At 41.8% G+C, this 288,358-nt stretch overlaps 2 protein-coding genes across 4 annotated transcripts; one reads left to right on the plus strand and one right to left on the minus strand.

The window, feature by feature from the left end:
* Window positions 1-56,697: 56,697 nt before the first annotated feature.
* Window positions 56,698-206,132, minus strand: MORC1 (MORC family CW-type zinc finger 1). Its single transcript, XM_084800473.1, has 27 exons — window positions 206,009-206,132; window positions 200,326-200,379; window positions 195,283-195,317; window positions 191,386-191,454; window positions 187,118-187,208; window positions 186,286-186,394; window positions 182,779-182,938; window positions 178,783-178,888; window positions 162,840-162,965; window positions 154,427-154,506; window positions 153,147-153,217; window positions 150,562-150,626; window positions 145,341-145,484; window positions 141,590-141,744; window positions 118,086-118,214; window positions 116,097-116,202; window positions 112,508-112,646; window positions 98,557-98,625; window positions 95,716-95,961; window positions 91,394-91,498; window positions 74,610-74,679; window positions 72,419-72,485; window positions 69,098-69,253; window positions 65,127-65,214; window positions 62,164-62,217; window positions 59,640-59,834; window positions 56,698-57,491 (listed from the first exon to the last, which is right to left on the minus strand). Exons 1-27 carry the CDS (start codon window positions 206,068-206,070, stop codon window positions 57,363-57,365), a joined length of 2,880 nt encoding a protein of 959 aa, XP_084656599.1. The 5' UTR covers window positions 206,071-206,132; the 3' UTR covers window positions 56,698-57,362.
* An 8,447-nt stretch (window positions 206,133-214,579) lies between these two features.
* LOC311608018 (uncharacterized protein C3orf85) lies at window positions 214,580-233,439 on the plus strand. Of its 3 annotated transcripts, none has more exons than XM_084800317.1 (4): window positions 214,580-214,619; window positions 221,664-221,716; window positions 231,473-231,609; window positions 233,166-233,439. In XM_084800317.1, the coding sequence occupies exons 1-4, from the start codon at window positions 214,603-214,605 to the stop codon at window positions 233,253-233,255; spliced, it is 297 nt and encodes a 98-aa protein (XP_084656443.1). In that variant the 5' UTR covers window positions 214,580-214,602; the 3' UTR covers window positions 233,256-233,439. The 3 variants fall into 3 exon arrangements, with proteins under 3 accessions (XP_084656443.1, XP_084656445.1, XP_084656444.1); XM_084800319.1 differs by lacking the exon at window positions 214,580-214,619 and adding an exon at window positions 214,942-215,134; XM_084800318.1 differs by lacking the exon at window positions 214,580-214,619 and adding an exon at window positions 214,942-215,120.
* Window positions 233,440-288,358: the final 54,919 nt, after the last annotated feature.

A 288,358-nucleotide genomic window follows, 5' to 3' on the forward strand; every position in this document is an offset into this window, starting at 1 on the left:
CACACGTCATTGAAATGGCCATTAAACCTATCAAGACCCCTACCATTACCTTCACCACACACGCCTATAATTTTATCATTTCAAAAGCATTATATAAACAAACCTCACAGTATGTAACCATTTGTAACTTTATTTTAAAACTCAGCCTGGATCTCTAGAGATTTAATTCATGTTATTACGTGCATCCGTAGATGGTTTCTTTTTATGGCTGTGTACTAGTTCACAATATGAATCTACCAGTTTGCTTCATCATTCAAATGGAATCATTCAGCGCAGAAAGACATCTATGCTTTCCCACTTTTTGTTATTTAGGAATAATGTGGTATAAAATTCCATGGATCTATCTCTCAGTGATAAGGTAATTGCATGTTTAGGGGTTTTATTTGTTTTGTTTTGTTTTCCTAGGTATTGGAGCTTAAACCCAGAGCTTGTGCATGTCAAGCCAGGCTCTACCACTGAGTTGAATCCTTCCATAGATAAAATAGATAAAATTTAATAGTTTTAATCCCCTGTTTAAATTAGTAAATTGCATAATGTGGCCCCTGCTTTACCATGTACCTCAGGCTGCTCCCTAGCTTGTGAACCTCCTGCCTCAGCCTCCTCAGTTCTGTGACTAGAAGCATGAGTCACCATGTAACAGGCTCGTTGTTGTTGATGTTTCTGATTTTGTGATTGTTACTATTGGTTTTATTTTGTCTTTTTAAAGGAACTACTCTTTTGGTCGTTCACATTCCCACTGCATTGTAGCTACAAGGGACCCAGTTTCTCCACAGAGCTGGTGTGGTCCTTCTGTAATGTTTCAGCTGTTTCCATAGACATTTAACTTCTTTGTGTGGTCTTGAATCTTTATTTCCTGCTGTCTAGTGATACTGACTGCCTTTGCCTGTGCCTATCCTGCTTAGCGATGTGGCCGGTTCATGTTCATTCTTTTTACAAGGTTGCTCTTTGGAAATATGCTGAGGTTCAGTTTTAGCGCTTTTATTTTTTAGTGTTTACAGAATATAATACTAAAGAAACAAATTAAACCAGCCACAGAAAGACAAATATTGTTGGCTTCATTAAGTATGAAATGCAAAAATATCAAGATCAAGAAATGACAATTAAATTCTGGTTGCTGGGAGCTTTGTGGCAGGGGTGAGTTGGACAGATAGGGTAGGAACTTTAAGTTATAAGGATGAGTGTAAATAATAATACAGTATTATGTGCTGAAAATGGCTACGAGAAGATCTTATGACCATGCAAGATGGTGGATATGTGAATTAATTTGATTGTGATTATCACTTAATAATGCATATGCATAACAAATCATTATAATATATATCTTAATATTTATAAATTTTATTTGTGTATGTACAAATATTAGGGTCAACCCCTAATAAATAACTTCTACAGTATTTTATGCCACATATTTGGAAATATTTTCAGATATTTAACATTGACATAGATTCTACAAGGTTTTTTTTCTTCTGCCATGTTTAGTGAGAGGCACATTGCTTCCATCCATCATTGCCTTGGCTCTCTAGAGGGCAGACAGTGAACACTATCACAGGTGTGAAACAAGGCCCAGATGCTGTAACTTCAGTGATACATGCTATTCCTGTCTGACCGCACCCCCACCCCCACCCCCCGTTTAGGAAAGAGAACACATCTCATCTGTAACGTTTCCATCATTAAGACATAAGCAAGGCCAGTGCTGGTTCTCAGTGGCCTGCCCCCAACCTCAGACTATACACAAAATCAGGTAGGGCGTGTGGGTGAAGCTCACCCTGGCCTCTGTTCTGCTGACCATGGTGCCCATGGCAGCCCAGGCCCAGCGGGACAAGCAGTTCTCACTCAGCTTCAGCGCAGGTGAGCTGCAAAGCTGAGAGGAGAGTCTCTTCTTTTTCAATAGAAAATTGACTATGTTAGATCCATTTGTACCTCAGGGAAGACGAGGAGGAAAAATATGGTCACTATACAGTGAGACAAATAGAGGCCAGAGACCCAGAGAGGTGCAACATCAACATCACGAGTATGAGTACTGTGTCCAGCGTCCACATACAGCTACCTAGTGAGTAGAGTGTTTTCGTTTCTACTCAGAGCTGCTTTGAACTACATGCGGTCAAAGCACTCCACTGAGATGTATTCCAGGCCTTGTGTTATGAGCAGTAGACGTTCAGCCACCACTGCATTACAAACCAGGACACACATGTCTGCTACAATGGGACTTAATCTGGAAGACAATTTCTGAGTTTCATTGCTACAGCAGGTTAATACGTTATCATAGAGGATAGTCCAAACACTGCACGTGTGTCAGACTAGACTGGAAGTCTGGGGGATCCCAGCTGCGCTCACTCTGTACTCATTAGTGCTGATGGGGCGGGCAGTGCCTGTGCAGAGACAGGGCCTCTCTGTGTAGCCTTGGCTGTCCTGGACTTGCTTTGTAGACCAGGTTGGCCAGAACTCACAACGATCCAGCTGCCTCTGCCTCCCGAGTGCTGGGATTAAAGGTGTGCCAAGCTCACCTACAATCCAGTGTAGTTCTAGTAGAAAATCCAGGAAGTAATTTTGTGAAAATGGACAAGTTGGTTTTACATTGTCTGCAGGAAGACTAAGGATCAAGACTAACTAAGATAGCCGTGATGTAGCTGCTAGTCGCCAAGACTAATGATGGCAACGTTAGTAATTATGTGTGCAGTGTTGACCTGCAGTGAGCTGAGGCAGAGCAGAGCAGTGAAAATTCAGCAAAGCAGTCGTTCTTCTAATTAACATTTAAAATTAATTTTAGACTTGTAGTAAGTTGAACAACAGATATGAAGAATTTTTTATATCTGCTTTCCCACTTCCTCCGATGTCACCATCTTCTTGTTTTTATTTAGATGTTAACGTTGACATATAAAATTATTTTTATGTTTTAGTTTGTATTTTCTTCTAAAATATCTGTGGCTCTGAAGATCAATTTTTATTTTCTCCTTTGTAAATATTCTGCCCTTTTGATCTTTGAAGTCGTAGGATTTCTCTTAGAAATCTGCCTAAGTCTTTATATTTAACTATTAATCTTCCTCATACTTGCAAAAGTCCAATTTAATTGTATTATAATATTTTTCTCAAAACAAGTTTTATATGTGAATTTAGTCAAATAATTTATATAAAAGACATCAGCAAAGTACTTAAATAAAATAGAGCAATTATATAGTATCTGACAGAGAGGTATTTAAGTTTGTGACAGATTAAAACATACACACACACACACACACACACACACACACACACACACACACACACACCTGGGTGTGGTGGCACAGCAGTTGGGGAAGCAGAGGCAGGTGGATCTGGCCTACAAATTGAGTCCAGGACATCCAGTGCTACACAGAGAAACCTTGTCTTGAAAAAAACCAAACCAAACCAAAACAAAACAAAGGCACACATACTTATTCAAGTCAATGATTCTCCTTTGTATTAATGAGTGAGTTTCTTATCTTTATTATTCACTCAACAATGGCATGCCACTCTATTTAAGTTTTATTTTTATTTATTGTGTGTGTGTGTGTGTGTGTGTGTGTGTGTGTGTGTGTGTATGCACACACGCACACATATGTACACAGGTGCCCACAGAAGACTAAAGATGGAGTTGGATGACTTGGAAGTGGAATTAGAGGCAGTTGTAAGCCTCCTGGTGTGACTATGGATTCTGGGAACCAAATTCAGGTCTTGTGTGAGTTCAGCAAGCACTCTTAGCCCCTGTTTTTAAGAATAGATTGTGATTTTTTAAAAGTAGCCATAGACCATTTGTAGTCAATGACAAGATAAACAAATGACATTTTGGTGAAATAATGCATAATCAAAACAACAACAACAAAAAGAACATCTTGGATAATAATATAACATTACGACTTTCTTATGTGATCAAGACACTAGTTAAAAGCCAATTTAGGAAGTATTTTAGATAGCAGCATTAGTTGGATTGTATGGGGCTCTCTGGAAATTAATTTGAAGGATAACAGAAAAAAAATAATCTCCCTACTCTGACTTGTGTGACATAATGAGGGGACAGATGGCATGAAATTAGAATTCTGCAGAAGAGAAGCTTTGTTTAGCTTTTTCATTTTTTTGTAAACTTGTAATGATCAGCAAGTTTTATTTTTTATTCATATATCTGGTCAACACCAATTGTGCGGCAGGTGGGAAGTGCTGGGAGGTCCTCAATAAAGTAAAATGTAGGAGTCTATAGAGGTGGGTCCTACCTCAGCGAAGATGCATAGTAAGGAGCAAGCACATGGAATGGAGTAAGGTTGGCACACAAAGAGCCCAGAGTCAAGGCCTGTTCTTATTTTACATGTTCTTTCTTAAGTTAAATTAAACTTATTGGGTACATAAATATGGCACCATGTTGTGCTGCGATGTGTTTTAAGTTGTGTAATGCTTAAGTAGGATTAAATGTTATCTATATCTTCAAACATTTATCATTCTATGTTGGGGGAACTTTAAAGTATTTTCTGGTAGCCTTTTGAAATACACAACACATCACTGTAATCTGTCACTGCCCTACTGTGCACTAGTGCACAGAACTGCAGTTTAGCACACAGAGCTAACCTGGCCTCATCCCTGCCTCCCTTCCACTCTGCAGCCTCACCCTGCTCTGCACTGAGTGTATGCAATCAGTATTTTATCTTATATAATCAATGCTTTATATGGGAACGGCACCATGAAATACTAGTTTCTCTGACTGTCATATTTTGTGTGGGGATCTCACGTTCATCCATTTCATAAATAAGAGGATGGCACTAGTTTTAATGGGTGAAGAGTATTTGATTGTGTGTATGCACCTGGGTGTCTTCATCCATTCACCTGTTAGTGGACACTTAGATTTGTTTCCTTTTCTCAGCTATGATAAACAGGGTTGCAAGGAGCATAAGAATGCAGATTCTTCTTCAAAGAAGGAATTTTGTTTACATTGGTCATATACACTATAATGAAATTGCTGGCCTATATGGTCTTTGCATTTTAATTTTCTGAGGAACCTTCAGATTGATTCCTTAATAGCCCTTCCTACTGATAGTATGCGAGATTGCTTTTCTCCCTACAGCCTCACCAGCTGTAATCTGATGTCTTTTTAATGAGAGCTCTCTTTTCTCTGAGCCCTCAGTTTCCTACTATGCCCTTTGCTCCAGGATTCACCTTTCTACTTTGCTTTACTGTCTTCTCCACCTCATACCTTATCCGGTCTATTTTCCAGCCCCATGGCTTCTTTCTAGCATTCTGAGTGTTATCCACAATTACACCCACGCTGGCACACATATTAACAGTTAGAAACTAGGATCTGTGTTTGAGAGAGAGAGAGAGATCACATGGTGTTTGTCTTTCCAAGCTAGAGTTGCCCCACTTAATAAAATATTTTCCAGTTATATCAAGTTTCCTGCAAGTTGCACAATTTCATTTTTCTTTGGGTCTGAATAGAATTCCATTGTTCTGCATTTTCCTATTCTATTCACAAGTTGATGGATATCTAGGGTGATTCTGCTTCCTTACTGTTGTGAGACACAGCATTAACTATTCATGTGCAAATACTTCTGTGACTGGATGCTGAGGCCTTGGGTATACACTCATGAGTGGCATAGCTGGGGCATAGAGTAATGCATACTTTTACCTCTTTAAATGAATGTATTAACTCTCATTTTTTTGCACATTTAGTATAATATTGGTTATAAGTTTGCCCTGCCTAACCTTTATTATGTTGAGGTGCTTTCCTTCTATTGCTAATTTCTTTGGGACTTTTCTCATGAACATGCCTTGAACTTTGCCAAATGTCTATTCTGCATCTATGGAGATGACTAAGTGATTTTTTATTTAAGTCTATTCATCTGGTTTATTTCATTTCTTAATTTGTGAGCATTGTATTAGCCTTGCATTCCAGGGATAAAAGCAACTTATTCGGGTGTAGGAGCTTTTAAATTTGATTTTGAATTTGGCTTGCAAGTTTTTATTGGTGACTTATGTCCATCTGAGAGATGTTCTGCTGTTTTCTTTTTTTCATTGTGTCTTTATGCAGTTTGGATATCAAGTTTACACTGGGTTTGTAGATGAGTTTGGTAGTGTTCCTTCTCTTTCCATTTTTTGGTGTTAGATCTTCCTTTAAAGTTTGGTAGAATTCTGCAGTGTATGCATCCTGCCTGGGCTTTTTCTTCATGGAAGACTTAATTACTACTGCTTCAATCCCATTATAGCTCTGTTTTTACCACTTTTATTCTCTAGATTTCTATCTTCAGAAAGTCATATGCATTTAAGAATTTATCACTTTTTTTCCAGATCTTCTAATGATGCAGTGAGGAGGTACCATGGCTGACCCATACCAAGGTTACACCCTGAGAAATTATGCCACACAACAGATAAGGAGGTTTATTGGGAGGAGGGAGAGGAGGGCATGGACAGGCGTAGAGGCAGTGGGTGAGTGAGTTATGACGGTAGAGAGGGAGGGTAGAGAGGGAGAGAAAAGAGGCACTGAGAACAGAGAGACAGATTGAGATTGAGGAAACAGAAAGGAGGGGGGAACTGGGGGGGGGAGGTGTCCTTTTATCTGGCAACTACCTGGTAGCAATAGGTGCTGACCACCAGCCTGTGGCAGGTGATAACATAAAACATTGCTAGGTCCCTGAGAGCAGGCCAGCAAAGTGCCATGCACACTAATGGTTGGAATATAAAGTTTCAAAGTATTCCCTGCTAACCTTCTGAATGTCATTGGATTCTGATGTCAGTCCTTTTTAATCTCTAATTTTATGTATTTGGGTATTCTAGTTTTTTTATCTTGTTACTTTTTACAATTAATACTTTCAGTATTTCATACCTGTTTGCAGCATTCCCCTCTCCCTCTCTCTCTTTTCCCCTTTTGTTTATTTTGGCTAGGGAGTTCAATTTTGTTAATCTTTTCAAAGAACCCAAGGTTATTATGTTTTAATGAGTATGGCTTTGTCATGCATTTAATATTAGGCATAATTTTTTTTTAGTTTCTCTCTCTCTTCTTTCTTTCTGTTTTGAGACAGAGTACCAATCTTTATCCCAGGTTGGTTTAAAACTTAAGGAACCATTCAGCCTCAACTCCTCAGGTGTTTTAATTTTTGGTATGTGCCAATATGCTTATCACTCTGGTTTTTGCTCTTTTGTGTTAAGATATCATTAGCTGTTTGTACCTTGCATGACGGTGGAGGGGAGGTGTCCAAGAAAACGTTAAGATTGCTTTTCCTGGTTCTATAATGAATGTCTTTGGTACACTGAGAGAGATTGCACTGAATCTGTAAGTTTCTTTGAATAATGCTGACATTTTACTGTTATCAAGTCTATGAACCTATTAACCTTTGTATTCCCTCTATCTTTTGTCTCTTCAATTTCTTCCATCAGTGTTTTATAACATCTTACATCTTTCACCTCTTTGGTTAGACTCTTCCTGGGCATTCTCCCTCTTTGTAGCTTTATAAGTGGAATGGCTTTCTTGCTTCCTATTCCCTACAACTCACTAGTTTACTATGGCAACACTACTAGTTTTGTATGTTGGATTTATATCTGGCAATGTTGGTGCATTTATTAGTCCTACTAGGTGTTGCCTGAAATATTGAGGTTTTTTTAATAGAGATCACATCACCTGCAGTGACAGTTTGACAACCACCTTTTCAACTTAAATGCCTTGTTTTTTTCTCTTACTTGATTGCTCTAGCTCCAACTTCTGGAATTTGTGTTGAGTGAAGTAGGAAAAGCCAGCAACTTTGTTGTATTCTAGGTCTTAGAGAACCTTCAGTTTTCCTCATTCATGATAGCTTATTACAGAGAGGATCCATCTGGAGGCATATTCCTTCTATACCAGAATTCTCAACATTATAAAACATTTGTTTTCTTTTATTCATATTAGTGTGTATGAGAGACCAGATCTATACACATACCACGTAGGCAAAGTTCAAAGAACAACTTCCGGGAGTCACTTTTCCCTCTTGCCTCTGTGGGTCCTGGGGATCAAACTCAGATCATCAGCCTTACACAGCTGTTGTACATAGGCTGAACCATCCCACAGCCCAAGAACTGTAAACATTTTGCCATGAAGGAGGCACACTCTACATACCCACAGAATGAAGAACAAAAGCCACACAATTGTCTTGAAAGATACATACAAACTAGTTGATTAAAAGCATACTTTTAAATGTGTGGCTAAGAAAAACCTCACTAACAACCTGACAGTTGACCAAAAGCTTGAAGAAGGTGAGAGAAAAAAAGCCATGCTCCGGTCTGGAGAAACACATCCTGTGGAGACATAAACAAAAGACAAATCTCTGGGCAGGGTTTTGGTCTCCGGTGTTGTAGCAAGAGAGAAGTAGACCACGTGGTTGTTATACAAGAGTCCCAGTATCTGCAGTGAATTTGTGAGGAAAGAGGAGAGGGGCAGGTTATAGAAACCCTTGAATCCCATCCAAGAACGTTCAATGCTCTCTTGAGAACGCATGGGGACTGAAGAGTGTTCCGAATGCTGAGATCTGCTTTGTGCTTTGAGTCACTGGCTGCTCACTGGAAACAGACAGTAGAGGGAACAATGTTACAAACACTGTAATAACCCAGACAGAAGATAATGCATCCCAGAGCAGCTCTGGAATAGATGAGGTAGGCTCATAGAAAAACACGACTTCTGAGTACCTAACTTTTTCACATACACCAATTTAAGAAGCATATTAATGACAGACATAAAATTTCCATATGCGCCAAACTTAATGAATAGCTACTAGCTTCAATATTATGTATTTTAAAACTCTCCTTTATAAAAGCACAAAATAGGTTCAGGGAAGATGACTAGCGAGGTGAAAGGCTTGCGGCCTGAGCATGAACACCTGAGTTCTAACGTCTAGATTCCATGCAAAGGTCAGGCAGCCATGGCAGCCTGCCTGTAACTCCAGCACACAGAAAACTGAGACAGGTGACCCCCAGAACAAGTTGAGTAATCAAACTAACCAAGTCAGTAAAGTCTATACGTCAGTGAAAGATCCAGCCTCAATACGATGTAGAGATCAGTTGAGGAAAACACTTGACATCAACCTTTGGGACACACACACACACACACACACACACACACACACACACACACACACACAGAGAGAGAGAGAGAGGGGGGGGCAGGGGGAGGGGTGCATGATATTAATAAGAATTATTCATGAAATCATGTGATAATGGTAAGAATTAATGATCTGGGCACCCATGTTGTAATAGAAGCCATTTTAAATATTTTTATTTCTGAAAGTGAGTGAGGGCTCATTACCATTTGAAGAGCTCAAGGCACAACTTAAGCATGTGGACAAGTGATAATTCGGGAGCTGTTGACGTTTGTCTACAGGATAATAACAGTTATCGGACTGTTGTTTGCTCAGACCTCACTACAGGCCCAGGAAGCACTCATAGCTTCATCTATCTGAGCTCTAAAAGATTCCCACATTTTTAGATATGATGTTCTCTAAGCACACAACAGTGACAGCCTGCTAAGCCCCTACTAATGGAGACATATGCTATCTCATGCCATCCTTACAGCAATTCCATAAGCATTTTAATTTGATTTCATCAACATAGAAACTTTATTTTTTTTGGCAATGATAGCTTAGCCAGAGTCATACATGCAGTATGTATCTGCTTTTTTTTTTTAATTTTACAAAAGAAATATTCAAGACTTCATGGTCTCAATGTACTTTAAAGGTCAATGCCATGAGATAGATTGTGCAAGTACTCTGGTCATTTCCATGGCAACCAACGGATGGTGCTCTCATGGAGAATGTATAGTGGCCAAGCATTAAAATAGCATTGCATATTGGCACGATACATTTTCTTTTTATTTCCAGATGAATTCTGTGTAGGCAGCCTGTCACACAGAGGTAGAGGAATCCCACGGCCTGACCACATCACTTTAGAAATGAGAAGACCAAAACTCAGGATCAAAGGTCAGAAGCATCTAGAAACAGGGCTCAGGCTGGTTCTCTCTTCACAGCGCAGTTCTACCTGCCTGTGTGCTTTTCCCAGTGCTGTTGGCCATTGCACTGAGAAAGCTTTCTGTCTGCTGGTTTGATCTGAGCATCTAGTTTTGTCTAGTTACAGCTGTCCCCAGAAACCAGCTCTGAGTATTGAAAAAAATCTATTCCCTGCCCACTGGGTTTTAATGATTTAGATTTCCCCAGCAAGCTTCAAACCTTAGCTTGGTTTTAAATGTCAAGACTTTCCTGTATTTCATTTTCACTTTTAAAGGTTATTCTAATATAAGTTTGGGGCAAGGAAAGCCACTTCTCCCAGCTCTCATGTTATTTCTCTGATGTGCTAAGTGTACCTTTAAATTACTGCTTTTTTTTCATCCCTAAATTGTATTTTACACAAAGCATATTTTTCTCATCTATTTCCTCAATGACTTGTATGCCAATTCATTTTGGAAAGAAAAATGAAAGTAACATTGACCCTACCTGAATCACCTTCAATCTACTCTTTTTCTTGCAGCAGATAGCACTCTGGGTGTGGAATGCTCGTTATTGGTGCTAGGAAGAGCCAAGCCCTAACTGTGGGGCAGTCGGTTACCAGCCACTGGGGAAGAACAGAAATTGAACCATGGCTTGCCCTCATGCTAAGCCAGCTGACTCTTCATGTTTGCTGTATCTCTTCCTTTATTTTTCCACCTGTTGGACCCATGTATCTTCAACTCTATAGAAACTTCATGGAAACAGTTATTGCTTCTCCTAAGAGCGTCATTTTCATGAAACAAATACCATCAAACCTTGTCTGATATATCATCACCTTCATTTTTCTCTTTCTCAAGGACTACCTTCCCTGCAGGCAACAATGAATTATAGAAACAGGACAGGAAACTACATCGAAGAATCTAGGTTCTTATCGAAGAGTGATGTGTTTCTGATTGGGCTAATGATCTTTGGTAAATGGAGGTCAGAGGGTAATTGAGGTCACTTGGGACTCTTCAGACACATGGAAGGAAGCTCTCAGTGACACTGTGACTCTGGAACCATAAAGAAAGCAAGTGTGCAGAGTTCTGATTAAGCAACACAACACTGGATAAACATTAAGTCACTGGTCAGTAGGCTTTACTCAAAACATATAACCTGAGGAAAAAGTATTTTAAAACACACAGGCTATATGCTTTGAATGTGAAAAGTCTTCTATGGGCTCATGTGCTCAAACACTTGGTCCAAAGTTAATGGCATTGTTTGGAAGGTTATGGAACCTTAACGAAAAAGGGCCTCGCCAGAGGAAATGAGTCACTGGGGGGGAGGGCTTTGGGGTTTTATAGCCCAGCTCTGCTTCCTGTCCGGTTTCCCTGTTGTGATCACAGCGTGACCAGCTGCCGCCTGTTTCTGCTGATATGCCTTCTTGTCTTGATGGTCTGTACCAACCAAACTGTAAGCCTCTCCTTCCTTAGTTGCTTCCTGCAGAATCTGGTCACAAGAAATACTTCTAGGAACTGGATCAGTAAAGCAGCATGACCTCACATGCAGATCAGGAGTGTTTCCTTAGCCTCAGTGTCCCAAAGCTAAATTGCAGATAGCATGAGGGAGTGTGGCCGGAGGTGGGGTGTGAAGGGGTGAGGTGATGTCTGCGGGTGGAGGGGTCACGGGTCAAGGTATGGGTCTGGAAGAGATGGAGAGTTGAGGGAGATGCAGTCTTTTGCTTCTCAGTCTCTCTCTCTCTCTCTCTCTCTCTCTCTCTCTCTCTCTCTCTCTCTCTCTCTCTTCAAGCTCAGCTAATCATAAACTTAGTTTTTGTATGCATAAATCTATCTTCCTTTGCCTCGTCCCAGAGAAAGTTATGAAGTAGGTATAATTTGTTGGAGTTTTTGTTTGTTTTTAGTTTTTTCTTCACTAATTAATTAATTTATTCATTTTACATCCAAACCAAAGTCCCCTCCCTCTTTTCCTCCCGGTCCACCCTCCTACTCTCTTCTTCTATTCTCCCCTCCCCTCCTCCTGAGAAAAGGGGAGTTCCCCCTAGCAATCCACCCTAGGGCATCAAGTCACATCAGGACTAAGAGCATCCTCTTCGGCGGAGGCCAGACAAGGCAGCCCAATTAGGTGGAAATGATCTAAACTCAATCCCTGTCAGAGACATCCCATGCTCCAATTGCTAGGGGACCCACATGAAGACCAAGCTGCCCATCAGCTACATATGTGTAGTAGGCCTAGGTCTAGTTCATACAGGCTCTTTGGTTGGTGGTTCAATCTCTATGAGCCCCATGAACCTAGTTTAGTTGACTCTGTTGGTCTTCTTGTGGAGTTCTTGTCCCTTCTGGGTCTCTCTATCCTTCCCACAACTGGGCCATAAGACTGCTCAAGCAGTTTGGTGTGGGTCTCAGAATCTGTTTCCATTCCTTGTTGGATAGAGCCTCTCAGAGGACAGTAAAGCTAGTCTCCTGTCTGCAAGCGTAGCAGAGTATCATTAATAGTGTCAGGAGTTGGCTCTCTTCCATGGGTGGGTCTCAGGTTGGGCCAGTCATGCGTTGGCCATTCTCTGAACCTCTGCTCCATCTTTATCCCTGCACATCTTGTAGGCAAGATACATTTTGGCTCAAAGGTCTTGTGGGTGGTTTGGTCTCCCCCTCCCTCCACTGGAAATCATACCTGGCTATAGGAGGTGGCCAGTTCAGTCTCCAGATCCCCTGATGCTAGGAGTCTCAGCTAGAGTCACCTTCAAATCTTCTTAGGCTCCTACCCACCCTGTTGAGGGTCTCCAGCTTGTCTCAGAGATCTCCCCCACCTCCGACATACATTGGTTTTCTTTCTTTCTCCCAGCCTCTCACCGCCAACCCTCTCCTCACACCTGATCTCCACCCTCATTCCCTTCCCCCTCTCCCACCTAGTTTCCTCTCCATCCACTTTTGACGTCTGTATTATTTCCCCTTCTGAGTGAGATTCAAGCATCCTCCTTTGAGATCTCCTTGTTACTTGGCTTCTTTGGGTCTGTGGATTGTAGGATGGTTATCCTGTACTATGGTAGCTAATATCTAACTATGAGTACATACCATGTGTCTTTCTGGGTCTTGGTTACTTCATTCAGGATGGCATTTTCTAGCTCCATCCATCTGCCTAAAATTTTCATGATGTCCTAGTTTTTAATAGCTGAGTAGTATCCCATTGTGTAAATATACTACATTTTTTAATGGCTAAAGGACATCTAGGTTGTTTCCAGTTTCTGGCTATTATTATAGACATAATTGAGCAAGTGTCCTTGTGGTATGGTGGACAAACTTTTAGGAACTTTTCTTTATCTCTACTCACAAAGCAGTTTCCTAGGAAGCCAGTCCAGGAGTACTACATGGACTGTTTACGCCTTTCTTGCTGACAGCATAAAACTATTCCTTGTGATGGAATGTGAGAACCTCTTGGCCTCTCCTCCACAAGTATTGCAAATCAGTTTAGGAGATGAAGGCCTGGAGGAAGAAGCCTGCAATACTGCACAGACTTCAGAAACCCAACAGTGGCACCTAAGCAAAGCCCAAAAGGAATCTGAGTAAACTTCATAAGCCAGTCGTGATTCCAAAGGGAAAGGGTACTAGGGTGGACCCTGGAGCCTTGGAAGTGCCAGGCCTTCAAGCTTCAACACACAAGGTGGACAGAGGCTGGGAGGGAAGCATGCTTAGACACTCCTCATCTGTCATGGACCATCTCAGTTGGGTATAGGTCTTTGGGGTCAGGAGTTCTCGAAGTGTCGTGGGCAAAAGATAGGAGAGTGACAAACTCCTTCTGGGTGGAGAGGATAGCCTTAGGACTTCACTGAATCCCCTGGACCAACCCTACCTGTGGTGCAAACTACAGGGCAAGCTCTGAGACATAGCCCTTCTTTCAGAGCTGGCTCTGTGATGGTGACCCGGGCCTTCAGGTCCACATTTCTCCTTTGCCAGGCATTTCCTGTCCCACTCAGCCCATTGGGGGTGCTAGAGAGAAATTTATCAGCAGCAGACAGAGGGTGTGACTTTCCTGCTTCTGCCCACCTTGTTCCAGCAGCAGTCCTAGCCCAGCAAAAATAGTTGAATCCATTTTTTTTTTTTGCTCCATTTGCTCTGGGTGTGCTGTCTCCCTAACAAATAAAATGATCTATCTTTAACATAACCTAACATCTTGCATTGGCAAATCTTCAGAATTTATAGAACTCTGAACAATTTGAAAAACTCTGTCATCTGACAACACAGTAACTTTCTGAGTTTGTCTGTCTTGCTGATATTCTGGCTCTTATAAAAAGTGTTTCCCTTTTAACATCCATGGCCAGGATATACAAAAAACAATAAGTCACCTACATTTTACAAAGAAATAGAATGTCATCATATGAGTGCAGTGGTTTTTCTCACTTTATTTTACCTGTAATCATTTTATGTCGACATACTGAATTATACAGTACGCTTACTTTGAATCTTCGCAGAATATTTGAGGAAAGAAAAATCTCCAAGATATTTTTTCTCCCAAGTTCATTTTTATACTGTCATTTATCTCTCATTTAAACCTCCATCCTTATCTCTATCTACATTGATATTAATAAGTATGACAGACAGGCCAGTCCTGTCTCTTCAGTTTTTCCAAGTTGTGTGTTTTAACTCTCATTTGAATATGAAAGCATAATCAGGAAGCCTTTGACACAAAGATGGTTCCCACGTGCTCTTGGAAGCCTCGGAGGTGTTTCCATAAGAAAGCCATTCAGTGACAGACGTGCTAATGGGCCCATGATATAGGACGGAAAACTTAAAAGCTCTAACCCGCCAAGAACCCTCATTCATCATTTCATTTTGGAGGGAAAGGATATGAAAAATGAAATGTCAGTGCTATAATATCAGGACCATTTAAAATGTCAAGTGCTTGTTTTTTTTCACAGCCTGCCTATCTGCTCTTCTGATCAACTCTCCAACGGGTATAATAATTACAGATAATACACAGGTTTCCATGTGCAACTGGACCCTGATTCATGAGCAGTCTCATGAGAACATTCTCGTTGCCCAGCCTGAAGTTCTCAGCTTTTCCTTTGGAGCACAACATTATTACAGACTCAAGACAATGTTCAGTGTAAGGAGAAAGTAATAGGGGAAGGAAAACAAATCCTCAAGTAGACTGAAATTCAGTCACGTGTAATGTACAGTTGCATCTGGAGCCAGGACACAGCAGACACACTGGACAACAGTTTGCTAATCCAAGAACGGTAAACAGAGGAGACTCTGCCCAGGTAATGCAGTTGTATTTCAAGATACAGATTAAGTGTGCAAGAAAATATGCACAGAAGCCTTGTTGGGAACCTTTAGGTATGGAGATAAGCTTTCACCTTACTGATCATGTTGTCCTCTGCAGAGGATTGCAATTCTTTGTCTGCAAAGATATTGGTGGAAGGCATGAATACTGCATTCAGAGGCCAATTTCAAGTATGAAAAAGACTGAAACCAACAGCCTGTCCTTGAGGAAGGCCTCATTTTTTCCCTACTGTATCTGTCCCACTCACTAAGAGCTTGGGAAGGAGTCTCACAGCCACTTTGGTTCCATTGTCCACATCATCCTGCCTAGGATGATAGTACAGTTCGCCTCATCTGGCTGTCTGCCATTTTAGGAGGGGCCGAAGCTCTTGGAGACAGTCTTCAGGAGATCTTTTTCTTTTCCCATGAAGTTGATAAACCTTCTAAAACCAGTTCTCCTGGAATGCAACAAAAGAGCTTTTGACAAAATGCCCACTCTAGCTAATATCTGCTTATAAGTAAGTATATACCATGCCTGTCTTTCTGGGTCTGGGTTACCTCACTCAGGATGATAGCTTTTAGTCCCATCCATTTCCCGGCAAATTTCAAGATTTCTTTGTTTTTAATAGCTAAGTAATATTCCAGTATGTAAATGTACCACATTTTCTTTCTTTTTCTTTTCTTTCTTTCTTTTTTTTTTTTTTTTTTTTTTTGGCTTTCAATTTTTTTAAAAATTTTATTAATTTATTCATATTATATCTCAGTGGTTATCCCCTCCCTTGTATCCTCCCATTCCTCCCTCCCTCCTATTTTCCCCTTACTCCCCTCCCCTATGACTGTGACTGAGGGGGACTTCCTCCCCCTGTATATGCTCATAGAGTATCAAGTCTCTTTTTGGTAGCACATTTTCCTTATCCATTCTTCTGTTGAAGTACCTCTAGGTTGTTTCCAGATTCTGGCTATTAGGAATAAAGCTGCTATGAACATAGTTGAGCAAATGTCCTTGTTGTATGGTGGAGCATCTTTCTGGTATATGCCCAGGAGTGGAGTGGTATGCCTGGGTCTTGAAGCAGAACTATTTCCAATTTTCTGAGAAAGCTCTTGATTTCCAACGTGTTTGTACAAGTTTGCACTCCTTCCGGCAATGGAGGAGTGTATCCCTTTCTCCACATCCTCACCAGCATGTGGTGTCACTTGAGTTTTTTTTTTTTATCTCAGCCATTCTGATAGGTGTAAGATGGAATCTCAGAGTTGTTTTGATTTGCATTTCCCTGATGACTAAGGACACTGAGCGTTTCTTTAAGTGTTTCTTGGCCATTTGATATTCCTCTGTTGAGAATTCTATGTTTAGTCTGTGCTCCAATTTTGAACTGAATTATTTAGTTTGGTACCACATAATATAGGAAAACCAGACCACAATACACAGATCTAAAGAATTTAAATAGCAAGGAGGACCCTAGGGAGAATGAGTAATTCTCATTCAGAAGGACAAATAGAATAGACACCAGAAGCAGTTGAAGAGAAGGACTAGTAAGGGAACCTAACATAGATGTCCTTTGAAAGACTCTACCCATCAGAGGATCCAAGCAGATGCTGAGACACACAACCAAACTGTGTGGAGCACAGGGAGTCTTGTGGAGTTGGGGGGCAGAAGGATCTGGAGGGGACAAGAGGTCCTCAAGGAAACCAATGGAGCCAACAAATACAGGCAGAGGAGGGGAGTGCTGCAGAGACTGATGCACCAACCAAGGACTGTGCATGATGAGGACCGAGACTCTCTGCTCAGATGTAATAGATAGGCAGTACAGTCTCCTTGTGGGTCCCATAATATGGGGAGTAGGGATGACTTCTGACATGGACCCTGGCCCCTACCCATTGATCACTTCTCCCTAATGTGGTAGCCTTCCCAGGCCACAAAGGAAGAGGATACAGGCAGTCTAGATGAGACTTGATAGGCTGAGGTCAGATGTTAGGGAGAAGGGCTCCCCTTTCTGAGGACTAGGGGAGTGAGGGAGGAGGTATGATGGAGGGAGGGTGGGACCAGAAGGCCAGAAGGCAAGCTATGGCTACAATAGGGATGTAAAGTGAACAAATTAAAAATTAAAAAGAGAAAAAAATAGCCACTCTGCTCATTGATTGGTGTAGTATAGCCACTAGTAGCTCTGCTAACCATCTCATTATTTAAATTTCTCACTTCCACTTTACACTGAGATCTAGATATTTAGCCATCTTCATATGAAAAGCCATTTAATGTGTGCCAGGAAAAGTAGACACAAAGAACACAGCATACTTTTATGTTTGGTTGGCTACAGTGGTTAATATGCCCAATGGAATAGGGTAAATATCCCTTTACATCTCTTCTTAATACTGGTTATGTGCCCTTCAGTTCTGAAGATATGACCAGGTCATGGACATACGACATTGTAGATTTAAGATAAAGTTACTAATGTATATGTGAAGTATGTAGACATGTGTGTTATGATGAGTGCATCAGGGGTATCTTTGTGGGCTTGGTTCCCTCTAACTCTCTTTTATGTATGTGTTTTGGGAACTGAACTCACCTTTCCTTTCCAATGCTGAGGAGCACAGGTCTATGCCGCCATGCCTGGCCATTTTTGTTTGTGTGTGTGTGTGTGTGTGTGTGTGTGTGTGTGTGTGTGTGTGTGTGAGAGAGAGAGAGAGAGAGAGAGAGAGAGAGAGAGAGAGAGAGAGAGAGAGAGATGAAGACAACATGCAGCTCTTTCTGTTGTACAGCAAGCATTTTGCCCACTGAGGAATCTCCCCCTTATGCATGTTATTATTTATCACTTCTCATTTTCTGTTTTTGACCTCAAATTTTACTCTCTTGGCTTAAGCCTGAAGTACAGGCTAGGCAAACTCTGCCATCAATCATCTAGCGTCGTATGGACTGTCCTCAGTTTACCTACAGCCCTCATCCACACCATATTGCTTTTGCAGTTTGAGGGTGGAGGGAATTCCTTGTTGACCAGGGTCATTTGATTAGAGTTATGCCTGCACTCTCATTGAGGGTTATAGGCACAGACCTCAATCTCCAGTAAACGTACCCAAAGGGGTTTGTAACCAGGTATAAGATCAGCCCAAAACCAGTAAAGACATCCAGTTACTAGGGAATGGATACAGAGCAGAAAACCACCAGAAAGTAAAGGCAAATGTTGCTCTGTAATTATCCACTACTCACAACAAATAATAGTCCAGGCAAAGCTACAGTTAGCCCCAGCAAGGGATGAAACCTTCAAGTATCCAGCGGCAGGGTGAGGGTGAGCGCGGGTGGGGATGGGGGCGGGCGGAGAACGAGACACGGGGACAGGGAAGGGACAGACGGACAACTATGGAATTACCCACAGTGGAGTTGGGAACACCGCCAATGAAAAGGTGTGGTGGGTGTGAGTTGTGGAGGACGATGCCGAGGGGACAGAGGATCTTAAGTAACTAAAGCATACTCCCCCCCCCCCCACACACACACCCCTTGCACAGGGAAATCACAGCTGGGAAACTCCCAACCGTAAGACTTTGAAATGTCTAGGGACTCAGCCTGGACAGAAGAGAAGTGGAGTAGAGACGGGGCTGTCAGGGGCTGTCGTGTCTACTGGATCGTGAACCTCCATCAGCTTTGGTAAATGCTGCTACGGAAAGCGATGGGCTGGTCCCCACCTCAGCTGAGAAGCAGCACAGGCAAGTGAAGTGGAACAGAAGCAAACGGATGGAGTTCCTCCCTGCTGGTGTCTTTATTTCCTCAGTGCCCTTCAGATTTCTGAAATTAACATTTCTCGTGTTACTAAATCATGAAAATAATTTCCATGAAAGGGTATTAAGCAATCGCCAGCTTCTTTCTACAGCAACTTAATGTTTACTATTGCTAGGCTGTCTTTTGAAACCCTCCTCACTGTTTCCCTCTGGCAGCACACAGCATTTTTTTTTTTTAATTTCTTTATCAAACATGAATTAAGCCCTATGCGCAACCATCATGTTCACCTCTTCCTGCTTACGCTGCAGCCCACTGAAGGACTGTAACCACACAGACACGCAGAGAGCCATGGGAACTGCTTCCGTTGGTCTGTCCTTCATCTACTTCATGGCCCACTTTGTTTTCTGTGGCTGCCGTAAACACCATGACGAAAAACAGCTTGGAGAAACGAGTCTTTATTTCATCTTCCTTATGTCATAACCTGCTGAGACAAATCAGGGCAGGAATTCACACAGCAACAGAGGCAGGAACTGGGAAGCAAGCTGCTTACTGGCTTGCTCCCTAGCTTCCCCTAAGCTAGTTTTCTTATATAACTCAGCACCACCCCCCTGCCTCCCCTGCTCCCAGCTAGGGGTAGTATTGCCCACAGTGGCATGCCCTTTTAACTCAATTAGCAATTTCAAAAAACAGCCCCCAAACATGCCAGCAGGTCAACCAGAGTGAAGCAATGCTTCAGCTGAGACTATTTCAGAAAACTCTGGGCTCTGTCAAGTTGACAGCTGAACTAACAAGCAGACCTTGCTTCCTAATCCTCCTGTATATGGCTGTGAATTGAGCCTCACACAAATAAATGGATGGTTTCCAGACAACCAACTGACTGTTGGTGAGGATCAACTGTGCAGAGCCACAAGCATCCCTCCAAAGAGTCATGAACTGTGAAGAGTTGGGGATGCAGCTCAGCTATTAGCATCCTTCCCAAGAATGTGCAAAGACCTGGGCTCAATACCAAGTACCGCATAAACCAGGCATGACGGCACATTCCTTGGGAGGTAGAGACAAAAGAATCAGAAGTTCAAGGTCCACAGTTGAGTGGAGAGTGGGGTCTGACTTTCACATGAACTCTGGTGCCCCATTTTTGACCACGTCTGGATGGGGAGGCCTGGTGGCACTCAGAGAAAGGATAACAGGCTACCAAGAAGAGACTTGATACCCTATGAGCATATACAGGGGGAGGAAGTCCCCCTCAGTCACAGACATAGGGGAGGGGAGTAAGGGGAAAATGGGAGGGAGGGAGGAATGGGAAGATACAAGGGATGGGATGACCACTGAGATGTAATATGAATAAACTAATAAAATATATTTTAAAAAATAAAAATAAAAAAAGAAGTTCAGGGTCATTTTTGGTATGCAGTGAATTATGAAACCAGCCTCACGACATGAGACACTGACTCAAAAAGGAGGCAGAAAGGAAGAAAGAAATGAGAAGGAGAACGAGGGGCAAGGAATAGTTGAGCTGGAGAGCACACGCATCAGGAGGACTCAGGGTGGCTGCCTAATGCTTTTCTCTTTATTTTATACATAAAGGCACATTTCAATATATAGCATAAGTTAAAAATAGTTTATTTTTATATGTTGAAATATGCATGTGTAAACAATTGTTACCTACCTTGTTGAATTTGTACTGTGTAATGAATCCTTCCTCATTTTCCTTTTGGCGCTGGACTGTCCAGTGAATTACAAGTGACCTCTAGGTCTAGCTGCATAGTGGGTAATAGGAAAGCTACCCGTGACCATTGATTTCGGTTCGGGTTTTGTAGGTTGGGGTCCATGTTACTACCTCTGGATCATACATTTCCCTCATGAGCATCTTAACCTTTTATGACAAAGCAAAACACCCTCTTAGAAAAGCTCACGCACACATTAGCTCTTAAGAAGTCACTTTGCTTTACAAAGAAAGCTTTTGTGTTACTTTTTTTTTTGCGTCAGAACTTTAAGAAAACAGGGGCTGGAGCTGGAAAATTAGCAAAGAGGGGGTGGGGGATGGGCAGGAGATGATGAAAGCAGCCAGGTTTTCCACGGAGAGCTCTGGGAAGGTTTTAAGACTTTAGTTTTGTGTGTGTCAGCAAGGTGGCGCTCTAGGCACGGAGTAGCATCTTCCGTGCTCTGATCACAGCCGCTGCTTCTCTGGAGACACTCATTCCTGTTTCACAGCCACCCAGTTTGATTCATTCCGACCTTGATGGGTTTTCCCGTTTTTTCCTGTCTGTAGTACTAGTCTTTCTTGTTAGTCATCCAAGGAAATGCTCTCCTTTATATTCTTGCTGTATTTTCTTGTACCTGATGTCTCTGTTCATTCAGGACTAGAGAAATGCTCAGAGTTTAAAATCACTTGTTGCTCTTCCAGGGGTGCCAGATCCAATTCTTAACCTCCACATGGCAGCTTCCACCTGATTGTAACTCCAGGCACGCGAGTGGGAGTAGCGATACCTTCACATGCAAGCAGGGAAAACTCCCAGGCATGTGAAAAACAAAAGCAAAACAAACAAACAAGCAAAAACCAATAAACTTAAAACTATAGTAAAATACCCGCTTAGTAACCATACCCTCTTTCATTTCTTCCCTAGCTTCTTTTCATTGTCACAACTTATTATTATGAACCACTGAGGTCACCTTCTTTTCTGTGCTACTTGGCTCCTTCTTAAACAGGTCCAGAGGCGTTCTGCATCTGATGTTGTGGTCAACACGCACAACGCTTGCTTGCTGAGTCATTCGTGCCAAACACAGCATGGAAGGATATGAGCTGTTTTCTTCTGGGTAATAAAGCTTATAGAATCATTTGCTTAATTCAAGTGGGGGGGTGGGGAGGCATGCATCTATGCACACACATACACAAGTATTTGCACACGTACTTTTCTGTAAATGCTTCCGTGTGTATGTGTGTGTGTGTGATTTCTAAAATAGACTTCTGGGTATTTTCTCACTATGTTTATCATCTCACATATTCCTTCGCTAAGTAGCTTATGGCTGTATGATTCTTTCTCATCACTTACTTATCTCTCAGTTATAGGGCAGCAAGTACTGTCCACCCAAGCCGTACACGAGCTGGGCATTGCTCTGCTTTTACAGAGCTGCTCTCCGTTCTTCTGCTTTCCTACAATTACCCTACACCTCACTTCTCTGTAGTGTTTAACCTTGACATGCTCTCATGGCAATTAAATAATCATTGTTCGCTCTCTGTCACAAAACACATGTCCATCGCCTTTTTGCAATTTACAGTCAAGTTGAAATTTTTGCGTTTGTTCTTGAAGAGTTGGTGGTGGTGGGTGGAGTAGGAGAATTTCTCTTTTCTGTAGTAGTGTTTACTTTTCCCAAAGTAACTATATTATCATATACTACTGGTCTGTGTAGTTATTACTTTGCCATCGCTGTGACAGAATACCTGCCTGCTGAGGGGAAAGCTCCCCTGCAATTGACAGGGCCTATGACGACAGGGAAGGCACAGTGACTCACTCCTGCATGTGGCAACAGGAGGCTGCTGCAGCTCAGGTCTCTGCAGAGCAGGAAGCTGAAGCAGAGGTGGCGATGCTGTGCTCTGCAGGCTTTCTTCCTTTGTATTCAGTCCAGGACCAGAGCCCATGGATGGCGCTGCCTGCCTTAAAGGTCTGTCTCCCCGTTTCAGTTAGACCTTGTCTCTGAAAATGCCCTCATAAACACACACAACGTTTCAATCATGGCTTCCATGTTTCTAAATCTAGGCAAACAACATAGTTTTTTTATGTATATATGATTTTTACATATATATGTATAGCATTTTGGTACTGTAATTGAGCATCAATTTTTAAAACCAACATTAATGTTTTCATAGTAATGATAATAAATAGTCATTAGAACCTGTTATTCAGGGGCCAACAAGATAGCTTAGAAGGCAAAGGTGATTTTTGTCATCAAGTCTGATGACCTCCGTTTGATCTCTAGGACCCACATGGTAGAAAGAGAGAACAGAGTCCCCCAAGTTGTTCTCTGACCTAATAAAATCCTGATGAAAGATACATAGTAACTTATACCAGGAGGGATGGGGAGGGACGGAGGGGGAGAGAGAGGAGAGAGTGAGGAGGGGAGAGGAAGAGAGAGAGAGACTTATAGGCACCTGATGAAAGATACATAGTGCCCTTCTTTCTTTCCTGTAGTTGACAGAGAATCAATTACAATCTCTCCTGTTTTCCTTATCAGTATACTACCCTTTCTTTAATTCCTGCTCCACCACCCCACACTGTCCCCCTTTCCTTCTGTAATCACAAGCAAGTTTCCATAAATGTGTTATATTTTCTTAGTGGCCCCTTTACTCATCCTGGGTTTTGATAATGAAAAGTAATAGAGTTGGATGAAATGTGTGCATCTAGCCCTTTGAAAAGTGTCCAAGAGCCTCAGCAGAAGCCACTTGAGTGCCACTCCCTGAAGCTGACTGTTTCATTACAGACACGCAGGGACTGGGATGAGTGAAGAGGAAGAGCAGCCACTGAGGACCAGTGCCTTCCTCACTAGAACCAGGACTGCCAGGGAAGGATGAAGGCTGTCAAGTTATCCTCATGCCCTAGCTCTACTTGACCAGGAGCCACCGAGTAAGAGCAATAGTGGTGGCAAGGCTGGGCCACCCTCTCAGCCTCCCAAGGTCACTGTGTCTTGGGGGGTCCCAATCACCATGAGGATGCACTGTTTTGACAAACCTTTCCGTTCAGATGTCCACACCGAGCCCATCTCTCAGGCCACTGTGAACACAGGATACCTAAACGATATTCCTATAGCACAGTGACCATTGGTAGAGTGGGAAGCCCAAAGTAAAGCTGAGTGTGACTGTGCAGGCTAGAAGAATTCAGAGGTTGCTTGGAGGTGGTGGCACAGGCCTTTAATCCCAGCACTCGGGAAGCAGAAGCAGGTGGATCAATGTGAGTTCGAGGCCAGCCTGGTCAACAGAGCAAGTTCCAGGAGAGTTGGGGTTACACAGAGAAACCCTTTCTCAGAAAACAAAAACAACAACAACAAAAGAGGGTACAACCCAACTGCCCCCATATATACACATACCACTAAATAAGTAAATGTTTAAAAAGGGGGTAGCTGTTTTTTTTTTTTTTATGTACTTGAGATATACGTGCTTCCGGTTGTAGAAATGTGACCAGTTTCCTCTGTAGCGACTTCCCTTTTGCATGCTTCTCAGCTGTCAAGAACTGGCCTGGTCAGTCCTCTTCTGCTTATGCAAATATTGCCTTCCTCTGCTTCCTATGTCTTTATTACTTTCTCACTTTGATCCTATGTCTTACTCGACCATCTCTATACAACAGAAACCATTTTAGCATTGTTTATTGACTTCTGTAATGCCTTCCTCCATTATCGGCTCGATGTGAAATGCCCCCCATAGGCCTGTATCTTTGAACACTTAGTCCCCAAGTTTTAGCACTGTATTGTAAGATACATGTCCTTTGGGACATGGCACCTCAGCAGTGAATCAGGTTGCTGTGGGGCAGATACTGAGGGATGTTACATGGTCCTGCGTCTAGTTCCATTATCTGTTTCCCAGATGACTAAGGTGGTGGGGAGCTGCCACCCTGAAACCTATGCCTTTCTTATGATGGATGGATAGCCCCTAGAACTGTGAACAAAAATAAAGCCTTCTTCCCTTAAGTTGCTTATGGTGGAAATTTTGTCACAGCAGCAAGTAAAGTAAATAGACAATCATTTACCTTTCCATAAGGCAATGAAAGAAAAAAACCCTAATAACTTCCCATTTAAAGCAAACTTTATCTCTTTTAATTCGGTTCATGCAGGATTTAGTGATTTTTCCCAATCCATATATACATTCATATGTATATGCATACTGACATAGTTTTATATGTGTACTGTTTTTTGCTTAAAATGTGATTTTTTTAACTGGAGGAAATAATAGCACACACAGTTCTATAGTGCTTTTTAGGAACTGCAATACCTTTGTTCTCATCATATTCTTCCAGTTCAGATATCCCATTTCTTACCCTCAACTCTAGTCTGAATATATATTTTTCTTTTACAGTCACTTTAGTTTTTTAATTTTTAGTTATGTATCTGTATGTGGGTGGCTGTGCGTGTGAGTTGTGGGTGCCCACAGAGGCCAGGGGCATCAGGTTCTCCTGCTGCCAGTGTCTCAAGTGGTTTTGAGCTATTCAAAGTGGGGGCTGGGAAGCGAACATGGTTCCTCTGCAAAAGCAATATGTGTTTTAAACTGCTGAGCCATCTTCCTAGCCCTAAGACACTTCTCTTTTCAATCCAGACCTCTGGGTCTTGAGGGCCCTTCTAACCACGGTCTTCATTTCATTGGTTCCCTGGTATGTTGCCTCTTGGGAATTACCCTAGATAGCAAACAAATAGTTCTGCCTTAATTTCTTGCTTTTGGGTTTGTGCTATCTGTGCTCTCAAACTATGATTGTAGAAACTTTTCTACGATGATAGTTTTCCCCCCATGAGGGACAACAGAATCCTCGTACTTCTTCAAAGGATGTTACTTTTCTATCATTTCTCCTTGCACTGGAAGCAGCTGCACTGATATCAAACAATTTGCTCTGATTTCTTGAAGTTCATTGTGCAGACTGTCTAAATACTCATATGCCCCATCTCCCCACAAAACACCAATCCTTTTACTGCCACACTCTGAGATGCTCCGTCCTCTCCACGCCAATCTCTGATGCATTTAAGATCAAAGGAGGAGGAGGAGGAAGAAGAAGTGGAGGAGACCTATAGCACTTTTACCTATGTAACAGCAGCATTTTCTGCTACTTATTTCAAATACAGTTTTCATGTGCAATGTCAGCTGTGCTATCACTGCCTATGAGTTGATGTTGGCCAAGGAGGTCATGGAGACCGCAAAATAATACAAAGCCATTGCCATTGCACATGGTTGCCCACCAGCACTAGCTATGGACATCTTATACTTTGCATATAGGACACAGGACATAGAAACATCAAGATGGACCTGAACTGCAAGCTTCATGCCTGCTGACTCACATTCATGATATTGGAACATGATATGCTAAACCAGAAAAGCCATCAATGGGGACACAGCTGGAGATGCTATGTGCTACAATACCAACCTGCCAGGCATCCTATGCTTACTGGTCATGCAGTGTCATACATGTTTTGGTGATAACCAGCTGGATTCTGGTTGGATTTGAGACCTATTCCATGGCAAGGAATTCAGACGTAGTAAAAGCTTGTGACTAGGGAGGTCACAGGCTGTAAAGGAGGCACCTGGTAGTGTTGTTCTGCTAAACAGACATGTCAGACTACCTTCAGAGTACTTCAGAGTATTTGCATTTATAAGAGGAGAGGAATAAGAGAAGAGAATGGGAGTAAATACGATTACAACACACTATATGTATATGTATTTGTTTATGTATATGATATATATGTTATATATGTTTCAAGTTGTCAAAAACGATCTTTTTTTTTACTTCTTAAGGTTTATTCTATCTTATGTGTATGAGTGTTTTGCCTGTTTTATCTGGGTACCAGATGTATGCCTCATGTTTCTGTGGTCAGAAGAAACTATTGGATCCCCTGGAACTGTACTTAGGAATGGTTGTGAGCCACCATGTTGTGTTGGGAGTCAAACCTGGGTCCTCTGCAAGAAAAACAAATGCTCTTGACTGCTGAGCTATCTCTCTATCCCAACGTTAAAAGGCCCTGTCAGATTCTCTACGCTTCGAGTCCCCAGTCCTTTGCAATTTCTCTCAGCCTCCTCCACAAGTCTGTAGAGGCTGACCAGGCTTTTTGCAAGATCACACACACACACACACACACACACACACACACACACACACACACACACACACGATTCTTTCCCTTGAGGTGTTAGTAGACTTACCTCAGACCTCAGACAGATGCATCTCTAACTTGTTTCTCCTTTAGGGAAATTTTCATGTGGTTTGTCTTTTCTCAGTGGTGGCTTCATTAGCACTTCCTCTCATCCTTTTTACCACCCCATTCTGTCAAACAGAGTTGTTACCTTGAGTGGCACAAATTGCCACACTCTACATAGGAACACAGTCATCTACTGTCCTCTTGTGCCCACTTGAAGGAATGACCCATGGTGGGCAGGCTGGGTCAATGGAAGAAATAACTTTGGATTGGTGTCAATCAGGGCTAGAATTCCCCCTGCTTCTTATCCTGTTTCTTTAACCTCTACCATTAGGTTCTATCTTTCATAATGACAAACTGTCCACTTCTTAAGCACCATATGTAGTTGTGGTTTCTCAGTCTGAATTCCAATATCCACCTACCCTTCCACTGGTATCAGAACTACTTGGTATACTTTCTCTCTCCATCCTATCTCTGTACCCAAAAAAAAAAAAAATGCATGCCTGAGGGGGATGCGTGGTTTTACATAGAAAGAAAAGACACAAAACAAGCATAAAGGATAGAAATATAAGATGAAAAAGTAGCTATGAAGGCAGATGTGAACTACTTTCCAGGGATGTGTAACCAAAAGGAAAGAAGACAAGTCTGACATCAGAAGATAGCACAATGGGAGAAAATTGTTCTACAGTAGAGAAAAATGAGTTCATTTGTAAGTGAATGGAAAATCTTAACTAGACAAGTAATGATTGACAGAGGGTGTCCCAGGCTAGCCAGCAGAAGATACTTCATTTCATAGTTTTCCCAAATCTCTTGGATCCTTATTCACTTTTACATATATGTGGAAGAGCCAATAAACAAACACACATCAACTATAAATACATCCAATAAACACTCAGTTGAACTCTATTTACTACAGAACACTGAACCAGTCAAGTTACGAAACCCAACTGTCACCCAGTGTTGCCCTGGAATATCCTTCTCTTGAGCAAACGATTCTCCCTTACTATGTGAGCCAGAGAGTGGATCCTTTACCATTGTTGTTTATGTCGATCTTGTGAGGCACTACATTGACAAATGCCTCAGGATTTAGTGTATGCTGGCTTCTGAGGACTTGAACAGCCAGCAGAGAGAAATCAGAGTTCATCTTTGCTGGATGCAAATGCTTTCTGCAGCATTTCTACTCCAATGTGATAGGACTTGGGGATGTGTTGGTGTAGGTTTTGCTACCCAAGCTATTCTAGCTGTTAAAAACAAGCAAGATGAAGACATTTCACGAGGTTCTTAGTAATGAAGCTTAGAAGTTTAATTACTTGTATAAAGTCTGAAGCTTGGTTTCATATAGTATCCAAGGATGCATTCAACATATTAGACAATGAAGGATACAAAGAGCCCCTTGAAAAGATATTGTCACTGTCATGACCATAAGAATCATGAAAAGAGACATATTTCTCAATTTCAGGTTGGTTCTTTGTGTGTCTTAGGAATGAGCATGAGAGTAGAGAGGGGGAAAGGCAGAGAAATGCCTTGCGTCAAACCTGAGGACTTGCCGTTGATCTCCGAAACCCACATGATTGAAGGAGAGAATGAATTTCTGGTGCAGGTATGGCCTGCACCAAACGAATGAATGAACAATGAGTGAACAGATAAATAAATAACTTGTAAAAAAAAGGGAAAGTATGATTAGAACTGAACACAAATTCAAGGTTTCTTCTCTGGCTTCTGCCCTTGGCACCTCTGGTTCTCTGTGCCCTTCTCTGGGATAACCAACTGACAAGACAGATATATACTTTGGAAGGACATTTCATTTATCTCACATTCTGCCAGCACCTTTTTGTCATGAACGTTGTCAGGAGACCTAGGGCAAGTGACATTTTAAGCCACCTTAAAAGGGAGATTTAGCTCCTCCCCTAAGGTGATTAGACCCAATGACCCGGATTTGAAATGGAAATTCGGGAGAGAATAAGAGAGGAGTGGTCATCCAGGAATGCAGATGTAACTATCTTGACTGAGCAGAAAAAAAAAAATCTTTAGAGAAATTGCTGATAATGTATTTCAGTTAGGGGGAGTCACAGATTTAAATATAGCCTCTTCTCTGCTGCTTTGCAACCATTACTAACTTTGATTCTAAGACAGATAATTATGAACAGGGCTAGCTTGCTTTGATTGTCCCTTACTCATCTATGTCTCGTAGTCCCTCACTTCTGAAGATGATCTTGCTGGAGAGCTACGGCAACTATCTTCCTGTATAGAGGTCAGTATTGGGTCCAAGGAAAGCATCCCAGCATCTTTGTCACAACCTTAGCTTTACTGTCATGAACGGTTTCCTCAGACTTCTTGTGCACAAATAGCAAGAATAGTGTTCTCCAGAACCACAGGCTGCATTATTCACTTTTCAATGTCTTCCTTAAATACCTCTTTCCTTAAAAAACTTAAGAAAATAAAAATAAGGTTATTGTGTAATTCAAATGGTAATTTCTGTCCCGACAGCCTCCTGCCCGCCCCCCCCCGTGTCCCACCCCCGCTGCCATATCTGATTGCAAACCTTGCTCTGAAAATCACCTGTCTCAATGTTGTATAAACACTGCTCCCCAATTGTCCCCTGATATGCCAATAAAACAGCTTATAGCCAATCAGTGAACAGGAGAGAAAATAGGGCTCCCTTCCTGTCAGCTAGGGAGGAGGAGGTCGAAGAGGAATTAGGGGATTCAGCCACAGGAGAGGTCCAGGGTACATCAGGAGATAGGAGCTACAGCAGGAAAGCTACAAAGTACAAGTATGCAGTGCTGTGAGGAAGCCAGATTAGCTTAGAGGGCTAAAATTAGAGTAAGAACTGCTCAGTTCTTGTGCTGTGAAGAATATTATTAAACAAATGTAAAAGAGTTTCAATTATTTGTGTGATAGCCAGGTTAAGAGAGAAACAAAGAAACAAACACAGTTTTGTAAAAATTACATTAACTCCCAGGAGGGAGGTAGTTGAGCCCTTCTCTTTATTTGCATTCTGGGTGCGGTAAGTGACCCGCTTTTTCTACGACGTTTCTTACCATGATATTCTGCTTTGCTCCACACCCAGACGCCTACAGCCATGGACTTACACCCTCGGAAATCATGAGCCATAATAAGTCTTTCCTTCTGTAATTTGTTCTTCCTGTGTTCTGTCAGAATGGTGAGAAGCTAGCCTGCCTTCTCTTGACAATTATGTGCCTTTGAATTTAGATGAAGGTGCAGGTACCTCCTTGTAAAAACCTGTCTACACTGTAATGTAGTTCTCCCTGCTAATCTCTTTGTGTCTCAGCCAAATTCCATTTTCAACAACCTTACTACCTGCAGAAAAAATCTGGATTATACCTCACCTATTCGTCTTTATTCTGCTGTAGTTTTTCCTTCACTTGCCGTTGTATATAAAGTGTGTTCCTAGGTTAGGGCTGAAGGGATGGCTCAACGGTTAAAATCACTTGTTGCTCTTGCAAAGGGCCTAGGTGAGGTTCCTGGAATTCACCATCTTTAACTCCAGTTTCAATAGATCTGAACTCTCTTCTAAGCCTCCGCAGGAACCAGGCACGCATGTGGTACATATACACACATGCAGGCCAAAAACTCATACACTTAATATAAATAAATCTAAAAAATACATTCTTAGGCCACCAACTTTTTAGTAAGCAGACGATCCATTCATTGACTTAATTAACCATTTTTCTCCTTCAGCTCATAAGATTTGTTGTTGTTGTTGTTGTTGTTGTTGTTGTTGTTGTTTTTGCAGACAGGGTTTCTCTGTGTAGCATTGACTATCCTGAACTCACTTTGTAGATCAGGTTGGCCTCAAACTCACAGAGATCTGCCTGGCTCTGCCTCCCAAGTGCTGAGATTAAAGACATTTTTACTATATAGACTGAGCAAGATATATTTCACAATATATATGAATATACATATGCATATATGCATGCAATAACAATTAATGAAAAGGAGACATAAATTTGATAAAGAGTAAGGGTGCTATGTGTGAGAGTTTGGAGGGAGAAAAGAAAATAAAGAAATGGTGTAATTATATTACAGTGTCAAGAACAAAAGAAAAACGGTAAAAATAGATACTTTTACTGTCTTAAGTGACTCTATGATGTAACTTCCTCACTCACATGGGCGATTTCTTACCCCCACACATAAGCTTCATTATCATCTGGATTCCACATATTAAAGAAATGTGATGTTTGTCTTTCTCAGACTGGCTAATTTCATGATGATTCTCATTTCTTCTTTTTCTTCCTGCAAATAATTAGATTTCTTTCAGAAAAAAAATGATTTTGTATATGTGCAGCATTTTCTTTATCTATTCATCTGTTAGTGGGCATTGGAAATGGTTCCATCTCTTGGCTTTTGTGAACAGAGCTGCAGTCAGCAATGATGTGCAGGTGTCTCCATGGTACGCTTACTTAGACTCCATCTGTGCACATGCAGAGTGGCACAAGACTCTCATGGTAGTGAGATTTTACTTTTAGCTTTTTGAGCTGCCTCCATTTTGATTTCCATAGCGATTACCCCGGTTTGCATGCAGGCCGCAATGTACAGGTTCTTCTTTCTCCACCTCCTCGTTGGCATTTGTTTGTTTGTTTGTTTTGTTGTTGTTGTTGTTGTTGTTGTTGTTTTATGGCAGCCACTCTGACTGGAGTGTGACAGGATCTCAAAATGGCTTTAATTTGTATTTCACAGATATTTAGGGATCATGAAAGTTCTATTTACAATAGAATTCCCTTTGTATCCTTATGAAAAATATGTTTCCTGTTTACTTGCCCATTTATTGATTGGACCCCCCTGTTGGATATATTGTCTATTTGGCAGAGATTTCCCCCATCATTCAAGCTGTCTCCTCACTCTGCTGGATGCCTGTTGGCTGTGCAGGATAGCTCACCGCTTTGGATGCACCCATTCCTCCATTCACCCACTGAAGGATATCTTGGTTGCCTTCAAATGGGCAATTATGAATAAAGTTGCCATAAATATCCACAAGTAGAGTTTTGCCTCTTTGTGAGTTTTAAATCCTTTGAGCAAAAAAATATAAGATATTTGGAAAGTATAAAAAGGGTAAGTTAGTTCTAAAGAGCTCACCAAACTCTTGAAGGTGGCTGACTATTTTCACTGACCAGTCCATGTTGCTCCAAGTCCTTAACAGCACTGGACATTTATGGTGATCTAGTGTGTGTGTTTTCTAAGGGGAGTGTGTAGTATGTCACCTTTGGCTTTCCTGTAATTATATATGATACTGAAAAACTCTTATACATATTTGCCACCTGAAATATTTGGCTCGTTTATGAGCCAGGATTCTTGTTTCTCCTTGAGTCTCACGTATTATTTGTGTATTTTGGACAACAGTTCTTTATCAGTGATGTCTTTTGCATATCTTTCCCCCCTCACCAATAGCTGATCTTTTCATTCTATTGATAGTGCCTTTTATGGAAGACTCTAATATTTTTAATCTTTTAGAATTTTTATTTATTCACTTTACATCCCAATTGCAGACCCCTCCCTCCTCTCCTCCTGGTTCCACTTTCCTACCCTTTTTCCCCTTCCCTCCTCTGCTTCTCCTCAGAAAAGGAGAGCCTTGCCATACAAACCAACACTGGCACATCAAATCCCATTGGACTAAGTACATCCTCTTCCATTAAGGCCAGACAACGCAGCCCAGCTAGGGGAAAATGATCCAAATAACAGGCAACAGAGTTCATGTCAGAGACAGCTCCTGCTCCACTTGCTAGCAGATCCACGTGAATACCAAGCTGCCCATCAGCTACATATGTGTAGGGGGCCTTGAACCAGTTTACACTTGCTCTTTGGTTGGTGTTTCAGTGTCTGTAATCCCCAATGAGCCTAGATTTGTTGATTCTGTTGGTCTTCTTGTGGAATTCTTGTCCCCTCCAGATCCCTCTGTCCTTCCTCCCACTCTTCCACAAGACTCCCTGAGCTCTGCCTAATGTTTGGCTGTGAGTCTCGGCATCTGTTTTGATCCACTGCAGGATAGAGCCTCTCAGAGGAATAGTTATGCTATATTTCTGTCTACAAGCATTGCAGAGCATCATTAATAGTGTCAGAGGTTGGCTCTCTCCCATAGGGTGGGTCCCAAGTTGGGCCAGTTGTTGGTTGACCATTCCCGCAAACTCTGTTCAATATTTATCCCTGCACATCTTGTAGGCAGGGTAAATTTTGGGTTGAAAGTGTTGTAGGTGGGTTGGTGTCCCCCACCCTCCACTGGAAGTCTTGCCTGGCCAGGAGGTGGCCACTTCAGAAGAAGACTGTAATTTTAATGAGATCTTTATCCTTGGTCTTTATTTTAAAAGTCATTCCCAAACTCAAGGGCATCTATATTTTCTCTAATATTATTATGTAAATAAGTTTAGTTTTTCACTTTTTACTTAAACCTGTTATCCATTCTGAGATATCATTGTGATAGTTGTGGGATCTTTGCCTTGATTCATTTTATTTTGTTGTATATTGGTATCTTGTTGTTCCAGTATCACTTACTGGAAGGGAGTCATTCACCATTATACTGCCTGTGCTCCTTTGTCAAGTCATTGGAATATTTTTATAAAGACCTATTTCTGGGCTCTATACTATGTCATGCTTTATTTATCTCCTCCCCAGTACTACACCATGTCGATTGCTACAGTTTGGAGGTAACCTTGAAGTTGAGTAATATTAGTTTGCCAACTTTGTTCTTCTCTTCTTGATTGTGTTGGCTGTTCTGAGTCTTCTATGTATCCACATAAACTTTAGAATCAGGTTGTCAAGATCCACAGAATGACTCACAAAACTTTGGTTTTAATTGTCACTGACTCTATAGATGAATTTGAGAACTGTTGTCTTAGGAATGGTGAGCATTTCTATTCCATGAACTTAGGATATCCCATCATGATTCACTATTTATATAAAATAATGTGTTTCTTTATGCCATTTTTATTCATGTATATCATTGTAATTTTTGCTTTTTGCTCTTAACTCCTCTCTTTTTCTCCTGATGGGTTTCCTCTTATTCCTAAATAATCTGCCTCTGCTTCCATGTCACACACAAGCATGTACACACCACACACACACACACACACACACACACACACACACACACACATCTAGGTTCCATATATGAGAGAGAACCTGTGATATTCATCTTTTGCTTTTCATCTCTCATTATTCTCCCTCATTTCTCCCTCTCTCCATCAATTGGGCCTCTTTCACTCACCGCATGGTCCTCTTTCTACTTTCACTTCAGTTTTACACTTCTTCCCTGGTTTCTTCAACTGTCCATTGGTCATTCAAACTATACTCTCAAAATGGGACATATGTATCACACCACCTCCCTTGAGGCTCAGGGACTATTGTAGAAGAGAGAGCAGAAAGCTGCCAAAGAGTCAGAAGTTGGGGAGGAACCCAACAGAACAACGTCTTCTGGCTAGGACAGGACCGTTGCACTCTTATACTCAGAGCAGCTGTGGTTGGTTGCACAAGACCAAGCCAGTAAACGTTCCCAGCATAGAGGATGGTCTCCCAGCTGATAGCTACTAGGGTAGGATGAGTTAGTTTTCTTTAAGAGTGTGCTTCCGGTAGATCAACCACACGCTAATGCATGGCTCACAACCTTGAGTAGGTAGGCAGCATAAACTGGACTAGGTGGATTACAAAGCTGGGAGAGGTTTGATGTTGGGAAGGGGTGGGGAAGTAAAGGGAGGGCCTGGTAGGATGCAGGGGATGGAGTAAGTGATGAGTATTATCAGAATACATGTGTATTTGATCCTTACAGAGTCAATGCATTTTAAGTATAATATCAATATTCATGTATCTGCATAAGTAGTTTTTGTAGTTTCTCTTCCTATTGATTCTAGCTTCATTCCATTATAATTTGATAAGCTGTAGGAGGTAATTTTAATGTTTCATATTTGTCAAGAGTTGCCTTATCACACGCAAACAACACAACACACACAGTAAATAAATGGTTTTAAAAAATAAGTTGCTAAGATGGCTCAGTGAGTAAAAATACTTGTTACTAAGTCTGATGACCTGAGTTTGCTCTCAAATCCACCTGGCAAAAGGAGCTAACTTCACAAAGCTGTCTTTTAACCTCACTGTGGCATGCGGGCTCACGTGTGTGTGCACACACAATAAAAAAAAATTAAAAACCAATAAATTTTAAAAATATAAAAAACATGCTTTATGGATAAATAAATAAATAAATAAATAAACAAACAAACACATGATCCTTTCAAGATGGTCTGGAAATAGATCTTGCTCATATGGATGCACACCAAAATGGACTTCTCCAATGCTGACTTAGGCAGGAGACACCATCACACCCAATCCATAAAGTGGACATAATGCAACTGTAGGCCGATGCTGTGTCTAGATTGTAGACAGCAGCCTACCTGGCTTGGCTTATGGGAGAGGCTCTGACTCTACTTCCTCTCCCCAGGAACCACCTTCTGGTTCCCTGTTTTCACTACGTACCAGTGGTTCCCAGCCTTCCTTATGCTGTGACCCTTTAATATAGTTCCTCATGTTGTGTTGACTCCCTAACCATAAAATTATTGTCATTGATCCTTCACAACTGTAATTTTGCTACTGTTACGAACCCTAGTGTAGATGTTTTTGGAGATAGAGGTTTGACAATGGGGTTGCAATCTGCAGTTGAGAACCACTAGTATCCTTTTGCTTTGTTTTGTTTTGTTTTTTGTTTTTTTGTTGTTTTTTGTTTTTGTTTTTGTTTTTTTTTTGGTTTTTCGAGGTGGGGTTTCTCTGTGTAGCCTTGGCTATCCTGGACTCACTTTGTAGACTAGACTGGCCTCGAACTCACAGTGATCCACCTGCCTCTGCTTCCCAAGAGCTGGGGTTAAAGGCGTGCATCACCACCTCCCGACTTCTTTTTCTCCTTCCTAATTGTGATCCTCTTTTATGGTTTCTATTGCTCTTCCCCTTTCCTGGATAAAGTCTGTCCTTTGCTTCGAGACTCCCTCCCATGCTGGCATCATACAGAAGCTGTTTCTAACCTGTCATCTTGCCACATTGCCAGGGTTATTTCTAATTCTTTGATAGCTTTCATCTGAGTTGTATAGTTTTTCTGTGCATTTTCTTTGAGGGTTTGACAATAAAAGGCACTTTTCTTTTTTTTTTACTTCAGCCGTCAATTTATTTCTGACATAGAGGAAATGATTGTCTTTTGTGTACTAACTTTGCATCTAACCCTGATGGTATAAACCTCTCATGATTTGTTATTTCCATGAGACCTTTTACTTTACTTTCTTTGGTTTTTCTATAAACACAGCCATGTAAACAAAGACCATGTTAGTTCTGTCCTGCTCAATCTGTATGCTTTCTACTCTGCACTCTTGTCCAGCTGCGCAAATTTCGACCCTAGTGCGATGATGGTGAAAGCAGAAGCAAGGAGGAGCATCCTAGCCTTGCCCCTGATCTCGGCGAGAGTGCTTCCCCATTTCTTCCCATGATTAGTGGGTGCTTGCTGTTGCTTTAAAGAGATAATCTGTATCAAAAATTGAGATAAAGTGCCCTTTAGGAAAATGTTTACCTCTTATTCCAAAGAAAATACTGCAATACTATGACAGATGGCTGAGTCCTGACCACTGAGCTTCCCAGTGCTTGTCTGGTCAATATTTCTGGATCAATGCCACTTAATACTTCCTGGGAAGAAGACTAAGTACCAAATCTTTATATATAGTAAGGGTGCCATGTCAAGGGTATAGTTATTTCCCATTACTTTTGTTTGTTTTGAGAAGGGGGTTATGTCTCACGCTCAATAGTTACATCTTACCTTGAATATCTGGTTCTCTTGCCTTTCCTGGCCAAGTGCTGGGATTACAGAGAAATACCATCACTTTAGACAAAGTACATAAGACTGTATTCCTCTTACTGAACCTGGTCAATATTTTGAACCAATAGTTCTAAGTTTGGCATGTTTCCTTTAAGCACACAATTTAAAATATGAGTTGAAGTGCATGGGGCTCTATGTTTTTTTTTTTTTAAGACAGGGTTTCTCTGTGTAGCCCTGGCTGTCCTGGTGCTCATTCTGTACACTGGGCTGGCCTTAAACTCACAGAGATCCACCTGCCTCTGCTTCTCCAGTGCTGGGATTAAAGGCATGTGCCACCATGGTGGTGGGACTTTTTGTCTACAAAGATTTTGTCATAGTACTCAATCTCAGAAAAGCTGTTTAACAGTTGAAAGCTTAGGCGGCTCCCCTTGACCTGAGTTAAGTGGATAAAACATTTCAGCTGGAACAGAAACAACCGCATTACTATTAGTCCCATGCTTCGAACCGTGCACAGCAACTGTTCATCTAAGCAGAGCACGGGAGAGGCAGCTGGCTCGGGGAAACTCACAACCGTGTCTTTGCTATTTTCCCACGTCGCTTCAGAACAAGAGAACGAGCTGCCAGCTGTGTTCTCTTTGAAACACTTGTGATGTCAACGCCTGTTTACACAGCAGGTGAGACGTACTATACCCTTCCTCCTCGGGAACACGGGGCTTTAAACGTCTTGGTCTGTGAAATGGCATGCCTTTGCTTTGAGTTTCGAGCTTTTGTGAACAACTTGACTAAGTCTGCAAGACACGGCACTGAGAAATCCACAGTGGTTCTGAGAAGGAAAGCTTGTATGTGTGATACTTTGCTTTTGCAGTCAGAAACCACATAAGAAGCCATTCAAAAAGCCATTTCACTACGATTGGTATTAGGTTGTTATGCTTTATGACTTAGGCATATTTATTCCATCAGTAACCTTAATGTGAGAGATGATTTCTGCTTACAGAGGGGAAGTCTGGCCAAAAGGGTTTCCTAAAGGAATTGGTTCAAATGTATAGAACACAATAATTTCATTGTTTAAAAAAAAACAAAAAACTTTTCTTCATCTGCTTCTCCTACCGCTTGCTGCCACTTCATCTGATTAGACCCCTCCCATAGCACCACCACCACCCCACACACACACAGCGCTATATTTAAGATAAAGGAAATACGGAAATACACTGTTAGAAAGCTTAAATCCACCTAACGTGAATAGAGACATCATATGTTCAGCTTTAGCACCACATATCTGACCCCATCTTTCAGGAGTCAGCCTGCTGATTTGTGGAGAATAAGTGAGGTGGACAGTCTTCAAGGAGGTGTACAGCTGCTGGTAGACACTTCTCCTGGTGTCTCCCTTCAGGCTGATAAGCATCCCTGGGCAGCATTTGAGTTGGTTTGCTAGAGGATCACAGTGGTTTCCTCCACCCCCTACAAACCTGGCTTATTGGTGTCAAGATCTTCCAGAGTGTCTGTAAAAAACCTTTTATTGGGTGATGGTTTGCTTTGCTTTTTGAGTTCTGCATTAGTGATCACATCTCTTGGTGCCTCCTGCATGATGGCATGGTGACGGCCCTCTTAAGCAATAGAACATTTGGTATTTTATTGTTAAGCAGAGTATCTGGGCGGTCTTAACACCTGCCAATCTAGGCTATAGACTAGCTCCAAGGCACACTGTCAAATTCCAAGCTCTGGCCTCAAGCAAACCCCACTACACATCCAGAGCCCTGGCCAGTCCACTGCTGGCTTTGCCACACATGACCCTGGCAGAGAGCAAAGGCCCAGTGCTCCTTATTCCATCCACAGGACCCTGAGGGGCCCTTGGCCTACCTAACATCCATACACATCAAGGGCAAGAGAAGAAAATAACTATCATTGGGAAGTTAGGTATATGTGCACATGGGACTATGAAGAATAAAATAAAGTAGCCAAAGGTTTTTCTGTAGTGTAATTCAAGAAAATATTAGTAAGTTTGTGCTTCCTTAGTTGAGCTCCAGGAGCTGCTGTGTTGTACAGAACTTTCTGGAGATGTCTGAGGTTTACGGCCTGAGCCTAAGGGAGGCTCACTAGTTCCCTGCATCAGAATCATGTAGAGGTAAACAAATTCCTACATGCTCACACCACCACCATTAAACAAATAAACAACAAAGCCCACAGCATCAAAGGTGTTTAAGATAATGTCCAAGAGACGTCATTAACACTGGAGTGTTAACAGTAACTTCCGGGCTGAGCCATGTATAGCCTAAGATTTGGAAACTACAATCTTAGCTGTGTCTTTCATTTCCATCTCTCTTTGTAGGCCATTTTGTCATCTTGCTATCTATTCAAGTGTTTTTTTTTTCATTGTGGTGTTTTCAGATGTAAATTTGCATAGCTCTACTAATCCTAACTAGAAAAATTATAACTCGCAGTTCAGTCCAAAAATAGTCATAAGAAGATAGACTAATAAAAATTAATTTAAAATAATAAATGGTCTTTCTTGTACTTCTGGAGCAAATGTGAATTGTTAGGAATCTATGCTTTGTATAAGGTGAGGATGTGATCACTCCAAGGTAAGGTTGAAGGGAAAGATTTTTTTTGTAGATATGAAGTATATCTACATATGTAGATATACATAGCCAATGGAATTTGGAAGAGTTCAGAGCAGGGAGAGAGAGGAGTAGACTAAGCATGGCCAGTAGACTGAGCTGGGCCATGAGTGGATTTTAGAAAGCAAGAGGAAAAAAAGGAGAGGGTGTAAGAAGGGAGAGAGGAGGAGGGAGGGAGAGAGAGAGAGGGAGGGAGGGAGGGAGGGAGGGAGGGAGGGAGAGAGAGAGAGAGAGAGAGAGACAGAGAGAGAGAGAGAGAGAGAGAGAACCAATAGAAGAAACCAAGAGGGCATGGTCAAGAAGTTAAGGTAAAGAAATCCTATGATCTGGAGAAGTTTAGGGTAGGGATGGAGTGAAAAGACTGAGAGGAGCCACAGGAACTGAATGAGCCTGGAGGCCAGCAGACACTCTGGTATGCTAACAGGCACCAGTTAGCTATCTGTCCTGAGTTTATTTTGGACCTGACAGGATTTCACAGGGCTGGTGATGCAGCTCTGGTGTAGAGCACATGAGAGTCTGGCTCAGTCTTCAGCGATCCAAGGATGCTTTTCCAACCGTCTCCTTCTTCTTCCATCTAGGTCTCCACGCTGATCCACTGAGTGTTCAGCAGTTTCCCCAGTTCCTTCACCACCAGATCTCACCAGACACTATTTCATTCTTTTATCCCATTTTATCCCTAGCATCATAAAATTCTAAAGAAGTCACAGGTATGCCAAGTCAGAGCTCATTCTAGGAAGCCCAAGGAAAGGAACAATTCAGAGCATGCACATTAAAAATAAGTTTAATCCCAGCATATCTATAGATTTATTTATCATGGCTTTAGGATAACAGGTATTCCAGGAGGAGTTAAACAAGAGATGAGCATGGGGAAACAGGAAAACTTCCCAGGCTACCAGGGAGCTGGGCTTCATTTTGTAGAAGGGTTGGAAAAAATATATATGCACATGAATTTGTTCTTAATGATCTCTAAAACATATGAGAGCTATAAGCACATGTTGTTTTATATCTATAAGGAAATGTGCATCTTTCCTTCTTCCATAAAGATGAATTTATAAATCTAATATATATATATATACACATATATACACACATATATATATATATATATTTAATGAGAACAAGGTTCTAGAGATGTGCCCAATATAAAATCCATAGGTGAGTTGTATGATCTCCAGGTGATGTCTGTGACCTCCGTAGTCACAAATATTTCCAGAATATGACCAATTTAACTGTAAGCAGAAGGTAAATGGTAAAGCTTACATGTACATGAAAATAAGTATTTCATCTATTTCTACAGTTGAATGACACCATACTTTTTTTTTAGAAAAAGAAATGAGGAAAAAGCCTATGCCTCCAGGACATGCTAGTCATCTTCATTTATTACCTTAAATTCTTAAAGTGACCTTATTATGACAGATCATCTTATTATCCTCACCTTATAGAGTACAGAAATTGCTTTCAGAGGAGTTAAATAAAGGAGCTAGATAACAAAGTTGAATTCAGGTGACTCCACCATTTAAACCCAGTCAGCCTTGCTTGAAGGTCCTTGTTCTTGGCGTCCAGCACTGCCCTCAGAACCTGTTGCTGTTAGAATCCTCTTCCTAGATGGCCACATATGTGACTTAATGGGACAAATTTGTTGGAGTGTGCCATGCTAGGTTTCTGGTGTGAGCTACTTGTGAGAAGATAGGATTTTGTAAATAAAGGTATGTTGGGGGACAGGTTAGATGGTCCAGTGGGTAAAGACATTTACCACCAAGCCTGAGGACCTGAGTTCAGCCAAAGGACCCACACAGTAGAGAAGAGAACCAACACCTAAAAATTTTCCTTCGACCTCTACCTGTTCACAATAGCATGTGAACATGCGCGCGCGTGCACACACACACACACACACACACACACACACACACACACTTAATTAACGTAAAAAGGGAAAAGTAGGTTAGAGTATTTAAAGAGTCTCATATCCTTGAGCCAGTGCTGCCTGCATCCCTAAGACAACTTCAGGAAACTGGGCTCAGCACACTATGTTACTTAACTTCAGGGAAACATTGAGACCAAATGTGGCAGTTCCAGAAAGCTCTCTTACATTCCACTCTGGGACCATCAGTCTCCTACACTCCACTCTGGGACCATCAGTCTTCTTGGGAAGCGTTCGTTCTCATCTTCTCCACCCGCTCCCTGTATCTCATGAGCATTTAGTTTGTTCTTCCTGTATCCCTCTGCTCATCAGCTTAGCCTCCAGCATCAACAGACTAGAGACCCTCAATCAAACATTCCCAGTTCCTCCTCTATGACTTGGTGTGTCTTCTCCGGCCCCATGTCAGTTGGTTAGGTTCATAGTCTTCACCTCAATTCTTGACTTGGAATCCATAATCACCTTTTGATACACAGTTTGGTTTTGCTTTTGGCTCACCATCTCCCTTCTCCCTCCAGGGCCTGTCACTTCTCTGTAAGACTGAAATAATCCTCTTTTCCACCCTGTAAAATTCTGCTGTAGCTATCACCCAGTGTGCCCTCGAAATCACAGAGATTCACTTGCCTCTGCCTCGCCAAGTACTGGGATTACAGGCATGTGCCTCTGTCCCTGGCTAATATATTTTGATGCTGTAGCCATGAAAATTTTAAAGCATGTAACATTATTGAAGGAATGAAATTCCCATTCTAAAAATATTTCTTCACCTTCAGATGGCAAACACTGTAAACTAATATTGGTAATAACTGTACTCCAGCTGTTACAGTGGCAGTGATAATCCCTGCTGCTATGGAGTACTTGGGGAACGCATGAGGCTAGGGGTCGTGCATTGTCCATATAAGGTCATGGGATCTACTGGCCAAGAAACACTTAGTAAAGTTAAGCTCGTGGATGCTGGGGTGGGGCTGCATGATAGAACTTTTGCTTATTATTCACACAGCCTTGGGTTCAATCTCCAGCCCTAAACACCACAAAAACAAGAGACGCTGAAAAAACCATTACAGCAACTAGTGACAAATCCTGTTTATTTACTCTCTAGTTCGGGAAGCTAAAACATCCACTTCTAAAGCAAATTCACCAAACTGTCAATTTGCTAAAAAGCCATTCCTCCCATAATGTTAACTGTGGTAAAAAAAAAAAAAAATATCAGAGTCTGTGCAAAGGCCTTGAAATTTCCCTCTAACCTAAAAGTATTCAGACATTTTCTTTTTCCTATCTAGAACATCTCTTAGTGACACTTTGCCAGCTGTGATGGGCCAGAACAAACCAGGTGAATTCAAACATCTGACAGAGAGTGGTTATTCTGATAATCAGAATAAAAATTAAAAAAAAGATTCAAAGAGCAAGGAAAGAGTGAATCTGAGCAAAGCACCATGATACACATGCGCAGAGTGTCACAGCGAAGTAGCTTCAAGTTACTTTAAAGTTTTTGAAAAAATAAAGACACCGAGATAACTTATTTATGCACGTCCTATGATTAAGCAACAATTGCCAATGAAATGGAGTTTACCCTTAGAAATGTCAAAGAAAGAAAAGAAGAAGAGGAGGAGGAGGAGGAAGAGGAAGAGGAAGGAGGGGTCACCCTGATCATGTCAGATATACACTCATCCCTTTTGTGAAGTTTAAAAGGCTTGAAAGAGAGATGCTGTGTTCAGGGTTATGACCTAGCCTAGCTTCAACCAAGGATGCCAGTATGAACAGCAAATATCATCTCTAGCAGACGCAAAAATGCTAGCATGCCCGAGGAGAGGGTCGTCCTGCTATGATGAGGATGCACTGCTGACTTAGGAGATTAATTTCACAATGTGATCTTTATGCAGATCAGACACAGCTGCTCTTGACTTGACCACAGCTGTACACAGTTAGGGGGTTTGGCGACAAAGGGCTTCCTGCGCCTCTCAGACAAGGGCTTCATGATCAGTGGGCTTCCTTAGTATCAGGCAGCCCTGACCAGAACACATCCAGCTCAGGAGATGTCTGCTGTCAGTGCCTTGTGATCTTGGGAAAGGAGAGATGAGAGTTCCAGTCTGATCACTTCTGAATACGCCAAGTGCTAAAGACCATGGGTTTTGCAACAACAGTAGCTTTTTCACACTGAACTATCTCTGCTATCAAACCTGTTTACTATTCCAAACATCTGTCTCCTGAAATTCACAGCAGATAAAATAAAACCCAGATGTGCAGTCATTCCATCAGCCTGTTTCTTTCCAGCGTTCTCCTTCGCATAAAATGATCCTGGATCCACTGATGAGTAAAAAAGGTGAACTGAGGATGCAGAAAATGCAGAGTGAAGGATGGACTGGATTTGGCTATCCTTCTAGCTTTTAAGGCTGTGTTTTTTCCCAGGTGTCAGCTTGACATGAACTAGAATCACTTCAGAGACAAGCCTCTGGGCATGCTTGTGAGGGATTATCCAGGTTTGGTTCACAGAAGTGGGAAGACCAACCATAAATACGGGTGGCACCATTCCTGGGTCTGGGGTCCCGAGCTGAATCAAAGGGGAAAGCGGACTGAGGGAGCAGAGCGTTCATCACTCTGCACCTCTTGACTGCAGATGTGATGTGACCAGTTACCTCAAGCTTCCGCCTCCATGACCCTCCCATTACAAGCCAAAATAAGCATTTCTTTCCTTAAGTTGGCTTTGTCAGGGCAATAAGGAAAGTAACTGAGACAATCTGAAAGTACAACTTTCTGTATTACAAGATTACTATTTGTTATATCTATCCATTTATCTATTCATATATATATATATGTGTATATCATCTATCATGTATCTATATATCATCTACCCATCTATCATCCATCATCTATTCACACACACACACACCACAACACACCACCACTACCACCACCACCACCACCACCACCACCACCACCACCACCACCACTACTTCCACAATTCCTTTTTACATGTCTGTCGGCTCTTTGGTGGTAGCAAATGTGTCTAGAACCAGCCCTTTACCACTTAGCGTGTTATCTGTAAGATAATGGTGGTACCCATACCTGCCTGTTCATCCTAGCCACCCAGACGGTTAACAAACACCCAGACGGTTAATAAAGGTGTTTCTGGATCTAGTTGCTCTGAAGTAGAGAGTGTGTCCTAGAACACGTAGGCAGGAGGAAGCAGCACAGCTTTAACAATTTTTGCTACAACACGTGGGTTATACTGGCTTACATTTTAGAGTCTATTGTCTAATAAAGCTGACATCCTTTATAGATAAAATTCTGTCGAAGTAGTGATAAAATGTTAACAGTTGGTGTTTTATGGGAAAATCCTTTATAAATTATATTTTAAGTAAATATGGTGGTTTATTGGAGCCAATAGATATTTTTTAAAAGAAATCCCCTTTTAAAAAAAAGATTTATTGCATATGAGTGCTTTATCTGAAGAAGAGGGTATCAGATTACATTATAGATGGTTGTGAGCCACCATGTGGTTGCTGGGAATTGAACTCAGGACCTCTGGAAGAGCAGGCAGCGCTCTTAACCACTGAGACATCTCTCCAGCCCTGATAATAGATATTTGAGTGTGCCTGTGCCAGGGGTTCTGATGGAAGAGCCTTGGTCTTCACCCCAACAGAGCTGTGGCTAAATAGTCTGTGATCCCACTAATGATCACATGTTTCCAGGAGCTGCAGCTTATGAATAGTAACATTAATTATTGTCACTATATAGACCAAACCACCCCACACGACGCTGCAGGTGGCATGGTAGCCAGAGGTTGATGAATATTAGCAGCTATGACACAGGGCAAGAGCCAAATTGCCTGCTCTCATTTTTGCAGGGCTCCTTGTACCATGGGCACTAAGGAAGCAGACAATCAAAGGTCACTTCTGAATTTCAAGTACAGCTGAGACTCCCACACACATGCGTCCAGGTTTAAACTGGAGTGACAGTCAAAACTCTAAGCTGACTCTCATTTCATTAGTTTCATTCCATGGCTGGCAACCATCCCAAACTGGAAATGTCATCCAGAATAACACACATGAGCACAGGAATAAATGAAAGCTAAGAAAAGTAGGAATGCAAGTCCCCAGCCTAAAGGAGCATCCTGCCTCTGGGGAGCACAGTTCAAGCCTGACAGGAAGCTGGCTCATCAGCACGTCTGTCAGACCTGCGATGCTGAGGTCGGTCATCTGCATTCTGCAGACAAACATGCCATCCCTTTGCTGACTGTGCTACATACACTTTTTATTCAAAGATCATTTGCCTATGTGATGTCACATGCACTCAATGATAATGTAGTCGGCACAGGTCGTGTTGTCCCAGTTTTGGAAATAAAGAATCTGAGATGCAGAGAAGTGAACGGCCTTGTCCAAGATTACGCTCAGCAAGTAAGGGTCAGAGCTGGGACAGGAGGCCAGAAATCCTCATTCTTCTCAAGGTTTTCCTTTCTCTGCCCCTTCTTGGGCTGTGACTTCCATTAGGAAGAAATTAATCACAAGATTTATTCTTAACTGGGAAGTAGTCAGATGTGGGGTACATGGTAGTAATCCCAGTACCCTGGAGTTGGAGGCTGGATGGTGGCTGAGCACTCATGCCATGTACCCACATGCCCCACTGACTGCCACGCTGCCACTTCTGCTTCTCTTTCGCGTGTCAGGTTACCAGCCCGCAATTCTAAGTGTTCACTCATTACCTCACCCCTAATTCCCTGGGTTTGTCCAGGGCTGCTAATGTAAAACAACCCGAGAACGTGCTCTGACTTCCTGGTTAGCTACCCTGTGAATGCTCCCCAGTGCAACTAACCTGCTTCAACTGTAGCTCTATTTCTGACCTCAATCCCAGACCCACACATTCAGGAAAACCATCTGCACATCACCTCAAATAGACTTCTGAGGGTCAAGCTGAGCATGGTGGCCCATGCCTTTAATCCACGCACTCAGGAACTGAAGACAGATCATGTCATTCTAGGCTAAAGAGTAAGTCCCAGGCCACTGGGGACTATAGAGAGACCTTGTCTCAAACACACATACACACATACACAAGTACACATAAACCACCAACAAAACCAAATAAACTTCTGAAAGCCTATGGGAGGCAAGGTCTTTAAATTCTTATAGGTCCATTTCCTTGCCCAACCCCAATTCCTGAGTCCTAAGAATCAGACCACTGTACCCCATATTTGCCTAGGGGAAGTAGCCTTGCACCTGTCTTCCTGCAGCTGACACAATTTAGAGGACTCTAAACTGGTTGAAGAGCCAATGATGACACTGTGGGGAGGAGAGTACTATAAACCCAAGGGACCAAAGGCTGAGCCTTTGTTCCAAGACTCTCCAAGCAGCCACTGCTGACATCCTGAGAATGTGATGCAAACTCAATCTTGTGGTACCCAGTTGCCTGTGTGAAGCAAGAAACACAAGGAGGATGCTTGCAGTGATTGGTCTTAGTTACGTTCTAACAGCAACCTCTGCATATACGTGCCCCTCATCCATGCTCTCTCATACTGCATATTCTGACCTGAGCAGCTACAGTAAAGACACACAGTACTATACCAGTTCAGGGTGTGGCCCTGATAGCTGGCGTGTTAACTTCCCAATTCTGCTATGCAATTTTAAGCATTATTTAGTCTTTTTATGTTTCAGGTTCCTCATATGCAAAAGGAGAATCACAGAAATAGTACTTATTCTATAATATGATCAATAAGATTCTATGAGATAATCAATGAATGTAAAATGCCTAATCCAGTTACTGGCATAGAATTATTGAGTGTTTAGCTTTTGTTAGTTATTCAATTCCTTAATGATCTGAAGATGCCATGCGTTCTCCGGAAAGCTCCACAACTTAGTTTGTATAGATCCCGATGATGTGTCTTGGACAGCACAGTGCCACTGCTGTCTTATATCACAACCTCACCGTGTTGTTTGCTCTTTCAATCAGACATAACTTTTGTCTCCACAAACACATTGGTCTTCTTACCATTCCCTGCCTTACCTGGGTAGAATTGAATTATCCACTCAGCCCGCCGGCCCACCTAGACCAGCCTATGAGCCATATTGACAGGCATGGTTTAAAATCGTGAAATTAGAGAAGTAGAAAAGCAGAAATCAAGAGTTCCATCTTAACTCTTGTCCTTGGTGGCTTATACAGTTTGGAACTTAGAGGATCAATATAGTGCTATATAAAAAGATATTTAGGAGAATGCATACAGGCAAATTCGTGGTTTCTCCTGGCTACTCCCAAACCAGACCAGATAGCTTTAGCTGGGGAAGTAGACTATGACTGTGGCAATGCATTTTGATGTGTGTGTGTGTGTGTGTGTGTGTGTGTGTGTGTGTGTGTGTGTATTAATTTCCCATGTAATCAATACTTATTGCTTAAGCTAATGTATAGCTGTAATCTTAAATACCCTTCCATGCCCTTGCCCCAGAACAATGCATGTGTGTTCTGATAATCATTTTCTAGAAACAGCCGAGAAAACAGGGGTTGAAAACAATCTTATAAAATGATATCCATCGTAAATGTTGAATACAACATTTGGATATTGCTTAATAAGCAATGATGTTTGAGTACTGTTTGCTGTCAGGATTAATTGGATTTAGTGACTTAATCCCTCAGAAAACTCTGTTAAAGATTTCTGTAAAGGATTTCATTCCATCCTCACATGGTGCTTTCTGTGCTGTTCAATAAAGACAGAGCAAAACCCTTTGTTAAGGACAGACATAGGCACAATCTGACAGATACACAGGGACAGGCATAGATTCACAAGGTTGCCTTCCGGCAAACACAGATTCAGACTCATGCAACAGACAGACAGTGAGGACAAAAGACACAGGGAATGTAAAGTAGAGAATTCAAATCAGGGTCACTTTTAATTAATGACACTAAGGGAAAGGGCTTTGATTTTCTTTTCTTAATGCTACATGGAGGTATTATTGGTGACTGAGTTAACCAGTAACATTCGTTAATATATGCATAACACAAGAAAAATAAAGTTCTCAAACATCAGCACACTGATGTCTTCCAAAAGAAAACATCTAGAGTACTGCTCAGTGATGCCCACTTTGGCACTCAAGTGTGGTTGTCATGGTAACTATGGTAAAAGAGGTCTCATAGTCCTTGTGATGGTGCAATTTGTTAATTGTGTAATGTACACATGTCAGGCAGGCATACACCAAGCATGCCAGAAATAGTTGTTTGGAGTTTTATTAAGGTATAATTGACAAAGAATTGTATATATTTATAGGGCTAGGAGATGCCTCAGTAGCTAAGGGCACTTTGCCACTAAACCTGTTGACTTGAGTTCAATAGACCCATAAGGTACAGAAAGAAACAACTTCTGCAATTTGTCATCTGACTTCCTTATGCATGCTTTGGTATTAATATTCCCACATAGAACACATAGAGATTGAACAAATATAATTCTAGAACTTTTTAAAAGAACTGCAATATTATAGTCTACAACACAAAGTATTATATATGAACATAAAATGATTAAATAAAGTAATACACACATGTATATATATACATATATATGTATATATGATCATAAACTTATTTTGTGGTAAGAAAATCTCTTGTAGCAATTTTCAAATATAAAATGTGTGATTAAGAAAGCTATAAACGTTTGACAACTGAAGACAGAGAAACAATAAGAAGCAAGCAGAGTGAGGAAAACACATGTTTTCAGGGTTTTTAACACTCAGAAACAGCCCCAACTTAAAAAGACATATGGGGATTGTGGTATTGCACAAAATGTCACAGGTAATGTTCATATTAGTGACTCTGACATACCAAAAAATAAGTCTTTCCAGCACTTTGAAGAGGCAGAAGTCTGTCTACAGCTATACCCCCTGAGCACACCTGATCTGGTCTGATCTCGTAAGAGGCAGAAATCCATGAAATTCATTTTGAGTGATTCCTTTCCCAGACACTTAAGAATACCGCAGAGTGGCTCCATTAAAAGCCTAAGTCCCTAGGATGATACTGATTTGCGTAAATAAACATATGCCTTGTTATTTCTCTGTGCCAGATCACACAGCATTTGTTGGTGTCACTGGATAATGAGCATTCCTTACACTTCTTGTTTTACACTGCCATCCCCATGGCGTTCATGGCACATCTTGACTGTGTCGTGGCACTTCTTTCATAAGCAAACCTAAAATCACCATGGTTAAGTCATGAATAGCAACAAAATTTATAAGCCTCTTACACTGGGCTCTTAAAATGGACCCAGCCATCCCTGTGCCGGACACTAAGTGAGGTTTCTCAGCAGCAGCACCCACGCCCAGACATCATCTACTCCTGCTTCCTTGAAAATAGGTTTCATTTTGACAGCAGATTCTGGCTTCTGCCCAGCCTGCATCTTCACCCATCATCCCTGACCTTTCATAGAAGCCACTGTCGCGCACAGTGCTTTCACACTCATTAAGCTGATAACAACATTGTTGGCATCGACCCCTCGGAGTCAACACTATAGAGCTTGACAATCTCTCATCATCTAATCTCAGGGCATCTGTGAGAGTTGAGAACCTTGTCTAGAGCAACAGTGTCCTACACTGAAACTGTGTCACTTACAGCAGGGATAGTGCGATGGCAGCAGCTAGGGGTATCGAGAAGTGAGAACGAGATACATACCTATACCTAGACAGAGGCAAACAGACAAACCAGTGAGTTTATAGGTCTGCAAAGTGCTTAAGAGCTAAGAATAAAAGCAGAACATGCGCCTCCTCTCACACTGGCCCAGGCTTGCATTCATCTGAAGTCAATTTTATGAGGAAGACCTCACCATGCTATGTGGTCACCACTTAGCTGATGCTTGATAAGAAAACACAGAAGGCAGTAATGTCCTCCAAGAAACATGCTAATTTCACACAAGTTTAACTTTCCCCAGTTGTTGGCTTTCTTAGCTTGCTTAAGGTCACTTGTTTCTTAGCTTTGGAAAATGATCCAAGGTGTGTGTTAAACACCAGGCATCTTAATGCAGCCTATTGTTTCCAATTTTATTCAGTTACTTGTTTCTTCTTTAACCACAGGCATAGCCTTCAAATTTTTTACTCATTTTTCTGTTAGTGGTCTCTCTCTCTCTCTCTCTCTCTCTCTCTCTCTCTCTCTCTCTCTCTCTCTCTCTCTCTCTCTCTGCCCCTTTGACTCCATTTGTCATCCGTACATTTTAATTATATGCATCTCTGTAGGTAATACACAAGAAAAAACAGGAAGGACTTGGGCCAATGACTTCACACTGCTAGTTTTTCTTGCTTTGTATCATATTTTTCTTCTTAGATTTACTTCTTTTTTCACGAAATCCAAGTAAGTATTTTGTCAGTTCTTCAGGAATGAGTAACTCATAACACTAGCCAAGTAGCATTGCAAACTAAAATGTACACGAATTAAAACCAAATTGTTTTAATTTTTGCTAAACTAGATTGGCTAGATGTGAAAAGGGGCAATGCAAAGTATTCTGACTTTTTAAGCATGGACAACACATTGGCTAATTTGTACTGATTTTTATCTGCCAATCTAAATATAATCACATATTTTAAAGCAAATTCCTGCCATTTGCCTTTTGATAAAATGTCACCAATGCATTACATACTTTGCAAATAGTCTTTGTAAATCAATTTGTACTTATTGGATTTATTTAAACGATAGCATTAGAATTCCATGCTGAGATTTAATTTGGTTTAAAAGAACTCTCTACATGCAGAACATTTCCAAGGGTGGAGAGGCGACTTCCCAATTATTTTCATGTCACCAATGCTAAATGTGTTTAAATAACTGACTCACCTGAGAGCTGAGCATTGTGTGAATGCAGGTCTGGTCGGTGAATGCATGTGTTTTACCCAAGGTTAATTAGTAGAGAGCAAATGAGGAAAAATAAAGAATTATAGCCAAATGAAAAGAAAAGGGTCATGGAGAAGGCATTATAGACTTGATCTTGCTAACTGGCCTTTGCGTCAGACCTCACAGACCCAAAACAGTTTGAATTCACTCAGTGTTCACAGCCTGGGCAAGTACTCCGTCTTAAATGCTCTGTGCACTCACAGAACTCTTTGCAGTAGCTCCCATCTGGTCATCAGCTATGCCTTCGCTCACCACCCTCAACATGATTCTTAGAACACAGCCTTTTGTTCTGGTTGGGTTTTGAATAAATTATCTCTTTATTTAGTCCCCCACTCTTCACTACATGATGAGGCTAACACATTACGGTGGACTCATGAATTTGAATGTGTGGTCCCCTTTTGGTAAAGCTATTTGAGAAGAATTAGGAAGTGTGGTCTTGAGGAAGTATGCAACTGTAGGGCTTTGAGATCTCAAAGATTCACTATTCCCAATGTGTTCTCCCTGCCTCTTGCTCATGGACTAAGATGTAAGCTCTCAAGTTGTTCCCACCACCATGGTTTTGTTCCATCATCATGGACTCTAATCTTCTGAAAGTGTAATCCTAATTAAACACTTGTTTTCGTAAGTTGCCTTGGTCATGGTGCTTTGTCATGGCAACAGAAAAGTAATGATGACACTTGTGTTCTCAGAAAGTGATTCTAAACCTCTTATAGCTACAGGCTAAATAAGATCAGAAATTTAGTGAGATTAATTACAGTTTTAAGTATAAAGTCACTTTCCACTAACTGAAGACATCGTGTTACAGCTATCCAGAGGTAGTTTGCTCTTAAAGGCAGAGGCAATATTTTACTGAGTGCATTCCTTGTGGCTGTACCTTATGCTTATATTTTTGAGTGAGTAGAAAAAAGCTTCTACTAAGAAAAGGAAGATATTGGCCAGGCGTTGTTGGTGCATGCCTTTAATCCCAGCACTGGAGAGACAGAGGCAGGTGGATCTCAATGAGTTTGAGGCCAGTCTGGTCTACAGAGTGAGTCCAGAACAGCCAGGGCTACACAAAGAACACCAGTCTAGAAAAATAAACAAACAGAAAAACAAACAAACAAAGAAAAAGAAAAAAAGAAATGCTATTTCCATTTTCCACATGGGGAAACTGAGACTTGAGAATCTAAGTAATGTTTCAGTGAAGTTAGTAAGTGATGGGATAGTTGCAACTATGGACACACGGGTTCTAGATTTTTCTACCATTTACACTTCACAGAAGCATCACCTAATTGTCTCAGATCTCATTTCCTTATCTGTATAATAAGAAGTGTTCATACCTGAATATTGTAAATATGTACTTACATGAGTAGTGGGTTTTTGTACATGGAAAGTTATACACAAAGTATTATTAAATCAAAAGTCTATGTATGAGGAAGGAAAACAGCTAGAGGTAAATGGATTACTATTAAGTAACATTATAGATGCTGTAGCTAAACCCTGCCTGAAGATAAACGATGAAGAACATATTGGGACATCTTCTTCACACTATTTTTTCTCTCTGTCCCCCACCCCTTTCTCAAGTCTGTATCTACATATATAAGTTCTTTGTCTGATCACCTTAACTCATTTCAGTCCATAAGTTAATCCTGTTTTAGCTAAGTCCTAATTGGACCTGGGACTGACTCTATGAATCTAAGATGCATATCCATAGTTCAGTGATAGAATCAAACTGTCCCAAAGACTTTCTTGTAAACTACACTTAGAACTAGATTCTCCAGATGGAAATCTGAATGTTTTGATCACAGGATCTGGTTTCCCTTATCTAACCTCACTCCATTCATTTTCCCAGCCCTCTACTGGCTCCATTTATAGTTGGGGCTCAACATTAGTCCTGCCTGGCTGCCTATTGAATATGGAAGGTTTTCCAAGACCAGGATCCACTAGAGCCTAAAGAACCACCATGATGGAAAGAGAGGTAGTTAAAATAAGTACCATTTTAGGCTCCGATCTGGAGCTCTTAACCACACCAACATTCTATATAGTGGCCTTAAATGATAAACTTTAGGAGATAATTTCTATTCTTGCAGGTAAATCACATTTTCTATGATATTTAGTATGTTAAAAATATATCCAGTCTTTCTATCTAAAGGACTTTTAAATTTAAATAAAAATCTAAGATCATTCTAAAAAAAAATAAGTATCATTAATTTTGTTTCAATTATAGTCAATGTAGACTTCCACTAAAACATTTGTTTCATAATTGAATTTAAATAGCATATGCACAACAAGGTAATAGAGTTTGAAATTCATTCTTTTTGTTTGTTTGTTTGTTTTTTGGTTTTTCAAGACAGGGTTTCTCTGTGTAGCCTTGGCTGTCCTGGACTCACTTTGTAGTCCAGGCTGGCCTCGAACTCACAGTGATCCACCTGCCTCTGCCTCCCGAGTGCTGGGATTAAAGGCATGCGCCACCACGCCCGGCTTGAAATTCATTCTTTTGGAGGTTTTGCTTGAAACCATTAGAGGGGATGCTGAGGTCCTGAGGACTCAGCACTGACAATGATTTAGCTAAGTAGGAGGTGTGCTCTGGGTAAGTCCCTCTTTAGCCTCTGAATGTCTGCCAGGAGGCGGTTTAGAAGATGCACTTAGTATTATCCTTCACTTTTATTAATCACCAATTTTAACATTAAAGAAATAGGAGCAGTGATGATGATAGAGGAAGGCAATTAGTTTTCATGGAATAAAGCTTTGGAGAGATTAAAATTACAAGGATCTGCAATACTAAAATTGTGTTTCTTCATATAAAATATGCATATTTTATTATTTGTAAATTATGCATATTAAAATGTGCATAATGATAACTTCCTGATGCAGAACAAATTTAACAATTTTTTTCTGGGCACTATTATATTGGATACAGTATCAATACTCAAAAACCATGACTGTTTCTGTCCCAACATTTTCCAGTCTTATGAGAATGAGAAAATATCATCATGTATAATTAGCTAAAGGACAGAGCTAACTATAATAAATATAGGCAGAAATGCATAAAATGCTTGAATTAAAATAGTAAATGGCACTATAGTATACCAAGGCGGAAACACACAGAAAGATGAATCTTGATCTTAATGTCAATAACTGTATATTTTTCTACAATATCACTACAAATTCAAGAAAATACAAATAAAATTCAAGTGGTAACTGGAAAAGCTTGTTTTAAGTTGAAATGGGGACTGATTAAAACGAAGATATACACAAAACTAAATTGCTATGGCTCTGTGAGTCTGGCATGAGAAAAAAAATAGTTTTTAAAAATAAAATATCAGAAGTAGTCCTAATATAAGATCTTTTATTAATGCTGTAAGTTTTTTTATAACTTCATACATGTATATCATGTTTGTGATCATGTTCAACCCATTAAATTGAGATACCAAGTACCTTATCCCTTCCCACCCCACTCCTACTGATCCTCTTTCTCCCAACTAGTCCTCTCCCTCTCGTGTCTTTTTAAAGATTTATACAAAAATAATTTAATATACAATAAATGTATAATTTCATATCAGTGGGGAAATGATTGATTAATATATAATAGTGGGACCAGGCTCTAGCTATGTGGAAATATACACACAAAGGATTTTCAACTTACATCATTTAACAAAATAAATTCTAGAAGAATCAAGCATATAATAATGTATTCATGGTTACCAAAAAAATAGAAGAAAATGTTAAAAATTGTTATTGAAAGTACTTTTAGCATTGCAAAGTTCTCTCTAAATATGATTGCAACATTTTGGAGGTTGGTCTGATGTATTTCGATGCTAATTACTGCTTCCAGTCTCTGTGCCCCACAAGTACCTTGCCTAACAGCCTAAACTGTTTGACCAATACCAGGCAATCACACATGGGAAGGGCAAATGAGATAGGCGTGGCCAAGTTTCCAGGGCTGGGGTAGACAGAGTCTTGGGAGAAGACTGGAGGAGAGGAGGAGGAAGAAGGCTGTGCAGTGAGTTAGGTAGAGAACAAGCACATGGCCAGCGTGGATGGAGATTTGGTCCAGATGATGATAGTTAACAAGTATTTGGGGTTATGGGTGGCAGGTAGCTTGACAGAAATTATTAGAAGCAGATGGCATGGGATTGGGGCAGGTTATGGGGTACCTGTCCCACTATGGGAAGTAGTTTAAGGGGTTAATATCTGTCCTGCCCCAAGTTAACTAAGGCTATTTTAAAATACAACAGGTGTCTGCGTCTTGATTGATTGCTAGCAGGTTAGAAAATACTGCTGTAATAATAATTATAGGCCTAATAATAAACATTATTAGGCCATACTTATAAGTTAACCACAACAACAAAAGGCATTAACAAATGGATATGAGACAAAAAAAATTGAAATCTCATATGGATGCCTTGTAACACAATAAAACATTTAAAAACTGAAAAAAATACAGGAATATTTTCAAATATACTATAAGAAAAATAACATCTTTCATATAAAACTGTTCTTATAAATTAGAAATACACTTTTCACCAAATAGAAAAATGTGCGAAGGTCAAATTTTAAAATTTGCGTGTCAATAGAACATAGGAAGATAATCCAACTAGTAACACAGCACATGGTCCTTAAATGTACCATGTACACAGCTATTTTATTTGATCATCGAGACTCCAGTTGATAATTCAGAGCTCACATGTAATAGGAGTGAGCAATGTATATTAATACATTTTTAGAGTACTGTTAGATGAAATACGTTAGTCACTTTAGTCATTGCCCTGACAAAATATTGACAAAACTGACGTAATGAATGAAGGGTTTGTTCTGGCTCACAGTTTTGAGGCACACAGTTCAACATGTTGGAGAAGACACAATTGGAAGAACATGCAGCCTGACACCACCGCATCTGTTGTGCTCTTGTTCAGCCGGCTTCCTTTTTCTGGTGTAGACAACCTGGGCCCCTGCTCTAGGATGGTGCTGCCACATCTCAACTGAAGGGTTTTCCTTCAGCTAAACCTTACTGGCAGCATCTGCTTGGCCATACTCAGAGCTGTGTTTCCTAGGTGGTTTCAGACCTACTCAAGATTAAATGAAAATTAAACATCATATGCTCCTTTAACTAAGAAGTTCACTTTCTGTTATCTAACAGCTAAAACTACACATGAGAAAAATTAATGTGTTTTCCAGGATGTTGAGTCATATGTATACATGAATGCAATGAGCAAAGCATCACTATATAAATAACAAACATGTCCAACAATGGGGAACAGGTAAATACATTTATGTACTTCTGTAGAATTGAATAATAAGATCCCATTAAAGAGGGAATATTATCTTATTGTCTCACTACATAACATATGTATAATGATGCCTGTGTGGTTTCCTACATCTTATATTAGAATACATTCTAGATAAATCAGTTATTTTAAGGTATATTAATAGTTTCTAAAAGTATAAGGAAGTAATTTTACAATAATTATATAATAATATATACAACATAAAATAACCTTGGAAGGTATTTTGGGTAGGAAAACAGCACTTTTGGGTACTATTACATCCACGCTTTTTAGCTGTTTAATGGTTGGTGTGGTTTCTATACATTGAAATGGTAGTAGACTCAGTAATTGCTAACACATATCAACGTAAAATTTTAGTATCAAAATTGGCAGGGGCACGTCTCTTGGGAAGACTTAACAAGCAGCCTAAGACACTATCCCAGTCACATGTTCCAAATGTTGTAGGAGGTAAACTCTATAAACACAACGCTATAAAACACAATTCCACAAACAAATGTTTAATGTTTTCTTGTGCTTTCCAAAGTTTCAGACTCGTCTAATCAAACAAAGAAACCAGTGGGTAACATGTAGAGCAGTTCTTTACACACATAGGAATGTAAAAATACAGTTCTTACACGTCTACAACATGTGCGTGTTCTCTTACAGTGCTTAGTCTTTATTCCACCTAAATAATCATATTGGCATGAAACCATCTCAAAGTCCAACTAAAGCAGAACTTAAGCTTAAAAGGCAGTTTCTTTTTGTCTGCAGCTCAGAGAGAAACCAGAGTTGTCTAGAAATTACTTCGGATAGAAGGAGAAAGGTGAGGAAGGAACATGAGGGAATGCAGGAGCGGCCAAGCAGGCCCTGTCTCAAGACATCGAATTTTAAGAGTTAGGCCAACTGTTACAATAGCAATAAAAAGGAAATATTTGTTAAAAAGAATTCTCCAATTTCAGTTTTGTTTTTCGAGACAGGGTTTCTCTGTGTAGCCTTGGCTGTCCTGGACTCTCTTTGTAGACCAGGCTGGCCTCAACATCACAGAGCTCCGCCTGCCTCTGCCTCCCGGGTGCTGGGATTAAAGGCGTGTGCCAGCATGCCCGGCTCCAATTTCTTTTATTAGCGCTTTTAAGAAGAAAGACCTTTCCTGACTTTTGAGGCATCCTTTCACTGTTCTGTATCTTTCACTTTCCCTGACTCTAGAGTCCTTCGGCTTACGCTGCTCGGGAGATGGTCTTCTTTAAGCAAACCTTCTAGGTGAGTGTCGATCTGCTCGAGGTCTCCCACTGGAGCACCCTGGAAAAGAGAGGCTACAGTCACTGGGGGGGGGGGGCACTGAGGGGGGAGAAGCTCAGCTGTTATTCTTGTCACTCCTGCAGCCTCCTGCAGGCATCGTGGTGATTTGTGTGGCAACAACCCTCCATCACGTCTGATTAATGCTCTTAACCTTTGCAAATGTTTTCTCTCATTTAATCTCATTTTCCGCCTACAAGTGGTTGAGGATTTGAATAATGCTTTCTTCCCACTGGAAGTTAGTGTTTTCCACTTTCAAGAATTGGCTGAAGTGGTGGTGCTGACAGAAGCACAAATACAATTACCACCATGTGAAATATTTAGCATTAATTATCTTTTTTGCTCTTAAAATAATGTAGCTTTTTAATCACTTGCCAGATCACCAAAATTAAGGGGGATTTCTCTTCTGGCAGTATGCTGAAAAATTAAGCAGAAATACTTTCGTGTCTTGTTTTTGTGCGTGACACAGAAGGCACTCCTGATGAAGCTGCAGATGAATGTACTAGAGGAAAATGAACTCCCACTTCAGATTAGTCACAACTTGGACAGGAACCCAGGCAGCCCAGATTCAAATTCATGTTCCCCACACTCTAGTGATGTGCGGTGAATTTGCTCATCCCTTCTCTAGTCCCTTCAACGGCAAAGCCACCCTAGTCCTTGAGGGTTTCCACAGAGCCCCAGCTCCCACCTTGTCACACAGACAAGCTCAGGAAGACTTATCTCAGACCTAAACCTAAGGCCAAAATGCCACAAGCTCATTTCAACTCAGTTTGAACTCAGATTTCTCTTTTATTTTTAGAATCCATAGGAACCCTTTACAACCTTGGCTGCTGTATTTAAAATTTTGGTATAGCCAAGATTTCTATGTGCTACCTAGAAACTGGACTACTAGCTGGACCACCTAGAAGATGGACCAGTACTTAGGACGTCAATTCATCATGGAAGCATACAAACAAGCTGGCAATAATTCACATTTATGAAGTTTCCTGGTTTTTATTTTGTTGTTGTTGTTGTTGTTGTTGATTTCTTCCTCTGGGATTAAGAGAATTTATTTTCATTTAAATGAAAAGATAAAATTGCACTGAAATATCTCACTTCCTGGAAAAATTGGAAACTTTTGCCTACTGGACAAATGGTATTGAGAAGTTGATTGGCCGAGTCTAAACTTACCTAGGGAACAGGCCTCTGGGCATGCTTACAGAAGATGGTTTTGACTGTGTTAAATGAGGTGGGTGGGCCCCTCCCCTCCTACTCAGGGTCTGGGCAATGTAAGAGGTTAATGGGACCTCAGCAGCAACATGTATTCAGTGCTCTCTCCTCTTGGCTGCAGATGTGATGTGACCAGCTTCAAGCTCCCAAGCCCTGACCTTCATGGTAGACTACATCCATGCACTGTAAACTAAAATACACTTTTCTCTCTTAAGCTCATTTTATCCAAGCATTTTATCACAGCAAAAGAAAAAGACAAGACACTAAGACAGTCATCAGCTAATGACACAAGTTAAGATTCTACTTTTTGCCTAGAGAAAGAAATGCAGCGAAATTGCAATGTTCTAATCTAGGCCTTGAAGGTTAATTCACTTCTGATTGTGTATGGTCAGCCAGACCAGACCGTGGCTCAGGTCTCGGTGTCTGCAGCAGCCCTTCCCATCACAGATATGGACCGACACTCTACTGGGGATATTGTTTGAAACTAGCTAACAGACTGCCAGGTTCCTAGACTTCTTGCCTGGAGAAGCAAGTTTTTAATCAAAGGGGCCAGACACTCTGTCCCTATGCCCTTCCCTGCCTGGCTGAATACTCCTGCTGTGGCGCATACCCCAGCTGCTCAGAGACATATAAGAGACCCCAACAGTGTGATTTCCTTTCTTCACAGCCCTCACCAGTTGCCACTGTGTAGTGTTAGGGTCAGAACTCTCTTCAGAGCTCTACTGTTCTGCTCTCTGTCTGTCTATCCCCAACAATCTATCTCGGTATCGGCCATGAGCCCAGATCTGAGCCCTTTCAGAGTTTATGATCATTATTAGCAGCGAGGGCTAGGTTAGGTGCTTTATCCAAGGCAGGTAAGCAGAGCACGTTGTTAGGAGAGATATCCAGATGCAGAGTCTTTCTACAAGGCCTGTTCCCACCTCCCACCCAGCTGACACTCACCAACTGAAGTGTCTGCAGCAGCATTGCCAGCTTGGCACGAAGGGCATTGAGTTTCTCCTCAGTCCTCTTCCTCTTCAGTTCACATTGTCCCAGAAAAACTTCATTAAGTATCCTTCTTCTGTTCATCTCATAAATAATGGACTGCATTTTTCTCTTGAGTCTTTTCTCATATTGAATCATATAGGTATTCTGGATCTGAGAATGTTTTTAAAGAACACAATATACATATATACATACATACATACATACATACATACATATATATGTTTTTAACACATTATTATTTTCCCTTAATATCACAAGGCAATTTCACACTCCAGCCCTGTACACACTGGCTAAGAATCAACTCTGATACTTGAATTTGCTCTCTGATAGAGAGGGAGGAGGAGGAGGAAGACACAGCATGTGGAAGTAATTATTATAGACAGGGTAGTGAGGTAAGCTTAATGGCCTTGGCTTTGGAATCAAGAAGAAACCTGCTGAAGGTTGAGTTTGTTCTCTAATCAATGGCATAAAGTCATCCTCGACATCAGTACCTCACAGGCACTGGCGGATGGCCAGGCACATAGAGCATCTTGACGATGCAGTGCTGTAACTCACATCTGTAATGTTCAGTGAGCACAGAGGCTGCAAAAGAAGGAATCCTTCTTTTTAGAAAAAAAATCCCAATGAAACGAGTACTGAAAGGGCCCCAAGGCCCCTCAAGGATTTAGGGTCTGTGCTGTTTTCCAAGACAGCAAGCTGCTTCCACAGGCTCCTCTTCCATTTCAGAATGGTACTACTTACTTGTATCAACATTTTAAGAGGACTGGGGTGGGGCTGGGGGCATTCTGAGAAAACAGATACGGGGCAAAACCCACTTTGATAAACATTTAAATGTTTCTATCTTAAGATTTCTGTGTGCTAGTGTTGGCTGCTGTGACAAGGAGTGGTTAGGTAGCCTCATTCAACGTGTACGACTACACAGTCACTCTGCACCACACTCACGCACATGCATTAACGTGTGCATGGTTCCTCCACACCGTCTACAACATGTGAGCCATGCTGCTCTCATGTGTTCGCTTCTATAAAAACCAAATGTGTAAAACCTTACCTGCCCATAGCTCTGTGTGGTAAACATTTACAAACACCTTCTTAAGTCAGGACACTGACCTTCTTAATTATTATACAAAGATGTATAAGGAAGACTTTGCCCTCAAGCAGGTTTTAGTTGGCAGTGGGAGGTGGTCCAATTAAGCAAGAATTCTATCTGCTGTGAGGAAGAGCTCTGCGCCACCAGCTGGGGCCTGTGTTGTAGTGGAGAGGGTGTGATCTCATTAAACTAAAGAACATTTCGTTTCACCACAGTGGGCAAATGGAATCAGCCTTGGCGTCCATTAACAGATGAGTGGTGAAATACATGCCTACACACAGGAGAACTTGTATGGCTGGGCAGAAAATGAAATTTACAGGAAAATGGATGATAGCTAGTAAGCATCACATTGAGGTCACGTGAGCTTACAAAGACCAACGCAACAGCTTCTCTCTCCTTTCATGTCTATCCTGGTGGGAGCAAATATGGGTAAAGACAAGAACATGGAGAGGGGCTGTGGCCATGGGAACAGGAGGCATCTGGGTGGAAGGGGTAGAGCACACAGTGGACGGAAGTGGAAACAACAGGAGGCATCTGGGTGGAAGGGGTAGAGCACACAGTGGACGGAAGTGGAAACAACAGGAGGCATCTGGGTAGAAGGGGTAGAGCACACAGTGGACGGAAGTGGAAACAACAGGAGGCATCTGGGTGGAAGGGGTAGAGCACACAGTGGACGGAAGTGGAAACAGAGCACTGGGGTGGAAGGGTGTGTGTGCAGGGTGGGGATGTGGAGCAGAGCACGCGGACCATCAACCCAAATGAGGTATGTATGAAAATTCCAGATGAAACCCGGTATGCCGTCGGCTACTTTCATCAACCAACAAATGAAAACTCTGACCTACGGCGCGTGACTCACAGCTTATGTTGGTTACGTTCCCTCTGATTAGCTCTTTTTTTTTTTTTTTTCATAAACTCAACTGAGAAAAGGCTCTGACAGTGCTCCACAACAGCAGGCAGCGGCCATGTGTGTGTGCACGCGGCGTGATCAAAGGAAGACAGACCATGAGGTGTGTTGATGGTTATGTAAGCAAATCTTAGGCTTTTTTCAGAAGTGGGGGCTTGTTTATTTTGCTGTGATTCCTTTAGTCTAGTGTTTCAAAGATTCAGAGAATATATTTCTTAAAAACTGAGAGTTTTCTATTTTTTATTCAAACTAAAGTCCTGTGTTGGTGCCTCATAAGCTCTAGCTGTGGGAACATACGCATTTTCAAATTCAAAATGATGTTGCTCACAACATCTGATATGTTATGCATTAATCTAAGTCTTGAGAAAGATGGGAAAAGTTGATTTCCTTTCAAACCTAACATTTTAAAACCTATATTATTTTCCTTTTTGGAGCATGGGGTCGCTTAGATTTCAGGATATAAATAGCTTTGTGGAAAGGACACTTACCTGGTTGAAACATGTTTTTAGCTTTTGGTTTATGCTCTCTGGGCATCGCTCCATCTGTTTTCATAAGCAATAAAAGAAAAGGACATTAAATTTACAGAGTAATCTGTTTGGACATTGGTCTTTCTATTATATATAAAAAAAGCAACTGACCAACAATAGACCTAGGGATCTTCTAAGCATAATTAAGTTAATTAACCGAATTAGACCTATCTGACTTTATTATTTTTTTCTGTTGTTTTCTTTTTCATTATTATTACTATTTATTCAAATTTCATCCTGATTGTTATTCTTTCACTTGTACCTTCCCATTCTTACCCTTCCTCCCTTGTCTGCCCTCTTGCCCTCCCCTAGACCTCTGACAGAAGGGGACCTCCTCCCTCACCATAAGACCACAGCCTACCAGGTCTCATCAGGATAGCTTGCTTCCCTTTCCTCTGTGTGCCTGCAGGCCCTCCCCACCAAGGGGAAGTGATCAAATAGGTATTATTTTCTTTAGAGAACTATGGTAGACTACACAAATAATAAACACTGCACTGTTACATAATCTGCAGATAAAACAAATCACAGTGGAGGAAAATAAAATGGCAAGTATTCAAAAGGCAATGTGAAGAAGGCGTATTTTGGGTGGAAACAGACTAGGAGTTACTTGCATATTGGCCAGGATGAAAGTTAAGAGATCAGATGAAATGGCACTTAGCAGAGAAATCAACAGAGACTAGAAAGAAGCCCTCAGACATCCAGAATTCAAACAGAAAATAGTTCCTGTAAAGATGATGGGGGAGAGAGGAAAGCAAGGAAGTGGGACATTTGTGGTCATGGAGGCTATACAAAGAAAGCACTTCAGCAAGGAAGGAGAAAACTGAGCTGAAGGCCTCTGGGAAGTCAGGTAAGAAAACAGCTACTGCATTTGGCCAGAGATCACTGTTCACTCAGACAGGAAGGACCTCAATTAAGGAACGCAGTATAAGCCCACTGCGTTACTGTGCTACATCTCAGCTGAGGTGAGAGAAGATGACGATACAGAAGCAATGAGTACAGACTAGAGAGTTAGAGCTGTCCCTCAGTATCAATTGGGCACACCTCACCTCCGTCCTATCAGTAGTATGTGCTCTTTTAACTCACAGCCTTTCCTTGTGCTCCTGTCAACCCTATAGTTAATACTGACTGTGTTGGTAGAAAATGGCCTCTGAGTGCCCTGCCTGGGTTGTCTCTTCCCTGCACTGACCTGGAACAAGCACCATCACCTCCACTTGCAGGGCACTAAGCCCCACTGGGACTTTTCCCCTGGATCTGAACCAAGGCCTGTGTGAGACGCGCCCTGTGCATCTGAGATAGCTGCCCAAAGGTTTCCTTCCCATCTTATGTGGCACTGTCACTAAGAAGATGCACTGTCTTTATTATTCTCCATGATGTTTAGAAAGAGTAGGACCCTGAGCACCTGATAGGGCTGATTTATGCAATCCTTAGCTCAGCATCTCAATACTGGAGGGTGAAGTCAGAAACTCTGTATTTAGTGGGAAAGCGGTGCTGTGGTTTGAATGAGAATGCCTCCATAGGACATTCTAGTGGGACTCTAGATGAGAGAAGCATGGGAGAATGGCAAAGTAGAAGGATCCAGAGGGTCCTAGAAGCCTACAAGTAGAACATTATGATAGGCAGATTTGGGCACAGGGGTCCCGCTCAAACTAAGGCACCAGCCAAGGACAATACAGGTGGTAAACCTTAAGCCCCTACCCAGATCTAGCCAATGGACAGAACACTCTCCACAGTAGAGTGGAGAGTGGGATATTACTTTCTCACATACTCTGGTGCCTCACCTTTGACCATGTACCCTGGAGGGGGAGACCTGGTGGCACTCAGAGGAAGGACAGCAGGTTACCAAGAAGAGACTTGATACCCTATGAACATATAGAGGGGGAGGTAATCCCCCTCAGGAACAGTCATAGGGGAGGGGAATAAGGGGAAAATGGGAGGGAGGGAAGAAAGGGAGGATACAAGGGATGGGATAACCATTGAGATGTAACAAGAATAAATTAATAAAGGAGAAAAAAAGAGAGAATGCCTCCATAGGCTCATGTGTGAATGCTTGGCCCTCAGTTGCTGGAACTGTTTGGGAAGGATGAGGGGGTGTGTCTTTGTGGGTGGAGATATATCACTGGGCGGACTTTGAGGTTTCCAAAATCTCATGTCATTCCCAGTTAGTGCTCTCTGCTGTGCTTGTAGGTCAGAAGGTAAGCTGTGAGTTACTGCTCTACCATCCTCACCTGCCACGTTTTCCACCATGATGATCATGGACTCTGCTTCTGAACTGTAAGCCCCAGATAAACTATTTCTTCTGTAAAGTTGCCTGGCCATAGTATCTTATCACTGAAATAGGAAAGTAGCTAAGACAAGAGGGAAGTCTTTGCGGCAGCTATCTCAGTCTATAAGATTGTCCCTGCCTTACTTTGCCTGTAATCACAGTGATGTCTTACATACCCAGTATGGAATTTCTAGTTTTTTAAATTTTATTATTATTTTTACATAAATGTTATGTAATATATTATTATTATTACACATATATACAATAGATTACCTATAGCAAGAAGAACAATGATACAATCAGGAATTGTATAAATGTTACATTCTTAGTGTTTTGGCTATTTGTATTTGGCAGCCTTGAAAAAAACATCTTTCCTATCTTGGTGCTTCTAAAATTCTGAATATAAATCAATCTCCATCACATATTGTCATTATCAACTTAAAACACCTATCTAGACCAAAAAACATCTTAACCCCTAAACAACTAAGCTTCATTGTAAAACTAAGCTACCTGGTCTTCAACTCCAGTATGGAATTTCTATCTCCAGTCACTGAGAACCTTCCGAAGCCCTCTTCTAGGCAAGACTCTTTTCTTCACTGAAGATTAAATTCAGATTATTCTGCTATTCACTCAGGCGCAAGACAGAAGATAGCCAGCTTACCTCAGCACTTGTTAGGAATTCTTCCATAGATGTGCACTCAAATTCTGATGATATTTGAAACTCAGGAACAAAATACAGAAGGATCTCCCTGGGAAGACAATCATAGCACAGCAGAAGTGTACCCAGACCAGAGAGGCAGCACCAGCCCAGCAGAACAGGGGGTGTCTCTCAGGTGTTTAACTTCCTGGCAAGGATGAATGCTAGTTCCTATCAAATATTTTGTTTTCAATGCTGACATCAAAGTGCTCTCCTGGGAAGAGCAACTAGTGTTAGGGACTTGGGTATGGTTATAGAAGGGCAACGGGAGGGCGCCTCTCAGTGATGAAAAGGCTCTGAGTCTTGACTGGGTCAGCACTGGCACCTTGATAGTGGCTCTGTTCTATAGCTTTTCTAGATATTGCCATTAAGATAAACTGAGTAAAGAACACACTATTATTTTTATATTCTTTCTTTGAGCCACACAACTTATTTTATTATTTGTTTCTAAATGAGAAGGCCATTAAAAGAATAAAGAGAAATGAAAGCCAAAGGACAAAAAGAGAATGAGAATGGAGAAGCAACAGGAAGGAAGGGCAAAGAAAAGAGAGAAGGAGTGTAGATGGCTTAGTGTAAGACGAAGTATGGGGACTAATGCTTCCCTGCACCGACACGACGGACAGATGAGCGTGGTGAGCACCGTAAGGCCCGGAGCCCCAGAGGCACCTCTACACACGCACGCACGCACGCAGGCACGCACGCACGCACGCACGCACGCACGCACGCACGCACGCACGCACGCACGCGCACACACACACACAGACGCCTGCACACACGCATGTACGCAAACACACATAGGCATGCATACCACAGATACATTTTCTGCTGGGGAGACAGGCAGACAGATACACAAACAGAGGAGAAATACTTTAAGAGATAAAAAGGTTCCCAATACCTAGAAATCCCCAACTGACCATTCCAGGAATGCCTTGCACCTGTATTGAGTATTTCTTTTTTTCTATAGAGAATTCAATGTTGAGAGCTTCCTGGAGAAGAACAGCTACGGACAACTCCATTCACTTCCCCACGAAACAAACATTTAACCACTCAAAGCAGTTCCCTCCATCAGAGCCTGCAGAGCTAGTCTTAAAATCCACAGATCGGCCCAATGTGGTGCATTGCCCTTTAATCCTAACGCTTGGGAAGCTGAGGCATGGAGACTGAGTTCAAGACCATCTTGAGCTGCATAATGAGACCACGACTCAGAAAACAGCAGACAAGAAATCACTTCCTGCTCCTAGGCTTCCCAGACAGTGGCATCCCTGCATCTGAACGTGCCTCACTTTGCCCGAATTTCTGGTGTTAGCTGTGTTCATGACACACATTTCATTCCTAGGAGGACATGGAGTCTGGAAATGTGCAGCCAGCCCATCTGAAGAGTGCGGAGGTTTTCTTTCTGATGCACCCCCCATGTTCGACCTGTTGTGCCCTTCCAAAGCAAGTTATGACTAAACAGCTCTTCCCTTGGGAATTCTGTTCCACAAGACTGATTAGAGAGAAAGAAAAGTGATGCTGCAGTCTGCAGTCTCTAAACACATACACCCAAACCTCATTTTTTTTTTTTTGCAAAATTAATTCACCCTCCAAAAGTCAAGCACTAAAAGGGGGGAAACCCAAAAATTCATGCACACAAGTTCTAACTATTTAACAGTTTTTAAAATTCCCTTCAGTCATTTGGCACAGGTCCCTTTTTCTTATGTTTTTCAGTAAGTAGGTATCCTTTCTTTTGATCCAGCAGTCTATATTTAAGCTCTCTCAGCCTCTCCAATTTCAGGTTCCCTTTACTGCAGACATGGTCAGCTTATAATCCGCAGGGACCCCTAGAAGAGGTATGCCTGCAAACACGCCGGGAAACACCTTAAGAATCAGTGCTCATTATGATGTTTCTGAAAACAGCTGAATCTACACGTTCACTAGGGAGATGGTTTCTGGGAAGATTTCACACTCCATTGGTACCTAGCAATAGAAGCAGATGCACTTTAAAGTGTTGGTACACTCAATCAAATTTTCCCTTTTGATCACATGTAACTCACTAATATTAATAGTGCCACTGTTACATTTACATGAAGAAAAAAGACCAAGTGAAAAGTAAGAAAGCTAATGAATTTGAAAAGAATGTTCATGTAGCTGGAAAAGAAAGTTAAGTAACAATATGACCAAACTCTGCTACAGCACACTCAGGCTAAGAAAGACAGCCACCCACCTATCCATGGTTTTGATTCATAATAATTCTTGGATGGATATCTAAAATAATATAAAGGTACAAAATGATAACTATTATTGTCAAGAAAGTTTGGTTTACTTTTAGCCATGGCACAAGGCAGGATTAGATAATCCTTTCCACACATTTTAAATGATATTCACATATTAATGAGGATATATACAGGTGCACATACATACATCAATATGTGTGTGTAATTAATTGCATACTGTAGAATAGCCAGCTGATAAGCCTTAATCTTCATGTCAATAAATAAACTGGCCTTAATCCACAACCACCAAACCATAAGGCAAAGGATAAGAAATAAATGATCCTCTAGAAATTGCTGGCAAGGGATGAAGAACTAGAGAAAGAACCCATTCTTCAGACATTCAGCTGACAAAACTGACTGACATCCATCCATCCATCCTTCCTTCCTTCCATCCAAAGTCATTCCTCTAACGGCCTTTACAATCTTATAACTTCTATACACAGTTGAGAGTTCCTTGTTTCTGTCTCCTCTCAGATTGCTAACTCAGGCACAGTGGGTACCTAGCATGAGGAGACAATGAGGAACTTGGTGACAGGGCTTTACTGCTCCATCAACTACTTGTCCCATTACATAAAACCAAATGCCCTTCAAGCTCCTGCAGCAGGGCTACTGTCAGGCATGACTCCCAAAGGGCAGATTGTACAGCCTTCACATGCAAGTAAACGTAGCCCTTCAGGCCCTCGTGCTGCCGTAGGGGCTCTGTACGGCTGTGTGATGGAGTCTGTGTCTACAGTGGCTATCTGCTTCCTTCCACAGACAGGACCACACATGGGCATTAGCAGAGGCCATGACTAGCTTTTCGTCTACCCTCCTACTTTCCCTCTCCCATCTCCTCTTTGAGAACTTCCACCTTTAAGGGAGTTCATTCAGTTACTAAGAAATTAAGGCATTAAGAGGACTATCACTGCAGTCAAGGTAGGGTTAGTGCTCTTCCTGGCTCAAAAAGCCTCTCACCTCACTCAACACATCGTTGAACCCAGCAAAATTAATGGTGCCCACTAAGTGAATGGGGCTCCTGCTCTGAGCCCTGCCCTTCCTATGACAGCTCTCTAAGAGTGCACCTCTGAGAAGCCTTCCACAGTGTTGACAATAAAGCTCTCTCCTGTATCAGTTCCTGTTCAGAAAAACAAACAAACAAACAACAACAACAAAACCCCAAAAAACAAACAAACAAACAAAAAAACCAACCCAGAATCTTCACCCCTTCCCAATCTCTCCTTTAGGAGCTCAGATTATTCTTCTAGGAGTTATGTCTGCAAGAGCAACATTCAACTGACCAAAGAGGGAAACTTAGTTGCTGTATGTTCCCTACCTAAAATCATAAAAATTGACTTTTCAAAGGCCATGGGAATGTCATGCATGTCTTTGTGAGTAGAAAAATGTGAAATTCAATAAAACTTTATTACATCCAAGGGAGGAATACCATATGTATGTACATCCATCATCTACTGGGCCACATAACAATGGGAAGCTAGCGACCACAAATATCTTTCAAGAGACTAGTAACTTGTGGTGTATCTAAGTGAATATGGTTAGGGAAACAGGTCATAAAATCATCCCACTGAATGTAATAAAAAAAAAAATCCCCAACTGGTAGAAAACCAAAATAAAACAAAACAGCGTTTGTCTCTGTTTACTTCAAACATGCAACAAAGCATGTGGAAAATTATTAACTATTTTTACCTTAAATTAGACATCAGTTTTCTTGCTGTTTCCTTGATAGATGAGCTTTGAGAAGGCATCAGTGAAGAAGACAGCTGGCAGTTGCTATCCACAGAGCTGACTTTGTGTCCAGAATGTGGCCTTAAATCTTCCATTTGCACCTTGGGCAAGCTGGGGCTTATGATGTCAAGAAACACTACATTACATTCCACCCATTTCAGAAACATTGACATGAAATGTTGATATACAACCAATGAAAACAGAGACAGCAGGGTAACACTCAGAGTTTCCACTGGGTGGTCATACAAGTCTTACAGTGATAATAACTTATTCTCATACATTGCTTCAAGGTTTTGGGGAAGCACTGATTAAGCAGAATTGACGATAATTCACTCATTAGTTAGGACTGTTTTAAGACGGTGTCTTATGTAGACTAGGTTGGCCTTGAACTCACTATGTAGCTGAGACCACCTTGAATTCCTGGCTTTCTTGCCCATTTCTCAAGTACTGGGATTATAAGTGTGAGCTATCACACCTAGTCAGCCATAGTTTGTTCTTAAAGATAATCATATACTGCTCAAGTCTTCTCTGCAGGAAGAGACTTTAGTTCTAATTTACGCTTGCAAAGATGCATAACAACAAAGAAGGGTCAAAGGTGGTGAGAGAAATTCCTAGTGAGGAGCTGAGGGAAGCGTGTTCTAGGGATGGAGTGAGGATCCCAGGGAATGAGTCATGGTAAGGGTGCATGACAGAGTGCAGGATGACACGGCGCCAAAACTGGGGGTATGGATGGACGCCAACAGTCAAAGAAACCAAAGGTGGGAGGCCGAGGCTGGAGAAGATGGCCAGAGGTCAGATGAGTAGATAGGGCAGACCAGACAGTTTTATTTTCAAGTAGCAAGTAACATTTTTTAATCCTTGTACACTGACATCTATAAACCTAAGCTTTGAAGAGCTCTGTCTGGTTATATTGCAAAGGCCTTTAAAAACCGGGTAATAGCATTTATAATGAGGAATGTGCCTCTACAGTCAACTGGTCTTTGGTATTAACTATACTGTCTTATATCACCTGTGTATTTTAAGATGAAGAGTATTATATAAACTAATGCTTAATCATGTGAAGAATATATACACAATGTCTGAGTGCTCATTAATTATAACCTCCTTTATATGGAAATTTTATTAAGGAATTTTAAAGAGCATTTAAAGTTGCTGGAAATCTTCTGTGTTAGCAGTGAGGATAAAATATTTTAGGCCAGAGCGTGAGAGAGCATTTCTTCTGTCAAATGTTCACAGGGCTGGAGGCATTGCTCAGGGATACAGCACACACCTAGCATCCATAAGGACTAGGGAAACAGCTAATAACTGAGCCTTCCTCACATTAGTGTTCTGAGAATTAAATGCTAGTTTAGTTCAATACTGAGTATTATGTGCTCAGCACACAGTATGTAATTATTACTGCTATTATGATCATCTTTATCGTAGGTACCATCAGTTCTGGATTTGATCAGTTTCTTCCATTAAGGTTTCTTTAGTTGGATTACAGTTCTACCATCCATTTTATACTAAGTCATCAGTGGGGTTTTTGGGTAGTTGGTTCATTTTGTTTGTTTGCTTGTTTGAGACAAGATTTGTCTGTGTAGCTCTGACTGTCTTGAAACTGGCTCTGTAGGAACACACTGGCCTCTAACTCAAGAGATTAGCTTGCTTGTACCTCCTGAGGGATTAAAGGCATGCTCCACCACTGCCCAGCCTGGGTCAACAGTGTTAAAAATGAACTTCAACAACTAAGAGTCATACACTCACATAACAGAGAAAGAGGTGTGTGTGTGTGTGTGTGTGTGTGTGTGTGTGTGTGTGTGTGTGAGAGAGAGAGAGAGAGAGAGAGAGAGAGAAAGAGAGAGAGACAGAGACAGAGAGAGAGACAGAGAGAGACAGAGAGACAGAGAGAGACAGAGAGACAGAGAGAGAGACAGAGACAGAGACAGAGAGAGAGAGACAGATGGACGGACAGACGGACAATAGACAGACACATGTGCATTCTAGTATGTGGATCTATCTTAAGTTTTAACTCACATTTTAACAAGTAATTCTATATATAAAGTCTTATTCATGAAAAGGCCTGGTATCAGCACTGGTGGGAAACTATACAAGTTATTCAAGTAAACATCAAGTGCCCACTCTAGATAGGCATCTTTCTGGCTATTAGAGACACAGGGATGCAAAGGCAGATCATGTTCTTATGGAGTTGGGTTTATTTCTCATGGAAAAGAAACAATCAAAGAACTCATATGAAATTGTGAAGTGTTTAGCAAATAACCTTGCAAGCTGAAGCTGTCCTGTCACCTTGCCAACTGCAGCAAGGGCTCTGTGGATATGAACATCTGCCCAGGAGAACTAGGAGGCCCCAAGAAAGAGAACACTGACCTGTGACCCAACTACAGTGACTGAGCAGAGCAGATGGAACCCAGACTGGCAGAGAGCATGGAAGTATCCAGGTCCAAGAAGTTGTATGGGTAGACATGGGACGATGTCTAAATTTTAAATAATTTAGAACTCCTGGGAAACAACGTGGAGGATAAAAGGGGGAATAGAGCAAAGGCGATGTGTGCCATGGGCGAATTTAAATGTCACCTTCAAAGAGACATGGAAGGGCTATGGAAGGCTTTTGAGTAGCCAGGCAGAGCTGGACATGCGCACTGAAGTGCCATCAGAAAAACAAAGCTCTACTGTCTCCCTTGCCTTTAATTCAATGCACCACTGTGCAAAGAACACAGGATGTGGAATCAACAAGACAGCCTGAGTGACTCAAGGAAGCTGAAGTGAATGCAGGAAGCATAAGAGACTGTTTTCTCGAAAATAGCTCTCTAGCCCCACCCACTATATATAACAGCAATATCCAGCTGATTTCCAGAATGGCAGAATTCCATCCAGGTCAAGGAAATTCCAGAATGCAAGGATTATAATAATTACAAGTATGTTTGACAATAAGTTAATGAGCTACCAGAAAAGCTTTAGTCCTATGGTTTCATCCTGTCACCTTGTCTGTGTGTGACTCTCAACGCTTTGGTGACAGTACAATAGTTTGAGATGGTTATCTATTGTGAACAGGAAGTGAAGCTTGCTCCCTTTCATTGTTCCCAAATCCTCACAAAAGAAATGAAAAGGTTTTCGGAGAAGGAGAATTTCTATCCGTGCTGTTTTCTGTTGTAAAAATTTGGTGTCATTCTTAATTGCCTTTGTTGCTATGATTTTCTCTCTTTTTCTAGTTACGCACTGATAATTACTTTTCAGCGGCATAATTACACTCGTTTGGAATTTGTATAATTATAGTATACACACCTTTTCCAGTTAAGTGCCGAAGACTTTCTTTTCATTACTGCAGTATCATCACACAGCTCTTGTTTGTCTTCAAGAGAACACAGACAAAATCATTCTGATGATCACACTATAAACTGTACCAAAAAAAAAAAAAAAAAAGAAAAAAAGAAAGAAAGAAAAAGAAGCAGCTAGCTCATTAACTACCTGTATAGAATTTGAACATATATTAAACATCCATTTGTAAACTATTATGCCAATTCCATGACAACTTATAACATAGTCTTAAGGTAATTTATAATTTTAATGAAGTATATATAAGTGTAATAATATTTTAAGAGCATCTGCAACCTCTTTTTTTTTTAATTTTTAGCTATGATTCTTACAAGGTCCTGGGTCCCTGATACAGTCTGTTCAAATTCCCTGCTCACTTCACCGTTCCCTAAGATGACCCACCTGGCTTTCCTCTCACATTCCACCTTCTCCTTGTGATTCAAAGAGTTCTGATGAGTGGGATGAAAACTGAGTCTCCAGCAGTGAGTTACACTTTAAAGTGGGAAGAAGCCTGCAGTTCCTAGAAGATCTGTTCACTCACAGCCCCTCAGGATTATTGTTTGAGGGAGGTTGGCATTTTCAGTCCATGGTTCTTGGGTGGAATTGCAGCTTGTAAAGCAGCTGAGTGTGTTTCTTCTAGCTAGCGCTGTAATTTTTTGTTATGATTATCCTGATACTTTGGTCTTATAGAATTAACCACTGCCATTGTTTATTGTTACGTTAGTAATATGGCTATCACTAAAGGCCATATAGGGAAGAGAGCAACAGGGCAAAGCTTAGATGGTGAGTAAAAACCAACTTCCCTTAAAGAAAACAAAAAAAAAGAAAAAAATAATGGATGGACAGCTTCTCCAACTGCATGAATGGTACTGCAAGCTTTGCCTGCTGATCTCTACTCAAAATAAAACAATTAAGCAACAGTAACTAGTCCATAATTACAACCACTGGAAATGTGTCACAATTCATTCTTGCTAAACCAGGAATGAGTATTTGAAGTTAAATATAAATTTTAGGATCAAAATTCTATTAACAATTTTTACATCACAAGATGGAGCCATACTTCATGACAAGGTAGTAGTTGGAATCATGTGAAAAACTGGCATCAAAGTTAAGATGTTGGCTTTAAAATGTAAGATGTTGGCTAAAAAGTAAGTAAAAGAGATCACTGCCCCCAAAAATCCTGGTTGTAGAATTTTTAAAAATCATCTTAATTAAGATGAAAAAGAAAAATTGTGATATCTTAGGGCCTCAACTGATGAGTTCAAAGGTAAACTTGTGAATAAATTGCTGATAAGGTTACCTAAGCAACAAAGAATGCAGGAAAGAAGTTACTGAACAAGATGACCACAAAATGATTGTGTAAATGGCAAAAAAAAAAAAAAAAAAAAAAAAAAAGTGAGGAATGACAAAGTCAAGCACTAGGCTGAGGGTCACCAAGGACACTAAGAAAGACTTTGGAACTTAACTTAGAATAAAGACAGTTGCTAGCATGGCAGCGCACACCTTACATCCCAGCACTCAGGAAGCAGAGGCAAACGGACCTCCATAAATCTGAGGCTATTCTTGTTTCAAAACTTGTTCCAGCCATCAAGGACCCTGTCCTCAAACCAAAAACAAACAAAACAACAAAAGTTAAAAACAATGGCTATGACAGTGAGAGTAATATGTGTGTAGCCTGGACCCAGTGTGGACTATTAAAAAAGAGGGTGCGTAACAACAGCTTTATAGTCAAACAGATTGTGAAAGTTATTTTCCAAAGAGAACTTACTGACTCAAGACTGTGAGGGCTGAAGGCAGTGTGGCAGTGTTGGGACACTGCTCCCAGCCAGGAGGCATCTCTCTGCTCTGGCAAAAGCATATTCTCTTTCCAACCTTTCTCTTTCTAGACCAGTGGTTCTCAACCTTCCTGAAGTTGCAACACATTAATACAGTTCCTCGTGGGGTGATCCCAAGAATAAAATTATTCTGTTGCTATGTAATAACTAATATCTGATATGCAGGGTATGTGATCCCCAAAGGGGTCTTGACCCATAGGGTGAGAATCACTATTCTAGAACAAGCTTATTTAAGTCCAAATTGCTGACAAACTTGTGGGCGCTGCAGTCAAGGGCAGCCACATAGCAGACAGCATCAACTCTAGCGCCATCTTCTTCCGTTTTACCTGTCTTTAGGAGGGGCACGTCAGCTCCTTCTTGTTTCAGTGAGACCTTGGTGCTGCTTTGATCCCAAACCTGAAAAACAAGTTCTTCATTTAGAACTGGTCAAACCCATAGGATACAGGACAGGGTCACAAAAACACTTAAAAATGCAGTGTCCACATCACAGGCAGGAGACCAGAAGGCTATCCGCACCAAACTGTGCATGGGTTTCTGAGGCAGAGACTGGTTCCTGGAGACTTCCACACAGGTGGGCTCCTCCAGGAGGGCCACTTTTGCAACAGTACATTTTCTCCTAGTATTTCTATGGACTATTTTTAAAAGACATACTTCTTTCCAAATTGATCTTACAGGGACTGCAAAAATAAGTCAAGTCTTTGACTCACTGGGAACGAATGAGTCCTTCGCCTGAAGGTCATCCATCATCACACAGCTGAGACAGAGTGGGAGCTCAGCATCAGTGCAAGAAGAATTGTAGGAGGTTGCTCGGTGTGTGCGGTGGCGGGTGGGTGGCCGGGGAGCCTTAACTTCTAGTAATCCCGAGGCAGAGGCAGGCAGATCTCTAAGGACATATGTGAGGTGAGGGTGACGAATAACATTCCTTAAATTTGTGAACCTCACCTATCATGACACTGGGAATTCTCCAGGATCCCTTTGACAGGGCTCAGTGGAAACAAACTTACGTTTCCAGCAGACAGTTCCACAGGTGGGATGAGGGGCAGGGGGAGGGGGGTTGGGGGTGGGGGTGGAGGAGGGGGGAAGGGGAGACGAATATGACTGTGGCCTTCAAGGAACAAAAATACTCAAAATGATGCCTTAAAGTATGTTGCAAATCTTACCAAGGTAGAAAAATAAGCAGTTTAAAAAAAAAAGATGACTTAAAAAATGAGAAAACAGAAATAAGGCAAGGCCCCTCCTCCCTCGTCTTCTGTTCTGGAGACCCCACCCCTACCCCCCAATGCACACCGAAACACCTGCTGTGAGGCAGGGACAAGGGCGCAGCTTGTTTTCTGAAGCTTCAGCACGGTGAGAGCTTCCTTAGCTTTTCTCACCCATACACACCTGCTAACCAAACATGGCGAGAAGAGTGTGTCAAACTGCTTTTTCCCCACTTCCAGGAAACGAAGGTGGACTTCTGCAGAACGCTTTGGAAACCACAGTGTCTGAAAGCAGGTTAAGTGTGCACACCTGTAGCCTAGCAACTGAGTCACTGTAGCCCTCCATCACTGCCCTTTGCTATTCCACTCAGACAGAAAGAAGAGCCTCCCAGGTAGGGAGACACAGTTGCTTTTCAGTTACTGTGGTTCATTTAAAATATCTTCACATTTACGCTGTAACTATCTGAATTCTCCAGGAAAAAGGTGAAAACACACATTTCTGAAGTTCATTTTGTGAAAATCTTGAAGGTGACCTTCAAATGTATGCCTTTCTGTATTTCTGACATCAAATGAAATTAATGGTTTTCTCTGCTGTGGAAAGAGAAGCTACATGATATTAAGTGTCTCTATGTTTGGACTAAATAGCTTTTGAGCTGGTTAAAAGTAGCATGGCTATTTTCCACAGCAGTTAACAGTGCCTATAAGATGAGCTTAGGAGAACTTTGTATACCCTTGGATATCAGCACTTTATTCTAATGTATGATGAATCTGTTCATGTGTATCAATTTTCTTTGGTGACGTAGCTTATGATGAAATAAGACAAGACCTTGTCCAATGGAAGCATCCAATCTGAACAAAACTGGCACTATTCCCAGCAAACAACACTTCTTGTTAGTGCTCTTTTTCTCCAACATATTTTTGTTAATTATTTGGCAATTTCACATCATGCAACCAATTACACTCATGTCCCAAGTCTGTCCCTATCCTTGTAATCTCCCCACTCGAGGAGGAGGAGGAAGAGGAGGAGGAGGAGGAGGACAACAATAACCATAAGGAGGAGAAGGAGAGAAGAGAAGGAAAAGAAAAACCCACAAGTCCAGTTTGTGTTGCTCATATACTCACTGGAGAATGGTCAAACTCCCAGTGGGCAGGCCCTTAAAAATAACTGTTTCCTGACATCCACCCCTGGCAGAAGCCATCAATTGTGGAGAGCTACACTTCGGCATCCTTATCCTATCTAGGCTCTTACTTTGCCTGGGGGGAGGAGGTCAGAGGAGTGAGAATAGGGGTTGTCATAGAATCCTTCTATGTCCCTCTTTCTCAACTGTGAGTCCGTAGTCATCGATACCATGGCAAAAGAAGCTTCCTCGCCGTTTATAGTAAGCGGGAGCACGGATCATGGACAGCCACGTGGTCTCTAGCATCAGCACATGCCACAGACCTCAGCATGGTCTCTGGAGGCAGTACAGACCACAGACATCAACATGGCCTCTGCCATGCCATGGGTCATGGACATCACAGCCCTCGGTGGCAGCATAGGCTAAGGACATCAACACAGCCTTCTGGGCAAAAAGGGCCATGAACACCTATATGGCACCCTGGTGGCAACACGGCCCACAAACACCAACATGGCTTCAGATGGCAGTATGGACCAGGGATGTCCTCATAGTCTTCAGAAGTAACATAGGCCACAGAGTACCCTCAGCTGCAGCAGGACCCAGACATGGCCGTCAGAGGCAGTCTGGACCACAAACATCAACATGGCCTCAGGTGGCTGCACAGGCCACTCACATCAACATGGCCCCTAGCAGCAGCATGGCCCACAGATAGAATCTTGTTAAGTGTTCTTAACACAGACTCATAAAATTCTTATTTTTTCATTGTTCATTCTACTGTGAGTACAACATGCCAGGGCTATCTCCATTAGAAAGCCATATGACCTTAGACACCTATTTTATTTATTTGTTTGTTTGATTGATGCTTGTTTGGTTTGGTTTCTTGAGACAGAGTTTCACTGTGGAACTTTCTCTGTATAGATCAGGCTATCCTTGAACTCAGAAATCTATCTGCTTCTGCCTCCTGAGTCCTGGGACTAAAAGCATATGCCATCATGCCTGGCTTATTTTTCTTACTCTTTAGATTTGAAATATCTTTTTTTCAAATTAAGAAAAAAAAATCTTAATAAACTTAAAGCTTTTCACTAAGTAGCACTGGACATTTGTTTCAGTAAGACATTATCTTCTCTCACAATACACTTTTGTTTGGAGGGTCAGAATTTGCTCCAGGTGACAACATGGAATTTGTCTTTTTAACAATGTTTCCTTATCTTCTTCAGTAGCCAGGCTGTGGTTTGCACTCTGAGGTTTGAGAATATCTGCTAAGATTTTTACTTAAATCACAAGACAGATAACACTTCCCAAATGGTAAATGAGATTACAGTTCTGTCTTGGCATGAGCTTAAAGATGTCTCAGCTTCAATTAGGTCAGCAATGAGCAGCATGGGACTTAACAGCTCTCCAAGGAATGAAGGAATGGATCGATGTAATTCTGTGGCCAGCCTGCCCAGCTGGAATAAATATATTCTGAAGAGGCATGTGTGTCCCCTTCACTGGAAAGACTGGACCCCAAGGAAGTAGACTCTCTGAGGGGCTGGAGAGATTGCTCAGTGGTTAAGAGCACTGCCTGCTCTTCCAGACATTCTGAGTTCAAGTCCCAGCAACTACATGGTGGCTTACAACTATCTATAATGGGATCTGATCCCCATCTTCTGGCCTACACCATATAAATGTAGACAAAACACTCATACATTAATAAATTAAAAATTTAAAAAGAAAGTAGAATCTCTGGAAAAAAAACACATACAGAAGGTACAGCCCTTTTTCAAGTTCCAGAATACCAGACAAAAGGAAGAAGGGTGGAGAGATTAGGGCTTGCCCAGGGCACATTAATGGAGAAATCCTTCCCCTTTTCACAAGCATAGAATCTTAATTTTATGATTCAGGTCTGGGGTAACAACTTGACACTTCAATCTACTCAGTAGCCAGAACATTATCTATGGTTGTCCCTTCCCACAATGCACTTATCTACAGTCTTATCTTCCCCTCAAGGTAGAGATTTTATTATTTTTTCCTTTTTTATTTTTTACATATATTTATATTATTACATATATATACAATAAACTACCCACAGCAAGAAGAACCATGAAACAATCAGGAATTATATAAATTTTACATGCATAGTGTTTTGGCTATTTGTATGTGGCAGCCTTGAAGAATCTGCCTAAAAACGGGCAAGCCTGGTTTCAGGCACAGTTGATGGCCAAACCCTGCCAAGACAGGGTAAGCAAGTCTTCAGTAGTTCCTGCTTCACAAACATGTCTGTCAGATATATTGTGCCAGAAGGCTGAAGATGAAGCTCCACCATTATAGAGAGTTTTGGGTTACTGGTCAGGCAGCAAACTGTCTCTGTAATCTTCTCATTTTGGAAGCTGCTAACCTGCACTCCCTATATACTCAGGCAGTATCTACAGACTTTACGGGTAAGCTTGACTGTTGTCTTGAGTTCCAAGAAAAACCAAACCAAACCAAAGCAAATGACAACAAAATCCTAACATGTCATTTTCCTTCTTTCTACTTCTTCTATGGGTGAAAATCCCATGCATGCCTATCCTGACACTGGGCATCTCTGTCCATACTTTAAAGACCTCTGCTTCTTCATGCACCTTTGTGCAAACTCCATTCATTCCCAAGCCTACTTGTTTGCTTTCCCTCAAACTAAATGGCCCTTGAGTTTTGTTCTGAGTCCTGTTTCCCAATTCCTACATCACCAGGACTAAGAGCTCCAAAAGGAACTGTAAATCCCCTGCAACACATTTAGATGTTAAAATATAACTGTATGGCATTGCATACAATACAGTGTATTACCTCTCAGCAACTATTCTGACACAAAATTAGACCATCTCACCACGGACACGTGTCTGTGCCTTTGTCGTGGAATTAAGCTTTCCTTGTGAAACCTCCAATAGCAAGAATGACCAATCGTGGTTTCAATAATGAACCAGCCTGCCTCTATCTAAGGCTTGAAAGCCATCCTACAGTAAAAACCAACTAGAGCCATTCTCTGTTTCTCAAGGATTGGACTATGCCCCGCTCACTTGGAACCTTCAATACAAGTAGTTCTGGACCACTTGTTCCAGGAAACAGCAACCACGTCTTTGTTTCAAAATCATATTGCAACTCTATCTTTGTTTCAAAAAGTTGTTACGACCACCTTATTATGGCCACCTTGCAATCATGTTTTTGTTTCAGAATGTTGTTATGAATAACTTGTTTTGTTTATGTCCTGCTCCTGTAAGTCCACCTACTTTACCCACCAAATCCTCCATTTGGAAACCCCCTATCCCTGAGCTATAAAAACCTTGTCTTCCTCATACTGACTTCTCAAACCCCACCTTAGTGGAGGCAACCTATGTTTAAGAGCTTGCCTTAATTAATATGTGCTCTAATAAATTTGGCCTAATGATTTGTGTTGGTAGTCTTTCTTCTTGAATCTTTGGAATTGGCATTTCAGTCACAGGTTCTCAATGCAACTGAGATTTGTGTTTCTTTATTTAACAATAATAGCCCTCACAAAACAGAACCCCAAAAAACAAAGCCAGTCATTAAAAGGCAGTCACCAAAAATGATTCAAAAGAACCTGAAACTCTTTAAAAGACTCCAAAGCAAACAGAAACGGCCAAGTCTGAGGTCTGAGGTATACTGATCAAAGAGAAACCTACCAAGGGCTAGACTTTCTTGAGATCGCAAAACAAAGGCCTAAAGTTTGTGCTTCAACAAAGAGAGGTAAAGACAGAAGACATGAAAGGATAGGACAAGATCCCTGAAGTAAAAAGGTTCTGGTCGCTGTTAGAAATGGCCATCTTTCCACGGCATTTGGTGTCAGCTTGTTGTAAGCAGTCAACACCCAGAAATGTTTTGTTTCTCCTAGGTTTTGGCCACCTGTCTTCTTCAATAATCCACCTTTTTAAAAAAGCCCAAACTAGGCTAAGGGTGCTGGGGCATTCCTTTAAAGCCAGCACTCCAGGTGAGGCACTGGGTAGGACAGAGCAGATGACTTCAAGGTCAGCCTGGTCTAAAGCTGTGTAGGGAGAGCTTTCTAAAAGACAAACAAACAAAAACATAAAAACCAAACCAAAACAAAAACCAACAACTAAAAGAAAGCAGGGAGAAAGCAGGAAAGACTTAAAGAACAAAAAGTCAAATTAATACTAAAAAGTAGAAGACAGAAAAAGGGATATTTATTCAATGTGTCCAGATTATGAAGGGGAACAGAGAGATCTGGTGACACCCCAAGCCTATCCCTGGGCAGGCTTGAAAACAGAAAGCATGAAACCGTATCACTGAACAGTCCAGTCCAGTACGGTGCCCTGCCTACCACTGTCACAGCTCCAATCTTTCTTTCGATGTCATCTGACAAATTTTAAATCCTTCTCCAAGAGTACTTCCAGGAAATCCACGCAGAGCTTTAGCCATTTCCTCTCCACTGGAGATTTCTAGGGAAATTCAAATTTCCCAGAGCTCATTCTTTCGGATAGTCTAGAGGGAAGGCATGGGTCTCTTCAGAATGTATTTACTGCTGCCAGACAGGACCCTTACAGTATCACCTGCTCACTTTGTAAAGTATGCAAAAAGACCAGCACGTCAGGACTGTTAGGGAGAAACAAGGAGTACCAGTCGTTGTGCGATGCCTGATTTAAGTGTTGCTAGGAAACTCCAGAACTGGATGGCATCATTTTATCTGCTTTTTTTCCTTCTCCACCTTTGTGCCTTCCCCTCCACAGGGTACATATTATTATTAAGGACTTTAAAAAGATAACAGATAAGTAAATGCCTTTCTGAAAATTCAACATGCTGTTTTTCTTCTTCAGGGTTAATGTTTTGTTATAGGCCCCTCTGCTTCATGCAGTCGTTTTTCTATTAAAGTGGAGTTAGTAGGGTCATCAAGCCCTGAGGTGGTGTTGAGTTCAAAGTCCTGCGTTTTTCAGCCTGCTTTCTACTCTGTAAGAAAGATCTTTAATAAATAAAAAGATACATGCTCAGTATCAGGTGATACAAATTCTATGAAGGGCCCAAGGGGAACCTTAATTCCCCCAAAGCAGCAAATAATCCAAAAACTACAGCCTTGGCTCAGCTCCAGCCAGATTATAGAAGAGTTGCTTGCAAAAGCTCACCCACAGAATTACTCAAGGACCTGTGAAATTGGACTTCTGTCTGCCCAAAGCAGCCATCCCTCGCCTACAGACTTTATTCACGTGTATCTGTTATGCATGGCCAAGTCCATGCTAGCATCCTGGTCCGTCCCATTGCCTCCTCTACCCTAAACTCTCAAGCAGTTCCAGTTCACAGCTTACCTCCTCTCCAGATGCCCATTCTATTCTCTTTATGGTTTCACTTGGTTCTGCCTCTACATGTGCACGTGCATGTGCATGCATGCGTGTGCAAGCACACACCCCCACCCCACCCCACCCCACACACACCATAGTCTTGGAAGTGTGGAATAAACATTTCCTTTTCCACCCCTAGGACAGTCGGCTAAGCAGTTTCTTTATTGAGCTCTCCCTTATGTCACAGAATTTCATAAGAACAAGGAGTGAGCATTGACACAAAACTGTCTTCTCTGCCGGATCCCCAATATCCAGGTCAGTAACTAACAGCATACATTTTTTTTTTAAAGAACGTGTGTGCTGTTTGGTAGTTGTGGTATGAATGGTGTGAAAAATGAAGTCCAGGAATTAGAATCCACAAAGGAAAGCCTGGCTTCACACTACTGTCTTCTTACCTGTTTTTCTTTTTCCCAGAATTTACATTATCTGATAGTAAGCTCCATATTTATATTTTTGTTCAAATTATATTTATTAGAATGAGACTTCCTCCCCCTGTATATGCTCATAGGGTGTCAAGTCTCTTCTTGGTAGCCTGCTATCCTTCCTCTGAGTGCCACCAGGTTTCCCCCTCCAGGGGACGTGGTCAAATATGAGGCACCAGAGTTTGTGTGAAAGTCAGACCCCACTCTCCACTCAACTGTGGAGAATGTTCTGTCCATTGGCTAGATCTGGGTAGGGGTTTGAAGTTTATTGCACATATTGTCCTTGGCTGGTGCCATAGTTTGAGCAGGACCCCTGGGCCCAAATCTGCCTATCATAATGTTCTTCTTGTAGGTTTCTAGGACGCTCTGGATCCTTCTACTTAGCCATTCTCCCATGCTTCTGTCATCTAGAGTCCCAATAGGATATCCTCCCCTCTGTCCCGGTTTCCTTGTAAGTGAAGACTTTCATGGGCTAGTGTGCAGATACAAGTGAGTATATACCATTTGACTCTTTCTGCTTCTGGGAAGTCCCCCTCAGTCACAGTCATAGGGGAGAGGAGTAAGGGGAAAATGGGAGGGAGGGAGGAATGGGAGGATACAAGGGATAGAATAACCATTGAGATATAATATGAATAAATTAATAAAATAAAAAATATTTAAAAATTAAAAAAAAGAAAAGTCAATAAGCCCAATAGAGTTTGTAAACTCCCTGACCAATAAGTCAAGTTGTTTGCTACTAAGTGAAAAAAATGTAAAAAAAAATTTATTAGATTATTGCAAGACAAAGAAGTGAGTAGAGGTGTTGAGAACTCCAAAGATGCTAGCTCATGTCATCTATGGTTCAGAAGCCACAGCAAGGACATTGGATTTTGTCTAAGAATGAGGAACTATTACAAAAGTTAAGGCAGGAGAATAGCTTAACATGACTTATATTTCAAATGGGACATTCATAGTTTTAGACTTTGGTTACTAAGAAGAATATTGAGGTTGTTCATAAGGCTTCTGTGTTTGCTCCAGAAGAGATGGTTTTGCCCAGAGTGGTCACTGTCAAGGCAACAAATAGCAATGACACAAAAAGTCTGACTCAACAAGACTGGCTGTGTGCTCAGTGCAGGGTCTAAAGGACTAGACAGCGTCATTTATGAAGGCAACACAAACAATCTCTTGGAATTCTTTCCTCTCTTCTCTCCTGAGCCTTCTATGTCTGAACTGTCCCTGAACAGGTCATTCTTTTACTCTACCCTCAATCTCCCAATGTACTGATTGAACCTGCAGAATAAGCTACCTCAGTTTATGGAAACAGTAGCTTAGTCAGCAGCATCACTGTCCACTTTTCACATCTGCTCTAGATATTTCCAATTTGTCAGGTCCAAAGGACATTAATTCCTCAAACTCCAAAAGAGAGTCCATATATCCAGAAATGAGCTCAAGCTAGACTGTAGGATTTCTGGTCGTTAGATAAAACCGGCATTCCTCGGGACTTGTTAAAGTGGTTCCCATTTGCCAAAAGGACTCATTTCCCTTGCTTCTGGCAGAAGGGACATTTGGCTTTCCATTGGCATATATTGTTGGCTGCACGTCAAAGCCCATGTTGGCCTGTAGGCTCCCCCAGTCCCTATGCACAAGTGCTTGTGTTAAATTTCAAGTCCATATGCTAGCCTCCTGGCCCCTTTCTCCCCACAGCTACTCAAGCTCCTTATAACCCGCCATTCTCTCTATCCTGGCATTTGCTCTCTTTTATTCTCTCACTCTCTTGACAATCTCTCTGTTATTCTTTCCCACTTCCCTAGCCCTGGTCATGACCAGTCTACTTCTTTCTCTCTCTACTCTAAACTCTTCCAGATGCCTCTGGCGGTTATCACTCTCATAGCTACAATAAAAAGTTTAGCTATGTCCTGGAGTAGTTATGTTGGTAGTTTCATTGGGCTGCCCTCACCTATATGACTAACTTTCTTACATTTACAAATATCTTTCTGACACCTCAAATAATCAATGTCATCATTGGCCACCAAGCAAATTCCTCTGAGCTTCTGTTCCTTTCTCATTTACAGCAGACATTTGCTTCAACATTTACTTTATTATTTAGTTTTTCATACTCTTTATACCACAATGTATAATTTTTCTCTCAAGCATTTGTTTACCTCATCTTCCTTATGTTATTTTCAGGCAGTAGAATCCTACTTGTGTTTTTATTTGTTTTGTTTAATTTTCTTTAATTCCTTCTTCTTCTGATTCATTGACTTATGATAAGGTAAAAACAAAAGAATACAAACAACAACAACAAGAACAAAAACCCTTCATGATTAACAAAAACACAATGAAAACTTCCTGCAGACTTTGCCTACTTACTATGTCAAGCATAAAGTGTCTAACTTCCCAACCCTTTCTCAATGTGATTCTGAGCTAATGGGTCACATTTCACTTCTCTGTAATAAGCATTTCTGTTGTAACCTAGGGTTCAGCCAGGAATTCCTTAGAAGAATCACAGAAGTCCTGCTTTGACAACTCTGTCCATATGGGGGTTCCACCAGCAATGGCCCTCACCTTTCTCCTTTCTTAAAATTTGTACCCATCTTAAATGACAAACATAGGTCTTTTTCATTTCTCTAGCATAGCCATTCTTCCTTCTTCTCAGCAATGACTATGAATATGTACTAAGGCTATTGTCATTAGTAGCCAAGCAACTATGAATTGGAGAACACTAGACCGTGCAGTGGCCTTGATTCTTTATTATTGGAATTATTCTTTATTATTAGCCATATACTTTCAATTCTTGCCATGATACTTTAAAGCAGAATTCACAGTTTGGCTGAGTCCCACAAAACAAATCTAAGTCTACCAAAAAACAAAACAATACAAAACAAAACTAAACAAAACCAAACCAAGAATTGTATTAACAAATAAAGGAAATATTTCCATTTAGCAAAAGCTTAAATTGTGATTAAACATCTGCTTCATAGATGCAGAGTGCTGCAGCAGAAGTATGCTGTGCCTACCAACACATGCTTCATCCTTGTCACACGTTTTCCCCATTTAGCCTTTCGAGTCTGCAGCCCCAGGATTCATAGCCTCTGGCCCACTCCCTCTCCCACCTCATCCCATATTCTCCTTAGATAATTTTGCTTTCCCTGCTTCCTTCTTCTGGATTACACAATAAAGACTGAATATGGCTCCTTTCAAAGTACAGAATGCGGCTTTAAGAGACACTTTTCAGGCTATGGGTGGTGGTGACATGTGCCTTTAATCCCAGCACTCAGGAGGCAGGGGCAGGTAGATCATAGTCAGCCTGGTCTACAGAGTGAGTTCCAGGGCAACCAGGACTACACAGAGAAACCCTGTCTCAAAAAAAAAACTCAACCGAACAAGACAAAACAAAACCCCCAAACAACAAAACCAACCAACCAAAAAACCTTTTCATTTACACAGAATTATTTTCCTTTCATCACAACCAACTATCCCATTCATTTCTGTAGCAACCATGACAGTAGGTGGTACTACTCTTACTTTATTTACAAAATACAAGCCATAGCAGGTCCAAATCAGATAAAGATGGCACACAGCATATAGGTTTGAATTTGAAACAGCATCTTCTCTTAGGCTGCAGTCAGTCATCTTCCCATAATACAGCACTTCTCCGGGGATATGTGTATGAGTGCCTTTTAATTTCCCCTTTCTCTTAGGGGTACAGTTATGTCTTTTATCTTTTTGCTGTTTCTCACAATCTCTGGCACAACACTGCTTAGGAAATTCACCATGATGGCTTGAGTCATGCTTGAGTCCACTCACAGGTCCCTAATATTTAGATTCAGTAAGTCATCCATGAGCTGCTCGGGCGCATGTTTCACACATTCATCTTCTGGCTATCTGCACAGTGTCGTGGTGCTGATGGATGACTCGGGAGAGGCTGAGTACAGGTAATTTTCCTCAAAGCCCTTGGAGATCTCTGGATATATCTTAGGAATGGACTCCCCAGGAATGCTTTGGTAGTCTTAGAAACAGCCCGAGTACTTTCCAGGCTCATAAGAAGGCAACCAGGAAAGCTGATGAAGAAATGGTTCTGCATTCTCCACAGTTGAGTGGAGAGTGAGGACTGACTTTCACATGAACTCAGGTGCCCCATATTTGACCACGTCCCCTGGAGGGGGAGACCTGGTGGCACTCAGAGGAAGGATAGCAGGCTACCAAGAAGAGACTTGATACCCTATGAGCATATACAGGGGGAGGAGGTCGCCCTCAGTCACAGTCATAGGGGAGGGGAATAGGGGGAAAGCAGGAGGGAGGAATGGGAGGGTAGAAGGGGTAAGATAACAATTGAGATGTACTATGAATGAATTAATAAAAAAGAAAGAAAAAGAAACTGCCAAAAAAAGAAATGGTCTTCTGTTGGTATGAAGGCAAATTCAATATTCTGAAACCTTTTTCATTGAGGATTCAGTGTATGGTGCAACGTACCTATAGGACTTTGTTAGGACTCAGAACAAGGGACAGGGTGAGTACAGCAGAGCTATGGATTCATCTTGCCGGCTCTTTGCTATTTGTTTTTTTCTTGATCTGACTTTGGGTTGCTCACCCTTTTAAGTTCCCTGTCCTGTAACACAGATGCCCAAAATCAAGTTGCAGCTGTTCCAGGTTGCCCTCTGGATTGGACTTTAACCACCCTAAACAAAGTCTCGATTGACAACTCATTAGCGCGCCAAGCGTGCTTCCGTTTTTCTGCCACTGGTCCTAGGAATTCAAACCACCCTGTTGCTTACGGGGACCTGCAAGTGGCCCCTCTGAGAGAACGACTGAAAATAAAGGCAAACCAGGTGCTAACCAGGTGCCACTGCGAGGCTGAGCTTGGCTCTGAAATGGAGAGCGCTGCCTCCATCCACTCATTCCTTTAGTCACAGATCCTTCTGGGGCCCCAAAGTGTGTTGACCTCTGTTCTGAACACTGGTGGTTACATCTCCCCCAAACATCTAAGGCTCCACTGACGTTTAAAGTATTTCTGGCAGAATGACCCGGCCATCAAGCTTTGAAGATGTGGACAGAATTCTGTTGACAGAACTGCTAAGTTTGGAAATGCTTGAGACAGGAAACAGGTCAGAATATCAAGTGTTCATCAACAGGGAGGGCAGCGCGTGTGCTTTGAACTCAGATGATAAACCCACTTGCCAGCCAGTCCTCAAGACCTGCTCCACGGATGGAGAGGCATCTACAGAGGACGGCGAGTTAAAATCAGTCTGATCAAAAGGCTGAATGGGAGGCTGGAAGAGAGAGCTCAGCATCAAGGGAGTTTACTGCCCCTGCAGAGGACGGGACTTCAGTGTACAGCAGCCACGTGGCAACTTACAACAACCTATGACTGCAGCTCTAAGGCACCTGGTGCTCTCTCTGACCTCCACTGACTCCTGTCTACATATATACATATATATATACTCCTGTGTACATATATACATACATATATATATATATATACTCCTGTGTACATATATAATGTGAAGGTGCACATGTGAGCACACACACAGCACAATACAACACATAAGTAAGTAAATCTAAAAAAAATAATCTTAACACAGTGGTTGTAAAGACTGTCGACATAGGGAAAATCCTTTTTTTTTTAAAAAAGATTATATAATATCTTATTATTTTAAACCTAAACTACCCATGAATAACCATGGTATAGAGACATTTGCTCATGTTTTAGCAAACTATATTTGCCTCATACGTTCAGACTAGTAACTGAAGGTTACTACAGATGATAACAGATACCAGAAACGAGTAAACATTGATTCCTATTAGAGTCAGAAAGCCTCTTCATAAACGTGGAGAATAACACAAGAAGCCTGCTGAAGTTCACATGAAAAGCCTGAACCAATCTGACTTGGAGGCTAACTAGCCCGTTTGAAAGTGGATTATAATGTCTTTTGAAAAAGTCCTCATTATTGTCAGGGCAGTATCTCAATGTTAGAAAGAGCCTCAAGCTCACTAAGCCCCAGCCGGGAACTTCCACAGCTCTCAACGATGTGCAAGGTCTGACCAAAAGCATCGTGTGAACGAACTCATCCCACGGGCTCCGAAAATGAACAGCCTACCCTTGCTGAAAGGCCGAGCACAAATTAATATCAGAACTTTAAAAATGCAGTGGCAGTAACAACGGTCTACACAGCTGGAAGCAACTGCAGACAAGGCGAATGAGCCCAAGACCGAGAAGTACGGTGGGGTTGTGTTACATGTGACACAGGGCACAGAAAAAGGAGGACAGTGAAACTAGCTCCTCAGGGCAGGGCCCATGCCTGACAGCAGATGGCCAGCACACACCAAGCTCAACAGCAACTCCACAAGTTCTTTGTCTCATAATATGTCTAGGCATTTTTTTAACCTTACATATTGTCTGCATATAAATTATGGTTTCCAGTTTTATGTTTTTAAGGGATCTTCTGTGTGTAAATGTCTGTCTCTGCCCTTATATGTGTCCTCTTGTTTTTTTCCCCTTTGGCTCTTTTTCTTCTGTTAGTTTGTTTAGTCCTATTCCGATTTGTTTTTGTTTTATCTTATCTTATTTTATTATTATTCCTCAGATGCCTGGTTTTTTTTTTTTTTCCTGACTGGAGACAGAAAAGATAGAAGGGGAAGAAAAGAGGAACTGAGAGAAGTTGGGGGAAGGAAACTCTAATCAGACTATGTCGTGTGGGAAAAAAAGTCTATTTTCAGTAAAAAACAATAAAAAGAAAACAAAGAGATTTCAGGGAGAGGAAAAGGTTAGGATAATAAATGAAACTGTTAGAATACTGAGCTCCAGCAATGAGGTGATTTGGGAGAGCAAATGATCACATGGCTGAAATAATAAGCAATAATGAAATTAAATGGGAATGTGAGGGGCAATTGATGCTACTGTCATTTCACTTGAACTTGGAAAACTGTCAATACAAGAGCCAGTGAGGTACCCAAAGTCAGAAGGGAGGAAAAGCAAGTGCCCTACTGTGAAAATGCATCTTTTCTAAAGGCAAGTGGGCACAGTCAAGGAAAAATATGCTAATCAGAATGAAATTGTTCCCCAGACAACATGAAGCCAGTACAGTAGAGCGTAGCCAGGCAGGAGGCAAGGATTGCCTATGGTGGGCTGCACACACCATACAGCTGGATCTATTAGACTTGGGAATAAGGCTGTAGGTTCCGCACTCAATTAAGCTCAACAAAATAATAAATAGTAGCCTGGCAAGTGAAGGGAGGGTGTCTTGTGTTGTAGCTAATTTTTCTTCCTTAAGTAACAACCTCTTGTACCACTGTTAGCACTGACTGATTTCCTCCTTAACATTCAACAAGCAGAGCACAGAAAAGAAACACATACAAACACACATGTTCACATGTGCACACACACACATACCTACTACATCACAGGTACACACATACACAGTGGTTAAAAGATAACTTCAAAGGATCATAGAGCTTAAGAATCTTCCTTTTTCTTTTTCTACTTTAAGATAGTACAGGCAGATAACTGTTCCTAGGTAATTCCTTCCTAGTTGAATTACTCCTACTACAGCTGAACAGAAATTAATGTTAATTCGTTGTATGAATTTGAAAATGAATACCCTGCTAAGATCACAGAGTCACAAATAAACCAACTATCACACCCACACACAAAAAAATCAGAACTTGAGAAATATATCACACAATGACAACATAGCCAATTTCCAAAAAAGCACTTAGTAAAAGTTTGTGCAAGGTTTAGCAAAGGTGACGCTGCCACAGCTCCATGAAAAGCAGATGGAGAAGTTGATGCCTCAAAGCCTCTGTAAAACGAGTGTGACCCTAACAGTTGCATGTGCAGTTGTGTCAAAGGATTCCTAACAGAAGTCTTGTGGTTAAAACGCACGTGTAGTTCTCCCTTCCTTTTCAGCTTCAGTTAAATTCTGACCTCTTTTCTAACTTTGAAAATGCTTTCAGGTTTAGATGCCAGATGTCCTAGATTTTGGTGTTCTTTATCATTGACTTTTGTTGTTGTTGTTTTCTTTTTCCTGTTCCCATACATAAATTATTCTTTTTTCAATGTCTTGTCTTCCTTCCTTCCTTTCTTTTCTAATGGCTTCTTAAAATTACTGCAATGTGCTTCATCTACTATCTGGAAGTAGCAGGGACTGGGCACAAATATGGAATAAACCAGACTAGCCAAGAAAATAATAGCTAAAGGTGGAAAATATGCAATGGGACTGGGCAGAGCTCTGCTTAAAATTTTCCATATTTATTTATTTATTTGAAATAAAACCCACCTACAGTCCTACTGTGCCTTCAATGTTCTGCTGAATGGAAGTTAAACAGGAAGAAATATGTTCCTTGGTGGGTCATGTACAATTTAAACAATTCATAAATAAAAAGGGATGCTATGTAATATATGGACAATGTCTTTAACATAACTCCACAAGCGAAAAAGTCAGTGACAATGGCCAGTCCTTGAATCAATCCTGAACACCAAGTGACTCCACAGTTGCCAAGGTATACAGCTGTTTGATACCAACCATCGTTAGAGTGAAAATACATTTATCTAGTGGAGTGAGTGCAGAGTGTGCCCATGTCTGCTGAACAGATTTCTCCCAAGGGCTTTTGGTGGCCATGTAATTTAAGTCAGTGCCAAATTATACTTCAGGGACTGATGCTGTAACTTAGTGGTCCCTAGCGCCACAAAATAGATAGATAGACAGGTAATAAATAAATAACAAAGAACAAAAACATGAGAAAAGAACATCTGCCAGGAGTTCATATTTAAAACTGCATAGGATCTGGATTGGGACATGGCGCTCTAATATACTCTTCAAATCTTATGCACAATTTTACACATTTACACATACATCAAAGTTCTACCAGCCTGAAGAAAAGAGTGAGAGTTTAGTTCTCTCTCTGCTGGTTCATGCAGCCACTGTTACCAGTTAGAATGTCTGTGACACGCTCATTCATCCTCAAGTGATTGAACTATGTGTTTCACTTACTCAGCTCGAACGGATCCTTTAATTTTTATGACTGTGAGGCTGCCTTAAGGTATCATTTATCAGTGAAGTTTGTCTTACCGGGGTTACAGCTGGATCTCTGCTGCCAGTTTCAACTTCAGTGAACACCTTGCATTCCTGTACAAGATTTTCATTCTGCCTCCTTTTTATTTCCCATGAAGAAACCTAAAATAATAACAACAAAAAAAAAAAACCCCAAGGATTAGAACTGATCAATGGTATCTGTTAAGCCATTCTATAAACTGCAAACTAATATAGGGAAATTCAACTTCCGGTCTTTTCCTCCATAAACATATGGTCGGCTGGGTATGGTAACACACACCTATAATCCCACAATTTAGAAGGATGAGACAGGAGGATCACAAGCCAAGGTCAAGCTACATAAAAAGACCAGGAAAAAAGGCAACAAGAATTACATCAAAAGATCAACTAATAACATGTAACAATTTTACAAAAAGAATAATTGCACTCATTTTAAACAGTAATAAACATTAAATTATCCACTAATTTTGATTTATCTACCTTACTTTTTGATACCCATAAATATAATGTCTTCCAAAATCAAAATAACTTAGTTTTTAAGAGCTGAAGTGCATCCTACCTCCATTTCCTGTGTCTTCATCTGTGAATGAGCCACTATCTGGCTTCTACCCTCTCCACTTCACTATCACCACCACCAGCAGCAGCAGCAGCAGCCAAAGTCTCCCCTATGTCACCCCTACTGCCTCTATGCTTGGGTAAGTCAACAGACATTTTTCAGACTTATGGAATTTAGCCCTCTTTCACAGCTCTTTCTGAATCTCCTTATTCCCCACTTGGCTTTAATGATAAAACACATCCTTAGTGTCTCTCCTCATAGGACTAGCAAGCCCTTTACAACCTTACACAGTTACCTTCCTTAGCCCTGTCTGCCTTCTTCTCACATTACCCATCACCCTCACTTGTGTTTAACTGTGTCAGCACTTCATAAACTCACGTGTCCTGTGTAGACCTTATCTCTAAATCTAGGGGCACCTATGTGAATCCCGACTCCTCTCCTTGGAAATCTCATATTTTAAACTGAATCCATATTCCTTCCCATGGACCAATTGCTCTCCAGACCCCCCACTTTCACTGTAGAGCCAGGTTAAAGAGTTCAAAACTCAGCTGCCATTCTTGCCCTACCTCTGCTCACTTGGTACCCCTAAATTATCACCACCACCATTCTAAATCACACTCCAATGGTTCCTCCCCTGGATGGGCCTCTGAACTGCCTGGCTCACTCTGACTCCTGTTGAGCTTAACCATTGAGCAGAATCCATGCATCAGTTATCAGTCACTAAGACGAACTTCTGCCCATTGCATCTTGGTATTGACATTGGTACACAATGTAGGCAACAACTGGATGGAATACTGCTTTCCTTACATAAAGAAGAGACAGAGCAGCCTGGTATGGTGGCACATGCCTATAATCCCAGCACTCGGGGAGTCAAAGGCAGATGGATCTCTGTGACTTCAAGGCTGGCCTGGTTTACAAAGAAAGTCCAAGATAGCCAAGGCTACACAGAGAAACCCTGTCTCAAAAAAGAAATAGAAAGAAAGAAAGAAAGAAACAAAGAAAGAAAGGGAAAGGAAAGGAAAGGAAAGGAAAGGAAAGGAAAGGAAAGGAAAGGAAAGGAAAGGAGAAAGAAGAGACAGAGGAAAACAAGCCTCAGGGCTGTGCATCCCTCCTCGTGGCAGTGTGTGCCTCCAGTAGCTAGTGCAGGGAAACTGTCTACCTGCGTGGCTGTCATTTGGCAGAGGCATCTCTCATCTTCCCAGAAGAGGTCAGACTGAGCAGTGGAGTTAACCAGATGCTGTGTGACATGTGACAGGCATATATAAGTGAAACATTGAGAGATGAACCCAGAATCTGTCTATGGGTTTATGGGCTTTTTATCTCTTGATAAGAAAGTGCCCCATGCCCATGGACCTAAAGAGACCACACCAACTCTCTCCTAACTGTCCCTCTATACTATGCCAGACTAATCCTTTTTGAAGGAAATTTTGGCCACACAACTCTTCATGTTAAAAAAACAAAAAAACAAAAAACAAAAAAACAAAAACAATAAACCCAACTCTAGGGGACTGTCAGTGCTTTAAGGATGCGTCAACCCCCCCTCAAGGCCTCCAGGACCTTGAGGTCCAAATGGTTCTGGTCATTTCTGCTCCTTTCCGTCCTTCTGCGTTAGCACTGCTTATCTCCCTAAAATACTTTGTATTGATCTCTGTGTCAAATGTTCTGCCCCTCTAGTTAGCAATATAATTGAATGTAATCTTTAAAAGGTGAGGACATTTTCCACCCTGGAAAGACATGTCTGTTTGGTTCTTAGTTAAATCCCCCCATTTTAAGTCTTTGCACTCTTGTGTCGCAGGCAGTTGCCGTTACAGGGCTGCAGGGAAGGCTGCGCCATTAGGAGCTCTCACTGCTCTTGTCCAGGACCAGAGTGAGTTAGGCTCCCAGCACCCATAGCCAGGAACTCACAACTGTCCATCACACACACCAATTCCAGGGCATCGGACACCCTCCTCTAGCCTCTGTGGCGCCCACCCACATAGGGAGTACATCTACGTAAACACACACACATATGAATTGAAATAAAAGTAAATCTTAAAAACTGCTACAAATAGCATGCTAGGCAGAGCAGCATCTATCTCTCATTCCAGCTACTCTGAGGGATGAAGAGGGAGAGAAACTTGGGGAGAACAGGAAAACTCTCTCAAAACAACAGGGGGAGGAAACCCAGGGAGCCACCACAGTTTCAGCTTACATTTGTCTGTGAAAGTGTGAAACTGTTATATACTAAGCTTGATGAGGGAAGAGTCACATGTGTACATATACTGAAAGGGTCACAACAAGATTATACAGAATAGATGAAACACACACACACACACACACACACACACACACACACACACACACCATGTAAAGCCACAAAAAGGTTTGTGTATATATACAAACAGTAAGTAAATGTATTCACTTCATGTTAGCTTTATATCTATATGTACATGCCTATATGTGCAGGTATGTAGCTGCATATATACTTACAGTATTATACTAAGTAAATCTTAAATTTAAGAACTGAAATATGTGGTTTTAACACTCGGGCACATGCTAAATTTTTGGCCTATTCTCTTGCGTTTTTAAAGCATGTAATTTATAAACATATACAAACAACCCAACAAGTTCCCAATCTTGAAACTGTACAGCTAATGCGTTTTTCTCAAATTTTGGAATAAAGGAAATATGGCTATAACATTTTTATTGTGTAAACATGCAGTGCTTAGGAACAGCAAGGGTTAAATAAATACCTACTAAACACATGGACTTATACATTCAAATGTGGCAGGTAACGCAAAGAAACTCAAGAGTCTGTGGATGGTGAACAGCTTGGTGGGGCTCACACAATCTCAAGAAGAGGTCGAGAGCAAAAATTCTCAAAATGAAGGGAAATGGGTTTCAGCTATTTTGAGAACACAAAGGGCCCCAAAATACAATGGGAAATGATACTCAGGGTTAAGAATTTTCCCCATAGATGTTAAAGATGAGCCCATCTACTCTTTGTCAATGGCACCCCAAAGGAATGTGGGTGGGTGGGTGGGACTTCTATGAAGTACCTGTTCAAAATGGTTCCTGTTGGAAGAACCACACCTGAGGTGTCTTATCTCCCAGCACATCCTGTGCTACAAGAGCTCAGTGTCTAAGAGTTTGCTCTCCTTGGTGGCCCATATCCACCCTTTAAGGGTGAACTTTATTAGAAGAAACAGTCAAGAGGCATTTGATAGGTCATATCTGATGAACCAGGAAGATCATGTAAACCGTAGTGACGCTTACAGAAGATGCTGAAAGGATGCGCAAAGCAATAACAAGGGTGAAAATGTCTCAAATATGCATATGCAAAAAATATCATATAACAATAAAAATCAAAAAACAAATATATCAGTCTCAACATTTTAGTAGCATATTTATATTTAACACTACTTCCCCCCAACTTTGCCTATAGGGTAACAAACCATGGATGCTACAAGTTAAAGGATACTCCTATTGATACTCTTCCCTTAAATACAGATGTGAGCTCTTTCCCCATGCAGCCCCCATTCTTTGGAGGCCGTCACTTGGCTGAGCTCTCCACAATGTGCTGATATTAGCAATCTAATTTTCTTCCAAAATAGAAAACGCAGGGGAAAAATAGAAGTTGGGACCCTATCCAGCAAAAACAGGTTGCAATGTACATCCCATAATTAGAGTGAGCTAAAAATGTGAAAACGAAGCAAAACCTTTCCCAGATGCTATTTCCAGAACAAAGAAATTATTATACATTTTGTGACTAAGAGAAAAGGAAGGAAAGGAAAAAAAAACCTGCCTGTGTTGCCTCCACAAGCTTGAGGTTTTCCAACAGAGCTGGCGCATGGCTCGGCTGCTGCTGTCCCGCTGTCTTCCTCATAGGCCTCTTCAGAGTTTTCGTCATGCAGACAAACTCCACATCAGAGTCAGCATCCTCTGTGCTTCTCTTTTGGCCTCTTTGGCTGAACGAAAGCTCAACAAATGAAGGGGTACCCTGAGTTGGGTTACCCACTATAGGCCTCATTCTCCCGAGTTTGGATTTTTCCTTAATTCAAAATAATAAGGCATAATTTTACGAGTAGTAGTTGGATAATTTATGATGAATTACCATTTTCTCTTATGACACAGCATTATATTTTTATAGCATATAATATGGGTTTTTTTTATACTCATCCCGTATTTCTGTCCCCTAATTTCTCCCAGATGTCCCCGATACATGCTGTGATGGTTCGAATGAGAATGGTCCCTGTCGGATCATATTGTTTCTAAAGCTCACTCTATTACCGGTTAACAGGCTGTCTTATAGTCTCATACATGTGTTCTCTCTCTCTCTCTCTCTCTCTCTCTCTCTCTCTCTCTCTCTCTCTCTCTCTCTCTCTCTCTCTCCTCTCTCTCCTCTTCTCCTCCTCCTCCCCCTCCCTCTCTTCCCACTCTTCCCCCCCCTCTTCCCACTCTTCCCCCCCCCCTTATGAATCTGATGTAAGCTCAGCTCCTGTTCTAGTGCCATGCCTCCTTGCCTGCTGTAATGCTCCATGTAATGAGGGTCACAGACTCACTCTATCCTCTGGAACCATGAACTCCCAAATTAAATGCTTTCTTTTCCAAGTTGCCTTGGTCGTGGGGCTTTGTCACAGCAGTAGAAAAATACCTAAGACACGCCCCGCCCCTCTCCAGTTTCATGTCTTAAATCCACTGAGTCCAAGTAACGCTGCACTCATTCACATGGAGGTGGCGCCACCCACTGGAGCACAGGCATGCCTCTGAAGAGAAATGTCTCTCCCTCATAGCCAGCCCCAGCAAATAGTGCCTCAGCATGTGGCTGGGGCTCCTTTGCCCCTCTCCTATCCATAGTAGAATGCTGACTGACTTGATCTTGGGCAGGTCTTACGCATGTAGCAACAGTTCCTGTGAGCTCATGCGTGTGATGGCCCTGCCATGTCCAGAAGACACTGATTGACAGATCTCCCTGATCTCTGACTCTTACAATCTTTCCACCACCTCCTCTGTGATGTGCTCTGAGCCTTGTGGCACAAAGGGTAATACAGATGTCCCTTGAGGGCTGGGCACTCCATAGAGGAGTGTTCTCTGCACTTGTACCAGTTGAGAGGCTCTGGATTGTCAACCATCCTTCTTACTACTAATAAAAGTTCACAAATCAAAAGTTCTGGACATCAGTTTTAGTGAACATGTTCTTCAGTAATAGTTTACTCAGAGGTGGATTCAGAAAGAGCTGCAGAGGTGGGCTGAACACACAGGTCTGACTTTGAGAACACAGTACAGCCCCACTTCCTTCCAGATGTGCACTTGCCTTCCGTTCCCTGATATGTGAGGTGAGGCCAAGTCCCATTCATAGGCCATAATAAGATCTCACATCCTGCATCCTGACCCTGCTGACTACCGATTCAACCTGTGGAGGATGTGTGTGCTGAAGGAACTGTTAGACAGAGTCTAGATTCTGTGCGAGAAGCCAAAATGGACTAGATGACTTTGGGATAGATGTTGATGGAGTTCTAGAATTCCTAAGTTTTCTGCAAATGACCGATGGGTGCCATCCAGGAGAATTAATACAAAGAGAACATATTGCTCCTGTGCCTGGTTCTGCAATGCAGCTATGCAGCGAGTGAGGTAAATTTCCATGCAAGAAGGGGGCAGGGTTATGAGCTCATGTGCTTTCCAACTTATTACTGGGTTCACAAGTTTTTGATTCCTATATGAAATACAGAAAATTCAAGGACAGCAACACAAACTAAAGGGGTATTCTGGAAGAAAATGCTTCAACATGTAAGGCAAATATGAAGAAATTTCAAGACATAAAATATGTACATCTGTGTCTATTGAGATGCTGGGGAGAAGGCACCAGGAGGACCTCAGTCTGGATCCCCAGCAGTACTGCACACCTGTAACCCCCGGGGAGGCGAGAACAAGTGGATCCTTAGGCTTGCTGGCTACAGATGGTCAGCCAAGCTGGCAGAGGACACATTCACTGAGACACCCTGTCTCAGATAATAGGATGGGGCGTGGTTGAGGAAGGCATGTGATGTCGACTTCTGACCTTATGTGTGTCTATGTACACACGGACACTCACAAAAACATGTGCATGCACACACACATACACGTGTGTTTATGTGAAACAGGAATGGTTGAGAAGCTCTGAGGCCTCACGACTCTTTCTTTTTAAAGATGCTCAAATGATCCAAATGTCCTCAGCATTTGATTTTATGTTATGTGAGTGTGTGTGTGTGTGTGTGTGTGTATGTGTGTGTGTGTGTGTGTGTGTGTGTGTGCTCCCTCCCCTGGAGCTTTGCCAATCCAACAAAGAGAAGGATGAGGAACTGTGAGAGCCAGAGAGTCAAGGATACCAGGATAACAAGGCCCACAGAATCAACTAAGCAGGGCCCACGGGGCTCACAGAGACTGAAAAGGGTTTGCACTAGGTCCTCTGCATATATATTATGATTGTTGGCCTGGTGTTTTGCTGGACTCCTGACAGTGGGAGTGGGGGTGTCTCTGACTCTTGCCTGCTCCTGGGACCCTTTTTCTCCTGCTGGGTTGTCTCACCCAAACTTGATGTGATGGTTTATACCTGGTCTTATTGTGGGGTTTTCCTCTGAGGTCCCTGATTCCTACTTCAAGTACTCACCTTGGGCGCTGATGAAAGGCAGGAGAACTTGAACTCAGGGTTTCTACTCACTGCTATAAGTTGAGATTTCTATGGGAAGAAAATATTAGAGCAAATTTAATAACCAAAAAAATACCTTTCGGTTGGCATATTACAGAAACTCAGTATTCTTATTTTCCTAAAGAAATGTCAAGACCACAGTCCTTACCCATAATCCTTCAGTTCTAATAGAAGGATGCTCCTGCAGAGGTGTCTGGGTAGTGTAAAAGCATCTGATGTTTTAGATGAAGATTGAATGTCTTAAGAGCAATGTGATCAAACTCTGTCTGAGTCCAGCCTGTGCATCCCATAACCTCTGGCCTCTCCTTTCTGGAGACCCCTTGCTCTCTGTCTGCAGAGCTCAGGGGCAATCTGACCTAAGGCACAATTCCTTCTTGCTCAACCTTTACTGAGTTGAGCTTTAATGAACTCAGCTGTTAATTGCCCTTTACTATGCCTCTCATCACTGAAGTGTTGCCTTATGCCCAGCACCCAGGAGCTTCCTGTATCCCCAGGCAGGCTAGGGAGAAGGAAAACTGGTGCTCTCTCTAAAAAGGGAGCTCCTTTGATGCTCATGCTTTTCTTGATGCTTTTTAGCTACTGTTTTTGTTGCTGCTGCTGTTTTGCTCTAAGAAGAGATTCCACTATGTAGGCCTGCCTGGCCTGGAACACACTGTCCTGGAATTCACATGGTTCTTGGTGACATGTTATACCTACAGGTACCTTCAAAGCCACCCTTCCAAATCTGAACAGGTTATTTTCACAGTCCTTCCTCATGGAATCTCTGCTGATTGGTGGATCATTGGCACAGACACCCATGTTAGAGGCTCTGGACATTCCTGGCTCATGAACCCTCTCTTCTCCCCATGCCTTTCAGTGATCAAGCTATGTGAATTTCCTTACTTGAATCTTCGGTAAATTCAAAATGCATTAGGCCAAAGTCACCACCCGATTTAGAGGCCTTTTTCATTCAAATAAAGAATAGATGAGGTGGCTCCGCAGGTGAAGGTGTGCTACCGAGACTTGCGCCTTGCGTTTCCCAACAGTGGGATAGTAGAAAACCTATCACACTCACACTGAGGCATTCTTCCTCCAACTAACCAACTAAATAATAAATACATGTAATAAAAAATAACATAGAAAACACTGGTGAAATGCATTGGTGTATAAAGGTGCTTGCTAAGAAAGCCTGGCAACTTGAATTAGATTCCACGAACTATGTAAGGGTAGATGGAGACAATTGATTCCACAAAATTTCTCTGACACCCACAACATGCCATGGAATTCATGTGTGTGTGTGTGTGTGTGTGTGTGTGTGTGTGTGCATATATGTGTGTGCATGTCAAGTGTGTGTGTATATATATACACACAAACTAAATAAAACTAATCTGCAGACATAAAATCACAAGCCTCAGAGGCTTATCTGAGAATTATGTCACATCCTTACACATGGAATTCTACTCTAACTCTTGGGGGTGGGGCCTGGCAGCACACATCTTTTAGTGTTCTGTGAGTGGTTCTGATAATGCAGTCAGGACGGAGAAATGCTACCCTGGAAGGTGGTACCATTGCTGAGCCTCGGGTGCCTGGCCTGGCACACGGACTTCTAATCCAGATAGAGTAAGTGCAAACTCACTGCACCCAGGTGGCTTATGAGCTGTTTCCTAATGTCTCCCTTGACCTTGGCCACGGCTCTTCCCTCTGCCAGACTCCTGCCTTTGTGCGTTCAGTGTTCCTCCCTGTTTCCACGGCCCACTTTTATATTGCTGTACCATTGGACAAGCCATGTCTTTGGCCTGGATGGTCCTTCCCGGCCTTTTCTTTCTGTTAAATCCCATCATCCTTCGAGTCTCTGTTCCAAAAGCATCCATCCCAACTGCCGAGTCCAGGTCCTTAAGGAAGGACCATGCTGCTTTTCAGCTCACACAGCATTTAGGATCATAGATTTTTACTTTTTAATATGTTTTGTTTTACAGCTACAAAATAAAAAGAGCTACATTGGTTGATTCTTTTAAAATACACTGTTATGAGTTAGGTTTTACAAGATTGCTCTTAGCCAGGGTGTCTCCATAAGAAAAGTAAAATAAAAGGTGAGATTCTAGCAAGTTCTTCACAAGCAAAGCCTCTTACCTACACAAACTGCTGCTCTGTCAACCATGGCTTCTTAAGGTCTGCCATGAGCATCCCATGTGTTCTCTTTCCATGAACCGGCCTCTGTCCAGGAGGGCCTCAGAAGCACACTCCCCCATAAACAGTGGCTTCTCTGCGGGTGCCTATGTGCTGGTCCCTCTGACCTTCTCTTCCTGGGGTCTCCTCCACTGCTTTCTCCTTTTTCCTTTGAAGCTCCTGTTTCATCGTGACTTCCCTAAGCAAGCCTCAGAAATGTCTTTGGTAGATATCTCCTAGCTTAATGGAGTTTACATCTTTGTCCTCTGTGTGCCTTGCTCTTAAAGGACTTTCAGAAAAGAGTGGAAATGATGTGTATTTGTAGCTACATTCACACCCAAAGTCCCCCAGGATACTATGTATCTATATGGTCCTATCACACTGTATCACAATGATGCACTGCAATAGACTGAACTTCAAAGTTGTTCCTCTTATATGGGGCACTGAGCTCAATGCTTAGGGCATTACAGGTGCTCAAAAAACAGTTGCCGATTATGGGATAAACAGATGGTCCTAGAGTGTACTGACTATCTTTCCACAGTTGAAATACTGATATGGCAAAGCAGACTGAGCCTAGCCCAGCTATAACATATGACTCAATTACATTATTTGAGTTTACAACATTTTAAATAATAACTTAGAGATAATTATTCTTTGCTACACAGTTTTATTGTAATGGAACTGGACCTGAATTACTAACCACATCACTAAACAAGAATTGTGAGTATGTGGACATTTTATAAGTCCCATAAATTTGGCTCTTTCATTTTAACTTCAGAGCTCTTTCTACAAAAAGACAAGAGACACGGAAAAGCACAGCAGAAATTCCAGTGGCATTTTTGAATGAAAATGAATAATTACGGTCAAACAACATTTTGAAGCCATCAAGAATCCAAAAGATGATACTGTGTTGGCTTCAAGAAACAGAATAAAAGTAGAATGACAGGAGCTGGGAGGAAGAGGAGGGGGAGGAGCCACTGGAGGGAACGCCTTTCTCCTCGCTTCTGCACTCAGCCGACTAGAACACAGTGGATAGATGCTATTATTTCCTGTCTTTCAGTAAAGGTGCATGATACAGCCTTGAGAATCTATAGTTGCCTTTCCCTCATTCACCTGAGTTCTACTTACTTTCTGAATTGTTTTATATACATTTATTTATTATTTGTTTTCTTACTTATTTTTACAGCCTGACTGCAGCGTCCTCTCCATCCTCTCCTCCCAGTCCCTCCTCTCCCCACGTCCCCTCTCCTACCCCCATCACTCCTCCTCCTTTCTCTTCAGTAAAGGGCCACCAGCCTTGACAGGTGTCAACCAAACATGACATGTCAAGTTGCAGTACTACATACCTCCCCGCACATTAAAGCTGGGCAAGGCAACCCAGTATGAGGAAAAGGTGCTAAAAGCAAGCAAGAGATTCAGAGACAGCCCCCACGACCACTGTTAAGAGCCCCACATGAAGACCAAGCTGCACAACTCTAACATGCATGCAGAGGGCCTAGGTCAGAACCATGCAGGCTCCCTGGATGTCAGGTCAGTCTCTGCGAGCCCCTATGATGCCAGGATAGTTGATTTCGTGGGTTTTCTTGTGGTGTCCTTGACCCCTCTGCCTCCTGCAATGTTTCCTCCTCCTCTTCTGCAGGATTCCCTGAGCTCTGCTAACGTTTGGCTTCAAGACTCTGCGTGTGTTTCCAACAGCTGCCGGATGAAGCCGGATGAGCTAGGCGCCGATCTATGTGCATAGCAGAGTATCATTAGGAATCATTTCATTGACTTTTTCTGTTTGGTTCTATCCTAGTTCTCTGGACTACCCCGCGTCTGGGTCCTGGCCTCCAGGCAGTGAGTTCCCTCTCATGGGATGGGTTACTTTCTAATTCCAGGGATGGCTTAGCTTGAGATCTTGGCACAAGTATTTTCATTCCTTAAAAAAAAAATGTGCAGCTGTGAAATTCTTTATTCTCCCTTACAAGTTCTGGCTTTAGTTGTGTCAGGAGTCAGGAGTATCTCTGGTGTCATGGCTATCACTTAAAACTTCTTTCCCCTTCATCTCTCCCTTCCTCTCTCATACTCCTCTTGACTTTCCTTCCTTCCCTAATTCTACTGAGATAAAAATCTGTCCCCTGGACTATGATCTGCAACAGCCTTCCTGTTGGCTCTTAGCCTGGGGTCCTTAGGACACTCATGAGTCTCCTTGGGACATTATTAATTTGGAATCTCTTGATTTCTCCCACTCAAATGAGGCTTTCTTCCCTCTACTGAAAATGGGGAGCAGAACAGCCCCAACACTCAGAAGCTTTAAACCTCTAACACTGTTGGTTCCACGCCGCAAGAGCATACGTGATTCTCATGGTGCGACCATCTCTCCCCTAGGGCTCTCCCCCCCAACTGATTCCTGGCCCTAAACACACAAGGCTGTTATTACACAGTGTTTGCCCTTCACTGTCATCAGACTGTCTGGATTCCTCTTCAGAGAAGACAAAATTCAAGTGATTAGTGTACGTGAAGGCCCTTAGGTGCTCTCCCCGTAGGTCTTAGGAAAACCAGCTTCCCCCCAGACCCCAACGTCTTCCTTCTGCCTCCTGGACTCCATCAGCCAGACCTCACACCTCTCTCATGTGTTAAGGTTCTTCACGTTCACTGACTGCCTTTCGATAGTTCAAAAACATTTGCCAATTCTCTCTCAGCCACAGATGTACCACAGTCCTGCTGTGATCATGTAGGTATAAGCCCACCTTTATCAGTTTTATATGCATTTATTTGCTTTCTTTACATTCAACTGACAACTTCTTCTCAACTTACCTCACCCCCCCCCCCTTCTAGAGTTTTTCTAGTAAAACCCAATGCAACAGAATTAAAGGGACAAGGCCAAAGCAAAATAATGAAAGAGGATGGAAGGTGCTGAAGAATCAAGGCAGACTAGGGTGCATCCGCTTTCTTCCTAAAGCGCCCGCTATACGCACAGATACAAACAACTGGTGCACTAAAAACATCTCCACATGCTAAATGTACTAAGTGAAGCTCGCCCTTTGGTTCTAATTAGAAATGGCATTTTCCACTAACTGACACACACTCTCAGCATCAGTTTGCAGGTTGCCCTATTATTTTTAAGTATCTTCTAAAATCACATATATTCATTTTTAATTTGAAGAACACATTTTCCCATCTTTGATTGCACTTTTATAAAACTGAACTCTGTTGGCGCAGTTAATCCACTTCCAATTCCGTCTGTTACCCAATGAATAGCTCTCTCCTAATGACGGAATTTTTATTATCCCCATCATCTTTTCAGATTTATAAAAAGGATAATTAGGATAGAATCTTACAAATATGGGTATTTATTTTTAAATGGCACTCATAACCTCTGCCGGCAAGATGAATGCATTTTTTCCTAACAAGTTCAGAGTCTTGCAAACCACAACGGAATTAGCAAAAGATGCCTCAAGTGGGTTATCGGTGGAAGTAGAAAACAGAGGAGCCCCCGAGGCAGAAAGAAAGGAATGAACATTTGTGGTGGACACAGCCTGAGGCTCCAATGACAGAAACTTTTGTTTTTGTGGGTCTGGTGTACATCCAGAAATCTACATTTCCACATATGTAAGGTTTTCTCACAGAGGTGATGCTGAGTCACCTCAGACTCAAACCTTGAAACCAACCCGCTGCTTCTCCCCCTCCTTCTGCCCCCACCCACCCACCTCTGTGTGTGTGCTGATGGTGTGTAGAACTGTAGAGGAAAATGCTTTCATGTTTCTGCAGCAACTTTCTGACTAAATTTACTTAATTCAAGATCTGGAAGAAAATAATGCAACTTGGAGTTTAATCTGTGATGGATTACTAGTGAGCATTTGAAGAAATTTCCCTCTTGAACCTGAACTGTGGTGTCTCTGGGGAGTGTGTTTAACTTTGAAGGGATGATTTTGTGGCCAAAAAATAATCATTGAAAAAAATGTTAATATTTCTAATGTTCTCTCCTAAGGCCTTAGCTTCCCCTCAGAAACACTTACTTATACTCCAAACAGGCAAAATTCTCACCACCACTTGCCACTTCCCTTTCCTACTAAAGAAACTGCTAAGCAGGTCCTGCGCTGTCTGAGTCTCCCTGCATTCATACGTGATCATCCTGTTGTGTCTGTTGACACTGTTGTCTTGGAGTCCCCCATCCTTCACCTCTGGCTCCTCTTCCACAGCACTGAGCCTGGAGAGGAGGGGTTTGCTGAAGACACTCCACTTGGGGCCGAATGCTCCACAGCCTCTCCATCCCTATGCACTGAATAGCTGTGGCTCTGTCTGTGTGTTAATCAGCATCTACTGCAAGAAGCCCCTTTTCTGGTGCAGGATGAGCAAGGCACTGGTCATGGGTAGAGCGGTCTGTCATTAGGAACCAGCTTTCTTCAATGGAGTGTCACCAGGTGCATTAACCATGGACTCCAGGACAGGCCCCCTGCCCCTGGAGTAGTTAGCCAAGACAAAATGGACTCCATGTTTTTTGGTTTTTGAGGTTGCTGTTCTGTTTTGGTTTGGTTTGTTTCTTTTGGCATATTTTGTTTGTTTGTTTGTGGGTTTTGTTTGTTTTGATACTTGTTTCTTTTTTTTGTTTTGTTTTGTTTTACAGGTTTTTTTCCCTTTTTAAAGAGGGAAAGAACATGAAGTTGGGTGGGTATGAAGATGGAAGGATCTGGAAAGAGTTAGGAGAGGTAAAACATGATCAATGTATATAGTATGTAGAATTTTTTATAATTAAAAAAGCCCAAGTGACCACCTTAGCCTCCAAGTCTGCCTAAAACTGAGAGTCCTCAAACAGAAATCACTACTTGGCTCTGGATTTCCCAGTTTCTCCTATGTACACGAGGCGGAAACATCCCTGCAGTACTCGGCCCTGGGGTGTCAGCAGCCCTTCTCCACATGGCATGTGGGAGGCTGGGAATGGTCAGGGAAGTTGGGCTAAGGGTTAAATGCACCTGCTGGTAAAGTCCAGGGTGGAAACAAGAAGCCAGAGCAATCTAGTCTGAATTTTACCTGTGCCTACACAGCTGGGGTAGATGATAAATCAGACAAAATGAGGGAGTCGAACAGGTTCAACAAGGATTAGCAGGCAAGTGGTACTACATGTAAGAATTAAGTTCAAAGTCAAAACAGTAATAAATTCCAGGTTCTTGAACTGAATTCAAGATGTGAATTCAGGTTCTGAATAAGAAGAGAGATTAAAACCAAACAAGATGATTAACAGGGTTCCACATCCCAGGGAAGGATGCAGGCACGCTATGCCCAGAGCTGCAGGCTCAGGGGCCTCATGTCCCTTAGAGGAACAAGGAGGAACATCCTTTGGAAGGAAGCCAAATACCTTTGTCTTACTCAGTCAAGTTGGGGAAGAGTTCCAGAAGTACATCCAGGATGCTGGGGAGCCTCTGCTGGCTCTTGGTTAGCCAGTACACTAATTGAGAACTGGCGGTACATACAGTTCAGGTGCTTAAGGAGGGCTTGAAGGGCAGAGATCAAACAGGTACAATTGCATTAAAGTCTAAATTAGTGTTGCCATCCTTTGAATTGTTTCAGGCCACACAGCCAAACCTCTCCTCGTGTCCTTGCTGCAAAGGGTAAGCATGACCGACTGGAACACACAGAGGAGTGTAACGCAGCATGCCTGCGCGCCACTGTCACAGCTATTTCTGTTCCCTGTAAAGAGACATGGTACCCTCTGGATTCAAAGTCATCTTGACCTTCAATATCAGTATTTGGTCACTTCTTAAAAGCCCAGTAGTGGATGACAATAGGTAATGTGTTTTAGTCCCAACCTCCTGGGGGAAAAAAGTTGGGTAATTTATGAAGTCAGATGTTGGGCACCAGGCTGCTGACTTCTCGCTAGGGGATGATCCTATCTGGGTATGCTTAGCAAACACAAACTGCTCTTCTGACAGGTTTAATACCATGGGGAGAGCGGGCACTACCTCTGACATGAGCTCTGATGCCTCCAATTTGATCACCTGCCCTTGGTGGGGAGGCCAGGTGGCACACAGAGGAAGGGGAAGCAGGCTATCCGGATGAGACCTGATAGGCTGTGGCCGTATGGTGTGGGGAGGAGGTCTCCTTCTGTCAGAGGTCTAGGGGAGGGGAATAGGGCAGAAGAGGGAGGAAGGGTGGGAATGGGAAGATACAACCGAGGGGATAACAATCAGAATGTAATTCAATAAACTATAATAAATTAAAATTTGAAAAAAGAAAAAGAAGATCCTTTGACCAGACTGTTCAAGTTGAGGACCAACTCTTCGATGTCAATCTAATATGCACAACCTTGATCCCGGCCTGGTGGTGAAAACTATACCAAAAATAAAGCCAGCCCACTGTCCTTGCCTTCAGTGGGCTTCTGGATGAGGTGACATAAGCAACTTCTTCTAACCTCTCATTAGTATTCACAAACTCAGGGGCTACAAGCGTGAACATATCATGCATTTTTCCATCTTGGAAAAGTTATGCAACACCATGGAGAAATGAGATCTTTGTAGCCAGGGTAATAAAGTGAAATATCTCAACTACAATGAGCATAATAGCCTCCTGCAAGACAAGAGGTCTTTAGGCGCCATAAATTTCAGAACACGGATGTTTATGTAAGGGGGTTGGAAAGCACTAACAATAAATCAATTCGCTTTCGCTTTCTAAGGCATCTGTCACCATATCGACGCATTTTTTTTTGAAATCAGCATCCTACACAATAATGGCACATTAAAAAGATTCAACTCTTGATGGGAAAATGTGTTCGAATTCTCCATTACAAAGTTCTACTCATATATTTCATTTTAACTTCAAACCACAGCTAAAAATTCGGCAAGCCGCCTTTGCTCAACATTTACAGCAACAATGACCAACTCGGGAACTGCCAGATTATTAAAGTTCAACTTTTTGTGTGTGTCTCCATCTGAGCTCTACAGAACAATAGAAAGCTATTGCTGCCTTTCCTATTTAAGAGGCATGGAATTCCATCGGAATTGTTGTGGGAAGGCTATAAACAAGAAAAATGAAATCCAGATGTGGACTCTCTTTGCTTCAGTTTACATCACTGTACTTCGACCAAGTGTTACGAAAAAAAAAAATTGGTCTCCAGTAATATATGATGCAGAAGTGGGAAAGTCTCACCTGTGTAGGACCAGTTCAGTCTTACTAAATGAAAGTCCCAAAGTATTCATTCCACCCTCCACACCACTTGCTAAACACCTGTCATTCGAAAGATCCAGTCCTGTGAGTAAATGAAATGAGTCTTTTCTTTCAAAAAGCGTGTAGCCATGAAGGAGATGGATGTGATATGTAAGTATCTACAGAGGCAGGGAGAAGGCTAAGAGTGTTGGAACAAAGACATGTCAAGGACAGGCGGTGGGGAGCAGAGGAAAGGTACTTTTACAGGCCGGAAGTAGACACAAAATTCACACAGGGCTTGGCATGAGTTTGAGATCACAAGGGACTAGAGAACAGACAGAGGCCACCATGGGGGAGAACGGCAGGAACAAGGGCTCTCAGGGCAGCGCGGACATGAGAGACACAGGGAAGAGTGCAGAGGAGAATCAGGCTAAGCAGGGGGGAAATGGGGGGGGGAGAGAAGGGGGGAGGATGGGGGGAGCGTGTTAGGAAAGAAGTTGTCTCAGACTATAGAGCCCTGATTGTGGGCTAACACGTTACTTTCAGCCGCAAAGCCTAGAGGACACAGAAGCAACATAATATGCACTGCACAAACATGCAAATCCCCACATGGCGGCTCACAAGCATCTGCAATTCCAGGCCCAGAGAATCCAATGTTCTCTTCGGGCCTCCATGAGCACTGAATGCACATGTGCAGACAGACATGCAGGCAAAACTCTCAAGCACACAAATACAAATAAATTACACTTCTTATGTAAAAGATAAGCATACAGTTTGGTGCTTTAGAGCATAAAACAACTGCTTGTCTTTTCCTGACTGGAGGCATTCAGGGTATTTTAATGTGGTCCCCAAAAGGTCTGAATCAAATGGAACAAAACGGTAAATTCTGTGTGTAGAACCATCCTTGTTGTACCATGGAATCTAGAAAGTTAAGCTGTGAGTTAAAAACTAAAGTAAGGGAGACTGGAAGTTTAGAAACTCTTAAATTGCATAGAATTTGATTTCATAGGTCAATGGTATTAAAAGTATTGCCTCAGTATTTTAGAAAATAGAAAGGCAATTATCCAGTGGATTTGTCAAGCAGCAAGATAAAGCACTCAAGCGACATATGAGCATTAAAATGCTTCTCTTGGCCAGCAGGTGGCGCTTGTCAGTCAGTATAGAAAGCAGGCAATGGGAGAATGAAGCCTGCACTGGAGTTGGGTATACATTTCTCATTCATCTCATCAGAAGAAGAAAGACTGCAAAGGACTGATCCAGCCACACAGCTTATAACCAGGGTTTTGGCTGATTGGCACAGAGTATCAATTACATGATTTCTTTATTCTAGAAAAATGTACCACCATGGGTGACAGATCTTGAGGTGGCCTTTCTTTTCAGCTTTACTGAACTTAGGGGTTTCTTTTACCAAATACAATTCATCACATACCACTCTGTTGCTCTGTAAATGTTTGAGTGTCCTTTTATCCCTCAGGATTTTGTTTTGTTTTGTTTTGTTTTTTACCCTGTGAACAAAACTGGTGGAAAATTAGACAGAAAAATCCTAATGTCACCATTTAAAGAAGCATGACTTGCCTCGCTGTTTGACTCTCTTCCTTTGTTATAATGACTACAGGCAGCTGGGATGCTGTGGGGAGGGGTTGTATGAGCATGTGGGGATGCAGCTTCATTACAAGCTATGCCTTTCACACTAGAGGACAAGGCATGCCTGCATCAGGATGCCTCTTCAACCACACAGTTCGATGATCGGCTTTGGTACTCTCACAATGAGGGTGACCTGTGCGAGCGCTCCTAGATGTAAGAGACTGTCCTTCTACACACAGGCGAGGTGTGTACAGGACGGGAAAGAAAGCAACGCTGCTGGGTTTTAAGAGGAGCAGAAGCATCAGCATTCTCCTCTCCTGGCTGTAGAACTTGAGGTCCACAATGGAACTTGGATCTCGTGCGGTGCTTCACGTTGACTGACAGTCTGACAGGACCAGAATCACCTACGAAACAAGCCTCCTATGATGGATTATTTACAGAGCCCATCTGGCTTGGATGAATGGAGCTGGATCTAACCTGAAAGATTCCTTCCTGCGGTCTGGTTTCCTTCCAGAAGGTTCTTTACCAACTGCCAAGGGAGGGAAGCAATGAACAGTCCTGCCGTGATGCACCACCTAAGAGCCAGCGCAATGGCCAGCATGGCCACTGTGCACTAAGATATGCCTGGGTGAGCAGTAAGTGGCCAGCATGGGCACTGTGCATTAAGACATGCCTGGGTGAGCAGTAAGTGGCATGCACATGTTGGTGGTGATGAACATCTGTCTAATCGTACTTGAGGCCCACGCAACAGGAGGGAAATCATGCCTGGTACCAGAAACCTGACAGCTTATCATGGCTGGTGAGGTCAGAAACCTTAGGAAAGACTCTACTGCTGCCAGTTTGCTAGAGCATCACAATTCCTTGCTATATTCTACATCTTACCCTGGCACCCACGGGTGAATGTAGCTACTAGCCCTCAAAGAAGCTTCTCTTTACAGCAACCACAGGTCACCATGAAAACCACAATGGACACAACGCAGAGATCAAAAGTTTGTGAGGAGCCTTGACTCCCCTCATTTGATGGACCATATCTTTCAACTGTGAGCCAACATATGCATTTCTTCCTTAAATTGCTTTTGGCACTGACACTTGAAAATATGTTAAGAATCTAGGACTGTTTTCCCACACAAATTTTTGTGGAATTTTTCCTTTCAGGAAATAAAAAGGACAGTGAAGATTCTTGTATCCTTTGAGCAAGATTTCTACGTAAGTGGTCCTAAATTGCTGTTAGAAGAGAAGTGAGCCGCATCTACACACTTGACTTAAATTAGCGTGGGGGAAAAATTCTGCGGAGAAAGAGAGAATGAGTAGAACGGATGGCTCCATCTGTTGACTTCATCAGCGGCTATTAAAATCTCCACCTCAATCATTAATAACATAAACCAACCTTAAACCAACCATAAGCTAACTAAGGCTTTGTGAATGACACTATCAATATCCAGTGGTCAATAGTGACCTCTAACGAAGGCAAACAATATATTCAGGGACAGCCAAAAGATAAAAATCAATTCCAATGTGCTGACTGTCTTCCCAAAGCTTCAAGGAGTGGAAACCAAATTAAGAAACATCTTTTTTAAATGAGATATTTCTGAATAGAAATGTCTGTGTTTCTGTATTTGCCTGTTAATAAAATAATCACATACTCTCATACCTTAATTTCTGGTTCATGACTAAATGCTTTATACACTAATTAGAGAGGTGGCATGTGTTTTTGCAGTAGGAAATGCTTAGGGGATGTGTTTCCCAAATAACCCTCAGTGTCATTCCAAGATTGACCAAGATGCCAGGCTATAAGGGGAGGGCCAGTTCCGTGACCACCTCAGGCGGTGTCTGACTTGCACAGCAGATCCCTAGCAAAGTGGGATGGTAAGAAGCAAACATGTTTACATTATAAGAAATCAATCTTACGTAATGCTGGATTGAATCCTACCCCATCCCTGGATTTTCCACTCTAATGAGTCTTTTCTGCTTTGTTTTCTGGCATCAGCAGAGGAGTCAATAATTCTGCATATTTACTGCTGATCTTCTCAAATGCTACTTGAGCAAGCTAACTATAGAAAGCTTCAAATTCTGAATTTGGGGGGTTGAATCTGTAAGTAGGGATATAACTCCTGGTTAAGAAAATAAGGGTTGGGGACATGGCTCAGTGGGTCAAGCACATGCTAGTGTGACGACCAGGGGCGAAAGCCTAGAACCCATGCAGACCATGCTCGGTGAACACATCTACAGTCCTGATGCTCCTATGTGAGATAAGAAGGGAGAATTGGAGATCTCCAGAGGTTGACAGGCAGCTGGCCTGGCAAACGCAGCTTTGAACAACAGACAGACCCTGCCTCAAACAAGATAGAAGGTGAAGACCAACCGACACCTAAGATTGTCCTCTGACCTCCACACGTGCACACATGCACACAGGGGAGGGGGAAGAAAGGGGCAGGAATGAAAGTTAAGAGAAAAGAGGAAGAAGTGAAAACAAAGTACATCATATTTATTATAGAAATGTAGTCTCTTACTTTGGACAGTTGATACATGCTAATAAAAATGAAGGTCACAGAATTTTTGTGTATGTCACATTTCTTTGGCTAGAATTGTCATAATTACCTATTCATCCATGGTAATGTTTATTCTTATTGAGTTTTCTTAACAATAAAAAAGTGCCTTTGACATTCTGTATTAATAGCCAGAGTTATCTAAAAACTACTTTTTTACTCAAAATATCCACTTCCAGGGAAGGAGCCTGGTGGTGCAGGGGGCACAAACCTAGCTCCCTGCCTTGAGCACCTGACCTTAAACAAATACACAACTGCAAAGTAGAAACAAATGTCCTGTCCCCCACATGCTCTGTGTGTAGACAGATGGCCTTAGGCAACACATATGCAGATATTCTTATAGAATTCCCCCTTAATTTTAGAATAATTCTCAGCTGCAAAACTGAAAGGAAATGGTGAAATGGAAATAAAAACGATACTGTACATTTTACTTGAGAAAACCATATTGGTCGATTTGCATGTACGAAATCAACAGCTCAAGAGCAATTGCTAGTTTGGAAGGATGAGTATCAGCTCACCTGTGGCTGTGCTGCCACCAGTCTGTCCCGATATCTTTGCACTGACTCTTGAAGTTGCTTCTCTGTCTCATCGTTTGATGGCGGTCTTCTGTTCATGGTGCCCAGTGGGATAGAAGGCAGGTGCTCTGCCTGACTGCAGCTTCATAACCAACAAGGAACAGATTAGCTTCAGAAAAAAGTATTTGCCAACTAAAAAAGATTATTTGCTTCTCTAAAGTGTTAGTTTCTCTCATATATATTCAAATTTTAAATACAAAACAGAGTTATATGACTTTGGGACAAAATGGAATCTTAAAGGTTCAGTTGGCAGGAGAGAGGGGCTACACAGAAAATGTGGCCACACGTGTGTTTACAAGGATGGGAGGACACAAATGATTTTGCTAATGATAATGCTATCATCAATCAAGTCTTTTAAAACAACTTTTTTGATTATCTAAATACTGAGAAACATTTTCCCACCCCAAATTTGGTGCAGAAATCTATGCATCACTGCAAAATATAACAAACAATGCTGGCTCTGAGACACATGGGTCTCCCATTTGGAATGAGAGAGTATTGGCCACCATGTCATGCAGTGTTCAGGGACAGCCTTAGGATTACGGGGGCTTGCCTATAGTTTGCTCTGGGCAACCCTGACTGGCACATCTTTCTCAAATGACCTGCGGTCCTCAGTGGTCTGGAACTTAGAAATCGTCCTGTCTCCCAGCCTTGTGTATATTAAACCATGAACAAGTCTCCTCATGGTTACAAAAAATAATAATAATAATAACTAAACCTTTATTGTGGAAAACTTGAGACATCTTGCTTTTTAAATTTTTATTTTAATGCTTTAGTTAAGTGATATCAGTCTAATTGCCTTTTTGAAAAAGTGAAATCGTTTCTTTAGTTTGCATTGGTATTAAGACTTGATGCAGAAAAGGAAGTGAATTCCCTTGTTGGAGTACAGCTCTGCTTCTGGCCATGGCTGGGTGTGCGGTAGTAGCATGAAATGTAGACGTCAATCCTTTGGGTCTCTTCTAGGTTAAGAATTTTTCTAGTATTGTTAGATGGAAGGAAAGGAGAATTGCATCTAGTCACTAAAAGACAAGGAGGAGGTCAGAAAATGTGTGTGTGTGTGTGTGTGTGTGTGTGTGTGTGTGTGTGTGTGTGTGTGTGTGTGTTGGGTTCAGAGAGGGTGGAGCCTAGGACTGGGGAGGGCCTCTTCCAAACCACTGAAATCACAGAAGGAAACTTGAAGCAGACGGAAACCACCAGCTCTGTGTTTCAGAGCTGCGAGCACGCAGTTTTCTTGCCCTCTACCAACACAGAGAGTGAGGAGCTACCATCAAATCCAAGCACTGCTGTGAAAAGTCACATAACCCTACCTTCATGTGGTGTTTGCCGTTTCCAAAGAAAGGTGCTGCATAGACAAATCCCAAGGACAGCTGCTGTATATACAGCCACCAACTGCGTGAATCCGTGGGATGCTACCCACACAGCGCTCTGTTTCATTTGAGAATAGCACCGCACGGCCATGTTAAGTTTGTACTCAAAACAGAGAAACCTAAGTATCTTGTTAAAATGAAGCACATTCAACTGTCTTCCTCCAAGGGCTTTTGGACATAAATTTTAATATGCAGTGCAACATCTATATAGTTTGCATCCTCTTTAAAAATTCAGGGGGTTCTGGCTCAGCCAAATAACGGGCATCATTTTTATACTGCTGGTGCTCCCTGCATTCAACACAGACGAGCACTGATCGTGAATATAATGGGCGCGTGCTGATGGCTGTTTCTCAGAGAGTGACAAAAATGCACTTTCCCTCTGTGCTCAAACTGGAAAACAAACAAAACAAGACTGGCTCCGTTCACCTTGTCCAAGCTGCTGGCCCTGAACACTACCATGCTTAAGATGGCCTCAGTCATTAAATGCCTGTAATGCATGTGGAACTGGGTTCCCTAGGAAGTCATAGGATGCTTTGTATCAGACTCTCAGTTTCGAGTTCAGCTTGCAGGGGGGGAATCCCCAACAAGTCACTGAAGTCTTCTGTGTATCTGTGCTTTTTCCTCTCAGAAATGGGATGAGTTCACAGAGCTTTTGTAAAGATGGAAGAGAAAGCCCTGGTGTTCCTGTCTCAAGTTCTGTTTACACAGACCATTGTTCATTCAAATACAAGCCATTGGCGCTGGCTTTCGTGGCCACTAGGAAGCAACTATGAACTACCCACTGTGCTTCCCTGTAAGTACAGACGACAGCCTGTCTCATCTCATGACTTGCTCTTGTACTCATAGGACACGCCCGCATACACAACCACATTGTTTTGATTCTATGAATTTATTTCATATGATTCTATCTAAACTTAACAGTGCCTATGTCACGGGGCCTATTCCAAGCCTATGTCATGGGGCCTATTCCAAGCCCCGTTCCTCAGGTAGGCAGGCCCAGGTTATGAAGCTGAAGCAGGGGACTAAATGAGGTCACAGAACAGGGTTCCTAGTCTCTCCCAGGAGTCAGCTACACCACTGACTGTGAGTTCCCCATGCAGGAAAAGTCAGCTCTCAATTAGATGCGTTTACATCTTGCTAAGCCTCCTGCTGCTGTTTTATGCATATTTTATTATATGCAGTGGAAACGAAATACAAATGGTCAAAATTGTGTCACTGTGTTTAAAGTTTCAAGGGCTTCAGTAAACTACAAATAGAAGGACTTCGTGGAGTTTAGATTTTTCAAGGTCCATCAGTTTTCTGACAACACAATGACATTTGCTCTGCCTCCCCTTGCAAGTGGTATTATTTCAGTGTGTGAAAGGGGCAAAATTAATGTAGTCCTGGAGATGACTCCGCAATGCTCTGTGAGGCATCACTAGTTGCTAAGAGAAGAAGACAAGAGCATACCAGTTCAGGGTCAGTGGAAAACTGAAAGTAGAGAGAGCTGTGAAGGACAGCTTCCCAAGCCCATGTGATTTGTTTTCAGGGCTGGATTAAAAATACTTCAAGAGGAATTATTATCCCACTGTCCATATTAGCAATAGCAAGCCACTTACCCATTAGCCCTAAGGACTTAGAGGAGGCTGTACAGAAAAGCCCTGCTGGGGCAAGGGTGCCTCTATTAAAAAGGAATCCTAATTCCTTTTCCCTGGGGAAAGGGTATTAGTCTAAAAGGGCTTGTAAGAACACTGACAGCTGTCAATATTTAATCAGCTCCTTTTCCGGTTTCGTCTGAACTTCTTCCTCCAGCATATAAAGCAATGAAATCAATATAGGACTTAACTTGAGGGGGGAAGCCCACAGTCTAACCGTTTAGTGCCCCTGGATGGACCCTCTCACGAACACCCCTGTAAAATCAAGTTGTACGCTGTGAGAACACGGTTGGAAAGGTGACCTGCACACACACCTTGGGGCCTGAGCTTTGCTTTAGGAGATCTATTTTAATTGGTTGAGAAATATACTAACAAAATAATGTTCTCATATACAACAAGCAGCTGAAAAGGGCTTTAAAGAGAAACTGACTTCCAAGCTAAAAATCTCTCTACAACTAACAGCTTCAAGGTACAGCTTAGGAATTTTAAATTGATTAAAAAAAAAGTTTTCAGGAAACTGATCAAAACTACCTGTTTTCCAGGTTGTTGGGATTATTAGCACAAATCCATATGTCTGGAAATTCTTTTTCCTGGTAATTAGAAGAGGAAGGCAGGACTCTCCATTTAAGGCAAAGATCTGACCATCAAGAAAAAAAACATAAAAGAAGTAAATTCATCATTAAAAAAAAATGTCAGCTCAGACATACCAAAAGAGCCTTCACCACACACCCCACACATCTCTTCCAGGCCTCCACGGGAGAAGCTCGCCAGGAAGCGTGCGACCACTATCCCTGCTGTTGCAGCTCCCTCCAGCTCAGCTGCATCAGGATGCTCTCCCTCTCCCTAAGACTCTCATTGTTTCCAGCCCATTCCCGTCTGCTCCAACCTCCACACTGAACCACACAACTGACAGGAAAGGGAAAGCCAAGGTCTGTAAGTCATTCACACACTGCCCTGCTCTATCCGTTCTTCCCCTTGCTCATATTCCACAGCCCTAACTCTGACTTCCTGGTACATTCCCCCTTACAGTTCCTCCTTCCTTGCCTTTAGGCCCAAGGCACTTAGCTGCTTTAGGCTAAGCCTAAATTTAATCCTGGATTCCCTCTTGACACAGAGGTAAACAGTTGGTGCACTCCTGGGCAGAGGCAGTTTGCCCAGCCGATAAGCACTGAACCACCTCCTACAGCTTGTGGATCTTGGGAAAATGACTTAATTTCTGTTTCAGTATAGTCATCTGTAAAAAATGAGATTTTTGCTAATATTTATCTAAAGAGGAGCTGAGGATAAAATGGCTTTGCAGTATTAATGATGATAAAAATCAACACCGCTGAACGCTTTCTTGATCACTTAGCAAACTTGGCACTTATTAGATCATGCGTTCACAACTTTATAAGCACTAGTCCCATTTCCTAAATAGGTGATTAATCCTCAGAGATATCTGATGACAGATCCCACACAGCCCTTAGCCACTGGAGACTGTATTTATTTGGGAGAGACCAAAGATCCAGTCATTATTGGCCATTATCACTGTCACCTGGCAGGCTGTCACAGTGTCATTAATTATCTCATTCACACTTTTAAACAAGCCATATATGTTCCTTTTATTAAATCTCACTGCCACACATTAGCTCAGGCAATTACATCTCTCACCTGGGTCTTCTATTACAACAGTCTCCACTCTCGCAAGTTTGACCTTCCCTCTACTCTGGCCCTGCACAAAACCATCCTTATTTCAAGTTACATGTGACTCTTCAGTTCCCCATGGGATGCTTCCAGAAGAAAGAGGTGCATGGGGAGTCACTCTCTTGGCACTTGTCTGTCTTATATACTGGATTGTGGGTGTCAACTCCATGCCCTTTGTGCAGTGGCTGGGAGGAACAGCAGATGTTGAGTGACAGGCTGTTGCTGTCCTCCTACTGAGACCTCCTAATTCCTCCCACTGTTTGTTTATCAAAGTGAAAACTTGCCCTGGAATTCAAGACCTCAGAAAGGCATTTACCCAAGGAAATACTTCTAGCTTTCATCATTTACGCATCCTTATTCCGCTACTAAATCATCATTATTTTGTTATTAGATTACAGAATTCCTATTAGTTTCAGACACGGTGTTACCTATTAACAGTAGGGAAGTGTTATATATTAACAGTAGGAAAGTGTCTTTTTCTAGTCCTCCAATTCAACTAAGGTGCACAGCTGGTATCAGTCATCTTTGCCTTGTCCTTGTTCTCAAAACCCTGTTATAGTGGCTGCCTCATATGCTGCCTGTGCCATGAAACCGTGCCTCCATTTTCTCACCCCACTCTTTTTTTACTGCATGTTCAAAGACCTCTTTACCCTTAATCCTTTTCTTACCCCATCTCCCCTCTGTTGCACTTACTTTAAACTCTTGCCTGGGCAGTAGTAACTCCTTAGAAGCAAACTCCATGTTTTACACTGTTTTATCTCCTTATCACTATGACTTGAATTCAGACTCCGAATTCAGAAACCATGAATATCTGTGCCTTTGGCAGTCAGCACTTACCGCATTGTAGGATGAACGGGATAGCCATGGTTCGTCTTCTTTGGCTCTGGAGAGACTCTAAAGATCTGTCTGGGTCTTTGCTATACTGGTATCTGAATTCATCCCAAAAAAGAGCTAGATTTCTATTACCTGAAGGAGCAACAGCAGACCATATAAACATGAAGTAAGTAAGGTAACACATCAAGGTGATTAACAAAGGGACATTTACATATAAGTACATATAAAGTATTATTTCAACTGCATAGGAGCCATAGCACAAACAAAATAATTGATGTATTGGCTATATATAAGTCAGGTCTTCATAGATAAAATATGTTTACTGGTTTTTATTCTCCTGCATTTTCAGATCACGTACAGTAAATACGCACTATCTTTACAATGAAACCACAGACAACAGCGGTTATGAAAAGTTACACTTTTATTGTTGCAATAAAGCACAGTGACATTTAAAGTATTATTCTTAAAAATCCTCAGGAAGAGCTGTGCTAATTGAACTGTAAAGGCGCCTTGAAATTATTGCCACAAATATTTAACATTCCAATCACACAGGCAGAGTTTTCTTGAGGCTTTATATCATCCCCGGTTCTGGTTTCTTCCTGGGCTGCGTGTTCTGTTGTTCCCTAATCCCAAGTTCTATACTCCTAATTGCTTGGAAATAGCACTCATCTTAGAAGACCATCGGAATTTCTTTCTTTATTTTTTATTTTATTATTTTTCTTTTTTACATATAAATTTATATTATACACATACATAATAAACTACATACTGCAAGAAGAACCATGAAATGACCAGGAATTATATAAACATTATATTCATAGTGCTCTGGTTATTTGTATTTGGCAGCCTTGAAGAGAAGATAATGCTCTAATATCAGAATTTCTTAAGGAAACTGTGTTCTTGTCCTTTGATCTAGAAATTGCACAGCTGTGAATACATTAGAGCATTATTATAATAGTAAAACATTGGAAATAATGTAAAAGCTTATGGAGTTCTGATAAGCTCCATTTTTCAAATAGTGGAAGAACCCTAAGCCTCTTGAAGAGGAGGGAGAAACAGCTAACTGTAGAGTCTTACCAGGCTCTACAAGACACAGCTTTTATTTTTTAAAAGATATAAGACAATCCTAGAGTACAATGTTTTTGAAACTTACAAAATGTGTACATATATATGTCAGGTTGGACATACTTTTCTCAAAGTTTTTTATTTTTAAAAACTTTAAAGATGTATTTTTATGTGTATGAGTGCTTTGTTTGCACATATGCTTGTGTGCCATGTGTACCATGTGTGCCCACAGAGGCCAGAAGATGTCAAATCCTCCGGAACTAGAATTAGTTATGTGGGTCCTGGGAAGAAAATCCTAGTGTTCTATAGGAGCAACAAGTATCTTTTTTTTTAAACACATTTTTATTGAAAAATAAAGTAAGTCATATTACATCTCATTTTCTATCCCATCCCATGCATCCTCCCATTCCTCCCTCCCTCCCACTTTCACCCCAATCCCCCTTCCCTATGACTGTGGCTGTGGGGGACCTCCTCCCCCTGAATATAGTGCTAGAGTATCAAGTCTCTTCTTGGTAGTCCACTGTCCTTCCTCCGAGTGCCATTGGGCCTCCCCAACAAAGGGACATGGCCAAATATGGAGCACCAGAGATCCTGTGAAAGTCAGTCCCCAGTCTCCACTTAACTGTGGAGAATGTTCTGCCCCTTGGCTAGAGCAACAAGTATCTTTAACCACTGATCTATCTCTCCAACCTTCAACAAAGTTTTAATGGTAGGTATCTTCATTTATTATTGTTGTTGTTATTGTTATTTTAATTTTTAGATTTTTTTTCCTGAGACAGAGTTTCTCTGTGTACCAGGCCTGGCTGTTCTAGACACACTTTGTAGCCCAGGTTGCCCTCAGACTCACAGAGGATCCATCTATCTGCTTCTGCCTCCCAAGTGCTGGGATTAAAGGCATGGCGCCACCATGCCCAGTGGTAGATATCTTTAGAGAAGAAAAAGGGTTATGAGGGAAGATATTTTTACTTCTTATGTTTTGTGAACATTTTAAATATTTTTTGCATGGCCATGTACTATTTTTTAAAGGGGTCTTTAATTTAAAAAATAAATAAAAACGTGTTTTATTATTTTGTCTAGTGTGAGAACCACTAAATGCCTGGCCATGTGGCTATGAAATTTCTGAAATCAATGCATAGAGAGCATTGTTGCCAATGTTCTCATTTCTAAAGTGTGTTCTGTAGTATAAGCCTTAGAGACACTGGATACATGGTCATTCTTCCAGCAACTTTTACATATGACCATGTAATCATACAGAATGCAAATAAATGATTCTTTATACCTTACTGTCCCCAATAAAGCTCGGGTTCTGAATACTACATGCTTAATTTTAAGACCAGTGTGCCCAAAAAGTCAGTCTTCAGAAGAGATGTTCTCCATGGGTGAGGCTTCTTAAAAGACTTTACAGATCCTGAATTCCTGTATTGTCTCCTCACCAAATCCTCAGGTCCTCCTTAGGCATGCCTGGTGAGCTCTCAATGAAGACACACTTTCTGCCCTTCATTATTACTTGGCCTTGAAATTCCCACATAGCTGAGGATCACTGTGCTGGTCTGAATGATAACGGCCCCCATAGCTCATTTATCTGACTGTTTGGTCACCAGGGAGTGGCGCTATCTGAAAGGATTAGGAGGTATGGCTTTGTAGAAGGAAGTGTGTCACACAGGGTGGGCTCTGAGGTTTCAAAAGCTCAAGCCAGGCTCAATGTCGGCCAGATCCAGATGGAGAACTCCAGCTGTTCCTCCCGCATCACATCTGCTTGTGTGCCTCCCTGCTTCCCACCATGATGATAACGGACTGCACCTCTGAAAATGCAGGCCAGACCCCAGTTACATGCTTTCTTTTATAAAAGTTGCATTGGTCATGGTGTCTCTTCAGCAAGAAAATACTGACAAAGACAACGACCTTGAACTTCTTTTTTTATTATTAATTTATTCATATTACATCTCAATGGTTATCCCATCCCTTGTATCCTCCCATTCCTCCCTCCCTCCCTCTTGCTTTCCCCTTACTCCCCTCCCCTATGATTGTGATTGAGGGGGACCTCCTCCCCCTGTATATGCTCATAGGGTATCAAGTCTCTTCTTGGTAGCCTGCTATCCTTCCTCTGAGTGCCACCAGGACTCCCCATCCAGGGGACATGGTCAAATATGGGGCACCAGAGTTCGTATGAAAGTCAGACCCCACTTTCCACTCAACTGTGGAGAATGTCCTGTCCATTGGCTAGATCTGGGTAGGGGTTCGAAGGTTACGGCCTGTATTGTCCTTGGCTGGAGCCACAGTTTGAGTGGGACTCCTGGGCTCAAATCTGCCTATCATAATGTTCTTCTTGTAGGTTTTAGGACCCCCTGGATCCTTCTACTTTGCCATTCTCCCATGCTTCTCTCATCTAGAGTCCCAAGACAATGACCGTGAACTTCTGATCTCTGCCTCCACCTCTGAATACATGCACCAACAAGCTAAGTTTATGTGGTGCTGGGAGGAATCAAGCTCACCAAAGCCATGTGATGTGAGACACTACTACCAACTGAGCTATATCCCCCCACAGGCCTGTTACTTGTTCTTAGTCTACCTCGCCCTCCACTTCTCTAGATCATGAAGGACCACTCTCTTGAATTTGAAGTGGCTCATGAGAGTTTGCTTCTCTAATCCTCATGTTATCTATTTTGTCTTTCCTATCTCAGGAGTATCCTTTAGATTTAAAAGACACAGATTAATGCTAGCTCTGATATATATTATTTGCATAATTTTGGGCAAACCACTATGTTTTCTTATACATCAAGTGGGTTTTGGACAGGAAAAATGGTTCAGTAGGCAAAGGTGCTTGGCGCCAAGTTGGACAGCATGAGTTTAATCCCTGGGTTTCACAAGGTGGAAAAGAGAACCACATCTTACAGTTTCTCCTCTAGCCTCTACCTGTGTCACCAGACATAAACAAAATAAATACATGTAATGAATATAATAAATTATAATTATAAAAGGTAAATAATTACAGTAACTTGCCTTATAGAATTAATATAAAGATGAACTGTGAGACACATTAAAACAAAGACTGAAAGGATTATAGGGCAAAAGAGAGACCCCTTTTACCATCTAGACAGAGACATCTCTGGCAGAATCTGTTGAGTGTAACTATCTTGGAACTTCGGAGCCTATCAAAAGATCATACAGCTGGTTCAGCTCCTACATGGTAGCCCCTACCCATGCTGTACACCTTAACCCTGTGACAGCAAGATATGCTTGAGTCCCCAGAAGTGCTGGTGCACACTTTGAGAACTCAGAGTAAGCAAAAGTTTCCCAATACCAGGGACCTCCGCCCTAAGTGGTGCTTGTGGTCTAAAGGTGCAAAGGATAAGAGATGGCCACTGACGTTGTGCGTCTCCATCAGTGCCGAAAGCTCTGCCTCCATTGGTTAGAATGATTCCAGGAGATCTGGGGAAATGCTACCTTTTTCTTCTAACCCTTTCATTTTTCCATGCTCCTTCTTTTGGAAGTAATGCTTGTCAAGCTAGATTCAAAAGTAACAATGTGCACAAAAGAAATTTTAGTGACCAGAAGGTAGCAGAAGATCAAAAATGCCTGAAAAGACTTAAGTTTGCACCTCAAGCTGATCCTCTGCCCAGAGACCCCACACAACAGTAAAACACAAGAGGCAGCAAAGGTGAGAATCTGTGTCCACGGTCACAAGGCTACCAGACTTCAACACATCGTTTTCAAGAACAATATCATAAAGTATGCAAAGCAAAAGGAAAATTAAGCCAACAGAGCTTTCCTTGGGAAACATCTACAAAATATTCAGAGCAAATTCTAAAAGAGAAAAAAATCAAGAAAATGGTATAAAATAAAATGAAAGTACCAGAGAAACACAAGTATTAATAAGAGGCAGAAAAGAATTCTGGAGCAAAGCCATCTATGAAGTCAAATGGACAGTTACCCGAAGTGGTCAAGTGCAAATTCTAGCAGGAACAAGAGAGAGCCAGTGAAGTTGAAGACACGATAATGAAATGCCTATGTATATGAGGAACAGAAAGGAAAAGAGGCCCGGACACAACCACCAAGTGGACCAGGTCTAGAAGGGGGAGTTAAGAGGATGCTCAGTTGATAAAATGCTTGCTGTGCAAGCCTGAGGACCTGAGTTCAGGCCCTCCACATTCACTTACAAAGCATAATGTGACAGTGCACATCTGTGGTCGCCACTGGGGAGGCAGAGACAAGAAGATCCCTGGGACTTGCTGATCGGCAACCTGGCCCAGTTGGTAAGCTTGGGTTCAGTGAGAGACTTCATTACAAAAAGTAAACTGAAGAGTGATGAAGAAGAGACTGGATGTCAACATCAGGCCTCTGGTTGGATGCTCACACACACGCTCACAAACCCTCATACTATACACACACGCTCCCAGAAAGAGGAAAAATATAAACTAAGATCATTTAAATACATAATGACAGAATTTCCCCCATATTTGATAAAAGGCATTAATAAAGATATCATATCCACAAACCTTAAGAACTTCTAGGTTGGACAAAATCAAACATATATCAATACCCTTCATAATCAAGATAAATAAAGATAAAGACAGGAGTAGAAACAATAGCTGAGTGGTAGAGGATGCTGATTATGGTGTGTGCACATAAATATATATTTACTGAAAATAGATTTGTTTTCATACAATATAGTCTGATCATTAATTTTCCCTCCCACAACTCCTCTAAGATCCTCCCCATCCCCCATCTCCCCCCCCCATCTAATTCCATGCCCTTTCTTCCTCTCTATAGCAAACAAACATACAAAGCAAGCCAGAATTTTATAAAAGAGAAAGTTCAAGAAATACACATACAGAGTAATGTGACTATAAAGCTACTATCTATTCAAATTAGAATGTTATAACTTTAGTGTGTTAACTATGATACACACAAAGAAAATGACAGTACAAAACAGAAAGTGGGAAATGAAGTCAGGAATGGTGTTGCATGCCTATAGTCCCAGGACTCTGAAGGCAGCACAAGGTTGGGGCCAGCCTGGGCTGCGTAATGAGACCTTGTCTGAAAACAAATGAAAAAGGAATTTAAGTGTTTCGTTATAATAATCAAGCAGACACAATGGGAGAAAGTAAAACAAGAAATGAACAAATAAAAAGCTGTAAGGCATCCAGAAAACAGTTAGCACAATGACCAAAGCCCCTCTTTATCAGCGATTACTGTAGTGTAAATAGAATGTTGTCTCCATTCAAAGGACACATATTAGAAAGAATTTAAAATATGATTTCCATATGTGCTGTCTAGATGCAAATTAGTTGCAAATGAGACAATGAAGAAAGACGTTTCTTTTGAGTCAAAGATGGAAACTGGTTACAAATAAAAATATAAAAAAGGATATTTCTTGCAAAAAGCAACCTTTTAAAATAGAGCAAGCATGGCCCTGCAGACTTTAAACAAAACAGATTTCAAAACAAAATAGGTCACAAGAGACAATAAAGATTTTTATATATTAATAAAGAGTTCAAAAGAGCAAGAAGATAAAACAATTACAACAGATGCACCTAACAATAAGCTTAAGAAAAAGAGGAAGCAAACTGGCAAAATTTTAATAAAAACAGTTTTACAAAAGAGACTGAATACTTCACTCTTAACACAGTTTTTATGCGATTTATGTTATTCAGTTTTAGAAAGAAATACTTATATAAAATGCATTCATTTCATGTAGGTTTTTCAATTTGTTGATGTACAGTTGTTTATAATGGTGCCTTGTGTTTTTGTAGTACTTGTTGTAATGTTTCACTCTTTTGGGGGTCTTCTCCCTTCTTCCTTATTCTAACTAAAAGCTTGCCTGAATTTCATTTATTAACTCCTCCCCCACCCCCATTCAAAGGGCAGGTAGGAAATGAGTAAAGCAAAACAGTAAGATATGTTATAATAAATTAACAGATCTAAAAATGAAGCCCCACGAGCTTTAAGAAGCTAGAGCCGTACACAGCCACGTTCACGGCACTGCTGTGTACAAGCAGTAGGAGCCAGTTGCCGTGATCCCTTTGTCTAATGCAACAAACTTAAATAGAAATACCAGACAAGAGACACCGCAAGACTTCAGTGCTGAAAAACATCCTCCGAGAAAGCCCCAAGAAGAGACAGCAGAGTCTGTCTTCTCTACCTGTGTGACTTCACGGCACAGGTCACTGAGCTTAACTGCTAGATGGCAGCGATCTAGAAGCCGGAAGAAGCCTCCAGGTGAAAGGCATCTCGGTGTAATTTGCCAGTGTACTTTCTAGCCTCTGACACCAGTGGGAAACAACTTTCTGTTGGAGCTACCTATGGTATGTTTTTATGGGAGCCACAGCTAATAGCTGTGTCGTTCCCTGTGACTCCAGACATGCAGTTGCCCTTGGCTCCCTCACCTGCAAAGAATTTCAGATATCACAGTGTATTCTCTGCTTTCTCTTTTGCCTCTACAACCAGTAGTCTCACACAGACCACAGGAATATGGTTTAAGTAATATGGCTTAGAGCTGGGTGTGGGGCCTCACACTTATAATTCTAGTGCTCATCCTGTTGAGGCAGGAGGATGGCTATTTGTTAGAAGACAGCCTAGATTACGCAGTGACTTTCATGACAGCCTAGATTAAAGTGTGTGACCCTACCTCAAAATAAAACCCTAATCCATAAACAATATAAATAACTAAACAATTAAAAATAAAATGAGCAAGGGATAAAGTTCAGTGGTAAAACAAGTATTAGCATGAACAGTGCTCTGGGTCCAATCCTCAGTACTCAGCACCAATAATAAAATAAAAACTGCCTAGTAAAAATTTTAGAGTTTCTTTTATCTTTCATCTTTGATTCTAAATTCATCCCATTCCTCCTCCCTGACCCACTACACTACACTTTAGCTATAGAAACTTTCTGAATCCTAAACACAGTGAATCTTTCCAAATTCAGAAAAGAGAGAAAGTATGTGTGGCATAGATTTTCTCTAACCATAATAAAATGAAACTAGATATTATGTTAAAAACAAATGAAACAAACCCCTACTGAGTCAGGCATGGCAGTGTGGCTGGTAGACCTTGAGCTCAGAAGTCTAAGGGAAAGGATCTCTGAGCTTGGGAATGTAAAAAAAAAAAAAAAAAAAAAAGCCTGGATGAGAGCATGTGCTTTTCCAGGAATTAGAGAAAGAGATTTGGGGGGGGGGGGGAGGTACGCGTGATGGATTTAAGGAAGAAATGGAAAGGGGGAAATGCTGTGATCATATTATAATATCAAAAACAAATTTGAGAGGGAGAAGGAGAGAGAGGGAGAGGGAGAGAGGGGGGGGGGAGGGGGAGGGGGAGGGGGAGGGAGAGGGAGAGAGAGAGAGAGAGAGAGAGAGAGATTGATTTCATTTTTTACAGGGAAAAATATGAAAGGGTAAAAGTGAAAGGAAAGAGAATAATACAAGAAACAGACAGCAAAAGCTGGAAAATCCACAAACGTGTAGAAATTAAGCTTAAGTACTATTAAGCATTGTCCTAGTTTGTTCTGTTGCTGTGATGAAACACTGACCAAATACAACTAGAGGAAGAAGGTGTTTATTTGGATTCACAAGTGTAAGGGGAGCCAGGGCCGGAGCTCAGACAGGAACCTGGAAGCAGGAACTGGAAGCAGAGCCTCTGAGAAACGCTGCTTACTGGCTTATTCCCTGTGGCTTGCTCAGTTTGCTTTCTTACACAATCCAGAACCACCTGTCTAGGGTGGCACTGCCCACAGTCAGCTGATACCTCTCAAGTCAATTATTAATCAAGAAAATGCCTCACAGACTTGCCTGTAGGCCAGACTGATAGAGACAGTTCCTCAAGTGGGCTTCCTTTTCCCAGATGACTGTAACTTGTATGAAGCTGACAAAAAAGAACTAACAGAATTATTTCCCAATGAATCAAATAAGAAATCATAATTAGGAAATACTTATCAACAAATTAAAAACAAAACATCAGCAAAACCTGCAATATACTACAGACCACACAATGTTATGGAGTAAATTACAACTGTGAGTGTTCATAAGAAAAGATGATCTCTAGTAAAAAACCAAACTTTACAACTTAAAAATGAGAGGATAGGAAAAGGAGCCAACCAAGCCTAAAGTTGGCAGAAAGAAGTAAATAAAGGGCAGATAAAAGATGCACTTAATAAATAATAAATAAAATAGAACATCAATCAAATAAAAATTTGGTTCTCAAAAGAATTTAAGTGACAAACATTTGCTAGATGGACTAAGGAAAAAAGAAGCGATTCAAGCCATTAAAATAGTGAATGACAAGAGGGACATGACTGCCAATTCTACAAGAATGATACAGCAGTAAATCACGAATATACATGTAGTGGCCAAATTAAATAGAAGAAGAAAAGCAAAGCAAATCCTATCATTTGAAACCAAAAGGAAACAGAAAATGTGAATAGACTCATACCAGTAAGTAATTTCAATCTGTAATCAAGAGCACACCCTGGAACCGAGCTTACTTTTCAGTTTCTTTTCTGGTTGCTGTGGTAAAGACTCTGACTAAAGCAAGCTTAGGGAGGAGGGGTTTATTTTAGCTCATAGTTTAAGGTACTCTATCATGGCAGAGAAGTGGAGGAGTCAGGGGAACTAGCCAGTCGCATCACATACACAGTGAAGATGCTATAGCAATGAATACACGCTTTGCTGCAACTTTCTGCTTCTTCCTGGGGAGCCTAGATTACCATGCCCAGAGAAGGGTCCCATGCCCAATTAACACATGTCTTCCCACGTCAACTAAAGCAATCATGGTACTGTCTCATTGGCATGCCCAGCAGCACATCTCCCAGCTGGATCCAGAGTCTCTCAACTTGAAAATAAACATTGGCTATCAGACTTACTCAAAGAAAATCTAACATTAAACTTTCTCAAATGTTCTTTAAAAAAAAAAAACAGTGAAGAGGAAGACACACTCCCTTATAACTCATTCTATAAAGGGGGCATTACTTGGATGCCAACTTCATTAACAAAATCCTACAAAAAAGAAAATTATAAGTCAACATTCTTCTGACATAGATGCAAAGATCCTCATTAAAATAACCAGCAAACTGAATTCAACAACACATTAAAAAGAATATATGTGACAACCAAGCAGTATTAATCCCTAATTCAATGTGCAAAATCATTCAATAGGATGGACCACAGTAAAATAACACGGGGGATATGAGCTGCACAATCATTTCAAACAATGTAGCAATCTGTGAAAGACCCAGCATGTATTTATAGTAATAAATATTTTTTAAAACTCAAAGTTAGCATTACTCCAATGTAAAATCTGCATATGAGAAATCTATTAGAAGCATCATAATAATGGCAACAAAAAAAAAAACCCTCGAAGGTTTTCTCAATACTAGCTTTTACGTTTCTATTAAATCAAATACTGGATGTCTTAGCTAGACCAGTTACACAGGAAAAAGAATAAAGGCATGCAATTTGAAAGGACATAGTAAAATTGTCTCTGCATCTGACACAACCTTAAATGTCTAGGATAGATTACACATGCTTAAAACCTATTAGAACAGGTAAACAAGTTGAACTAGATATAATAGAAGAAAAATATCATTGTCCACAAATTGTTTAATTTTTTTCTTTTTAAAATTTTTTTTATTTTTTATTAATTTATTCAGATTACATCTCAATTTTTATCCCTTCACTTGTATCCTCCCATTCCTTCCTCCATCCTTCTTTCACCCTATTTCCCTCCCCTAGGTCTGTGACAGACGGGGTGATTAAATTTTTATAGACAAAGGACAATCCAAAGGGAGTTAATAAAATTATTTAATTTACAAATAAAGTATGAAAAATAATAAAGTATTTAAGAACTAAGAGAAAAATCTTATAAATGAAAACTATAAAATATAAAGATTTTGACAATATATGAGTAAAGCAACATATAATATTTACATACTGTGAGATGTAGGATTGAGTCCAATATCCTGCCAAAGATATATGTATTATTTAACCCGGTCCCTATGGAAATCCCAATATCCTCTTTTCTTAAACAGAAAAGTCTTCTTAAAACTTTCATAAAAGCTTAAAAGAATCAGGACAGTCAAAATAATCCTTAAAAAGAACAAAATGGGAGAACTCGCACTTCCTGACATCAAGTCTTTCTAACACTGCAGTACTCCAAACAATGTAACATGGGTGTAAAGATGGACCACACACTCACAAACACAGACAAATTATCTCTGACAAAAGTTCTAGATCTTTTGACAGGGAGAAGACAACTTTTGAATAAATGGTGCTAAGTAAACTGAATGTGTACATATAACAGAATGACCCGGGCTCTGAACATCACACTCATGAGAATAAAGTCAAAATGGATTTACTATCTGAACGTAAGGCGTAAAATGATGACATTTTATGATAAAAAATGCAAGACAAAAACTTCACAGCATAGCACTTGGCTACATCTTAGATATAACAAAAATCACTGACAACAAAATAAAATAATAGACAAAATGGAGCTCATGAAAAAGCTTTCTCAGAAACATTATCAACAGGTTAAAAAGTCAGTCAACAGAACACAAGAAGATATTTGTGAACCATGTGTCTAATGATGTACTAACATTCATATTTATAGAAAACTCAAAGTTCAACAAAAACATAACCTAATTTTAAAAAAGGAGCAGGGTGTGGTGGGTCTCTCCTGTAATTTTGACACTTAAGAGGCTGAAGCAAGAGTGTCTCTGTGAGTTCTAGGCTGGCCTGGGTGAGTTCCACGCCAATGTGAGCTACACAGTGAGACTCATCTCAAACAGTAAATGGGAAAGGTGTGCTCACACATTCAAAAGAGGCATACAAATGGTCAATATCACACTAATTAATATGCAATACCTTGATCATTATGAAAATGCCAATCAAAATCAGAGACACCTACAACTTCACCTCACCCTTTAGGGTAGCTACCTAGCAGAACAAAACAAATTCAAACATAAAAAAACAAAAACAAAACAAAGCAGCAACAACAAAACAAAAAACAATAAAAAGCTCAGCAAGTGTAAAAGGATGTAGAGCGTTTGGAACTCCTATGGCACTGTGGGAAGAATAGAAAATGCTACAAGCCACCATGGACAAAAGTATGATGTCTTCTTTTAAAACTAACAGAATTATCAAATGACCCTGAAACTGTACTTTTGGATATACAAGAAAATGTAGTCCATTTAACCTCACATTTGCTAGGATAAATATTATGAAGAAAGTAAAAACTAGCCAGTGTATGTTTTTAAATCCAGGAGGCAGAGACAGGTAGATGAGAGTTGAAGGCCAGCCTAGTCTACACAGTAAGCTTCAGGCCAGCCATGGCTAGATACTGAGACTATATTCTTTTAAGTGAAAGAGACCAAGTGTTCTTGAAAAAGTGTAGAAAGGAGGAAACCTTGTACACTATTGGTAGGAATGAAAGTTTGTTCAGCCAAAACAGAAAATAACAGAGGTGGCTCAAAATATTAGAATTAGAACTATTATATGATCTTAAAATCTCACTTCAAAGTGTGTGTCTATCCAAAGGAAGTGAATTGAGTATGCTCATGACTCAACCTAATTCCCACATTATTTCATTATTCAAAAACAGGTATCACGTGGTAAATATATACATTTGGCATTGAAAAACATCCTGTCATTTGCAAGAGCATCAGTGCACATGGAGGGTATTAAGTTAAGACAAAAACAAGACTTCAAAAGACAGACATCACATGGTATCACTCATATATAGATTTAAAAGAGTTGAGTTCATGTGCTGGGGTGGGTTGGTGGGGAGCAAGACTGGGAAGAGAGAAAGGAAGGGGCTATGCTTGGGATTTAAAGTGAATAAATAAATTAAGAAAAAAAGAGTTGAGTTCATGGAAACAAAAGGTAGAACAAAAGTCTGTAAGAGGCTTGGGGGGAAGTTGGGGAAGATACATCATGAGGAGTGTATTTAAAAGGTCTACTGCACACCATGGTGAACTAGCGTTAATAACAACAACTGCTTGCTAAGACAAAGAACTTGTACAACTGTCCACAGCAGCACCATTCACAGTAGATCAGGTGTGGAAGAAACCCAAGTGTCTACAGACAGACAGATGACTATTACAGTACATACAGAATGTTTATTAGCAGTCAACTGTCTTTAAAAAAAAAAGGAAGACTATTCTGACACATACCTCAACATACATAAACTTTGAAGATATAACTAAGGAAAATAAGTCACAAAAGACAAATGCTGTAGAACTGCCCTTTTGTTAGACACTGAGTCAACACACAGAAAGAGCAGTAGATAGAAGACAGGGGCGGGTGAGTTGTTTCATGAACGTTGACTTCCTCCAGTTTTAAAAGATCAAGAGAGTTCCAGAAATGGGAACAGATGGAGCTGACAGCTATGCAGTATTATGTACCTTATGACATTGACCTGTACGAAAATGGTAAAGATGGTAACTATTGTTATATGTACTTCACCACAGAAAAGGGGGAGGGGAAGTATGAGACACACACGCGCTGCAGTTGTATGGGATCTGCCATCTCCTTAAATGTCACTTTCCCACAGCCAGCACCCTCACAGGAAAGCGGTGCTTTTTAGCTCAGCATGGCTTTAGCAGGGAGCTTAGCATTCCGCAGCAATGTTACTTACCACTACTCCTGACAAGACACCTCATTAACCTGTTTGAGGTAAAGCGGAGGTGAAGTCAAGTCTCTGCCAGAAAACATTAGCAAAGACAGTTAACGCAATGCAACTAACCGGCGAGATGAATATCCTTGGTGATCTCTAGCACACACACTGTAAGAGTGGGAAACCCAGGAGGAGGTTGCTAGCTGCACAGCACACAGGCTCCAGGCTGCCTGATGTTCTCCTCCCTGCTCTGTGATCACACCACCCTTCACCACTTAACACCTCGTGTCTTTTCACTTTGTGCCTCTGTCCCCTGCGGGATGATGCAATCTTAGAAGACATTGGCTGTGCACAGTATCATGGCCACGGTTCCTGGCATACGGAGATGAATCTTTTAAGTATCTGCTTGCTTTATTCCGTTTGTTTAATATACAGTTATACAACTGAAGTCCATCTGCCTTAAATGTCTTCTTAGGGGTTACAGGATGCTAAAGAATTAGTGCTTAAAGGCTGAAATGAAAATTGCACTAGCCCAGACATGTGGAAGACCAGACCAAATAAATGACACAGAAATATACAGGGCTGGCATCAGGCCAGTGAGGTGGCTCAGCAGTGAAGGAGCGTTGAGTTTGATCCCTGGAACCCACATTGTGGAAGAAGCAAATACACTCCAGAAATTTGTCTCTGACCTTCACCCAGATGTCATGTCCTGGCCTACTATTCTATGCAAACACAAAGAACAAGGCAAAGAAATCAAGGGGATTTTTGAGGAGTTAGAAACAGTTTTCACTAACTCCTGGTGCAAGCTCAACTATTTCCATTGACACAAGTCACTCCAAGATGAACAACTTGCATCTGCCCATCATGGTATCAGAGCAAAGTTGCTGTGAACTGGATTCTAGAGTTGGGGAAAATGAGCCCTTAAGCAAGGCCAGAAAGACAGCAGAGAATGCAAACAGAGCATCTCAGCTTCTATTTTCTTTAATGTCTCACACACTCCAGGAGGATTTATGCAGCTATGGCAAATTTTTTTCTCTTCAAAATCCACATATTCCAACGTGATCATGATGACTGATGCTAAAGGCTGCCCATGTACTGACATTTTCAAACTGTAATGCAGGGAGCAGGCTCAGAGTCTGCACTTATAAAGATCCTTGTCTAAAGTAGTCTGGCAAGAAATAAAATTAGTAACAATGATAATTGAATGTTTTAGGCTGGCCTTCACAAATAGAGTCATGTACAATAATGGATATTTAAGTATATGGCTTACTAAGTGATACTTATGTTTTTGCATCTTAATGGAAGATTAAGATTATTAATTTTCCCTTTTGCATGTAACTCAGAGGCCAAAAGGGAACTTTCAGGACTTAAAAAGTAATTCATTTTTCAAAATAATTTTAAAGTATTTCTAGTCACCAATGAAATAAGTCATGCAGATAAACCACAATTAATTCACTAAAAAATGTTAATTTAGCATGTATAGACTGGACTGATTTAAACATTCCATTACTTCTGTGAAGAGTAAAAGGCTCAAAGCTCACAGTTAACACTTAGAATTATGACAAAATATGTAAATAGAGACTTGAAAGTTCATTACATTAATAGGATAATCTAGGGTTAGTTCATATGGAATAAAAGTCTCACTTTCTACAACAGAGATCTGTGAGAAAAACTCTGAATAGTAAATTTACTGTTAGATTTATATAGAATGCTTTATTCAGAACTATTTCAAATGACAAAAATGTAATGCTTACATTATTGTAATTTTCAGGAGTTTTTTTAAACCTGCAATAATTTATTTTAAAATTTGTCAAAAATCCAGTAACTAAAAGACCAGTTCACACAGATTTTGTTTCTAAAAGTAAGAGAAATAAGGGAGGGAGACAAGAAAACATAACTTGAACATATGTGACTGAAATACAGTATGCACATACATGAAAACATCAGAATGAAACCTGTTATTAGATGTAGCTAACATATACTAATAAAAACATCAAAATATGGGAAACAATAAAGCTGAAGAGGGTGTGAAAAAAAAGGAACTGTCATTGGACAAGGTGATGAAAATGAGTGTGGCGAGGATGTGGAGAAAGGAGAACACTCCTCCATCGCTGGTGGAAATGCAAACTTGTACAACCACTTTGCAAATCAATCTGGCTCTTTCTCAGAAAACTGGGAATAGTGCTACCTCAAGACCCAGCTATACTACTTTTGGGTATGTACCTGAAAGATGCTCCACCATACAACAAGGGCATTTGCTCAACTATGTTCATAGCAGCTTTATTCCTAATAGCCAAAATCTGGAAACAACCTAATTGTCCCCCAATGCAAGAATGGACAAAGAAACTGTGGTACATTTACACAATAGAATACGACTCAGCCACCAAAGACAAGGAAATCATGAAATTTGCAGGCAAATGGATGGAACTAGAAAAGATCATCCTGAGTAAGGTAACCCAGATGCAAAAAGACACGAATGGTATATACTCGTACGTGGATATTAGGCCAACACAGACAGCCTCTGAGAGACTCTACCTAGTAGGGGACCAAGACAGATGCTAAGACTCACAACTAAACTCTGAGAAGAGCACTGAGAGTCCTTTGGAAGAATAGGGGGATAGAAGGACCCAAAGAACACAGGAGCTCCACAAGGAGACCATCAAACCCAAAAGATCCGGACGCAAGGGAGCCTGCACAAACTGATACATCAACCAAGGACAAGGCATGCATAGAACCTAGACACCTGTTCAGATGTAGGCGATGGACAGCTCCTTCTCCACCTGGGGGTGGGGAGCAGGGACTACCTCTGACATGGACTCTGGGCCCTGTGATTTGATCAATTCTCCTTGGCAGTGCGGCCTTGAGGGCCAACGGAGAAAGAAGATGCAGGCTATCCTGATGAGGCCTGGTAGGCTGGGGTCAGATGTGTCAGAGGACTAGGGGAGGGGAATGGGGGAAGGGGAGGAAGGGTGGGAATGGGAAGATAAGAACAAGGGGTAACAACAGGGATGTAATGTGAGTAAATTATTTTTAAAAATTAAAGAATCTAATTTGATTTTCTTATTGATAATTTAATTCTGTCTGAGCTGACTTTTTTTTTTTGCCTGTTATAGAAATGAATATTTTTAAAAGTAAAGAGTTTGTGCTATGTATTTAAGGCATAGAACAATGCTTCTCAACCACCCTCTTAGTATTTTAATTACCTGCAACTTCTCTCTCATTGTGTTTTCATTCACAGTAATTTTTAGCAGGAGAATGTTCTGTTGCTTCTCTGTTACATGGTAAAACCACTGACTGAAGGGTACCTGACAGGAACCTATTTCTTTTTTATTGACTTTACAAAATTGTATGCAATATATTTTGCTCACATTCTTTCCTTGTAACCAAATCCTCCTAGACCCCTGGCTCCCTACTACCTGCCTGACTTCATGTTCTCTTTTCCATCTCTCTCTTAAACAAACAAACAAACAAACAATAATAAATAAAACACCCAAGCCAACCAAACAAAAAGCATACAAAAGACATTGAGTCTATTTTGTGTTAGACAACTGCTCCTGAGCACAGGGCCTGCCCTGTAGGGTGACTTATGCCCAGACTACACTGGAGAAAATTAGTTTCCCCTTTCCCTGCAGGTAGCAATTACAAATAGCTTCTTGCTAAGGTGTAATCTTATGTCCACTGTCCCTTCTTGCTGGAATTTTGTCTGCATTAAACCTGTGCAGGTCTTGTGCACATTTGCTACAGTTTCTGTGAGTTCACACATGCAGCAGCAGCCCTGTTCTGTCTAGAAGATACTGTTTCCTCAGATTCATCAACATCTAGGTCTTACAAGCTTTTTGCCTCCTCTTCTGCATAGATTCCATGAACCACAAGGAGAGGGGTTTGATGAAGACATCTTAATTGGAGCTGAGTGTCCCAAGGTCTCTCACTGCCTGCACATTGTCTACTTGTGGGTCTCTATGTTAACCACCTACAGCAAGCAGAAGCTTCTCTGTTGAGGGCTGAGCAAGACACTGACCTATGAATGTAGTAATATGTCATTAGGAGTCATTTTGTTGCCATAGTCATTTAGCAAGTTTCCTTTTTACAAAAACAAAACAAAGCCAGAATATAAGAATAGACCAAACAGAAACACAGTGATCAAATTCTATACTCTGTAAAAACCACATAACAACAAGAGCAGTTCTACTTAAAAAACAAATTTCGAGGATAAATAAAATAATAAATAAGTGTTAAACAATTTATCATACTAAGAAAGTAATGACAAATTTTGGGTGTGATATTCACAGTGAGCTAAAATGGCACTTACTTTCAGAAGTACACACTAAAGCATTTACGGATATAATTACAGAATTTCCAGAACTATGCCTTTCACAATCCATGTGGTGGACTAGAGATGAAAGAGTTTAAATCAACTTCCCCACCAGTTGATCATTGTCAAGGCTAAATGAGAGGTTTATGGAGCTTCTGGGTAAGTGCCATTCTTCTAGTTTTGAAATTCCCCTTGTTTTCCTTGGCCTCCCGTAGCAGCTGGGGCTCCCAGACTGACTGGCTAAACAGCATGCTCTCACTCCCTTCTAAGACTTGCAGAAGGCCACTTTCTTGATGCATTGTCCCTTCCGTGGCTTTTTCTTTGTGTGCAACTGTCCCTGGGGTCTCTGTCTTTCTTGCAGATGACCACCTTATGGTAAATTCCTCCAAAGTCTTTTCTTTGACTGTATCCATCTCTGGAGTCTTGTTGTGTGTCTAAATTTCTTCTTACAAAGACTGTGGGCTTGTGCAATTAGAGTCCATGGTAACAATTCCATTTTAACCTATGATTTCTTTAAAGGCTATATCTCCAAAAACAGTCACACACCCTCAGGTACTGGAAGTGAGGCCTCAAAATAGGAATTTCAGAAGAACACTATTCAACCCACAAGAATGTAGTAAAACTTTCAAGATAAAGCATAAGATACAATATTTGTAATATATTTAAAGTCAAGATGAATAGATAAATCTCATAATTTCATAAAGTAAAATTCAAAAGGTATGGATTGTTTCTTATCCTCAAGCTTAGACTTGTCTTGTGCTTTCACCTTTTTTGTTTTACAGGGGCCTCCTCACTCCACCTGTCCCTAGAAGGGTGTAACAGTGCATTTTTCCTGTAGTGAAGTTTTGACATCTTAAGAGACTGAAATATGTCAATAGGGAAATGAAATCTGGTTATACAGACAGCTATGCCCAGGTAGGTGAGTATTATCACCCTAAAAACATTAAACTTCACTTTCAAAATTAAGCACAAACTTGGAAATTGATATGATTTAGGTAACGGCTTAATTAGGGAAATTTGTAATTGAATCAATTTGGTCCAGTCTGTGCTCCATATAGCCATTTCTACCTCGGTAGAGTCAAGGCCATACTGCTGCTTGTCTTTCTTCGTTTTATACAACAGGATTTACATGAAATAATAGTGGACATTTACTTTACACATATCTTGTAAGATAATACTCCAGCTGTAAGTCAGCAATAGATAAAACCCTGACAACTGGAATGAACAAATAAAATTTAAAGAGGGTAATTATACAAATGACTAAAAATGCTTACTTTCAGAAAGATGAAAGTACAGATAAGTCTGCCTTTCCATGAACTCACATTAAATTTTTGGCTGAAATTTTGAGTTAGCAAAAGTGTACTGAGGGTCAAAAATGTGCTAACAAAGAGGTAATGTATCATTGAGCTACACTGAAAATACTACTCAACCACTCCAAAGAAAGATGATCCAATTTCAGTCAAGGCTATCTATGCTTTCTGAAGAAACTTGAATGTATAGATGCCAGAATGGAAAAAATATTGAATCCTATCCTTTAATTTGGAGCTGTTTGTCAAGGTAAAACATGGCAGAAGAGAGAAATGACTTACCTTCAAAGACCTTAAGGGCTGACGAGTGGAAAGACTGTAAGCCTATCACCTATGACCCTTGTGGAAAGAGGCAATGTGGCCTGTCCACTCCCTCTGTCCTTTAGAAATAGCCACTTCCTCAGGGAAGCATCCTTCTCTAGCCCAAAGACGGGAGCTTGCCAGACACAGGCTGTGGCTTCCTCTTTCCTTCTTCTCCATTAGGCAACCACTGTTTCTGCTTGTTAGAGGAAGTTACCTCTTTGGTCCAATTGGGTTGTATAAATTGGGTTGACTTATAAGCAGTGAAAATTTGCTCCTCACATGGCTTCACATCCAAGAAAAATGCACTGGCAGACTTGTAGCTGTGGGCTCATTACCTAGATCAGCAATGGCGTCTTCTCTCTATACTCTCACTTGCACTTTATCATGGGTCCTCTGCTCTCATGAACTAACCATTTACCAAAGAGCCCTCCTCCTGATACCATCATATTGGGGAGTTAGGGTTTCAACTTACTAATGTGGGGTAGACACAACCTTCAAGCCACAGCAATCTACAGGATTAAACGTTGCTACACAGGGTGGATCATATTTGGTTGGTCAGCTCTCGAACACTCACCCCTACCATAGCTGGTTGAATCAAAGTAACCATGAGAAATGTGTGTGTGTGTGTGTGTGTGTGTGTGTGTGTGTGTGTAATGTATATATATATTTATCATCTTGATGTATATATAAAGACCTTTTTGTGCTACTGAGATTCAGAGGTGTCCTGAAGAAGGAAGCATCTTTGCTTCTGTGGAGGCCATGTCCCAGGGCTAAGCAACACTGAGCTGGAGGGGATGAATGCGAATGCGACTGGCCTGTGTTTTTTGGGTTCTTTGTTAACTAAGAACTTATTAAACCTTTTTGGGAAATATTATGTTTATTACATCCTACATTGTATTTTAGCAATCAATTCAATTATGACCCACTTCAGACAGCTAGTAACACATTTCTCCATAAGAGATTGCATTCAACCTCAAATGCCATTTGATGCTTCACACCATGAATTCTACTTTGTCCCTCTGTACTCCTCACTGCTGATGACTAGCAATAGCATTGCTAGGCTACAGAAAACTTCGGGAAGCAGTGTCTAACAGTGAGGTGAGGTCAGCCTCAGAGAAAACTATTTCTGAGATCCTCACAAGCCACTGTGCCAAAAGCAAATGCAGATTTGGTAAATGACAAAGAGTCCTTCCTTTGGCATTTCTCTTTCTGCTGATTCAATTTTTTTTTTACAAGGGTCCAATTTTCTATAGGAACAGATCAGATTTACAGCAAATACAAAGATTGCATCTTTTATTTATAAGGCAAAAAAGCCCTCTCAAATACTTTTCATTAAAACTATGTGCCCTGGCGTACTGGCTTTAAGAGTTATTAGTCAACCATTACGTAACTTTTGCTATTCTGGTGAAGGTCAATGTTCGCATAAGTTACTAAAACCGTCATCGGGCCAGACCTCGATGACTGAATTCCAGTTGGCAGTGAAATTTAGAGAACTGTGTAATCTATGAACCACTATCTGTGTTTTGCTACACTGCTCTTATTCTGTCATCCTTCCAGGGGTAAAAAAAAAAATTTTAAATAAAAATATCCTCATCCCAAAATCAATTCATAGCCAGTCACAAAATTTGAAAAAAGTTACTAATGTTAACTGAAACAGAAACAGATAAATTATTTATTTTGAAACATATTGTATCACTTGAGAGGATTTTGAAAGACAGTGAGGGGGGTGCAGATGACAGGGATGGGGAATAATAGAGTTGATGAGAGAAGGTGATAAGTAATATTGAGACAGGAGGCCAGGACTGCTGAGTGAACCCACACACCAGGCCAAAATGTGGAGGGAGCTCAGCATACAACAGAATGAGGGCACCCCGAGTATGCTGGAGATATCTCTAAGACCTTTAAATGTATGCTAGCTCTTTCTGGGAACTTCACTCCTTACTACAAGGCTAGGAGGTGAAGGTCTGCATTACTGAGAGGCTACAAAGACAACAAAAGCCTCACAGTTTCAAGGGCTCGCTGCTCCCATTCCATATGGGCCTAGTACTTAAGAGTCAAGGAGCAGATGCTTGGCTTCTGTTTCGCTGTTTATGGCTATGTTGGTATGTATATCCTTCTATGTGTTCTACAGCTTAAGTAGATCCTGCCAATGAGTATAGTCATTCCTGGGCCTCCTTCAGATATGTCTCTGAGGGGGTAAAGATAGATAGATAGATAGATAGATAGATAGATAGATAGATAGATAGATAGACAGACAGATAGATAGACAGATAGATACAGATGATAGATAGATAGACAGATGATAGATAGATAGATGATAGATAGATAGATAGACAGATAGATAGACAGACAGACAGATGATAGATAGATAGATAGACAGATAGATAGATAGACAGATGGTAGATAGATAGATAGATAGATAGATGATAGAGAGATAGATAGATAGATAGACAGACAGATGATAGATAGACAGACAGATGATAGATAGATAGATAGATAGATAGATAGACAGATAGACAGATGATAGATAGATAAATAGATAGATAGACAGATAGACAGATGATAGATAGATAGATAGATAGATAGACAGATAGATAGACAGACAGATGATAGAGAGATAGAGAGATAGACAGATGATAGAGAGATAGATATACAGATAGATAGATAGACAGACAGATGATAGATAGATAGATAGATAGATAGATAGATAGATAGATAGATAGATGATAGATAGATGATAGATAGATGCTGGTCCATAGGCCACAACACAGACTATGAGACTAAGCACACCCTTGGTAGAGCACTTGTCTGTTCTTTTGCCCTGTGGATTCCTGCATCCTTCCCTCTGTGTCACTGGTGAGGAATTCTCAGGTGCAACTGTAGTGAGTACACAAGAAAACGCTCTAAAATTGCTACTTCGAGTTGAGCAATAGTAACGTCTTAAGCTGTCCCAAGGGTAGAAGGTTATTTTTGATACACCTGAATTATCCATACTTCGACCCAATCACTGAACAGATTCAAAGTAGCTTGTATGTTTCCTTTTCCTAACAAAGTCCTATGTCTGCCTAATTTAAAAAGCATTCGTGTAATTAACACACAGGACAGTAAGTCATTGTTCAAATATCTCCAGGAGGTGAGGTGGCACAGGTCACATTTTCCAGATAATTGCTCTTTACCTTTTATGTTTAGAAACATTTATTTTTAATTGAAATGCTTCCAATGTTAGTATTGTCAACAACGTTGATTCTACAGGTTGATACGTATTATTTCTTGGAATGAGATGGCAAGGGATTCTCAGGTCCATGTGGGAGTATGTGCTCCAGACAATGGAGTTTCAGGGACCCTCTGAGGGTTTCTCGCTCTCTTGGGAGCAAACTTCTGCCTCCCTCTGCCACAACCATCTACCACAGCACGCTGCTCTGTGACTGCCCCTTCTAGAGATTTCTATCTGATGGTGTGTGTGTGTGTGTGTGTGTGTGTGTGTGTGTGTGTGTGTGTGTGTGTGTGTTGGTGGGAGGTCTCACTATGTAGCTCTGGGTGGTCAGCAACTCCTATGTAGCCTACGTTGCACTAGGGTTCAAAGAGATCCACCTGCCTGTGCCTCTTAAGGTGTGTCCCATGATGACCACCTGATGCTTTGCTTTTCATACGATATTCTTGGGAGGATTCTGAAACTGGCCCCCTTGTCATGTCTGTTTGCTTTGCTTTTTGCACCACTGAGGATGAAATCCACAGCTAGCCAAGGGTTCTATCACTGAGCCCCACTCTCCCCCATCCTCCTCTTATGTTTTCAAAGCAGAAGCCCTTCTTCATAGCTTTGGGTTACCGGTTACTTGAATCAATATAATCTTTTCAGCTTAAATGAAATCACACATTTGAGCCCTCTTAACTCTTACTATGACCACGGAATACTCACTGATCCCAGTGTCCTTACAGTACTGGACCAAGTACTGTCCCATGACTTTTAGTAGATGATTGTATTCTTGGACATTGAGGAATTCTTGCTTATTATGGGATGGTTCCATGATCTCCAAGGGTATGTTCACAATTCCAATCACACCTGCACCAAGTCTGAGGGGGTAAGCACACGTATGAACTTTGTAAAAACCTGGCTAAAGAAAAAGAAACGGTAAAGATGCACTGGTCACTTGCAATCAAATCTTCCACAAATTAATTAAGCTAACTTAAGGACATTTCATTATCGACAGTGATTTCTGGAGAGTTTCAGTATGTCATTTAGTTGTTAACAATACTCTTTCCAAACATGTTATTTAGGTGTGGGGGGGGGGCGGTCCAGGTTGATAGAAAGGAACAAACATTTAGAAAAAAAGAAAAAAAAAAAAACAACCACAACACCAGTATCTTCATGCCATGACCTGGCCTGATCCTTTAAGTCTGACACTGAACAAAAAGAACTACTTTCTTTGTCCCTGTTTCATCTGTCAGGCTACATGACTCACGGTTGCAGTGGTTCTTGGGAAGATCACTCAGTTCTACTAAGAGAATATAGCAAGCCCATAGGGTGACAGCGGGTGTCTATCTGACTGTTAGCCTGATGTACAATGGGTTTTTCATTGGTGGTTGGTTGGTTGGTTGGTTTTATCCCCATGCTCTTCTAGGGGCACAGGATATACATCCACAACTGGGATATTCTGATGCTTGGAATTACCAGATTTGAGGGAGAAAGCCTCCTGCGTTGGTTTCCCCACTGCTCTTGCCATAGCATGTATCACACTTTTCCAAACTGAGGCGTCTGCTGGCTTAGTACTTCACAACTTCTTCTACTCTTTCCTCCTTCATTCCGCCATTACTCATTCTGTGAGTCTAAAACTGTGTCTCAAGCAGAGGGCCTGATGTGCGTTCCTTGTTTGGTTCACCGTCCTTCTCACAGGACATTGCTGTATTCACTTATCCATGTACCCACTCCCACAGTCAGTCAGCCACTATTAGTCCCTGGACCGGATCCAGGAACTAGGAACTTAGACAAGAATGAGAAAGACAAGGAAGGTCCCTCGTTCTCATTCACGGGAGAATGACACGCATGGCATTAGTGAGCAGATGAATGTACAAGATCATTTCACGTGGTGATAAGTGGCTTTAGGAAAATGAAGTCGGTGCTAAATCATGTGAAAAGTGACAGGTGGGTGTGACAGCAACTGTAATTAGGTAATTGAGGAAGGGGCTTCAACACTCATTCCTGAACAGCATGCCAAGGCCGATAGTTTGAAGGTCTAAAGACAGGAGGTTCAATACCAGTTGCTATAAGACTTTCAGCAACAACAACAACAAAAAAGCTAACTAATTTGAGTTTTTAAAAAATACTACTATAGCCCGGTGGTCATGGCGTATGCCCTTAATCCCCACACTTGGGAGAAAGAGGCAAGTAGATCTCTATGAGTTTGAGGCCAGCCTGATCTACAGAGTGAGTTCTGGGACAGCCAAGGCTACACAGAGAAACTCTGTATCAAAAAACAAAACAAAAAAATTACTCTACAAATAATAAAGGGAAAGCATAGCTATCTCTACTTGCAGATCCTGTGCTCCAGAGACCCTAAAGGTTCCATGAAAAAATTTTAGTTCTTGTAACTCCTTTCAGCAATACACCAAAATTCAAATCCACTGCACAAGAAGACAGCAGCTATGTTTGTATCTTTTTATCTTTTAATATTTTATTGGCACATATTAATTATATATGATAATGGCTTATAGCTTTTTAAAATACCAATAACAGAGGTGATCCCATTTACAGTATCAAAAAACAAACAAACAAAAAACTAGTATAAACTGAACCCAGGAAATAAAAGAGTTCTACAATGAAGTCTTTGTGACAGTAAAGAAAGACACTTGGGAGAAATCTCCCATGGCTGTGGATAAAGATAATTAATATTGTTAAAACATATATATTACCAAATATGCAAATTCAATGCAATCCCCATCAAAGTTCCAACAACATATCCCCAAACTAGAAAAAAAAATCATAAAACTCATATGGAAGCACAAATACCCCACGTCTAATAACTCAAACAATCCTTAGCAGGAAAAATAGTATAAGAGGCTCACAAGACTGGAGGTATTATAGAGTTATACTTTAAAACAGCTGAAACCAGCTCACACAATCACAGCCATCTAACTTATTACAGAGCTGTGAAAGCTGGGTGTGGTGGCTCAGGCCTGTAATCCCAGCACTCAGGAAGCAGAGGCAAGCAGATCTCTGTGAATTCAAGGCAAGCCTGGTCTACCAAGTTCAGGACAGCCAGGACTACACAGAGAAACTCCGCCTTAAGAAACAAACAAAAGAAAAGAAAAAATCAAATCAAAACCAAACCCAAAACAAAACAAAAAACCAAACCTGTTAAGAATCTCTATTGCAGAAAAGACTAGTGCTCAGAAAATTGGGATTTCACACTGAAAAGAGTGAAACTAGATCCATATCTCCCACAGTGACCCCAAAATTAATTAAAAATGTATCCAACGCCATAATGTAACACCTGAAATGCTGCAATGCTGGAGGGAAACATGATTTTCTGTTTGGAATTTCTATATCATGGGAAATAACCCCAAGAACTGACAAATGGGATTATGGAATTAAAAAGCTTCTGCACAGCAAAGGCAACACAGCAGAGGATAAAAAGACAGCCCACACAGTGGAAGCAGCATTTACCACTTATGCATCAGACAGGGAATTAATATCCAGTATGTGTAACTGCCAAAAAAAAAAAAACCACCAAAAAAACACAAATCATATCACCAAGAGTTGTGTGAACAGGGGAGGAGGGCTCCCTCTTTCTGAGGACTAAGGGAAGAGGGAAGGAATGTGGAATCAGGAGGATATGAGGGAGGGGGTTACAATCAGGATGCAAAGTGAGTAAGTTTAAAAATAAACAAACTTAATATGAAAAAAAGAAAGTAAGATAGGTGCCCCTGACCTTTCTGGACATAGAGATTAGCACGTGATACTGCAACACGCCTGCTGTTTGGCTAAGCAATGAGTGGTGAGCTGGTTCTCTGAGCACAAGGCAGCAATAAAGCCAAAGCCCTCCTGACTCATTCCACCACTCTCACACATTTTATCTGACTTTGTCCTTTTTTACGATGTCTCTCTGCCTTTTGTCTTTTTGGTTATGAGAATAGTCTTTAATACCTGGACCATCTCCCCATTCCTCTAAGATGTCTTTGTAAGATTTCACATAGCTGTCAAAGCAATTTGTGGAACTCTGGCACCAGAATACATTTTTTTTTCTAGATTCTAAACAGTCTGGAAATGTTAACTAATATATATCCATGCAAGTTAAGAGCTTAGAAATCCATAACATGTTTCCTTACAAGACAGGAGTTTGGATTTTCTTTTCTCTGCTAACACTTCTTTAATTTGTATTTTTTTTAATTGGTAAAATATTAGAAACCTAAAAAGAGGGCATAGGGGATGGAAAGGCATAAGAAAATGCATTGGAAACAATATTATGCCAAATGTGATTTTCTTCTGAGAACGAGCACACAGTTTCATGGTATTACAAATTAGGCAGATTAATTCCTGCATGGTGAGAGGAAGATGAGCAGAGACTGGGGCACCACCTGGCATCATGATGAATCACTCATCTAGCTCCGCACACAGAGATGGACTTTGGCCTCCCCACCCTGCATTTGAATTAAGGAACAAGCTTACTTACAAGGACTTCATTTTCAGCTGGGGTCCAACCTTCTCGTACATTTTGATCAACCGGTTGTTACTATAAATGAACATTCCAGATTGGCTTTGGTCTTCTACGTGCACTCCAAAGATAAGGAAGAGTGTTTTTGCTTTCCTTAGTGCCCTAAAATTGTATTTAGAAAGGCTGTTTAAAAGTGCTCAATTAAGGAAAACATAAAATTTATAATATTTCTAATAAATAGATGCAGAAGATAAATATCAAAAGGATGACCCATAACATACCAGACATTTGCAAAACAGCTGACACCTGTGTATAGGCAAGTATTTCGTATATGCAAATTACGACACAGGTCATGCACAAGCATTCACTCAAACACAAATCTGCTCACTTAAATCTAAAAGGACCAGAAAAATCTCTGTATCCACTGGTCTAACAACTGTGTGACAGCTGTAGAGTAGTCAGGATTCTCTGGAGTAACAGAACTGACAGGATGATTAGAAATGACTTCCAGGCTGTGGTCCAGCTACTCTAACAATGGCTGTCCACCAAAGGAAGGTCCAAAAATCCAGTAGGTGTTCAGTTCATAAAGCTGGAAGTCTCAGCTGGTCTTCAGTGTATATCAGAATCCACACCCCAAAAAAGTGGGCTGTAATGTAAGTGAAAGAATGGAGTTGCCAGCAAGAATGAGAGGAAGGCAGCAAAGAACGAGAGATTTCTTCTTCCATGTTTTTTTTTTTATATAGGCCACCAGCAGAAGGTGTGGCCCAGAATAAAGGTGGATCTTCCCAGTCACAGAAGATCTGGATTAAAAGTGGATCTTCTAATTCAAATGATTTAATTAAGAAAAATTCCCTCACAGGTTTACCCAGGTGCTTGAGTTTTACTTAACTTTAGGTATAATCAAGTTGACAACCAAGAACAGCCATCACAAGTGGACCACTAGGGGTGCTAGTGAGTAGAATGATTCTCTTTTCCATCCCTTGACTCCTAGACCTGTGGCTCCTGGCTATGGGAGAAACTATACCATATATTGGATCCTGATATATATGCTTTCTGGAGAACTCTGGTCCAGCCTTCCAGGCTGTTCCACCTAATTGGCACTGAAACTGTGTCTCCAAGAAGTCCACTTCATCTTTCTACAGACATTTCAGGATGATGGGAAACATGGTAAGACCAGATGTATTCCAGATGGTAAGCTCCCTGTTGCACCTCTCTGTGAAGTGAGTTCCTTGGTCAGAATAACACGGTGTGGAATACCATGACTATGGATAAGGCATTCTGTAAGTCCATGGATGGTGGTTTTGGCAGAAGCAAAATGCTCTGGAAAGGCAAAGCCATAATAAGAATAAGTACTTTATAAAGACAAAGTATTACTCTTTGGAAGAAGTGCTTCAGTGTCAACCTGCCACCATCTCACTGTCTGGTCACCCTGGGAATGGTGACATATCTGAGGCTCAGTGCTTATCTCTGCTTTTGGCAGATCTGTCACTTGGCAGCAGCTGAGGCCAGGTCAGTCTTGGTGAATGGAGTCCATGCTGTTGTGCTCATGCATAACCCCCATCTGTGCCACCAGGGCCACTATCTTCAATGGCTCATTGGTTAATGACAGCGATGGCTGGGAACAGAGGCTGACTGTCCAGAGAATGGGTTATTGTATCTTTTTTTTAATTATTTATTTATTTTGTACACCAGAAGAGGGCATCAGATCTCATTAGATGGTTGTGAGCCACCATGTGGTTGCTGGGAATTGAACTTGGGACCTTTGGAAGAGCAAACAGTGCTCTTAACCTCTGCGCCATCTCTCCAGCCCGGGTTATTGTATCTATTTAACTGCTGCACTTCTCCTCTGCTGACATCACCTTTTGATGAGCATTTACATGTGATGCAATATCTTCACATCCTTTACTTATTTGCAGAGATCTATCCATATACTTCTTCCCCAGATGTCTCTCATCAATTTTCCAATCATGTTCTGTTCAAGTCACTGACCATCCACCCAATCCACTGACATGAATCAATGAACAATTGCACATCTGACCATTTATCCTTCCAAACAAAATGTATGAGCAGGCACACTGCCCAAAGTTCTGCCCACTGGGAAGACTTCCCCTCACCAGTGTCTTTCAGAGCTGTCCCAGAAAAGGGGTGTGATGCTGCAGCTATCCACTTCTGGGTGGTGCCTGCATAATACGCAGAAACAGCAGTAATACAAGCCTTAGTCTTCTCTTCCTCAATAAACAGATCATAGGGCATGCCCCATGAGGCTATAGGTTCATGCTTGGCAGCAGATGGCACTGTAACAGGAGTAGGAACCATAGGCATTTGGGAAACTTCTTCATGTAACCTGTTTGTGCCTTCAGGGACCTGCTCTGTCTGGATCAAATATACACCATTTCCATTTGATAATGGATTGCTGATGAGAGAGTCCTATTTCATGACATGGTGGGTCAGATCAGACTCAGTTTGTGATGGGCTGCTCAGGGCACATGGTAACTTGGTGACCCAGTGTCAAACTTTCAATTTCTGCTAAGGCCCAATAGCAGGCCAAGAGCTGTCTCTCAAAAATGAAAGTGTCTACAGATGATGGTAGAGCCTTACTCCAAAATCCCGAAGGTTTCCTCTGGGATTCACCTATAGGGGTTTGTCAAATGCTCCAAACAGCATAACAATATCAGTGACAGCTCATGTACTATGATGTCTGCTGGATCATATGGTCATAGGGCATCTGCACAGCAGCCTAGACCTGTTGAAGATCCTTCTCCTTTTCCAGGGACCCTCAAAGCTAGCAGCTTTCCACATCACTTGGTGTATGGGCCAGAGTACACACACACACACGTGAAAAATGGGCTGTCTCCAGGATCAAACAGGCCCACTAAATCGTGTGCTTCTTTCTTGGTAGTGGGAGGGGTCCATGAAATAGAAGGGATATCTCCACATTCTCCACAACACTAGACTCCTAAGAATTTCATTAAGGTAGAAGGCCCCTTAAATTTTGGTTGAATTCATTTCCCACCTGCTGATGTGCACATGTATGTATTGCCGCCACATTCAAGGTGGCTGCTACCACTTTGGTGACACATGGTCCAGTCAGCGTAATGTCATCAATATGCCTGGACTCAATGTGATCCTTTGTGGAAGAGACAAATGATCATGATCCCTTCCAGCTAAGTTGTGATTCAAGGGTGGAGAGTTAATAAATCTTGAGGTAAAACTGTAAGGTACACTGCTGGCCTCGCCAACTGCCTCAGGTGGTCCTCATGGACAGGTACCAGGAAAGAAGGCATTTGCTGGATCAACAGCTGCATACCAGGTACCACAAGATGTGTTAATCTGCTCAGGTAAGAACACCACATCTAGTCCAGGAGCTGCAATCAGAGTTTTTAATTGACTGAGTTCTCAACAGTCAACTGTCCTTCTCCAAAATCCATCTGTCTTACGCACTGGCCAGACAAAAGAGTAAATGAGATGCTTTTAAATATTTAATGGTGACACTAATTTCTGTAGTCCATCCAGGAATGTGAGAGCTTTTGATTCAAGTATTTTCCTTGGCAGAGGTAACTCTAAAGGCTTCATTTAACCTTTCCAAGCATAACGGCCCTCACTCATGGAAATAACATTGGAATCTTTCTATCCCAATTATCACAGTCTGTGACTGGGGAAATAACCACAGGATGAATTCAGAAACTCACTGGACCCACTGTGAGTCAGCTTCAGCCAAAACCGCCGGTAACACCTGACAGCTGTAAGCCCCACATTTAACTTGAGGGCCGTAATGTTTCTTGGGATCTCCCAGAATCAGTGTTAATTTGGAACCAATATCCAACAGATCTGGAAAAATCTGATCATTTCCTTTCCCTCAGTGCACTATTATCCTCGTAAAAGGTGGTAGGTCCCTCTGGGGAAGGGCTAGAGAAAGGCTAACAGAATAACTCTTAGGTATTTCAGAAAGGCCCTTCCTCAAGCGAACCAAAGTATACCAGGTCTGCAAACTGGCTCAAGTCTGGAAACTGGCTCACGTGCCAAGATTCCCCTTTGCCACAATCTACTGGAGACTTTCTTTCATTTGAGAATTTTTCGGCTTATACAGATGAAAGAGAACTGCAGTAGGCTTTTTATCTATCTCATGCATGGAAATACCATGATTGATTAGCCCGAATCAAAGGTTCATACAAGTCATGGCACCGTAAAACTAACTCCCCCTGTGCTGACCATTATGGAACAGGCCATTATGGACATTTCTTTGCCCAGGCTGCCCATTATGACCACTGTGGTCACCTTGCCTCTGGTGATTCAGTGCTGCCACATGACCCCTGCTACTCCAGGGCCCAATCAAGACCACTGTTTCAATCCATCAGCTGAGCAGCAGCATCTCCAAACCTAAGGTCTCTGGCACAAGCAAAGGGCAACAACCAAGCTCTTCAACCATGCTGGGGCTGCTCTCACCATCTTGCATCTTATAGGATTAGTGACGGGATTGGCTCTGGGCTTTCCCATAGTGGAGGGTTGGGTTTTATACAATGTATGCACTGTAGCATTGAAAATTTCCCAAGCCTTAAAATCCCTTCATCAACACTAAGCCAAGGGACATCAAGCATCTCCAGCTCCTTTTCAGTAGGCCATCTTGTGACAAATGCTTCAGCCAACTATTGAAACTTTTGATACCTTTTTTTTTTAACTGCGAAAGCTTCCATGTTAAACCTAGAATCTCCATTCAGTCTTCTATCTCCCACCATTATGCCCCTCCCCCTTAACATTCCATTCCCACCCATATTCCCCAGACTTCTACTTGAATGAATCAGTAAACTCATAAGCTCTTGAGGAGAGTAGCACACCTCCTCATGGACCACACACTTTCTATCTCCCTCTCGGGAGCCTGACCAGCCTGCACAGGTCTATAAGTTACTATTAATGGGCTCCAGAGGACATCAGTATTGTCTTGACTGACATCTCCCTTAAAGAAAGTCACTGCTAAAATTAGAAGACAATGAAGAATTAATTTCCATTGTTAAAGGTATAAAAGGCAATGTTTCAAGGGTTGGAGGGTACATCTTCTGCTGAGGGTAGAGAGATAACTTCCTCAGGTGAAGTAATGTGTGTCTTGGTTGGAGAAGCCTCATCACACTAAGATTTACTATCACATTACACCACGTGCTAATAAAGAGAAATTGTCAGAATAACTACCAAATCTGCCCACTTAGGAGTAAGAACTTGACCCAGCACTGGGGCCCTTAGGCCTTACCTCTGTTTCTGGCGAAGGTTCTTATGCTTTGTCTCCAGGTCTTCCAGAGCTTTCTGTAATACATCCTGGAGAAGAATATTTGGTTAAGAGGAAACAGAGATGTTGAATGGATGCCAGCTGAGCTGATACCCTGTTATCAGAAGGTTCTGGAACAGCAATGACAGCTCAGCTTGTCATGCAGTTCACATGGTAGAAACCCAAGAGGCACACAGTGATGAGTTACATTCCAGTGTTTCCAGAATATATCCTAAGCCCAAACCTAAAATTCTGTTCTTGTACATTCTAAGAGGCCTTCATTTTATTCCCTATATGGTAGAAGGGACTTGACACAAACTACATGAAAACTTGAGTGAGTTATTCGATGCATATCGGCTCTGACTTTTGTCTGAGGGAACAGGAATCCCGAGTTTTGCCGTCACTGAGGCATATTTCAGGCAGAAAATGGAATAATAACTTTTGTTAGTATCTCTCTCAGTGTGTCTCCTTCTTATCAAATTCTAGACTAATACTTCCCAGATGTTCCATTTATAGGTTCCTCGGGCTTTTTCTTCTCAGAGTGCTCTACAGCCCCCACCCTGTCTTTCTTTTAATCTGATGTATTAGCTCAGTCCCTCCTTTATCTCTACTATGTTCCCATCCCCTCTAATTAGGCTGAAAAGGAAGAGTTCCTTATTACTGTACTCAGAGATAAGAACAGACTTTTGTAGGGACTACTCAGGAAGAGAAAGACATCAGTGGGAGTCAAAGGGGGACAAGAGAGGGTAATAGAGGTGAATGTGGTCTAAATGCATTCTACACGTGTGTACAGATACTATAATGAGACTCACTGTATGTAACATACACTAAAAAGAAACTCTGTAAAAAGACATTTAGAGAGCTTTGCCAATGGCATCTCTTGATGGCTGCATCACCAGTGGAACACCACTTTCACTATCTTTCAAGTGAAAAATGGGGGGAGGGGAAAAGTACAAACCCCTTTTATGTTACGCTTCCTAAAAGCATGTAAGAGGTCAGAAGTTCAGGTCATTCCACTTCTTGCTGTCTTCTCTGCATTAAAGCAGCCAGGGCACTTCAGAGCTACAAAGCAAGCTGGCCAAAGAAAGCCCACCCTTCCTAACGGCACATTCAGCCCAGAGCAAAAGCAGAGAGATGAGAAGGAAAACCCTGACTTGACCCAGGAGAGTCTTTTCCTCTAGGCTCTCATCTACAGAAGGCAAAGGGCACTGACAATCTTAGAAACAAAATAAAGAAACTTAAATTACAAAAAAAAAAAAAAACAATAAAAATGAGATAGATTTACTCTTTCCTTTAAAAATGGCAGCAACAATGTAAGCCTCTTGAGAAAGCCATGATTTGGCTTTGCCTGGGGCATTGACACACACCACTCTCTGCCCACATGCCTCTTGTGTGACCCATAGACCACAGACTTTATTAGACTAGTCCCTGGCTCTCAGAGTTAAGGCCAGATCACTGAAAAGATTTACTTATTTAACCCTCAGCAGAGGCGGAGGAGAAGGTGAAAGAGACTCCTCTCCCGATTCCTGATCGTCTCTTTGCACACAGGCAAATGGATGCTTGCTTAATGAATCACATGGTGGACATGTTATGCCATGGTTTGGGTAAAAGCAGACTTACAGTGCATATCTTGCAGCTATATTCTTTTTCTGTTAGCTGCAGTACACTATAATTAATAATTGTAGTTCTTTATAACGTGCCTTACTCGTGGGCATATTACAAGGATTGCAGAGATTGTTTATGAACTGTGTGAACCGACTCATAAGAAAACAGCTTTGTAAGCTGGAAGCACTGTGATTAGTATTCATAATTATGGCCTACGATTCCTAGCACTGGGGAGAAGGATTGCTTAGTAACCCACTTCTTGCTCTCCTTGTTTATCTGGGTCCACGAAGAGCCATAATTTGAATAGATATTTTTGAGGATGCTTCATTGGCTAGATATTTTCCTGCTATCTTTTTCATTATTTTTTTCTTTTTCCTGTTGTGCTTTCCCTTTCTTTTTAAAGAAATTGGCTGTAACTCTATTATCACCCTGCTCCAAATTCACCCCAGATTCCACTCACCTTTGCTCCACCTCTGCCTTTCCCCTTCTTGCTGGATTTACCCTCCTCTCTCTGCACCCACCTCATCTGTTTACCAGGGCCACAATCGCCTTTATCTCTTATGCTTCTCTGTGTTTAAGATCTTAGAAAGTCCCTGCTCTCTGTCAGGAACTCTGGTGCCCACTATTTGACCACTTCTCCTTGGTGCGGAGGACGAGTGGCACACAGAGGAAGAGGAAGCAGGCTGCCAGGCTGAGACCTGCCAGGCTGTGGTCATATGGTGGGGGAGGAGGTCACCTTCTGTCTCAGGTTTAGAGGAGGGGAATAGGGTGAAAGAGGGAGGGAGGGGAACGGGAAGATACCAGTGAGGGGATAACAATCCAGATGTAATCTGAATAAATTATTTAAAAACTCAAAATGAAAAAAAAAAAGAGTTTAGAAAGTACATAATTGGAGACAACTGTGCACAGGAATAAAAGCTAGTTGTGTCACTCGCCACTGAAGATGATGTTTTTGCACGTCGTACCTTCGCAGAAGACAAAGAAGTTCTGTCAGGTTCTTTCACCTTGACTTGCACTTCTTTAAACACAAGTTCAGCTGGGAGGAGAAACACAGCAGTTACAATGCAGAGAGATTCTTCCGAGCCATTCTAAAACTGTGTTTTCTACACCTGTGGCCATGACCACTGGGGATGGCACAGAGGCCACAATCTACAAACCCTCTGTTACCCTCAAAGATCTCACTCATTTTAACTCTTCTATCTGAGGCAGATGGAAGATGTTGCTGTGGTAAGAGCGCCCTCTTTGCAAGCTTGAGGCGATGAGCTTGAATCTCAACCATCAACATAAAAAGCTGGGCAAGGCTGCATGTGTATGCAACCCTAACATTGCAGGGTGGAGACAAGCCGATCTAGAAAGCTCGCTGGCCAACCACCCAAGTTGGAAAGGAGAATGTACTTCCCCAGATAGAGGCAATGTTCACCTTCACACTGAGCTACCATGGCACCCAGGGTTTCTAGCACATCAAGAGGGGGGAACCACAATTGAGAAAATGCCTCCAGAAAACCGGGCTGCAGAAAAACCTGTAGGACATTTTCTAAATTAGTGGTTGATGTGAGAGGGCCCATTCCATTGTGGGTGATGCCATGCCTGCTCGTTGCCCTGGGCTCTCTAAGAAAGCAAGCTGAGCGAGCCACGAGAAGCAAGCTGAGCGAGCCACGAGGAGCAAGCCAGTAACTGACACCCCTCCATGGCCTTTGCATCAGCTCTTGCCTCCAGTTTCTGTCCTGCTTGAGTTCCTGACCTCAGTGCTTTTGATGATGACCTGTTGTATGGAAAATAAATAAAATAAACTCTTTCCTCCCCAAGTTGATTTTGGTGTTTCATCACAACAGTAACTATCTAGTACAAGGGTCATACTTAAGATACTATAGGTCAGTGAGATGGCTTAGCAGGTAAAGGTGCGCGCTATCAAGCTATCTGACCTGAGTTTGGAGCCCCAGAACCTGCATCAGAGAAGGAAAGAACTGACTCCTGCAAGTTGTTCTCTGATCTACACACACACACACACACACACACACACACACACACACACACAGTGGAAGGTAAATGTGAAAAAGATATTAAATTATATCACAATTTCAACCAGAGATATATAGTGCACTTTAAGTTCCAGAGATAGGATCTACTTTGACTGAGAGTGACAGTACCCACAATTCCTAGGGCAGTGTTTTCCTTAGAATAAGTGCTCAATTAGCATTCGCTAAGCGGACGAACCATAATGATTTGGCTGTAGAAACCCACATACCCATCTTCACTGCCTCTTCTGCCTTTTTAACTTCAGTTTTCAACTTCCCTTTGAAAGAATATGTAGTATACTGGTACTTCCTGGAAAGAAGAAAAGACCATAATCAGGTCAAATTATCATTTTAAAGAGCATTAATAAGAGAACATTCTTCAGTAAGACTATATACTCCAGAGATATGCAATCATTAAGAAAGAAAGACTCACTGAGGAAGTTCTGTCTGGCTGGTGCATTAGCAGACTGTGTACCTATGAAAAAACCACTTGCCTTTTAATACATGGTAATTTAATTTCAGGAAAGTTCATAGTCAGGAAACAATAAGTCAAGAATGAGATAAAATCTCTTCCTACATGTGTTCACTTACATGTGTAAAATAGGAGCACTCTTAAAAAGGGAATACAAGATCACCCACCTGCTCCATTGTCAAAGTTTCTGGCTAATATACATAATCCTCTCAATTACTTGGATCATCACTGACACTGGGTAAATGGCTTCTCTCAGCCCCCAGGCAATTATCTCTGCCTGAAATCCTCAAAAAAATAAAATAAATAAATAAATAAATAAATAAATAAGTCTTTTTACCATACTAAAAGGCCCTACTTTCTCCTGTATTGGTTAAGAATCCTGCTTTTAAGGTCCATGGTTTTAGTGACAACAAACTCTAGAATAATCAAGGAAAAAGAAATGTATGTCTATATCTATGAACTAAAGGAAAAACAAAGCAGGAGAAAGATGGGGAGGGCACCTTTCCAGGAGTTGCTGGTCAAGGAATTGACAGAGGCAACTGCTCCTGCCGTTGGTTTCCTACAAGAACAAACTGCTAAGACCCTATTCCTAAAGATGATACATGCTTTAGTCACAGGACATTGAAAAGGCAAGCTGGAACAGGGCTGGAAGCTTCCTCCCTGCTGGCTAGCCTTCACTGAGCTAGAATGTTCTACAGCAAGTATCTGGGGAAAATTACCATTGATAGTTTCATAGCTATGGACTACAGCCATGCAAGATGAGCCAACTTGTACAACAGTGGCAGGTCTGTTATGGGAGTAACTAAGTGGACTTAATGACTGCTCCATGGAAGGAGAGTCACATCTGGAGCCAGAAACCTGGGCAAAAGCCTACAGCCTGGGGGTAGCCATAGGCCCTAGTGGGGAAGCTGCTGCAGTCATTTTGCTAAATGGACATGACGTGTCTGTCAAACTGCCTTCTAAATAGCTATGTTTATGCTCGCAGAATAATGCTATTGTCTTCTTCGGCCAGAGAAGCTTTTCTGCAGTGGTCAGCAGAGATGGCAGAAACTCATAACTTGTCAAAGCACAGAGAATAAATAACTTTGAATGACAAGACATAAGTGGCACATGTATAACACTACCTCCAAGACTTGGGGAACACTGCAGAAAAAGAATCAGAAAAAGGGTAAGAAAAGAAGAAACTGGCCGGAGGAAAACAGCATGCATGCTAACTTCTGGGCATGACACAGCAGCTGCACTCTTGAATGCACAGTAGTTGCGGTTAAACGCTAAGATCTTCACAAGATCAGACCCATCTAGAGTCACGCCCGTATCCCAGGAGCACACCCTGTCGTGGGTCTCCAGCTTGTCTCAGACATTTCCCTACTCTCTCCCAGCCCTCTCACCTCTGATCCCACCCTCTTTGCCCTCCCCACATCCTCTTCCATTTGCCTGCAAATTTCATGATTTCTCTAGCTGAGACTCCTAGTAGCAGGAGACATGGAGACAGAAGCAGCCACTCTGTAGCCTGGCAGGACTTCCAGTGGCAGGAGGGGAACACCAATGCACCCACAAAAACTTCGTCCCAAAATTTACCATGCCTACAAGACATGCAGTGATAAAGATACATCGGAGACTGAGGAAATATCCAAACAATGCCTGGCCCAACCTGAGACCCACAGCAAGGGAGAGAGGCCAACCTTTGACACTTCTAATGACACTCTGCTATGCTTGCAGATGGGAGCCTAGCATGGCTGTCCTCTGAGAGGCTCCATCCAGCAATGGATCTAAACAGATGCTAAGACTCACAACCAAACATTGGGTGGAGCACAAGGAACCTTCTGGAAGAGTGAGGTAGGGAAGAAAAGAAGTACTTGAAGGGGACAGGAACTCCACAAAAAGACCAATAGAGCCAACTAACTTGGGCCCAAGGGGGCTTGTGGAGACTGAAGCACAAACCAAGGACCATGCATGGACTGGGCCTACGCCCTAGCACATATGCACCTGATGGGTATCTCAGGCTTCATGTGGGTTCCCTAGTAAGGAGAGTAGGGACTGTCTCTGACAAGGACTCTGTAGCATGCTTTTGATCACTTCCTTCTGGCATGGCTGCCTTGCCTGGCCTCAGTGAAAGAAAATGTGCTCAGTCCTGATGTGCTGGGTGGTTTAGTGGGGGAGGAGTGCTCCCCTTTTCTGAGAGGGAGGGGAGGAGGCATAGGGGGAAGAAGGAAAGATGGTGGGACCGGGAAGAGAGGAAGGAGGGGGCTACAATTGGAATGTAAAGTGAATGAATTAGTTAATTAATTTAAAAATAGGTCTACACATTGCAGTAAGTGTGCACCAGCACAGGCAAACTACAGCCCATGGACCAAACTGAGCCACTGATGTCTTCTGAGACAGACTCACATCTATTTTATCATTATTGAGAGTTTTTGACTAAAAGAAAAAAAAATATGCAAGTGTGTCTATGTACTTACTAACGTGCTTCCTACAGAAGCCTGGCAGCCCAGGCTTTAATGATAGCAGCCTTTAAATTGTAGCCTGATCTAGGGATGCCGTTATACGTTTATATAAATTTAAAACATTTCTTAAAGATTTGTTTTTGTTTTTATTTATTGGTGTGTGTCTATGTATATGTCATGTGTTGGGGGGGGTCCCTGCAGATGCCAAAAGAGGGTATCAGATCCCTTGAAGTTAGAGGTAGCAGGCAGCTGTGAGCCTCCAAACATGGGAGGTCGGAGCTGAGCTCAGGTCCTGTTGAATAACAGCAAGAACTCTTCAGCCCTATATCCTAATTTTAAACAATGTAAGCACTAATGCAAATTCTTCAGTGAGTGCTATTACAAAGAGGTCACACATCACTTAGATGGTTGGCAGCTGGAGTCTGTGTAGTTTATTGATGATTCTTTTTCATTTTCTTAACAGATGCAGAACTGCACAAGGCACAACAGCTCCATGAACAAAGGAATGTGAACTGGACTTCCCAGAGTCTTTCTGCCTGGGTACATTACTCCTCATAGTAATGGAAGGTTTGAGCCAATCATGTTTGCAGCAGTTTCCATTTCACCATGTGTAGCTGGGTGACAGCAATGGTTCTGACCTCATAGGGTTGTTACAAGAAGTAAAAATTTAACACATTAAAGAACTTAAACTAATGTTGGTTCATAGTATATGGTATGACTGCCTAATCCCTCCAGTGTACATTTTAGAGAAGAAATATACTGTGGGTTGAAAATGAATTGTTTTTCTTCTCATAATGTGAAAAATCATGTAAAATCGGATGGGCGACCTACGTGAAAAGGTAACTATTTTTAAACTAAATGTTTAGACTGTGTGCCTGCTTATTTTTTGACACCTTGACACAAGGTAGTCACCTGAAAGGGGGTAACTTCAGTGAGAAAATGCCTCCAGAAGATTGGAAAGCAGGCTGGCCTAGAGATATTTTCTTTTTTTTTTTTTCTTTTTTCTTTTTTAGCTTTATTTATTTATTCACTTTACATCCAAGTCACAGCCCCCTCCCTGCTCTCCTCCCAGTCCCACCTCCTTCCTTCTTCCTCATCCCCCTCCCCTATTGCTCAGGGCGCCCCCTTACCCATCCACCCCAGCTCATCAAGTCAAATCCAGGCTGAGTTTGCCCCCTTCCCCTGTGGCCTGGTAAGGCAGTCCCTCCAGGGGGAAGCAGTCAAAAGCAGGCAACAGAGTCCATGTCAGGAACAACCCCTGCTCCCCTTACTAGAGGACCCATATGAAGCCTAAGCTGCCCATTTGCTACATGTATGTACAGGGTCTAGGTCCAGTCCATGCATGGTCCTTGATTGGAGCTTCAGTCTCCACAAGCTCCTCTGGGCCCTGGTTAGTTGGCTTAGTTGGTCTTTTTGTGGAGCTCTTGTCACTGTAGGTCCCTTTCCCTTCCCCCAAATTTTACACATGACTCCCTATGCTTCACCTAATATTTGGCTGTGAGTCTCAGCATCTGTTTCAAACCATGGCTGAGTGAAGCTGGTCAGAGGATAACTATGCTGCAAGCATAGCAAAGTATCATTAATACTGTCAGGGGCTGGCTCTCTTCCATGGTGTGGGTCCTAGGCTGGGCCAGGCATTGGTTGGACATTCCCTCAATCTCTGCTCTATCTTTATCCTGGCATATCTTGGGGTGATGTGGGAGGGCTCAGCTCATGATAGGTAGTGCAACTTCTGGGCTAGTAACCCTGAGTGATGCAAGAAAGCAGACTGAGCAAGCCATGAAGAGCAATCCAGTAACAGCTCCATGGCTTCTGCATCAGTTCCTGCCTCCAGATTCCTGTTCTGTTTGAGTTCTTGCCCTGATTTCCCTCAGTGATGTATGACTACCTGGATGTATAAATGAAACAATTTGCTGTTGGTCATGGTGATTTATCATAGCAATCGGAACCCTACCTAAGATGGAATGGGATATGCAGCTCAGTAGGAGAATGTTCACTTTGAATACCCAAGGACCTGAGATTTCTTCTCGAATACAATACACAAGCAACCCACAACAACAGCAAAGCCAAACGGCTTCCTGCGTTCTTGCAACACAATGATTTAATGGTCATTTTACTCTCAGATCCGACTTTGTAGCTTTCATTACTAACTTCAACGTCCATTTTGAGAGAAGATTGACTACAGAGAAGAAACACCTCTAAAACCTAAAAGGAAGTTATAATAAGTCTTTTTTCTTGATTTTTCTTTTACAGTGAATATTGCTTATTCAAATCATAACCTTGGTGTAGTCCAAATTAGTCTCTACTATTCTCAGAGAACAGGAAACCTGAGCTTGAAGGCATGTAATTATTGGTGACCATATACTGAAATTATCATTTGCTTTAAGAAAAATTCAAGTTCCAATCATATACTTTGTCCAGTTTGAATCATTCATTTTAGGTCAAATCACATTTTTAAATCAAAATGAAATTAAGGTGATATTGTTTAAACAAGGAAGTTGTTTTTCAAAGAATGTGAATTAAACTATTCAAGTATTTTTTTTAAAAAAAAAGTAAAGGTGGCACTAGAGGCGCCAAGCCTGCATTAGGGCTTAACTTAAAGCAATAGACCAGCAATGAGTGAGACAGCCTGAGCCCAGGCGATCTGCATCCTGATCTATCACTTTGCCTTTAGAACTATTTGTGACAATTTAAGCAAACTTTGTGCCCCTATTTTTTAAAAGTTTAATGTAGCAAATCTGTCCATTCTCAGAAACTGAAAGAATGGTTCAAATCCTCATTCCTGAAATGGAAGCCTCCACCTCCCTAATACTTCTTTATGCATTGACATGCCACCCGCCCCCAACTCCCTGCTAATGAAACCTTAAAGGAAAACAGTTGGAGTAACGTATCCCCTGGATGAGAAGGAAGAGAGCCCTCTTAGTTTGTCAGCCCTGCCTCTGACGCCAAAGGATGTGTGTGGGCCCTGGGCCAGGCCTCTTAGCCCAGTGGCTAGGGTTTCTCTAAGTTCTGCGAACCTCTGCCCACACCTCAGAGGTGAGGTGAAGGCAAAGCAGCTGGGAAGGCTCCCTCAACCTGATTCTCTGAATATCCTCTTACAAAGCAGCAATGGGGAAAGGTCAGGTGTGTGTCTCTTTGTTGTGAAGGCAGCCTAACCATGCCCTGCTGGGCTAGCGCCGCCTTCTGTTCAGCCATCCAAGGCCTGCCTCCCAGAATTCTACCAATCACATGGCTGCTATTCATGTTTTCACTGCCTTGCTCTACAACTAGGTTCCACAGTCATATTTAGCACCTGGGTCCCCGTGTCACACTAGGAGATAAAAACCAACATTCTGGGTCAATTAAGAGACCTATACACTTTTTCATGTAAATCACCATCGAGCCTGTTTCCATAATAGAATTTTTTAAATCTAAAGGCTGGGGCTGAAGAGATAGCTCAGAGATTAAGAGTACTACCTAAGATTAAGATTAAGAGTTCTTCCAAAGGACCTGGGTTCAATTCCCAGCATCCACATGGCAGCTCACAACTGTCTGTAACTCCAGTTCCAGAGGACTCGGTACCCTCATGCAGATATGCATACAGGCAAAACACCAAAGTACTTAAGATAACAGATTATTTTTACAAATCTAAAGGCTTATCTGTCATTTATCTGTATCATATTTGTTTAATGGACTTCAACTCTTTCCATACCTTTTTTCTGGTACTACTTATATGATATAGCTCCACTAGGCCACGGTCAACTATGAAATGAAGAAGCATTCACATTTGGCTTTTTTATCCAAGTAATTACTGAAAATACTGAAGAGAGTATCATGAAGGAAAGAAGTTCGTGACACCGACACACACACACACACATACGCACACACACATACACACACATGTACACACACAGGTGTACACACACACAGACACACATGTACACACACACACACACACACACACACACACACACACTTACATAATGCCTGCTTCTGGCAGTGTCCAGCTAAGAACGTAACTCCGGAAGGTGACTACAAACATACTAGGATGGGAAGAGCAACTGTTTGACAAACGTTAATTTACGTTATAAAACCCAGCTTACTCAAATTTCTCCAGAACACAGAAACAAATCCATTCTCCAATGGTTTAAAGACTTTTCTTAATCAAACTCACTAAGAAAAGAAAAATTTGACAAGACTAGCTGGTTGATCCAGGAGACCCTGGGAACCTCCCACAAGAATCGGACTGATGGAAAGGAAATTGTGTTTGATATTTACTAGGGAATGAACGGCCTGACATGGGCTCAGCCTATACACACTTTACTTTCAAAAGATGATCTTCAGTATAAACAGAAATCAAAATTAAAGCTTGTGAGAAATCCATTGTTGTTTGGTGAGGGCACAGAATCAAAGTGATCTGTGTTTTTAATATGACATCTCTGTAAGGAATTTCCAAGCCCCAGGCCAGCAATTGATTTTTCATGACACCCTGGTAACATAACAGATACTGAAGGTGTTTTATCAAAAGTTAATGTGATATAGGGGAATGGACACTAAATTTGGATTGGAAAAAAAAATAGAGCTAGAAGATTTGAGTTTTTTAAACCAGATCTCTAACATCATGATGGTTTACAACAAAACAAAACAAAACAAAACAAAACAAAACCACAAAGAATCACTGTAGAAAATAATATAGGTAAGAAGTGCCTATTCAGCCTTCATAAAGCAGTGCTTCTCTCGGTACCTCGTACGCTCCTTAAGTGGACATCGTTCCTTCCTCTCTTCTTTGTACCAGCACAATCCGACTCACAACTTATGCTAATCTCATGTACAAATTAATGACCATTGAGGAAACACAGCAAACATAAGAAAAGGCCATTGGAAGTACATGAAAAGTTGGGCAAGCCCAAATCTATTATATGAAAATTTTAAGCTTAATTTTCATATTAAAATATATAAAATAAGGGGCTGGAGAAATGGCTCAGCAGTTAAGAGCACTTACTGTTCTTCCAGAGGTCTCAGGTTCAATTTCCAGCACCCACATTGCAGCTCACAATTGTTTCTAATCTCCAGTACCAGGGACCCAAAGCCCTCTTCTGACTTCCACATGCAAGTGGTATACAGCCATACATGCAGGCAAAATACCCATAGACATAAAATAATAAAAATAACTAAAAATGTTTAATATATACATAAAATATAAATAAATCTGGCATTTTAGACATCTGCTCTCTCTCTCTCTCTTTCTCTCTCTCTCTCTCTATATATATATATATCATGCATAAATGTAAGTAAGTCATGCATTACTTAATGATAGGGATACTATCTCGTAGTCTGAGAAACGTATCATCAGCCATAGAGTGTACTTATAACACTAAGACACTTGTGTCACCATTAAGTGGTAAGTATCCTATGAGTCACTCACTTTCTCATAAGCTCTTCCTGACCTCACTACACATAACAAGACCCCATGGAGCTTAATATTTCAAACATACTATGTAAACAGAAAACATACCCAATTGCATTCTCTGCATATAGAAACTATCACAAGTATAGTATTAAAGTGAACAACCAACTCCTACTAAGGGTCTTTATCAGACTTAGCATGTTCCCTGGAGTGCTCATTCTCTCCTAAGAGCAAAGTGAAACTCTTACCATCAGTCAATGCCTTCCCCTTGACGATTTAAGGAGTTACGTCAATTTCATATATAGAAATACCAAGGAAAGAATCAAAAGGAAGCATGTTACCTGGGTTTGTAGAGGGAATAGCATAGGTGCTTTGTTTGAACTCTTTTGGCTTGAATAAATATTCTCATCCGAGGGTCAAAATATAGAATAGCTGTGTAGGCTCTGAATGACCGTCTCTCTGGAAATCTGAAATAAAGAATGCCAAAGGCCACAGTGTAGAGGGTACAAATCTCTCCGAGAAGAAAAAGATAATCAAATCTTCTACTACTAAGCTCTGTCTCGTTAGTCTTCTCTTGCTGTGATAAAACACTATGATCAAAGCAACTAATCCAAGGAAGGGGTTGCAGAGGGTCAGGGTTCATTGTGGCAGGGTGGAAAGCAGCAGGCATGTCGGCTGGAAGGCAGCTAAGAGCCTACATAACAAACCACAGACAGGAAGCAGAGAGAAGCCACCTGGGCATGAATGGCCTGGGGTCTTGAAACCCTCAAGTGACACACCTCCTCCAACAAGAACACACCTCCTCCTTCTCCTTCGCAAACAGGTCTACCAACTGGGCACTACATATCCAAACATACGAGGCTCTAAGGTTCATTCTCAATCATATCACTGTGTGCTCTTAGGAACTTTGTTAAATAGAATACTGCCAAACATGAGCAAATCTTACAACATCCTTTGCATTAAGTCTCCAAACAGAAGGCAAACATAGATAACGTATGCTTTGATTAGGAATAAAATTTATTGGCAAGTAACCAATTCTAGGAAGATGTATCAGTTACAGAAAATATAGTTTACATTAACTGACCCTGCAAGTGATGAAGAAGAGCAAAATCAAGCAAATAAACAATGTCATCTTCCTGTTCAAACATAACTCAGAGATTGGAGGCTCACATGAGCAAAAGGAATTTCTTCTTTTTTTTTAAATTTTATTTTATTAATTTATTCTTATTACATCTCAATGGCTATCCCATCCCTTGTATCCTTCCATTCCTCCCTCCCTCCCATGCAAAAGGAATTTCTACTAGTCTGTTGTGATCAGAGAAATGACATGTAAAAAGTCTCCTTTGCTTTCAGAACTTTGAAGGGCACACATAAAACTTAACTCCATACATACAACAAGTATTAAAATATGTACTTATGGTCACCTGAGAGGAGACACACATGATGGGTGAAACAAGAGAAAGAGAAAAGAATAGAAGACAATAAAGCAGGAGTAAAAACAGTGTCAGCAGCCTGAGGGAAACTACTGCGGTAAAGGGCACACTGCTGGGACGTTGCAGAATGCTGTGTCTGTTAGTGGACCTTGCCTGTTAAAGCCCACTTGTGAGCTGTAAATATTCTCCAATTAGACAAGAAAGGTGGGACACAGTCAAACGGAGCCAGGCTTTAGAGGCGGCATTTTGAGCTTCTAAAGTGCAGAAGAGGCTCCAAGGTTAAAGAGAGAGTAGGGAGCCATTGTCCCTGGTCCAGAAGGAGAAAGAGATGATGAAGTGGAGTTATGAGGTGCATCTGAGAGATCTGCTCTGTAGGCTTTCAGTCCAATGGCAGAATTCCAGGGGACACGGACAACTGAAGGTGAAGCCCTCAGTAATCCTTCGGACATCATCTGAAGCTCAATAAAAGATACGGAATTTCTTTCAATTGTTCAACTTTTCTGACATAAATTATGTATGTCAAAGAACCTAGAACATGGTTGTTATGCCATAAATATCAATGCACTTTTGAATGTATTTTTAAGTTGGCATACCAAGTAATGGGTTTCTTTATTACAGCATTTCCATGCATATATGTTATTACTAATGCATTTTTAATGTAACAAGAGAAGCTATCTGCATTATGGTACTGCACTATGATAGTGCAGTTTCATTTAGCACCCCAGGGGTTAGACAACTATCTCTTCATTTAGTCAAGAAAAGAAAAGCAGTAATTCTTGTGATGCTAAAAACATTCCAAGGAATTCTGCCACTGTTAAAATCATGTTTTATTGTGTGATTTGGAATTGCCCTGAGCCTCGTAACTCCTTATGTATACGCTTATTAAAATGGATACACCGCTGTCATTTGAAGGTTAAAATCAAGAGTAATTCAAAAAGATTGGGGATTTCGACCAGTGGTAGAGTGTTTGTCAAACATGCACACAGCCCTTGGTTCAATTTTCAGTATAGCAAAAACAACAGCATAATTTAGAACAAAGGTTATAAACTGGAGAAACACAGTGAGAATTCAAAGTGATTAACAAGTTCTTATATACAAAGGTTTCCCCCCTTACACACACACACACACACACACACACACACACACACACACACTGCAGGAATGATAACATATGAAGAGTAAAATTTCTTTTTGTTCTGAAGCCCAGTGTAACTTTTTTTTTAAAGACAGAATTTCTTTGTGTGGTTGGCCAGGCTGCCCTCCATTTCACCAAGATCCTCCTGTCTCTGTTTCCCAAGTGCTAGGATTAAAGATGTGCACCACCATGCCACTCCTCAGGTTGACTTTGGTCCTGCAAGCCTCTTGACTCAGCATCCTTAATACTGGGGCTACAGATATATCACTGTACCCAGATAATACCTCTACCTGTTGAGGCTGCATTTACTAATTCAAAAATATTTATAGGTAAATATATGCACCATACCTGTAAAGGGTCATCGAGACCTTCCTTCTGTGGGACAGCCCACTGAGAGGACTCATGGCTCAGATTATCACAGACCTCTAATGAGGATACACACAGGTGCAGAGGAGAGTCTGGAGGAACCTATCTGCCATTGTTAGGATCAGTTATCTGATAGAAATAACTTAAAGAAGGAAGGATATACCTGGGTTCCTGACGCCAGAGACTTCACTCCATGAACACTTGACCCCATATACTTAGGAAGAAGGTCATGGTTGCAGGAGTGTGGCTTTTCCCATCATGGCTGGTCAGGTAGCAGAGAGGTAAACAGGACAGGACCTAGATAACACCCCTCCAACAACTCCTCCACAATGACCCACCTCCTCCAGCTGAGCCTCACTTCCTAAGCTCCCACAACCTCACTTAATACTACCTCGTGCTGGAAACCAATGATTGAATACACGAGCCTTTGGGGGAAGACAATGTCCAGAGCTTAACATCTCCCATTCACGAAGGTCCACACAGCACCATCATCCTCAGCTATGAAAATGCAGCAACATATGCAGTGGGTCCAACCCGAGGGGAATTCCTGAAAGAGTCAGCATGCAAGATCAGGGTTTGTGGTGGGGATCTGGAAGCATCAGCGCCTGCTACCTGTGGTGTCTCCAAGTTCCAGAGTGCCAGAGGGAAAGGAGGTGTGTTTGTATAAGTCATTATCCCAGTTTCGTTTCTCTTGCTATGAAAAAGGTCCTGGTGAAAGCAACTTACTGAAGATAGAGATTTGGAGGTTTTATATTCCAGGATAGTTTATTATTTCAGAGAAGTCAAGGAAGGGACTAAAAGCTTCACACCCACTGCGTGAGTGAGAGTGTCATGCATGAATCTGCACCTACTTCCTCTCAGCCAGCTTCTTCCTCTCTCATATACTCCAGGACTCTCTGCCTAGGGAATAGTGCTGCCCACAGTGGGCTGGGCCTTCCAATATCAACTCACAAGACAGTCCTCCACAGACATGTACATAGGCCAACATGATATAGACAATTTCAAATTAAGATTCTCTTCCCAGGTGACTCTGGTGTGTGACAAGTTGGCAGTTACCACCGACGGGCGCGGTCCAGTTCTTTGCATAGTCTAGCTGTAGCAGCAAGGCCACTTTATCAGTAAAGTCAAAGGTTTCTGCCAGTGTTGGGAACTTAAGTTACCAGAAGCCAGCCACAGGCCAACCTTACAAGTCAGCTCTTCTGAGGATCGATGCAGCCTTACTTCTTCACTACTCTTATGTTTTCTCCAGTTCCTGTCTATGACAAACAGAAGGGCAATACTTCTAGTTTGCAAGGCCTGAATTATAAAGAAAACAGACCTAAATACAGAACGCAAAGCTTCTTCGTTTTCTGGGCAAATGAGTCCTTGTAGCCTCCTGTCTTCCCAGCTTGGATAGCCCTTTGTAACTACTCTCAGTTCTCAAACACGGCTAACACCATCTCACCTCCAGCCCATGGCATATGCCACTCGCGGTCACTTTTTTCGTAAATATACTTTATTAATTTATTCATATTACATCTCAATTGTTATCCCATCCCTTGTATCCTCCCATTTCTCCCTCTCTCCCATTTTCCCCTTATTCCCCTTCCCTATGACTGTTCCTGAGGGAGATTACCTCCCCCTGTATATGCTCATAGGGTATCAAGTCTCTTCTTGGTAGCCTGCTATCCTTCCTCTGAGTGCCACCAGGCCTCCCCATCCAGGGGACATGGTCAAAAATGGAGCACCAGAGTTCCTGTGAAAGTCAGACTCTCCACTCAACTAGTTCCTTTAGATCTCTCCAAATGCATCTTTGAAATCTTACTTCCGTTGACGTCCTTTCTCACCTCCAGAGTGGTAAAGGCCTCTCCTGTTTGCTTTCCTCCTTGCATACCTCTCGTCACAGCAATTGTCACTACCTGTGCATCTGTCTTTCCATGAGGCTGGTAAATTCTATGCAGTTAGTGACTTCATCCATTAAATAAATGCCTGATGTATGAATGAATGGCCGTTCGTGGCTTCTTTTCCTTAGTTTAGAATGAGCAGCAGAGTATTCCCCATATGATGAGGTCTCTCATGGAAGATCGTCTTCAGTGGTGATACAAAGAAAGCCATGTACTTGAGGGGCTGACAAATAAATGCCCAGGAGCCAGGATATCTTTACAAGACAAAGGACTGTTCTGCGGCTCTCCATTTGTAAGGACCCGCTTTGCATATATTCTTCAAGGGCTCTTCTTGTCTCATTTCTGCACAAACAGCCTTCCTTTCTGACTCCTCTTGCTCTGCCAGGGGAGTCCATATCTTTATTGCTGTGTGGTTTCCTTTTTCACTTTCCATTTAATTGACTCTGATAAGAAAATGAAACAAGCCACTCTCCTCCATCTCCAGCCCCCTCCGCACAGTTACATGATAACAGGAGGACGAAGAAGGCTATTTTAAGGCTGAACCTGCTGCTGAGTCTGAGGAGAACATGAGGGGGCCCCCCGCCGGGGGGTGGGGAGGAGAAGCAGATTAGAATCAATGTTCTTTTCCCTACTCAGATTTGAGAATTCTTAGAAGTCATTCTGCAAATTGGCTTCTAGGGTCTGCTGTGCTGTCTGTGCAGCTTTCTTTTCCTGACCTGTCCACACCCTTCTGCTGTTTCCAGGATTGCTCCAGGTGTGCCTTAGAATGCATGTGGGCTAGCATAGTCCAAACAGTAATATGAACAGAGGGAGGGCTGCAATGTGAGGGGAGGAGGCGCTGCAACCAGGTCTCGCCTTTATCCACTCATTCAGGTCCTTTGGGGCTGGATTTTGAGAACCTGTGGTCTTTCAGGATGCCCCCAATTTCTTCCCTTTATGAATTTTGGAAGTCACTACCTGGTAGACCTGGGTAGTATGTAAGGCAGAGGAGCACTAGAGAGGAGAACAGACTCACAGGTGTTTAGAAATAGAACATTCACTGAGAAAGCTAACCCCTACAGACAGCCACAAAAGAACATAGACAACAGACTCCCATCCAGGCCATCAACTGAGCTACACCTGTGCTACAGTATGAACGTCCCCATCAAAATTCATGTTAATATTTAAAGTTCATTGGGTGACATTAAAAAGTGAGACCCCATGAGATCTATAGGAGGCAGCTGGGCATTATAAACCCATTCATATATCTGTACATCAATGGCTTCATAGGCTAATGGCTACCTTCAGAGCAGATCTGTTATAAAAGTCCTTTGGCTCTGTCTCTCTCACTATGTGGTACCCTCAGGCCTGTCTCTGTGTTTTAAGACAGAATAGCAAGATCCCAAAAAAAAGATCTTTACCAGATATGGGCTCACAACCTTACAGCTCCCAGCTTCCAAAACCAAGAGTTAAGCCAACCTGTTCTGAATCAATAGCCCATCCTTATGCATTCGAGTACAGCAACAGAAACTAGACTACTAAGATGTCCCATGGCTGGGACATGGGCTCTGAATTCCAGACATTCTACTAAGTTACATCCTTCTACAGTACCTCAGGGGTGTCATATGTTATGTGTAAAATAGTTTTATATGACAACCACAATTGTATTCCCATAAAAAAAAGATGAGCTGTTACACTTGACATTAATGAAGTCATTATCATCATGATCACAAAAGGCTCCAAGAAGATTTTTAACTAGTGTAAATTCTGAACAGACTTACTGAATGTAATGTTGGGGCAGTAGATTATATCTAAGGCAAAGTCAACTGCAAGAGTTAGAGAAAAGCCCTAAGCCCTAATATCTCTTGATATTACCACAGACTGGCCGGCAGCATGCTAGAACAGGCTGGAGCTGGATTGGTGATGGTTCTAGCCACCTTAGTTAAGCTGTCAACTACAGTTGTTATGGAAAGCTGCATGATGGCTGTCAGTTTAAAAACTGCTGGCAATGGGCCACCTAATTTCAAAATGTGACATAGGACAAAATCGCCACTCTATTTTTGTGCATTAGGTAATCAGTCTGGAAGCTGCTGTTTGGATGGAGTTCTCCAGTTGTCTGAGAGCCTCAGCCATGGTGGGTTCGAAGGATGTGGCAGGCCTTCATAAGGACAGCCAATTCCACAAGCTTTATTTTCTTCTCTAGGGTCAATGCTTTTACTCGGTGCTCTACATATTCAGGACATTTAATTTATAATGTCTAAGAGATACTAAGTCATTGACGGTAATATGCGCACAAGAAATCCATGTGTGAAACAGAACAGCTGCAATGGACCATGTGATTTTAAAAAAGCATTAAGAAAAGACACCTTAGAGTTCATTAGACCTCAGAGTTTGAAAGAGACTACAGTGGTAACCAAGTCCCTCTCAAATTTTGATATGGATCTCCACTAAGGCTCCCATGTCCTCCTACCATAGATGCTACCATATCTCTAGGGACCCATACAGACAATTGTGTTCCCATTAATCACTTGAATCTAATTTATTTGTTGCCTGCTGTGTACCAGACACTGGCTTAGATTTCCTATTGGAGAAACTAACCATTTTACAACAAATGCCAAGAAGAAGTGTTGTGGGAAGAAGTGGAATGCAAGAGTGGAAGTAAGAGGCACTGAGGTTTTCCACACATCAGGCACGGTGACTATTTTATCTGCACAGCATTGATATAAATTAGATGCTGTGTGGGCTTGGGTTTACTACATAAGAGCACAGAAGTTTAGGACTATAGGCAACTGGTCACCAAAACCACCTACGGACGCATAACTTGTTCATACAGACCTGGACTTAACAACCTGCTGGCCCCGGTTCCTGATCCTATCACCATACATAGAACAAATTATACTGCATTAGGCAGCTAACAGCTCCTAGACATCCAATTAACCCTAATGTCTCTACTGGCAGGCCAAGCCATTGAATAGAGGAATAGTTTTGTGAAAAATAAAAACAAAATCAGGCTGGCAAAAGTGAACGTACATGTTAGTCGCCTGGAAGTGACAGAACACGGTGAGGCCTGAGAGCCTAGGGGTTGGGGCTGGATTGATGCAGGGAGTTTAAGTTATGCAGCCAGCCACAGAACAATGTAGCTTTCTTTCAGAGTATAGTGGGATACCAGAAAGACTTTTTTGTTTTGTTTCAAAGGGTAAGAAGGTTGGTCAGGTGCCTATTTAAGCATCATGGGATAGGTTTAGAAGACCCAGAGTAGATGTAGAGAGACCCAGATGACAATGGGAGGTGTGTTGCAATAATGTAAGCTAGACGTGATGAGGGGGTATGCACCAGGACATTATTAACTGGGTGCACGTGAATCTTTCTCACGAGTAGAACCACTATCCCAAGTATCAAGAATAAGACACGGGAACCACAGGTGATTTATAATGGAAAGTATAAAAGGTCCAGAGAAATGGTTTAAAGCTACCTAAGGTAAGGAGGAAATGGAGATTATAAAAAGCCTAATAATCACTGATGAAGGTGGTGTATTTCTTCAATACCAGCATTCAAGTTGAAGGCCAGCCTGGTCTACATAGTAAGATCCAAGCCAGCCAGGGCTACACAGTAAGACCTTGCCAGAAAGTGAAGGGAAGAGTGGAGAGGGGACGGGAGGGTGGGGAAGGAAGGGAAGGGGAGGGGAGGGGAGGGGAAGGGAAGGGGAGGGGAGGGGAGGAGGAGACAGGCAGGCAAGCAAGCTAGCTCAATAATTGCATCTGCATGAGATTTCTCAGGGACCTAGAAAGGTAAAAGAAAGCCAACTTTTAGGAAATACTATTTTTGAGGTGATGTTTTAATTTAAATACATTTTGTAGTGAGAAAAAAGAAAAGGACACTTCCTCAAGTTTACTTCTAACAAATTATGAAATAATCATTTGAAGATATAGCCCAGAAAAAAAAACCCAATAAATCCAAGAAAGGAGAAAATTATGTGGAAGATGCAGAAGAATACAGAGTAAGTTGTGTAATTAAGCCTAAATAATTGTTTATGCATGATTTGATAAATACTGTAGTAAAAGTGTGCAACTATAATCCTAGACAATTCCAAACGACTAGGACGTAAGAGCATTCTATGCCTTTGAAATGGCATCAGTGAAAATAAACTCTACAGTTAGATAATAGAATTTCAAGATTGGGCATGTTTATTAAATGCAAATGCAAACCATTGAAATAATCCAACAGAACAGCTCATTTGAAAACCTTTTGGACAGGATAAGAGAGGGTTCTCCTTTGAAGAAACAAAACCACAACTGTGTTTTTACAAAGGGGAAGGCAGGAAAATAAGGCAGAGCAAAAATAACAAACAAATAATAAATGAAGAAAGCAAAAATAACAAAATGGACATAGTACCTGTGAAACATAAGCCCGAGCACAGCCAGAACACAGTAAGTGCAAATCATATAGAATCCCACAACCACCAGAGACAGTGAAAAGATCTAGTCACTGGTTGTTGTTAGAGATAAGCCAAACAAATGAATGCAAAGACTGGTGAGAAAAGCCCGTGGTACAGGGATAGTCAGAGAGGAGCCAATATTGAAGGGCTGGTTTCCCACAAAACTGACAAAAAGTAGAAATATACGCTGGTGGGCAGTAATATTGAATTTTAATAAAGGCTTCACTTAAAAAGTTGTATATGTCAGAAACACGTTATTACTTACTACTCCGAAACATATATAGCAAAATCTTGTGGAAGTCATAAAACTTAAACTTGGCCATACACGTTGTAGAGAATTCCAGTGGCTCTCAGAAACTACTACTAGGAACAAGACAAGACATTTGTGTAACCAAGAGATATCTCAAAATAAAAAAAAAAAATTAAAGAGAAAACAAATAACAAATTAGATCTAATCCAAAGTGACATATGCTGAAAAATAGAAGACATACTTCAAGATTCAGGTTGTGAAGGTGGGCGTGGGCATGTATGCCTATCACCCCAGCGCTGGTGTGTGCCAGCTAATGTTTTTCCAACTTGACACACGCTAAAGTCATCTGAGCGGAGGGAACCTCAGGTGAGAGAATACCTCGATAAAACTGGCCTGTAGGAAAACCTGTTAGTTATGTGTAGTGTTAGCCCCCAAGTAGATCTTTCTTAGGTAGATAAGAAGGCAGGAAGAGCAAGGCATGAGGAGGAAGTGAGTAAGCAGTGTTCCTCTTCAGTCCTTTTCTCCAGGTCCCTGCCTGCTGCCTTGAGTTTCTGCTCTACTGTCTTTCAATAGACTGTGATGTTTACCTATGAGCTGAAACCTTTCCCTCTCCAAACTGCTTTCTGTCATGGTGTGATATCAGGGCAATGGAAGCTGAGCTGGGGTGTTCTTGTGTTCAAAGCCAGCCTAGGCTACAGAGTTAGGTTTTCTCTCAAGAGAAAAACAGAAAGAAAGAGAAGACAAAACAAGTTGCTGAAAATTTCTACAGTAAAAGGGAGGCTAAGGGAGCTGATCTGAGAAGGAAGAAACACTTTTACGTTACTTTATGTATTTAGGTGGATTTGAACATTTTTAATAACTTATATATGTATATTAATCCTTTTCTTGCCATCCTACCATCTGCCCCAGATGGCCCTGGAGCTGGTGATAGACAGCCAGGTGAGAAAGACAAGACAGTAAGACAGACACCGAAGAGACTTAATGCTTAGGTCCAAGGTTCAATGGCATATCCTGCCGTCTATCTACTTCAAATGCAAATGAAAAACTTCAGTTTATACTCATCCTCACGTAAAGTGTTCTGTATCCTTTAAGGGAAATGGAAAACATCTGAGCTATGCAGTATGACTCCGTATCTGGGATCTACACAGAGCTTTGTGCAATGGGTATTGAGGCATAATCCACACTCACCACACACTTGGGAACAACGGACACCTGGTGCAGATTAAACACCCTCCACTAGCTGTTTATCTTCTATTTGCTTAGTCCCACTGCTCCTAGTTAATGCAGCGTCTTTGGAAATGACACTAAGGTTATCTTATCTGGGTAACTGAGACCCAAGGTCACTAACCACTACCAAGGAGAATGAGATGGGGTTTACTCAAGACTTGCTTTGCACAAATGGAGCATTTCAGAGGAGGGCAAATCACATGGGCATGATGTGATAAGGGTGGAACTCTACAAAGGTGGTTTAAGATATGGAACTTGGTCCTGACTTCCAAAAGTGAACCCAATGTTAATTAATGAATACCATCCAAGCCTGCAGAAATACCTTAATTTCTATTATTTAATAGTTTTGGCACTAATCCTCCTTATTTCTAACTCTTGGCATTCTTTTGAATTTTTAGAGTGAGTGAGTGTGTGTGTGTGTGTGTGTGTGTGTGTGTGTGTGTGTGTTATGTGTAATGTGTTTGTGGTTGTAGATGTGTGCTTGTGGATGGGTATATATATATATGGAGGTCAGAAGTAGACGTTGGGTAACCTCCTCTATGTACTCTCCACCTCTTATTTGTCTGTTCATTTGTTGTTTGTTTGTTTGTTTGTTTTGAGACAGGGTCTCTCACTGAACTTAGTAATATCTAATTGGCAAGACTGGCTGGTCAGCCAGCTCTGAATCCACCTGTCTCCTGTCCTCCAGTCCTGCGGTTATAGACATGTGCTATAACCACTAGCTTTTTACATAGGTGCTAGGAATTCAAGCTTAACTTTCACACATGTGCAGCAGACACTTGGCCAAGTCAATCATCTCCCTAATTTCTATGAAGTTAGTTTTCATGGCTCCTTTTCTCAAAGAACATCATGGACTAAGTTTAATATGACCACACTCTAACACAACTCTCACCCTGTGAGTGCAGCCCACTTTCTGCACACCACAGTTATGAAGCCTAAGTTAATGCATGGTACATAAAATGCAAACCTGTGCATCACTGACATTATGAAACTCTGCATATTGTATATCTACAATGTCACTTCAAGTTTTAAATGAAGACTTGAGTGTGGTAGTGCACACCTTTAACTGCAGCACTTAGGAGGCAGAAGCAGGTCGATCTCTGTGAGTCCTTGACCAGCCTGGTCTACAAAGTGAGTCCAGAACAGCCAGGGCAGTAACCCAGAGAAATCTTGTCTTGAAAACATTTTTAATGAAGAATGCAGAACACAGAAAGCAGAAGCAGGCAGATCTCTGTGAGTTTGAGGCCAGCCTACAATAAGTTCTAGGACATCTGGGTCTTTGTAGGGAGTCCCTGTCTCAAAAAACAAGAAGTAACCAAAAAATTCTGAAATGACTGGAGTGTGGTGATTGGTGCGTGAATCGCAGCATCTGGGAGGCAGAAGCCGGAAGATCTCTAAGGCCAATCAGGACCACACAGTGGGGCATTGTCTGAAAAACAAACCAAACAAAATAGGGCTAGAGAGATGACTCTGTAGTTAAAAGCACCGGCTACCCTTCCAGGGGACTTGAGTTCAATTCCCAGCACTCACATGATAGCTAATAATGTCTGTAATTGCAGTTTCTTGGGACCCGACATCCTCTTTTGGATGCTGAAAGCATGCATGCATATGTTCCACAGACACACAGACAGACATGTAGATGTAACCCTCAACACATAAAATAATTTTTAAAAATTAGAAGCTAAAAATATGTAAACATATATACATAATGTTGTATGCATTGAGCAGGCTGTATTTATATGTTCATAAATACAAACATACACACACACACACACACACACACACACACACACACACACACACACACACCAAGGCCATGAATTTGAGAGAGAGCAAAAGGAGGTCCATGGGAGGGGCTGAAAAGAAGAACGGGAAAGGGGGAATGTGTATTTATATTATATTATCAAAAAATAAAAACTAGAATTAAACGTTTAAGTGAAAATTAACCATCTTCAGAATAATATCACCAAACCACTGGACAGCACAGGCGACACTCCAGCCTCATTACAAATGGCATCCTATGAGGCTCCTGACACACTGCTATCATGGAACAAGTTCTGCCTCACTGTTGCTGCTGCAGACCCAGCCCACAGCAAAGTGATAAAGATTCCTGGTTCCTACACTTAAAATCAATGTGAAATAGTGACAAAAACAACACAAACACTCAGAGTTTTTGACCAAGTAGCTGTCTACCTGGGTAAGACAATTTAAGGAAATAAATCAAAAGAAAGAGAGGCAAGAGAATGTAAATAGAAGATGCTCAAGGAGAACAGATAGATGGATAGATAGATAGATAGATAGATAGATAGATAGATAGATAATAGATAGATAGATAGATAGATAGATAGATAGATATGAAAAGCATTCAAAAAGTAAAAAAAACGAGCTGTATGAATATGCTCATTTTGGCCTTATCTGTAAACAACAAACCACACTGGTCCCAACGCTGTCATCCATAGCTTCATGTTCAGCTATGCACAACCTGGCAACTCAAATCAATACAGAGGCTTACAAACTACTTTATGAGTGGAGAAGTCATTATGAAATCTATCTTACTGGTGGCACATAATGGTTTCCCAATGCAGCCTATTATCAGGGTGTCAATTTAATAATGAAAAATAACACTATAAAACACCAGAATCAAATGCTGAAAATTGGTGCTCAATTAGTATATGTATGTTTGTCTGTTTTCTTAAAATATTTTAAGAATATTGTGTCACATTGTAATGAATAAAAAAAATCTGGTTTTTTACAAGCAACTGTGCATGCTTGAAATCCTAGCCCCTGGGAGGAGGAAGGGGGAGGATTTTGAGTTCAGTATCCCTGTCCGCTACATAGTGAGGTCAAAACCAGCCGGGGCTACATGAGATTCTGTCTCAAACAAATAAACATACAAAAATGTAGAAAAGTAAATGGTGGGGGCTATTCTCTAAATCTAGTATAAGCTTAATAGTTCAAATTTTCACAACTCTCCATAAAAAAAATCAACTTATTTTAAAAATCAGCTAAGGTACATAGTTCCAAATTGGACACTTGATTTGGACAAATGTAGAAAGCTGTCCAGTAGCTAGAATGGGATGTAATAAGCCCTGAGAAAGAAATGTAAATGACGAGTTATATCGCAGACCACTTGCTCTCAAATGCAGGACGGAAAGCACATTTAGTGGGACCTTTTTCAGAAGCCAGAAGTGACAGCTCAGGAGGAGACCTTCATGGGCTGGTCTTCTGGCCTTGCTAACTGTTTTCTAGCATGTTGAAGGTGGCGTTTGGATTACCTATCAGAACCCATGGAGCACCCCACTATCTCTAAAGCCTTGTGACAAACACTTCTAACAAATTAAAAGTATGTATCCTCTAAGTTTAAATGGATTTTGAGGGTGCTAAGAGACAGCAGGCCAAAGCCAGCATAAAGCCCAACTACATCTTAGAGGAGGGTACAGCTGTAGAGCGTGCCACCAGGACCCCATCCTCCAAGGCTATGGAGCATCACCTCCTGGGCACAGAAATCATTATGTCCTCTTTGTGACAGCCTTTCTTCATAAAATCCGATCCTTATCTCAAAAAGCCTTCTCATGATTGAACTATGACAAAAAAAAATTGCTCAAAAAAATAAATAAATAAAAATTCAGTCAATTCCCTCCACGAAACCATATGCTGTCCTAGGCCTGATTCATCTTCTTTATTTTGCAATTAGCTGCATAAATGTCTTGAGAAGCTCCAGGCATCATTAAACAATCTGGAAACAGCGAGAACTCTCTCCCTCAACTTAGGCTGACAAATTACTCCCCTAATAATGTATTGTTTTCTGACATTAATGTTGAAATGCCAAGGCCCTCTGACAGATAACTATTTGAAAATTTGTACTCAGAGCTTTTAAATAGCATGAAATATCAGTTTTGGAGCCAGCTGTTAAGCAGGAGGGCAGGGGCAGCGGCAAGTGTGGAGAGTGTAATGGCGGTGCCGGTAACAACTCTGGCCTCCGTCCTGATATTGGCGTATTAATGCTGGCAATGGGGTTCCCAGCACTGCAGCAATTAGGAGGATGCATTTTTTTTGGACTAAATGAACAAAATCCTCCCTATCTGTGTTTATTCCAATTTCCACGTGTTGGAAAATGAGGGGAAAAAAACACATGCAATGGAAAAATTATAAAAGATGATACAAAAGATGATCAAACACGAAGCTAAACAAGACTTTCTAAGTTTTACCTCAAAGGCAAGGGAAAGATGCTGAACTGATATGTTTGCACGAGTCACAAAGCCTCAGACTAACACCATCCTACTGAGTATAGTAACTACTGGCTACTACTGCCATCAGACATCACTCTGAATTCCTGTGTAGAACACACTCTGGAGCCAAAGACCTTTGTAAGGAAGAAGAAACAGGAAACGCCTCAGGGATATTTTTCATACTGGCAATGATATTGTATTATTTTGGATATACCAGATTAAATTAAACACTACTAAAAGTGTTTTCATGTGTTTCTTTTGACTTAACATAGCTAGCAAGAAATTTAAGATTAGATTAGGTAACTACATAAAACAAATTGAGCTGTATTACTTTATTTTTTAAATTACTTTGTTTTTTAAGACTTATTTTTATTTATGTGCTATGCATGTGAGTGTGAGTGTGTGTGTGTGTGTGTGTGTGTGTGTGTGTGTGTGTGTGTGTATAAGAAGTCAGAAAAAAGCATCAAATTCCGTGGAGCAAGAGCTATAGACAGCTGTGAGCTGCCCACCTGGGGTGCTAGGAATCAAACTCGGATCCTCTGGGCAGCCAGCAACCCTCTTAGCTGCTGAGCCAACTCTCCAGCCCCTGGAGTTGCATTTGAAGTCCCTCCAGTCCCCAGTCTGCCGCCAAGAAGCTGCATGACCCAGTGGACAAAGCCTTAGGAAGTTACTGCAAAGCAGCCTCACTTTTGGAGAGATTTTTCTTTTCCTCGTGCACCTTCCCTCAGTACCTTCCTGTTCTGTTTACCCTGGGTCCCTAATAGACAAGAACGGTTATGCTAGTTTATTTGTTTGTGAAGTGCAGCTCATACAATGCCATCCTGGGAAGACAAGCTCTAACCACCTTCTCATCATATTCTTTTGTTTTCAATCATATTTATTTTGGTCCTATCCTTATTTGCAGACCCACTACTACCTACCCATCTGGATTGGCTTGTGATAACAGTGAACTGTGATGCCATTTGTTTTAATATATGTGAAATAAGAGTACACTATTAAGAAAATTCATCAGTCCTATTATCCAATGGTCCCCAAATGTTCTGGCACTCTGTGTCACCCGAAAAACATCTGGAATATATTATTTTCCTGCCTTGATATCCAGAGAGTCTGAATATGAAGCCTTGATGAGGCCTAAGCTCACGTATTTAGGAAGCTGCCCGGGTCACTGGAGGTTTGAATACATTTTGAGGTTCACCTGTACTGCCTAATTTCCTTCTGTATCTAGTATAAAATGTATTGTCACAGTGGTGAGACTAGGGGCCTCAGCCCTACAGCTGGAATGTAAAGCTCCCAGCTCCAGCCCACTGCCGTCTGGGAAGGATGCTCTTCAAACACACTGTTACTCACTCCTCCAGAGCCTCGGCAATCAGTATGTCTTCTTTGTCAGTTTTAATATCCAACTCTGGCTCGCCACTAAGCAGTAGCTTCAAGTTATAAATAACCAGCAAAGTTCCTGTAAAAAAAAAAAAGAGGAAATATTGACTTGTCAGTACTTCAAGTGCACTAAATTCTAGACACTTCTAAACACTTTGTCTGTAGAATTCAGCGTGCTCTAGAGCAGGGCTTCCTAATACTGGGGCCCTTTAATAAAGGTCCTCATGTTGTGGTGACCTCCAAATATAAAATTATTTTTGTTTCTACTTCATAACTGTAATTTTTCTATGGTTGTGAATTGTAATGTGAATATCTGATAGGCAGGAAATCTGGTATGCCACAATGTGAAAAGGTCAGTCACAACCCACAGGTTGAAACTGCTACTCTCAAGCAAATTTCTTTCTTTTCTTTTCTTTCTTTCTTTCTTTCTTTCTTTCTTTCTTTCTTTCTTTCAGCAAAGAACATTCGGATAGAATGCAAGTTGTGCCTAATGGAAAATTATATTATCTGTCTGAGACCTCTGCACTTCCACAATACTCTGCTCTTAGCACTATTCAATCCACTGTCCATCTTTCCAACTTTGGCAGACTTTTCACAATCTGCATTATGACAATTGCTAGGAGCCTGAGCCAAGTTTGTATTGTAGGTGATGCTCTCATTGGTGAAACCAATGCATATGACAACAATTAGTTTAAAATGCTGTACCGAGTCTTGCTTTTTGATTCTAGAACTGGCACTGACAAACTATTCTGTAAAGGCCAATCAGGAAATATTCTAGGCCTTGTAGTATATATCGGTGGTGTCATAGCTACACACAACTCAACTCAACGATCACTGCTGGACCATGGAAACAGCTAGAGAGAAGACACAGAGCAATGGATGCACGTGTCAATAATGTAGGTGAGAGCGCGTGCTAGCAAGGATGTGGAGCACTGGGAACCTTCCTCCCTTGGTGGTAGGTGTGAAAATTTGTATAGCCACTATGGAAACTAGTACAGTGGTTTCTCAGAAAGATAGGAATCCATGTACCTCAAGATCTAACTACACCACCCTTGCGCATATACCCAAAGGACATTTCATCTTACCACAGGGGCACTTGCTAAACATGTTCATTCCTACTCTGTTCATATTAGCCAGAAATCAGATACAACCTAGATTACCTTCAACAGGTTAGTAGATAAAGAAAATGTGGTACATTTACGCAATGGGACATCACTCAGCTCTTTGAAAAAAAAATGGCATCATGAAATTTGCAGACAAATGGATGGAAATAGAAAAAAAAATCATCCTGAGTGACACAACCCAGACTCAGAAAGATTAAAACAGGAAACATTCGCTTATATTTAGATATTAGACATTAAAAAATGAAAGCCATACTACAATCTGTAGACCCAGAAAGGTTAGGCATAGAGGAAGTGACTAAGGGGGACACAGAGGTGTCCCTGGGATGAGGAAATAGAATAGACGTTCTAAGTGGACTGGAGGCATGGGGGACAAGAACAGGCAGCTAAGGTGGGAATGGTGAGAGCGAGGCGAGGTGGAGTAAGGGAAGGAGTGAGGGGAGAGATGGCTAGAGTTGAAGAGCATTTGAGGAACACTTGTGAGGCAGAAAGGAAGCACAGTGCAGTGGAAACTTCCTATAATACACAAAGGGGATCCTGATGAAGTCTCCAAATATGGGAAACACATCCTCTACTGGCCATCTCTTGTCACCAAATAAAGCTTCCAGTGCTGGGACTAGGTTTTTCCAATCGAGTTGTTAGCCAAAGGAATCCCACAGAAATCTCCTAACAACCCAGGCTGTTGCCAAGACAGTACACTGCTTTCCACGAACTGACTCCTACTCCAAAGGCATCATTAACCAAAAATGTCCAAACTATTCACAAAACTGTTTACAATATGAAGACAAATGTGAATTTCAATGAAAGTAAAAAGGGAAACTAATTATACTTCTTTCGTTAGGGCGAACAAAATAACAAAAATTCTGTAGTCAAAATGAGAAGTTTGTAGTCAAAACGCCTGTATCTAAATCCTGGATCAATCACGGAACCATGGCGCGCCCACAGATAAATCTCTTTCTTTGTTTTTCTTTTCTTTCTTTTTTATATGTGCCGAAGACCTGCACTCACACATAAAGACATAAAAGGAAGAGGGGACTAGCTGGAAAGAAGGGAGCCCACAGGGGTAGGAGGGGGATCAGAGATGGTAATGGGACAGTCAAAATGATCACAAAGCCGTGTATATATGTATCCCCTATTTTTCTAATCTATCCAATGGAACTCATAGGCATAATAAAATAAGCAAAAATAAAAACCATTTTACTAATATTTATATGAGCACTTCATAATTAGAAGTCCTCTGAAAGACTAAATGATCATTAAAGACATTGCAAGATATTTGAAACCTGAGTTTGTGAACTATAAAAACCTGTTTCTAATTGTGGTATGGCTCAGTCTTTGATTCTAGAGGTAGCTCTCCTTTTACTATAAACAAATACTTGTGGTGAGGCTCATCCCTAGCAGACACCTTTCATCCAAGAACTTTCTGTAAACAGGATTAAATAAAATTAACCCTAGGTCAAGAGGCAGAGCAAGCAATCAGTTGACAGGGGTTAAACAGAAAGAAGAGACATCGAGTTGAAGGTATTTAGGACAGCAGGGAGAAGAAAAGAGCCTTATCCTCCTGAGAAGTGAGCTGAACAAGAAGGGACTTTTCCTTCTAGGATGTCATCTGAGTAGGAAGGTCAGTTGACTGCTTTCTCTGAGCTAGCAAGTTTTCACCCCAGCATCTGGCTCCTGAGTCTTCATTAGTAAAATTGAATGATTGGGATTTTGTAGTTATAACAACATTAAGATATATAAATAATACTGCCTGTTTTCCTTCATATGTAGAACCTACACTTAACATTGTTATCTGTGTGTATATAAATGTATTGATGTATGTGAAGGGGTCACAAGATTAAAAAGGAAATTATAACTGGGAGGAAGAGATCTTAAGGGAAGGGAGAAAGCAGAGAGTGTAATGGAGTGTAATACTACAAAAGCAGAAGTGAGGTTTAACTCAGGGAAGGAAAGGGACCAGCAAGCAGGGAAAAGGCCACGGAAGAGGGGAACGGTGAGAAGAAAATATAAGGACACATCTGAAGCTACCGTGAAGACCATTCAGTGTAACCTAAAACAATAAGGTTATAATATTTATGCTAATATAAATACTAATTTAATTACCATCTTTGTTTCTCAGTTAAAGAAGGAAAGAAGTTAACATTTAAAAAAGTTCAATGCCACAGGTTTTAGAAGGTATCTCAGAGATAAACTAGGCCGAGTTGGAAATGAAAGTATCAAAATCTTACTATAAGTATTCTATTAATTAAAACACTGCTAAGGGCAGGCAGGACACACACAGCTTTCTCTAAAGCAGACTTCTTTTGTTGTTGTTGTTTTGTTTTGTTTTGTTTTGTTTTGTTTTGTTTTGTTTACAGAGATGAAAATAGAGTCTGTCTAGAGAAAGACTGGCACAATGAAATTCCAGTAACTGGCGCAGTCTAGACGCTAAGAGGACAGCAGAGGCCAAAAGAAACAGAGGAAGGAGAGCTCCATCAGTCTGGGAGAGGACTGTAGATGGAGGTTTGCTTACAGCCCCACCGGCAGGAGTACATTACTGCATCCAGTAACTCTCAGCAATGCAGCATCACCCAAACCCAGAAGCCGCACTTGACAGCTCCCTCTGCTATGAAGGTGGGGACTGAGAAGCCCTGTGGGCATCCTCTGCTCACTCGGAAGCGCGAACCTGCACCTTTCTCCTTGTGTCAAGAATTTACAGTACCTCATATCTGAATCCTTTTGAGATAAACCTGAGGTGGATAAAAATTAATGGCTGCCCTCCTGGGAGACTACACCTGAGATCACTGATACAAAAAAAAAAATATGAAAATGCATGCTTCCATCAAAAACTGTGCTTCTGACGACCTACCACATCTCCCGTAGATCATATCAAACTGCTGCATCAATTCATCTTCGGTTTTGAATGGGGAGTATTTATAAATGATGGACAGTTCGGTGAAGAACTTCTGGGGGTCATCTGTGACGCTCTCTCTTGTTCTCGTTAGCCACGAAGGTATTGGAACTACAACCTAGTTTTTAAAACACATCAATTTATTATGAAATACACACAAGCATTCCCTTGTTTTATTCTAATGCATTCCATTCCCTCCAAATCACAAAACACAAAGTAAAAAGTTATTATCCTCCTGAAGATTTATGAGAAAGAGACAGACAAAAAATATGTATACTCAGGGTTTTGCTTTTAAATTTTCCAGTGTCATAGCTTCAGAGATGGCTTACTGGGGAAAAGCTTTTGTCACCAAGCCTTGAGTTCAACTCTTGGGATGGCATACATGGTAGAAGAAAAAAACAATGTCCACAAATTGTCCTCTGACCTCCGCATACATGCCTCGGTACAACAGGCCAACGCACACACACACACACACACACACACACACACACACACACACATACACACACACACACACACACACATGAACATACATGCACACAAAAGAAAATAAGTAGAGTTACCCCAATAAGCCTGCTAGTTACATTACTGCACTCCCGCTGTCAGTCCCTACCCACAATCCCTGAGCTTTCATTAGGTTAACCTTTGAAGTATTCAGGATTAATAGGCATAAAAGCCCTCTGATATGAGAGAGAGCATGAAGGTGGATGAGCAGGGAGTTGGGAGAGAATCTGAGAAGAGTTGAGGTCAGAAGAATAAATATGATCAAAATATATTTTGTGAAATTCTCAAAGAATTAATTTTTAAAATTTTAAGCTTCTGCTATGATAAATACAAGCAAGGTTTAAAAAATTCTGTGGAAACAGAAGCTATCAGAGGAAGACAGAAATTTCAGGGAGAGAAACAAAAATTGCTAAAGCCTTCAGAGTAAGCTGGCTTTGATGGCATGCACCTGTAAACCCTCTACTCAGGAGGTAGAGGTAGAAGGGTCAGAAGTTTAGGGCCAACCTTGGCAATTTAATGAGGTCCTTTGTCAAAATAATCTTCTTAAATTAAGGTGAGGATATGTCTCAGTGATGGAGAATTTACCTAAAATGCCTGAGGCCCCAGGTTCATTCTCTAGGATAGATAAATGATTCAAACAGCCTAAGTAAAATTTTCAGTTATAAGAGAAAATACTATGTCCTTAAAATAAAAACTAGATTGTCTTTGAAAACGAAAACAATGAGCAAGTAAGAAACACTTCTTGGAAGTTAAGAATATAATTACAGGGGCTGGAGAGATGGCTCAGTGGTTAAGAGCACTGTCTGCTCTTCCAGAGGTCCTGAGTTCAATTCCCAACAACCACAGGGTGGCTCACAACCATCTAAAATGGGATCTGATGCCCTCTTCTGGGATACAGGTGTACATGCAGATAGGGTGTGTGTGTGTGTGTGTGTGTGTGTGTGTGTGTGTGTGTGTGTGTGTGTGTGTGTGTAAATTAAGAAAAGAATATAATTACAGGAGGAAAATGTCATAAAGGAAATAGAAGATGGATATGGAGAACCAAGCAAAAATAAAAAGACAGTTGGTTTTTTTTTATTCACAAGTCTAAGTGTTGAACACAAGAGCTGGAAAAAGAGATAAAAGAGAATCCAGATGGAAAAAAATCACCAGTTGGATGGGAACCACCCCAGGGCTGAAGCGTATGAGTTTCTAGAATGGAAAGATCCTACTGTGTGCAGCACAAAGGTTGCAGATAGAGCACAGTGGGAAAATGCTGAAATAAAAATAGGCGATAAAGAAGGCTCTCTCAGAGGGAGGGAAAAAGAGATAAAAGAATCCCACATAAGACCACAGAACAAAGTTAAATGGCTTCAGGTTTCTCAATCACAAGACTGGAAACTTGATGACAGAGCACTGCCTTCCAAATCTCGAAGGAAAATGAAGCCTAGCTTAGAAATAACACCAAGTGTAACAGTAAGATTACATGACGTTTGCACATAGAGTCTCACTTACTCTCCAGCTCAGGACCAAGTCCAAGTATAGAGTGCAAGAGAGAGCAAGCTACAAACACATGCACACATGCACTATGCACACACACACTCACACACATGCACATGTATGCACACACACACACACACACACACACACACACACACACACGCATGCTCTCGAGATTTGTGATCTGAGAGCTGACATAGGAGATGGTTGGAGAGGGTTGGCACACAGAGTGAAGGCAAGGCAGAGCCTGCCTGGCAGCTAAATGCCAACCGTGGGAAGCAGAGGCACGAACCACAGTGAGGGGAGGGCTCCAGAGCGGAGTTTACTGGGGAAGATGGCGCTGGCTGCAGTGTGAGGCTGGGGCTAACCCAGTGGTACAACCATGGAAAGCACACACAACACTATGTAATGGCTCGTTCTAGATAAATCAAAAGGTGCACGAGAAAAAACAACCATGGAATAGTGGATGGCATACTCTAAGGTGAAGGATATAAAGCCTTAACATGTGTGCATGTGTGTGCATTTATGCATGTGTGTGTGTGTATGTGTGTGTGTGAGTGTGTGCACGTGTGTGTGCTCCTCTTTGACTAAAGGCTATTGCTTTGGTGCAAACCCAAGCCTGCAGCAGGCTCTCACTGCCACACTGTTCAAACCCCATTCCCATCCTACACAGACCAGCCAGCCTAGATGCAAGTCATATCGTATCCATAAAACGCTCACCAGCCACTCAGGGTTCTCTAGTTTCTCCCTCCGCACTGCCACTTTTTGATATTTTGGTAATAACAGCTTTCCATGCTCACTGAGACGTGGTTGCCTCTGTTGTTTTACAACAGTCCAGTTTTGTTATTTAGCCTATTTCTGTGTGTCTGACTTATCATGAGGCTGAGAATGTTTTAATAGTAACAGGGTCCTCGGCTGGTTTTTTTTTTCCGTCCACAGAATCTAACCATTGCTAAGCAGACAGTATTTATAATATGCATATGGTGTCCTGACTTACAATTACCATTGTTCATAACACAGCTCAAACACTGTAAACTAATGGAGCTGTCGGAAGTTCAGCAAAGGGAGTTCAAGATATGGTCACCAGAATTAGCAATTTAAGTCTATTTTTGCATTCAGTTTCTTTATAGAACGTGTTCTAAGTCTTTGACTTCAACAGTTTATTTATTTAAAAAGTGATAAAATGTGTGTAACGCAAATGGTGGAAAGGTCTCTAGAAGCTTCTGCAAAAAAAATATTACTGTGCCAAAGACAGCTTCTTCTTGTTCTGGGAAATTTGAGCACAAGGAGAAGAAAATTAAGTTCTCCACAAAGGCCTCCAGTGACCCCAGAGTGTAAAGACACCTTCTGTCCATTCCTCAGACATATGGGCAAATTCCTAAGTCATAATCAGCAAGGAGTTATAGCAGACTTCATCTCCTGAGAGGGTAAATGAAACTTGCACTGTTGCCATGGAAACGGAAAGAAAGCCCCATGTCTTACCTCTGTGAGACCTTCTTTTTCACAGAAAGTCTGAGAAAAGAACAGACAGGTCATGGTCTCTTCCTTCTTTGTGAAAAGAATAAAGTCTTTGCCAATTCTCATGGACCCACTATATTAAAACAGAAGAGCACAGTGATTTACATGTGATTCACATACAGACACCGAAAGGAAGAAACAAGAGGCATGATTTTGTTTACTGTAACAGGTTGTTCTCTTCAATAACCCTTCTGCCTGACTCATCCCCAGGGATGCGCAAGATTTTTGGTTTGGTTTGGTTTGGTTTGGTTTGGTTTGGTATGGTTTTTTGAGACAGGGTCTCTCTGTGTTAGCCTTGGCTGTCCTGGACTTACTTTGTAGACCAAGCTGGCCTCGAACTCACAGAGATCTGCCTGCCTTGGCCTCCCAAGTGCTGGGATTAAAGGCGTGCGCCACCACACCTGGTCTGCACAAGTATTTTTTGACTTCTCGAGGTAGACCAGATGAACCCGAGCAGATCAAGCCTGGCACTTTGGCTTGAGATACAATTGCCGAGGCTCAAAAGAGCAAACGCTGGGCCCTGGGAGGAGGCACGCTTGTCTCTTACATTGAAAGCAAACTAAAGGAAGCAGCAGATGCCACGCCGATGCTCAAATATGCTTTGAGAAACAATAGAACATAAAGATGCAGCTGCTTTTGTTGTAAACAGCTGAGTCAGCTGTGGGTATAAATATTCCAAAGTGAGTTTATAAGATCCCTAGGACTTCTGCCATGTGTGTCTGCTTGTAAAAAATTGCTTCCTTGTCGCTTTCAGTATCCAAAAGTAATATATTCCTTAAGGTGAAACCATTCTCACCTCTTAAGCCCATTGCCATATTGCCCGATGAACTTCAAGGATGACAAGCGTTTCTTGGATGTTCCGAAGTAAATGATGTCTGAAGCTTCATCTGTAATCGACAGAGATTTCTTAACGTTGTCCGGGTGACGTCAGCATGGGGTCATGCTGTCAGCATTACACCCGTGCCTCAGGACGTTAGGACAAGTCTGTAGCTTTTGAGACAGCCCAGACAAGGGCTGGTGTCATGACCCAGAATCACAAACATCCTCATGGTGATGCACTGAAGGTCAGACAGGCCTAGCCATGTGACCTTGGGCACAGTTTAAAACTGTGGACCTCAGTTTCCTTGTATCTAAAAGGGAAGAGCTAATAGCACAGCTGTGACAAAGATAAAGAAAACAAAGTAAATGAGATGATATATCTATGAAATGCTTCACACACCACCTTGAGCATAAGAAGTGTTACTGTAAATGTCTACTAGCTAGTAACTTGCTCCTGGGGTTGGTTCTGGTTCAACCGGGTCCATGTGACCCTGAGGCAAAGAGATTCCTCTGCTGCTGCCTGAAGATTGTTTCCAGACTTGTTCTTATCTCTCCAAAACATTCAGGCTCCCAGGAAGAAATGCTCTGAACTTCAAATACCTGATCTTCTGACTATGAATGCTCTTCGTATTAGCCCACCAAGTACAGGCTTAGGGTGACATAGAGGCCCTGTGGCCCTTTGGGTACAGGCAATGCTATAGTTCGGCACCATACGGTGTGAGATACTGAAAGACCACTGACATCCTGTTAGTTTGAAGCTGAATACATTTAACCACGTGTTCTCATAAGGAGGTAAGCCAAGCCATAGGCTGAATGCCCATAAGAATACTAGCCAGCAGTTATTGGCAGTTTCATATGTCTTGGGAACATTATATACCTCACATGCATTTCCTACTGTTCATTTACAATAAGCTTGCAGGACGATATTAAAATCTGTATTAGTGTGGTCGTAGAAAAAAGAAAAAGAAATACAAGATTATGTCCTAGAAGATTAAGTGAGGGAAGCGAGTGATGTGACAGGAAAGGAAAGAAGTGTGCTCTTCAGGTAGAATGATTAGGAAATGGCACTGAAGTAGGTCAGCCCCTGAGAGCACGATTCAGATGATGAGAGTCCCAGCGGGTCTGGCTGGAGTGCTATATGTAAGAAAGTGAATACTCCGTGAGAAGTCCCAGGAGGGAGATGGGGCTGTGAGACGCCGACTGTGAAGGGACGGTGTCTGAGCCCGACTCTGAAGCAATGAGTACTCATTGGGGGGTGGGAGGAGGTTTACAGCAAACACAGGGAATAATGTTTTCTCTGCACTGGAGCATCTGTTCTGAGTTGGTTTGTGCTAAAGTTAAAGATATAAAGCCTGGTCTAAACAGTGTGCTCCCGCCAAGTCAGGACTTTATGACGAAAGTGCCTCAAAGGGAAAAACGAGACAAAGAAACCAAAGATAAAGTAATGCGACATAGCACAGATGCATTTGTTATGAAAGACTGTGGAAGAACGAAGAGAAAAAAACCATCCTGGAAATCATAACATCAGTCTTCTATGGGTCAAGCAGGATCTAGCTCAATTTAGACCACAGATATTTGCATTTTCAGTCACCCAAGATAAATTATTTCTGATGTATATCTTGATTTCCAGTTGTCGTGCTTATGGTTCCTATTGCTGTAATAAAAACGACATGACCCAAAACAACTTGGGATACGGGTGGGGTGAGAGGTTATTCGCTTACAGTTCCACACCCATCCATCCATCATCAAAGAGAATAAGGACAGAAACTCCAGGCAGGAACCTGGAGACAGGAGTTCGAGCAGAAGAGTTGGAGCAGAGACCTTGGGTGACGGCTTTTCACTAGCTTGCTCACCCTGCTTTCTTCTACCATCCAGAGCCACCTACCTATGGGTGGCACCACTCCCAACAGTCTGGGCACTCCTACATCAATCATTAATCAAGAAAATGCCCTACAGGCATAGCTATAGGCAATGTTATAGAGGCGTTCTCTCAAGTGAGAGTCTCTGTTCCCTGACAAGGTTTGTATCAAGTTAACAAAAAATAACTGGCACACTAAAGATGTACAGCTAGCTGTCACTGTTCTCTCTTATATGCAGAACCCAGATTTAAGCGTACACATACTCATATATTACATGCATATATGTTAATATGAATATGAATATATATATTACATGAAAGCAGGGAGAAGAAGGACCACTTGGACGGAGAAGGGGGTAACCAAGGATGGTGGGGAAGTAAAAGTGCAAATGCACAAGGCTATACATGCATGAAAACATCACTAAGAAGCACACTATCTTATACATTTACTAAATAAATTGGTAACAAAACAAATGATAATGTAAAAAAACAAATGCTTTTTTTTTTTGTTTCTTGAAACAGTGTTTCTTTGGGTAGCCTTGGCTACCCTGAACTCACTTTGTAGACTAGGCTAGCTTCAAACTCACAGTGATCTGCCTGCCTCTGGCTCTCAAGTGCTAGGATTAAAGGCATGCGCCACCACGCACAGCTAACAAATGCTTTTTTAAAAACATCTGTTCTTTCAACAATACTGTTTTTTTTTCTCCTATGTACAGATACTCCTTGAATCCTGCTACAGAGTTATACATATCCCAATAAACCCAGGACAAACTGGTAAATATCGAAAGGAGAATGTGTAAGATGCCTGGTCACTGATAAACACAGCTCAGCCGCACAGACCGCAGAGGAGCATTGTGATCCGTGGTGGACTAGGAGTTGGGGCCTGCTGGCAATGCCCAACATCCCAAGAGGATAGCCTGCACACACTGCCAGCCCAAGAGAAGATCACAACAACTTCCATCGAATACACACTACTGTACCACAATTTTTAAAAATTCTCTCAGAGACAGACAGTATCTGTATCAACTAGTGCGGTTTCCTCCTGAAAACTGATTCTTAACGGTTTACCCTTCTTGTAAATGACCTACCAGGAAAGACAGCATCCTCTTGTAGGAGATCAGACTGTATCACACACATCCTTCTACTTATGGCTGGGCAGTGATGGTGCACACTTTTAATCCCAGCCCTCATGAGACAGAAGCAGGTGGATCTCTGTGAGTTCAAGGCCAGCCTGGTCTAGAGAACAAGTTCCGGGACAGCCAGAGCTACACAGAGAAACCCTGTCTGGAAACTAATGAACGAACAAACAAACAAAGAACTCGGGAAAATGAACTTGCAACTCAGGAGAGATATGAATAGACTTTCTTTGCTGTGGTTCTCTAGAGCCCCCCTTACCAAGGAAAGCTGTCCAAAGAAAGTAAGAACAAGCTGCTGAGAGGCACAGCGGGGCGTTTTCTAAACTTGCCCAGTGGCCCTTGGGAACAAGAGGTGATATTAATGCTAAAGGAGAGTTAGCTGCTTTGCTTATGTTCTCGGTGTTCTCCACGTGACGGTCCCCCTTTCCATGCATGTGTAACTTGCCAGCCTGCTGGGTTTCCCTAGCCATTTTCTAAGCGAAGTGGTCAGAACCCTAGCTTAGGAAACAAAGCATTATAAGAAATCTGGATTAGATCCACAACAGCACACGGTCAGGATCAGAGGGAACATTGTTCCAGCTGCCCAAAGTCTGCACTGTGCTCCCGTGATGCACTGGCTAGGGGCTACCCTTAAATATACAAAGATAAATGCATAAATATATCATGGATGTATTGCTATGGTGGGAAAATTCAGTCAAAGCAACTAAACCTTTGAACAAGAGAAAAAAAACAAGGAAAAACACTCTCTGTCTCTCTGTCTGTGGCTCTCTCTCTCTCTCTCTCTCTCTCTCTCTCTCTCTGTGTGTGTGTGTGTGTGTGTGTGTGTGTGTGTGTGTGTTATGCAGAAAATTAATAGCAGCCTAAAGGCATTGGAAATTGCCTCAGGGCTAAAAGAAGAGCAAGTAAAAGACCTCAGAGTCTATTCAGTTACTTTTTGTAATCTGCTCGTTTCAGGTGCTTTTGTCTTACAATCAAGTATGATTTGTCTTTCATGTGCTCTGACTATATATAGTATGTATAGTCATTTTGTGTCTTGATTTAGATGGTTAAAATGAATTTATTATGTGAGCTAGAATATTTAAACCTAAAAAATAAAATTAAAAAAAAAAAAGTTGTCTGCGATGTCTTTGCCCTAATCGCTCTATATCTCTGGTTGGAATACATATGTGGTTCAATTTATTTTTATTTATTTTCTGGGTTTGCAGACTGCTTCCTTCCACAGCCAGTTAGGTGTGTAGAAAATTAACTTACCAGGGCTCATGCCACATCCATCATCCAGCAAACACAACATGAATCCTCCCTGTAGTGTTTCATTATCCACTGTAAGACAAAGCAGTTATTCCTAATAAATACTGGGCTTAATTCGTTCATCAGAAAGTCATGCTGCTCCCATAATTATCCGTCCTGCTCCATGGCAGGCTTGGAGCCCCAAGTACAGAATAGAGATCAGCTCGGGATGAAACCTTGCCTATAGCTTCCTAAGAAACTGCAGGGGAAAAACAATCACACAGCCAAAAGAATTTAAATTAACACACAATATCTGCAGGGAGATAAATTATGCATACAGCAGGACAGGCCCTGCTCAGGACCTGGATTGGTTCTTTTAAACTTCAGGTAATTGTCCCCTGGGAGAGGGGAAGATGGTGATGGTGAGAGGAGACCCCCAGCATCTGTCTATCTACTTGATCATCCCCATGCCCTGCCAACAATGCAGCAATTCTAACATAAATCTGGGCCATTCTTATTAAATTCATCAGGCTTCCTTCTAAGTAGCTAATTCCTCTGAGAGCCTTTGGTGAGTGTTACTTTGTAGCAGCAAATATTTGCTTCTTGATGATGCTTTTGATTTCTGGAAAGGGGAGAGTCATTTGAAGCCAATTTTGGTGATGAAGAGATGCCATTAAATTATATAATCTTGTCTCCGGTTTAAAATGTTAAAGGTGTAACTAAAACTAATGAAATGAATTTTAGTGCAGTCTGCAAACCGGCTCTGAAAATCATTTCAGCAGCTGCATATGAGTACTAACACATTTCCTTTTTAAATAATAACGCTGCTGAGGAATAACATATGCACAATAAGTAACATACAGTTAAAGTATATAATTTAATTAATTTTGTCATATGGGTAAAAGCATCACAATCCATGCAGAGAGAATATCCAATACCCCAAGTATTTCCTCTTTCCATACCCAATCGCCATGTCTTAGTCCTCAGACCATCATCAACATGCTTTATGTTGCCATGAATTGAGTTTTTTAGCATATCTAAATCAACCTATGTATTCACAGTCCAATTATAATTCAAATTTAGAACTGAGGCAGTGTTCAAGATGGCCGACAAATAAATATCGAAAAGACACACCCAGTTTTGTTAACCCAATTTTGTTACTAGAACAAAATACCCGAGACCGGATAATTTATGAGAAGAAAACTATTTATCTCATGATTCTGCAGGTCTAAGAGATTGGTGGCACTTTCTGCTCAGTTCTGTAAGGACTTCGTGGCACACACCTTTAATCCCAGCACTCAGGAGGCAGAGGCAGGGGAATTGATGTGAGTTTGAGGACAGCTTGGTCTACAAAGGGAGACCAGGACAGCCAAGGCTACACAGAGAAACCCTGTCCCGAGAAAAAAAAAAAAAGGACTTCGTGGTATCGGGTATACCAAATGCCAGTGGGAAGACCAAATGCAAGGACATGTGGCATCTGACCACGTGGCGAGTCAAGAAGCCAGGAGCCCAGAGTCAAACTGCATGACAACCTACTTAGAACAACATTAATCTCTTTTGAGGATGATATTCCCCAATACTTGTATCACCCTCCCAACTAGCCTTGACCTTCAACATCCCATTATCCCTTATTGCTATCCACTGAAGACTAAGTGTCTAAGATGGGAGCCCACAGAGGACAAACCACATTCAAACCATAAAACTAATTTGTGGGGACTCATAGTAACTTGACTTTGTACTCATGCTAAGAGCTGTTCCTCATTATTCCTTGTCATCCAGGACTGAGAGGCACCTGGCCCAGGACATTCCTTAGCCTCAGCTGCACTATAGAGAGTAACCACAGCCAAATTTGAAGATTTTAAAATATAATAACTTATGGAAGAAGCCAGCAGACACAAAAATACATTTCTTCCAAAAACAGCTTAGAAAGACAAAGATTCCCAAGACAGACACACCAAAGACATATATTCATATGAACATTGAGGGCTTAGGGACAAATAGATGTGACCTCAAAGATGTAGGCATCTCTACTATCTACACGGAGACAGCCTCAAAGTAATCAGTCTGGAGCTAGAGAGACGCCCCAGTGGCTTAGACCACGTGCTGCTCTTAGGGGCGGGGCGGAGGCGGGGAGAGGGGGGACTCACATCTGGTTCCCAGCACCAACCTCAGACAGCTCAAGATTGCCTGTAACTCCAGCTCTAGGGGAATCCAACATTCGTTTCTGGATTCTGCAGGCACCCTCGCTCCCATGCACAAATCCCGCACACACAGAGGAATACATACACAAGTAATTTTTACAAAGCAATAAAAATAAATCTTTCTTTAAAAGGTATGGGGCTCGGATTTCTATCACCTGCTAATCACCTATTTCCCTGAGGAAACATCACATCCACGAGACTTAGTCCTTTCTCTAATGTTTCCCGTTTACACCAGGCTTTGGCCAAGTCAAAACTTCCGCGCTATCAAGTTCTCCGCCCCCTCGCTACCTGGACATGCGCCCTCGGTGTCCTGGGTCTCTACTTCTCACTGCCTCTGGGATTAGACTACTCTGTTCTGCTGTGTTGGTTTCACTCAGAAAATGTGGATTTTCTGAATGACAGCAACAGCTCCCAATTTCTTTATTCCCCGATTCACAATGTGCAGCCTGGTTTGGGTCAGCTCCTCATGTCACCGCTCCTCTTTAAATCCTGTCCTGACTTCCCACTGCTCTCAAGGAAAAAAAAAAATCCAAGCCATATATCAGATATACTTCTCCATCATGGCTGCTTCCACTACCTCTCCAACTCCAAGCTTTGCCATCCCTCGCTTGACTACAATGCCACACAAAAATACTTTCCCTGAACTAATCTTAAGTATCTCCTCAGGCCGGATGCACAGCACATACCCTCCACATGCCTGATGCACCAACCCATGTCCATTTTCCTTTCAGGTGAGTTAGTATTAAGATTTCTTCTAGAAGCCTTCTTAATACTCCCACGTCATTGGGTATCTGAATGCTTTCTATTATTTTTCCAATTGTGATCATCTAATCCTAACATTGGACCTGTGAGTACATTTACTTTCTTTAAAAAACAAAAACAAAACAAAACAAAACCTACACACCCTCTCCTAGTATTATGTCTCAGCGACAGAAACTCGTTTGTTCATTTATTTCTCAAACTTTTCCTAATTTGAACAGGAACATGAAGAGAGAATCATTTATTGTGTCCCCTGTTTTGGGGTTTCAATGCCTACATATCTTATGAGCCCTAAACACTCATTTTAGCCTGTTCAGAAAAGAGAAGTGATGTGAGACGGGTTTTGCACAGAGATGGAATCACATCACAGACAACATCCTCTCATGTGCGATCAAAACTAACAGGATGATGGTTGTGTTGGTGTAGGAAGGCCGCATCAGCTGCATCACAGAAACTAATGTCATTAGCATCATCATCCACGAAGACCAACTAATATGAGCACAAAACACCGAGGGACCACAAATGGCATCAATAAAGAAAATACGCTTGGTTTGTGCTTTGTAACAGGTAGACAATTATCTGTGCCACATTCTCACGCGTTTTTTAAACTGTGGTGAGCCAGACATCATGTATGCTTAATTATGAATAACTATTACATTAATGTGATTTTTAAAGTAAAGCTGCTTCTCGTGGCAAACAAATTAATGGCTCCAAATCACTCAGAGGTTCTCACAGAACTCTAAAAGACATCATTCTGTAAACAAGCCCTTCAGTAACTGAGCAATTTAATGCTCTGAGTATACATTTCTCAGGCTGGCTTCCCACAGGGTCACTGTGTTCACAAAGCACTGAGATTACATTAAAAATCTACAGAATGTGGTGTGATTTGGTGAAATAAAATAGAAGCAAAGTAGCTACAGGCATTTTCTTAGAAGGAAAAAGAAGGGAAATGCATGCTCACCTGAAAACACGTCAAGTCTTACAGCCCCAGCATCTCTGGAAACAATACAAAAATAACACTGATTCACAGAAAAATTGTACCTTAAAAATAGCATTAGTCTCCCTAGCTTATGTGAGGTGTAGCCTATTGTCAGATATAAAAACAATACAGAAGTCATAAATCACTTAAGATCAATTTCTAAGATGGTTCACTGTGCATTTATATACAAAGAGCTGTTGTCACCCATAATTTAGGAATATTACAAAAGCTAAAACTCAGTAACTTAAAAGACTGGAGATGGAATTTAGTGATACTTATAAAGAGGTTCAAATGAATATAAATATAGTACTTATATTTTTAAATGTCCTGGAGAATAATAAAAAGCCATAGGATGACTTTCAGTTGAAAGATTGAAAAGAAAAGGGAAAATACTATGTCATTTGTACCATATGACCATATTTTTAACAGCATATATTATATACATGTTCAAATAAAATGAATTTCTTTGCAATGGTGGGGGTAGGGCCCCAGGCCTCACACATGCTGAGAAAACACTTTACCCAACCCTCAGAATGTTAATAAAGGTTTTCTCTGTAAAGGTGAACTATGACATGTGGACACAGTCTGGCTCACCAACTGTTTTATAGATAAAGTTTTATTAGAACACAAGCATACCTGTTCATTTAAGTACTGACTATGGTTTTCTTGGCCCTACATCGGCAGAAGTGACTCATTTCAGAAACAAAGATACTTATTTTCTAGTCTTTCACAGAAAAAAAATCTGATTCCTGCTCTAGGAAATTACCAATGATTTTCTGGGCTTTTCTTTTCTTTTCTTTTCTTTTTTCCCCCTTCTTATCTTCTCAGTGTTGTAAATTCATGGCCTTTCTTTGTATTTCAGGATTTGTAGAAGCAAAAAAGGAGGAAGCAAAGCAAAGGAGGAAGGTCCCCAAGATCTTGGCTTCCGTATCAGGTGTGAGAGCAGAGACAAGGGCAATGAGAGAGGGGGTCCCAGCTGATGAGGAGGAACCTGTGCCAAGGGAAGGGAGCCTAAGGAGAAGGCTGGGGCTGCATCAGCTCGGTGCAGATGCTCTGTGTAGACCCAAGAGACAACAAGATACTGAGGGTCTGTAGTGGGTATAAGCAGTGATGGGGAACTCAAGTCTCCCCAGAAATACCTGCCAGTCTCACACCATAAGCCGAGAGGAGGCATGCCGCAGTCACTCTGCCAGCCAGGAAATGAGCCGCGTTTGCTTTTTTTCCTATAGCTAAAAATACTTTCAGGTTCTTGTTATATAGAAAATATGCAGGAATCCCTGCCATTTCTTAAGTATCTCCTACAATGGGAAGCAAGCACTGAGTGAGCTATGGACTTCATTCGCCTCTGGTCTAGTCCTTACTACAGTCCCGTGTAGCTATGAATACTTCCACCACACAGCTGTGCCTTTACCAGGACCCGCGGACACACCTGTGCTCAGTAAACGCCATTGTACTGAACTCAGAAGTTGATGGGTTTGTTTGTTAGGGTGTTTTTGGTCTCTTGTGTGTTAGATATCTAATAAGGGGCCAGACACATAAGAACAAACATTCTACCACTGCCCCATACTCTCAGCAGAAACCAAGGACTTTAAAGAAACGGTGGTCTGTTTGTAGAGAATGTTCACTAGATGCTTTATGTAGCATTTAGATGCTCTGTGCACTGTTTCTGCCTCAGCACAGGAAATGCTCTCTTTGGATCATCACTGTACTAGCCACACCTCTATCCATCCCTTTCTATGCTACCACCCTCCCTTTCTCTTCTCTATATGTCTTTTACGACATATAAGTTCTGATCTTTACACTCACAGGAAATCACTGAGGTCTTGAATATGATGTAAAATAATTTATTAGAGTAACAGGAATGTTTACAAAATCCTCCAGGAGGCCAGCTGAGCATCTTAAATAAAATATCAAAAGTGCATTTTCTTTTGATGTTTAATGTCCACTTCTAAGCAAGGGTGGAAAATATCAGTGTCCATTAAAGCAAAAAAAAAATGAAAGAAAGAAAGAAAGAAAGAGAAAAAAGACTAGCGTGGGATGTCCAGGTAGCATGGGAATAGAGCAAGGATGAGGAGGAGCCCTATCCTAGGAAGACACCTGCTGTTGCCTCCTCCAGCGCCTGATCCACAGAGGGATGTAGTCTAAAGGAAACTACCTCTCCCGTTGCTTCAAGAAAAGTAGGAGACACAAAGCTGATTTTTTAATCTGATCTCCCTTCATTCAGCTAAGAGACAGAGAGAAAGACAGACAGACAGACAGACACACACACACACACACACACACACACACACACACACACACACACACATACAGATGGATGGACATTGTGTGTGGTCATGTGGTCATGCAAATACATGTTCACAAGTGTTCCGGCATGTGGAGAACACCTCACGCCATCTTCAACAACACTAGTCACCTCTTTCAAAGAAAAAAAAAAAAAAAAAGAAACTTCTCATCACCAATTAGAATAGGCTGACTGGCCAGTGAGCTCGGGAATCCTGGTGTCCCCATTTCCCCAGCACTGTATTTATGACTGCACCATGAAACCAGGCATTTCTATCTGGACTCTAGAATTCTTGTGCTGACAAAGTAAGTCCTGTACTACACAAGCCCGCTCTCAGGCCCCTCGGGCTACTTGAACCTTTCTTCCTTTTCTTTGTAAGCTCCGTGTGAACTTTTCACTGGAAACAAACAAGAGATCAGACAAAGTTGGCCAAGGTACTGGAGGTTCAGAAAGGCACCCCTGACAGCTGTTTTCTCCATCATCCCTCTCTGTCCGGAACTCAAGCCTGTGTTTCATTCCCCAGTCGGCCTGACCATCCTCTGCTGTGTGAACTGATCTCGCTGCTTTCCTCTCTGCTTTTACCAACCCTTCTTGGTCAAATGAATATGTGAAACACAGACGAGAGAGCTGGGAAAGCACACTAATGTGTTCTTTCGGAGTTAAGAGATAATGAAGCTCCTGAAAAATGGAACTTTCTGCAGCAATTAGAATCTAAGAGTATGGGACAATCTTGCCAGAGCAGCAGGCACCCCAAACTACACAGTTACCTTTGGTCCTGGTCCCGCCCCTCTTGAATTCTGTGCTCCATGACTGAACAATTTATTTTCTTCTTTTGTTTTCTACCTTACAGAGAGAATTTGAAAGAGTGTTGGCAGGTTTTGCCTCCTTAGTGCTGGGAGGAATTCCTGAGTAGCCAGCTAATTACTACACTCTACGGGTGCTAAGGTCCGAACTGAGAGGCAAACTCAAGTTGCTGATCAGTTATCACCTAGGGATAGGCAATTAGCCCCCACCCCACCCCCATTAAGAGTCTTCAGCTGACAACGGCAGGCTGTTTCTTAGGTGGGCTTCTGTTGTTACAGAGAAGGTAAAAGCAGTTTTGTCCGACAGAGAAATATAAACAAGTCAGTATCCGTTTGAGCTGAGAACTGGAGGTCTGAGCTAGGTGTGGTGGTATGTTCCCACAATCCCCACACATAGGAGGCTGAGACAAGCCAGACCATCATGAATTTGAAGCCAAGCTGGACTACACAGGAAGCTTGAAGCAGGCTGTGCTGCCTAATGAGACCATGTCTCAATGCTACAGAGCCTGAGTCTTTCCCAGGTCTCCCCAGACACATTACAGGATGGACCTGAAATTGATAAAAGGTTACTTCCGCCTCAATACTTCGTAAAATGTGGCTCTGGGTTCTGTAAGCCACATGGCTATTGAATAACTTTTAGCACACACAGCAACTGAATAGCTTTTTAGCAATTGTGCCAAATAGCAAGGCATAACTATTAATAAACCACCCCATCACCCTGTACGACATGCTTACGTGTTGTAGAACTGGTATAAGGGTCCCCACCTCAGAGTGACACTAAGAGATGGATCAGTTATGTGATGGCAAGTGTTGGTTGTCAACTAGACACGCTCAAGAAGAGGGAGCCTCAAGTGAGAAACTTCTATCAGAAGGCCCTGTGGGCATGCCTTTGGGTGACATTTGTTGATGGCTGACTGGTTAATGTAGAAGGCGCCAGCCCCACTGTGGGCTGCACAGCCCTGATCAGAGGAGTCTCAGCGGAATGAAAACGGCCAGCGGAGCAGGTCAGTAAGGAAGCAGCACTTCCCCATGGTTCCTGCTTCACTTCCTGCCTCTAGATTCCTGACTGCGTTTCCTGCAGTGATGGACTGTGACTTGGAAGTGGAAGCCAAGGAAGCTCCCTTCCCATCAAGTTGCTTTTGGCGTCTGTGTTGTCACAGCAACAGGAAGCCAGCTAGGATATGCTCATATACATATATAAAGCATGTAAAAATCACATGACATACAGGAAGACATAAGCAGCAGCTACTCATGGGTACAACTACCTTCATAGCCAATTTGAGTAAACGTAAAGACACAGCATACACTGACTGATCTGTAACTCAAGAAACAGCCAAGTGAGTATCTGCTTTTACACAACTGCTAATAGAAAAAACAGACATGTAGGTTCCCAGAGCTCCAGGTAGGCCAACACAAATTAAGTAAAGGCAAATAGCTCTCTCATTTGGGACAAATGCCTAACAGGTGCCTATTAATTTACCTAGGTGGACTCTGGCCACCAGCCTCCCTCCCTGTTACCAGGCCCTCCTGGATGGCATGCTCTGGCCACTACCATCAACTCTCCAGCCCAGTGGGGCTGGGCTGTCCTTCCCCAGCTGCTCTTCCCTCTATAACCCAGCCATTTTTGGCAATGCCAGTCTCTTGATGGCCTGGTCTCCTGGCTCCCTCCTGGACACTTTGGCTCCTGGCTGCCCCTCTCCCCTCTCCCCACATGGCTCAGTTACGTTCACTCTGAACTCTCTCAGATGGCTCTGCCTATGTCTGTGCTCTACCTTGTATCAACAAGCAAACAAAAAAAACCTTCATCCCCATAGGAACAGCCATGTCCTTTTAACCTTTTTTTTTCTGATTCAATGGCTTTATAGTTTTATTTCAAATATAGGCTGTATTTGTGTCTTGAAATTCCCTCCATGATTATTGCACATTGATGTATCTTACCTTGCGTTGTCCAGCAACTCGGCCAGAGCTCCAAAGAGGAAACTGTGAGTTGTACTGTTGGGGAGAGGAAGGGAGAACAAAAAAGGTGAAGCACGGTGACGCTTAAGACACAGCCAAAGTTTCACACGAACTCTGCTGCCCCATATTTGGCTATGTCCCCTTGATGAGGAGGCCTGATGGCACTCAGAGGAAGGATAGCAGGCTACCAAGAAGAGACCTGATACTCTAGCATCATATTCAGGGGGAGGAGGTCCCCCTCAGTCAGTCATAGGGAAGGGGAATGAGGTGAAAGCGGGAGGAAGGGAGGAATGGGAGGATGCACGGGATGGGATAGCAATTGAGATGTAATATGAATGATTTTGTTTTTCAATTAAAAAAAAAAGATACAGTCAACGGCTCTCCAGCTCTAGACAGTTCCCCAACTAAGAGGGGATGGGGATTTAATCATGGACATGGGGAGGGAGAACTATACAGGAGGAGAGGGAGGGAGGGAGGGAGGAGGGGGAAACGGCATTAAGGATGCTTGAAAAAGACACAGGGGGTAATTACATTTACCTAAAAATACATATAATGCATATGAGTGTGTACCACATATATGCTGAATTCTATTTTAATTAAAGTTAGTTAAAACTATCTCAAAAACAACTTACTCAGCAGTCAAGACTCTGAAAGAGAATCTGTGTTTTGCAAGGCTGAGGTATGAACACTTTTTTTTTTTTTTTTTTGGTTAATTTTACTTTTTTAAGTTTTTTTTTTTCTGGACTTTTTCGAGACAGAGTTTTTCTGGCTCTCCAGAAACTCACTCACTCTGTAGACCAGGCTAGCCTTGAACTCAAGAGATCCACTTGCTTCTACCTCCTGAGTGTTGGGATTGTAGGTGTACTCCACCACTGCCCAGGTTATTTTCTTAAGATTTATTCTGGTTATATTTTTACATGTATGCATGTTTTGTTAACATGTAAATGCATGTACCATGTGAATGTCTGGTTCCTGCAGAGACCAGGAGAGGGTGTGAGATCCCCTAGTACTGGAGTTCCAGATAGCTGTGAGCCACCATGTGGGTGTTAGGAATGGAACTGCGGTCCTCTGTAAGAACAGTGTTCTTAACTCCCCAGAGCCATCTCTCAGCCCTTAGTTTGTTTCACTGTTAATATTTTGTTAGCATACGACGAAAAAGGCTCCACTGGAAAGGTTCATAGATTCATATCATTATATTTTGTTCTATAGACATATTCTACAAAAATATCCTAGTAAAAGGAATGTATTATTGCTACAAAACACTTTGGCCTTTTAAATTTTCTTTGTAAATATGTATCCAAGTGGCTTTTTTCCTAATTGTTTTATTAAATAATAGTATTTAAGAACAAATTATTTTTTGCTAATATTTATTAAAAACCTGTGGATACAGAAGTTAGCAGGTGCCCTGTTCACCCCACTGTCTGTGGAGCCTTCCAATGCAGTATGACATACTTTCCATGCACTCTTAGGGAGCGTCCCATATACCTATGGTCTCTCTCCTGGGCCCTAACGCCAGCTTCCCTCCAGAACATGGTGGACTTTCACTGGTTCTCTATTTCCAACACTTTCAGGGCGGAAAGGCTCCTTCAGGGTTACATGCCTTCCACTGCCTGGTGTGGCCACTCCAGCCATCATCAACCTTAGCACACCATTAGGGAAAATCCAGCTTGCAATCTTCCCTTTATGTGTAGTAAACATGGAGCCGAAGCCAAAGAGACATTTACATACACACACACACACACACACACACACACACACACACACACACACACACTTGTAGAAGGGAAACAACAAAGCATGATTGTAATGCTTAAAAATGTGGTGCCTTCTGCAGCATCTTAGTTTAAAATGTTTTTAAGAAGATATATAGGCCAGGTGGTGGTGGCACATGCCTTAATCCCAGCACTTGGGAGGTAGAAGCAGACTACCTTTGAGTTCAAAGCCAGTCTGGTCTAGAGAGTGAGTTCCAGGACAGCCAAGGATACACAGAGAAACCCTGTCTCAAAAAACAAACAAACAAACAAACAAAACACCAAAAAAAGAAACTACACAGCATAACCCTGGTTTTTTTTTGTTTGTTTGAAATTTAAAGTTCAAACACAGATGCTAAGAGACACACATCTGAATCAATTCATTTTTAAATTAGTAATTTATTTAAAAATAAGTACACGGGGCAGGGAACAGGGGTTGGAGAGATGGCTCAGTGGTTAAGAGCACTGGCTGCTCTCCCAGAGGTTCTGAGTTCAATTCCCAGCAACCACATGTGGCTCACAGCCATCTCTAATGAGATCTGATGTCCTCTTCTGGCATGCAGGTGTACATGCAAATCAGGTGCTCATATACATAAAAATAAATAAATAAATCTTTAAAAAAAAACATAAGTACTGGGAAAGGAAGAATGGGAGAGTGATAGGGGACTGAAGATGAGAGAAATTTTATGTGGTTTCTCTCTCATATTTACAATCTAGAAGGGGGAGGAGGGAGACTGACAGGAGGAGGACGGAGGACTAGAGAGTGTCATGAGGGGAGATCAATAGACAAAGCACAGTGACGTGTATGTGTAAAACACCTTATTAGACTCAGTATCCTGTAGCCTATTTTTAAATTAGTTTTTTAAAAACACCAAAATTCTCTTGTTAATAGAGAGCCAGCCTTCACTGAAAGAAATGAGTATAAAAATATGAAACACTATCTTAAATGGAAGATGTGCTCTACAAAACCATCGCTTGAAAGCACAAGCCCTCCCAGCGAATTTAAAAGTAAAACACAGGAGCTGGAGATAATGGCCCAGTGGTTCAAGGCAACTTGCCGCTCTTTTCGACTAAAGAGTCTGAGCTTGAATTCGGTTCACAGCATCCAAATGGGGTGCTATAACTGCTACTAATTCTAGTTCTGAGGGATCTGACATCCTCTTCTGATCTCTATGGACACCTGTATACACACACACACACACACACACACACACACACACACACACACACACACTATATTTATGTATTCATTTATAATTTTTTGAATTAAAATTAAATACATAACCAACTCATGAGGAACTCTTGGCAAGCCTTTTAATACTAAGGTATGTCCCTGGCTCTTCAAAATGTAAAAATTCTGACCCAAACTGCCATGTGACTTCCTGTGCTAGCTCATTCAAGAGATTTTTTTAAAGATTTATTTATTATGTGTACAGTGTTCTTGCCTGCATGTACACCTACACACCAGAAGAGGGCACCAGATCTCATTATAGCTGGTTGTGAGCCACTAAGTGGTTGCTGGGAATTGAACTCAGGACCTTTGGAAGAGCAGTAAGTGCTTGTAACCTCTGAGCCATCTCTCCAGCCCCCAGTCAAGAGATTTTTGTAAGCATTTGCCATGTCCCCCCAGTATACATCTTGGAATTCAAGTCATAATCTAGGAGGAGATCATGTCTGGTTCACTTTTCAAAAGCTTACCCTGGAAGCTTTAGAAAACTTGGGTTGGGCGGAGCTGGGGTGGAAAGCACAGCAACCAGTTAAGAGAGGGTGGTTCAGAAAAGGCAAACTGTGGATTGGATTAAAGTCAGTGGCAACAAGGATGGAAAGAATTATTCCTTAGAGAAATTGTGCCTCAAGAAAGCATGAGCTGAGCCATAGGGTATGGTTCTAGGGTGTGGAGACTGCATGTTGAATATAGAAACCCCAAAACTGGATCACCCTGGCTAACACAAGAAAACCCTATTTTAAATGCCAAGCAAAAGGGTTTACTCCTGCTTTTACGGATGAAAGGGAATGGAAGAGGTATCACTCTGTTTTGGGTGACATCATGCTGTCCTCTTTGTTATGCTGCAAACAGGGCTGCAGAAGTTGGCATCACAGGGCAGGATGTGGGAGAGTGGGGACACGGGACTCAACAGCAACAAGAGCTATACGCAACAAAGGCGGGGTGCTTCTCCACCATAAAAACCACAGTCCTCCCACTGCTAGCTCACGCTTTTTCTTAAACTCACTCAAAGCTGTTTCTCTCCATTCGTCTTCTGTCTGGTGGACCCGACTTTCCTGCTTGAGAGCATCCTCCAGAGCAGGCAAATTTCTGCTTGACATCGCCTATTCTCAGCTACCTAAGAATCTCCAGACAACACAACACAGGCCACCCCTTCCCTGGCTTTCCTTACACCTCTGCTGACATGGTTCAGACTTGTTCCCTTCATCATAACAGCCGGTACTTTGAGTGAACACAAATGACTAGGTAATTCCTAAACACCAACACACCATAGGAGGGACACATCACTCACTGCTGTACTGTGCCAAACTCAAAGTGACAAATGGCATATATACACACACACACACAAAACCCTCAGTCATTTGCCTCTGCAATCTGACTGTGGTAGCCTTCTCTTATCCATGGCTTCACTTCCTGTGAATTTTCCTCACCCTTTGTCAGTATCGCTCCAAAAACATTAGTTGGAAAGTTCCAGAAAAAAAGCTGTTTATAATGTAAGTGGTGTACCCATCTAAGTAGCGTCATGACCTTGCTTTGCTCCACTCTGTGTCATCGCTCACGGTCGTAACTGATCTCTGTTATTGTTCTTGTTCATCTCTGACTCTAACTCCTTCATCAACTTTATATGACAGTCATACATGCATAGGAAGAACTAAAGACATACCAACACAGACAGATTTGTATCTTCATTTGTAGTTCTGTATTGCCTCAAATTTTAAACAGCACTTAGAGAGCCTTTATAAATTGTCATAGTTAAGAACAAACTGGACTATTTTCTTTGTTTCTTTCTTCTTCTTCTTCTTCTTCTTCTTCTTCTTCTTCTTCTTCTTCTTCTTCTTCTCCTTCTTCTTCTTCTTCTTTGTGTGTGTGTGTGTGTGTGTGTGTGTGTGTGTGTGTGTGTTGTTTTGTTCTAGAGATAGGTTTTCTGTGTGTGTAGACCTGGCTGTCCTGAATCTCACTTTGTAGACCAAGCTGGCCTGAAACTCACAGTGATCCTCCTGCCTCTGCCTCCCAAGTGCTGGCACTAAAGGCATGCTCCACTACACTCAACTCTTTTATATTTTCAATTTTGAGTGTAAGAATGTTTTGGTGCACACCTACTGGCCAGGGAGGACAGAAGATGATGTTAGGAGTTACAGAGGGTTGCGAGCCCCCCTGCGGATGCTTCTAATTGAATCCTGGTCCTCTGGAAGAGAAGCCAGTGTTCTTAACTGCTGCTGAGTCATCTCTCCTGCCTGACTGCACCCTAAGAGCTAGTAAGAAGGTGTACTACTCAGTCACAGAAAAGAAAAAATATAAACAAACTACTGGATGACTGTCCACAGCTACTGATATCTACACACTCGGATTACTCTGTAAAGCAACATGACTTTTTACAGTGTCCTCCTGCGCATACGAATAAAAATAGAGAGGGTGAGAAGTAAAGAGTTCTAATCTGCTGGCCAACATTTAAGTTTGTTAAGTGATGGTTATGGGACCATCTTTCCACTTGGTTTTAACTAAAGAGCATTACAATGATTCGGTCTGTCCCCCCAAAAGCAAAGTTATTACTTCCCCCAATAAGTACTCACATGCGGCATAAATACATTCTTAAATCAGTCCTAACACGTGCATTAAGCTTTTTTCCTGCTGAATATGGTGGTGGCATATGGACAAAAACTATCCCTTTCCGATCTCTTTGGAAACTTACGAGTTTGCGTGGATAAAATCCAGATGCAGTTTAGCCCTCTGCAGCGAGGCATATTTGTCCATGTCCTCGGGCACGAACTGCAAACAACTGGAGACACTGGTGTCTGCGTCTGGTCCGAAATTGTACGCCCACGCCCACGCGCGCCCACGCCCGCACGCGCCCACGCATGCGCACGTACGCGCATGCGCAGAGCATCAGCCAGACAGAGACATGTGCCCCCTGGTGTCCTCAGTGCAAAACTCACCCTGCACTTAGTTCTCCAGGACGTTGTTGTGCTTGTTTTCAGGCTGGGTCTCTCTTCGTAGCCCAGGCTGGCCTCGAGCCCACAGAGATCCGCTTGCCTCTGCCCTGCAAGTGCTGGAATTAAAGGCCCATGCCACTATAGTAGGCCCTTCTGGGGGGTTCTTGATCACTTCATCAGCATCTGGGCTTGGCTTCTTTTCAGAAGTGAGAGCCCTTGCCCTCCCCCCACGCCTCTCTACCCCTCCCTCGGTTCTAGCTGAGTGCACGGCATGAGATCAGGAGAGGTAAAAGTCGTTTGTCCTCTCTTGAGCGGTTCACTTGCACTCTGGGATCTTTAGGGTATTTAAGTTTTCTGCACTTGGAAGGGAAAAGAGAAAATGGCAAACAAAAGGAAGAACAGGTGACAGAGAGCAGAATTTACCTTTAATCCCAGCACTCGGGAGGCGGAGGCAGGTGGATCACTGTGAGTTCGAGGCCAGCCTGGTCTACAAAGTGAGTCCAGGATGGCCAAGGCTACACAGAGAAACCCTGTCTTGAAAAACAAAAAAACAAAACAAAAAAAAAAAAAAATAGACTGGCTGCAACGTGCAGGCATTTCCCTCCATGTGAACAGCCGTCGCCACCTGGAGGAGTCACAAGCGTTCTCCCTTTGGCACACCTGCATTCAGCTATTTGATGTGCTGGCCTGTGTCCAGATTCCGTCAGCATTCTCGCCAGATCACTGACTTCTGAGTCACCGAAACCCAAGGGGAAGTAGCGTTCGTCAAGGACGCTAGAGGGACAGGATTGACAGGCTAGGAGGTGACTTGACCTCTTGACCCCTGCGATATAGTCAGACTGACTCAAAGGCTAAGGCTACTTTGTGTGGAGGCTAACTTGGTCCGGTTCTACTCCGTAAATACTTCACGCGCTGTTCTCAAAGTCGGAAAGGTGATTGTATTGAGTGGAGTCTGAGGTAGACGTTTTGTGATTTCGAAGTGTCATCCAGGCAATAAAGCCCTCAAAAAATAGAAACAAAACTGTTAAATGTGGAGTAATCATTCTGTTTCAAAGAGAGGAATTCTTTTTCAGCGGGCTGCATTTATAGGAATCCAGGGAGGAAGTGAGAATTTGAATTGCAACCCAAAGGAACGCGACGCTCTGCTTTAATTTGAAGGCTGGAAGTGAACGTAAACATTCCAAGTAATTTCTCCTGATTGCGTTTTTTGTTTTAATGGTGGCTGGCGTGGCTGGTGTGGCTGGTGCTGTTTCAATAGCCACATCACATTCTCTTTACTAAGAAACCCAAATTATCTTTCCCAAGCTTTTCTTCAATAGATTTTCACAAATGATATTTTATTGTCATTTTTTTATAGGAAAGAAAAGCTTGGCAAACATCTCCTGGATTTATTTTACCGTCCTGATTTTCCAACTGCTGTCTCAAAGCAACTTACTTCGAGGGTTGGGGGCCACTGGAGCCACTAGGCTGTAATTAGTGCAGGCTGTAATATCTACCAGAGGAAAGGATCCAATTATCACAGAAGCAGTCCTTCTAATAATCTGATCGGAGCCTTCCTGCCGTCAGTGGCCAGCCCTAAAGCACTCGGCAGTAATAGTTGGTGTGATGACAGCGGGGTGGGGGTGGGGGCGGGGGCATGGATCTGTTAGGTTATGCTAAATAAGAAGGCTGGAGTCACAGTACAGCACCCCCAAAAGCCTTCCTTCTCCCTCATTTCAGCTCTGTTTGTTGGTCACCCCTGTACCATAAAAGCTAAATATAGTCATCTTCCGGGTATATTCAGGGGAGTCCCTGTTTCCCTCAGCCAAGCTTCAGGGTTCATTTGAACAGCATTTCGTGATAGAAAACGGACGTGATCACAGAGAGGAGACGAAGTGGGAGTGAGCCTGTCATTGGTCCTCTTACAGTTGATCCTGGTTTTAAAGAGAATCACGTCAGTTCTCTCTAACTAATATTTTGGGGGTTGTAAAAACATATGCTACACAAAACATCACTCTCTTTCATTTAAATAAGTACAGACGAACTGGCATTTCATGACTTTTGAAGAACGTATTTAAACTCAGAAGTTGGAGTTTGAGTTGGCATCCAGAACAGGCTGCCCTATCAAAAGCGGTACTAATAGCATTATTCGCATATTCTAATGAGCACAGACCATGGCTGCTGTGGAAGCTGACCCCATTTGAAACAGTCAACGACCCTCAACTGAGACAAGTCTGATTCTGAAAATTCTATATAGCGTTCTTGATAAGTTTCTTATATTCTTTCAAGTCTGAGTCTCCTGACTGAGCCTTCATCTCCCCCAGTTTCCCCCACCTCATTCTGTGGTGAGCGCCATCCCAGTTCTTAGTTACCTTCCTAACCAGCAATCACAGTTGTAGCACAGTGACAAACACCTCTGGGCAATGTGGGAAAATAAGAGGCTTCAAGCTTTCCCAAGCATAGCGAGGGTGTTAGAAATGAAATTATGGGGCTGGAGAGATGCCTCAGTGGTTAAGGGCCCTCACCATCTGCTCCCCCAGAGGTCCTGAGTTCAATTCCCAGCAACCACAAGGTTGCTCACAACCATTTATAGTGTAATCTGATGCCCTCTTCTGGCCTGTGGGTGTATATGCAGGCATAGCACTGTATATATAATAATAAATACTTTTTTTAAAGAAATGAAACTACAGTGATTGCTGTGAGTAAGCCAAGCCAAGAGTGATTCTCAACTCTTCTTTCCATCACAAAGCTGAAAACTTGCTCCATAGGCCTACCTTGTCAATCTGTCTTGTCACCGGGGATGCTCACCGAGGCAAGCGCCCAGGCATTGTGGATGAGACAGAAGTGGAAAGGGCACTAAAATGGCATCTGAGATGGCTTGTGCTCTCCTGATAAAAGCTGGCTCTAATTCTTTGAGGAAATCAAGCACAGCACCTGGGCCTTTGGGTATCTTTGCATCCACGATTGAAAAGTCCAGAGATAGATGTGTAACTGCTCCAAACACAGACACTTCCCAGTAGTCCCGTATCTCCAGGGTTCTGTTGTGAAACTGAACTTGCTGTCCATCGTTAGTCAGTTCCCTGGATTTTTTATAGTGTGTGTGTGTGTGTGTGTGTGTGTGTGTGTGTGTGTGTGTGTGTGTAGTTGCCAGTGGAACTCAGAAAAAGGCTTCAGATTCCTGAACCTGGAGTTAGAAATGGTAGTGAGCCACCCAGCTATTAATCATATATCCATTCCCAATAGCTGGATTTTCCTGGACATGTATCCAAGAGTACTCCCAAGTGACTTTCAGAAAGTACTGAAGTCACACTTCCTTATGTCACTGCATGGCAGTGTCAGGGTGTGTACTACTGAAGGGATATTCCCAGCTTTCTTTTCTACCTGCCCTGAATGTGTGTGAGGGGTCAGCAATTGCGATAGGCATAAGCAACCATCAGCAGAGAAAGACAGCAGAGACAAGATGCCAGGAGCCAGAACTTAGCAAGGGCAGAATGAAGGGCAAACAGGACAGATCAAGTCTCTCAGGAAGGACAGGCCATAAGGGGAGTGGCATGTGCAGCCGGGTGAGGCTCCTGTGGGTTGTGGTGGGCTCATTATGCAAATAAGACGTTTATTTCAGGAGAGTTTGTTCTTCATCACAATATAAAAATCAAGTCACTTTGTTTGTACTTTCAAAGGGGTGTTAATGTAGACAAAGTGTTTAAGTGTAGGCATTAGAAACCATCCCATTTACTCACAGTATGAAATAGACAGTTCAGGGAAATAATTGTTCATAAAACGTTTGGGAAGGATAGAGGGGTCTAAGTGCCACGCCCCTGCTGGATAAGTGAATTCAGTCTCATGACTACAGAGTTACAAAACTGCAGAGTGGAAAACATTGTGACACTTGTCTCCATTTACAAAAGAGGATGGCCTCCGGCTTGTGGCATCTGGAGGTTGGCCCCTGCCTTCCAAGGCCACGTCCCATGTTCAGTATTCAGAAACTGGATGGGGGAGGGGAGGAAGTAAAAGGAAAGGAACATCTGGTTCCTAACTTCCTCTCCAGTGGAAATATAACTGGTGAACACCACCTCGCCTTCACATCTTGAGTTTAGCTAGAGGCATCTCTGAAGGTTTGGATGAGAACTCTATTGTCCCATCCCCTCCCAAGCCCCACTACCCCCACCACCACCACCACCACGTGGGCTCACAGGTATTTGAATATTTGATCCCCAGTTGGTGGCATTGTTGTGTGAGATTATGAAACCGTTAGGTACATACAGTCTTGCTAGAGAAAATGCGTCACTGGGCGCAAGTCAGAAGATTTGTAGCCTGGCCCCATTTCCAGTTTGCTCAAGGCTTCTTGTGTGTAGTTGAAGATGTGATCTCTTAACTTCCGACCACAGGCCGTAGCACCCTGAACTGGCTGCATCTCGTCTGATCTCCAAAGCTAAGCACGGTTGGGAGATCTCATAGCTTGCTGCTCCAGAGACCTGCTGCTGTGCTTGCTTCCCCCACCAGAATGGCCTTTAACTCTCTAGAAGCATAGGTCGAAATAAACCCATCACTTTATAAGTTGCCTTTGGTCATGCTGTTTTATCACAGCAGAAAAAGAGTAACTGATACAGCATCTGGACACACCTTCTCATTTTCCTGTCTCTCTACAGGACTGGAAGGAAAGTGCCCAGAATCTAAGGGTTTTTAAGCATTAGTTATGGAACGAAGGTGTTACAGGCCCTCTGGAAGACGTCGTCCATAAAACAGGAAACAGATTAGGAACTGTCAAAGAGGTTTTGAAACTTCTTTGGAATAGCCCCTTGAAAAATAAGTTTACACTTAAAAGAAAAAAGTTTACACTTGGGAGTTTAACAGATTAGTCACAAGCATTTTACGTGAAGAATTCATTTGGTGAAAAAAGCAGCATGGGAAATTTCTGGACATTCATTCAGGAAGTTTACATCCAGACTGTGGTGTCTGCAGTGAGTCAGGAACAGAGTGGTGTGGTAGTCGAGGGGTGTGGGGAAGGAACCAGATACTGTGTCCTGGCAAGACTGGACTGCTCAGCTGAAAGCTAGACTTCAAATAGGACAAGACGGAGAAAATAAATGGGGGAAACACGAATATGCACAGACTGATTTAGTTCTTCTCCTGTAAAACACAAGCAGAAAAGGAAGCAGGAACCAATGCCATTCAATGTTTTAGGTGTTCACTCCTGATGATATGACCTCGTTGACAGCATTGGGCAAGTCACACACACAAAAAATTATTAGGTTGAGAGATTATGAAGGAATGGGTTCATTTTGAGTATGGTAAAATCTGTCATTAAGCCGTACATCCAAATAGAGTAAAATTGTCAATGCTGTTAAAATAAATATATGCTCCTCTGTCTTTAATGGAAGTAGATTACAGGCTGCCTTTTTTTTTTCAACTAAATATCATTCTGTTTTATGGAAAATATTAGTGAAGCTGTTGAGCCAAAGTCCTGAAATCAGAAGCTAGAAAGCTAGGGGAGATTGAAGAAGTCGGGCAATGATAATAGAAAAAAGGCACAAAGAAACTCATTATTTTGCTCACATTTTTAATCCCAGCACTCAGGAGCCAGAGGCAAGCTGATCTCTGTGAGCTCCAGGACAGCCTGGTCTACAGAGTGAATTCCAGGACAGCCAGGGCTATTCAATGAGAAAGCCTGTCTCGGAAAAAGAAAATTAATTGAAAAATATACAAGAGGAGAGGGGAGACAGATAGACAGGAAAATGCAAATTTTGTAGATATAATATTTCAAGATTTGCCAAAAACATATACCAAGAAATTTTCAGGATTGGAGGAATAGCTCAATGATAGAGTATTTGTTTAGCATCTGTGGGACACTGGGTCCTATCCCCCACCCCACATACAGAAGAGAAAAAAAAAAAAAAAGAAAAAATTGTCCACTACCTTCATTAGATATAATGTCTAACTCTCAATTGAAATAATATATCAACTTCCTGCTTCTCTACCTTTCAAGCACAAGCCTGGATCCGAAAAGATAACACAGGCACTGGAACTGTTTTCCTTGGAATTAATGGGGAGTGGGGGCGGGGATATGCACAAATCCTGTTTAAACTCATACCAATTCCAGCAAACTGTCTTTAACAACCAGCACAAACAGCCAACTTTGTTCCACTATTAGGATGCAAAGTGATAAGGCAAGAAGATCGAACTTTGGAGCACTCCGTAATGAAAATCTCTTGCTACTAAAGTTCAAAGGTAGAGAAAAGTCTCACACATGTAAGGGAGACTGGTACCTTGGCCTTTGGGCTCAGCACTTACCAACATGAGATGAATCACTGGCAATTCCAAAGGAAAGGTAAGCACAATTTTTTCCCCTGCTGTTGCAAAAAGTACCATCTCTTAAGATGTCTTTTCTAACTGAAATTGCAGGGCTCTGAAGTGAATCAAATTGTCTTATATGCTCTCCAAGGGGTCATTTCAGTCTAGGGACCTTACTTATCCATAATTGGACTATCTTCCTGTCATAGGCCACAACAGTATCTGGAAGCTGCCTGATTTAAGACACTCAAAAAGCTACTCTTATAACATTAAAATTGCTTACTTACTATCTGTATGTATGTATGTATGTATGTATGTATGTATGTATGTATGTATGTATCTCTCTAATTTCGAAGTACTAGGCCTCTACTAGACAAGATCAAAAGATGTTGCCATAAAAGAACTGTAGGGCGTGGGCAGTGTTTACATAGAGCCAAAGTGGACAACACTTTGAGAATAGTTTTTTTTTTTTGTTGGCTTTATCATATTGTTGAGCTATAATTATCATTGTTCTGCCATAATTATCACATGGTAATAATGAAATAATGAAAAAACACAACAAGCAGAAATGAAAAGAGCCTGTTCTGTGATGTCAGAGGCCCCATGCCTTCAGCCTGACACTCCAGCATCTTTTGATTTGGACGATAAAATTTCTTCAATGAGCCCTAATACCTTAAAACAGTAGAGTGTGGCAGAGGAGAATCGCCGTGTGGACTGAATGTGGCTACACTCAGTTCCAAGGTGCCAAGTTGGAGCACGAACCTGATTGTACCCTCCTTGCTGACAGCCCCAGCTTCCATAGTGTCTGAAGCCCTGTCCAGAAGGCCACAAAGGAACAGTAATCTCACCAAGAAAACCCATTGCATTTTAAGCAGGCTGCACTGTAGCTCTGCCATCAGACATCTCAACACACCTTCCAAAGAGTCAGTTCGGAAGTTTTTAGCCTTGCTTCTTCTCATCTTGAAGGAACTAATTCTGCCAAAGATAAACAGTAAAAACAATTTAGCAAGGCCAGGAGGTGGTGGCGCACATCTATAATCCCAGCACTTGGGAGGCAGAGGCAGGTGGATCTCTGTGAGTTTGAGGCCAGCCTGGTCTACAAAGTGAGTCCAAGACAGACAAGGCTACACAGAGAAACCCTGTTTGAGGAGAAAAAAAAAAACAAACCAAAGCAAAGTAAATCACTGAATACTAGAAAGCCTGGAGCCAGCTGACCCAAAGAGGTTTTCCACTGTGAACCTCTAAGATTCCTTATGAATATTTATAAGATGGGTGGTATACTCATGGAAAGTAAAGTGACCTCCCCACCCCACCCCAGCCCCCCTCCAAAAAAATCATGGTGGATTGATCTTTCTTTTAGGGTATTTCTTCCTATGATCCTCTTGAAAAAGGTCAGAAGTGGTCACAACCACAGGACAAATGATGTTACATGCAGCTGGGCTCCTTTGAGGACACAGAGCCATGTTCACTTGCAAGTGTGGCAATTTGGAAAGCCCCTGGTGCTCCTTAGCTTCTACAGGACACGAAGAACCCAAGCCCAGCTGGGATGCTTAACTACAAAGGGATATTTTAACTGTCAAGAGACATAGCTACTAAGACACACTTACAGTGTCCTTGACCCCTTGCATCTAATACTTTGATGGCAAGTTTCAAAGTGTCCCTTCGAAATTCATACATCAAGTAGGGTATTGAGGTACACATATATTATCCCTAGACCCAGGAGGCCATGGTAGGAGGCCCATGAAAGTTTGAGGTTAGCCTGACCTACCTAGTAAGATTCAGGTTAGCCAGAGTTTCATAGTGAGACCTATGGCAAAATGAAAGGAAAAAAAATGTCATAGGTTGAATCCTAAATCGTAGTTCCAACACGCAGAATGTACCTGTACTTGATGAGGTCTTATTTTAGAATTAGATTGTTAGAATAGGCTCTGATCCAACCTGACCAATTTCCTTTAGGAAGAGGTTGTTAGGACATAGACCAACATCAGGGATGCATACACAGAAAAACCACCCCACGAAAGACAGCATGAGAGTGGCCAATAACACCTCAGAGGACACAAAGCTTGTCAACATTATCATCATAGACATGGATCTCCCAGAATTGTGAGTAATACATTTCTGATATTTTTAAAGCCACACAATCTGTGGCATTTCACTAGGGCAGCCCTGGAAAATTAATGCCACAACCCAATAACCATCAGTAGAAATCAATAGAAAATAATTTCTGCCCTTTGCCCACTGTCTTTTTGAAATAGTGTTTTTCTATATACCCTAGGCTGGCTTCTAACTAGTGGTCCTCCTATCTCAACCTTACATGGAATTACCAGCATTGTCACCAAGCCAGGCTTTTGCTATCCCTTTAACATCCTGTATCTTCCTGTCAGTTGAGAATTTTCAGTTTGCTTCCCCCAGCACCCCCCATCCCCTTCCCCAGCTGTGTCATCTGATTTTCGTACACTCTCTCCAATATCCCTCTGTTGTACGTTAGGTCTCCCATCTATTCCACAGGGAAATTCAAGCAGTACGTCCAACCATCTGAAGCTGTGCCTTTCCTTGCGGAATCTGAACACTGTCCTTCTATGTATGAAGCCCAAACACACACAGGTAGTTATTTGAACGTAAGTCATGCTGTTGCTGTTGAAGGCCAAATGACAGGCTGAGGGAGGAAAATGGTCATCATACAGTGACAGCACGGCCCTTATTTCAAATGTATCCTCCATTATCAAGTTTATCTTCTAAGATTACCAGCACCATGGGAGCAAATTGCCTCCCCACAGAACTAATACTAGTGCCCAAAGGGATGCCTACAGAGAAAATCCGGTCCCATTCTCGCTTCTATCCTGAGTCTCCAACAATGTTTTCTTTGCCTTTGGCTTAGTAAAGCCTAGATGACTTAGCAAATGACAGGCTGCGATTTGGTCGTGAGCCAGATGGGCAGCAGCCCCCAACAATTCTGTGCTCTGTGAACTATATAGCACATTGCTGATGCTCAATAAATGTCATACTCATCAACTATCAATTATTCAGTGTGTAATGAGAAAAACGCCTTAGCAGGCATTGCCTTCAAAACTTAATTGAGAAACTGTGGAATTCCAACGCCATGTCACAGAACAGATTGTCACTTTGCCTCAAACTGCAAGACTGTATTTGTGCTAATGACACATGTATAAACTACTCTAATTTGTTTATAGTGACAATTGATGGAAGTCGCAACGTTATTAAGCATCAGTAACAGGGAATCCCTTCCCCCTACTTTTTTATGTTGTTTTTACTGTTTTAAGACAGTGCTGTGTGTTAGAAAGTTGGCTTAGTGAGTAAAAGTACTTGCAACACGAGGCTGAGTTTATCCCCGGAACCCAAAGTGGGAGCAACTCAACTCCTGAATTTGTACTCTCGACACAAAAAACTCCACACACCCCACATATAAGTATTATCAATAAAAATAAATCAGTCAAAAAATATTAGAAGACCACGTCTTAGTTTGTGACCCAGGCTGTCTTCACACTTGCCTGGTAGTTTTGGCTAGCTTCAAATTCGTAATTCTCCTGTCTCAGCCACCCAAGAGCTGGAATTGTACATGTGGGCAACAAGGCTTAGCTAACAAGCACCTTTTTTTCAAGTGTGTGTGTGTGTGTGTGTGTGTGTGTGTGTGTGTGTGTGTAAAACAAGAGAGTTTTTCATTCCACAAGTAGACTAATCACAAGTATTTTTATGAACACCCCAGGCATGCCCTGCTGATGAGTTGGGTACACTTGCTTCCACTGGACCTTCCCTCATTGTAATCCTCTCCTGGCTTTTCTCGCAACTCATTTTGTCCCTATTGAAAAGTTAAGTGACCGCAGTTCTCTCAGAGTTCCATGAAAGGGTTTTCTTCTTTCCTGGGAACAGTTTTATTGCCCTTTTGTAATTCTAGTATTTGGAACAAATGTGTGTGAAATACATCCAGAATAGACAGATTTTTGAAAATTACTACTGTATAATCAGATATTAGATCCCCACGTTCTGTACTCTTATACTCAGTTTGAGGCATGCAAGTTAGACACAAAATCATGCCTGTAACCCCAGCACTTGGGAAGCACAGATAGGCAGACCAATGTGAGTCCAAGGCCAGCCTAGTCTACAGAATAAGTTCCAGGACACCCAGGGCTACACAGAGTAACCCAGTATTGAAAAAAAAAGTTAAATTGATAAAACAAACAAACAAAAAAACAAGGTAGCACACAAATGGGGGAAAGGAAGAGAAAGATCCTAGACAACCCACACCCAATGATGACTCCTCTCACTTCCTCAGATCAGGTCAGACCAGTGCAGTGGTTCAAAGATGGTGAGTAACTTGCACCTGCTGAAAAGGAAGTTCATTGTGCGAGTTCTGAAAGTAATCTCCAAATGTTATTAAACCTTAGGCCTCTCAGGCTGTAGCAAATTGTTAAATCTTCATCAAAGCATACCAAAAATGAATACAAGGTCAAGATATATCTCTCTAAGACTGTAGCTGATTTCTTCAAACTAATCCCAATCCCATTCCCACTTAAAAACTAAAGCATATGGTGAGTATGCCCCACTATCGGGAGAGCAGCAATGAAATCCTGATGGATGTAGTGGTGGGAATTTAGTGTGCTTTAATGGAGGGAACAGCCTGGAAAGAAACAGTGTCTTCCATTTGTCCACAAAAGTTTTCATTTTACTCAGATTGTGAGTAAAATGAAACAGAAAAAAACTCCACCTTCCAAGACAGAAGCATATCCCATATCATAATTCAATACTCATTTCTGTATTAAGCAGGTGGGCCTGGACCTGACTGTGCACCTCTTTGAGCTGCTGGGCATGTAACAAGGCTTTAAAGAAAGCCTTTTTCGGCCAGGCAGTGGTGGCGCATGCCTTTAATCCCAGCACTTGGGAAGCAGAGGCAGGCAAGTTGCTCTGAGTTGAAGGCCAGTGTGGTCTCCAAAAGTGAGTCCAGGACAGTCAAGGCTACACAGAGAAACCCTGTCTCAAAAAACCAAAAGAGAAAAAGAAAAAAGAGAAACCCTTATTCTTTTGTTGCTGCATTGTTCTCTGCCTGAAGATCAGGCAGTAACTCCAGGAGTGATGGGAAATGCCTTCTGAAGGAACCCACACACAGTAGGGTGATCCCTCCTGGACACTGGATTAGGCACTACATACATCCAAACATCCATTTTTTTTTTTTTCACAGAGAGGTCATTTATTAAGCATGGAAGAAAAATAAAGGGACGGATTTCTGACTCCGGCAGAAAACACCAGCAAACAACCTTGGAAGTATCATTTTCATGAGGAGAAAAAAAAGGGAGGATGTCTGTATTAGAATGGGCTAGGGGAGCTAGAGAGACGGCTCAGTGGTTAAGAGCACTGGCTGTTGCTCTTCCAGAGGACCTGAGTTCAATTCCCGGCAACCACATGGTGGCTCACAACCATCTGTAATGGAATCTGATTCCCTCTTCTGGTGTGCATGACAACAGAGCGCTGGTATACCTAGATAAATAAATAAATCTTTTGGGCTAGGATGCAGTGATATGTTTTGATTGGGCATTTTAATTAGGATAGCCAAAAGGGGGCTTTTTATTGCTAGACCTCAATACTTTGATAATTGGACCTTAGTGATCAGTCTTAGAAATGACTCTGGCATAAGAAAGTGTCCAAATAAGGGAATTGGCCTTGATGACTAGCTTTGGGGATGTAATATATCATTTACAAGGGAGAAGGAAGGGGGAAGGTAATTGTTTGCCACGCTTGGGCTAGCTAAAGTCTCTTCACCCTCAGTGGCAGAATACTCAGAATACAAACTGTGGTAAACCTATGCAGTCAAATCGTCTTACAAATGACCCCCTTCCCATGTGCTGTGACCAAGTGCTGTTCCCCTATAGCTGCTCTGAATACCTTAATCGACTTCACAGAACTGAGCTTTCCACAGAACAACTGTAGTTCAAAGGTCAGTACAACACACCGTAAGGTTTCAGTCCTCTCCTGAGCACAGGCTGCCCGTCACCATCCACTGATCCTGAGCCAGTTGAGTCAAGCCAGGCTGCACCATGCCCTTCATCACTCAATACCAGAATATTATAGAGGAGCACTGTGTTTTCGAGGGCTCTACAGTCTTCGGAGTCTGACAGTGTTGAAGGCTCTGTGCTCTACAGACTCTGACGGCATTGGTGCTTTCCAATCTAAAAAGTATGATGGCACTGGTGGCAGGTACCAAGTTCATCTTCCTCCTCAGTAGAAGAGGCTTTTCTTTCCTTTGTGTTTCTTCTTTAAAGAAAAAAAATCTTTTTGATGATATTGGATGTGATTTTATTTACCCTCTTATCTTCTACATTTACATATCATTGGTATGCAGGAGCTGATGGGGGTCTGTCCTATCATATAAGAGCAATGATTTCCAAGTGGGAAACTTCAGTTATAAACAGCCCAAGGATGGGATTCATTAATCCATGCTACTTGATCTTTCTAATTTTTTTTTTCCAAAGAGAAATGTTTCAGTTTCATTTCAAAGAGCATTCCAGTTTCTTTAAGATGAAGGTTGCCAATTTTCATGGATTCTAGCTTCTTTCATTTGTAGATCACAAGAGGAGACAATCTCTGGAGGAAAATATTTAAAAATCCAAGCATCAACATAAAAATAAAGCTGCTACATGATGCTTATTTTATGCAGCCAGCTAGATAAGGCTGCTAACTTACAGACCTGGTCAGGGAAATCTTTGCTGGAGATGAGGCAGTTTAATCAAATTCAAATCAATCGATTCCATTAGTTAAGTATTTCTCTAAGATTCCAGAACAGAGCGCACAGCTAAAGCTCTTACCTCTCCTCATAGTCAAAGCAAAGGAGGCCCATAGAATTGTGCAGATGGAAACTGCACCGCAGAAGTGTAGTGTGGACGGACACCTGGGAGGTGTGCTGTGGATGGACACCTGGGAGGTGTGCTGTGGATGGACACCTGGGAGGTGTGCTGTGGATGGACACCTGGGAGGTGTGCTGTGGATGGACACCTGGGAGGTGTGCTGTGGATGGACACCTGGGAGGTGTGCTGTGGATGGACACCTGGGAGGTGTGCTGTGGATGGACACCTGGGAGGTATGCTGTGGGTGGACACCTGGGAGGTGTGTTGTGGGTGGACACCTGGGAGATGTGTTGTGGGTGGACACCTGGGAGGTGTGCTGTGGGTGGACACCTGGGAGGTGTGCTGTGGATGGACACCTGGGAGGTGTGTTACACCTGGGAGATGTGTTGTGGGTGGACACCTGGGAGGTGTGTTGTGGGTGGACACCTGGGAGGTGTGCTGTGGGTGGACACCTGGGAGATGTGTTGTGGGTGGACACCTGGGAGGTGTGTTGTGGGTGGACACCTGGGAGGTGTGCTGTGGGTGGACACCTGGGAGGTGTGTTGTGGGTGGACACCTGAGAGGTGTGCTGTGGGTGGACACCTGGGAGATGTGTTGTGGGTGGACACCTGGGAGATGTGCTGTGGATGGACACCTGAGAGGTGTGCTGTGGATGGACACCTGGGAGGTGTGTTGTGGATGGACACCTGGGAGATGTGCTGTGGGTGGACACCTGGGAGATGTGTTGTGGGTGGACACCTGAGAGGTGTGCTGTGGATGGACACCTGGGAGATGTGTTGTGGGTGGACACCTGGGAGATGTGTTGTGGGTAGACACCTGGGAGGTGTGTTGTGGGTGGACACCTGGGAGATGTGGTATGGACTTGGGATGGGTTTCCCAGGTTACCATGTTTCTTTCCCGATCTAATTATTTCAAGCCCTTTATCCTCAAGGTCCTGGAGATATAGTTCTACCCAGACACCTATCTATTCAAACACCCTGCACAATTCAGATGGCCATCAAGAAGTTGTTTTCACCACTTTTATATCTCTATACACAGTCCAGATTGCAACTCATGCTGAGACTGGGTAATGTTGCCATTCAGCACAAATTATATGAGATGGTGAATTCACTCAGTTAGCTGTTCATCACACCAGGGGAAAAACACAATTGTTGAGGACATGAAAGTAGGGTGCTGGTTTTACTGTTACATTCTGTTGTTGGAAACAGATATCACAGTGCAGGTAAACCCTTCCTTCTTAATTAAGCTTTATTTTAAGAGGTGTAGCTTTGCACACACTTGTAAGAAATAACCTAAGGAGGCTTCATGTGTCCTTGACCAAGATTTTCCCAATAGGAACATCTTGCAAAAGTAGAGAGGGAATGTTAACATGACTATAACTTGCTAGCTCACAGATCTCCCTGTGTCTGCATGGGCTCCTTTGTGTGTGATGTGTAGCCATCATGGTTTAATTTGATCCCATTTTTATGTTCACATCCTCACCATAATTCAAACACAGAGGAAATCCACCAAAGCTTTTCCCATCGGTAATCCAGGCTGGCCTCCTTCTCCTCCCATTCCTAATCTCTGGCAACCACCATTCTGTTCTGAACAGCCACATTTTTTGTTGTTTTCAAAAAGGTTAAACAAATGAACCATAAAGGATGTAACCATTTCACTGTTACCGAGTTCCCTGAGATTCACCCAACTGCTGTGTCTACAAGTGATGCTTTTTATTGATTGCAGAAGTCCATGATACACATGCACCTCAGCTTCACCTTCAGTGTTGTATAGCATCTGGTTTGTTTCATAGCTTTGCTTCCTGCTAATAAAGCTGTTTGTCAGGTGTGAGTGTTGAATCTCCGAGATACATGTCCAGTAGTTGAACTGAGGTTTGAATAATAATTGTGTGCTGTGATTTAAAAAAAAAAAAACACCAAACTATTTTATGACATAATAGTGTTGCCTTTAGAAAATATTTTTACTAAGAGTGAATGTGATCTCGCTTTCTCCTTCCCATTCTTTCTTCTTCTTCTTTTTTTGGCATGTTATATAAGTGTACATAGACAGGTAAATCAGTAAATAAATAAATGGTTCCTGTAAGTACAGCCTGTAAAATCAGTTCAAAAAGTCCAAAGGGTAAAAAGGCAGGAGGTATATAAAAATGCTACGTCAAGCAAAGGCCTCTCTCTTACTTCTTTGAAACATTCAGGTACACGGTAAATGCTTTATATGCCTGGAAAAATATCTAGTGTATGATAGAGCTTTGTCTAGGCTAGATGAAATTAAATACATCTTTTTCTTCCTAAAACAGGATCATGGCCAATAAATTGCTTCAAGTAGCTGTGTGCTCCACCTTGCTAATAGGTAAGAAATTGATTAGTTTTTGTTTTTCATATCTTTTACAACTATCAGGGGGTAACTCTTTTTGGCATCTGTAAGATATGAACAAATACATCTCATTCTGTAGACCTCAAAAGCGTTGAGGGAGCCAAGGAAACATGCCACAGTGTGCTTTTGAAACTGTCACTGTGCCAAGTGTTTGATTGTTTTATTCCTAATTATACATTAACATATTAACATGCTGGTTTAATTGTTTCTTCCAAAGAAGTGCTCTGCTGTCCTTGAATAAAAGAAAAGATTAAAATATCTTTTCAAAATCCTAACGCTCACACAGTAGCAGTATAAAGAGACCTCGAAGTACTTTGGAAGCATAAATATATTTAACCTTCTCTGAGCTGCATGCTTTGAAGACAGATCAAGGAAGGCACAAAAGTCCAGGCAATTTTTCTGCCAAACGGACCCAGGAAATTTGGAAGTTGTATCAGAATGGAGCTGAGTGGTCATTTGGTTTCCTTGTAACCAAACCTGAAAATATTTAAATTAACTTAACAGTAAAGCTTATATGATTTATAAGTATTTCTGATAAAGATTCATAATCCAGAATAAATCTGTTCCTTTCCTAAGTTTTAGGCTAATGCACAAAATTATTTTCTGCATGAAGCTTCTCCCATAAGTAGAAGCTACTCTTTATGTGTGTCTATGTGCATATTTAGCCATTCAGTCTTTAGCTCCGAGACACAAAAACACCAACTTTCAGGACAATTGATTTGGCTGGCCTTACTTTAACAAAAAGAAAATGATGTTTTGTAGCTAAAGCTCAAAGGAAAAAAAAAAACAAAAGCAAAAAACCATTCAAGAACTGGAAAGTAAGACCAGAAAATTATTTGCTGTCTTGGCTCAGCCCTTCAGACCTCGGGGAAGGTGCCTGTCCTGCTTGAAAGGTGTAGAAGCTGATGTCTTCAGAATCACGCCCACTTGTTGCACTTGCTTAGCTGATGGTCTTCTAAATTAGACAGCTCTAGAGTGGGAAGCAGTGGTGGAACCAAATTTCTTTCTTCCGCCTCGCTTCCTGGTTCGTGTAGGAACAAAGCGTTCTCACCTGTACTTCCCAGGAGCCCTTCTTATCATAAAATAAACAAAATTACTTAAAAGTTTATTCCTATTATCTACAAAGTCTTCCTCGTAACATATTAGGTCTACAACAAATGACTCTCCCCTGCAACTTGACTTAAGGTGGGAAGGGAGAATGCCTTATTACTCAGTTTCGAAAATGATGGCAAGCTCCTCTCAAGTCATTACACTTAAGAGCAAAGTGCCAAAGTATCCTACTGATTCTGTTTTCAAAATAGTAACACAGACACTCCCTGGATAGGGAGTTAGAAGCCTGAGTGCCATAGTTGATTTGAAAAATAATTGTACCTCCTTTGAACATCTAGGTCAAGAACTGCCTTCTCCATGAATTAAAGTCTGCAAATATTAATTCTACCATCTAAGTTCCTTTTATGTGTCAGGGACTTTCCACATTGTTGTAATTCAAGTCTCCTGATCACTCTGAAAATCAGTCCCATGCCCCCGTTTTATAAAAAGGAACACTGGGAGCTTTGAGAAGCAGTGTCAGGAAGCTATACAGTTAACCCCAGGTGGATGCTGAAGCCGCTTCCCACTGTATGTGGAGTACTGCTAAGAACAACCCCCTTCTTCCTGCTGCAATCTGATGATGAACTGACATCAGGACACAGGCAAGACCTTGTCCTAAAGAACCAGACCCACTAAGGCACCAGAGGAGCAGGAATCAGCAAGGGTGACCGTATTTGACGTGGTAACAGGGCCCCCGCCAGCGGCTTCTCCAGGAAGTTCCTTATTCTAGCATTGCTCGGGGTAGTGCTAAATTCAACATGTAGCTATCTCAACAGGGCAGCTAATAAAATCAAACATAAAGATTAAATATGGGGTCTATAGCTGTAACACCCTGAATACAGCTGATCTTGGACGCTAAGAAGGGTCAGGCCTGGTTGGTCCTTGGGTGGGAGACCTCCTGGGACTAGCAAGTACTGTAGGCAGGAGGGGTAAAAAGAGCAAATATAGGGACTGGGGCTCAGATAGTGGAGTATCTGACTTGCATAACTAAATTAACCTGATATTGTAGTGCATGGCTGTAATCCCAGCACTTAAGAGGCAGAGGTAGAAGGATCAGAAGTTCAAGGTCATCCTTGGCTACAGAATGAGCTTGTGGCTAGCCTGGGCTACAGGGAACCCTACAGAAAATAAATATATTTGGAGTATATTTTCTTAGTAGGCCAATCGTTGAACATCATTGAGGATTAAATAGAGTAGGGAATGATAGTGTATATCCTCCTTCCCAGCATTCATGGGGCTGGGGCAGAAGGATCATAAGTAGGGGGCTAGCCTGGGCTACATGGTGAGCCCATGTCGGAAACAAAACAATGACTTCAGAAGAATGTTGTTGTTTCTAATTTGCCTTTTAAAAGATAGTTTTCACTGCTAGTCTGCTAAAATAAAAGCCATACTTCTTTCCCTCGACATTTACACCTTTCTGTTTTGATTTAGCAACTGGAGTTGACCCACACGTGAAACAATTTGGAGGTCCATGTTCATGTCGCTGACCTGTGATCATGTCTCTCCGTAAAGTACAAGGACATACGCTAGTGATAGACAGGAGGGAAAATCAGCCACCTTTGGCCTGCTTGTCTCTGGTCATTCATTCTAGCCTTTAGTTCTTACCTCCCCTGCCCCCAACCCACTGCCCGCTAGCAAGTAGTGACAATCTGTCCTGAAGAACTTTTCATTTTCACAGAGTTGTTTGTTTGTTTGTTTGTTCGTTTGTTTCATTGGTTGGCTTCTTTTGTTTTGACAAGGAGTTTTAGGCTCACTCTTTCTTCCTCAGAACCTTGTCTGCACCTTCAGTCCCTCTCTGCCAGCTTTCTTCTCTGCCATAGGAGTAAGTCTTTACAGCCGCCCCTTAAAAGACTCATTCTTTGAAAAGTTGGTATTTCTTGATACAACTTTTATTTACACAATTTTATTATTACAATGTCACCTGGTTATTTGTACTTAAGGATGAGTGAGACAGTGTTGTTTTATGTAGCTCAGGGTGGCCTAGAATTCTCTACGACGCTCAGGAGGTCTGCCTGAGTCAGCCTCCCAAACTCTGGAGTACAGGTATGGGACCCATATGGGTATAAGACTGACTGGCACTCTTAAGGACATGCATGGTGACAATAAGTAACAGAGGCAGGAAATAATGCGGTTGGAGAAAAAGGTGCCTTTACTAAAGACCAGATTCACTGAATCGTTTGGATGGAACAGAGAGACTGTTTACCTGTTCATGTGGCATCATGGTTGTGGCCCTGGCGAGAAGACTCTCATCCGCACACCCAGGCAGTGGCCCAGGGGTCATGTCATCCTGTATGAAATGCCGCCTTTCATGGGTTCTCAACTCTCCTGTCCATTGGATTAAAAACTAATAAAAGCTTTGCCACTCCCAAGAAATATCCAAGGACCAAGGAACTGTCTGCCTGCACGTGTGTGTGTGTGTGTGTGTGTGTGTGTGTGTGTGTGTGTGTGTGTCACTGTGTGTGCGCTAAAAGCTTGTGCAGACTTCACTTCAACTCAAGTGATGCTACTTTCCAAAACTCTCCAGAGATTCTGTAACACCAACACTCAGTAAGTTGAGACAGGGGCATGCCAGTGAATTCGAGGCCACCTTGAGCTTCAATCAGCAATTCTCAGGTCCATAAAACTGAAGTTCCTCAACCAAATAAAGATTCCGATGTGGAGACTACCATTAAACATTTCAATACACCAGAACTGGGAACCCAATCTAGAGTTTAGTCCACCTTCCTATTTTCCCAGCTCTCTTCTTCCCACCCTTGATTTCCTCTCTCTCTCTCTCTCTTTTTTTTTAATCATGCCCAACGCTTTCCCTTTGTCCCATGACTTCTAACCTTTTGTGACTTTCTGTCATTTCTTCCCTTCTGTGTTCTTCAGTTTTCTCTTTTTCCTTTGATTCCTTTTGACTCTTGCTTTCTTTCTCTCTATTTTTAGTTCCATTTCCCTTTGAGATGGGGTCGCATATAGCCCAAGTGGGGTCCCACCTCCCTGTTCCATTTCCTAAGTTCTGAGATTACAGACAGGCACTCCAAGACCATCACCAGGCTCTCCTGTTAGGTTTTTTTTTGTTGTTGTTTTGGTTTGGTTTTTTTGGTCTCACTATTTAGCTCAGAGTGGTCTCACAGTTTAAGAACATTTAGGTAGAACATAAATAGAACGTATTAAATCTGACTAACTGGGGGTGGGAGGGACAAGCTGTAAAGAATTAAAAAGACAGAAATTTTTTATGGCTTATAAAGATTTTAAGGGAGGCATTAACGTGGCTGGTATTAACTACATTAAGAAAACAAAAGCACAAAAAGACCCTTTTGAAAAGCAATAAAGCTACCTTGGACGTGTGCGTCCACAATACTGAAGCACTATGACAATGAACATGGTGAGACCAGAGTGTAAACCCAAGTCACAGCAAAAAAATGAGAAAAATCAAACTGTTGCTTAAAAAAAAAAAGCTGAGGATTAAGTGATAGCAATAATTTTGTAGCTTATCAATTCAGAAAATATATGGTGTTAGAGATGGGCTACCAGGGTTTCCTAGCTGGTATTTGTTGTTTCTATGTATCAGCACTGTTTGAAACATGCAATATCCTGTTTAATCTTTCTTTTAAAAACCTCACAAGTAGACATACAACTATTACTTCTATTTACAGAACTTGTGTTTATAGTCTGAGATAGGTTGTCTCTACTTATATGGTTAATAAATAATTGAATCGTTGAAAAAAAATAAAAAGAAAACCAACAAAGCAATAAAACTCAGGGCTTAATTTCCAGGTCCCAGTAGCACTAAGTAGACCAACAAACTCGAAACCCTGCTCTTGCTTTCACTACCTTTCAAGGTTGACCAGGCAAAATGAAAAAGGGAGGAGAAATTCCTCAAGCAGAGAGGGTAATGGTGTGCCCCCACTATATTACTTAGATTTTATTTCCAGCCTGGCCACTGGCTTCTGAGACGACCTTGAATGAGTCATTCCATCCCCAGTGTCAATTTTCCCATTTGTAATGCCAGATAATAAATAACACTCGCCTTCTCTTTCTCCTGGGTGATGTTATTATCACCACCGATTAATATTTATTGGCTGGCCGATGGGCCCATTCTGCTGAGGTGGGTCCTTTGCCCTGGGAAGGAAGAGAGGATTATATCAGTAAAATATTTTCTATGAAGAAAAAGGGAGCAGAGTTCCAAAGATAGAATTATTAAAGCTTAAAATAGCAATGGCATATATTTTAAGTCACACTTTTCTATTGAAGCTTATGTAATAGCTCCTTTGTTCGGAGGTCATACAATACACTAGTGAAATCATGCTGTAGAATTTTGCTTCTGTATGACCCTAAGTAATGCTACATCAAGAAACTACTACTTTCTTTTTCTACTTGGAAATTATAACCTGAACACCAATATTTAGCAATATTATTATTTCTTGGCAATATCTAGTCCACTTTGCATACCAACTCCCCTCATTTAGAAAAACATCTGTTTTAACAGGATTAGCAGGCCCAGGGTATATAACATCGTGATTTTTCTTCAGAGAGAATAAATGAGAAATCTGAGGAGTCCCCCATGAGCACTTATTAGAAAAACAGAAACCACTGCTGGTTTGTCCAAACTGTGAATGAATGAGTTCTCTTCAGATCAGTGGTGACTTCCCCATCTCCAGTGTCGTTATCAATCATCTGACAGTTAGAAGAGCTGCAACCATGTGTCTCTTGACCTGTTCTCATCTTTTCCTGTCTGCTTCTCCACTGACAAAGTAGAGGCGGGAATGGGAAAATAAATGTGGAATGTGTAGATGATGCTGTTCATCCTTACAGTGGACTGTTAGGCTGGCATCAGGTGGGCCCTGAATTCAGTGTGCTAAGTGAAATAAAGCACCGAATGAATCCAGATACTCCAGGTAGCTGGAGTGTGCCTTCCAAAAGACGGGAAGAACAACAGTTTCCCGGAACTGGAAGAGGGTGTGTTGAGACTCACTGCTACAGTGTTTTGAGGTTCTGTCCAGGATGAGGACCTGGTTCTGGAAATGGGCAGAGGTGATGGCTACAAATCATAGACATGAGCTTAATGTTGCTGAATCACGCCTTCAAAATAGTCAAAATGCATGTTTATAATAGTACACACCTTTGATCCCAGTACTTGGGCAGCAGAAGCAGGCATGTCTCTGTGAGTTTGAGGCTAGCCTGGTCTACCCTGGTCTAAGTACTGAATTCCAGGAGTACATAGTGACATAGTGAGATCTGTTCTTTTTTGTTTGTTTGTTTGTTTTTTGTTTTTTGTTTTAGGTCATTGTTATGCTACATATATTTTTAACAACTAGAAGTAAACTTGGCCCCTTATTTCCTTGTTCAGAAACCATCATGAGACATTTATAAAAATAAAACCAAAATCCTTCAGCACTGTATTAAACATACCTTAGGCTGCAGGTCTAACTCATCCTTCAATACTGTCTAAGCACATCTATAGCTCAGCCACTCCTTTCCATCACATCCGCAAAGTGGGGGTGTCTGAGCCTAGTCTGGGTTGGATAGATTGTTCCTTGGCTCTCAGCTCCTTTCAACTTCAAATACACGTTCTTGCCTTCCACTGTCGTTTCCCAGCTATGGAGACACATGTCTGCTGACAAAGCCAGATTCTCTGTAACATCTCCTCGAGGGTATCAAAATTGATTATACCCTTAAAGTTGGTCATCATGATGCGTGCTTATATTTACAATATGGGGGGAGGTGAGGCAGAAAGATTGGTGGGTTGTTGTGAGTTTGAGGCCAGCCTTGTGTGCATAGTACTGGGTTATCTCTTGTCACGTAGCAAATAAAATACAACAGAATATCTCTAAAAAAGTAGTATCAGTGTTCTGGCCCAATGTGTCTTCTTCAAGTTACCTGTTAACTCTCATCGTGAGTCCCCACGCTGCTGAGGTGGCTTATCACTTATCTTCGCATGAATGCAAAGGTTATGAGCCAAGGTTATCTTCTGATAGCTTACTATGCCATGACAAGAATCAGAACAGGGACTGAAGAGGAGGAAGTGAAGGTCTTTAGGCAGAAATTTTGCATACCACTGGGAATGTGTCCTTTGACTGTTCTGTGCCTGGGGCCCTCCCTTATTCACCATGCACCCACCCTTGTGAGCAACAATTCTCCTTGATCTCAGCAAGTCCCTACTGAGCAGTTATCTCCTACGATGTAGCTAATTGCCTCAAATTGTAGCAGCTTTAAAAAAAAAATAAAGTTTATTATTGCCATTTCCAGGTCAGGAGTTTGTTTGTGAGTAGTTTAGGGCCTTGGTTCTGGCTCGAGTGTCTTGTTTTGTTTAATAATGACACATTGAACAGGTATGCGGACGTTACAGTCATCTTAAGGCCTGGATGTAGCAAAGGCACCAGGTTCCTGGGTGTTTGTGTGCACACCCTTGTACATTCATCTCTTTCAGTTCATAGGGCTGTCCTGGGTAGCCCAGGGCATTGCTGAAATGATGACATGTGCTTCCGTTGTGGCTAGAGTCCAGCTTCTGCTTTGTTCTTGATCGAATCACTTGTTCTAGGAGGAGGTAGATGCTATGATCTGAAAACACTCAAGTAATGCCAAGGGAGAGGGCCACACCTCAAGGGGATAAGTGTGAACGTCAGGAAGCAGAGGAGTTTGGGAGCCAGGGGAGAGGCTTCCATAAATATCCCAGCTGGTTTACATGACACTGGATTAGCTTTGTTAAGACAGTATTACTCTGGCACCTGTCACTACAGTGCTCTAAAATGAAGTATGAACAGTTATGACTCTTCTTCCTACTTATTTCTAACTATTGTTTTCATACATAGGCTTTATAGAGTCCCATTAAAACTCCTTTCCACACATCATTCCTCTAATTTAAACTGAAAACTCCAGCCTCTTCTGCCTCTCGCTGATCTAATCTTTTCCTCATGAACAACCATGAAAACAGCTGCTTGTGCCCTATGCCCCCATCTTCAAGAACAGTGTAAATGGATCACGTGATATCTCATTCTGCTGTATAGCATTGTCCTTTGACCCCAACTAACCGGCAAGCCCTATGGGAGAGAGTGCTGTATCTCACCATAAGCTGGCTCCATACACAGTGATTGTCATTAGCCCTGTTAATTATGAGGCTGGAGAGCTCCCAATGTAGCATTTCTTAGCATTTTTACACTCTGTGAGAAATGTTTACCAAATATGGGGTGCAGATTACATTGTTACTGCAAAGGTATGGCGTGGTCCCATTTTTTTTCCTTCCATACTGACTAATTGTGTTGCATTTCTTTTGTTGTTTTGGTTTGGTTTGGTTTTTGTATTTTGTTTTGTTTTGGTTTGGTTTGGTTTGGTTAGAGGGTTTTTTGTTTTGTTTTGTTTTGTTTTGTTTTGTTTTGTTTTGTTTTGAGACAGAGTTTCTTTATGTAGATTTGGATAACCTGGACTCACTCCTTATACCAGGCTGGCCTCAAACTCACATCAATCCACCTGCCTCTGCCTCCTAAGTGCTGGGAACTGTGTTGCATTTCTACATAAAGATTTCAAGATGAGGACAATCTACCAGGGCACCACCCCTAGATGAAGGAAGAACTTCATGCAAATAATGACTTCTGAGAGAGAAAGGGAGAATCAGTCTTTTCCAGCAAGGAGCCCCAGATAGGTTAACTAATCCCTTGTCAACTTTAAACACATATGTATGAGGAACACGAAGTGAACTCAGAAGGTTGAGGATGTATTTATGCATACATACTCAACATACTGTGTAACAATAATACCTTAAATGGAACAGGTCATGAATTTGAGAGGAAGTTGGGGACGCAGGAGGAATTGTGGGGGAAGAAGTAGAGGTGAAAATAAAAATAATGTGAATATTGCTCATATGTAGAAAACTCTCAAAAAATTCAATTAAAAGTAATTTTGAAATATTCTAATAGAGTCTAGTGTTGTTGTTGTTGTTGCTGCTGCTGCTGTTGTTGTTGATGTGTATGGGTAATTTGTGTGCACGTGTGTCTGTGTAGCATGTGCATGCCTGATGCCCACAGAGACCACAGAAGGTCATAAGAGGGTGCCAGGTCACCTGGAACTGGACTTAGATGGTTGGGAGGTTGTGGGGTGATCAAACCCAGTCCTCTGGAAGAACAACCAATATTGTTAACCACTAAACCATCTCTAGCCCCTTGGGGATTTTTTTTTATATGTGTTTTATTGTTTAGTTTTTTTAGATAGGATCTTAAATAGCCCTGATTGGCAAAAGCCTCTCAGTTGTAAGATAGAAACATTGACTGGCCGGTGTTAGATCAGGAGCCTGTAGCTATTAATTAATTCATGCAGCCCTTATAGCAATTAAGTGTGTGTTGCTACTAGAGCCCTTTGCATACAAGAAAATGACAGCTTAGAATAATTAAGCTATTTCTGCAGAATTGCAGTAGAGCTGGAATTTTAATCCAGGCTGCGAAGCTCCCGTACATACATGTAGCACAACTCTGCCATACTTTTCCCTCCACTTGTAGGTTATAGTGGCAACACTGCAGAGGTTACAAACAGCCTGCCATATCCACCAGGACTTGCTGCTTCAGAAACTTGGCTGCCCAAACACTAGAGCTGGGCTTGGTTTTTGAGGAAACACAGACACGGAATGTGTTGTGCTAAAAGATTCTGTGCAACTTGGTCTAATTGCAGAAGTGTTGGGAGCACCATTTCTGATGGACGATCCGGCAAACCAGTTCCTACGCCTGAAAAGACAAGTCATACACTTACAGGATTTCTGGGGCCCAGATCATCACCCAGTCGGGAGAGGAATCTCCCTGGCTGATCAGGTATTGCATTTGAAACAGAACAAGCAGTCCTGTACTGCTGTTTTTAAATTGGTATTGCATCAGCTGGCATTCTGATGTCACCAGCCTTGCTTCATGCTTTCCTCTTTAGCTTCTCTGAGCAGTGATTTTTCGCCCTCCCCAGAATGTGCCTTTCACCTAATAAAGGCCACATCTTGCTGAAAGATTGGGCTCAAATGTCCTTTCCCCTCTGAAAGACTCCTCTTCACTGCAAGGGGACATTTGTGCTTTCTTCGCCCTCCCGTTTGCATGCGGTTTGTATGTGAGCGGTTCTCAAAATATCACTTGGGGATAAGTAGTTTCCTGTAGCCACGCTCAGTCAATCACCTCAGTAAATAAGGCAAGGCCAGTGTCTTATCCATCAAGGTCATTATTCTTTGGACCTACACAAGCACTGCTCCATAGTCAAGGCTCAACGTTAGTGAATGCTTGGGCAGGTGGATACATGCATAGTGCCCCATTTAGTCTACTCTCGGTCATTTCATGGCTAGCAGTCCTCTGCAATCATTGTGCCTTTGATGGCCCTTCATTCGTCTATCTTTTGTGCATTATCCTATTCTTTTGTTCCCACTCCAAAGAGTTAAGGATCAGCATACATTAGCCACTTGTGTATCATGTTTACTTCTTGGTAGAAGAAAGCAATGAAACCCTGAATCCAGTGAAATTGCTAAATTCCCTGAGGATGCCCATTAGCCAGGATTCCCCTCTTACAATTTAACAACTTCAGAAAATAATTCTATGGAAAATTATTAAATTGTTTTTCCTTCCTCCCTTCCTTCCTTCTTTCCTTCCTTCTTTCTTTCCTTTTTTATTTATCCCTTTCAGTACCAGGCTGCCACTGTCACCAGGCATGAGTGTGTTATAAAAACATTTTAAAAAATGGAATGTCTTGTCTTTTTTTATAGCCCCAGTCCTAGCCTTCTCAGCATGGTTACGTCTTACCCAGTCCACTGGGTTCGCTTTGCTTCTCCTTGGCAGCTGATGAGGAGAACCACCACCCAGACGACACTTCTAGTTTTCTGCTCCTTTTCTCCAACATTATAATTACTAACACAAGACATTGTTTATTTGGCAAAGGAAGTAACAATATAGGCTTGAAACGCTGTGCCTTCTTTGTGGGATGTTAAGTTTTTTTTATTTGTTTATTTTGCTTTAAAAAAAAACAACAAGTTTTTTCTGTATAACCTTGGCTATCCTGGACTTGCTCTGTAGACCAGACTGACCTCGAACTCACAGAGATCAGCCTGCCTCTGTCTCCCAGAGTCCTGGGATTCCAGACATGAGGCACTTCACCCAGCTGAGGATGTTAAAAGTGTTGAAGCGCACTCCGGCCAGTGACCACAGAGCAGTTCTGTAATCAACGGGGAGATTCTGTAATAGAACAAGACTTCCATATTGATTGACAATGTCCCCCCAAAATATTGTAACATATCTGAGCATTAGCCTAAATAGATAAGTACTCGAGGTAGGTAATGATAATAACTCATGCAGCTCGTGTCCTACCTGCTTGGAGATCCTCACTTGCGTTTCCCTTGCAGGCTCGGGAAGCATGGACCTCTTTGAAAGCAAGAGCACACCGCTATCTTGACATGACCAGGCTGGCCTTTGATATATCTGCTGCCCAGTAAATGTATGAGAGTGGTGGAAAGAAGAAAACAAACATGGTAGCAGTTACCGGGACCGAGACAGTGTGCCCAAACTGCAGACTTGGAGAAACACGGCTAGATCCAATGCAGCCTTTGCTACGTTATTTATTGTCTTAATCTCTTGGAGATTTTTGAAAGGAGCAGTTGTGAAAACCCTTGCAGACACCTGGATGGAATTGGAAGTTCTCCCTAAATGCTCACTCTTGAGAATGAAAATAAAGACTAAAGTAAAAACATTTACCCAAAGGGGCGCTTTCCTGAGAAGCGGGATGCAAAGTCAAAGTAACAGTGTCATCAAGACATCCTGCTCACAGCTCTCTGTTTTGCAATTGCCTCTTCTTTGAGAGAGTTAGTTCATTTTTATGTGTTAATTCTAAGCAGAGTCGTCTCAAACGGAGTCCATACCCACCCTCTTTTTCTTAACACTTTTCAATGGCTAGAGACAATTCTGTCTTTATTTATGTTCCTATTTGTAGATTGGCATACAAGGTAAATGGTTTCCACCATGGCATTCCCATACAGACGGGTCCCTACACTTTGTTCTCGTTCGTTCCATCCCGTTTACTCCCTCTCACTATCTAGCTGGCTCCCTTTCCTCCGCCAGTGAGTCTCCCGTCTGCTTTCTTATCACGTGTATCTTCTCTATTTCACTTCTCAGCCAAGACTTCTTTCTGGGCACTATGATCCTATTTCTAGCTCCATTTTCAAACATACACACATACATACACATAAAATTTAAACCTAGGGTCTGCATATAAGAGAAAACACCTAATTCTTTGTCTAGTCTGGTTTAACTCATTGAACATAATGATTACTAGTTTTATCCATTTTTCTACAAATGTCATGGTTTCATATTTTGGCAAGATATGTGAAATTCCACTGTGTATATGTACCACATTTACTTTACCCATTCATCTGTTTGTGCATTTGAAACTTTTTTCATCAAAGGCATCTTGCCCAGGGCAGTAGCAAATATAATATTGACTGGCGTTAGTGGTTAGGGACATACCAGGAGCCACTCATCTATGGAAGTCTTGGAAAATGTGAAGATTTTATACTCTGCTTGCAAACATATTTTATATTTGGTTTAGTAAGAAATAACAGTTTTAACATACTTTCTGGGCACATTGCTAATCTTTCTCAATGGTGCAGAAAATTTGATTCAAGAGAAAAGTGGACTGCGTTTTCCCTTATGACCTGACTTGTATCTCTGGAATGCCCCCCTCGGTTATTGAAGATGCTATAATCAAGCCAAGATTGCTTCCCCAAATCATAGATAAGTAAGACGGTTGTTTCCAAAAGTTGATTTTCCCCATATTCTTAGGTCAGTTGTTTCCTGGGACAATTCCTTTTGGACTTTCCAGGTCAATTGATCCTCTGAAGACTATAGTTGGCCTTCTGGTCTTACAGACATTCTAAGAAGTTGTCGAAAGTAACTCAGAACAGCTGGATACTGAGACGCTCTGCAGTAAGACTTCCCCCATGTGTGGAGGAGACTGGCAGCTGCTCACTGTGGCCTACAGCCTGCCAATAGACTGAGTGCAGACATCCTCCCTGAGAAAACTGAGACTGATCCTTAAGTCACTATGGCAACTGCTGTACCTTTTCAATGCACACAACAGAACGGGGCTCAATGGCCTAGCTACATGGTAGAATCTTTTCCTATCATGAGCAAGGCACAGCTATGGCTTTGATTCCCCAGCACTGCCAATAAAAATAAACAGAAAAAGTGAACAGACAGACAAAGCAAAGAATGCAGATGTTGGTTTTGCTGTAGTTAGTAAATTTGGAATGGCCTGTGAGCATAATTTCACTGTTTTAAGAATTCTAAGCCAGGCATGGTAGCGCACACCGTTAATCCTAGCACTCGAGAGACAGAGGCAGGTAAATCGCTGTGAGTTCAAGGCCAGTCTGGTCTACAAAGCAAATCCAGGACAGCCAAATCTACACAGAGAAACCCTGTCTCAAAAGAAAAAAAGACAGTCAAAATAAAAAAAACCAAAAAACAAAAAAGAATTCTATTCTTTCATGAGTTACTAGATACTTACAAAATACTAGGATATTAAAATTCTCTGGGCAGGGTGATGGTGGCATACAGCTTTAGTCCCAGCACTCAGGAGGCAGAGGCAGGCGGATCTCTGTGAGTCCGAGGCCAGCCTGGTTTACAGAATGAGTTCCAGGGCAGCCAAATCTACACAGAGAAACCCTGACTTAAAAAAAAAAACAAAACAAACAAATCTCTTGAAAGACACAACCAATCGAATGCACGTGAGTGGGGTTTTTGTTTATTCTCGTTTTGTTTTAAGGGATTGACTTTTGTAATTATGGAAGCTAAGCAAGGCCAAACACACGAGATGGTAATAGCATAAAAGAGGAGCCAGAGATGCAATGCAACTTGTAAGGCTGTGTGCTGGCCCAACTCCATTAGGTCAGAGAGGGCCAGCTCTTTCTACTCACAGCCTGATTGTATATAGAGCGTAGTCTGCCTTAGTTAAATTTCAGTGATTTCAAAGTAAATTTCATACCAAGTTTCTCTCACAAAACATATCCAGAAAATGGTCTACCCTCATATTTAGGCACTGTCACTCAATCAAGTTAATACATAAAATTAGTCATTACAGCCTATTATTTAGATTGTCTGCAAACAGCATGTCCACTTACACAGATGTGGTAGTGGAGGATGAGAAAAGAACACTGAGTGACTCACTGGGCTGAGTGAAAGCGGAGCAAAATTGCAGATCACGAAAGACGGGAAAACGTGAGTTCGATGCCAACTTGACTAGGACTTAGTTAACACCAAGAAGCCACACTGCAATTAGGTCACTAATAAACAGGCACACCAAGACGATTTCTTACCCAAATGTAATTTTGTGTAAAATGTTTAAGAAATTTAGAGGGCCACAGAAAACAAATAAGCAAAACAAAAACAAGCTAGGCCTAAGAAAAATAATTTCCTTGCAATCTAGCAGATGACTGTGTCAGAGCCAAGCAGGAAGTGAGGAGTGTCGAGATGTTTAGGCAGGATGTCAGAGCACCCACGCTGTAGTGCACACTCGCAAAAGTAACTCAGGGCAGCACATCTCAGAGCTCAGTGCTCAGGCAACAGAATACATTGAAGAATCATTATCCAGCAGGGTCAGTTTCATGGATGATTTTCATGATGACATGTGAGATGACATAAGTAATAGTTTTGAACGCTCACTTTGCTTTCTCACAGGAATTTATAAATCCAATGTACAAGTCTGTATGAGGAGAAAAAAAGAGGGCTGTGGCCTAAGAACCCGTTTGCCACTTGCTTGCTGATGGTGGCCTCTGTGGTGGAGAAGATGATGTAGTTATTGTAGTGTGTTGTTCAGATGGTAAATATTGCAGCCACTGAATTCCTCTGAAATAGAAAATGTCCATTCTAATGTCTTCAGGGAGTTGTCTTGACTTGACCTCTTCATACAATTAACTAAAGAAGCCTACTATTTCAGTAGAAATGACTAGGTATGACAGCTCTCACTAAATTCAAAATCCCCAGAGCCTTCTGTCCAAATCTGAGGCTCACCAACTCTTATTACACATTCTGTGTTCTGGCTCTGTTTGTCCACACTTTCTATAGGGCAAGTAGACAAACAGGCCAAAGGTCAGGCTGCCCCTTAGTGGTGTCTTGGACTTTCCACCCCCTAGAAGCCCTGTAAGGCTGAGTCACACTGTCTCTGGCTGGACATCCCACTGCTAAGCAAATCCATGAGAACAGTTTTAGGTCTTTAATGACACAAGAAGAGTGGGTTCTCAAGTTAGCCATTATATAATATGTTCAAAACTTGTTTTCCTTAAGAACCTTCGACTGAAGAAAAGTGGAGAAGTAACATTTATGAAAATATATATTTTGATGAAATCACTGAGCTCAAGTAGGAAGCAAATGTTCCTGTTTGTCAGGTGGATGAGCTAAATATACTCTGGACACATAATTGAGAAGCTCTTGTGCTTTTATCATAGGGAAGCATCCAGCCCACTCATGCTACTCAAACTCTGACCCATCAGTTTCTTTTCCTTATAGGAGAATTATGAGATTTTAATAAGATCCTGAACATAAACATACTTACTACTGCCTAGCAAACAGTAGGTTTATAATTCTGTTGAAATAAATTGCATGTTTGACATATTCTTGATGTGATATTTTTATTAAAATTTGGATAATAAAAGTTAATATATATTGCTATACATTATACCAACAAGCATATATAATCTATTTTATTAAACAAAAATTAAGGCTTAGATAGTCAATGTATACCTGTAATAGAGAAGGATCTGAGTCCCAGGCCACCTGCAGAACTACCCCCATGGGCTCTTTTTTTAGACATATTTACATTTGGCAATTTCTTGCATATGTACAATGTATCTTGATCATATCCATATTCAACTTCCCTCCAACTATCCCTACACCCCCTCAATATGTGCCCTCTCACTTTCACGTCTTATTGAGATTTCTAATTAATTAATTAATTAATTAATTAATGTATATGAGTTCTTTATCTGCATGCCTTCAGATCACATTATAGATGGCTGTGAGTCACCATGTGGTTGCTGGGAATTGAACTCAGGACCTCTGGAAGATCAGTCCACTGAGGCATCTCTCCAGCCCCTTTTGGTCATTTTTAAAGACCCATGGAACCCATGTAGAGCTGCTCTCATGAATATGAGCAACATACAAGTGTCCACTCCAGAGGAAAAATTACTCCTCTTGCTAATTGCCAGGAGCTCCTCAGCTAGGAGTGGAGCCTCTGGGCTCTCCTCTCGTCCATGCTGGAATCATGAACTAGGATGCAGGTTCTTGTAACCCACAGTGAAGAAGCAAACCACACGTGTGTAGTTAGAAATAGGAATAGAGGCGGTGGATGCTGGTTAATGCAGAAACTCATGAGTGGTTAAAGCACAGAGAACAGTGTTCATGGAGTGTTTAGTCATGAAGCAGACATCTATGTCACACACATGCCTCCATTTCAGAAGACAAGGTGGAAAGACTTATGAGGGTCAGAAGTATGAGAAGATCAGGGGTTGTGGTGTCTTCTGGACAGGACCACTGGGCTCATGAACTCAGAGTAGCCGTGGTTGCCTGCACAACAGCTATACAAGATAATGCCACTCAATATCCCAGAATTGATGAGAAGGGGCTCATGACACACACATGCACACACACACATGCACATACACACACACACACACACACACACACACACACACACACACACACACCAGCTGAGACGCCATTGGCAGTTGGCTTCTGAGGAGGGAGAACCAGTTTTCTTTAGAGGTGTGACCTCTGGACAAGTTACCTGTGCTCCAGTGGATGACAAGACATCCATGCTCCTTTGGCAGCTTTAATTGGACCTTGTGAGTTATGAAGAGAAAGGTAAGTAACCCAGGGATAGCATTTGTGGTCCATTTCCCAAATGTTGTGAAATTCTAGGCTTAATAGGAGTCCTGTGTGGGACAGTCTGAAATGATGGACTGATTGGGATCAGAAGCTTTCTACAACAGTGTCCTGTTCTGATGGGTAACAGCAACTGAGGCATCTGGGGCTGGAACATGGAGGATGCAGGATGTCACCATCCAGCATGCTGAGAGGAATGAATCCTGTCATCTCTGATCCAGCGCTGGTGTCCAGTTCTTTTGTTCTGAAAGCATAATTGCTCACAAGCATTATACAGTTCTAACATTGTGATTCTATGAGGTGTGCAGGATGTATAGAGCAATTAAGACTGGTTCTCTGCTCATCTTATGAGCAGAAGTAAGACATCTGCAAATCTTCCTTCATGCCAAACTAAGAATGTCTTCTAATTATAAGTCACAGAGAATCTATGATCAACATGAAGCCTTGCCTATGCACAGACCTTCGTACCTCAGCCAGTCTCAGAGCTATTCCCATGAAGTGAGATTGGCAATTTTAGTTACCTGCTTGTTCTGTAGTTTGAATTTTTTATATCTCTCTTGAAGCTCCCTCCCTCATCACCTCCCGATCCTATCCCCTCCCTCATTCCCTTTCCCTCCCTCCCGTAGTCCTTAGCAAGGGGAGTCCTCCTCCCCTAATGTTTGACCTCAGCTTATTCAGTGTGCTCTGTACTACCTGTAACCTCTTCCTCTGTGGCCTGGAAAGGTCACCCCACCAGGGTGGGCATGAGCAATATTACGAGGCCCAAGTCCATATCAGAAGTATTTTCCCCACATTTTTGGGGGGCCTTCAGGGGTATTTTTTTTTGCCCTAAATCAGCCTAAAGAAACCTTAGGAGAATGACATCCCATTTCCTCTAATGGGGGTTGGATAGGTTTCTGTTTACTCTCTTGGTCTACAGATGCTTATTTTCATTGGGAGGTGGTTATAAGTATTATTCGTCTTTTACAAAGCGGAAACTAGGCTTGACTCAGGGATGTCTCTCTTTTCTATTATCTTTCTTTTGTAGCTAAAGAGATATGAGCTAAAAAGAAAGAAAGGAGGAACATAGAAATAAAGAGGGAAGATAGAACAAAAGGTAGATTATCGAATCTACTCCTCATCTCAAGGCCTTAATTGTTACTCACAAATAAAGTTATTTTTTAACTCAATGATACTGAATTTTGTACATTGATGCAAATCATGGTCCTGCATACGAGTGTTTGCTACAGCATCTCATTATTGTCCAGAACCGGAAGCAATCAAGATATCCTCCAATGAGTAAAGCAAACCATCTATGGTATATCCACACTGTGGGATATTGTTCAGCAATAGAAAGAATTGAGCCATCAAGTTGCGAGAAGCCATAGAACAACTTTAGATGAACCCCGCTAAGTTAGTAGAAAAGTCTGTATGTTATAGCAATCTACAATTCGGGGCTAGAGAGACGGCTCAGAGGTTAAGAGCACTAGCTATTCTTCCGAAGGTCCTAAGTTCAATTCCCAGCAACCACATGGTGGCTCCTAACAATCTACAATGAAATCTAGTGCCCTCTTCTGGCCTGCTGGCTTACATGCAGGCAGAATACTGTATAAATAATAAATAAATAAATCTTAAAAAAAAAAAAAAAAGAGGCTCTCTGCTCCTCCCTTTCCAGAGACGGCTGCATCTTCTCATGTAGTGCCAGCCTAGTCCCTTGACCCAACAGTGAAGGTCGGAGTAAATGGATTTGGCCATATTGGGCACCTGGTTACCAGGGCATGGAGATTGTTGCCATCAATGACTGCAATCTATAGGCCTTGGTTAGAGATAATAAAGCCGCATTGTCTTATTAATTATAATAGATGCACTGTACCTCCAGAAGATACTAATAGTATATAGGTGTTACAGCAAATGTGAACTATCTGCTAAGTTTCTGTAAATCTAAAGTTTCTAACTAAAAAGAGAAACTAAAGCAGGTAGTACACAATTGAAGAACCTTGCATGTTCATGGGCTGGCAGGATTAATATCATGAAATGGATATATTACCAAAAGTAATCTGATTCAAATCAATTTCCAATGGCATTCTTTACATAAACATTTTAAAAATCCAAAAATTAAGACAGAAACACAAAAGGCCACATATAGCTAAAGCAATCTTAAGCAGGGCAAAAACAAAAATAAAACACGCTGGAGGTATCATAAAATCTAACTTTGGGTAATATTACAAAGCCAAAGTGATAAAAACAAAAAGGTAGTGACATAAAAACAAAATTTAAATCAGTGGAGGAGAGTAGAGACCCGAAAGTAAACCTCTATACACACCTGTGGTCAGTTAATTTTCTTTAAAAACATCAGAAGTATACACTAGAAAACAGGCAGCCTATTCAACAAGTGATGCTGACAAGCTTGATAAACATCTGAAGAAGAACAGAATTCGATCCATATTTCTCACCCTGCACAAAAATCAATATAATATGGATCAAATACCTCAATTTAAAGGCAAAATGCTGAAGCTGCTAAAGGAAAACATAAGAAATGACCTCATGATAGATATTTGAGCAAGAACCTTCTTCACAAGACTCTAATAACACATGAAATAGGCCCAAGAATGAATGAATAGGGCTGGATGAAGTTTAAAACTTGCAGAGCAAAAGAAACTATCAGAGTGAGCAGAAAGCCTACAGAATAGAAAAGAAACTTTGCCAGCCATTCAGCAGAGAGTTCATATTTAGGATATAAAAGAACTACAAAATTAAAAAACAAAAAAATATTGCCAATCAAAAGCTGGGCTAATGAAATGCAGAGTTCCAAAAGGAAGAAACAAGAATGACCAACAAGCATTTGGATTAGCTGCTTGTCTCACTGCTGCAACAAAACAACCAACAAGAATGGGAGGAAGATATTTCAGTGAGTACGGGCACCTGCTGCACAAGCATAATGTGCAAGTTTGAGTCACCAGCACCCATGACCAAAGTCAGGCATAGCTGCCCATGCTTGTAAGGCTATTGTTGTGTGATGTGGAGACAGGGCAGTCCATGAGGTTTTGCCCACTGCCAGCCTGGCTCAAGGTTCAGTTAGTGACCACACACATACACAAGCACACTTATAATCCTTGTGTATACACACACACACACACATACACACACACACACACTACTCACCCACCATACACAAGACACATACAGAAAAATAGAAAAGGAAAACTTAACAACAAAAGCACACGAGAAAAGCAACTTAAGGAAAAATGGGTTTATTTCAACAATGCTTCCAGAGGACACCAGCCACCTTGGAAGCTCTATGGCAGGAAAAGAAGGGAATAGTCACTTAGTGTCCACAGTGAAGAGGCAGAGTGATGAATGCTTGTGTTTAACTTCTTTTATTTGTTTTACTCAACCATTCGATGGCCTCAGATCATAAAATGATGTCATCCATAGTTAAGATGGAACCTGCCACCTCAACCTAATATAGACCATAGCTATGCCCAGAGATTTCTTTCCATGGCTACTCTAAATATCATGAAGGTGAGAGTCAACATATACTGGCACAGTATCTAAAACAGTATCCATCTCCTGTAGCCATCAGAGAATGCAGATCAAGACCACTATGAGATCCTATCTCTCCCCAGTTAGATTAGATACCATCAAAATAATTGTAATGATAAGTGTTGCTGTTGGCAAAGATTTCTGCAGTTATGGAGAGGAACACTTATTCATGGTTAGTGGGAGTATGAACTGGTCTAACCATTAGGGAAATCAGAGCAGTGGTATCTCAGAATATTAAAAAAAAAAAAAAAGAACTGCTATATAACCCAGTTATTCTACTCCTAGGTATGTATGTAAAGGACATATATGTTAACAAAGAATATTTAAACACCATGTTTATTATTGTTGTATTCACAATACAGAAAGAGTTGGTAGATTTTTATCAACAGGTGAATGGATGATAAAATGCGATATATGCACAAACAATGGAATTTTATTAAGTTACAGACAAAAAAATAAATAAAAAAATTCATGAAACTGGATGGATCTGGAGAGCACTGAGCAAGGTGGCTCAGACTCAGAAAGACTAACATCTCATTTTCTCTCTCATATAGGAATTCTAACTTCTAAAGTTTATGTGCTTATGTATAAATGGCTGTTATACATAGTCTGTATATGGGGAACAGACTATGAAACCAGAAAAGAGACCAAAAGAGGTGTCACAAAAGTGAACAATAGGACATATGTGCCATGAATGTGGCAAGAAAGCTGTTGAGAATGAAAAATTACAAAGAGATCGAGGGATGGAAGAGAAGAGGGAAGAAAGGCAGCAAAAATATTTTTTGAAGATGCCATAATCAAACAATATCTTGTATGCTAATAAAACATTAATAAAATGATGCCTGATCTTTGAATGAAAGGATTTTAGAAAGCACTGTGCTGAATTGTAAAACTACAGTATTACCAGTATCCATCTACTTTTCAGAAAATACTGAGAATAGTGAAAAGTTTCTTCAAGATGACCAAATTGATGTCTGATGTACTTAATAATGGAATCTCCTTTTGTTCACAAAACTATCCTGAGGAAAAGAGAATTGACATCTTTTTGACAATTTCAAGACATGGTGTTACTCTGTAATATTAGAAATGGCTTATAGCTTACTCTGTAGTCCAGGTTTGGCCTAGAATTAACTATATAGCCAATGCTATGCTTGGAACGTACTGTGTCGCTCAAGTTAGCCTTGATTTTGGGATGATCCTCCTGCCCTAGCCTCCTGAGTGCTGGGGTTACAAGTATGTGGCACCACCTCTAGCCTTCTTGGCTGTATTTGAATATAATATACTGTCCTTCACCTTTCCAAAGCTTCACAAAGTCCGAATAAAGACAATTTGTTTTATTCAATTTTTAGAGGAAAAATTGGGAAGAAGAGACTATGACATTTTTCTCACTGCCAATTCTACACTGGCAGAACTTACAGTCAAATCTTGCTTGTATAATGAAAGTTGTGGAGACAGGTCTCCACACCCCAGCTTTTATGAACCCCCACAACTTCTCAATAGACTGTCTGCGGGGTTATCATGGCCCCAGTCTCCTACTCAATGTTCCCTTTCCATTGATAGTTTGGCTATTAAAGATAGAACTTCATTTTATCTGGGTATGTCAGAAAATTGACTCTCTGGGAAAGAAAAAAAATGTTGTTTTCTTCCTAGAGTTTGCAGCTTGCAATTCCAAGCTGTCTTTATAATGTTTATAAAATCCAGCCTGGGACAAGAAATGAAAAATGGACCCTGGTTTGAATTGGTTCCCAGACCACAACTGGTTCTAGCAATCTACTTTGATGGTATTAGGTTCAAGTCTCTATCTGGCTTTTCTAAATTTCACCCAACATCTGACTCTAAGTTTATTGTTCAATATCCCTAGCTAGTCAATGTCACCATTAACCAAGATTATATACCCTGCTTCTTTAACCTTCGTATTTTAGCTAAATTGGACATACTTAGGTCCTGAAACACTTCCTTTGTTAGTTATCCACCTTAAAAATATTTTTCTTAGGATTCGTCTCTAAGTCAGACTCTTTCTTATCAAAGCCTCCAAGTTGTTTGCTTATTTGCAATATGCCACTTCAAACAAAGTGACAGCGCCACCTGTGCTGGATGCTAGAATCACAGCTGCCCACTGTTTCATAAGGCAGCCAACTCACTATTATTTTCAATCTTTGTGTATATGTATGATATATTTGTGTACGCATGCATGTGTATTCATGTGTGACTACAGGCATGCACACGCCATGATAGTGTGGAGGTCAGAGACACCCTTGGGCGTCATCCCTGGCCTTCTAGCAGTCTGAGGCAGGTTCTCCTGTTCAGTGTGTGAACAAGAAGAGGCTAGCTGCCCTGTGAGGAACTGGCTATTTTCCTGTTTCCTCCTTCTGTCTTCCTGTAGGAGAGCTGGGATTTGATGCTTCCTATTGTTATGCCGAGATTATCCAGATCTCGAGACATTTCCCCCGCCCCCCGCAAAAAAAAGACCACCAGGACTCGATACCGATGCAACAAACACAGGGTCCTGGATTATGGGCTCAGAGCTTCGGATCATAATCCTTCCTGATGCAGCTGGATAGGAGAATGATACCGGAGGTTCAAAGGTTTAATAAGGAAAAACTGTAATTAGGGGTGGGGGTCATAAGGAAACAAGGACAAAACCACAAGTGGGGGTCGTGAGTCTCAGGAATGTAATCCTTCAGACGGGTTTGGTCCAGGAGGCTGGATCTCTAGGAAAGGTTGTGAGTCTCAGGAATGTCCACCTTCAGGCAGGTCGGGTGGAGGCTGACTCCCCAGGAAAGGTTGTGAGTCTCAGGAATGTCGACCTTCAAGCAGGTTGAGCCCAGGAGGCTGCCTCTCCAGGGAAGTTGTTTTATCTCAGAGGATCACTGGACGTTAATTGTATCTTCTGGAGAGTGCTGGCAGGTTTAGTTTATGACAGTGCGTGGTCTTTCCCAGAATGCAGGAAGTAGTGGAATCACCTGGAGGACAACTTTCTCACAGACCATGCCATTAATTGTACAATATAAGTTACATATAGACTATGGCATTAGTTTTGCCCCTATACTATCTAATACTTTCCAACGTTACATTGGGTGATGGTTTCATCTGTTGGCAGATAAAATACTGACCAAAAGCAATTTAGGAAAGAATGGGCTTATTTTGCTTTACAATTCAATAGGGAGAGAATCCATCATGATGAAAAAGGCATGGCAACAGAAGCCTGAAGCTGGACTGGCAGGCAGGAAGTAGAAAGATTACATTTCATTAGCACATCAGAAGAGAGAGGGGGCTGAGGAGATGGTTCAGCCATTAAGAGCACTGACTGTTCTTCCAGAGGTTCTGAGTTCAATTCCCAGCAACCACATGGGAGCTCACAGCCATCTATACCCTCTAAAGCCCTCTCCTGGCTTGCAGGTGTACTCATATACATAAAATAAATAAATAAAATCTTAAAAAAAATAAAAACTGAGAGAGATCAGAGAGAGAGAGAGAGAGAGAGAGAGAGAGAGAGAGAGAGAGAGAGAGAATGGGTGGACCTGACTATAAAACCCATATCCAGTGATGTACTTGCCCTGGGAGGTTTCTGTCTACTACCTGAATGGTTGTGCTCTCCAAACAGCACCATCAACTGGGGAACAATGTTCAAAACCATGAGCCTGTGTGGGGGGGGGGGGAGATGGTGGTTTGAATAGGAAAGATCCCCATAGGCTTCTGTATTTGAATGGTTGGTTATTAGGAAGTGGTGCTTCTTGAGAGGGATTGGGAGGGGTGGCCTTGTTGGAGGAAGTGTGTCACGGAGGGTGGGCTTTGGAATTTCAAATGCTTCAGCTGGGCCAAGTGTCTCTCCCTTCCTGCTGCCTAAGGAGCTGTATGGAGAGCTCTCAGCCACCACATCAGCCTGCATGCAGCCACGCTCCCTGCCGTGAAGATAATGGACCAAACCCCTGAAACTGTAAGCCGGCCCCAGTAAAATGCTTTCCTTTAAAAGAGTTGCCATAGTAATGGTGTCTCTTCACAGAGATAGAACACTGGGGGTGTTTCTCATTCAAACCATCACTTATAGCTAAACTCAGGTTCTTAGGATGAAACAACTTCCAGCTTCCCAAATCATTCTTTATTTGTTTAAGATGAGGACTCATGTAGCTCAAGATGTCCAAGGATGACATGAAACTCCTGATCCTCCTGCTCTGCCACACAAGCCCTAGGGGTATAGGCTGGCACCACCACACCTGGCTTCCAAACCACCAATTAAGATTCATTTGAAACCACTGCTTTAATGTGTTTTCTTGCTCAAATGAATCAGTCAATGTCCAAATTCATTAGTCTGTGGATTGTAATGAAATGTGATCTGAATTTTTCCCATCCTGATTTTGTAGTCTTCTCTACATGGCAGCTCTCTTCCAACAAAATTGATCTAGCTGTGTTGCATAATAACCTTTGTGGAGGACTTTTCCTTATTTTTTTGCTTCTATTGACCCTTACATCACGTAGTTCACCAGTCATTATAGTATGCCCTACAGATTAATCAGCTTTATTTCTATTTAAGTATGATAAGGCAGACAGACTAAAAGATTACCACTGGAGAGCTAGCTTGTAGATCATAATTTTTCAAAGGCATCAGGGTGTGTAAGGAAGTCAGACAAGAGGCAGAGGAAGGGGAAAACCCTAGGCAACAGCCTTTGATAAGGTGGCTGGAGGGTAGGGGATGAGCCTGTGAGACTGAGTAAGCAGACTGGGGATTGGCAACTTTGAATAACTTCAGTCAGTCCTATAGAGTATGAAGGAAATATCGTGGTGTCTGGTAGGTACCTGGTTCAAAAATTATGTGTTCCAGGGCAGGTGAGCAGCAGTTTAGAGTACGAAATGCTAGTAAAGGAGATCCCTCTGGGACCAGAAAGATGTCAGATGTCAAAACATCAGAAAACAGAAGATAAAGGGCCTGGCCAATACACTCCCTAAAAACATAGGAGTGCTTTTGTCTTGGCGAGGAAATCTGTCTTTTATTTGTCTCAAATTTGACAATGGTTCTTCAACATTTATCTATATTATTGCATGTATATGAATATTTTGTCTGTGTTCATGCACATGCATCCACATGCATCCCTGGTGCCTAAGAAGAGGCTACTGGGTCTTCTGAAACTGCCATGTGAGTGCTAGGAATCAACCCCAAAGTCTTCTGCAAGAGCAACCAATGCTCTAAACCACTGAGCCTTCTCTTTAGATAATTCAGTCACCTCAAACAATATTTCATCATTCTTATCAGCTAAGCCATCCCTCCATTCATACCATGCGTTAGAAGGAAAGAAACTGGGGCTTGGGAGGAGGAATTTAGCTTATGAAAGTCTACGAAGAAGCAGCAACGGTTGGTGAGCTGGCACCAGAATCTTCAGCCCGAGCCTATTGCTGAAGACATCATGCATATTGGTCACAGGACATGGAGAAATCAAGGTGCTACTGGCTACGAAGTTTCTTCTCTGGCTAGCTTTCATGACACTAGAGGATACTGTGCCGGCTCCTAGGAGAAAAAAAGTCATCAACAGTCCTACTAAGCTGTGAACCCTGGAATATGCAAAAGTGACCAGGGTGGAAGATACAGCCAAGAATAAAAAAGGTGGCTTGAATGTTATGAGTCTAACCAGGCACTCTCTGATGAGATGTATAGCCTACTCCACAGGGGGAGAATGCTTATCAGATACTATAAACCTAGCCAAGTACAAATGATCGTGAAGCTCACAGACCCACATGGGTGAACATATTATTGTTTTTCTGCCAATTGGATATAGTACCAAGCTGCCTTCTAAGTTTGTGTCTTTCTACCCATAGATTAGCACAGCTCTTAGACCTCATTGAAGAAGTCTCTTTGTGCAACGGGGGGTGGTTAACAGAGAAACATAATAACTGGTCCAAGTGTAGAGAACACATGTCAGTGAAGCACTCAGTACACAAAAGATCCATCCATATAACACTTCCTTCCCAGAGCTCAAGGGCTAAAAGGACTGCAAGAGCCAGAGACTTTGGCAGCTTAGAGCAAAACGGTGTCTTCCAGACGTTGAAGGATCACTTTACCGATAAGTTTGTAGCAGCTGTGGTTCCCTGCAGAAGATCTGCACAAGATGAAGCCAGTCAGCTTTCTAGCATGAAATGGGAAGGGGTTCGTGTTAACTAAGGTGCTATAGACAGTTGATAAAACCTGAGGGAAAGGGATCGTTTTTCTTTAAGGGTGTGCTCCCCTAGTAGGTTGACTGTACCCCAGTGGATGCCTCAAACCCAGGAGCATATGAGCAGCACAAGCTGGAGGCAATGGATTCACAAAGCAAAATGAGAGGATATCAAGGTGGAAGGTAGTGAGGTGGGGCGCATAGGAGAGGCATTGAGAGAAGGAGCTGAGTTCTATATAGTCAAAATATGTTGCATGAAATTCTCATATAATATTTTTTAATTTATATTTTTATTAAAACTTTTTTTGGTGCATCTAAATTTTTGAATGTAAATTAACCTCCATCACATATTGTTATTATCAACTTAAAACACCTATCTAGACTTAAGAACATCTTAACCCCTAAACAACTAAGCTTCGTTGTAAAACTAAGCTACCTGGGCTTCAACTCCATCAGAGACTTGAGAAGAAATAAACTTGACTACCAGGAGTGCAGGTTAGTACCTTTCCAAATGAGAAGATGACAGAGACAGTTTGCTACCTGAATAGTCACTCAAAACTCTCTATAATGTTGGAGCATCTTCTTCAGCCTTCTGACCCAATATATCTGTCATATAATATTTTTAAGTTGGTAGGCTAGAGTCTGGACCTACTGCAATGGAAATTCTTCTATTGTTCTTACAAAAATCCTTAGGGGAAAAAAACGTACAGATAAATTTAATCATTTTGTGGCATTGTACCACAATGCTCATTCTAACATCAATAAGATAAAAGCAGTTAATGGATGGATGTTGGAGCTGCTTCTTTGTTCTCAGTTGGAGGAGGAGGAAGAGAAAATATTATTCCCACACTTAAGGAAGTGCTCATGAGGATCCTAGACTTCAATATTTTTGATAATGCATGAGAGGTTATAAACTATGAGTCTAGAAAGGAACACAAGAGAAAGAAAGAGGTTCCTGAGGAACAGAAAGAAGAAAATAAATCACAGTGAGGTGACATGAAATCAGAAAAGTGACACCCTAGGGTGGAACAGTGCAAGGCTTCTGGGGCAGAGGGCAGAGGATCATGATGGAAGGGTGGAGCCTGGAAAGAGCAAACGCAAAGAATGTGTGAAAGTGACAGAATAAAGCCTAATGCTTTGTATTCTGATTTAAATGCTTTTTAAAGAAAAGTATTTTAGATTTTAAAAAAAGGAACAAACAAACAACAACAACAAAACCCGGCCATTACTTTGATGCTACTTTTAATTGATGCTTGGAAAACAGGTGTGGGGTGATCAGCTCAATGGAGTAGACGGCAAACACCACGCAAAGCTTATGTTGTTTTTCTGGCACCTTTGAATACTTCTTGGCATATGTAACCTTTATCTACCACCAATGAGCTAGAAAACAGCCGCCTGAAAAGGGCACAACAATTTATATTTCAAAGGAAAGGAAAATACGCACTGAAAATAATCATCCTCTCATTTCCAATTTTTTTTTTATTACATTTCACATTTACTTCAGGACAGAAAGAAAAGCTATTTATATCAAAGAGGAAGTGAGTGAGTGAGTAAGTGAGTGAGTGTGTGTGTGTGTGTGTGTGTGTGTGTGTGTGTGTGTATGTGTGTGTGTGTGTATTTATTCTAACCCAAGCAGAGATAAAAATTAATCAAAAACTGAACTATTTTCACATATGGTGGGCCTTCCCTTTGAGTCTAAGGTGTGTTCACTTGGGGATCCATTCATTTCTTCGTACACAACACTGTAGACCTGAACCTATGGACTTCCTGGAGCAGGAGGCCCCTCCAGTGATGGCAGGGGCAGTGGAGTCTCATGGGGTTAGAAGAACAAGACAGGAGGTGGGGAAATGCACACCCCTCAAGCGCAGGGCCAGGCACCTGGAGCAACGCCAGGCTGCATGACGTGTCACTATGTGAGGGCACTGACTTTTCTATAGTTTTGGTGGCCATTGCCATAAAAACTGCAAGGTTTTCACACAGTTGAGTGAAAAAGAAAACTGACCTGCCATTTAAAAGTACATAGTTTATATTTCACCATCTTATTTCCAATAAACACATTTTGTTTTCCTTCTAAGACATAGGTACACTAACTTCCATATTGAAGAAGAGAGCTTTCGGTGTTTATGTGTTTGCTTGGTTTGGTTTGGTGGTGATTGTGAGACCAGGTCTCATGTAGCCTGGGCTGTCCTGGAATTCACTAGCTAGCTGAGGATAGTCTTGAACTTGTGATCATCCTGCCTCCACTTTTCTAGTATTGGGATTGCCAGCTAGCACCACCATGCCTGTTTTAGGCAGTGTGTTGTGTGTGCTGGGCAAGCACTCCACCGAGTATGCTACATTCCCAGCCTCACAAGCTCTGTGTAAAGGGATTATAAATAGTTTAATGCTGTGTGTTTTATCGGTCTCTGTGGAATATTCTGTAGTTGTCTTTAAAACAACTTTATTACTGTTTTATTTATTTATTTGTTGTCTTATTTATTTATGTATCTGTTAATTTTAACTGTGTGTCTGTCTCTGTGTGTGTGTGTGTGTGTGTGTGTGTGTGTGTGTGTGTGTGTACATGCACGTGTGTGAGTGTGTATGTGTACTTATGTGCACAGGGATGCAGGTGCCTGCAGTGTCCAGAAGAGGGCACTGGACTCCTTGGAACTGGACATACAGGTGGTTATGAGCCATCTGACATGGCTACTGGGAACTGAACTCCCATCCTCTGTTAAAGCAGTGTGCACTCTTAACTACTGAGCTCTATCTCCAACCCCATCACACTTTAAATATTTTAAATGTTTCTTAGTACGTTTATCAAATATAAAAATGCCATAGCAAGCCAGGCACTGGTGGCATACACCTTTAATCCCAGCACTCAGGAGGCAGAGGCAGGTAGATCTCTGTGAGTTTAAGGCCAGCCTGGTCTACAAATCAAGTCCAGGACAGGCAAGGCTACACAGAGAAAACCTTCTCTCAAAATACAAACAAAAGACAACAACAAAATGCCACAGCAGTTAGGGGAGAACGCTTTAACTGGATGGAGAAACTTGGTCCATGCCCCCCCCCTCCTTTTGGCACAGTGTTGACCTCCAGCCCAACAACTGTAAATATTCAGATCTGAGATATGGGACTGTGGATAAACAGTGGGTGGAAAATTCTGCTTTACTTCAGGGGTCCCAGTATTCTGTGATCTGTGGTCCAGAATGAGATGCCGGCACTGGGGAAATAAAGAATGCTTTCTTATGTCCACAACCTATGGGTCTGACAGTGGCTCCTGAACAGTGCACCCACAGAAAGGCTGGGGAGGAACACGGGACCCTCCATAACATCTGTGCTCAGTGCTGCCTGAGCATGAAATCACTTCAGGGGCTGAGGCTCTGCGAGTGTGCTGTGCCCTGGGCTGCAGACAACATACTAGAGACTGATATAGAAGAAATGTCATGGTGGATGCCAGGTGGAAACTGGCAAGAATTGGGCTCACAATCAGCTGTGAGATGGAGTCACCTGTGACACAGGTAAAGGCAGGGAAGAGCTCAGGGGAAAAGGGAGAGCAGAGTTCAAATTCCACCCAGCATTTCCTGGTCCTTGTCATCATGGAAGACAAAATCCAGAGACAGGACACATAAGAAACGGAGAGAAGTTTATCATAGCGTGCACACTCAAAAGACAGGTGAAGAGATTTGGAGAGGGAAGGAAGGAGAGGGAGAGAGATCACTGTGGTATTAGCTTGTTTTATGGACAAACTTTTTTTTCTTTTTTTTTTTTTTTGAGACAGGATTTCTCTGTGTAGCCTTGGCTGTCCTGGACTCACTTTGTGGACCAGGCTGGCCTCGAACTCACAGAGATCCACCTGTTATGAACAAACTTTAATGAACGGGAGAATCACTTACAAGGTGTGTGGAGGCAGGGAATTCCATGGGTTGGCAGTTGTGGTAGAATACACTCTGTCTTCCTTCCTGTCTCCCTATGTGGTTTTCTGCTTGTGACATAGTAGCACATGCATGATGGCAGCAAAGAGTTTTATAAGGCTAATGACAGGAAGATGGCATTATAATGAAGGGAAGGGCAGTTGGTTTGTCTTGGTTGGCTGTGCTGGGCTCAGCAGTTTTAGGATGGGCTTCAGTGAGTGGTCATGTGACATCCTGCTTTCATCCAATGCTGTGGCTGTAACAATGGCCTTGCGTACAAGAATTCCTGGAAGGAAGCTGTGTCTGCAAAGGCTGATTGGCTGATTAGAACTGCAGTGATGTGGGAAAGTTGGAAGGTTGCAGGTGCAGAGCCTAATTACCCTTTATCTTGGGGTTTAACACCATCAGTAGCCATTGCTTGCCCATCTCTGTGTCGGAACTACTATTTTGTGATAAGAACCTTTTGGAATCTACTAATTTAGCAGACCACAAGATTCCTCCTGTCCAAAAGCCTGCACAGAGCAGGCCACTGAGTGACTGTGTTGCCATGAGACAGCAGGAAACTGACATTTCCGTAGAACCTGAACCACAGCTCCATGTAAATATCACTCAGCAATGAGAAGGACAGGCTGGAGGAAGCAGAGCTCAGGCACCAGTAACACAATGCAGTAGATTTCTTGGTCACACTAGATGTCTCTGGCGAGTTGTTGCAGCCCTTTGGGTCTCAGAATTACCTGGGAAGGGTGGCTATGGGGCACAGGGAGGAAAAGGCAGAGACATGGCTGACTCCTGTTAATCGGTTAAGATTGCAGAACTTTATATTACCAACATTTAGGGAAGGCAGAGCCTGGTGCCCTCACCTACCTCACATCCTCCTAGTGCTCTATCCAGTGCTGAGAATGCTGCAGAGCTGGGTCTTAATGGATACAGTGGGTCCATAGCCAGCTGCCATGGTATTTGCAGTCCTAGTGGATAAAATAGACTTCTACTGGAGGGCTGTCCCCCAAGCAAGGGCTAGAAAAGGTTCTGATGAAAAGGTAGGAGCTCTCTCTTCTCTGAACAAGTACCAAGTTCGAGAAGAAGCCCAAAAAAAGTGTAAAAAAAACTGGGAGCAGAGCAAACAAAGGGGGTGAGTGATGATGTTTGAATTATTATTGTGGGAAGAAGAAATTTCCAGATAGACAAGCAGGAATATGGGCGTGAGCTATCGGGAATGATTAAGAAAGGGATAGCAAGTGATTGAAATTTCAGAGTAGGAATGCTGTTTTCAAAGGTGAAGGGGCATACAATAATCAGTCTAGGGCATGGTACACGGTGCCTAGGAAGGAATCATGGAGCACACACATGGACTCTATCCACCCAGACTCTATCTGGGGTACACTGGGAGAAATCTTACTACACATAAACAGCGTGGCAAGATGGCTCACTGGAGTCATGTATTACTCATTCCATCAACTGAACACACACTACTATGTGTGGAATGTGTTAATTGTCATCAAGCATCAGATGGCAGAAGGTCGTCCCTTGGCCTTTGAGGTAAGCTACTTTCTTTGGCTGTGGTTGCACAAGGCTATTTTAGAGGCTGCTTCTAGCTGCGTGCCATTTCTTCTCAGTTTACAGTGTTGGTTAGAAGGGAACATGTACCTATAAATATACATATTTTTCCCTGAAATAGAGATCTGTTCATTCTTATTCCATACATAGACCTCTCATATGGGCCATCTGTGAAATCAGCGTGGCAATTTGTTAATTAAATATCAGCTCTTGGAAACACTTTTAAATGCTATCAAACCTAGTCATACACAGACAAGTGCCCCTTTCCTGACTCCGAGTGATGCAGATACTCACCCAACTGCTACTCCTGTAGAAAAAAAGGAAGTGCGTGGGAGGACTTTCATATTTTGCCTTTTGTCAGGTGAGCACGTGTGAAGGGAATTCTGATGAACCCTGGTCTTGACAAAGCCACTTGGTCCCATTGGATTTAAACAAGGAGAAGGAAGAAGAGAGAACACAGGAATGAGGCAGAGTCATCCCAATGCAACGCAAAGCTGGGCTCTTCCTCCTTCCCCAGCTCGAGACCTCTACTCCGAGTCCACAAATCTTTGGACCCTGGTCAAGACTCGGAAATCCAGAGTCCCCACCACTGTTCCCTGACTCTCATACCACCCAGGTCCCTTCTTCCCTCTTTTCAGAGCATAAGGGTCATGGTCTTTCATTGTGAGTTTCTTGTGTACATCTACAACTGCCTCTCGCCATGTTTTCTCACTGACTTATTGGAAAAACAGATACTAGATATTCTCGATATTGACTAACCTAGTACTCAGCTTGATTCACACCTGTAACTGTGCTAGAGCTCACACACACACACACACACACACACACACACACACACACACACACACACAGTGAGAGAGAGAAAGACAGAGAGAGACAGAGACAGAGAGACTACCGTTAACAGATATTGCTTTAATTTGACCTAAAACCTCTCCCATGAACCTTTAGTATTGCCTTAAAAAACTCCACCAAACTTTCCCAGTTCCTTCCTTGTAGACCAGCATTGAGCCAACACCTTCCCCTTTGACAAGCGTCTGGCACCCTTCCTCTGTCCTCACTCTTGATCAATAACCTTAGTTTCTTTTCCTATAAGATCAAAGAAAATAAGATCAAAGTGAAGACTGAAGTGATGGCTCCGTGGGTGAAAAGCACTTGTCGTACAACCCTGACAGCTTGAGTTCAGTTTCCAGAACTCAACTGTCTTAGTCAACGTTCTGTTATTGTGAGGAGACACTATGACCACAGCAACTCTTTATAAGAGAAAGCATTTAATTGAGGCTTGCTGGCAGTTTCAGAGGTGTAGTCCACTTTTAGCATGGTGGGTAACATGGCAGACATGGTGCTGGAGAGATAGCTGAGAGTTCTGTATCCAGAGCCACAGACAGAAGGAAGAAAGAAAGAGAGTCACGGAGACTGGCTGGGGCTTCTGAAACTTTCTCCAACAAGGCCACACCTCCTAGTCCTTCCCAATTCCCAATGACCTAGCTAATGACCAAGCATGAACTCTTTGGGCCATTCTTACTCAAGCCACTGCATCAAACCACAGCCAAAGGAAAGAAGCAACTCTAGAAGTTGTCCTCTGACTTTGACAAGTATGCTGTGGCACAAGCAAGCCCCGACACTCACACAAGCTGTACTCATACACACATGCTCAATAGTAATAAATGAAAATATTTTTTTAAAAACAGATCCACTAACAAGGTAGCCATATGCTCCTAAGCAAACCTACCAGCCTACTTGTGCCCACACCTCTACTTGCTCATGATTCAAAGCATAAAATATCTGTTATCCAACTGGGGACAATCCTTCACTGTCACTGTCACCATCTTTTTTCTCTACCAGCAAGAGTGTAAAACAATGTTCAATACTAATTTCAAAGAAATTAAAATGAAAACCACAATAAGCCTGGGAGGTGGTGGCACATGCCTTTAATCCCAGCACTTGGGAGGCAGAGGCAGGTGTATTGCTGTGAGTTCGAGGCCAGCCTGGTCTACAAAAGGAATCCAGGATATCCAAGGCTACACAGAGAAACCCTGTCTCAAAAAACCAGAAAAAAAAAAGAAAAAACAAAACAAAACAAAAAGCACACAATAAGATACCATCTCACCTTAATTAGAATGGTATAATAAAAAATGAATTCAGATGATATAGGGAATGTTTTTAACAGAATCATCAACCCATGCTGAGCTTAAACTTCCTATATAGCTCAGGATGGCCTTGAATTTCTGATCTTTCTGCCTCTACCTTCTAAGTGCTGGTACTAGAGATGTGCACTGCCACATTTGGTTTATACTGTACTAGGGAGCAAAACCATGGTCGTATGCATGCTAAGTAGTGTTGTACCAACTGAGCTACATTCTCTGAAAAAAATGATAATACATCATTGATGGAAAAATAAATTAGGACAGTTATTATAGAAAATAGTACAAAGTTTCTCAACAAATTAAAAATAAAAGTACACTATGACTTAACTACTAGTAGTTATATATTCAAAAGAAATAAAAATCATTTTACCACCTGCATGCTAAGGTGGTATGTACCTGCTATCTCAATACTTGGGAGGCTGAGGCAGGTGAATCATGAACTTGGAGTTAGCCTGGACTACACAGAGAATTTAGGTCCAGCTTATATAAACAAAGCAGAAGAAAGAAGGAGGGGAAAGAGGGAAGGAAGGAAAGAAAGAGGCTCATGCTTACCAAAGCCCTATTCATGGTAGCCATGCTACAGAATCATCCACAGTGGGAATCAGTGGATAAACAGATGTTTCCAATGTGGTATATGTGTTCAGTGGAACATTATTTATCTGTTAAAAAATAAAATACTATCTTTTTGTAACAACCTGGATAAAACTGGATAACACAATGTTAAGTGAAACAGACCAGGCACAGAAAGACACATACTATGTATGCTCCCTCATGTACAAGAGCTAAAAATCAAGTTGGTCATGTAAAATTGGACAGTGATGACTAAAGACTAGGAAACAGTATGATAGAGGAGCCTGGATAATAGTCACCAGAAGACAATTATGTAAGAAGAATAAGACTGTTCGCTTGTTTTCATGTTTTGTTTTGATGCAGGATATTACTATATACCCCAACCTGACCTCAAATTCACTGTGTAATCCAGACAGTCTTTGAACTTGTAATATCCCTATCTCAGCCTCCCAAGTGTAGGGATGGCCAGTACACCTGCAAGAATCAGGCCCTAATGTTCTGTATTGCAATATGGTGTCTATATCTCACAATAACCTGATATACACTTTATAAGCTAGATGAGAGAAATTCAAGGTTTTCTAGCACAAAGAAATAACAACAATTTGAAGTGATGGGAATAGTAATTAGCTTGATCTGGTCATTATACATTATGTATGTGTATTAATTATTCCACTGCAGCCTATAAGTGCATGCAATTATTATATGTCAATACAAAATACGCTGTTAAGAAGAGTTAAAGCCACAATGCATGACAAGTGCTTAGTCAACATTCTCATCAACATATCAGCATTGCGCTGCTGATAAAATACTGTGCTTACAACACACTAAGATTTTTTTTTTCTTTGCAATGCTGGGCACTGAACTCAGAGTTTTGTTTAAGTAAGTGCTATGTTGGGCTATACCCTGGATGGATGGGTGGATAGATAGATAATTTTCTCTTAGCTTTCTTTATAATACATTATTGTAATTATTTTATTTGTTTGGACTTTTACTCTTGCATTGCCTAGTTTATAAATTAAGGTTTATTGCCAGGCAGAGTGGTATGTGCCTTTAATTCCAGTACTCAGGAGGCAGAGGCAGGTACTGTGTGTTTAAGGCCAGCCTGTCTACAGAGCTAGCTCTAAGACAGGCAGAGATACATACTTAGACCTCGTCTTTAAAAAAAAAATCAAACACAAAAAAATAAAAATAAATTAAGATTTACTATTGGCATGTATATATAGAATATATAGTGTTATGAGGTTGTGTGGTTAGCACAATTGCAGTGGCTAAGGAGCAACTACTGTGTCAGATCTTCACCCAAGAGCACTCAGTCTTTATCCCATAGATCCTATGTGGCCAGGAGAAACATAGTCACGACTGGGACGCGCTCTACCTTGAGAGTATTTACCATTAGACAGCAGTGTTCTGGTTATGTGTTTGTCCTGCTGCCACAGACACATTTCAACCCTCAGTGTTATCTCTGGGTATCCATCACTCCGGTTGTCAAGTACTCCTGTGTAAATGTGATAAAGCAATCCTGAGCAAAAAGAAATTTCCTGCAGAGATCTGTAACTTAATAAATAAGGGTAGAAGTTGCAGAGGGAAAAAAATCTATTTCACAGATTAAAATCAAGAGGAAAAGGAATTTCTGTTAAGAAAGAGGGAACCGGAGACCAACCACTAGCAAGATAGATGATAGGATGGCAATCAGTGAGGTGTGAGTCCTTCCCTGAGGCGCAGTCAGCAGAATGTGATGCTCCTATAGAAGTACTGAACTAGAAATGATCATAGTGAATGAGTTAACCCAGAAGCAGAAAGACTCAAATGGTATATACTCATTTATATCTGCATACTAGCCCAAAGGGCATGTCCCATCAAAGTCTTCACTAACCAGGAAACTGGGACAGAGGAGAGGACACCCTATTGTAACTCTAGGTGGGAGAAGCATGGGAGAATGGGGAAATAGAAGGATCCAGGGGGTCCTAGAAACCTACAAGAAGAATATTATGATTTGGGCCCACGGGTCCCGCTCAAACTATGGCACCAGCCAAGGACAATACAGACCATAAACTTCAAATCCCAGATCTAGCCAACGGACAGAACATTCTCCACAGTTAAGTGGAGAGTGGGGTATGACTTTCACACATACTCTGGTGCCTCATATTTGACCATGTCCCCTGGAAGGGGAGACCTGGTGGCACTCAGAGGAAGGATAGCAGGCTACCAAGAAGAGACTTGATACCCTATGAGCATATACAGGGGGAGGAAGTCCCCCTCAGTCACAGTCATGGGGGAGGGGAGTAAGGGGAAAATGGGAGGGAGGGAGGAATGGGAGGATACAAGGGATGGGATAACCACTGAGATGTAATATGAATAAATTAATAAAATAAAATTAAAGAAATAAATCCTGGGCATGGCAGATGGGTCCTTCCAGGACAGTGAGTAAATAATCTTTCGAAAGCTTCCAATTTTTGAACATTTGCTAAGTTCCAGAACCCTGTTTAAGTTTTCCATGCATACCCATTCTTTTATTTGTCTCTCTGGTTGTGGTACCGGGGCTTATCTCTAGGGCCTCACACTTGGTAAGAGCTAAAAGACTTAGCAACATTCTAGCCCATTTGTTTCCTATATGTTAATTAGGTAGTTAGTTTTCATGTGTTTGTCTGTTTAGACAGGGTCTTGCTATGTAACCCAGGCTGCCTTTGAATGTGTGAGCCTCTTGCCTCAGCCTGCTGAGTGCTGGGATTGTATACAGATGCCACAATGGCCAACCTAATTCATTAGTCTTCCTCATAACATATCACATCATGTAGCTACCGTTATTATCTCTGAAAAACAAAACAACATGATCATGATCGCACCAATAGGACATGAAGATGCCATGAGTTAAACCCAGATAGTTGGTTTGAAACATACCGTCTATTATTTTTAAATAAAAAAAAAAACTTTTCAGTATAAATTTCACATAATATAAGCTATTTTAGAAAACAATACGTTCAATAGGTTTTTTTTTAATTTTTTTATTAATTTATTCTTGTTACATCGCAATGGTTATCCCATCCCTTGTATCCTCCCATTCTTCCCTCCCTCCCATTTTCCCCTTATTTCCCTCCCCTATGACTGTTCCTGAGGGGGATTTCCTCACCCTGTGTATGCTCATAGGGTATCAAGTCTCTTCTTGGTAGCCTGCTATCCTTCCTCTGAGTGCCACCAGGTCTCCCCCTCCAGGGGACGCGGTCAAATATGAGGCACTAGAGTATGTGTGAAAGTCATACCCCACTCTCCACTCAGCTGTGGAGAATGTTCTGTCCAATGGCTAGATCTGGGTAGAGGTTTAAAGTCTACCACCTGTATTGTCGTTGGCTGGTGCCTTAGTTTGAGTGGAACCCCTGGGCCCAAATCTGCCTTTCATAATGTTCTACTTGTAGGTTTCTAGGACCCTCTGGATCCTTCTACTTTGCTATTCTCCCATGCTTCTCTCATCTAGAGTCCCAATAGGATGTCCTCCCCTCTGTCCCAGTTTCCTTGTAAATGAAGGCTTTCATGGGACATGCCCCTTGGGCTAGTATGCAGATATAAGTGAGTATATACCATTTGAGTCTTTCTGCTTCTGGGTTAACTCACTCATTATGATCATTTCTAGTTCAATCCATTTGTCCACAAATTTCAGGAATTCCTTGTTTTTAATAGCTGAGTAGTATTCCATAGTGTATATGTACCACAGTTTCTTTATCCATTCTTCTATTGAGGGACACTTAGGCTGTTTCCATGTTCCGCCTATTATGGATAAGGCTGCTATGAACATGGTAGAGCAAATTTTCTTGTTGTGTGCTGGAGCATCTTCTAGGTATATTCCAAGGAGTTTTCTGATATAGCGCCAGATAGATTTCCAAAGTGGCTGTCCTAGTTTGCATTCCCACTAGCAATGAAGGAGTGTTCCTCTCTTGAAGCTGTGTGTACTATCATAAAATATAGAGCATTTTCATCACTTCAAAAGAAACCCCATATCCTTTTCCTTCTCTTCCCTTTCCTCTAGCTTCCCAGCCCTGTGAACCACTAATTTAGCTCTGATTGTGTTTAGCTCTTTGGAGTCTTTTGAGTGGATGGAACTGTATCATACACGGCCCTTTGTTGTGGATGGGCTGTATATCAGTAAGCCATTTCTGATGTAACATTCCGTTGCATGAGTACACAACATTTTATAAATCCATTTGCTGCCTAAAAAAGCATTTGTGTTCAGATTCTTATGAACTGGCTGGGGAAATGGCTCAGCCATTAAAGGATTGGCTCACAACCAAAATAGAGTCTTATGAACATTCAAGTATGAATGTTTGTGCGGACATGTTTTTTCATCCCTTTTGGTTTTGTGCCGAGCAGTGGAATTGCTATTTCATCAGATAACCCCATGCTTAACACATTGAGAAGTGGGTACTTTTAATCACTGCACCTTCTGGCACCTGACAAAGGATATTTCTTGTAAGATATGATTATATAATCATCACCAAGGGATAAATACTCAAACTATTAATGAATGCTTCTTGAATTCTAAAGTCTTCACTGTCTCATTATTCTGGCTTAATGCACTCTTCTTACAACATAAAATGGGGCGTGAATAATTGTAAGCTTAGGTGGGAAAAAGGAATTGGATATATATACCATGTGCCAAGAGCCCTTATGAGATATACTAGAGATTACGGAAAAAAATGTATTGCTTCCACTTTGCCTTCTTTTAACAAATATTTGTTGAACATCTAACAAGAGGCACTCACTGGGGCTGGGTGGGAGGAATTCAAGCAGGTGTTCAAGAGCCTTGAAAAAAATATGGAGAGGAGACCTATGGACAGGTAGACAGTGAAGACAGTCAAATCAAAATACATAGTGTCCTGAGACACCGTGGTGGGAATGTGGACTTCTCAAAGTCAGAAGATGCTTCCTTGGGCAGCTGAGATACAGAGTGGTGAGGGAGAAAGTGGTGGGCTCATCTTTCCAAATGGCTTTTTTTTTCTGGTTTGTCAGCTCCAAGAGGGTTTGAAATAGCTGATGGGGAGGCTGGGTGACAGGTCCAAACAGCAGCGATTTCTCATTTGCAGAGCACTGCTGGCTCATAGATCCTCCTGGGCCGTATTCATAGAAACTAAAAGTCAGATCAACCAGCCACAGACCTGTGGTAAAGCACTGATGTTGTGTGCAGTGCTATGATTGTGGAGGATTTCCTGCAGACAAGCTGGAAGAGGCAGGAAATGCATCAGAATACCTAAAGGTCAAGTGCATTACCCTGTCCTGTGCTTTTTGTGGAAACAGACACCTGGACCCTCACCGTGGTGACTGTGCTGGTGGTGGGACTCACCCCATATATCTGCAGGTCCCTGATTGTGAGGTGAGACTAACAGAAGACTGAGAAAAGGACACCTGGATTCCTAAATCTCAGCTCCAGCTATTTGAACGTCTTCTGCTCCTTGCTCGTGATTGCAGAACACTGCATCTTGAAGTTTAATTAGCTTGCCAACCAAACTTCAGCACATATGTCTTTACCATGTTACTGTGTTACTGTGTCTTCAAAGAAAACCCTTATTGATTCAGAAGCAGTGAGGTACAGTTGAGTTGAAAATTTTGTCTCTAAGTTTGAGTTGTAATTGTGATTCCAAGGTTATAATACCTAATGTTGGTTTGGGGTAAACATTATCTTTGCTCTGATCAATTCAGGTTATATATCTAATAAGGATGGGAAGAAAAGAAAAGGAAGGGAAGGAGTTAGGCTAAAGAGAACCTTTTTTTCTTTTTTGAGACTTTTAAAAATATTTTTACATACACATTTATAGCATTATACATATATAAAATAAACCACACAGCAAGAAGAACCACAAAACAATCAGGAATTATATTGCTACATTCATAGTGTTTTGGCTATTTGTATTTGGCAGCCTTGAAGAAAATATTTTTCCTGTCTTGGTGAGTCTAAAATTCTGAATGTAAATCAATATCTATCATATCTCATCTCTATCTATTTAAAACACCCATCTAGACCTAAAAACATCTTAACCCCTAAACAACTAAGCTTAATTGTAAGACTAAACTCTCTAGTCTTTAACCCCATCAAAAACTTGAGAAGGAATAAAACTTAATTACCTGAGTAAACAGCAAGCGCTGGTTAGCAGCTTCCAAAGTCGGGGGGGGGGGCGGTAATTTATGACAGACAGTTTGCAATCGGAACAGTCATTCATTCATTTATAATTTTAGGACTGTATAATGCTTGTGAGAAATTATATGTGCTCAGAACAGAAGAACCAGACGCCGATGCTGGATCAGACCTGACAGGATTCATTCCTCTCAGCATGCCGGATGCTGAGAATCCTTTCTTGAGAAATAACACTTGAATAAGTGTTAACACTTAAGTGAGATAAGAAGTTACAGGTGGCACATGTCTTTAATTCCAGCACTTGGGAGGCAGAGACAGGAGGATCTCGGTGCGTTCAAGGCCAGCCTGGTCTACAAAGAGGCCAGGGCAGCCAGAACGAAGAAAAGGAAGAGGAGGAGGAGGAGGAGGAGGAGGAGGAGGAGGAGGAGGAGGAGGAAGAAGAAGAAGAAGAAGAAGAAGAAGAAGAAGAAGAAGAAGAAGAAGAAGAAGAAGATTGTTGTTATTACAGGTGTCCCTCACCCAGCAATGGATATAAGCAGATGCTGAGACTCACAGCCAAACATTGGGCAGAGCAGAGAGCCTAGTGGAAGAGTGGGAGGAAGGACAGGATCCAGAGGGAACAGGAGCTCCACAAGAAGACCAACAGGGCCAACTAACCCAGGCTCATGAAGGCTTACAGAGACTGAAACACCAACTAAGGATCATGTATGGACTGGATCTAGGCCTCTATACATAGGTACCCAATGAGCAGCTTGGTCTTCATGTGGGTACCCTAGTAAGAGGAGCAGAGACTGTTTCTGACAAGGACTTTTCTTGCATGTTTTTTGATCACTTCTCCCTGGTAGTGATCAAAGGTGGCTGCCTTGCTAGGCCATCATGGTAGAGGATGCACCCAGTCTTGATGTGCTGGGATGGGTGGTGGGTGGGTGGGTGGGGCTCCCTTTTTCTGACTGATAGGTAAAGGGGGATACAAGGAAGAGAGAGGAAGTGTGGGACCAGGAAGAAAGAAGGGAGGGGGTACGATTAGGATGTAAAGTGAATAAACAAATCAATTAATTTAAAACAAAAGAAGATGCAGGTAAAATGCAGGAGGGAAGTCATATAGAACAACTTGTGCCAAGGCCCTAACATAGGAATGTACCTTGCATATGAGGATACTGAAGAAGAGAGAGAGTACAGGAAGAAGAGCATGCTGGGAAGAAATGCAAAGCATTATAGGTTTGGTCAATGTGTTTGCTTTTAAAATATTAAACAGAAGAGAAACATGGGAATTAAAAATGGAGGCTCAGATACTTGTACGCTAAACATCAATACGTCATTATTTATGCGAGCTGAAATGAGAGAACAATCAAATGTCCACCTGCAAATGATTGGATCAACAGATATGGTATATTTATACAATTAAATATTACTCAGTAAAAAAACATAGCTACAAGAGACAATTCATAAACAGGAATTAGAACCAATTAGAGCTTACAGGAAAAGAAAGTGAAAGTACTTGCAGAGTTTTGGAGATAAGGAAAACATTTTGAAAGTAGTGGTGATGACTGCACAACATGGATGTATATATATTACCACAATACTACATCTCTAAGACGGGAGCATAGAGCATGGCATGGCTTAACTAGGGTTTTGCAGAGACCGCTTTAGTCATGGTACTGATTAAAGAAAATTGGATGAAGCCTAGGTTGAATATGAGGACAAAAATAAGACTGTTGGGCAAATGGACAGAAGCAGTTTCTGAGCCCTACAAAATTTGCATCTCAGATTGGTGTAAGAAGAAAGGAGGCCACAGGGCGCGGTTTCGACAGGGAATTCTGAAACAGATTCAGATCTGGCTAGACAGAGTTTCAGTCGTGTGATGCCCAGAAAAGTGAAGTAGATGCTTGGCATGAGGGGCCAGAGCTCAAGGGAAGGGGAAGGAATAGAAACATGAAGCCAAGACTCAAGCTTCTCTTTCATAAAACTGTGATCTTATCTAGACAAGTTAGTGAGAAAATACACATGCGTAGATAATCAAGTGACAAAATGTTTGGCATCAGTTTTTTTTATGGACCTAAAATCTGTAATTTTATGGAGATATTTAAAAAAGACAGAGACAAATGCAGCCCATTTTGCCAGGGCATGTGACTTGAAGGAAGAAGACTAGAGCCAACCTGGCAAGAGTTGGTTTGTCACATAGGGGGGATAGTGTAATATTATGCCAGGCAGGAGGTGGAAAGGCTATACTGATCAACTGCAGACTTTAAAAGCTCAGTAAACAGATCTAAAGAAGATAGGCGGTGTAACATCAGTCTAGCACGATTGCACAGCCACCGCAGGGCGTTCTAAACCATCACTTCAAGATCACAGAAGGCTGGTGTGTGACCCTCACTTGTGAAGCAGCCTGGATGCTCAACAGGATTCCAGCACCCTGATGAATCTCCATTCTGAGAGCCAGTCACCGTGCCCAACTCAGGCAAGTGCTCTGCAGAGCCCTTGTGCTGCTCCCTGCAGGTGGGACCACCTGGCCCCTGAAAGGAGCCATTGAAGACCCGGAGCAAGCCATGATTCCCACAGAGTTGGCTAATGGAAATGGAGACAGTTCAAAGTGGAGCACCTCCTGGGATGCACAGCTCTGTGGACCCCTTTCAGGCCCAGGGTGAGTCATCACCATCATCCATTCCTCCAGCTGAGTCGGGTTCAGATCACACTCCAGGTCACTATGGGAACCTGGCAGATATCAATGTCTGGCTTTTTGTATCAGACTTAGTTTCTCTCGCTCATATCTATCCTGCAGTGGTGACTCTTGTGTAGAAAAATACATCAAACGGAAGAAAGAAAGGAAAGAAGGAAGCAAGGAAGGATTCAAGCAAGCAATCTCCCGTTGAAGGCAATGTGAAATCTATACCACTGATATTCTTGAGGCGATTAAATAGTGTAGTAACTTGTCCTTAAAATTGATGTATCATCACCCTATGCTAAGGATGTGGACATACTTTAAATTCAGTTTATACACAGCTATTCATTATGGCATGATCTAAAATAGTAACAAATTGGGAAAAAAACACCTTAATGTCCAGCAATTAAATAATGGTCACATGAATTATGCTATCATTATGCACCATGATATCACTTACTCATCAAAAGTACTTTTGTATTAATAATTATTTATTAATACTTAATGTTTGATATTGTACTATTAAGAAAGTTCACAGAAGAAACTATCAAGGGCACAATCAAGCCATTTGTCTGTGCAAACTAAATAGTAGTTATCTTTATGTTATGCAGGACAGTAGGTGATGTTCTTACATTTCTAGCTGTATATTACAAAATTTCTGCCAAGAATATAGTTATTTTGTCACTGTAAATAAATACATGTATAATTAGAGAGAACAGAAAACAAAATATATATATATAGAAGGATAAATTGTAATTTATGATTAAATTATTTACCTATGTGCTAATTCAGAATTATGTTACAGTCTTCCCTGCCTGCCCACACAGTCTTTGCCTTTTTCCTCATCAAAGCCTTCCCTTGCTTATGGACATTAAGTACATAGAAGCATCTTTTATATTTGCCATAAGGCAAGCTAGCTGGAATGGATCGGAAATAGACCATCTTTCCTCATGAGTGTCAAATTGTTCTGAGCATGGCCCCTGTCCTATCGGGCCCTACTATGACAAAGTGTGAGGCCAACAGGGGCAGCAAAGACTGACAGCTGGTGCTCTGGCCTATGTCAGCCTTGCGGAGTGGCTAGGCAACTGGAAAAGGAAACAGGAAACAGATGGCCAGCCCAGTCCCCTCTTTGGCTAGCCTACGAGGGCCATCTGGAGAAAAGGAAATTGGTCTGCCGCCTGGAGAGGAAGGTGCTGCGAGGAAGTCCAGTCTTCTTATTGTGAGATGTGCCCAGGGAGAAACTGAGGAAAACGTTCAGGAATTAATGAGAAACAAAGGCAAATATCACAGCTCACAGCATGTAAGGTACCATTCCTGGAGGGGACAGCATTCTGGGGCCAGGAGCCCAAAGAAGTTTAAACTCTGTGATTCACAGTGCTGTGAGTGCTGCCCAGAAAACCTTTCAGTCAAGACTCAGGGCTGAAGTTAATGTCTTCCATGCTGCTCGTCCATCTCAGTTCCTCCAGCCATAGTCCATGTGTCTGAGTCCATGGGTTGTTCTGCAGGGATGTTCTCTCAGCTCATGCCACGTGTTTTCACACACTTTCCTTCTGTCATAAAAATTCTGGCTTGTCCCAATGGAGGTTCTTTCTATGTAGGGGGGTGTCTTAGTCCTGAGAGTTAAATTGTAGCTAAAGCTGTTCCTAAGTGAAGATAAGGGGAAAAAGGAAAGGAAAAATGAGGTGAGAAACTGCTGCCCTTTCTGAACGCTGTCCGAGTAGCCTGAGGATCTATGGTTTGTGGCTGCTAGATGAAGAAGACGCATTTTCTACAGTGTGTAACTGTGGTAAGAGTCCCACGCTCCAGAAATAACAGCCATATCCATGCTCCTGTGAATAATTCCAATGAAGTTCATCATATCATCAAGAAAAGACATGAAAGTGCAAGAGAGATTTAGAAAGAGGAACTGGGAGTGGCAAGGTGATAAGAAATGGAAAAGAGAGATGAAAAATGATCAGAATACATTATATGCATTTATGACTATATTATAATGAAACCCATCATTATCTGATAATTTATAACTAATATATGCTGACAACATGAACAATGGGCTGGGCTTGTCACTCAGTGGTGCAGGGCTTGTCCAGTATGTGTTAGGCCCAGCATGGAAAACACAAACATAAAAAGAATGCAAGCCATGTATTGAGGGTAGTAAAACAAAAAGATGGAGCCTCTGGGCACTGATGACTGCAGGGTTACCATGTTGTCCTGTCTTATGTAAGATACTGATCCCCTTTTCCCTGTGCCATGTGCATAGACCAAATCCTAACAACGTTGAGGCCTGGGAGGCATGATGTGGCTGAAGAATGATGAAATTGCCATAATGCTAGGCTGGAATTGGTAAAGATTACAGCAAATGTAAATAAGCAAGTAAATAAATATAGGTATTCTGTAAACAGATTGACAATTGGGTACTGAGAGACTTGAATGTCTTTACAAAAAAAGAGAACAGCATTATATTATTATTATTTAGAAAGCATATGGAGAAGTGAATTGTAAAAAGAAGATAAGGCTAGAGATGGCTCAGCCATAAAGAACACTTGCTACAACTTGTATAACCACTTTGGAAATCAATCTGATGGGTTCTCAGAAAATTAGGAATAGCTCTACTTTAAGACCCAGCTATACCACTCTTGGTCATATATCTAAAAGATGCTTTACCATGCCACAGGTGACTTGCTCAACAATGTTCATTACGGCCTTATTCAAAATAACCAAAAACCAAAACCAAACGAGATGTGCCTCAAATAAAGAATGGATAAATAAAATGTGGTACTGGTATATACTCACTTGTAACTGGACACTAGCCCAAGAGGAATGTCCCATGAACGTCTTCACTTACCAGGAGATTGGGATAGATGCGGGGACCTCCTATTGGGACTCCAGGTGAGAGAAGTATGGGAGAATAGGGAAATAGAATGACGCAGAGGGTCCTAGAAACCTACAAGAACATCATGACAGGCAGAGCTGGACCCAAGTGGGTTTGCTCAAACTACTGCACCAACCAAGGACAATTCATGCAGTAAATATTGAACCCGTACTCAAATCTAGCCAAGAAACAGAACATTATCCACAGTTGTGTGGAGAGCGGGGACTGACTCTGACATGAACTCTGGTGCCCCATATTTGACCACTTCCTCTTGTTGGGGAGGCCTGGTGGCACCCAGAGAAAGAATAGGCAGGCTACCAAGAGGAGGCTTGATAGGTTGTGACCATATGGTGGGGGAGGAGGTCCCCTTCTGTCACAGACCTAGGGGAGGAGAATAGGGTGAAAGAGGGAGGGAGGGAGGAACAGGAAGAGACAAGCAAGGGGATAACAATTGAGTTGTTATCTGAATAAATTAATAAAAAATAAAAATATAGAACTTCTGGCCAAAAAAAGAAAAGAAAAAGAAAATGTGGTACAACTGCACAATGGACTACTACTCAGCTATTAAAAACAAGGACCTCATGAAATTTGCAGGAAGATGGATGGAACAAGAAAATATCATCCTGAGTGAGGTAACCAAGACCCAGAAAGACACACATGGTGGACTTTAGCCAGATAGTAGAAGGAGAACCAAGCTACAAGCCACAAACCCAAAGAAGCTAAGTAACAAAGAGGCCCCAAGGGAGGATGCATGAATCCCACTAAGAAGGGGGAATAAAATAGACATCACACATGGAGGGAGAGGGGGAACTGAGCAAGAGAGGAGGTGGAGAGGGGAAGCGGGTAGAAATCAGGTGCAGGCAGAGCAGGGATGAGGGTGAGAGGGCTGGGAGAGAAGAGGAAAATTGGTACTGGGCCATCTCTGGGACAAGCTGGAGACCTGGGGAGGCTCCTGGGAAGATATGGGGGTGACCCTAGCTGAGACTCCTCGCAACAGAGGGTACCGAGACTGAAGTGGCCACATCCTGTAGCCAGGCAGAACTTCCAGTGGGGGGAGGGTCACTCCAACCCACCCACAAAACCCTCCACCCAAAATGTGTCCTGCCTACAAGATGTATAAGAATAAAAGATGGAACAGAGATTGAGGGAGTGGCCAACCAATGACTGGACCAACTTGAGATTCCCCCCATGAGAGAGACCCAAAACCCCTGACACTATTAGCAATACAAGAACCTAGTAGAACTGTCGTCTGAGAGGTTTCATGCAGCAGATAATGGAAACAGATGCAAAGACCCACAGCCAAACAGTAAGCAGAACTAGGAGTCTTGTGGGAAGAGTTAGGGGAAGGGTTGAGAGAGCTAACGGGGTCAAGGACAGCACAAGGGGACCTATATAGCCAACTAACCTGGGCCCATAGGGCTCATAGAGACTGAACCACCAACCAAAGAACATGCGTGGACTGGTCCTAAGCCCCCTACACATATGAAGCTGATGGGCTGCTTGGTCCTCAAGTGGGTCTGCTGGCAATTGGAGTGGGGGCTGTCTCTGACTTGGACTCTGTTGCCTCCCTCTGGATCCCATTTCCCTAACAGACCTGCCTTGTCTTGCCTCAGTGAAAGAGGAGGCACTTAGTCCTGGTGCGATTTGATGTGCCAGGGTGGGATGCGGAGGGGGGATGGGAGAAGTGGGTGGGAGGGTAGGTCTAAGAGTCGAGGAGGGAGCGGGGTTTTGATTGGGATGTAAAATGAAGAAACAAATAAATTAATCAGAAAGAAAGAAAGAAAGAAAGGAAGGAAGGAAGAAAGAAAGAAAGAACACTTGCTCTTCTAAAAAGGATACAAGTTCAGTTCCTAGCCTCTTTTTTTTTTTAAGATTTATTTATTTATTATGAATACAGTGCTCTGCCTGCTTGTACACATGCAGGCCAGAAGAGGGCATCAGATCACATTATAGATGGTTGGGAGCCACCATGTACTTGCTGGGAATTGAACTCAAGACCTCTGGAGGAGCAGTCTGTGCCCTTAACTTCTGAGCCATCTCTCCAGCGCATGCCCCGCCCACCCCCACCCCCAACCCCCAGCATTTTATTAGATGGTTCACTACTACCTGTATCTCCACTTTCAAGGGGATCAGATGCCTCTGGCCTCTAAAGAGCTCCCGCACATGAGCACACACACACACACACACACACACACACACACACACACCTTAAAAGTTTTAAAATAAATCTTATAGAGAGTCAGGGAGGGAGGGAAAACAGGGCTGGAGAGATGGCTCAGAAGTTAAAGGCACTTGTTGCTCTTCCTAACGACTTGGGCACAATTCCCAGCATAACTGCTCACGGCTGTAACTTCAGCTCCTGATGCTCTTCTGGCCTCACAAGCATGCATACACATGGCATACATTCACACACACACATACACATAAGTAAAAAGAAAAAAAAAACAAGTAAAATAAACCTTTTAAAAAGAGAGAAAACAGGAAGTCACTTAGGAAACTGTGGCTAGAACGCAGGTGAGCCACAGGGGACGGTTAGAAACAAAAGCCTGTGTGAATGGCTCAGAAGACGATTTTTAAGGTAAACTGAATACACTTGACCCCCTCATGGATAAGGAAGATGAAGTTTGTAGCTCTGGCTGGAGTGAACGGTAACAGCACCGGCTTCAGTGGGGTCTATAAGAGAAGTGGGTCATAAGGCAGACTATTTTGCGGCTGTACCATTAGCTAGCTCATGACCCTCAGGGAGTTGCTTAACCTGCGGAAGTCTCTCCTGTTACAGGAGTAACATCAGACGGAGAGCTCAGAAGCCCCACTTTTTTTTTTTTTTTTTTTTTTTTTTTGCATCCATCTCGCCCACTTACAAAGCAGTGCAATTCTGAAGTGGCATAGTGGCATCTCAAAGAGTGTAAGCTGTTGATTGAGCTCCACACACTGGAATCCGAGCCCTCCACAAGACATCTGAAGAACTACTCCACACACTCGGAGGGGGGCCACTCCATGTATTTAAACTGTATAACTTTCCTGTTTGTTTCTGAAAATAGTGAGCCTGTATAGTTCAAGTTGTCTAGAGACTGAAGTTTGTCAGAAAGAGCATGTGTTTCAGGCAGTATAGCTGGGCAAAACACTTATTACTCCCCGAGATAGTGGGGAGATTAATGAACTGTTATCATGTTCATCATTCTGTTAGGAAAGATAAGAAATAGGAATTTCTGATTATTCTTCCAGAAGACCTGGGTTCAATTCCCAGCAACCTCATGGCGGCTCACAACTGTCTGTACCTCCAGTTCCATAGGATCTGATACCCATACATAGACATACCAGACAGCAACCTGTGGATCTCTGTGAGCCTGAGGCCAGCCTGGTCTACAAAGTGAGTCCAGGATAATCAGGGCTACACATACATACACACACACACACACACACACACACACACACACACACACACACACACACAAAACTGTCTTGTAAAAAATGAAAGGATGGAAGGAAAAAGAGAGAGAGATCTCATGCAGGGATATTATGAGATCCAGACTCCAACATCAGGAAAGGATGAGGGTCAAGGGAACTGGAAAGCACTGTTTGGATCCCTGAACAGCTAACAGGCCCTTTATTTACAGTGGATAAAAGCAACTGAGCTGACAAATTCCAGCAGGCAGCCACGCACACTCCAGCACAAATAAGCCACACCCAGGTAGGCAAAGATGTGCATGTAGACAGACAGACAGGTCACATGAAGGAAGAAACACAGGCCTACAGACTGGCACACGGGCAGGCTGGTGAAAGTGGGGCAATAAAGGCATACGTATACAAAACTCCCGCAAAGGTGGCATGCAGCCAGGTAGAGTTACGTAACAGCTTATGTCACTGCTTAATGTCGGGTCCCCTGGACATCTGGTTTCAACCATCTCTTTCTGAGTCATAGACCACCCCCATGTCCAGCATTAGTCATTAGGCCTACGTCACCCTTCTGCATCAGCACCCTGTCATTTAAACGTGAACTGCCCTGTTTGCCTCTCTGTTTCCTATAGATCTCTTCCCTCAGACCTAATCTTCTTGTAGATTTTTTGTTGTTGTTGTTGTTTTGCCAATTTTAGGAACAGATCTTTTGCTTCTGTCTGGCGTATGTCTTCAAAGACAGGCCCTAGCATGATCAAGCAGCACCTGTTCTTTTAGTCAGTTTTTGTTTGTTTCCTTGCTTTGTTTTTAACTTGGAATTTCAAATAAACTTCTATGCAAGAGTTTCCTGATCCTGATCAATTATAATGGATGAGTGCTGAGGAATTTATTGAGCTGACATTGTGAATCTTTGAAATTACAGACTCCTATATTCTCTCCTCAAAGGCCAGCTCTATTCATTCCTCGTGGACTTAATAAATCTCTATGAATGCCAGCCACTTATCCATAGCCTGGGAAAGGGTGCAGAAAGCAAAAACAGGGAATACATCCCATTGTAACACAGTTGAACCAAGATGGAAACTCGCCAAGTAACAGTATATCTTGTGGGGCTAGGAAATGCTAAACACCCAGGAGAAAAGACCAATGCGAGACTGAGATTTTGGATGTATTGTAGAAAAAGATTGAACTCCTCATGGGGTATCCTGGATTGGCCTCACGAAGAATGAGAAAAGATCTTAAAGACGTAGCCCAAACACATGAAGGCCATGTTGAAGAGAAGCTTGTTCAGAGGCTATGGAAGTGCCAGTGTGTGCAGTGGGGAGTGCCTCCCATGTCTGGGAAGTAGGCACTGACCAGCGTAGCTAGAACAGAGAAAGGGGAAGGAGATGAGACCAATGGATTAAAAAGGGACGGATACAAGTGCATCTGGAGGAAGCCCAGAGACTAAAAGAGGCACTAATCAAACAGCTTTTTTTTTCTTAAGATTGATTTATTTATTACGTATGTTCTTCCTGCACTCCAGAAGAGGCCATCAGATCTCATTACAAATGGTTGGGAGAGACCGTGTGGTTGCTAGGAGTTGAACTCAGGACTTCTGGAAGAGCAGCCAGTGCTCTTAACCTCGGAGCCATCTCTCCAGCCCTCAGCTTTTCTAATGATCTACCGGGTTACAAAGCTCATGAGGGACCATCCATGCTGAGGTCACAAAAGGCAGCTCAAACAACTTGAGCCAAAACTTCTTCTGTGTTGAAAAAAAAACAAAAACAAAAACTCAGAATTTTAAAGATTATGTATCCTCAAGTGGGTAAGATGGGTCCATGGGTAAACATGCTTGCCACCACTCCTGATGACCCCATGGTGGAAGGAGAGAATTGAGCCTCCATGGCACACATGTACAGGCCCCCACACGGGCACTTGATACACATCCAGTAATAATAAATAAAATTTAAATTTTGAAAAGAAATCTGTATCTTTATTTAAAATCTATGAGAAAAGAAACAAAACAGAACTTACTTGAATACTGATAACAAGATGCTCTGGGAGTTCCCGAGGAATCCAGGCAGTGGTTTCCAGGGGCAACAGAGTGCAGTCATGAGCCTAGACAGATGGAGTACAGTCTCTCAGCTGCCGGCAGCCTTGGAGAAGATGGTGATCTGCTGTCTCAGGGCCAGCCTGCTTCTGCTTTGTGCTCCACCAACCCTGTTCTCTCTCTTCTAATACTTTCCCTTGAGCAGAACGTAACGGCATGTGCCTGAAGCCCCACCACTTGGGAGGTTGAGTCTGGGGGATTACCCTGAGTTCAGAACCAGCCTGGGCTGCATACTGTTGTCTTACCTCAAAAACATTATACATATAATGAATTGATTGATTAGACCCTGTCTTCACTAGGTGAAGCCTAATTCCCACTGTCCTTTAGTGCTGCACTCAGTTCCTAGCTCACAGGGAAATTTCGTTACCCAAATCATAGTCTTGTCCCTGGGGAGGAGACAAAATGACCTGGTTGGGCTTTTTCACTTCCTCCTGACCAGCAAGACCAGAAATGCAACACAGCCAGGCACACCTAGCCATATATAATATGTGTGTGTTATATATAATTATATATACACATATTATATATAATATATGTTATTATATGTTTCCCGAATAATCAGCAGTCATTAGAATCAGAAGAGTGTAAATCAATGACTCTAATCCCAGCAGTTAGAACATGAAAGATTTGTGTCTAGCTTTAGTTCTGCTTTACCTCCAAGCTTTAGTTGATAGGTGGTGCTTACTTCAGCCAGCCTTTCTTTCTTTCTTTCTTTCTTTCTTTCTTTCTTTTTTTAAAGATTTATTCATTTATTTATTTACTTATTATGTATACATTGCTCTGCCTGCTTGTACCCCTGAAGGCCAGAAGAGGGCATCAGATCACATTATAGATGGTTGGGAGCCACCATGTGGTTGCTGGGAATTGAACTCAGGACCTCTAGAAGAGCAGTCAGTGCTCTTAACCTCTGAGCCATCTCTCCAGCCCCCAGCCTTCCTTTCTGATACTGGAGAACCCAAGCGTGCTTTCCTTTTGCACCTTCCAATTGCTGGCACTGTAGGAGACAGGCAGGAGTCCTTCATGAGGTCTTTTCCCACTTCCAAATCATAAACTGCTTTGACTACCTCTTCCAAGTAACACCTTTACTATCCCACTTAAAGGGTCTTTAAAGATGTGTCTCCACACATCTTGATAGTGAGCACTAGTTTATAACAAATACTAGAATATTCATTAGGTCAAACACCCACCTGGATATCCAGTCAGTCCCAGAGACAAACACACTGTATTACTATTTATTAGCATCTCACAACATCCTGTACATACAGTCCTGGATTTTGTTAGAAATGATCCATGTTAGGACCCGAAGACACTAAGATATGAGCCATGCTTGAGGTTGCCATCCAATAGAGAGTGGTGGGGTGACAGGTGAATGCCCCTGGCTACATTTCCCCTTCGGACAGAACAGTTCCTGGCCTTGACTTTGACATCTACAGATGCAGTGAGGCAAAGCATGGGCTTGTGAAGGCCCTGTTGGATCTCTTTGACTTTCTGGCTGCGGACTTTCAACCAGCAGTCCCTGAAATCTGGAGGAGTCACTTGGCACCTGAACGTCCTGTCATTTTCCTTGCCTTGGACTCCTCGTGATGAGATAATCTGCCAATTTATTAATGGTTTGACAACTAGAGAGCACTCTGTACTCTCCTCTGCTCATCACCGACATCAGAGTAAGGTTTTCATTTGGTGTTCAGAGGAACAGTTCAAGAACAGTGCACACTTCCTGCTGTGTCTTTATGACCCTGTCATAATTTGTGGTTTGTCATCATTTGGGACTCAGCAAGGGACATAATCCACCCTTCCCTTCCTAACTAAGACTGTGCTCTGGCTTTTTCAAACTCCTTCCAGAAGTGATCATGGCATCCAAATAGATAAATGCCTGTAGGTGACTTATATCCTCCAATTACCTTCTCCGCTAAACACGGAAAACTGGCAGAGGCCCTGGAAACACTTGTGGGCTGATTTGCAAATTGCTACTCTGCCACCTTTTCACATGGGGAGCTTATCAGTTTTCTTCTCTTGATCCTTCTCAGCCAAAATGCTTAATCATTCCTATTCCTGAAGGTCCAGGAGAGACCTCCAACATCTACTTAGAAAACAGTTCACATTGGCTTCCACTTCAGAGACAAGAGAATACTACACTGTTTGAGTGTGCTCAGTTGGAATAAAATAGTTTATCACCTTCTGTCTTGGAGGAGAGAGAGGGTCACAACAGTCTGCATTTCCCAAAGACTTCATAGGTAGTTAATACATGCATGGGAGAGGAGATATTTTCTTCAGAAGATAGGGTCAGCTGGCCTGGATCTTCCTATGTAGACCAGACGGGCCTCAAACTCAGAGATCTGCTCTCCTCTGCCTCCTGGGTGCTGAGAATAAAAGTGCGTCCCAGCCAAGTGTGGTGGCACACTCAGCGAGGCAGAGGCAGGCCGAGCCAAGGCTACATAAAGAAACCCTGTCTTAAAAGGAAAAGAAAGAAAGAAAGAAAGAAAAAAGAGTACCCTATCACACTTGCCCACCACCAACTTTTTATATGACCTCTAGGGATTTGAACCCAGGTCAGCATATTGTAGTAAAGGCTTTCACTGCTCAGCATCTCTTGGCCCACAAATCCTATTCAATTTTTAAAAAAGAAACATAAGAATCATTCTCTGAGTTTAAACCATGAAGTCTGTGTCTACACTGTGAGATGGCATCAAATTTTATATGAGGACTGTTCCAGGATTTTAGGGGCTTTTAATCATGTGTCATTTGGGGGCTCCTTATTGGAGAAGCGATGAACAAAATCAGACATGAAGGAGGAGAGTATTTACAATGAGAAACATGTCAAGCGTACAACATTTGAAAAGGCTGCTCACCTCAGGAGTGGTGGTGCTCGCCTTTAATCCCAGCACTTGGGGGGCAGAGGCGGGTGGGTAGCTGTGAGTTTGAGGCCAGCCTGGTCTACAAAGCAAGTCCAGGACAGCCTGAGCTATTATACAGAGAGACCCTGTCTCAAAAAAGAAAGAAAGAATGAAAGAAAGAAAGGAAAGAAGGAAGGAAGGAAGAAAAGCATCTCACTACAGTACAATGGTCCAAGTTTCTTTGCTATTCGTCCATTGGGGGATGAACTGAGCGAGGGTAGCTCCACTCCTCTGAAACATGGGCTGCCTCTCAGGACATGATGGCTCATCCAGTGTGACAGCTGTGACATTCCAGAACATGTACAGTTAGGTCATTGCCTCAGTCAGGCCTCTTGAGACACTTCGAGTGCATAGCTCATGCTTTGAGGAAACACAGACGTTGTCAGGAAACCATATGGAAGGAGCCACTGCTGTCATCACACGGCTGTAACGGAGCTGCAGGCACCAGCCAGCTCCGCAGTGACTTCTGTTAAACAGTCCGGACACTGTCATAGTGATTAGAGCGGGGTTCTGGATCGCCAGGCCCATTTACTAGTCATGTGACTTTGGGACAATAGCCTAAGCTTTCTTATCTATAACGCAGAGAAACTGGTTGAGGAAGGGAGCAGTAGGGAGGGTTTGGAAAGCTTCATCTGCGGGGACAGAGTTGTCATTAGACAAAAAGAACACATCTCATAGAGAAAGACTACAATCAAATATGATTCACTGTGTGCCTCAAAATAGAAGAGGGTGTTTTGGGCTGCTCTTATTTGTATTTATATATTATTTTAAAATGATGATTATTGTGAGTATAGGTTGAGAGTGTGCATGTGAACGGCAGTGTCTGCAGAGACCAGAGGCACCAGATTGCCTGGAGCTGGAGTTAAGGGAGGTTGTGAGCTTCTCAGCACGGGTTCTGGGAGTTGAACTTGGGTCCCTTATATGAATTTTCGTTCAGAATTTTAGACTCAACAAGATAGGAAAGATGTTTTCTTCAAGTTTGCCAAATAGGAATAGCCAAATCGCTATGAATATAATAGTTATATAATTCCTGATTGTTTCATGGTTTTTCCTGCTGCATGTGGTTTATTTTATTTATGTGTAATAAAATGAATGTATATGCTAAAAAAGAAACATAATAATAAAAAATTCCAGAGAGGAATTATAATTAAAAATTTTTAAGGTAATAAAAAATAGAAAAGATAAAAATTAATAAGAGAAAAAAGTTATTTAACTTTTTTAAAAAGGAAGAAATGTCTTTCTATCTTCTGAAATATTCCTCTCGTCCCTGGCTTGTGTTTTTTCATTTGTTTTATTTTATTTGTTGTTTGTATAAATATAATGTGTGGGTATATGTTTGGCACAGCTGGTGAGTGAAGATCTGAGGACAACTTTCAGATGTCAGGGCACTCCTTCCATCAATGGTTCCCGGGTCCCCCAGCTCATTCAGTTTGTGCTACATGCTGTCATCTACATGTATCTCAAAAGCCCTAGATGAAAGAATTTGGGTTTTTGGTTTGTTTGGTTGGTTTTTGTTTATTTGTTTCTTTGTTTGTTTTTCCTATACAGGGTTTCTCTGTGAGGCCTTGGCTGTCCTGGACTCACTTTGTTGACCAAGCTGGCCTAGATAGAACTCACAGAGATCAGCCTGCCCCCACCTCCCGGAGTGCTTGGGGTTACAGGCGTGCACCGCAGCGCCCAGGAAGAAAGGATTTTGAATGTTCTGTCCCCAAAGAAACCACAATTGTGAGGTGATGGATATGCTAATTGTCCTTTTCTGAGTCCTATTCAATGCATGCACATACTGAAACTGTGCCCCATAAATATGTACAATTATGTGTATCAGTTAAAAGTAAAATGAAATTAAAATAGGTAAATAACTCAGGCAGGTGCAGTGGTGTTCAGGGATTTTATACTTCTAACTGGCTATCCAGTGGTTTTTGGATTGTGTGTGTCGCTGAGAATTGAACCCTAAGTCTCATACCAGCTAGGGAAGTTGTGTATCACTGAGCTACATCTCCCTGCTCTTTCTTTTTCTTTCTTTCTTTTTTTTTTTTTTCTGGTTTGTTTGTTTGTTTGTTTGTTTGTTTGAGACAGTTTCTTTGTGTAGCCTTGTAGACCAGGCTGGCCTCAAACTCATTGCGATCGGCTTTCCTCAGCCTCCCTGAGTGCTGGGAATATAGGCATGTGCCACCAGGCCCTGCTCTTTTTGCTTTGTGTGTGTGTGTGTGTGTGTGTGTGTGTGTGTGTGTGTGTGTGTGTGTGTGTGTTTGGTTTAGTTTGTTTTTTTTCGAGACAGGGTTTCTCCGTGTAGCCTTTCTTGCCAGGCACGGTGACCAAGTTTACTAAGTTATTTAACAGCTTCTAATCCATCCTAACCCAGAACATCTCAGAATTACTAGTTTTAAATAGCTGAGTAGTATTTTATTGTGTAAATGGACCACAATTTCTTTGTCCATTCTTCGGTTGAGGGACCTCTAGGTTCTTTCCCAGTTCTGGCTATTATAAATAAAGCTGTTATGAAGATAATTGAGCAAATGTCCAAAAAAAAAAGAGTATGACATTTTTTATTAGGCATTAATAAATCTATCTGATATGTTGAAACTCAATAAGCAGAGCACAGCATTTAGACTGTTGATCTCAGCCTCGCTATAGATGTTGGCTATTTACTCCAAATGAACTATCACATTGAATAAAGATTACTTTCTAAGATGTGTCTTAAAGCCTCTCCCATGGGTCTACTGAATTAGTGGTCAAATTCTAAACCATAAAACCCATTCATTAGAAGCTTGGAAACACACAACCCAAGATGGAATAAGCTTGATAACCATTTTGGCAGGGGTGAGATTTAAGAAAGAGCCCTTGCTTGATCCACTGAACCCAATGTGAAGACGTGAGATAGCGACTCTGCCCTTCAGCACGGCACTCAACACTTGCTCCTGTACCAGCTGGAGGACATGAGCCCCCAGAAGCATCCTCACTGCACGTGGGCTGAGCTGGGCTAAGCTTCGAACCAGCTGGCACCCCATCCCTCCTTGAGCCTGAATCTAAAATCTGCTCTTAGGCACAGATGCATCGGCACAAAATCTGTCCTCAGGCCCAAGAACTGAGATTTTTGGCTACATTTGAGTAATATGTCTTTCCAACACAGTGATTGGGACGGCAGGAGTGGGAAATTTTGTTAAAATACAGCAGGCAGAGGAAGAAGAATTCAGAAATTGTTGGCATCAGACTCACAATTCTAAGACGGAATGGAGGATTGGAGGAGGGGCTTTCTGTATGAAATGCTGGAATAGTATAATATGCCAAACTGCTAGTAGCAGTTATCTGCTAAAGAAAGAGTTACCGGAAGGCTTTTGTACATATCTAGAATTTGGAATATTTAGGCATGTGCATCACTTATAAGATCAGAAAAATAAAAATAACTTGTATGCATGGCACATTGACAATTTATTAATCAGAAATTATGCTGTAGGTCTTCTTATTTATCTCTCTCTCTCTCTGTGTGTGTGTGTGTGTGTGTGTGTGTGTGTGTGATGAGTGCTTGAGTGAGAATGCAGATACGCCACAGCGCACATGTGCGTGACAAAGAACAATGCCCAGTATCAGTCTTCATCTTCTGTCTTGTTTTTTTTAAGGGGGGGAGGTGTAATGTGGGGGGAGTCTCTCTTGTTTGCCAGGGTATTACATATCCTAGGCAAGCTAACCTACAAGCTCGTGGGGGAAATTCTCCGATCTTCATCTCCCACCTTGCCCTAGGGGTGCTGGGAGTACAGACGTACCCCTCTGTATCTGGCTTTTACACAGTGTCTTAGTTTCTATTGCTGTAAAGAGAGACACCGTGACCGTGGCAAGTCTTATAAAGGAAAAGCGTGTAGTTGGACTGGCTTAGAGGTTCAGAGGTTTGTCCATTATCGTCAAGGCAGGAAGCATGGCAACGTGCAGGCAGACATGGTGCTGCAGAGGAGCCGAGAGTCTTATATCTGGATCTGCAGAGAGAGGAGAGAGGGGGCTGGGGGCGGGGGGAATGGCTGATTGAGCTTCTGAAACCTCAAAGCCCATCTCCTGTGACATACTTCCTCCAACGAGACCACACTTAGGTCAACAAGGGCACACCTCCTAACAGTGCCACTCCCTATGGGCCTCTGGGGCCATTTTTATTGAAACCACCACACACAGGTTCCAGGAATCTGAACTGAAGTTGTCAGGTGCTTCACCAACTGAAACATGAACTGCCCGCCCCCCGCCCCCCCCCCCTGCCCCAGCTCAGGCCCTGGATCTTTACATTTAGACCTCTGGCAGGGAATTTCTCCCCCTGGCTTGCCACTTGTGAGAAAGAGGCTGTTTTCTCCATGGACTGACAAAGCCCTCGTCTTCTTTGTAGAATCCACTGCCCATGCAGCGGGTTTGCTTGATGTTCACAGTAAGGCCAGATGGCAAGTGTAAAATAAAGACTTTTGCTTCATCTTCAATAGAACAGGATATTCTTTTAACCAACAGTACTGGGGAGAAATCGTTTCATTAACAAAGATATTTGGCCAACATACTGAATAGAGGCTTTCCCCTGCCACAGCAAATAAAGTGTCTCTGATATAATACTATGTAGATAAATGATGGCCCCTTATTCAGAGCCCATCAGAGGTGATCTAATTTGCTGCATGGACTGTAACTTGTTAAGAAGTCTCTGTTTGAATGCTAATGCCATGATAAATTTTAATCGTGTGGATAGAGCCAGCTTCAAAGCCATATTAATTATACATTTAAGCTCTACATACAAGCTCATATATTACAGTATACCCAGAACATGTAAAATACAGTGTGAGCCAAATTAAAATGTGCCAATTTCCTCAGCCATTATTTGCCTTTGATATACTATAGTTATTTCCGTCTGGTCTTTATAAACATTAAATTATTGCTGTACTTTCTTAGCTACTTTGCTTCCCTAGAGAGAGCTTCTTGGGCTTGTTAACTCTCTGGCGAGGTGTTTTACTTCTGCAGAATACCAAGTAGATACTCAGAATGCCTCCTCTCATCTGAAATAAGCATTTTTTTTAAAAGATTGATTTATTATTTATAGAGTATTCTGCCTCATGTGTGCATGTGTGCCAGAAGAGGGTACCAGATCTCACTATATATGGTTATGAGCCACCAGGTGGTTGCTGGGAATTGAATTCTGGACCTTTGGAAGAACAGCCAGTGCTCTAAACCTCCGAGCCATCTCTCTAACCCCCCAAATAAGTAATTTATAAAAAGAGTGAATGCTGCAAATATTGGCCTTCATGTCCCAAAGACTGCTCTGGTCAGCACACCTCCTGCCCTCTATCTTTTCATCCTAGCATAGCACAACTCAAGTCACCAGAGTCCCAATACAACCAAGCATATATCCTCTGCTTCTGAAGCAGTCTCAATGCCTCTAATGAAAATAGCCATCAGCAAACTCTTACTATTTTATAACAAAAGACCCTCATCAGATGTCATGTCCTTCGTCAAGAAAGTCTCCCGAAGTGACGCTCCTTTGACGAGTCTGTACTAACCCCTGGGTGTGTCTTACTTTTTGTGACTTTTAGCAAAGCCCATGTTCTTGGGTGTCTCTTCCATTCCTGCAAACACCCCTTTCTTAACCTTCCCTCACAAATCTGAAATTGAAATATTTTTATTAAATGGCAACTCTGAGAGGTAGAAGCTGAATTAAATGAGATGTTTAATATGATAGTGTTATACATATCTACTACATCACATTGAAAAATTCAAAGACCAGAGGTGGAGCCAAAGACCTGTAACCCCAACAATGAGGAGGTTGAGGCCTGAGGACTGTGAGATCAACCCAGGCTATAGTATTAATCCTGGCACCAAAAACAAAACTAAGAGGGAGTTGAGAGGGGAGGAGGGGGGTTGGGGGGAGACAGGTATTCAAATGAAAATGTATATGTTGGGGGCTGGAGAAATGGCTCAGAGGTTAAGGGCACTGACTGCTCCTCCAGAGGTCCTGAGTTCAATTCCCAGAAACCACATGATGGTTCACAAGCATCTATAATGTAATCTGATTCTTTCTTCTGGCCTGCAGGTATACATGCAGCCAGAGCACTGTATACATAATAAATAAATAAATCTTTTTAAAAAAAGAAAAAGAAAATGCATATGTCAGAGCCTATTGGCTCAGCAGCTGAAAGCACTTGCCATTGATCTTGGTTGCCCATCAGAACTAGATGGTACGATCACATCACTGCACCGCATGCCTTGTTTTCAGAAGAAAGAAATGAAGCTAGACCTAAGATGGAAGCTTCCTCCCTGCTATCTAACACACACAGGGCCAAAATATGCCATGCAAATAACGAGGAGAGGAAGAGCCATCAGCAGTCTTACAGGAGTATGGGCACTGTGAGCTATAACACCAACCTGCTGGAGAAGGTGTGTCCCCCAGGGCTACAGTGGCATGACCAGTACGGGACTAAGCAACTGCTCTCTGGTTGAACTTAAGGGCTGAAGCACAAGAGGGAATTCGTGCATACACTGCAAACCAGGTGAAAAGCCCATGCCTGAGAACACTATGGACTCTAGTGACATGAAATCACACTGCCTTCAGAATATTTATACTTAAACTCTTAACAAATGATCAGAGAAGCTTCTTTTTGCAATGAATGACAGTAAATGCAGATTCATGGCTGCCCAAGAGGTTGAGAAAAAATGACTAGTGGGGTGCTCAGCCCTAAGCAAGGATATTTATTCTACTTCCTCTATGGCTCAAAGATTATCGTGGAAGAAGATACAGAAAGAATGTAAGAGCAGAATAATAGAAAGAAGGGCTACAAAGTGTTGTTTTCCAAGCATGGTGTAACCATTGAAGTGATAAACTCATAGAACCTGTTATTCTATGCGTTGGGCCTGCATAAAACTGATCATGTCAACAGTCATTTAGTGGAGTTATTGGCTATTGATGGATGCTAGTGGAGGGTTAGTCATTGTCCAGTGGAGAGTGTACAAGTCTGCACTGCATGGTTCCTCACCTACTGCCATGTGGCTGGCTCTGGTTACACTCAACAGTTCACAATGCAAAATGGAAAGATGTGAATGTATGAAAAGGGACTTCAGGAATGAGGGACTGGCAGAAGTAAGAAGGATGTAAGAAAGGGGCTGAGGCGATAGCCATCAAAATGTATTATAGACACACATGAAATTCTCAAAGAATACGTTTGCTAAATAAAAAATAAGAGTGTCACTGGACATTCTTGCTTTTCCTGGGCACTAATGAGGATTCCCCAGAGTGTTTTCATTCAGTGTGATGTTGACATTATTCATTAATTAATTTGTAGTTCTGGGGATCTAGCCTGGGTCTCACACAGACGGTGCCCACTGCTTAGATCACATGTCTAGCATCCTTACCCTACTGTAATTGAGGTTGTTCAATGCCTCACTGGGCATTAATGTCAAGTCAATTTTCCAGTTCCTGGAGCTTTCCTATCCTATTAGTGTCATTGTGCGTGGTCATCATCTAGGGGCAAGGAGGGAAGGAAAACATCTTCAGAGGCCTGACACCAGCATAAACCTAAAGGGATGGCAGCCAGAGACTGCCACCAGTCACATTCGCAATAGCAGCTTCTCTCAAGGAATGTTGAGCAGCATAGTTCTTCATCCACTCTGTGAGTCACCAAAGGGCTGGAGGTCAGAAAATGTTAGCTTGGGTCAGGCATGGTAGCACAGACCCATGATCCTAGCATCTAGGAGACTGGGGGAGAATAGTGGTAAAGTTTCAGGTCAGCTGAGGCTGTATAGTGAGGCTCTAGCTCAAAAACTAAAAGGAAGAAAGAGAAAAGAAGTAAAGGAGAGGGGAGGGAGGGAGGAAGGAAAGGAGGGGGATGGAGGGAGGGATACACCTGAGCTCCAGGACAGCGGTTCCCCTCAGCAGACCTTACCACCTTGGATGAGCCATGCACTCTCTGAGCCTCACTTTTGTCCTCCTTTGTAATGTAATAACATATCAGCTGATGTTTCTCAAGGCACTTACTCTAGTGTGAACACCAAGCATAGTGTTTCACACACATTCAATAATTAGTTTTTGAAAGAATGAATAGGTGAGACATTAGAAAGAAGAGAACGGAAGTCGTTATATACACTTAGGCTATATATTCTCTACACTGAAACATTCCCTCCTGGAAGGAAGGTCTAAAAGACTCGGGAAGGAAACGGAAGTGACAACACCCATCAGGCCCCTCCTTGGCTTGTGTAAGCAATTTCTTTCTTTCTTTCTTTCTTTCTTTCTTTCTTTCTTTCCTTTTCTTTTCTTTTCTTTTCTTTTTTCTTTTTGTTTGCTTGTTTGTTTTCTGAGACACAGTTTCTCTGTGGCACCCTGGCTGTCCTAGACTCACTTTGTAGACCAGGCTGGCCTTGAATTCACAATAATCTGCCTGCCTCTGCCTCTCAAGTGCTGGGATTACAGGCGTGCACCACAAAGCCTGGCTGTGGCTGTGTAAGCAATTTCTGAAAAGAGGAAGCTCTAATAAATTCATTCTTTCACTAAATTAAGCTTGATTGAATTGTTTCTTTGGTCTGTTGTCACTTTCCTATTTGGGGTAAATAAATAATTGTTTGTATATTCCCAGAAAAAAATAAAAGCCATACAACATGAGTAAAAGTAACTTCAAAGTATAGATTCTCTCTATCTTTCATCCTCTTTTATAACCACTCTCCTTTCCTTAAATACCTTACCTATATGCCATGCAGGTTGTAAAAGCATGAATTGGAGACTATAATTTCATGTCTCTGTATCTTTCACTGAAATGCCTTTGATGACTGATGTCACTTCCAGTCAGGATCCACATTTGGCCTGGGGTGAGGTGGCACATGTCTATTAATCCCAGCATTCAGGAACAAGGGACAAGCAGATCCCTATAGTTCAAGGCTAGCCTAATTTATATTGTGAGTTCCAGTCTAGCTAAGACAACAAAGTGAGGCTCTTTCTGAAGAAAAAGAAGAAGAGGAAAAAGAAAGGGAGGAAGGAAGGAAGGAAGGAAGAAAAAAGGAACCTACTTGCTTCCTGAATAAGTGTAAGCATACATGAACTTACACATTTGCCTACGTGAATGACAAGGCTGTCCTTGGTATACTGATAATGAGTACTATTGATTATTGTGTAATTATGTACTTAATAGTTGTCTTATTCAGGCTGGGTGGTGGTGGCTCACACCTTTAGTCCCACCACTTGGGAGACAGAGACAGGCATATCTCTGTGAGTTTGAGTCCAGCATGGTCTACAAAGAGAGTCCCAGACATCCAGGGCTCTGTTACACAGAGAAACCCTGTCTCAAAAAAAAAAATTGTCTTATTTTTTTAGACTGAATTTATTTAAAGATGAGTCTATGTCCATTTTGTGGCTATCATCCTGACTCTAGCATTCAGTACAGTATCTAGCTGACCTATAAAAGCATAAAAAGCATTATAAATAAATGCAAACCAAATATACAAAAGAATGAACACATTATAAAATTCATTTGCTTCAGTTTAAAATATCTTTTCAAAAGTTTTTATTAGCCTTATGGGGGGAGGGGGCGAGGCGGGGAGACATGTGTGCACCATGGCAAACATGTCAAGGTCAGAGGACAATTACAAAATTGGTTGTCCTCTTCTATCATATATATTCTGTGTACTGGACTCTGGTTCTCAGGCTTGTCCAAACACACCTTTATAAACTGAACCACCTTCTTTTCTTTCTTTCTTTCTTTCTTTCTTTCTTTCTTTCTTTCTTTTTCCTTTTGTTTGTTTGTTTGTTTTTTGTTTGTTTGTTTGTTGAGACAGTGTTTCTCTGCGTAGCCCTGGCCGGCCATGGACTCACTTTGTAAATCAGGCTGGCCTCTAACTCACAGCCATCCACCTGCCTCTGCCTTCCGAGTGCTGGGATTAAAGGCGTGCACCACCACGGCCAGCCCCAGCTTTCTTTTCAGACAGAATTTTACTATGTGATCAGGCTTGACTTACATTCATGATCCTTCTATGTGGGGTAGAAACAATGTTCAGAGTTGATTAGGGCCCCATGGAGCATCTACTGTGCTCTGCTTCCTGGGCGCTCCTGGAGGCATAAAGAATGAAGGCAACTGGATCACAGCATAGACCCTATGTAAAGTAACATGGTGTTTTGTTGGCTTGTCTGTTTCAAATCTAAGTGGAGGTTTGTTTGGGGTTTTTTGTCCTTTGTTTTTCCTGTCATATGCAGACGATGTAAGCCAAGTACAGCATTTTCTGTGAAAGCTGGGCTGGAGGTACAACTCAGTGGTTAAGAGAGCTTGCTGTTCTTTCAGAGGACCTGAGTTGGGTTCTCAGCACCCACATCAGTGGTTCAAAACTACCTGTGACTCCAACTGCAGAAGATGTGACACCCTCCATAGGCAAGGTTCATCTATTCACATGTACGTACTCATACAGACAAAGACAGACAGACAGACAGACAGACACACACACACACACACACACACACACACACACACACACACCCCTACACAGATTTTTAAAACAGTAAAAATAAAACTTTAAAAGGCTCCTCATGAAAATGGTTACCAGCACTCTAAAACAGAGATTAAGGGCTGAAGGTGGATCCCAGTTGGTAAAAGCCTTGCCTAGCCTGCAGGAAGCCCTGGGTTTAGTTCCCAGTACAGCATAAAGCTGCATGTGGTGGCACAGGCCTATAATCCTAAAACTGTCAGGAGTTCAGTGTCATAGATAGTGATGTCAAGATCAGCCAGGGCTTCAGGAGACCCTATCTCAGAAAAGGTCACAGCTAACATGCTGTGGTTCCTAAAGGAATTTCATTTCCTTGGCATCATTAGTGCAGCTTCCAGTCCCACAGAACGACTCCAGCTGCTTTCAAGGACAAAGAAGGGATCAGCAGAAGAGTGACAGGAGAAAATTGTAGTGGGTGTCTTTACTCTGTTTAACTGATAAACACTAGATTGTGTATAAACTATGTTAAGCATAGTTAATCACAGCATTAACACTACTTAGTCTTCAATACCTCACTTTGATGATCTAAGCTGATGCTGCCAAGTTAGATATTGATAAAAGGACACCAGCAAATGATTGTTGGGGGTCCATTGTGTGAAGTCATGTCTCTGTGTATTCAACTGTTGATTGCCAAATGAGCAGAGAGCTAAGGACTAGCCAGAGGTTGTTCGTTCGACATTGTGACTTCTCTTCCTTCCTTCCTTCCTTCCTTCCTTCCTTTCTTCCTTTCTTCTTCTTCTTCTTCTTCTTCTTCTTTTTTTTAAATTAATTATTCACTTTACATTGTGGTCATAGGCCCTTCCCTCTTCTCCACCCAGTCCCACCCTCCCTCCATGTTTCCCGCTCCCCCCTCCCCTACTCCTTAGAGGAAAGGAACCTCCATGCCCCACCCCAGCATATCAAGCTGAATCAGGACTGAGCGCATCCTCTTCCCCTGAGGCCTGGAGAAGTGGCCCCAGCAGGGGAAAGTGATCAAAAAATAGGCAACAGTCAATGAATTAGTGAATGAAAAGAAGAGCCTCTTTGTCATTATTCATAGCATTCGTGGGTCTGAGAACGTCCTGCTGTAAATGGCCAAACACTTAATTGGCTTTCTGAATGTATGTGCATAAGCTGTAGCTAAAGGTCCAGAACCTTTTTCATCCTTTCATTCAACAAGTTTGATAAGTCTCAGCCTTCCATGAACTATGCACATTACATTAGACCTAATTATGTAGAATGGATCAGAAAATAGTCCCAACCCTGTATCTTATCGGCTAAAAGATCAGGGAAAAGTGATAAATCTTTTTTTTTTTTTTCCACTTTTCAAGATAGGTTTTCTCTGTGTAGTCTTGGCTGTTCTTAGACT

This window comes from Acomys minous (assembly GCF_964271855.1).
Source record: "Acomys minous genome assembly, chromosome: 11".
Taxonomy (NCBI): Eukaryota; Metazoa; Chordata; class Mammalia; order Rodentia; family Muridae; genus Acomys; species Acomys minous.

Bases quoted from the DNA above. Each gene is read 5' to 3' on its own strand.
- MORC1 (XM_084800473.1), bottom strand. From the start codon at position 206,070: ATGGACAAATATGCCTCGCTGCAGAGGGCTAAACTGCATCTGGATTTT. The intron at 187,209-191,385 runs GTAAGTTAATTT...TGTCGATTACAG, and splicing joins TGGATGTGGCATGAGCCCTG to ATGAAGCTTCAGACATCATT. The intron at 69,254-72,418 runs GTGTGTATACTA...TGACATCATAAG, and splicing joins TCGGCACTTAACTGGAAAAG to CCCCAGCTTGCCCAAGGTGC.
- LOC311608018 (XM_084800317.1), top strand. The intron at 221,717-231,472 runs GTAAGAAATTGA...GTCTAATTGCAG, and splicing joins GTGCTCCACCTTGCTAATAG to AAGTGTTGGGAGCACCATTT. The intron at 231,610-233,165 runs GTATTGCATTTG...TTTCCCTTGCAG, and splicing joins GAATCTCCCTGGCTGATCAG to GCTCGGGAAGCATGGACCTC.